The sequence below is a fragment of the Urocampus carinirostris genome, chromosome 18 (genome assembly GCF_059441175.1).
Source record: "Urocampus carinirostris isolate Australia breed hairy pipefish chromosome 18, RoL_Ucar_1.0, whole genome shotgun sequence".
NCBI lineage: Eukaryota > Metazoa > Chordata > Actinopteri > Syngnathiformes > Syngnathidae > Urocampus > Urocampus carinirostris.
Genome location: NC_142366.1, coordinates 11,635,958 through 11,854,750, shown reverse-complemented (window position 1 = coordinate 11,854,750; position 218,793 = coordinate 11,635,958). Strand labels below are relative to the sequence as shown.

General features: G+C 40.5%; 6 protein-coding genes and 1 pseudogene across 9 annotated transcripts; 5 read left to right on the top strand and 2 right to left on the bottom strand.

The window, feature by feature from the left end:
• Nucleotides 1–285: 285 nt before the first annotated feature.
• On the top strand, nt 286–98,486 carry LOC148348369 (plexin domain-containing protein 2-like). Of its 2 annotated transcripts, none has more exons than XM_088322566.1 (14): nt 286–654; nt 44,719–44,954; nt 53,525–53,671; nt 56,267–56,336; nt 64,655–64,777; nt 71,129–71,247; nt 71,322–71,421; nt 74,189–74,284; nt 74,347–74,428; nt 83,732–83,792; nt 85,666–85,804; nt 87,640–87,678; nt 93,489–93,655; nt 95,548–98,486. In XM_088322566.1, exons 1-14 carry the CDS (start codon nt 573–575, stop codon nt 95,665–95,667), a joined length of 1,581 nt encoding a protein of 526 aa, XP_088178692.1. In that variant the 5' UTR covers nt 286–572; the 3' UTR covers nt 95,668–98,486. The 2 variants fall into 2 exon arrangements, with proteins under 2 accessions (XP_088178692.1, XP_088178691.1); XM_088322565.1 differs by having other exon boundaries at nt 85,666–85,807.
• A 3,029-nt stretch (nt 98,487–101,515) lies between these two features.
• On the bottom strand, nt 101,516–122,033 carry u2surp (U2 snRNP-associated SURP domain containing). Of its 2 annotated transcripts, none has more exons than XM_088321947.1 (25): nt 121,947–122,033; nt 121,277–121,375; nt 120,175–120,289; nt 119,970–120,094; nt 119,833–119,903; nt 119,614–119,702; nt 119,396–119,478; nt 119,013–119,178; nt 117,106–117,317; nt 116,787–116,830; nt 114,268–114,372; nt 114,129–114,195; nt 113,894–114,060; nt 113,657–113,819; nt 112,239–112,318; nt 112,024–112,111; nt 111,792–111,941; nt 109,478–109,667; nt 108,773–108,853; nt 108,647–108,698; nt 108,423–108,570; nt 106,784–106,894; nt 103,093–103,226; nt 102,845–103,033; nt 101,516–101,931 (listed from the first exon to the last, which is right to left on the bottom strand). In XM_088321947.1, exons 1-25 carry the CDS (start codon nt 121,989–121,991, stop codon nt 101,790–101,792), a joined length of 2,916 nt encoding a protein of 971 aa, XP_088178073.1. In that variant the 5' UTR covers nt 121,992–122,033; the 3' UTR covers nt 101,516–101,789. The 2 variants fall into 2 exon arrangements, with proteins under 2 accessions (XP_088178073.1, XP_088178074.1); XM_088321948.1 differs by having other exon boundaries at nt 111,804–111,941.
• A 10,222-nt stretch (nt 122,034–132,255) lies between these two features.
• pcolce2b (procollagen C-endopeptidase enhancer 2b) lies at nt 132,256–142,861 on the top strand. Of its 2 annotated transcripts, none has more exons than XM_088322034.1 (9): nt 132,256–132,518; nt 132,590–132,698; nt 134,196–134,451; nt 136,398–136,522; nt 136,701–136,837; nt 137,182–137,345; nt 137,733–137,816; nt 138,738–138,905; nt 141,192–141,311. In XM_088322034.1, exons 1-9 carry the CDS (start codon nt 132,442–132,444, stop codon nt 141,269–141,271), a joined length of 1,200 nt encoding a protein of 399 aa, XP_088178160.1. In that variant the 5' UTR covers nt 132,256–132,441; the 3' UTR covers nt 141,272–141,311. The 2 variants fall into 2 exon arrangements, with proteins under 2 accessions (XP_088178160.1, XP_088178159.1); XM_088322033.1 differs by having other exon boundaries at nt 132,258–132,518; nt 141,281–142,861.
• On the bottom strand, nt 142,551–160,653 carry trpc1 (transient receptor potential cation channel, subfamily C, member 1). Its single transcript, XM_088322032.1, has 14 exons — nt 160,534–160,653; nt 160,222–160,452; nt 157,849–158,003; nt 157,681–157,782; nt 157,413–157,615; nt 154,610–154,741; nt 154,338–154,533; nt 153,287–153,623; nt 151,908–152,047; nt 151,674–151,820; nt 143,943–144,127; nt 143,673–143,874; nt 143,402–143,596; nt 142,551–143,294 (listed from the first exon to the last, which is right to left on the bottom strand). The coding sequence occupies exons 2-14, from the start codon at nt 160,385–160,387 to the stop codon at nt 143,067–143,069; spliced, it is 2,388 nt and encodes a 795-aa protein (XP_088178158.1). The 5' UTR covers nt 160,388–160,452; nt 160,534–160,653; the 3' UTR covers nt 142,551–143,066.
• On the top strand, nt 154,862–156,560 carry LOC148348366 (40S small subunit processome assembly factor 1-like). Its single transcript, XM_088322841.1, is given in 3 exon segments — nt 154,862–154,868; nt 155,921–156,250; nt 156,253–156,560. Coding segments are annotated over 3 exon segments (645 nt in total).
• A 2,418-nt stretch (nt 160,654–163,071) lies between the features above and the next one.
• Nucleotides 163,072–170,169, top strand: chst2b (carbohydrate (N-acetylglucosamine-6-O) sulfotransferase 2b). The gene has a single exon (XM_088322380.1). It carries the CDS (start codon nt 163,362–163,364, stop codon nt 164,757–164,759), a length of 1,398 nt encoding a protein of 465 aa, XP_088178506.1. The 5' UTR covers nt 163,072–163,361; the 3' UTR covers nt 164,760–170,169.
• Nucleotides 170,170–184,001: 13,832 nt separating this feature from the next.
• Nucleotides 184,002–184,261, top strand: LOC148348363 (U2 spliceosomal RNA; annotated as a pseudogene).
• The last annotated feature ends 34,532 nt before the right edge of the window (nt 184,262–218,793 follow it).

Genomic DNA, 218,793 nt, shown 5'->3' with positions numbered 1-218,793 from the left:
ATATATATATATATATATATATATATATATATGTGTGTGTGTGTGTACACGTAATGTTTGCTCATCTAGTAAAACATATATTTTATTGAAATAAAAATATAAAATAGGACAAAATATTTTCCATTACTTTAGCTGGCTTTTAGCTCGTGGCTAACGCGGTACAGGCATAACGCCACATCCAAAAAGACGCCGTCTGATTGGCTGTCCGTGCTCCGTGACGTCACAGACGCACTTAATTTTCCTCTAGGAGCGCAACATTGGACCTCACACACACCAAAGCACACTTACCGAACATCACTCACGCCTTCAACTTTTCCCTCTTCAATATTTCATTTCTATATATATTTTATTTTTTCTAGCTCACTTTGTAGGCAGTGGATCGCTTAGGAGACAAAAGCACCTCCGCGTGGAAGACAAAGCAGGTTTTTTTTTGGTTCTTATTTTCTTCATCGTTTTTCATCCCTCCGAAGGAGAGTTGCAGGGTTCTGCCGGCTGGGAGGAGTGGAGATCCGGGGTGTATTTGTGGTGGGGGGGCTCACAAGACGCCGACCACCTCCTGGATTTTTGTGCCCATGGCGGTGGGGACGAGACTGGACGTGCTGCTCGGACTTGTCCTGCTCGCGCAATGCGCGCACAGCGCCGCAGCTCAAATTGGTGAGAAGATGCGAAAACCGAATGACGCGTGCACTTTGTTGACTTTGACGTTATTAACATCTAATCATAATATAATTGACGTAAAATGTTGTCATTAGAAAATAAATGGGCCATAATTGAAGAGTTTTGCGTTGAGGGTGAATTCAAGGGATTGTCCTTAGTGGGCTGCATTCAGAAAAAGAAAATTGCAATTATCGAAAGAGTGTTCCCGAGTATGGAAGCTAAAAAGTATTTCCTAGAGGTACAGTATTTTTGGACAATAAAGCACACCTTAAAACCCCAAATTGGCCAGAAATTTGAAAGTGTGCCCTATAAGCTGGTGTATCTTATATACCGGAAAATACGCATATTCATCGTTACAATTATGTGATGCTGCATATGAAAACTGTTCTGCCTTTGAAAAACATATAGAGTGGTCTTGGTGGGCCCTCTGTAGGCCTCTTGTGATTAAGGCTATACAAATAAACATGACTTGTCTTGACTTCTTGTTAACATGTTAACTGCAATTATTTGAATGAGGATTTTTTCTTTTTATTAATTGTTGTTAAATGACACTAGATACGGTAAATGTTCTACAACCCTATCCCTTCATGCGTCGTTCATACACTTCATACTTAGCTTTCATATAATATATATATATACACAGTATATATATATATATATATATATATATATATATATATATATATATTGCGTTCCTGCAAATGTGCAAAAAACAACATCCCTCCCTGCTTAGACGATGACGAAAGGACTTTGTCAGCTGTTTTAGACAGAAAAAGCTCTTTCGAAGTGCCTTTTTTTTCCTTATCCATGTGTATGCTTTTCTTGGCACACTGCTTCACTATGCCTTCTCAGGGGCTGCCTACACACTCTCAATTGCTGGATACAGGAAACAAAACCAGTAAGTAGGGGCTTCCTTGAATTGTAGACAAGGATCTGGTAAAAGCCACTCCTGCCAAACAATGGTAATTTACCATACTGAAATCATTCCCAGAGGTTTGATACTTATTGATTAGCGGCGCCAAACCCTTTACAATATTTATATGTTGATATACATTTAAATAGGAAAAAAAAAATATAAATATATGTATATAAATATATATATATATATATATATATATATATATATATATATATATATATATATATATATATATATATATATATATATATATACACACAGTGGAACCTCGGTTCGCAATCATAATCCATTCCAGAACCCTGTTCAAGAACCGATTTGTTCAAGAACCGATTTGTTCAATCACCGAAATCATTTTTCCCATTAAAAATAATGTAAATCGTTTTAATCCGTTCCAACACCCTGAATGTTTACCATGAATGTTTAACCCAGGCTAATCGTACGTTCGCGTTATCGTAATCTTCCGTACGAAAGATTACGCTAACACGAACGTGGAAAAAAAAAAAAGATAAATAAAAGAATTATGAATAGGATTTCTTACCTTTGTGGTGGTCAGCAGAAGGCGCATGCTGTATTCCCTAGCAAGATCAGAAACTCGCACACCTCTTTCATGTTTAGCTATTATGTCTTTCTTAATGGCAATACTGTAGTTGTACGAACAACTTTTCTTTTTTCACCTGTCCTGCATGCACCGACCTTCGGAGGCATAGTTAGGGGATAAAACACTCCGTTCACCGATATTAAAAGCGAAAGCAAAACAAGGCAAGTGCGCACGTGATAACAGTTGGTCACAAGGGGGTGGGGGCGATCTACACGATCTCCACCCGTACGCACCCTAGCGTACGCACTCACGCATTACCGGCGTTCGAACTCCGAATTTTTGACCGAACAGCGAAGCAAGAATTTCTCAAAATTTTTGGTCGAACTCCGATCTGTTCGAACTGAGAGGCGTTCGAAAACTGAGGTTCCACTGTGTATATATATATATATATATATATATATATATATATATATATATATATATATATTTTAAAAAAAAAAAAAACCCGTTTTTACGTTTTTTTACATTTTGGCACCCTGGGACAATGCTTAGAGAATGTATTTATACATTATGGTCTCACTCAGTTAATAGAGAAGCTACGTAAGTTTTAAGGACACCTCAAACAACGCATCCAACTCCCTACAACATCATCAAATACAGTATAGAACGATTTTTAAAAAAGGTTTCAAAACTGTTTCCAATAAACACTGTCAGAGCTCTGTTGAAGTTTTACCATGACACCATGAAGTTACTGTGGATCAAATATTATTTTCTCCTTGTGTGGTAAATACAGTACAGTACTTAAAACAAGGAGGTCACATCAGTCGTTTTCTTCGTAGAGAAGTCCTCAGACCAACATCAGCAAGACAGCCTCAGTCCCCTCACCTCACCCTCTTCTCCCCTCCATCCTTGAACATTTACTGCTGCCGGTGCGTTTTTACCAGACAGCGGTTTGGTGAATATGTTTAGCTGCTGACAGTGACTATAAATTAAAGCAGCGTGTGTTTTTCAGTGCAGGCGCCCCCACTCCAGCCCACCCCCCGCTTTTTCTGTGATGCTATCGGGTGGCACGCGTGTCGTATTTATGCGCTAGCGTGCTTTGACGGTTCTGTCAGTCGGCATGTGGAGCACATTTGAAAGTCCTTGCAGGAGGGGGGTGGAACGAGTTAAACAATGACATATTTGACTATGTTTTTATAGAATAGTCGTAAACATGAGGTGAAGGGGCTTCATCACACCTGGGGTTGCTAAGCCCTTACCTTCCCGCCTTGGTTTTTTACAGACAATGTGCAACTCCTCTCGATTTAAAACAAATCTGACTTATAAAAAGGGCAGCACGGCAGGGCAGTGGTTAGCACGTGTACGGCACAGTTCTGAGGTCATAAGATCGAAACCTCCTGTGTGGAGTTTGCATGTTCTCCCCGTGCTTGCGTGGGTTTCCTCCAGGCACTCCGGTTTCCTCCCACATTCCACAAACATGCATGTCAGGTTAATTGGCTGGTCCGAAGTGTCCCTAGGTGTGAATGAGCGAGTGAGTGAGTTGTCTGTCCCTGTGTGCCCTGCCACTGGCTGGCAACCAGTTCAGGGTGTCCCCTGCCCACTGCCCGAAGATAGCTGGGATGGGCTCCAGCACCCCCGCGACCCTACTGAGGATAAGCGGTGCAGATAATGGATGGATGGATGACTTATCAGATGCGTATATACTCCGAAAAAGCATCTTTCCTAGATATAGTCTTCTGTTATCGTTGCTTGTTGCCTGGTAATAAGCTGCTATTCCCACATAGTGTAAAGTGGAAGTACAGCGAGGAACAAACCTTTTAAACTATTTTGATGTGGGCTTATATTCGGTAATTTATTCATTTTCTCTAATATTTCTGAACATGAACAGAGTGCAACTTGGACCAGTTGTAGCCCATTCGCACAATTGTAAGTGTTTTGAACAAGACTAACAACTGTATACCTAGGGCGGTTTTTTTAAACAAAACATAATAATTTGGGATTTTGTCTGGGAAGAAAAATCTAAAAAGTTATGTCCCCAACCCTAACCCTAACCCTAACCCTAACCCTAACCAAAGAAGTGGATTGGCCAACTTTTCAACCCCTTAACGTTCCTGTTGAATTCGGCCTTAATCTCAAAGTAAATAAAAACTGTTCTTGAACCGTTTAGAGAATATGTACATTTTTCTCCTTCTTTAAAAGGTCAAACTCTGAAGTTTCATCCCAATTTGAAATGATCACTCTAAGTGCAACGAAATTTGAGTAATCTTAGTTGGAAACACTAGAAGGTTTTTCTTCCGTCTGAATTTTTCTTGCTATCAAATGCCTGCAGATGAGTGAGGCATGGGCATCTTAGCTAGAAAACAAGCGAGAAAATAGCTTGAAGCCTTACCTGGTGCAATGTCAAATTTGATTGTAATCTTAAAGTAACTAAACATTTTATTTTACTCATTTTCCAAAGGTAGGTCTAGGCGTTTCCAAAAGTGGCCATTTGGAGACGAGAAATTGACAGCTATAAAAACTCAGCAGCGGCGTAAATGGCTTTGGCCGAATTGTTTATACATTTTAAAAGAGTTGTAAATGTTTGACTTCTCTCCCCAGAAGTCAATCAATGAGTGCGCACACTTGCGTGTAATAATCTGCGTAAAAACTACAGAAAATGTCACACAATTATGTTGGTATTTCAGTGGCTAATCACAGTGTCAATCATCTTTTGAATCGGTCACTACTGGCTCATGATATTCTGAGCTAGGAGACGATTAGAGACGCATAGGGTAATGCAGGCTGTGGACCATGAAAAAAAGCCTGCTATTGGCCGAGAGTGGCGTCAATCAAAAGATCACAGGCTTTCAGCCATAATTGGAATAATTTTACGAGTTTGTATATTTGTAAACGGGAATTATGTGGATAAACAAATGGATTACAACTAGAACCTCCAACGATGCAGTCATGCTTTTAGGCATATATATTTTTCATATGTCGGCATTATCGTGTGTTTTAGAGTAATATTTGACACAGTTGGATTCTCTCGAAGGTCCTGGATATAACGAAGCAACGTTTGCAGACATTCAACTCATTTAATGATTGCCAGGGGACGTAGTTGGCGTGCTACACTGGCTTTGTAGTTTTCGGATATCTTGTTTCGGACTGAACGTGATGTTTCTGTAATGAGTGAAATGGTCAGCATATCTTGAATCCCAAGAGTTTGAGCTTTCTAAAGATATGTGGCATGAGATATATCAGTGACTGATGACATCAGACAGACACATATTTTTTGGATCAACAGTCCAGCGCTTAATCTTTTAAGTTATTTATGACCCACAAGTTTCTTCTTGTAACCAATTTACCTAACACCAGTCTGTTCAAATCAATCTTTGCCGTCTTTTGTCATCAATTGTACTGAAATGAAACTTTTGACATATTAATTTGTCAAGGACTCTGAAATTGAAATCAACCTTTACCATCTGTTTGTTTCATTTAAAATCAATCCTTGCTGTCTAAAGTCGTCAATGACACAGTAATGAAAATCAATGTTTGACCTTTTTGAGCATAAATGGCACTGACATTAAAATAAACCTGTGACGTCTAGAGTTATCAATGGCATTAAAACTAAAACTAACCTTTGACTTCTGTAGTCTACAATGTACTGAAAACAAATCAACCTTTGACGTTGGAATTCAATGTCATATTACTTGTAGTTGGCTCATTATCCATGAAGTGAAGCCAAACAGTAACAGAGGTCAAACTCATATTGTAAAAAACTAATTGAGTTTTGCGCCCAAATCAAAAGGAAGCTCAGGAAAAATAAACCTATATCAGACAGTACCTCTTGAATGAAACTGCTGTGAACATCTGCAAGTAATTACACAACATCTTGCTCACATAGTTATTTTTTTTCCCAAAGATGTGCTCAACAGCAGTGGCACACACAATTTGGGGCATTTTTGAGATCATTTATAACAGTGGTCTGCAACCTTTTCTGAAGCACCAACTAGTTCATTGTCTGACAATAGTTTCATGACCCGACCAAAGCGGACATAAAACACATTTGTACTTTTTCCAAAATGATAATAACAACAATCATAACATCCATCCAGCCATCCATTATCTGCACCGCTTATCCTCAGTAGGGTCGCGGGGGTCCTGGAGCCCATCTCAGCTGTCTCCGAGCAGTGGGCAGGGGTCACCCTGAACTGGTTGCCAGCCAGTCGCAGGGCACACAGAGACAGACAAGTCACTCGCTCATTCACACCTAGGGACAATTTGGACCGGCCAATTAACCTGAAACGCATATTTTTGGAATGTGGAAGGAAACTAGAGAGCCCGAAGGAAACCCACTCAAGCACGGAGAGAACATGCAAACTCCACACAGGAGGTTCGATCTTATGACCTCAGAACTGACCCGCACACACGCCAACCACTGTGCCGCTGTGCTGCCCTACAATCATAACATTTATAAACATAAAATTAATGATAACATTGAGCGTAAATCCACTGTGTAGTCATGTGGAGCATTTAGATGTCCCCGTAACATTGCGCCGAAATCACATTTATTCATTCATTTTTTGAATTGCTTATCCCAATGAGGGTTTTGGAGTACCATCCCAGCCATGTTTTTGGAATGTGGGAGGAAACCACATTTCCAGAGGTTACGGGGAGAACATGCAAGCTCCACACAAGGAGGTCAGTAGCTGGTATTGAACCCGGTACCTCTGATTTGTGATGGGGATTTGCTAATAGCAACTTACGTCACATTGATACGCCGACCAAGTTAATAAAAATTACAGATTCACCAAAGAAACCGCAAAAAGCTTGTTGGTGTCATCTTCTTAACTTAGGGATCCATGCATCCTCCAACTCCGTTGCCAAAAGTTTTTCCATAGCGCAAAGTTTGTTTACAATCATTCTATCATGACGTCTTTGACCATTCTTCACGCAGATAATGGCAAAAGGTGTGTTTGATTCATCCTTCACTGTATCTTCGGCGGGTGGTAATCCTTTTGTAACTGCGCCTGCCTGCGCGAACCACACTGATTTTGATTCAAACCTATCACTTCAAAGCCCAGTCTGAAACAGTGTCAGTTAAACACGGGTCTCTTAACTGCCTGGGTTGTCTGGGCATTAATGAAAACGCAACTCTGGACAGCCTTATCCATTGATGACAGTTACTAGCCGGTTTTAGGGTCGTGGCCAATTTGGCACCAGTCCAGTCCTTAATGCAGGCCCAGTTCTTTTCTGGTGTTCTTCTCCTGCCACCTTGGATTGTGCCCATCTTGGCCAGTCCTATTGATCTTGTGACCATAACATTGCAGTTTTTGTCCGCCCATAGTTTTTCGTAGGGTCCAATGTTCCCTCTGACGGTCTTGTGCAGTGTTTTATTTGTCAAATCAGCTAGCCTAGAAGATTCCTGCAGCATCACATCTCCATGGCCTGGATTTTCCTTTCCAGTTTTGTTGTGACTGTCAATCAGTAAAACATTAATAGGTAAAAAATAATGGAACACATTTTTCTTTCTGTGCAGCCTGGTATCCAACTCCCCACAGCACTGTATTGGTGGTTGTACACCACCGATTTATAGACAAGAAATGCTCCTCTCGGCCCTGGAAACACAGCGACTGGAAGTGTGAAGAACCCCCAAAAATCTGAAACTGTTCACCAGAATGAGAAAGTGAAAGGCTCCACATCACGGGGGTTGGGTGCTTTGAGAATGGGGGGTTGCAATGACAGGACAGGGGAGGAGGCCGGTTCATTGTGTGGCCTTCCTCACACAAGCCAGGAGCGGGGTCATCACCCGCACCAGCGTGCAATAGCGGCACCAGGCTGGCGCATTAGTTACGCCCTGGAACTTCGGCGCTCCCCCAACCTCCACGCCCACTCTTGCCGCTATGGGAAGAAGATTTGAGCTGGGGGACTTTAGAGCTCAGGAGTGGCGCGCTGGTGTTCAATAGATGCCAGAGACAAAGAGCCAAGAGGCCACTTGTTAATGAAACGCAGTTAAGCCCCTCTTCATTTTTTATGTGGGTCCACTTGTTCCTCATTTTCTTGGTCCAGATTCAAGGTGATGTGATGGATATGAGTTCAGTGTGAGATGACAAGCAATTTCCGCCTCTGATATACATCTACCATTGCAAATAATTGGAAAGTGCCGGCTTGCCTGTAGTCATGCTGTTGTTGCGAGAGATACTTCAATCTTTATCGAGAGAATTTGGGGTGCAGCCTACGTAATTCTGTGTAAAAATACATTAACATACACACCTTAAACCAGGAACCATCAATCTTTTTGAAGCCAAGAGCTATTTTTTTTTTTATTACTGATCAGTTTGGTATGCAATTCCAAAAGAACAATTTATCATATGTTATTACTATGTTATCATCACTGTAATTTCTGGACTATAACCCATTACACCACATCCATTTGAAAGGAAAAACATTTTGTGTATATATAACCCACACCCGACTATAAGCTGTATGTTCCCATGGTAAAACATGAGATACAGTATTTACAAAGAAAGACAAATCACAGAAAGAGCTTTCAAAGTCTAAATAACAAACGCAGGGAAAAGAAACCAAGACGCAGCAACACAAGTAACACAGTACGTTAACATACATTCTCTTCTTCAATGTCGTTTATTGGCAGTTGAGTCTTCCTCAAAACAACCTTTCTTACCTTTTTGGCATGAGCGCTCCCTGTCAGCCGATAGAAAAAAAATAATACATTAGCTGTATCTTTGCATAAGCCGCAGGGTTGATATTGTGTGACAAAAGTTGCAGCTCATAGTTCGAAAAATACAGTATATTATCATCATGTTATTATCACATTGTAGTTATCATAAGTAGGGTTATGAAGGCTCTGTCACTCACTAAAACATTTGATTCGTTTTATTGCACTGACTGATTTTCAGAAATAAATTGTAGCTAATTTTGAAAGAATTGATCATGAAAAGACACTGTTCATGTTAAATATTTCTCATGCCGGTGTAAAATATATTTTAAAATTTCCTGGAAAATCACAATGACCGTCAACGGTAAACCAATCATCGAGCTACTCAGGTGATCTTATGGGGCTACCTGTCACGAACCAGAAACAGAGACAGGAACCAGTAGCGTTTGTCTACTCAGATTTATTGATAAAAAGGGAGAGCAGGGCTTGCTTCCATGATCTGATGATCGACAGACAAGGGTAGCAGGTGGCGGGAACGCGGAAGTGGCACTTCCGTGTCAAGCGAGGATAATCGTAGACTGCAGGGATACTGGTCAGTAGCCGACGGGAGAACAAGGGCGATATTGAGTTCAGAAAAGAGGTCGGCAACAGGTATCAGGCAGGAAACAGGGCAAAACAGATCGGTGGTCGGGGTGGCAGATCAGGGCAGAAACGGGGCAAAACAGGTCCAGAAACAGGTCGGCAACAGGTAATCAGGCAGGAGAAAACAGAGCAGGAGATTGTTGGATGGAATGAGCTTGCCTAAAAGGTTCGCAACGATCTGACGGGTTCCTCTTGAAAGCCGGGGGTTTAAAAGGAGTCTCTGAACCAATAAGCTCTCAGGGCTGTTGGCGCCAATTGGGCAGTCACAGGTCCCCTGAATCAGCAATTGTGACAATACCTCGTGCCCGTGGGTACCACCTTCGAGAACCTGCTCTATATGCGTCCACACATGGATTGCCACTGATGTCTTTGGAAGTGAATGAGTCATTGCCAATAACGGCTGTAGCGTCATCGGCAGGGAATAAGCAGATTTAGCATTTGGAACACAACCAGAACAATTAAAAAAGCTTTTAAAGTCAGAATATGTGCAAAAAAATTGTGACATGGCTAATAGGAACTGAACTCTGAGGCTAGATTTGTTATGTTTTGTCGCATTTTTTATTTTCAGACATGTTTCAAAAACCCTCTAATCACATAATTGACTAAGCCAAAGGTTAGGGTTCTCTAAAAAACGTTGGATGCTTCTTTAATCATGATGTGATGATGAATGTAATCCTGTTGAAAGGAGTCGGCAAACTCCTCCATGCTGCTCCATGATTTTCTGGGCTGTGTTGATGACTCACTGTGAGATTCTCCTGTTTACTCCAGTGCACCCAGCATACCTCTCTGTGATGCTGTCTTTATTTCAAAGAGGGTTCGGAATGAACCCCTGTTGAGAAAGGAAAAGGGCAGGGGTTAATCTCCTTTATAGGTTTATCCTAAACCTGGACTAATTAAATATAAAATACTGTGTTGTACTAGACTTCACCAGGCAGTGAAAGTTCTCGGATGCAAAGGATAAAATTTGGCACAGACATGCTTTGAAGGCATGTTGCGGCATGCCGTAAACCTCACAACGGGGATCTTCTCTGAGGGTAGACCCAAAAACACCTTCTGAAACCCTACCCCGTGGAGTTCAGGATATGAAGTCCGGATGGGGAGAGGGGGGATCTTGCCTATATTACATGCAGCGTTATCTTTGTTTCATGGCGACAAGGCATGTAGCAATTGGTTCCTCTACATCAGGGGTGCTCATTATGTAGATCGCGATCTACAAGTGGATCCCAGAAATATTACAGGTAAATCACAGGAAATTGTATTCAGTGCTTTGTATGTGGAGGGACTCACAGCCATTTAGCGGTCATATGCAGCATGGTAGCATTACAAACTTGATATTTCTTTGCAACATCATTGGCCGTAAAAGAAAGACTGACTTGACACTTTTGACTATTAGACTGTTGTTTTATTTTGAGTAAACACCAATCGAGAAAAAAAAAAAGACTTCACATATTCGTCTAAGAAAATAATTGTGCAGTTTAAAGCAGAGATAGTACAATACATTCACCTTCTTTCCCAAAACAAAATGACCGGCATAATTAGAACAACTTAAGTACTGTATGTTCACATATATACGCCTACATCGCATATAAAGGACCTCCGAAAACTACTTTAAAATAGACACATACTGAAAGATCATCAAAATACTAATAAAGTGTGTACCTAAGCATAGATAATCAATTTATTGAGTAGCTGATAAAGATTAATATACTAGTAAAAGGTGAAGATATAACATTTTTAAACCATTTACTGTACCTTCAAGCAGCGCTTCAATGGCAGACACTCTTACCATATTACCATTTTTAAATTCCCTTATTCGACTTCCAATTTTCTATCCCCTCTTACTAACTTTCTTGGGACCTGTTGTTATGCACAGAAAAAAACAAATACAACCAACAAAATCACAATCAAATGAGATTTCATCCCTCTCCAACGCGCTGATTGACAAAAAAGGTCTTCCTTCCTTTTTAGAAATTATTTTTGCCATCTATTGTTAATTAGTGCAATTGACCCTTGTTTATTCTTTTCCTTGTTAACATCATTTTGCCAAAGCAACAGTTGGACCCACTGAAAACAGGTCCGTGACCCGCTTTTGGGTCCCGACTCACTGGATTAAAGCATCTAAGTCAGGCGTGTCCAAACATTTCAGAAAGCGGGCCGGATTTGGTAAGCTGAAAATGTGTGAGGGTGGACTATTCAACCATGCATTCTTTGAACAGTCTTTAACAAATTCACCCTCCGTGAAAGGTTTGCAGTGCTTGGCAATCAGTGCTGCGACCTGGTAGCTCACTTTTGTAGATTTTCATTTGACTCACAGGGTCTAGAGAAAAGGACTGCTGTAAATGTGCCATTAAAAACAACTGCCAGTTGCTTAGCCTTTTCCCTGCGTTCGATGGTGGTGCGTCACTGTGTGCATAGCTCCGCCCATCCTAACGCTCAACCATTAAAATTGCCCCTGGAGCTTTGCTTGCCATTTTGGGTGTTGACCCTTTGTTTTCATCATAAAGTCTCTTCACAGTGAACAATCATTGTTTAATAATCTTCCATATAAAGGATTCCTCAGCGATGTACAGCCAAAACAAGGTTGGTTACACCCTAACTGTAACTAGGGGTGTCCAAACTACCAGATTTGGTAGGCTAAAAATGTGTGAGGGCCGACTATTTGGCCTGGCATTCTTTGAACAGTATTTAATAATTCACTCTTCTGCGAAAGGTCTGCAGTGCTCGGCGATCAGTAGTGTAACCTTGTAGCTCGCCTTTCTAGCATTTCGATTTGACTCCTAGGTTCTTGTAAAAATGCGCTGCTGTGCCATTAAAACAGCTTCCAGTGGCTTCACCTTTTCACAGCATTCTTTTTCAGAAAGCATTTTTAGTCAGCATGTTTCGTCTGGCCCTGCCTCTTGATATTATAGTCTTTGAAAACACCCACAGTCTCTTGGCAAATTTGGCAAATGCAGTTGTTTGAGATATCAGGGAAAAAATACTCCAAGCACACAGTCAGCTTTCCTTTTTTTATTTACAGTCGTCAGATAAGAAATGGGGTGGGCTGAAGTTCTCTCAGAAAGCCAAGGGCAAGGTGTCCAAAGGGCTACTGCCATCATCTAGGGAAATTATGATTTTTCTTTTTTGGTACAAATTTATTTTATACTTCGGTCAATATTACTGCTAAGCCACATATTATTGATATTGTGACAGAGGCCGCAGGCCAGTAAAAAGGTGATCATGGGTCGTAACTGTCCCCCAGACCAGACTTTGGACATAGCTGACGTAAGTCCTTTAAGGGCATGACAATCCTTGCATAGAAGTTCTAAAATGTTTTACAGTTTTCACTATAACTGTATAATTTGTACTTACCATTAAATCTTTTCTACCTAATGTTTAATCCGTGCAGTATTTACAATTCAAATGTTTTTACCTGGAATTCAGACCATTTGGAACATAATTTCTAATATACGTACATTTTTATGCCTTGCCCATCAACAATTTCACCTCATGGTCCCCACCTCAAGGGTCTACTGTAGTCATCAATTTTCAAATAGTTTTATTCATTGCCTTTCTGTGATGTCCCTGGGCGCCATTGCAACTGATTGACTGATTGAGCACACCTCGGGCTCAGTAGAAATCTAGAGTGTGTTGGTGTATTTGAGGACAACTTTGACTTTTTTTGTGGACTTGTCTGATAATCATTCCTGTCCACACGGCTCTTAAGAAAGCCCTCTACGCCTCGCAGCTTTTGTAAGACTTTATCTTTGTACCGTTTTTTTTATGGACTGTGCTTGCTGTTATTAGTTTCCTGTTTCTTTCCTCATTGGAGCGCCTTGTGTTGATCCCTATTACCCATTAACCCTTCATTGTGACGCATGTGACTGCGCTTGGATCCTGTCCCGCAAATCATAACACTCGCACCCTGTTTAGAAAAAATGAAACATTTTCCGAAGGTTATAAGGCTTGGTATTCCCCAACTAAGGTCAGCCTACCCTGACTCGAATCTTAACGTCTGCAAGTCATTTGCGGAAAAAAAACTCGTTTTTCTCTCCTGATCCCGTCAAACTGAAAATACTTGGCCCGGCACATCTGCGACAGGTCGACAGAGCATCAAGCATGAGATCACTCCATCTGGCTTTCACATCATTGCATCTTATTTGAGATGTTCGAACAGGTTGGTGCCAGACAAACGTGCGCCCAATCTTTTTTTTGTTTACATGTACCTGTAAAATTAGCATGTCGGAAATGTAAAGTGCCCGCAATCATATCTCGGCTGTTTACCGTCGTATGTTGCTTGAGCGTGCCAAATACTCGTACTTTGGGATTTGTATCATCTATGTAGATTACCTAAAGGAACCCAAATGGTATGGCCTTACATGCTAATAGCTTAATGCATGTTAATTTTTCAACGTGGACTAGAAAATAAAAATCTATATATCTGTAGAAAAATAGGATTATGGTTACTTAGTCATAATTCTCGGTGCCGTCCTCATGACATTCTGTGTGTATTCACAACCAGTTTTGTGTGTGTTGCTAATACAAACATTAAAGAGTTACATATACTCCACTTCATTCAAGTAATTCAGTTTTTTGTGAAGCCCTTTGAGACTATTTGTGATTAAGGGATATACAAATAAAAATGACTTGACTTGACTTGAAATGACTCTCCAGGCATGGTGTATTACAAAAATATTCTTTTTTACAGATAAAAGCATAATTTTTCCATAAAGTCTGCACTCACGTTTGCCCCATTCATTTAGCTGTTGCTGTATAAGCCACAGCCCTACCCTACACACTGCCTGCCACTCACTGGTGACACACAAGCAAATATGGGGGCGGCAGTAGCTCAGGAGGTAGAGCGATCGTTTTAGGATTAAGGGATCCCAGTTCGAATCCCGGCTTGTCCGTGTTACATGCCGAAGTGTCCTTGGGTAAGACACTGAACCCCCAATACCCCCAATAAGCAGGTTAGCGCCTTACATGGCTGCACAGATCACGGCCGCTATTGGGAAATGTGAAGCACAATGTAAAGCGCTTTGGGAAGTCATTGACTTGAAAAGCGCTATATAAATGCAGATCATTTCATTTCATTTCATGAGCACATAGAATCTTCATATCTTCTGATTTCAGTATTTTATTATAAGCAAGTATAGTATATACAGTAGGGAGGATAGCTCCATAAGGAGGAAATCAGCATCCTCATACTAACTGTATTCAGTTGTAGGTATTTTGCTCTGGAACGTGTTAGTCCTGACATGGGACACAACACTAGTTTTTGCAACGCTCAATTAATATCAGTAAAAGCGCTACATGGGTTTGATCAAACTTCGGATGGGAAGTGATACACGGACTGCTATGCAACGTAGCAAGGGGGAGCAATTTGTGTACATTCTTCCTATTTTTTGATCATACCAAGCTTCCTTTCCATGGTTATCACGTTTTTGCTTCCCCTTTAGCATCACTGCAAGCGAATAAATACAGTACAAAAAGTAAAGTATTGAATCGGACTAAGTCGCAAAGCGAGATTCTGAAGCTAATGAAGAGAATGGATTGTGAGAGGAAGCTCTGACAATTGACGGTTTTTAATTACGTGACTAAATTAGGGCAACCCAAGAAGTGGTGGCCATATTAGTTGTGTGTAAACCGGTATGTTTACCTCAATATGATGGTAAATGACAATGGAAATATGGCAATCAAAGGTCTCGTTTGGCCGTCATTAAATGTTACGGACTAACTAATGACAACAAATGTTCACTGAATTACAAACAAGACCCATTCGCACTAGAAAAAGTGTGTGGTGTAGGGGTTGGGTTGAAATAATGCAATCTCTGGGACTCGTTTCACGGGCAAGGCATTTTAGAGTGCTCAGGCCATCCCCGGGGGTCTCATTGCTTTATTTCAGAGCATATCTGTGCCCTCTACTCCCAACAGATAAGGGTGCACTCTTTACGGCTGGCTTTCATTGACAATTGGGGCTTTCTTTGAAGCTAATTTTATCCCAGAAACGGTGCAATATTTTGCCAAGAGTTTATGGCGCACGCTACTCTCTTGCAAGTGGAGTCCTTGCTCTTTTCATTAACTAGGTAACCGTATTAAAAAAAGACTGATTTAATTAATAAATCATCTTTATTTTCATCATATAACAATACAAAAAACTGGAGGCCTTCTCCTTTTCAGTGCAAGAAGCGATATAGCGAGTGGTCGGCTTGCTGCGCGCCAGCATTGGGTTGGGCCAGGTCTCCGTGATGATTTAAATACAACGGTCTGTTTCCCACGAGTTGTTTCCCCAGGTCATCCGTTTCATGGGTAATGGATCTGATGTAGGTGAGATACAGGCTCAACTCTGGTTGTAGTTGTGAGAGTTTTTACCCAGCTGCAGCATTAACTTTTGCTTCATTTACCGATGCCACCTCCTTCGCTTCTCAGACCAAATAACAATCCACGGACCACCTTGCTGTCTTAACAATTCATAGGTGATGTATTTATGTCGGTAGTCGATGTTCACAAGTCCCCGTCTGGTGTAGTGATGTAACGTCGATGTATGCATTGATAGAGACAAACCTGTGTTTTTTTTGTAAAAGAAAAGCACTAAATGGGAGAGCCAAGAGCCGTCCGTGCACATCAGCATATTGGATACTACTTAGATAGGTCCTTAAAAATAAACAGTAAAGTTGAGAAAAAACAACAATGCCTTACGCATTCCCTTTCACGTGAACATCCAACAAAATTAAGGTGGACCCTTGATAATATCAAACTGAGTCTGTCAAGGACCCGCTCTGGGTGGCGTGGAAGGACAGTGCGAAAACACAAGTGCAGCAATGGATGTCTTTATTCAGACAGGGTTCGGTACACAAGTCAGTCAGAAATCGGGCAACAGTATCAAGATCACCAGAGGCAGCAGTCGAGTTCCAAGAAGCAGGCTCTGGGTTGGTGATTTGTTAAGCTCCCTTTGGCAAAGGCGTCAGCCCAAATGTTCGGCGGTGCTCGTTGTCAGGTTAAGGGAGCAAGGGTTTCGGTACACTGGAAAATAACAAGTCTGTGACTAGAAGGCTTCGACCATGACAAAAGAGGCAACGAACTAGCACCGAGCTGAGAAAACAGAGGGTTGTGAGGAGAGAGAGAGAGGTCAGATTGGAGAGTAATCAGGACAAGTGACACCGTCTGTGGGTTGGAAATTAGAGCCAGGTGAATGGGAGGGAAAGAAACTCCAACCTGAATTGAGGAATCAGCCTCTGGGACCCAACCACTTCTAGATGTGCGCATGACGTCGCACGAAAACAGTTGATAGCATATTAACATATTTATGTTTAGGTGACCACAACCATTTGCAGACCAGCATTTTATATGATGTCGGCCAAAAGCAGACAGGTATTATAGACACGCAATAATTTGGACACACCAAATACATTTTTTTGCTGAAAAAACATCTTATTCACCCCCAAAAGTGGAAATATCATAAAATCTATACACTGTATCCCGGGGGTCCACAGTTTCTTGAAAGAAAACTAAAAACCTTCTGTATCTCTTGACAAAGGTTTTTTTCACCCTTTCCATTTAATCAACTGTGATTGGCTGGATCTATCTGACGTGAGGAAATATGATAGATAGATGTTTCACAGGATCTTTTTTGACCTTATTAGGTTATATTACTCATTCGATATGCCCTTTTTCGGTATAAGATGTTAGCTATCATTGTGATTGATCGACTACGCTTCAAAATGTAATTTTCTCAAGTATGACAGAGAACGTACAGTTCTCATAGCAACCTCAGCATCCTTAATCTTTCAAGTAGGCTGTGACAACAAGCACATGCTCGCTGTTTTAATCGGAGTGCTTCCCAAGAATGTACCGCTGTCTGCCTCAGACACAAATTCATGGGTCCCGCATCCCCTGAAAGCACCAAGGACATCATCATCCGTCATTTCATGAATTTTTTGAGACATTTCTAACATTGTTGTGTGACTCAACTTGTGGGTTGAATTATGAAGATTGAACATCTGCTTGGCTGAAGATGTTCATCACTTGACCTGGATAGATAAAAGTCCGTGAGGGATGGGTGGATTAAGAAGGAAGCACAGAGGCCCGTTTATGGTGGGGGGAGGGGGTGTTTTGCAAGGAACATCGCAAAAACATGACTATGTCCAATTTCTAAAGGATATATTCGGCAACTCTCTTTCATCTGGTCTATCGATAATTTAAGTAAGCCGATAACTACCGTCTTCTCTGCAGTATAAGGTGCACCAGTTATAAGGCGCAAACCCCCGAAATTGTCTTTTGTGATTTGCACTATTTTACCTTATGGTGCAAAAAACACTGATTTGTATGGTCAAAATTAAGTTTGTTCAGCATTGTGATAGATTAAGCAATCTCTCATTTTCTTCACCTGTTGTTCCAGAGCATAGGTTAATATGTACAGAGATCTCTCGGTTTCTGTGGTTAATGGGGACCAGAAGCACCAACGAAAATCAGCGAAGTAGTTTTGCACCTTGTTTTTTGGCAGCCTTCATTACAGCGGACTTACCGATTAACCGAGAGAGAGAGAGAGAGAGAGAGAGAGAGAGAGAGAGAGAGAGAGAGAGAGAGAGAGAGAGAGAGAGAGAGAGAGAGAGAGAGAGAGAGAGAGAGAGAGAGAAAATGAATCAAAACCCAGTACGTTGTCGTAAAACCTCATGTTATAGCACACACCTAAAATTACTGTATGCATTTTCAATCTTATCCACCATATTCTTTCATAAATAAGGCGCACCAGGTTATAAGGTGCACTGTCTAGTTTTAGGTTTTTATTTTCTGAAAAACGCTCCTTTTCGTTGATGTTGAAGATGTTCAAGCAAGGAAGGTCATGTAAGTTATCGTGCTGGGATGCTGTCTGCAGCTGGGGCTGTTTCGTGAAGACTTGAGTGGGTGTGTTGCCAGGAATCGTGTTGTTTCTCCAGGAAAGGTGATATCATTGGTTACCCGGGTGTGGTAGCAGTGAATCAAAGGCTCACATCATTTTAATGAACGCCATAGATCACATCTGTGGTCTGGCAAGTAGGTAAGCCTGGACATGGCTTCATGTGGCATCGCCAGGTTTTTGTTACAAACGACTGGGATGGGTAATATTACTTTTTAACATTCTCCACTAACACCCACTCTCCCATGACTCACCTTCATTATCATTTCGAGAGACTTTTGGAGTCCTACCAATTCCATTTGTCATTTTATTTTTCGGGGAGCAACGGAGTTCATCCTAAATTACTTGTGGAAAATGACACACTGTCTTGACCGGTTCTCAAACAATTTTATTTCAGGGAGGGCTTGTATAGAAAATAACTGATCCCTGGAACAAAATTACTGCAGTACACTCACGGCAGCAGACCTTTACACAGAGTCACAATACAACCTAGAATATAATCAGTTGTTCTCTGCTCAATTTGAAGGACAATGCTCTGGAGTGCCACGTTTTTTCCCCTTGTACGCTACATTGTTAGCGATGACAATAAAAAGTATTCAATTTTATTTTGGGACTATTGGTACATTTATTCTGTTTAGTAGACACTCAAAATAAGGAGAGAAAACATCAATTGTTTCTTGAACTTGCATGAGAGGAGGAAAATAAAATCCAAGCTGTTCAAAAATGTCCTCTCCCGAGCATTCCTGGGTGACAAAAAGCAGTTCCTCCCTCAAAGTTGTGAAACTCAGAGACTAGCAACATTTTTGGCCTATACCGACAAAGATGTAAACAGTTCATAATAGTCAAAATAACGCACAACATTGAGGTACAATAGTCAAAATAACGAATTGGGATCCAATGCAATCTCCACGACAGGTGTGCAGTATTAAAAACAGTAAACTTATGAGCCGGTCATCAGTTTGAACAAAGAGGAGCCTTTTAGTTGGAAAAAATGACTAATGGAGGAACATGGAGACTGGAAATGGTAAAAGTTAGATGGACAGTTTTACCTCAAGATTAACGTCAGTCCCAGTAAACTACAGATGACACTAATCAAGTAAATCCCAAGTTAATGACTTTCTTGTTTTTGCCAGTTTTTTTATTATATATAGTTTATAATCTGAACATCAACTTCTGTTCTAGATTATTCATTTATATTTGTATAAAACGCATCTAATTGAAGACCCTGAGCCGTTAGAAATCAAAGCAGAAAAGATGGCATCTTAGACTCCTGTGGGAGGAACCTAATTCAGGATTAAGCAATTTGGAATGGAGCTCCTTAAATAACCCATAATTAGCTCCTAAAACAAGTATGACAATATCAACCCCTTGATTGTATTGAAAAAGCTCACTAATGAGACTGTTATAGTTCACTTTGTCTTGACTATCACCCACAAGCTCTAAATTTTCCTTTAGAGTTTACCAATGCATTTTAATGACTCAAGTATCGATATATCTTCTTCCCTTCCGACGACAACAAAAAAATCCTTGTCCTCAACTTCAGGGCATCAAAGAATGTTTTATGCTGCAAAAATTATGACCCGAGAGCGGTCCAACTATCGTGACGAATTGCTTTTGTTAGAGATGCGATTGCTTATTCATGGTCATCAAAAAGCATTTGCATGAGATCCCTTTTGTCAGCTGCTGAGAGGATTATAAACTACTAATGGACACTGGTTTGAAGTGCTCCGCCTTCTGCAAACTAAATTAGTGGGAGCTGTTTAATTATCCATCAATATATCCATTATCCATACTGCTCATCCTCATTATTTTCAAATGACAGAGGTCCTTCAGAGACGGGCCTGGACTTATAGGATTGATTTCAGCGGTGTCCCCCACAAACCCAAACGATTGAGAGCAGGCATATTGTGGAAATATCGATTAAATGTCTTGCCAGCTCACAACTCACCCACATGGCCTAGGGCATTGTGCATCATCACATTAGGACTATGTGCAAAACCAACCATGGCTGCTAGATACATACAACAAGATGTAGTTTGACATATGCAAGGCGATAAACGTAGATGTGTTGCTTTATGGCCTTCCAGTTTCAGTGCTTATGAGTCACCTCTTCAATCATGGACAACCATTGGTGTTGTATTTTTGTGCTTGTGCATATTGCCCGTCAGCAAATGTTGGACTTTTTAAATTGAAAGGGGTTATAACTGTACGTCGAGGTGGCTGACACGGCAATAGTATATCATATTTTTAAAGGGAATGTATCTACTTCCTGAACAGGGTTGTTGTATTTTTTTGGTTGGGTTTTTAGGTTTAGTGTTTATTATAGTTCACATGTTTAAGTCTCATCTCATCTCATTAGCCGTACCGCTTATCCTCATTAGGGTCCCGGGGGGGCTGGAGCCCATCCCAGCCATCTCCGGGCAGTGGGCAGGGGACATCCTGAACTGGTTGCCAGCCAATCGCAGGGCACACAGGGACAGACAACTCATTCGCTCATTCACACCTATGGACAATTTGGACCGGCCAATTCACCTGAAATGCATGTTTTTGGAACGTGGGAGGAAATATTTTGGTCTAAATATTTTGTACTTGTTATTTTTCTACCAGCTCCCTAAACATGTCTGGATTTTCCAAGTGTCTCTTATTTGTCTCATTAGACAATGTGTATTTAGTTCCTGGTTTTCTTTCAGTTCTTGTCGGATATTTTCGTGATGCTCTCTTCTTTTAGTTTCATGTCTCCTCTGTGCATTAGGTAGGTTTCTTGTTTTCATAGTTGTTTTGAGGACTATTTGATGTTTTGTTATTTTGTATCCTGTTTTTTATCAATTATACTACAGACCTTGCCTACTAGTTCCTGTTACCCTGCATTTGGGTCAACCGCACGCAAAGCCAGACAGGTTTGATTAATGTTTTTTTATCAAAATCTGCATGATTAGATATTAAGGATTCATGGAAAGATACTAGAATTATTATCTAGTGTCTGGGTCCAAAACGAGAGCGTTGATAGTAAGCTTTTGTGACACTCATTAGCTGTTAAATTAGTTGGCATTAGATGCTAAAGTGATACTTGCTCTAAACTGTGAGTTCATTAAAAAACAAATCCTTAAACGTTGAGAGCCTGTCCAAACTGGCAAACAATCATCTAAATGCATCCTCTAACATATTTGCAATAGCATTGTAGCACGGACATGGCAGGTGTAACAAGCTAGTTTGTTTGACGGACGGGCAATGAAAGCTTCCTCCGTTCTTAGCTGACCCTTTCAGTGCATTTGGAATTATATCTGAGGACTGGAGCTAAATTACAAGTTTCATATTTTTCTCAACAAGACCTTATAGCGAGTCATCAACACAGCCCAGAAAATCATCTTTTTCGCTCTTCCCAATCCGGAAGCCATTGCCGCATTGTGGTACAGAAATTCCAATTCTAAAATTACTCAAATAAGTTTGATATTAACATATGTAACCTTCAATCAGCCAGCAAGGCCTTTGTCTCACTTATGCAGGAAAATGCCACCGTTAATGAACCGACATCAATTTGAGCTTTCAGAATATAGAACACTTAGTGGAGATTGTTTTTTCCAAGCACTCATTGTCTGCCATCCAACTTCTGGCGTGCTTCTAACAATGGAACAAGAGGAACGAGAGATGGGAATACCATGTGGGACTTCACATCTGTCCTGAAGACATAAACAGATCCGACCTTGTCAGGGCGGACAATGCCAAAACGGGAAAGTAATAGAAAGTGACTGTCAGGTGAACAGCTCTACTTTCAGCAACTGGATCCACTAAACTTCACAAATGACACTTTATACGGTTGTTTTACAACAACCTTGTAGATAAACTCTGTTACTCAGCCTACAAATGTCAAATTTTACAATGGTCTTCATGCTGACTGAACAATCACATGATGCCATTAAATACACCCTGAAAAAAGTGAGCATCTCCAGTCTTACTACTTCATCCTTCAAGCTAACTAACGATCAAATATGAGCACTTGCCATCCACTTTTAACACTCAACTGAGGTAATATCACACATCTGCATATCTATTATCAGCTGCGAGTTCCGAAAGGTTAAAGTTAATCGCCAAGCTGTGTGGAGATTGTTATTGCTCGTAAATCTGCTCGCTGTGTCTTATAAATTCCCAAGATGATCATATGAGTTTTTATCTATTTCTCGTCTTCTTTCCCTGATGGGAATCTATTGTTATTGCACACTTTATTTTTCTTGAGCGCCAGATAGAATCAGTCACCTCTGCTATTTCTTGAGGTGTTAAGTAGTGTAGATTGTGTTTCATTATATATTACGTGCCTTTTGTGATGTAGGATGTTTCTTATGAAATACAAAGTCAAATGTATCTATAGTGGTGTCAGGATTTGGCACTCTATTTCGCCTCCCAGCGGGTGCCCATTGTGAGGAGTGGCTGGAGAGCGACCACCTGTACCTATTCAGTGTCCAAACCTGAACCGACATGGGAGATTGTCAGGTCACTGTGATTGTCGTGTTCAGACCAGGTTTGTTCCTTGTTTGGATATTTTGTTTGTTGTTTTTAATGTCCTTGGGCAGCTCCTAACACAGGCATATTCTCACATCCCTCCCTTATTTTTATCAATAACCTCCCCAACGACTTTCTTTGAAAGTTTATTACTGTTTATTACAAGTCCATTCTAAAGGGTTTTTTGATCATTAGCCCTGATTGAGTCACAAAATGAGTCCATGGAATTACCCTGATGTGGGATTGGTATCTCCTAAGACTTCCTGAGACCATCTCAATGTTGTAGGAGCTTGGTGTCTCGGTGGGCTTGTGATGACCCCAGGTTGCGTTGTGTTCTTTAGCCAGCCACTCTGTCCTGGTCGGAGTTCATGTCTCTGCTGTAAACGGTGTCTTTTTACGAAACAGGATGCTTGCTTTTCCTTCATTTTGCTGTTTGTTTTTGTCACTCTTGATTCGCCTCATAGTCTCTAAGATGCCTGTCTGCCATTGGTTGACGCAGGTCTACTATTGGTTTGCATCACGCCATATGGGGATTTCATCTTACGATCCCTACCCTAGGACGGATTGATCGAGGGAGTCCACTTTACCATCAAGGACTGGCATTGACATAGACATCATATAAACTGAGACACAAATACACATCAGCTAAAAAGAGACACTTGACACAAAGGACAAGAAAGACACATGAATGAAATGTAATCAAGACCAAGCCAGCACAGACTCCGACACAATTTCACACCCCTCTCTGGAACTCTCAAATAACAATGCTAGCAAGTCACTTGTAAAGAGAATATTCTTTGGTTTCAGACTTTCAATTTAAAGGTATTATGTGTATTTTCCCCCCTAAAGTGGGGCAGTGTTTGTTGATTGACAGCCAGTGGATCGCGCAGCCTCTAGTTTCTCACTTGAATGTGTTGACAGTGAGTTACTGGTCTTGGATTTAAGTGTGTCTGCCAATTATCTTGCAAGGACAGAGTGTAACAACATCCAACAGTCTGGTTACCACGTTCATGTCTGCCTTCCAGATCAGGTCTATCATCTGTGGTTTATCAGCTTGATTTATGACCGTATAGTAACACTGTTTCTCAACTAGAGAGTAAAAAACCTAAGCCCGAGTGGAGTGATTTTGCCGGCCAAGGTTGTCTAGTTCAGGGAGAAGATCAAGAAGCCGAACATGCCGGGGCAGGTTTTTGGATGGCGCCGTGCCAGACGGCGCCATAAACGCGACGCTGCGGAGATTGATTATAGGGAAAGCTAACAGAGCATGCAACTCCAGTTTCTTCAGAAAGGAGCCTACGGTCTTATGTAATGCTGTGTTTTTTCTTCATTGTTGAACGATTTAATTGCCAGAAACAAGCAAAAGTGGTCTGGCTTTCTGTTACCTGTTACTTTGGTCGTCAAATTTGTTTCACCGTTATCGGAGTCGCAGTTGCATCCTGGTATTCGACTCTCACCCACAAACTGATTGTAATCTTTCAACAAACAAGAGCAAGTCCTGTTGGCTTGATTCAAACTTTGCAAATTCCCATGACTTCAATGTCTGTAAATCAAACAAACAGCTAGCATATCTCGATATTCTATCTCAGATTTCTTCTTTGAAAATGGACCTTTGAGGGTCCCAAACTTGAAACTGAGCAGTGTCTGTTTCGAAACAGTTAACAGTTTGAGTGTTATCTCTCTTTAGGGTCATCCATTTTAACAGCCATTTACAAACACTGTACTGTAGACCCCAAAATATCACTTTAATCTGTTCTGACTTTGGGATTGTGCATTGAAATTGCTGTATAGCGAAAGATGGAAATCAATGGTAATGCATTCTAAACACCCAGGACCCCAGATAAAAGCATTTATATAACAAAATAGCAGTGGTGGGCTCTGATCAACCCAATAATACCATTCGTTGAGGCGGGGATAACGATGGCAGTCGTGCGCGGCCCTCCGTCATCCAGTTGCTCAGCCAACAACGAGAACCCATGGTGCAGGGCCAGCGGGGATAACGGCGGGAGTCAGGCGCGGACCTTTGTCGACTCTTTCGGGGGACAGGTGGTTAAATCACCTCTTCCCACTCGAGTTCACCCAAATATTTTTTATTTCGAAGAGCCATACTCAGGCGTAGTTGTAATTCCACCCCCCACAACTGGAATATAGTACATTATATGTCCTACTTATATGTATTATACTTACATATAATCAGGAAACATGATGAATAAATATAAACGTAAAGGAAATATGAAATCTTTATTATTTTTGCTGTGACCAGACTTGAGCTGATGGAGTGGAATAGCGGGTGGATCCGGATAAGGGAAGAACGGCAAAGAAACTTCCACTTGCGAGGACTGTTTGTGTCTTTGGATTTCTATTTAAGTCAAGTCATGTTTCTTTGTATAGCCCTTAATCACAAAAAGTCTCAAAGGGCTGCACAGGCCACAGTTTATTGCAAACCACAGACTATCATGACACCATCACCTGATCTAAAACTTACATGAGGGCAAATTATACACACAGATATTGTAGACATAAAATATGGATTATTCATATGCTATAGAATATAAGTGTGTTTTATGCTTAGATTTAAACATTTCCACTGAGGTTGCAGATTGAATATCAGGGGGAAGAGCATTCCGCAGCACCAGGGCCCGAATGGAGAAGGCTCTCGGACCTGTGGTTTTCTCTGCTTCAGTCGCCTTATTTTCAATAATAATATTGGGGTCTGGTGCGCCTCTATCCACCACTGGGAGGCTAATAGGTTTGGAGTTGAGACAGTTGTGTCTAATCACCACACACCTATCCCTAATCATCCCGAACCTTCATAAAGACACATTTGAGAGCACCCATTGTCGGGTCATGTCCATTTTTCATCACCTTTTTTTCTGAGGTTTTTTTTTTGGTCTGTTTTCTTGGGTTGTACGGTTTGGTTTTCAATGGCCATTTGTTTGTTACTTTGTTGATTTTCTAATTATTAAATACAATACTTTTTTAGCACTTTGCCATGTTTCCTGCTTCCTGTTTTGGGTCCGCCGCAAATCACAAAAAAAAGTCGAAGCCATGCAACTTAACGGATAAAGATTCATGTGCTTTTGTGTGTGTATTTCTCTATAATCTTAGTTTTGATGGTCATGTTTTTGCTTCTCCCTTTAGCATCGCTGCAAGATTTGGGACCCATAGCAAATAAATTCTATATGCAAAATATTTTATTGTTACGCACATTCAGAAGATATTTCCAAATCAAACAAATGAGATTCAGAACTAAAATAAGAGAAGAGCATTGTGGGAGGTAGTTCAGCCAATAACATGTCAGTATGTTCACGATGCCTTGACGCAAACCAAAAGCAGACCAGTATTTCATAAGAAGTCAACCAATAGCATATAGGCATCGTAAAGTCCTAACTTATTTTGCACATAAACATAGCCGAGTTTGAATTTTGTTTTTGGGCACATTAAATAATGTGATGTTAAAAAGGGTCTGGGAAAAAGCTCTTATCCTATTCCAAACTCTAAAGTAAAAAATTAAAGGCGGGGGCGCTGTATCTAGGGGGTCACTGTATGTGTGATTAATTTTTCGAAGAACACACATTTTACTACATTTACTGCTGTACCCTTGTTGTATTTTTTTACAGTTACTTTATTGCTATCTGTAGGGTTATGCTCTAAAAAATATGCAATCTACTCTGAAATTCTGACTCATCTTTCCTTTGGTTGTCTTCCGCCTCTGTGGCCCTAGAGTTTGATCAATGGAGGTCCATAAGGAAAGACCGTGGCGGGGGCCCATGGGTGCTGATGGCAGGCTGCCCACAGGCTAGTCCCTAAACAGGCTGCCGAAGACATCATGAATGAAAGCTAAGGGACTTTGGACCACGAGCTATTGAGCGTTGATCTTGGAATATGTGTAACTTTAAAAGAAAAACCTACAGGACTTAGTGTTATCAAAGCATGTATCTTTGATTCATTGGCCTGAACCGGTAAAGAACTGACTACAAATGAGTATGAATCTTTAACAGGCTGTTTAAGGGAGCCATGTTGATTCAGAGCCAATGCAAAGGCAGTCTGAGTCTTTAGGATTTGGCTATCCTTCCCCATGGGAAAATGGGGACTGTTTGTAAGTGGATGATAGGACTGCCAACCAACATAAACACCCCTTATGCGAATGCCGACAAGGCTCTTCTCTTCCTTCATCATCACAAGCACAGTAACCAACTAAATCCGACTGTCTGGAGAGGATAAACAAGAAAGCAAGAAGGGTTTTTGAGAACAAGCTCATTTGCATTCCAGCTCAGTGTCGTTTAATTTGTTTGTCAGAGAGCTCCTTAACTGTCACTTTTCATTTAATACTCCCACATTCAGCCCCCGGAAGACAGCACTGTTAGATTGACTTCTTCACAGTTCTGGTGCTTGCTGCTTCTGGTCTCTACTTATATCCTTTAAGTTTCAATGTTCTGTCCATGCATTTACATGTTTTCTGCAAATACTTCAGCTTTTTAAGTCACATTCAGGTCACTAGGTCCTGACCTAGGATCAACTGTATACCTATAATTGGTGATTGATTGCCAACTCTGGACTTGTTGAAATATTCTGGGGCGACGTTTACATGAGGGTAATAGTGATCATAAGTTGGATTTCTGGAGCAATCCAAATACCTAGAGGCAAACGAATAACCCCGTATACATGCTGTTTGCGAGCATTTTGAATAGCCTTACACAATACATGGATTGATACAACTGTGGAATACGCTGTATAAACTGTAAATTGATACCCTTGAGGCATTTTCACAATCGGGGCAGAGAATAAAACGGACATTTCCCAGAATAATCAACTAAAACACGAAGCTCTTTTAGCGAGTATACGAGAGTTTGTGTGTATCATTGGTCTCAATTCTACAAGTCCCATAGTCCTTTGCAGCACATACACATTCCAGATGAGTGAAACCGTGCGAGCGCAATCTGATTCCCAAATTCATATAAATGCACAAGTAAAAGGACCAATCCCACCATTTCAATCAGAATATTTGTTGTTGGACTAAGACCCTCAATGAATTATTGTGCGCGTTTACATGGCTTTACATATTTAGAGTACTGGCAATCGGATTATTGCCAGTATGTAAAAGTACCCAGTGTCTGAAAATGACGGTACTTTAATCTTGGATTTTTCCAGTCAAGTTAAGTTTTGTCTTAGTTGAAAAAAAAAATTGGTCTTAAGCCTATTTTCCATAAAACTGTTTTGTCTAAATATATGTGATTTTTGTTGGAACGTTCTAGGTCTTCATGCCAGTGAAGGATTCTCTCATGGAGTTCAAGTCTAGTGCTTCAAACTCACAAATACAAACAAAATACGTTGTAGTAGGGTGGATTGAAACTAGAGGGAGAAATTGGACGGACTCCTAATGTTTATAAGGTTGTCAGAAAGCCAACAGTGAAGAAGGACATAAACTGCAAATTAGAAGGTAACAAATAGGGTGAAAAACAATACTTGCAATGTTTGCCAGGAGCAAGGAAGGCAATGTCTCGGGTTCATATTACTTTCCCCCCCTTGGCTCTGTCCCAGAATGCAAAGCACACCTGGTGTAGAGCTGATGAGATACAATGCACCTGGTTTTTGGTCTGGATTCATTTTGACTTAGGCTTTTTCCTTTGAAGTCTCACAGGCTCTGTTTTTTTCCTGGATTTCCAAAGCTTTTTCAGCTATATATCCTGACTGTGTGTTGGGAAACAAGGGGTGCAGTGAAAGTGGAAGAAACGCTGTGACCTGGACCCGTCTTTGTTCGTTTCACTTGACTAAACAACACGCTGGAGTGTGGACATGTTTGGCTGGCAAAGAGTCCATACACTGCTGATGGATAAGCCTTGAGCCCCCACCCCTCAACTGGGATCGCCCCCGTCTGGAACTACAAGTGCCAAAAAAGACACAGTCTGCTTAAAAACAATCTTCAGCTGCAGGACAAGAACAAGCTTGTTAGCGCAGCAGGGAATAGGCCTGCTCCGGGTAACTGGAACACTGCTCCAATTGATTCTTTCTACAGGGACTTATACTGTATATAGGCTGCATATATGGTGGTCATTTGTCCAGATGTGTCTTGTAAACGTCTAGCGTGCCATTTCTCATTTAGCCAGCTGTAATAGTTAATACAGTAGACCCTGGGTTTACGGCCTCCCCGACTTATGAAGCTTTTATGTTACGATGTGGGATGAGATTTTTCTTCAATCCTTTGTTACAGCATTTTCCCCACCATTCTACATTAACTAAAAGTTATTTCGCGAGCCACAAAAACGTACAAAATTCCAACTTCGCAGTGTTGGTGCATTTGAATGTGCGATTTTGGCTCTTACGTCTCTAAGATGCCTGTCTGTGTTTGGTTGTCCTCATATAAAGATGCTGCTCTGCTATTGGCTTTTGTCACGATATCATGAAAATGGTGATATGCTATTGGTCAAACTGGCTTCCAAAGTGCCTTTTTGACTCTTTGTTCGGTTAAGTTATGTAAACTGTGTGACTTATTGTGATATAATACTGTATTTCTGTACTGTATTTGTTAGGTATGGGTCCCAAAACTTGTATGAATGTTAAAGGAAGAAGCAAGAAAATAATACCCATGGAAACAAAGTCTGCGATTTTCAAGAAATACAAAACAGGCAAACATCAATTCTAAATTTAATTCACCATCTCCTCCTTTGTCCGCATCCACCCACTACTCCACCAGACCAGCTCAAATCATGTGACACCAATGGTATATCATTGCTTTCATTTATTATGTTATTCAATCATATACTCATATATTACTTATCTCATCTCATCTCATCAGCTGCACCACTTATCCTCAGTAGGGTCGCGGGTATGCTGGAGCCCATCCCAGCAATCATCGGGCACTGGGCAGGGGACACCCTGGACTGGTTGCCAGCCAATCGCAGGGCACTCAGGGACAGACAACTCACTCGCTCAGTCACACCTAGGGACAATTTGGACCGGCCAATTCACCTGAAATGCATGTTTTTGGAATGTGGGACGAAACCGGAGTGTCCGGAGGAAACCCACACAAGCACGGGGAGAACATGCAAACTCCGCACAGTAAGGCCGGGAGCTGGATTTGAACCCACTCAGGAGGTTATGAACCCACTCAGGAGGTTCCCACGACCTCAGAACTGTGCCGGACACGCGCTAACCACTGCGCCGCCATGCTGCCCTATATTACTTATAGATAGTTAAATATAAAATTGTAAAGATTTAAAATTAAATTAAAAAAATGAATAAACAAATACAAAAATGACTCAAATTAAAAATTAGCATTACATATTTTGGCTAACAAAAACCCCTTCACAATACCACATTCCTCTCTTTGTGTTTACTACAAAATCTCGCAGGCTCAGTAAGGACTTATCAATTAGGCAATGCAATTCTGTATTTTGACTGTATCTATTAGGTATGAGACCTGCAGTGATGCTATGGAAAGAAGCAAGAACATGGTAACTATAGAAACAACACGCGATTATCAAGAAATAGAAAAATGACACAGCATCGTTAACCTCGTAACCTATCCAAAATCATAACAATTATCAAGAATAAGTGTTCGGGGGTTCGCAACGCATTATCTAGTTACCAGAGGTTTGTATCCCCCCCTCCATACGACGATTTCACCTAGCAATACCTACCTCAGAACAAATTAATTTCATATCCCGGGGTCTCCTGGGATCATATACCTCCACACCCTTTACGTTTTATTTATCGTCAATCATCTTCTCATGACTGTATGTTCCTTATCCACACTAGCTAGCACTCGTTTCAATAAGTGGCAGCAAACACATGATTGATTGTCTGAGGTCATAGTGCAAACTTTTGCACTGTATAGCCGCAAGAAACATCCTCCAGACCATTTCCAATTTTCAGCTCTGCTGAGCAGGACTGTAAGATTGCACAGATGTGTGACTTTGTGTATGTGTTCACTGTGAGATTTAAATCTGATTGAGGTACACTCACCTCTGTCCCGTCCTAATGCCATTTTAGTGCTCGGTTAGCCCGTGACCTTCAAGAAAAGAGTAATATCGCCACCGGGTTGTGGGCAGCAGAAGGGAATAATCTCATATGGTGGGAGACCCGGAGTGTTCAATGATGCATCGCCCCGGTACCTTGGAGTAGGAAAATGGAGCCGAGCCAAGTGAATGGTCCTGCAGTCAAATCACTCAATATTCTGAAATAGTATAATAGACGACGTGCCTCACTGGAATCCTCAATTCTTGAAAGGTTTTGTCACAGTTTGCTCTGTCGTCCCTCAAATGATGACCGACTGGTTAACCACCTATTACATGACGAAAGCCGCAGTGGCGACAGAAGGCTTCTGGTCCCATCCGCCAAAGCTTGTTTTAAGGGTATTTCCTGTCCACGTGCCGGTTCCAGCATGAATCCAGCATATATACTTATTTTAGCAAACTCCTTGACATTGTCTAAATCATGCCATTCATAAGAAACAGTCCAATGTGATTTATGACAACACTTCATTTGTGTAGTAGCAGGGTATTTATTTTCCTGGTCACGATTTGAGGTAGCTAAAATATTTGAATTTTTATTATTATGTGAAATTGAAGGCCTATTCTTCCTTGGCGTATTCATTTTAATATCCGGGTTACAGGACGAGTGGTCAAGGACGAGTGGACGAATGTGTATATTAAGCAGTTCCTTCGAAGTTTTATTATAGAATATTCCAGGACCAGCTGAGCTACAGAACCATGACTGTAGGAATTTGCAAGTGCAAATACTAACATGGCTTGCAATTACTGGCAGATTGATCTTAAACATTAGCTTGTGTCTCATATCTCTGGGATTGAAGTCAAAAGCTCCTCTGTGGCAAGGCCCCAGAGGTAGATGAGATTCCCCGGAGTTTTTTAAGGCCCAAGATGTTGTCGACGTGTCATGGTTGAAACGCCTCTGCAGCATCTCATAGACATTGGGGACAGTACCCCTGGACTGGCAGACTGGAGTGGTGGTCCCCCTTTTCAAGAGGGGGCCAGAGATTGTGTTCCAACCACTGGGGGATCACACTTCTCAGTGTCCCTGGTAAGGACTATTCGTCAGGAAGTCAAATCTGGGATTCGAGAGGAGAAGTGTGGTTTTGGTCTGGGCCGGGGAACAGTGTATCAGCTCTATTTATTGGATCTTAGCCAATACATTTCCCAACGCAATTTCATGCCATTTTATGGGGATGTATTTATATTAGAGATGAAAATGAAAGTGCGCAAATGGAACCTGGGATCCATTTGTACACGCGATCATCACACGCGAGTGTGCGAAATCATTGATTGACTTCTGGAAAGAGACGTCAAACATTTACTCTTTCACAATGTCAAAAGATTTGGCCAGAATAAAATACAGTTGCAAATGTTTTAGTGCTGTAAACTGGTCGTCCCCAAATGACCACTTTTGGAAACGCCTAAACCTACCCTTTTAAAATGCAGTGTTTAGTTTTAGTTTCAGGTAGGGCTTTAAGCTATTGTCTCACCTGTTTTCCAGCTAAGATGACCATACTACACTCATCTGCAGGAATTTGAACGCAAAAAAAGGCAAGAATAAAAGCCTTCTTTTTTTTGGTGTACCAACTCGGATCACTTATTATGGTGATTAAAACTTCAGAGTCTTACCTTTCAAAAGAGAACAAAACTGTCCATATTCTCCCAATGGTTCAAGAACAGCATTGAATTCACTTTGGGTACGTCTTGGATTGGGATTTAAAGGGAATTTTACAGGAATGTTAAAGGGTTCATCTCTTGCTACACTCACAATTTCAACACAGAAGTTACACGAAATGAAGACAATCCTGCCATAGGCCCGTTTTTAGTAACAAAGTAGCTGTTTTTTATAGTGGTTTCTAATTTCTGTCAGTATATATTTTGAATGACACTTTGGGATATTATTTTTGTTTTGTAGTCCAGGCTCCGAGGATGGCTGCATTGGTTTGTTATCAAAATAGAGACCGTCAGGATGCTCCTGCGTTTTACCCAAGACCAGACTTGTTTGACATTTGCATAGAAATCCAACTGAAACTGTATCAATTTGATTATATTTATTTTACCTTTTCAAAATGCTCTCGCTTTATTTTCCATAAATACATGCTGCGTTTTATTGCATTCGTTTTGTTGCTCAACAAAGGGCCACGTTATGCACATTCCATTCTGTTGTTATTTCGAATCCTCAAAATAAAAATGTCATAGAAAACTGGATTTCATTGTTAAATTTCCTTTTTTTGAAGCCGTTTATAAATATTGTGAGGAAGTTAAACTCGAGGCAGTACCCTAAACCAAAATAGTCAGGTGGTGCATCATTCTCCATAGGATGTGAAACTTAGTCATTAGGCTAATATGGCTAATATAGATACAACCAACATGTGTTGCATTTATCATAAGGCTTATACAGACGCTGCGCAACTTACGAACGAGTTAGGTTCCGGACGATCGTTTGTAAGTTTAATTAGTTTGTAAGTTGCTTCAGTGCTATATTTTGTATGTTTGAGGTTTATGTAAGTATGTTTAAGGCCTGTATAGGTAACCTGTATTCTCATCTCATCTCATTAGCTACACCGCTTATCCTCAGTAGGGTCGCGGGGGTGCTGGAGCCCATCCCAGCAATCATCGGGCAGTGGGCAGGGGACACCCTGAACTGGTTGCCAGCCAATCGCAGGGCACACAGGGACAGACAACTCGCTCACTCATTCACACCTAGGGACAATTTAGACCAGCCATTCCACCTGAAATGCATGTCTTTGGAATGTGGGAGGAAACAGGAGTGCCCGGAGGAAACCCACACAAGCACGGGGAGAACATACAAACTCCGCACAGGTAGGCTGGTAGCTGGATTTGAACCCACACAGGAGGTTCCCAAGACCTTAGAACTGTGCCGCACACGCGCTAACCACTGCCCCGCCGTGCTGCCACGGTGACCTGTATCGTTTTGTACTAAAAAATAAACATTTCATAAAATAGTATCTTCTAAAAAGATGAATTGAGTATGTTTAACTTACTTTTGGGAGATGCGCTTCAAGAGGTCCTCCTCTGTGGTAAAAAGTGGCAGAAAAAAAAAGCGTTCCGACCATTTTCTCAACCGCATCAAGCTTTCTTATTTCACTTTTATTTTAAAAGAAACGGCTCGCCTGTTCTTTACACTTTACACCAACCATATTGAATGGATGCACGAGATATATAATATTAAGAATGTCGAAGTTCTTAGCGCACTGGAGATAGTGTAGGCGTAGAATGTGAGGTGCGCATGAATGATGTCAGTATGGCAACGAATGTGTTTCTGAGTATTTTTTAATGAACAAGGAGCAATCCATCCATCCATTATCTGCAACGCTTATCCTCAATAGGGTCGCGGGGGTGCTCCAGCCCATCCAGGCTATCTTCGGGCAGTGGGCAGGGGACACTCTGAACTGGTTGCCAGCCAGTCGCAGGGCACACAGGGACAGACAATTCACTTGCTCATTCACACCTAGGGACAATTTGGACCGGCCAATTCACCTGACATGCATGCTTTTGGAATGTGGGAGGAAACCGGAGTGCCCGGAGGAAAACCACGCAAGCACGGAGAGAACATGCGAACTCCACACAGGAAGTTCGATCTCATGACCTCAGAACTATGCCGCACACGGGCTAACCACTGCGCCGCCGTGCTGCCCTCGTTGAGCAATCCATTATCCACAAAAAACGACACGCTACATTGGTGGCAGCGGTGGGATTATGAGCAGGTGAAGGAGAGATGTTTGCACACGTACTAGAAAGAGGAAGCAGATTTTTTTTACTGGGTGACCACTCACAACGCCACACACCGGTAGCGGCAGAAAGAGGCACTACATTATCGTCCTGTACGGGGAAAAAGGTGCACTCAATACAAAATCTAACTTACAGCAATGTCCGGAAATTTTCCGACATCCCGAAAAAAAAATTCGTATCTACGATTTTACGTAAGTTGAATAGTCGTAATTAGGGGAGCGCCTGTATAAGGCTTTTAATTATTTTGCGGCTCTTTTCTGTTTGTTTTTTGGTCCAATGTAGTTGTTTCAACATTTTAGGTTGCTGACCCCTGATCCAAATGAACCTCAGATGATTCCTGCTAGCACTATGTTTTAAAATTATTCAGACGGTGCGTCAAGGCGTCTAGGATTTTCATGCAATTGTTATAAACGTAAAACATATTCTATCGGTTGCAATTCAACGTTCCTGTTTTTTCTTTTTGACTGTCCTGACTCAAGCCACAGTTAGAATTGGAAATCACTGGACCACACTTTTACTGCATTGGTGCCCTCCAAATTTATACGCCAATGACCATTAAGATTATTGTCCATTAGTCTATAAAAAAGACTAATCGTTTATGTGAGCTACTTTGTCACATCATATGTATGCTTTTTTTTAAACTAATCAATCTTGTCTACTATTCCAAGGCTTCTTTTTGTCAACACAGCACTCTGTATAAATTTTGGACGTACTCTGCGAAATGTAATTAACATTTTCCAAGCTGATAAATGTTTTTCCATTTCATTGCGCTTTTTTTAAAGAGATTGGCATTATGCCAGAGGCAACACAGTGCAATATTTTCTAAAGGTTTTATTGTTATGTTGTGTTTAGTAGTAATTCGTATATAAAATCATATTTACAAACCTGATTTTGTTGGCAAGTGTTTCGATATTTGTCGACATAAGACTGTACTTGGCTCAAATGTAGGAGAAGCAGTGTGATTGTGGAGAAATGTAAAGGTACGATACCGTAACCCCTCCAGCCCTTTATTCCAGAGCGCATATTGTTGCGAGTGGGAAGAGGAAGCTCACTTTTTTGGCCTGGGGGCTCTTTATTTGTTGTTATTTCCACCTAAAATGGACTGCACTCATGTGGCCACAATCTATCATCTCCAATCGCATATTGCTGTGAACGGGGGCCAGCAGTGCTCAATATAGTCGGGCCTGGCAGCTTTTTTTGCTGTTAATTGCACCTAAAAGTAACTGCACTTGTGCGGCCGCAATCCTTTATCCCCAATCCCACATTGTTGAGAGCGAGGCTGGCAATATTTGTTGGGTCTGACTGCTCTTTTTGGCCATTATTTCCACCTAAAATGAACTGGACTCATGTGGTTGCGATCCATTATCCCCAACCCCATATCGCTGCCAGTGTGGGCTAGAAGAGCCTATTTCATCGAGTCTGGTGGATTTTTCCCCCCATTATTTGCGCCTGAAATGAACAGAACTTTCATGGCTGCAATCCTTTTTCCCCATGCCATATATCTGTGAGCCGTGATCACCGTTTCTTTGCGCTCTTTTGACTTTCCTCAGAGTCCAATTTAATTGATAAATTTATTTTCACTGTAACGAGCTGCTAAAGCTACGAGCTGTCGCCATGCTTTTTTGTCACTTTTTTTGGAAGTGTGCTGTTCTGGCCTGCCGAAAACAAAATACTTGGTTGTGGCTGCAATCTATTAACCCTGGTCTAAGTTTACTGGGAGCATGAGCCAGTAGAGTTTTTTTTTCTGGTCCTAGTGCCTAAAGCGTATTATTGTGGCCCTCCTAAAATGAACTGCACTTTTTTGTTCGCAATACAATATCCTTAAACAACTATTTATTAGAGTGTAGCCCAGCAGAGTAATTATTTTTTTGGTTTTGGCCTCTGAAACGTGTCATTGTCACCTGTCTAAAATTAACTGCACTGTTTTGGCCTTGATCCATTATCCCCAGATGACTTTTGCTGAAAAAAATGGGCTGAGAGAGCAAATTTTTGCCAGCACAGGCATGCTAAAAACTTTGCATAAAGCACAGGATTCTGGTCCCCATTAACAGTGATAGACGAGGGATTACAGTACTGTATTGGCCAAGATGATTATTATCACACAAGGTGGCTGGTTGTTTTATGAGACTAGAAAGCTTCCACAACATAAGGATATTTTAACATTTTTAAAATAGTGTTAAAAACAACCCAATTACTTCAATTATTACCGTTTTGAGCTCTTTTAAATCCCACACAGTCAAAATGACTACATTTTCTGTTTAAATGTCACCTTCTTTCCTTCTCTTCTCGTTTTTAACCCGGTTTTGCTTGTAACTGTTGCATAATACGTCATATTTACACTATGTTATCCACCGCAAGTGTGGAAGAAAAAACAGCAGCCCTTTATCTGCCGCTCCAATCTGGAACCCAGAGGAGGTCTGCGGTGGAGTGTTTTGACTGGGAAGAAACGTGACTAATCAGCCATGAAAACAGAAACGATGGTAAAGGGGACCACCGGGGATTTTAAGTCAAGCGGGATATTGGAATCTCTTTCTTAGGACGTCGTTGACCTTGAAATATAAAGTTTGAGCGGTATTCTTTACATTTTGTGCCTTTTATGACAAAAACGAGTTCTTATTGTGTCATTTATTTAGATTGTGTTGCACATTTACTGTATGGTCGCTAACTCACACTAGATTATGATGCGTTTTGATAGCAAATTTACGGTTACAAGAATGTTGTTGTTGTTGTTGTTGTCACTTATTCTTAATCTGCATTTCTAGTACTGCAAGGCTTTCTGATTATTGTCAAACAATTTCTCCAAACAAAAACTTGTAAAAAAAGATCAATACATTTGGAAGCTATATAGACCAGAAAACAAAGGAAAATAAAAAATAAAAAGATAAAATAAAATCACATATATATATTTAACAGGGTTGAGTAGGGTTACTTTAACTTGATTACTTTCAATTACTTTTGGATTACTCCAATACCAAATATGCTAATAAAAGACAAAAGAAACTAAATATGAATAAAATTACTAAATTTTGTGCAGGCTTGGGGAGTAACGGAATACATGGAACGGCAAAAATGATGTTGGCAAGCTGGATTTATTTTTATTTTGTTTCTGTCGCATTTTATGTTAGTTTTGCCGGAGATCAAAGAGATCAAAGCCAGGAGAGAAAGCTTACCACGTGTTGTGAGTCATAATTTTATTCATATTTAGTTTCTTTTGACTTTTATTAGTATATTTGGTATTGATGTGATCCAAAAGTAATTGAAAGTAATCAAGTTAAAGTAACCCTACCCAACCCTGTATATATATATATATATATATATATATATATATATATATATATATATATATATATATATATATATATAAAAAAAAAATATATATATATATATATATATATATATATATATATATATATATAAATATATATATATATATAGATATACAAGCAAAACCGGTTTAAAAACATAATCCTGTGCAGTCCTTTGAGACATTTTTGTGATTAAGGGCTATATAAATAAATGTGACTTGACTTGACTTGATATATGTATGTGTATGAAAGAGGTCTAAATGTAGTGGAAGCTAGAGCTCTTGTTGGTGATAGGAATTAGTGGAAAGGTGTTGTGGAAGGATAGTGGGATGTTTGGACGTGTCCTAAGGAATGGGCAGGGCACCTGTATGATACGACAGGGGTAAACCAGTGAAAGCTGTCGGGCACTGCTGTTGAACAGAAAAGTGTGTTGTGTCACATGGCAGCTTTCTTGTGTCTAGCCTCATCTGAGGGGACGAAAGCATGACCATCTTGGGTGCCGAGGTGCTTAACTTGTTCGGGTGTTTGGGCATTTGGTTTGTCCATGGTCAATTTCAGTTTTTTTGCTACTTATCTATATTATTTTTTTCCTTTTTTTTTTTCTTTGTTTTTGTGTATGTGTTTGTCTTGCTGTCAGTCACACCTCTCAAGGGATATGACCACATATATACCTACCTACATACCTACCTACAGTGTTCTCGTTTGCCCGCGACCCTGCATCCTAGACGCATCATTTTTGCTGGGGACGCATTGGGTCAACAACATGCGTCCCCAGGACGCAACGTTTTTGACTTCAAATTGTCATTTGAAAGATTTACCGCACTCCAAACTTTTCGTCAGGCAGATCCGCCATTGTTGTTTTGGACTCGCGCCGATCTCGGCAAACGAGATCTCGTTCCTTCGAGATGACGTCATTGTTGTGGCGGTTGTCGAGTGAAAGAGAAGTATGCCTCAGAAAAAACATTTGGTATTAGGTGCAAATAAACAAAACATTTCTTCAGTGTCGGTAATAAGTCGAAACATAACACAGAAAGTGGTAACAACGGCAATAAATCCGGCACGAAAAAACGGCGGAGAAATTCTTCAGAAGACCGCAAAGGCAAGGAAAACACGTGTTTTGAAGGGAACGATTCGACGAAAGAAAATAAACAAAAGAATACTCCTAGCAAGAAAAGGACTTTTCTGCCAAAATGGACTAAATTATATTCCTGGTGACGCTATGAGGAGGATGATAATGGATTGGACCTTGAGAAGGCATTACAACTATGGCGGGACAGCAAACCACGAAGAATATCTGAACTGCATTACCAATTAACTGTGATGATTAAAACTGAATGAAAATATAGATTAATATAATTATCTCAGCAATAATATTTTGTATAATGTACAATATTGTTGTGAACTGAAAAAACAAAGTGAAAACCGATTTGTATTACCAATAAACTGTGTTGATTAAAACTGAATGAATATATAGATTTATATTATATATTTGTCGCCGATTTACAATTTCAACCTGGATAACACTAAATTTTGGGGACCCATAGATTTCTGTTGTTACCCATAGATTTTTGAGCATGCGAGTCCCCGGGACCCATCACTTTTCAGAGGTAAAATGAACACTGTACCACCTACCTACAAACTAACATACAACTAGATCTCTCTGCCTTTCGTTAGTGGTTTGCCCGGTAGTATATACAGTAAATGTTTTCCAATGATCTTAGCAAAATAAATGACTAAATATCTGGAAAATGAGAGAAGAGGTATTCAGTTCTGGAAAAAAAATATTTTCTGACGGTTCTTGGAATTTCCCAAGGAGATATACTCTTGCATTTCCAATTTTATGATTGTAATTTTAAAATAAAATTTAAACCCACAGGATTTTCCGGACTATAAAGGGTACTTTTGAATTTATGGCGAATTTTAGATTCTTAGATGAGCCTTACAGTGCGTAAATTACTGTAGTTATATAAATCGTAATACAGAGATTCAATTAGTGATATGACTGCATTGGAATCTGCAAGACTTGCGTCACTGCTGACATTTGAGGTTTTGTGCAGGTGCTACCTCACTCCTCACCTGCTTTTTAACTTTCCCTTTATGGGCTTGCTTAATGATAGAGTAGGCTTCTATGTATGCGAGTTCACTATAAAATTAAGCATTAAAAGCCCACTTTTCTGACGTTTGTCCATCAGCAATGTCTTTGCACTTTCATAAAAGCACTTAAAGGCTCGGTCTGGTTTATTCAAGTAATGACGGAACATTTTCTGAATGGAATGTTAGGTAAATGCGAATAATATAAATTGGAGGGAGGGGTTCAATGCCTAATTCTAACCATCTCGGAAATTGATGCAGAGTTTTTTTTTTGCTAAACTTCCACATCAGTTGAAAAAAAAATTAATACATGAAACACAAAACTACAAGATTTTAAACCCAATGCCTACATATTGATGGTAGATGAGCAAATAATAATCAAAAGTGTACTTAGAAGTAGAACACCATTGTATACACTTTGCAGTTTTTGTTAAGAAGGGCAAATCATTCAAGCAAAGGTAACCAAAAAAACAAAAAAACCCTCCTAGAAAAATAGATTACAAAGCTCGTACACATAGTTTTACTTTACTTAAGGCTGTCCTATAGTTAGAATGTTGTTTGATATCATTACTAGACATAAATTAGGTCTTTGAGTCATAGTTTTGATTTCTCCCCTCATCTCCATCCATGTCTTTTTTTAAACATGGGTCAAACCATTCAAATAAATTGAACTGGGGGAAACTTTTAATTTTAAATGATTGACATAATTATTATCAGGAAATTACATATTTTAGTTATAGTATATTTCTGAACCCAAACCTACAAGTTCTAGGTTTTTGCTTTGATGTTGTGGTGGTTTTTCAAGTAGGGGGAGATAAATGTGACCTCGAAAAAAACACCCTCTTGAAAAATATGTTATGAAGCTCAGACATCTGTCTGATATCTGCTTGTGCAATTGGTATCGATCTCGTCGGCCTCTGGCTTCCAGACTGCTGCCTTACGTCTTCCGCCCAGCGATCGACGAATCACTGGCGTTTGGGTTAACGTGCATGACTGCCCCATTTCCCTTAAAATAAAGCTTGTATGAGAAACGTCACGCATCTGGGTCCTCCTCCTGTCCCGGTTCTTGGCACATGCCCACTGCCCAAATTTGGCGGGGATGGGCTCCAGACCCCTGCGACCCTAGTGAGGATAAGCGGCGCAGATAATGGATGGATGGATAGTTCCTAAATTATATGTGTGGTAGCATTTTTTTTAAACTTTACACCCTGTGATTCATGAGTTTGACTCGTGAAGCTCAGATAAATTGTTGTGCTAATATTATATTGATATAAAATATATGATGTAAAATGTTGTACATAAATTAGTTCTTTGAGTTGTATTATTATTAGAAAAAAAAGTGTCGTTCTTCCAGTCGAGTTTCTTTTTGTCGTTTTTTAAAAGGGCCAAACAATTCAACCAGGGGGAATACATTTAACAAGGGGAAAACAATACATCTTTTGAATCATATTTGTGGAACTCCTTCGCAATTTAGTTTATGGTTTGTCCTTTTTTTAAAGGGCCAAACCAATAAAGACATCAGGTGGAGAAAAACTAAAGGGGATCCCCCTAAAAAAGAACATTATAGAGCCACTCAAAGAGAAAATCAAAGCCACAGAGGATGAGCAACACTTACATCAGCCTCATTTGTATTTGCACCGCTGAGAAAAGCTCTTTTCTTTCTTAGATGCAATGCAGCAACATTGTGCTTTTATTTCTGGCGTGTCAGCTTCCCGCCAGCCATGGCCGGTCAAAAGCAAGACCTTCATTCTGCAGTTTATGACCTGATAAACGTCGTGAGAAGTTTTAGGGGCGACCAGATTACGGCAGGGGGGCCTTGTGGTGTGAATCAGACAGCAAAGGGCCGAGAAGACTCATAAGGAACAAAAAGATTTGCTTTCTCACTTAGGTTAAGAAAAAGTCCCCACAGCCAGGTGACATTTTATCCCCCTGAGGGTTGGTTTTGGGTAATGGTCTTACAAGCTTGACAAATGACACACACTGGACAGTGAGTGTAAATCAAAGAGAAAGGAAACACAAGTTATCTTTTATTGTGAAGGCTGAGTCACGGGAGACCACTTTAAGTGACTTGCTGGGGAAAATGTTGTCATTTAGTCCAAATCACTTCAGAATACTCCTTTTATTACTTCCACTTCGCCAGTTTTCCATCATAACACTCAGCAAACATTTTTTCCATCCCCAGGCCATTGCATTCTCTATAAAGTCCTTTATTTGTGAAATCTTAGGCAATAAATATTTAGGTGCACCTTTAACTTTTTATAGTTTATCACTAGAATCGCCTATTCTTGTTCTTTTGAGAAAACTATCCCCAGATATTAATAAACTTGGTGCCTGAATGTTCTCAGATGACAACTAAGCCTTGTTTCGGTGAATAAAAGACAATGTTTCATTATTAATAACGCTAAAAATAGCTATTCATACACATATTGTACCTAAAAGCGGGTCATTTAATTTAAAAACGAAAACAAAATATATTTATCTTTTTGTATATTTACAACCATAATGGCCCTAAGATTGGATTCGGTTGCTTGGAGTGGTTTGTGATCAGTAGCTGCAGTATCTAATTTTTGCCGCCAGAGGTCACTAGAGACCCTATAAAAGCAGACCACATAGAAGAGGATCTTTATCAACTGTTGTTTGTATTTATTGGTGGTGCTTTGACACAAGACTTAGCTAAAGACACCTGTCAAGATCTAAAGTACAACTTTGTAAATTTTCATGAAAACGGTTTGGCCGTTTCAGAGCCTATAGGTCACATACAAATACATACACTGACACACACAAATCAGGATTTATATTAAATTAATTAAATTAATGTATTCCTTTTTTTCTTTTTTTAAGGATCTCAGTTTTTCTGGATGGTTTGGTGTAAGGCATCATTGCAAAAAATAATTTAATTATACACATATTTTACAAAAGAATTGGGTCAATTTATCTAAAAACAAAAAACAAAGCCTTTTTATGTATCTATTTCTTTATTCATCTATTCTTTTTTATGAAGCTCAGTGTTTCTTCGTCGTTTGATTGTAGACATAAATGCAAAAACCCAGCATTAGCAGCTCGCGACTCTGTCCCCAATGCTTGGAATTTTTATTAGGTTTTTTGACAAGAGCATGAGCTGCTTGAGTGATGATAACAGCTTAAGCCACCAAAGCTTTCTATCCATAAGCTACATTAGTCATAAAGGTAAAGTTTAGGTTCAGGTTAATACACTTCAATAACATTTGTGGAAAACAACAACCAAATTTGGGTTAATAACTGTCTACGAATTAAGTTGATTAGTCAAGAAATAACCAACCACTTTCTCCTTTTGTTTTAAATATCTCCCAAAAAACTAATACTAGTATTCGTAGTTAAGGTCCCCAACACTGGCATTAGTAGCAAAATTAAATAGAATTTACTCCTAAACTGATGCTTGTGGCTAAAGGGGAGGTATCCACTAAAGCGATGCTATCTGCCAATGCGGCTAGCTGCTGCGTTAGTGAAAACATGCGCTGAACCCAAGCCAGGGACTGCAGGAAAAGAATAGATCTAAAGACCTTTCAATTGTTAAGATCATGATCCAGTGATTTGTCTTAGTTGTGTGGCAAACTCGAGAAGTTATTTTTAGCTTGGAAGAGCAAACCTCGGGCAAATGTTTCCATTTGGGATAAAACTCTTTCGTAACACATGCCTGTGTCTTTCGTGATGTTTAGCACGGCTAAAGCCGTGATTGCCTTGATTTTTTTTCCTGTCATGTGGGAAACAATGTGAAAATGATTCCACTTATGTTTTCTGTTTTTAGAGGGATTTAAAGTCGTCTTTTAGGAGCAACTGTCGCCCGAAGGATGGGGAAGAGTTGGCAACGGTGCTTGTGCTTTTGCCAAAAAGCTTTCAGCTAGCATATCATAGAACCTCGTTCATTGTAGTTAATAACTACCAGAACCCTCCCCCTTATATGCAAGAATCTGCGAAGTATCTTCTCCCGCTATTTTTAACCTGTACTCTGCCTGTCCATGACCACAGCAATAGTTGACAAGGGATAATGGATTGCGGCCACACTGTTCATTTTAGACAGAAAAAAACTGAAAAAGGAGCAGCCACGCATAACACAAATTTGCTCTCTCATTTCTCTGTTCTCAGCAAAAGTAGACTGGGGATAATAGATCAGAGCCAAAATAGTGCAGTTCATTTTAGAGCGGGCCACAATTGCATGCTTCAGCATCTCAAACTGAAAGAAATGTGCCTTGCTGGCCCTTGTTCTCGGTAATAGTTTACCGGGGATAATTGATGATGGCCGCAACCATGCATTTCATTTTGGAAAGGCCAGAAAGGCAAAGGTTTCTACTGCAAGTCCCCGCTTGCAGCAATATGGAATTAAGGATAATGGATTGCGGCCCCATGGCAGCTGTTTGTTTTTAGGCAGAAAGAACAAAGAAAAGAGTAGCCCGGAATGACTCAAATTTGATCTCTTGTTCCCCTCTTCTCAGCAATAGTGGACTGTGAAAAATGGGCCGTGGCCAAATCAGTGCAATTAATTTTAGGAAAGCCACAATGGCTTCAGCAGTCCGAATTTGAAAAAAGAGCTTTCTGGCCAAATATGCAATCTAGACTAATGTATCATGGCTGCACGAGTGCAGTTTACTTATTGGTGGACAAAAAAGCCCCAAGAATGCCCTCAGCAGGTCCACGTTCACAGCAATATGCGATTAGGGATAATGGATCGTGGAATAGTCACTGAGGGATTTCTTTGAACTGCAAAGAAAGTATCGGCATATAAGCTATTTACTCCCCGCTAACTGTGTTGCCTTGCTCTCAGGTATCTCTTATATGCACAACGGGCATTGGCCGGATGAGGATGTGGTAGTGGACGTGAAGACACATCGTTGGAGGAGATGGCTTCCAAACAGCCCACGCAATATGGACAGTAACAGGGCCAGTCAGGAACAGGAACATGAGGAGGAGGAAGGGAAGGCGGCAGCGGTACAGGATGAGGCCGAGGCCTTCCCAGGGTTGATGTCAGCCGAGGACATTGGCAACAGCTCGCAAATTGAGGTAGGCGGTGATATTCTCATGCTAGTCCTCTGAGGATGTTCTGAAATTCTGAAAACATGTGAGCTAGACCTTTCATTTCTAAACATTTACCTTTTATTTTATACTAAAGGGAAATAATCTGGTATTTTAGGAAGTGTAGCCACTTTCTGACTAATTGAAACAGTGTGAGTTTTTTAAAATCAAAATTTGCAAGATTAATTATTAGGCTTCGACGCAAAGACACTAGCATTAGTGTTTAGAGACCACGATCTTGTAGGGTGGTTCACGATTTAACCTCGCAAACATTCTCCACCACTAAAAAAACTTTTGACAAAGACTACGATATCATCACATTTATCCTAATGCTAATGCAGCTAAGAGTATTATTTATGAAAGATGATCTCAATCCAGGTCACAACTACCAACGATATAACAATATTTCAATTAATAGTGTTCACAATCTTGTCCACCATGATCTAATATCATCGTTTAAAAAAAACTTCAATGAGGACTCTGACACCAACTCTTTTATACCGATGCGAATGCAGCTAGTTGTAGCATTAGCGAAAATATGAGCTCAAACCAGGCCTGAACTGCCAACAAGCCAACGATTTATCAATTTTTAGAGATAACAATCTTGTTTAAATCTTTCAGAATTTATTATCCTCATACCCCCTACTTCTTTTGATGAAGACTACAACACCATTACTCGTTTATGCTCATTCAAATGCAGCTAACGGTTACAATAGCAAAAACATACACTCCATCCAGACAAGGACTGTCACTGATATAAAGATTTTTTAATTGTTAGCAATCAGGATCCTCAGTCCTTCATGATTTAACATTTTCAAATTTCGCACCACTAAAAACAAATCTTTGATAGGGAATATAACTGCATAACATTTATTCTGATGCTAATGTAGCTAACAGTTACATTAGCAAAAACCGGCCCTGAATTCAGGCCAGAACTGCGAATGACAATTACATTTTTAATGATCATGATCTTAAGTGCTTCACAATTTTACATCTTCATACCCTAAACCTTTTTAAAAAAAGAACTTTTGACAAGGACCAGGACATCATCTTGTGTTTTTTCCTGGAAAAAAACATGAGCGCAATCCAGGCCAGAACTAAAAAGGATCTTTCAATTTTAGAGATCACCACCTTGTTTAAGTCGTGTGGTTTATTCTGATAGATTTTGTTGTCAGAGAGAAACAGAAATTAATTGGGAAAAAAACATATTGTGTCGTGAAACTACACTCCAGTCCTACTGGCACTAGTGGTAGTAAAGCGCCAATGCAATCTGGTCCTAAATGGCTAAAGCTGACTGCCAAGCGCGGAGCTTATTTATCGAAAACGAATCCATAAAATCAGACGCGAACAGAACCCAGTGGTCAGCAACCGCATCTATGAATCATTCTTGATGATTAAACGTTTGCAAATTAAGTGCATGGATTAATTTTTTTATCCCAAATCAAGATTAGGGAACCTTGTTTGTTGGTTCACTGTATGTAGGGGATGTGCTTTCAAATTAGAACCAGACAGCAGAGCAGGAAATTACCCCAGTGGGGCGCACCAAGTTGGTGGAGCTATTGGAGATTAATGGTTGGGGTCTGTTTATGGGACTATGTAAATTAAAGGTACTAGGGCCTCGTACCTTGGCGCCACTGTCTGCGCCCGGCAAAAAAGTGTTCTAATGATGCCGATTTCCCTTAGGGGGTCTGTGGAGCTTGTTAAGTGTTTTTGTTTTTTTTAAACGGCTTTCAATCTTTCGGGTCCACAAGCTTTCCGACAGGAGAGAGGGTTCTTTGATCATCAGCTGTAAAAACCTAAACACACGCATGGAAGAACACACTGTAGGCACATACACTGTAATTCTTGTTTTATCTCTTCACATCTTTCCATTAAAGTAAACTAGTGGCAAAAAATATATATGTATTTTTGTAATTTTGTTAGTAGTCTACAAAATGATCTCTGGGAAGTAGCAAAATATTAAAATGGTGAAAAAAGCACTATGTTGAATGAAATGAAATGATCTGCATTTATATAGCGTTTTTCAAGTCAAGACTTCCCAAAGCACTTTACAGTGTGCTTCACATTTCCCAATAGCCATGTAAGGCACTAACCTGCTTTTTGGGGGTATTAGGGGTTCAGTGTCTTACCCAAGGACACTCGACATGTAACACGGAGGAGCCGGGATTCGAACTGCGATCTCTTGATCCCAAGACGAGCGCTCTACCTCCTGAGCTACTGAAGTCATTAAGTATATACTGTTATGATTTGTCTTGAGCTTTTTATATATGTTTGTTTAATTTTGAGTAGCGAAAAGGTAGGTTTTTAAAAAAAGGGTGAGATTAACAGACTATTCTGGGCACATATTGATAAAAAACTGTTGGCAGTTGACAAGTTTACCTTAGTTCTTATAATAACATAACAGTCCATACACCCAATCAAAACCTAACCTCAGAGGAAAACGAAACTCAAGGTACAGTGGTCGCGGAAATTTCCAGGGCACACCAACCCTTTGTGTAAACCGGTTAGCAAGTCTGATTTGAAAACGTCATGGCTTCAAAATAGAACACAACTGAAATGATGTAGAAGCTAATTAAATGAAGTTAAAAATAATCAAAATAATAAAGAAGTTATAAATGAAGAAATAATGATTACTATACAGTCAAGTCAAGTCAAGTCATTTTTATTTGTATAGCCCTAATCACCCAAAAGATTCACATATGTTTCTACCCTGGTTAGACAGATCAAAAGCTATTAACTCATTACATCTTGTACTTTGCACAATGAACATATGAAAAATTTAACAATAACATGCAGTAGCGCAGGGGTCAGGACTTGGGAACCTATGACTTGCGAGCCGTTTATGGCTCTTTTCATGAGTACACAGGGCTCTCAGATGAAATAGAACTTGAGCAATCATACAATGAACTGTCACACTCCAAGCAAAAATTAGTGCTATAATCATTGAATACTACAATTGCCATCTGTTTTTGAACAGAACCCGCCATTGTTTTGATTCCTGGATGTGTTTCGGTGACGTCACAACTCAAACTGTTAAGTCAAGTCAAGTCATGTTTATTTGTATAGCTCTTTATCGCAAGGAGTCTCAAAGGGCTGCACAGACCACTTTGAGAATTTATTTCTCGCGATACATAGCATGTGGAATAATACTGAACATATCTACATGATTGTGGTGAGGAACACTACACATTGTGTGCCGAATTTAAAAAATTGTCAGGGTGGCAAACAAGTTTGACACAAAGCCGAAATTTTTAATTGTGAGAGTCAAAGAGCCACACCTGCCATGACAGACAGACACACACAAACACACACAATTAAAAACATATTAGCTCGTCTTGGGATCAAGAGATCGCAGGTTCGGTTCCTGGCTTCTGACGAACTGTTCTTGGACAAGAAACTGAATCCCTAATGCCCCCAATAAGCAGGTCGGCGCCTTGCATGGCTGCATGGCCGCTATTAGTGTGTGAGTGTGTGTGTGAATGGGTAAGTGTGAAGCACATTTTAAAGCGCTTTGGGAGGTCTTCATTGACTTGAAAAGCGCTATATAAATGCAGACCATTTACCATTATTTCCAATACAGTATTGTTCTTGTGTTGATTTCAAGGAAAGTGTCCACCCTCAATACACACACACACACAAAAACTAAACATGAAACAAGGTAAAGAGCCACAGTATATAGGAAATATGATGAGGCAAAGAGCCGCATTCTTATTGGCCAAGAGCCGCATGCGGCTCTAGAGCCACGTGTTCGCCCCCCCTGGACTAATAGTGTAGAAAATGGATGGATAGATGGATGGATGAATGGATAGATGGATGGATGGGTAGTGAGATAGATAGATAGATAGATAGATAGATAGATAGATAGATAGATAGATAGATAGATAGATAGATAGATAGATAGATAGATAGATAGATAGATAGATAGATAGATAGATAGATAGATAGATAGATAGATAGATAGATAGATAGATAGATAGATAGATAGATAGATAGATAGATAGATAGATAGATACTTTATTCATCCCCGCAGGGAAATTCACAAGGTAGGAAGGTAGTGCTTGGGTGACTTACGTTGTTGACACATTTTTTGGTTCTAGTTTTTGACTATTCCTAAATAACTAATAGTATAGAAAATGGATGGATGGATGGATGGATGGATGGATGGATGGATAGGGAGGTAGGGAGGTAGGGAGGTAGGGAGGTAGGGAGATAGGTAGGTAGTGCTTGGGTGACTTATGTTGTTGACATCTTTTTTGGTTCTAGTTTTTGACTATTACTAAATGACTAATAGTATCGAAAATAGATGGATGGATGGATAGGTGGATAATTGAATGGATGGATGGATGAATGGATGGATGGATAGATGGGTAGGGAGGTAGGGAGGTAGGGAGGTAGGGAGGTAGGGAGGTAGGTAGATAGGTAGGTAGTGCTTGGGTGACTTATGTTGTTGACATATTTTCTGGTTCTAGTTTTTGACTATTCCTAAATTACTAATAGTCCTGAAAACAAGTTAAAGTTACTCAGGAACTAATTAAAAGCATAACACCCCTTATCGTAGCAGTAATGGGCTATCTAGCTATCTAGCAGATTGATTTCATACTAAATGAGCAAACGTTAGGTGCTTTCTTCGGGTCTGTTAAACTGTTAGCCGGCTGTCCGTCACTCTTTACAGTCTGCTCCAGGAACAGCCTAAATATATAAACAGGCAGACGAATCCAACGCATGCCGCATTCCTGTCTGGACGTTACATTCAACACTCTTCTCCTTTCCAAGTATCGCTTGATTCTTCAGAAGCTGGGAGATCCCAGACAGACGTATACCTCAAAGAAATCAAGCGCATTCCACGGCCTCATTTTCACACCCCGCTGCTCATATTCACACTACGTGCAGCCCGTCTTGAGGCTTAACCCCATGTCAGACGTTGACGGCATGCCAGGAAAATAAAACTGGAGTACGTGGGGTCCGACCAAGGATCTGTGATTGTGTGGCTGGTTCTAATGTGCGGTAATGGGGGGGGCTTCTTTACGGTGACAAGATTTCACGTCTGCGGGCACTCACACATACTCTTTCGAAGTGGGGAATTCCCAAAGCGTAGATTTCCAGTGCTACTATAACCATCGGTTTGGAATCAGGACTTTAAAATCTGCAAGGTGGTGCTGGCAGGAGATGAACTAGAGTGACTGTAATTGATAACCATGCAAACATTTTCACAATAAATATATCATAACTTATTTTTTTCATTTACCGTGCCTCTTGTTTGAAGCAGATTGGGTTAATCCATGTCAACGCACGCCAAACCCATTTAGATGTTCATGGAATTTGAAGTACTTTTTGATTGTGATTGCTCAAAAATAAATCAAAAAATCTAGGTCAATTGCAGTAACTGATGAGGAGCTATGTCCCGCGGAATTTTGATATATTCCGTGTCTGTTACTGCCTTCCATCTCAGAAAATACTGTAATCCCACGTATATCGAGGTTAATAGGGACCAGAACCACCCAGAAAGCACTCGAAGCAATAGTCAATTGGGGGATAATAGTTTCTGGCCCCTGGGGTGCTGTTTTTTTAGGCAAAAAGAATAGGAAAAACTGGCGCCACGCATGAGACGTTGCTATGTCAGAACCCGCACTCAGCAATAGTCAACAAGGGATAACGAATCACAGCCAAAACAGCGCAGTTCATTTTAGGTGTGCCACTATGGCACACTCCAGCAGCCCAAACTGATAGAAAAAAATGTGCCCTGCCGGCCTCTGCTCTGAACAATAGTTGACTGAGGATAATAGATTCTGGCCTCAGGGCTGCTGTTCAATGCATGACTCGGCCCCAGCTCTCAGGAATAGTTGACTGGGATAATGGATCGCGGCCAAAACTGCACAGTTCATTGTAGGTGAGCAGAAACGGGATGCTTCAACAGCCCAAACCCCCCAAAAACACTGTGGCCCCTGCTCACGACCATAGTTGGCCGGGGATAATGGATCACAGCTGCAACCGTGCATTTATCTTAAGGCAGGCCAGAAGGGCACGACTCCCTACAGAATGTTTTTTTTGTCGGTTCGCGTTCACAATAAAATAATATTGGGCATAATAGATCGCTGCCGTACGAGTGCAGGCAGAAATGTAATAATTGCAAAAAAAAGTCACCACTCCCAGAGAAAATGCTTCATGCTTTCAGTAAAATGTGATTAGGATAATGGATTGTGGCCGCATTGGTGCAGTAATTTTCTGAGGTGGTGAGAACAGCAAAAAAGAGCTGCCAGGTCTGACACAAAGGCAATATATAATTGAGGATAATTTTCATCCTGCGATGCACTGATGGAGCTGACATCATTGTCGGCCATCTTGCTGCTACAAATTTAATTAGTAATATTAATTGTATTAATTTTTTTTATTAATATTGATTACTGGCCACCCAATAATGTTAGCCACACTGTAAGATAAATAAATACATTTTTTTTTAAAAAATTTATATTTCACTAGATGATGGCAGTAGCCATTGGACCACCTTGCCATTGGCCTTCTGTGAGAATTTTAGCCCACCCCATTTCCAACATGGCGACTGGAAAAAAAAGGAGATAAAAAAGAAAGTTGACTGTGAGGGCCACTGCTTCCAGGACAAGTGCAAATTAGAGTATTCTTTTCACGGAAATCCGAAACAACATCTGCTTAATTTGCCAAGAGACTGTGGCTGGGTTAAAAATATAATAGATAGCCCGCATCGGCTGGCGCCAAATGAGTGGGTGCAGGTGATACCAATCCGTAATCATGACATCACATGGTTTTATTGCATTCAATTACCGCTAAAAAAAATATTTTGGGGTCCTCAGTAAATTGCTCCACAAAGGCAGATGTCCTCTGTCTTTTTGGGTTAGGGTTCTTGCAACATTTTTATGAGTTACATGCCCACCAAAAACCAAAACAAAGGCACTTTAAAAAGCAGGCTTCCATTTTGAGATCGTCTCATTGGCGCCATGTTTCTAAAAAGGCCGCACTTTTATTGTTTCCTGTACAAAATTAAGAAGACATGCTTGTGTCACGGGATTTCCTTTTGCTTCCCTGGCCCGGAAGGTCTAAAGATGTCTCACAGCTGCAACTTTGAGCTTAAAATATTTAATTTTTTTGGAAATCGTAGTTTATATTCTGACACATAGATGACATTGCTTTTAGCGTCAAATGTGCCCGAGCACTTTTAGGGGGAATCAGTCTCCAAATTCCCCACGAGTGCAGGCCAGGGCATTGTGAGTAACACATTTACTGTCTTTGTTATATGTGAAGCGAACAACGAAATTAAGATTTGTCCCCGGTGCCGAATAAAAATGGTGTGACAATGTGATGAAATATACTGCCTTTTCATAACTCATCTATACCACTAGTGGTCCAGTGAATTTTGTGCTCCCACGTTTGTGACCTAGGTTCTATTCTTATTGCATCTAACTAAAAGTTTAAACTGAGATCGAGTGAAATGAAATTGTATACAGGGCTGCATGTTATACACGAGTGTGTGTCACATACAAATAAACAGAATATTTTATTCAATAATTACAACGCACTCACGATATTTCAACTCATTCACCCACAAACCATAGCCTGCCCTCCTACCATAAAAGTGATTGTCAACCTTTTTTGTAACATTTAAATGTATCACTGCATACAGTCATTATTGCAGGATTTCTCAATTACCCACATTCGAAATAAGCAGCAGGGAATGCTACACACTACAGTTCCCTTTTGGTATCATCAGAGTCATTGTCCAGTCACTGGAGTTTCCTTTAATCCTCAAGGAACATTGACAAACAAATGCAATTTGGTCAGATACCACTGACAACAGAAAAAAAAAAACTTTTCATGTCAGTGTTGCAATCGGGCCAAATTCTACTGTGTATAGTTCATTATGGGATGTCGAAAATTCCCTGATGCTGTTGTCTTGTAATATAGGGCATATTTTACACAACGCAGCGCTCATTCGTCTTTTAGGAGTACATATGTGCTAGTCTTTATACACGCTATCTGATTCTGTGCTAATCGTCATCCTGAATGGTCAAAACACCGAGACTTGTTTTTGGATCATGTGAACGTCGCAACTGAAAACAGCTTCAAGTGTGTGGGGCACATTGCCATTGGCATCAATTATCCTATGCTAATAGCGCGAAGTGTGCTCTAGGCATTAGACAATTCCAGGCAACACCAAAAAAGACTCTATTACTTCATTTCATCCCTGATGGGTGGCCTAGCACTCCAAGAAACACTGCTAACAGTAAATAAGCCCTTAAGAGAAATACATTTTCCACATTTTAACGCGACGGACCGACAATTCAAAATCGAGTATTATTTTGAATGACGTCAATGCGTGCAGGCAAATTATGAAAGCCATAAAACATAAATCTCATAAAATGTTTTATATGGCTCGTCCTCCATCTGCTGCTTCATGCTTGGAATGAATTAGCGTTAAAAAGAAATACAATAAATTCAATGTGCATCATTCAAATTTGGTGTTGATATGAATGGAAGGTACTAAATATAATCTAATATCAACAATATTTAAATATTTCTTTTCTTTATAGGAGGACACAGATCACAACTACTACACATCCAAAATTTACAGCCCGTCGGATCCGACGAGCAAAGGATTGTGGGTAAACATCGAGCAGATGGACAAGGAGAAAGTTAAGATTCACGGGATTTTATCCAACACGCACCGACAAGCAGCAGTGAGTCAACGTTTCATTTCTGATGTGCTGATGTTTGGTTTTGATATTACACAAGTCCTCATATTTTTGGGTTCATAGATGTAAGATATAAGATATAAGATATAAGAAATACTGAGGATTTAGGCATTAGGAGACGTTCAATTGTGTTCCCACAATGTATTTAATGATTTAATTTTTTTTCAACAAAAAAAGGCAACGACAAAATAAGAAACAAATCAACCATTTAATAGATAAATAAACAAAAAAATTGTGTGGGAAAACTTTGATTCACGAGCCGCATATGTCATGATTACTCATTGCACTCACTTGTGCCCGCTCGTTTGGCGCCAGCTGCTGCGTGTTAAATGATTGGTTCCCCCTCCTATTTAAGCTCAGTACTCCCACGCGCCCTTTATCAGTCCGTCAGCAAACCTTTGCTTACGCAAGGCAAGCACCTTGACCCTGGCTCCCATCTGTTCCTAATTACCCCTTTGTCTCCGACTACGACCCGTTTTGGACCACCGACCTCGTCCTGATCTGCCCTCCCGGCTAACGACCCACTCTTGACCACCGGCCATGTTCTGATCCCCCGCTCCGGCTATCGACGCGATTTTTCCGTTTGACCACGCTACGATCTCCTGCTCCGGGAGATCCACTTCCGCATTCCGAAGACGCTCTGATCCCAAGAGCGGCTTGCTTTCCTCGCCCAATGAGCACCGGATTGCTGCCTTTTGTTTTTCCTCTATATCACAATGAACTTGTGAGTAAACGTTACGCATCTGGGTCCTCTACCTGTTCTGGTTCTTATAGCATAGAGTTTAAATGAAGGGCAGCAAGGATCTAACAAAAATTACACATTGACATAAAGGGACACTAGGAACTAGAGCAACACCACAACTAAAACTTTATAGGAGTTATCTTGAGAAATAAAATATAAACATGCGGAAAAAGATGGTTAAGTGCACAAAAATTCTTTGTAAAAAAAAAATCCATTTTCTTATTGGGCGAAGAGAGCAATAAGAGACACTTGGGACAAGAGCAGCACCAAAACAGTATATATTTTACATGTAGTACCTTTTTACCATATGTTTTCACTATTTTTGTTGGCAGGATTAATAAAAATGATGGGCCATAGGTGGCCTGCGGGCCGTAGTTTTTCAACCCCCTGATGTACAAATTAGCACCATATTACTATAGGATGGAACAGATGTGATCGATACCAGATACTGGAGCCAGATACGGGACAGACGGGATTGATACCGGATACTGGAGCAAGATACTGGACAAGACGAGTCAGATGGGATGGATACTGGATACTGGAGCAAGATACCGGACAGGACGGGACAGACGGGGTCGATACCGGATACTGGAGTCAAAATACAGGTCTTGCAAGTGCAAAGGTTCATTGACAGACTGACAAGGAGTGAATGAGAGCACTGAGTTTAAATAGGAGGGAAGCCTATCAGGCAACGAGCAGCAGCTGGCGCCAAACGAGGGGGCCCAAGTGAGGGCAATGGGCAACCGTGACAATCAAAGTTTGCATCATAATAATAATTACATTTATAGAGTAATTAATTAACTGGCACTGAAATCAAAATGAAACCTGCATATCTCTTAAATGATAACCAATATTCACAGTTGTGTAAAAATGCTTTCCAAATGTTATAATATATGTTCTTGTGAAAATAAGAGATTATTTGCCATGTCACAAACGTCTAATATAACCATTTTAAGTACTACAGAAATGTCCTGATGCCAATCTTCTGAAATCATAATCAAGTAACGAACCAATTATAGCTAGAAATAATCACCAGTTTCCGTTTTAATTTCCATGTGGGCCCTGCAGTCAAACTATCATTCAAACAAACTGAAATGAGTCATCATTAATGCAATTTGGTGTTTGTGGTCGAACGCATATATCAAATTACCCTGGTTAAAAAAGAAAGATGGAAACTCGAATCTGGCGTAGGGCCGGGTTTCATCTCGAAAGCAATTATTGCTGCTTCATCACGTCCAAACATGAAGGCGTCTTTCTACGATCTCTAATATCATCTTGGTCCATGAATGCTTTTATCACACACCAAGTTAAATTTCATTTTTTTTAAAGTCGTGAAAAAGCCTTGCATTGTGCATTCTACACGTCGACCTGTGATGGATTGCGCCTCACGTCGGTACAATGGGCCCTGGCTTTGAGCTGATTCCTTTTTCTCTAGGGCAAAGTGGGGTCTTACTTTGGCCAAAAATAAATAAATAAAAAGAAACAAAATCGATAAATGCATCTAGCCCGGGCACCAAGATTAAGTTAAACAATTCTTGCAGGAGAATTGCATTTGGAATTAACGCAAGTTTCCAAGGCTGCCTTAACAGATCCAATTCCGATTTAATGACTTTTTCAGTCGTCTTTTCCATGTGACACATGTCCTTCACGAGGGTGTTTATATTCTCTCCGTGTGGAAATCTACAGTCAGACTAAAATAAAAGAAAGAGAATTTCACACGTTTATTTAAACAAGTCACATAGCTTTGAGTTGTTTTAGCTTTACGCAAACAAACAACGCAAGACCAGTGACCTGGCGTAGCCTAAATTCGACCTCTCATCTGATTTTTTTTCCCACAGAGAGTCAACCTGTCCTTCGATTTCCCTTTCTACGGACATTCTCTGCGTGAGATCACTGTGGCAACCGGCGGTAAGTCGACATAAGTCAGTAGTTAACTATTAAATATTGTTATTGGATACGCTGTCTACGTTATTAGAGCGCACGCAGACACATTTTACTGCTCTGTGGTCTGGCAGTCGGGATTCATAAACTGCTGGAGAATTTATGAAATGTACGGCGTTGCGTGTATATGCGTTATTATGTTGTTGTTTTTTTAACATCAAGTGCAAAATAATTTCTGACGGGTTGAGAAGTACATATTGAAGGTTTCTGACCTCAATAGATCCAAGTTGTACTGAAATATGACCGTTCACAGTTCTTGGCTCAATGGGGTTGTCTGAAAAACAAATTAATGTAAACACCTAACTCTGTAAACGTAACCATCTAACCCTAAAAGTCCTAACCTGAAACCTTAACCCCCTAACCCTAAACCCTCCCCATAACCCTAAACCCTTATCCCTAAGCCTTACCCTTGAGCGCTTACCCTCCAATGCTAAGCCCCTGAACCGAGCCCTCTAAACCCTAACCCTCTTACCCTAAACCCTTACCCTAAAGCCTAATCCTCTAACCCTAACCCCTAATCCTGAGCCGCAAGTTCCCAAAACCGGATCCAAGGTTTCACATGGGAACCATTATTTTACATTTATAAAAGTACTGAAACTGCCCGAATATGATCTTTCCTGCTAGTCTTTACCCAATTCACTTTTATCCATGACGAACACGTACTAGGGTGGTCCTTATTTTTCGACTTTTAAAATTTCATGCTCTGACCCCTTGAATATGTTCCAATATATACAAAACGTAATTAGGCAAAGTTTCATCAAAATCAAAGGATATTTAGAGGTCGCTCAAGGCCTCTGAAATTTTGGTATGAAAAATAAGTATTTTTCGCACATTATATCAGACCTAGTGTACAAAGTTACTTGTAACTTTTCTTGTGTTACAATTATAAGCAATGGACTGAAATTGGATGTTCTAAAACGCCGTACACATAGGGTTAAGATTTCCGTTTTTTCTCGAAAATTGCCAAATTTTTACCATTTTGGGAAATTTCAAAGTCGTTGAGCTACCTCTAAATATTATCCAAATTGTTCAAAATTGCACACAGTGTGTTTTTATCGATATAAGAACATATGCGGGGGGTCAGAGCCCAATATTTCAAAAAAAAAAAATTTCGACCCCCATTAAGGACCACCCTAACACGTACTGTATCGAATACCGAGTGTCAAATTGACCACCCAAAATTTTTGATTCATCAGTTTATCCATCAGGTGAGCTGCCAAGTTCTTACCAGCTAGTTAAGGGATTATCATAAATCAATCTTCAAACATAGACAAATAGTTCCCCCTCTCACAAGCCGTGTTTATGCAACGCCGTCCTGAGTGCTTTTTTTCCCAAACGTCCAAAGAAAACATCTCTAGGGAATTAGCGCGACCGCTCTACGAGAGCTTCACTTTATTGATGTTTACACAAGCTCTTGCCCGGCGTCTATCGCATTTGCTCAGGGTCGCCGGAAAGCCATCCAGCACACATTCAAGAGTTTTTGTTTATTCAAAATGTCTTCCATTACTAATTGGAAGAGAACCCACACAGTCCTTGAAGTGCTTTCCAGGGGACGTTGGTGCACATTTGTAACTAAAGGACCACATAAAGTGCGTCTGTAATAATAATAATTTTTAGGACAGAAAGACCTCGTCACCTTTTGAATGTTTGTACACTGATGAAAACAAATTTAGGAATACTTCCTTGGACTGATTGTCAGAACCTACCCAAGTCTAGTCGGACCTGGGTTCGACGATGCCTGACATCATGTATGCAAGACGTTCCTGGAGGATGAAAGAATTCATACCATTGACTAGATCCTATGTTTACCTGACTTAAACCCAAAAGGACACTTCTTGGACATTACAGTGGGTGGGTGTGTGAATCCCTTAACTTGAAATCAAGCCGTTTATTTTGGATCGCATTTTTACATCAACATGATAAGAATCTTTACCGACATGAACCCCCCCGCTCACAATGTCTTTTCCTGTGGTGCGTCTTGGGCAAGTGCAGCCTGGTGGCGCCCATACCTCTCCAGACAAACCATTGTTTCCACCCGGTCTTGAGCCGGGGACCATTTTTGTGTTAGGCAAATGTTCTAACCACTGCACTACGGAAACACTATTTAAGTCAATTTGGTGGTGCTAAGTCGTCCCTCAGACTGTCCAAGAGCTCAGTGGTTTCCTAGATCACATCGCCTTTTGGAAGTTTGAACACTTTTTGAAAATACCTCCTGAAACCCATCCTGACCAAGTCTAGTGCAGTGGGAGCCGGGTTTGACCATGCCAGACCACATATATGCAAGAAGTTCCTGGAGAATGAGAGAATTGATACAACGACTGGCCCTAACTTTACCTGGACTAAATAAATTCTGAGGAACACCGGCAAGGACTACTGAAATTTATTTGGAATTTCTACACTATGACTATGTGAAAAATGCTCAGATCTGCTGAATTAGTTTTTCACTTTCATTTCCGGGGTGTTTTTGATTTCCCCTTTCTATAGTAGGGTGGTCCTTATTTTTCGACTTTTAAAATTTCATGCTCTGACCCCTTGAATATGTTCCAATATATACAAAACGTAATTAGGCAAAGTTTCATCAAAATCAAAGGATATTTAGAGGTCGCTCAAGGCCTCTGAAATTTTGGTATGAAAAATAAGTATTTTTCGCACATTATATCAGACCTAGTGTACAAAGTTACTTGTAACTTTTCTTGTGTTACAATTATAAGCAATGGACTGAAATTGGATGTTCTAAAACGCCGTACACATAGGGTTAAGATTTCCGTTTTTTCTCGAAAATTGCCAAATTTTTACCATTTTGGGAAATTTCAAAGTCGTTGAGCTACCTCTAAATATTATCCAAATTGTTCAAAATTGCACACAGTGTGTTTTTATCGATATAAGAACATATGCGGGGGGTCAGAGCCCAATATTTCAACAAAAAAAAATTTCGACCCCCATTAAGGACCACCCTATTCTATAGGGTGATTATATTGCATCCTATCAAATGATTTGGCTTAAATGTTGATTTTAACACACCAATATGTTTTGAAATATAAGCCTTATATATGGCATTATCGTTTTTATGCATTTCAATAGTTAAATTGCCTTTAATATTTCACTCTAAAACAACCTATATTTAGCAAAACAGCTGACATAAATTAATATATCCAGACATCCATGACAGACAGTTTCTAAACTAAAAGCAAGGGAAGGAAGTAAGGATTCAAAGACTCAGAAGGGCCTGCAGGCGGCAGATAGCTGCTTCCACCTCCTATTCCTCACTCTCCTCTCTCCATCGCTCATCGTCTGTAGTAACGCTTTCTTATCGGCCCGCCACCACCCACTTTTCCAAGACGCCACCGTGACGGGGCCATTGGGGGGAAAAAACACCGAGTGGTGATCGTGATAAGAGATGCGACGGAGTATCTCCAGAATATTTTTAAAAAACATATCTGAGGATCTTTGATGTGATAATAGCTGGCTGGGCGGTTGTGGTTTTCACTGTCAGGACTCTAATATGGAAAAATACCGGTTGCTTCGCTTTAGTGTCTTCTCATTTGCAGCTCCTCGGTTCTCCTCTTGATATTACATAAGTACACACTTTTTGGAGAATGTTACACCACTATTAAGTGAAGACAGTTGAAAACTATCTTTCTGGTGGTTGCATTTTAGCGGTTTGACAACATTTTTGAGGTAAAATCTGAAACATTAACAAAAACAAGATACAAAGCACTTATAGTTCTACATTGAGTTAAAGGTTGTATATCACAATCAATAAGGTGTTTTTTCTTCTGAAGCTCATTTTTACTTTGATTATAGCTAGAAACTGGATAAGTGCAATACAAGATAGATGGATTGATATACTGAAGGTGTGAAAAAATATGAAACATAAAGCCCTTTCCCAGAGAAAGAGCCTTTGAATCCTTAATAAGCCTCAAAAGCAAAGGATTTAACATCTTTGCCACAAAGTTTATTTTTCAACAAAAAAAATTAAAGTCACATGTACAATTTGGTACACAAAATTTTGGAACAAAATAGTTTTTCCCTAATGTTTTACAAATTAGTATCGGTATTGTCTATGCCAAGGCTAGGCTAATCCCTAAAGAGCAGGATGACGCGTTACACCGAAAAACTACGGCGACCAGTTTCGGGTTTACTTGGTGCCCGGTCCATCAAATCAATTTAATCTGGTTCGGGATTTTAATTCTGCGGGCCGGGTAGGGTCGGGCTGGTTTTTTTTAGGCTAGATCTTAAATTTCCACGCAAGGAAGTGCTGCCTCTTCGACCCAGGTCGTTAAGGGATCCGTGAACCTTAAAAGATGGAAAATTATGAACACACAGAATGTAGAATACAAAATGATTTGCATCATTTGAAGTTGTTGGATTATATTCCACGGCAAAAGAAAGGAAATGTAGCACGCTAGTGGCACCTGGCTAAACTCTATTGACAATGAAAGAGAAGGCTTTGTTCTTCCCCGCATGTTCGTTTGATTCCTGATTAGGTTATCAAATTAAAGGCTGCAAAAGGTTGAGCAGTTTCTTCTAAGGTTTTATCAACAGAATATTCTGGGCCTAAATGCACTACAGACAATATTCACATTCAGAATTCACAAATGCAAAGACTAAGATGGCATACGATTATTATTACACAAAAGTAGAGGTCCATAAACGGTGTTAGGGATGGCGTCCTTAACTTGATATTTTGCTACTCTCTGCCGCCATCTCCTGGCCTAAAGTCATGATTGCAGCCTCAGTCAGCTCATTTCTCAAGTACTAATAAATTTATTTCATCTTCTTGGGTGTTTGGGTTGTCGTTGAGACTGTATTTTAAACAAGATTTTTCTTACAATTACATTCAGACTACTCTAAAAAAAGACTCAGAAACAAGCATGAAAACACTCTCCACCCCTTCTCCTAATGTGTTGCAAGTCCAGTAACAGCTGCGCTAAAAGTGAAATGAAAGTAGATAGGCACCGTGTAGAGAAAATTATAAAGGCTCTTTAACCTCAGTTGGGCATTTTTAACACGTACTTAATAGAGAAAATATTGTACTTTCAAGTTCTTCAAGCACTGTCATACTGACGATAGCTTCATCACCTTTGAGGAAACATTGCTCAAGCCGCTCAACCTTTGACTCAGGAAATCAATTGTATTTTGTTGACAGGGAAGAGAGCTGAAACTCGGAGTGTGCTTCTTTACACATCTCATTTATGATTGTGTCTCCTTGAATTGTTTATAAACTGTTTAAAAATGACTTAAATAATGAAGTTTTAATGAAGAAATTATGGATTCATGAAAAATGTAGGTGTGGCAGTTTTAAACTGCGTATATATGAGATTATTGCCATGAATCCTGACGATAAAATCCGCTAAAATTTGCAGCTTTTGCACTTCTTCCTTGATTTATGCTCTGCTGGTTGGATAGATTTAAAAAAAAACAAAAACGCTCGAATGATTTTGCCGTCAGCTTTCATTTGCATTCAAGGCCGGAATATCTCTTCCAGAAGCCCCTTTTGTCGTTGTTGATTTGTGTGATTTGCAGAAATGTGAAATACGTGACTTTTTTTGGTGGGGCGGGAACATAAAAAGAAGTCGAAGGAGTTCGATACAACTAAATAAAGTCACATGGTAGTCATCACCGTGCCATCTCATGTCCGCCGTGGTGACTGTGCTTAGTATGGGGATTTGTGTGCCTGGAGGTCTTAAGGGAAAGATTGATTTTGCTCACGGCATGTTCTTTCTTCGGAAAAAATGTGTGTTTTGAAGTTTCATCTTTGGATTCCTCCTTCCTGGCTTTTAATCAAGCAAATATGTTTAGATAAAGACCCTTTTTTAGGTGAGATGTTTTTTTGGGTTGTCTCTGAGAAGGTCAAAGCTGTGTGCTTCTGGAATTCACAACTCAAAGCGCTCTCACGAGAGATTTTTTGAGTGGGCTTTTATTATGGGTGACCCAAAGTACGGTAGAGGTAATATTGGCCCGGAAAATCCATTCGACACGGTTTAAGTCCGCAAGTATTAAATCCTGACCCCGCCCGAACGAATATCTCGATTTTGAAAGCATAACCAAAAAATGTACAGGCTACTTCTGGTTTACTTCCGTTTTGTTCATACGTATTTCCGATTTTGTATTGTTAACTTAATGTAGAAGGATGGCGGAAATTTAATTAACTAGCTTTGACAACTTACTCATTTGTATACTGGCATCCCCTCCGAAGATATATATTTTGTGTCAGTTTTATATTCATGGCTTCCAAATATTGAAAACTGTACTTCAGAATGGATGGAGAATTTTCAGATTCTGAAAGGTTTTTTTTGTAGCATTTGGGAGTGCCATTTTTAGGTTAAAACTGGTTCTTCAACAATGTTAATGCTTGAAAAAGCAACATTAGCTATTTTTCGTGCATAAGTTTAAGTATTTCAAACACAGTCAAAAAAAAGGGCTCTGATGTTTTTTGGGGTGCTGATCCATCAAAATAAATAACAAAACCAACAGTAAACGAATGGAAGATAATAATAAAAATGTATTTTCATATAGATCTGTAAAAAATCTGCACCAAAGAAGCCCGGGCCCAACCTGACCGGAACGTAAGCGTTGACATTTAGGTGAAAAAGTCTTATATCAAGGTTATCGTTGATGTCATTGATAACAACATATTGAACATTGTTCGCAACAAAATTAGATGTGGTACCCCCAGAATAAACATGCAATGAACTTTTTTTTTTTTTTTTTTTTTTTTTTTAACAGTTGTGTGCACTTGTTTAGGGTGGTAACGGCCCTGGAAAAGAAACCAGAACTGAATTAAGATAATTAAAATTAATTAAAATAAAGTTAATTGGATACTTCAGCATTGAATGGTCATTTTACAAATGAATTGAACAATGACAATCTTAAAAGTACAAAAAGTTTGGCATGATGTGGCGATCCGAGGGCGAACACACTCCTAAACTTACTATCTGTTTTAATCAGTGCACATTTCCGCATTCGAAGGCTGCTCCCTACGATGAATAATGAGTGCTTTCCCCATTGTGCTGGAGTCCATTATTAATCGTATTTACAGGCTGCTAAGTGCTGCAGAAATGATTAGTTGCGAGAAAATAAATCCAAAAGTTGCCATGTGTTTGTTTTGCAGTCAACATTCGCCCGTTGTTTCCTGCGAATTCACGATATACGAGTCACTCCTCGTATATTTGCTCGAGGCTTTTGGAGATTTGCTCCTTCTGTTTTCGATAGAGTATGTGAGCGCTAATTAAAGCCATCGCTGAAGCTGTTCTGAGCCACACTCTGTCTTTTCAGGCACAAACCAACAGATAAAACAAGGCGATGTTGTGTGTTCACATAAAAATAATGTCCCGTTTTATTGTCTGTGGTCCACACATTTCTGGAATATGTAAAGACGTTTCTATTTGAGTGTTTTTATCTGTTAGTTTGTGAGTTTCTGGGTAGCTTCGTTGTCTAATGGCTGGGTTACACAGTGTATATTGTACCCCTGGTGGTGTGAAATATAATTCATTTACTTAACTAAAATACTATTCACTTTAATCTTACTCCCCGTGTATTATCATGTAAACACGAATTTCTAAATACGCTAGTAGGTTTAAAACTTTGTTATTGTTATATAAAACTTGAGACGCCCTTTGAAGAAGTTGTTTAAGGTATGGCCGCTATCTTGCTACTGCGGAAGCTGGAATGACGATTATACAAAGTTAGCTTATCCTGGCTTTTAGCAACGATTTAATGGCAACTTAGTTAAGTCCTGCTTGTGATGATAGCGACGTTTTGCCATGCATTCATCTTCTTGATTTTACTTGCCATTTTCCCCACTCATGTTAGCTATTTGACCTGTTGCCTTTAGCTCGCCGCTAGCAGCTATTTTATTGCTAAATTGGCTGCTCTGTGTAAATAAAGATTGCTTCATTATCCAGTGTCATGAGACTTCCCCACAGCTAAAATTTGAGATCTATGAATTTTGGTGTTGCCACTTGACAAATTCTAATTTTCAAGTTTTTACTGGTCCTTTCAGTAGCTTTTCCCGTTAGCCGCTAATGTTAGCCACTTGAGGCAGCCTTCTCCAAGTTCTACCAGCTCTAGTCAGCCACTCTTTGAGCATCTCCAAGTATACAGTGAAATGAAATGAAATATCTAGTTTATTTTGTTCATAACAGCTTTCAGCTAAATTTCGAGAAAAAGTGAGAATATGATTCTTTGTTTAGCAAAATTGTAGCCTCTATATGGCACAACTTTTGGGGTAATTCAATTAAAACTACACTCCTTTACTAATTCTCCTATTTGATCTTCCTCAGGGTTCATCTACACAGGCGATGTGGTGCACCGGATGCTAACAGCCACGCAGTACATTGCTCCCCTCATGGCCAACTTTGACCCCAGCGTGTCCAGAAATTCCACCGTCATCTACTTCGATAACGGTAACAGTATTTGAAACAAATAGCTGATCTTAATCTATGATCCATGCTGATCTATGACAACGAGAGGCATGGCACAGAAAGATAACACTTTGATTTGGCTTTTCTGTAGCTAAAAAAATTGATAGTTGATTAGCAATCGGTTGATCAGTCAGCTATTTAGTTCATAAGTTAGTTGATAACATTTCATTTTCTCTGGGTAATTATTTTGACTATCTAACCATGTAATAGTTGGCTACTTAGTTTCTCTGCTAATTATTTATTTTGCACTACCATGCATCAGTTTCTTAGTTTGTTCAGTTTAGCTAGCGCATCCTTCGGTTAGTTGGTTTGTAAGATCGTTGATATAATTTGTTGAAAAGCCATCAGTTAGCTAAATTTTTTAGTCACTTGAGTTTAATTTTCTGTATTACATAGGTTGATACATTCACGAGCAATGAATGGATACACATGATGTCTCAAATTAATGTAACAATGTATTTTACATTATAATTTGTTTCATCATTGATAAATTAGTCTGTACATTAGATGGTTGATCAGTAAGTTGGAGTTTTAAGTCTGCTTGATCGGTAGTTGTTTCAGAAACTAGTTATTTATTTGGATGGTCAGTTATCTGTTTTTTTAGTTAGCTTACCTGTCCAATTGTTAGTTGGTTAATTGGTTTGTAAGTTCATTTAGTTACTTAGTTTGCACTGCCACGCACCAGTAACTTGATTTGGTACTTTTAGTTAGCTCAAGCATTGGTTTGTTTTGTTTGTGAGTGGTTGATAAGTTAAAGTTGTCAATTTGTTGATCAGACAACTGTTAACCGGTCAGTTAACTGCTTTGTTAATTCTTGAAGTTGGGGTGCGTCGTTTGAATTGTCCTTCAAAAGTTGAAACTGAAATATTTTCTCTATTAAGTATGCGTTAACAATGTGCAATTGAGCTCAAAGAGCTGTTATGCTTTATTTTCCACTGCACCTATCTGCTTTTATCTTACTTTTAGCAGGGCTGTTTGGGGCGGAACACATTAGGTTTGGGGAGTGGGGCTCGGGGGGATACTGGAGAGTGACATCATGCTCATCCCTGCAGGGTTTTTTTGTCATTGTAGCATGAAATGGTTGAAAACAAGAAAATACCTGAATCTTGGAAAGTCCAAACGCAACCCAAACCCAAGGAAAGAGGACAGAAAATGAGTTTATTCTAGCACGTCTCAGAAATGCACGTACTTGCACGCGCAACCTGAATGAGCTGACCGTTGCTGCAATGATGAAGTCCAATTTTCTCTTCTACATGACACTGTCACGGTCGCCATGACGACCAGTATGCCACGCCCCCGAACTCAAGCTGAAGCAGATCAGCTGATTGCTGTTCTGCTACTTAAGGCTGGATTTTGGGTTTGGCGGGTGCTGGTTCATTACTTAATACTCATTATTCACAATCCCGGTCTGTTATGCCTTGTCCTGTTTTAGTCTGTTATGCCTTGTCCTGTTGAGTTCGTGCCGGAGGAACTCTGTATTGTTCTGTTTTGCCCCGGAGTATTGGGCGACTTTTATTTTATTAAATAAAACCTATGGATCGTCAACGCATTTGAGTTCTCCCTTCATGCCTCCTGCCTCCGTTCTGGTCCGGTCACCTTCCACGCCACCACGTCAATCCGTGACAGAATGAACCAGCCAACAATTGAACTCAGCGAACGATCCCAGCGCGACTTTGGGAGAGCTGGAGAGCGCAGTTTGGCAGGCGCCTACTGAGTTGGCCTTCCCTGCCCGTTCGAACCACGGCCCCGCCCGTCGTGGCCCTTGCTGTGCCTCGAATGGGGTCCCAGGAAGAATTGACGCCTGCCTGCCCGACTCCCGTGCCGATTGCCTGCTATTCCGTCTCCCCTGCGTGCCAGCCCGACTCCGACTCTGCTGCCCGTCGGGCCGACTCCGACTCCGCTGCCCGTCGGGCCGAGTCCGACTCCGCTGCCTGCCAGTCCGACTCCGCTGCCTGCCAGTCCGACTCCGCTGCGTGCCAGTCCGACTCCGCTGCGTGCCAGTCCGACTCCCCTGCGTGCCAGTCCGACTCCCCTGCGTGCCAGTCCGACTCCCCTGCGTGCCAGTCCGACTCCCCTGCGTGCCAGTCCGACTCCCCTGCGTGCCAGTCCGACTCCCCTGCGTGCCAGTCCGACTCCCCTGCGTGCCAGTCCGACTCCCCTGCGTGCCAGTCCGACTCCCCTGCCTGCCAGTCCGACTCCCCTGCCTGCCAGTCCGACTCCCCTGCCTGCCAGTCCGACTCCCCTGCCTGCCAGTCCGACTCCGCTGCGTGCCAGTCCGACTCCGCTGCGTGCCAGTCCGACTCCGCTGCGTGCCAGTCCGACTCCGCTGCGTGCCAGTCCGACTCCGCTGCCCGCCAGTCCGACTCCGCTGCCCGCCAGTCCGACTCCGCTGCCCGCCAGTCCGACTCCGCTGCCCGCCAGTCCGACTCCGCTGCCCGCCAGTCCGACTCCCCTGCGTGCCAGTCCGACTCCGCTGCCTGCGTGCCAGTCCGACTCCGCTGCCTGCGTGCCAGTCCGACTCCGCTGCCTGCGTGCCAGTTCGACTCCGCTGCCTGTGTGCCAGTCCGACTCAGCTGCTCCTGTTTTGCCGGTTCTGATTTTGACTCTCTCATGTCTTGTCTGTTCTGATTCTGCCTGTCCTGTTTTTGCCTGTCCTGTTTTTGCCTGTCCTGTTCTCGTCGGTTCTGCCTGTCTGTCATCCCCTGTCCAGTTGGCCACCAGACCCCCCCTGCCGAGCGCCGATTCCCATCCGCCCGACGCAGATGGCGCCTGCCTCTCCCCGTTCCTGCGTGTTCGGAGGAGGGAGCAGGGTTGCCCCAATCGCGATCGTCAACATTCCGGGGCGCGAGGTAGTAATTTTTTCTTTTTTTTTTGGGACCTCGGGAGCTGTCCCTTAAGAGGGGGGCTCTGTCACGGTCGCCATGACGACCAGTATGCCACGCCCCCGAACTCAAGCTGAAGCAGATCAGCTGATTGCTGTTCTGCTACTTAAGGCTGGATTTTGGGTTTGGCGGGTGCTGGTTCATTACTTAATACTCATTATTCACAATCCCGGTCTGTTATGCCTTGTCCTGTTTTAGTCTGTTATGCCTTGTCCTGTTGAGTTCGTGCCGGAGGAACTCTGTATTGTTCTGTTTTGCCCCGGAGTATTGGGCGACTTTTATTTTATTAAATAAAACCTATGGATCGTCAACGCATTTGAGTTCTCCCTTCATGCCTCCTGCCTCCGTTCTGGTCCGGTCACCTTCCACGCCACCACGTCAATCCGTGACAGACACGATATAGCCACGTGCATGTAAAACGAAACAACATGAGAAATGATTGAAAACTGCAGTAAAATTGTAAGTGACGATAATGCAAAGATACTGAAATGATTTATGTGAAAATCCTGAGGCGGATTTGTGTCTGCTTAGTAAGCTGATGTCATTTAAATGCTAAAGCCTTGGCCATGGATAATTTCACTAAAATGAGCTTGCGGCAGTGCAATTTGTAGTTTGAGGATCTGCTTTTGTTTGTTTGGAGTTCTTGCAGCCTTCCGAGCTCGTCGGTGAAATTAGAAACAAGGCCAACATACGCTCTCTCATCGCCTCCGCTTGGCCCAGTTTACAAACCCTTCCTCCCCCTCCAAAGAGGACCTGGACCGAGTCCGAGTCGTCAACAGACCTCTTACAGGTTGCAGAGGTGCAGAGAAAGTGGCGCAGAACATTTTTTAACCATCTTGACCTCATCCTCCCGGGCTGCCGGTCACCCCCGTTTCTCACATGTAAATCATTGCCGGCTTTCTTGCCTCACTGCCCTCCGGGGCTGTCAGCAGAAATCTGGATTTTACGTGAGATAGAAGCCCTCCAGCTGTAAAAATTGATGAGAGTGTTGGCAAACCTTGGTGCTTGCTCCTTGGGGAAGACTGGCTGTCACTTTGGCAGGTTGTCCACAGTCTGCAGTAAAAGTAAATTGCGGCAGAGATAATGCCGGAGGGGTACAACTAAATCCTCACAAACCTCTTTCTAATAGCTTTGGTATTTGTTTTGTATTATAATTTACAGAGAGAGTAGAATATAATTAGAATTAAATTGTATTTATTGTCATTGATTAAACAAATAAGAAAACCATTTAACGTTAATTAGGACCCTTGTTTTTTCTCTGAATGTGGTTCTATTTAGCCTATCGAACCCTTGTAAAAGCCAGTGTTGGGTTATTCTGACTATTAAAGAGAGCTTGATACCTTTGATACTATTTTTTAATGCTTTATTTTATTTAAACATTGTATCAGTTCCTAACAAAATCCTAATTGAACAGCCAAACAAACAATGCAAAGCCAACAAGTCTTAAGGGAACATAAAGTGCTGAAGAGAAGAAAAACATGTACATAAAAAACATAAATAGAGTAAAAAAATAATAATAATTAGCATATTGGTTGATGTCATATAAGATGCTTTTAAACTATTGGTTTGCATCTCAGCATAAGGAAATTTGTATATACTATGGGTTGAACTACCTCCAACCATGCTTTTCTGTCCCCTTCATTCAATTCAGAATCTCTTGTTATTCGTTATAACTTTCAGTTTGGCAACACAAGACAATCCTTTTTGCACTCATTTGCTATAAGTCTGAGGCTTGCAGTGATGCTAAAGGGAGAAGCAAAAACATATGATGATAACCATAGAAACTATTAGCTATTAATCAAGAAATAGGTGCACAAATCGCTAACCTTGCTATCTTGCATGGTGTTAATCAATCAACATCCATGAATCCATTATCTGCGGCGCTAATCCTCAGTAGGGCCGCGGGGGTGCCGGAGCCCATCCCTTCTATCCTCGGGCAGTGGGCAGGGGACACCCTGAACAGGTTGCCAGCCAGTGGCAGGACGCACAGAGACAGACAATTGACTCGCTCATTCCGACCTAGGGACAATTTTACCGGCCAATTAACCTGACATGCATGTTTTGGGAAACCCACGCAAGCACAGAAAGAAGATGCAAACTCCACATAGGAAGGTTTGATCCCATGACCTCAGAACTGTGCCAAACACGTGCTAACCACTGCGGTGCCGTGCTGCCCTAACCAATCAACAATCGGGAGTATTTTTAAGAAAGAAGGCGATTCAAGCAAGGAAATCTTCTACTGGCATGGCTATCCATGCAAGTGGAAGTTTTGAAATATTTTTTATGTTCATATGCAGTAGCTCAGATAGAGTGCTCGTTTTGGGTCAGAGAAGCGCAGGTTCGATTCCCGGTTCTTCCGCATTAAATACTGAAGAGTCGTTGGGCAAGATATTGAACCCCTAATGCCTCCGATAGGCACTTTGCATGACTGCCTCTGGCTACCAGAGTATATGTGTTTGTGTAAATAGGTAAGTGTAAAGCACATTGTAAAGCGCTCTGGGAGGTCTTCAGTGACTTGAAAAGCACTGATTCAATACAAGTGGGAGATTCTTAAGTATATAGTATATAATTTGGAATCTATTTCATCTTTAAAGATTCCACCCAAAAAACAAATTCGCTGAACAAAATTCCAAGTCACATTTATTTGTACTGTATAGCCCTTAATCACAAGATGACTCAAAGGACTGCACAGGATTACAATTTCGCCATCGCCTGATCTTAAACCAACATGCAGGCAAGGAAAAACTCAAAACCTCAGCATAAGGGAAAAAAAAAACCTTGAGAAGGGGCCTCACAAGTGGTAATCATGGTTGACATGTTTTATATGTTTTCTTGAGGATAATTTGTATTGCATTTTTGCCATTCTTGTTCTGTATTTGACAATTATGTTTCTGTGCTTTATTTTTATTTCTACTTTTGTTGAAATTTGTGCTATATTTGTTTTTATTAGTCTTGCGATGCAGACTATTTTAATTATTTAACACTTGCAAAAAATAAAGTTTATAACTCAGGGTTGGTTTATTTTGAGTATTAAAGGCTTTTAAGGATGCACGCTTATAAAGACAAGGTTGGTTTATTTTGTCAAATATTGTGAGCTAGTGCACTGTATCATTATTGTCATTTTTTTGCAAATAATGTTGCTGTTCTTTGTTATTCACACACTTTAGGATAGACCTGCTTTTTGTAACCAAGTTGTTTTTAATAAAAGAGAGAGAGATCAGGGGAGAACGATTGGAACAGGTTAAATTTTTACATCTCAAGGCTTTTGTACAGTCATATCCAGTTTTCCTTCCATTGGTGTCTTCTCCTTATTTCAAGCATCTATTACACTAAAAAGTATTCATTTTGTGTTTATCCTTGAGTGCCATGTTTAACCTCGTTGTAAACAATGTTCACGACGTTGTCAATGACAATAAAAAGCAATCCTAATTGTAATTCTTCTCCTCTTCAGGGACGGCTCTGGTGGTCCAGTGGGACCACGTCCACCTCCAGGACAACTACAACCTGGGCAGCTTCACATTCCAGGCCACGTTGCATGACACCGGTCGCATCGTTTTTGCTTATAAAGAGGTAAATCTACCCCCCGCCTCCCCCTAGTAGCAAATATGAGGCAAACTCAGGCCTGCTGTTACATTTGCTTCCAGATCCCGGTCGAACTGTCACAGATCAGCCCAATAAACCACCCAGTGAAGGTGGGCCTTTCAGACGCTTTTGTGGTAGTCCACAAAATCCAGCAGATACCTAGTAAGTTTCTTTCTTAAGATCACAATCTTTTCTTTTAAGGATATATCTCCTAACTAGAATCAGATGCAATTTTGAAGTAAGCAATTCTGTGCTTGTGGTTCTCACGTTTTTCAAAAACAGAAACGGCAAAAACAAGATTATCCTCCCAACTATTTCACCGTTGGGATAATTGTTTTAAGGTTTCCTATTGCTTGGGAGTAATTAGTCTTTAAAAAACTGCTTTTTCCCCCTGTATTAAAAATACTCACAAATTGTAATACAGTAGTACCTCAATTAGGAATAGGTGTGTAGTTCAAAACAACCTTTGAAATTGTTTGTATACAATAAAGTATTCAATAAAGCACTTGTTTATTTTAAGTATCTCCACACAAATTAAGGAAAACTATTCTAAACATTTTCATTATTATGATACTTGTTTTTCCTTAAGGATTTTATTAATAGGTGTATAAATTAAGATCCAACCTTTAAAGTCTAAATCAGTAAATGTTTAAAGGTCAAGCAGAGAAATATTTTTTCCACCCCCAAGAAATTGTATTTCTTTTTCTTTGGGCGTTTTTATAAATAAGTGTGGATGTCACAACCTGCACAAAGGGTAAACCCAATCGCGTAACGTTTACTCACAAGTTTATTGAGATAGAGGGGAAAGAGAGCACCCGCGATCCGGTGCTCGCTGGACGCGGGTAGCAAGCCGGCTCAGAATCGGAACGAGTTCCGAATGCGGAAGTGAATCTTCCGGAGCGGGAGATCGTGGTGTCGAGGACGGGAAAAAACAGGTCGGTAGCCGGGACAGGAGAGCAAAACATGGTCGGGATCGAAAACGGGTCGTAAGCCGGGATGGGAGAGCAAAACGTGGTCGGGATCAAAAACAGGTCGTAGCCGGAGACAAACGGGTAAATCGGGAACGGATGGGTTGAAAACGGGTACAAAAAGCTGGACCGACGGGAGTCAGAGTCAAAGTGCTTGCCTTATAGAAACAGAGGTTCGCTGACGGACTGACAACAGGCGAGTGAAAGGACTGAGCTTAAGTAGAACGGGGAACCAATCAGGAAACCAGCAGCAGCTGGTGCCAAACGAGCAGGCACAGGTGAAATTAATGAGTAATCATGACAGTGGAAGTCTTTGGATGAGCACTGATGTTGTTACAAAGGTTTTTGCAAGATATAGATCTTCTAGTTGCCTTTTCCTTTTATCTCTCTTGTTTTGTGAGATTTCATAAACAATGGCCAAAAATGATGACGTTTAAAGCCCCAGTGTGTAATATTTGACCACTAGGTGGCACTGTGTTGTCTAGTGCAAGCTAGAGGCAGTGCCACACAGCAGAGTGTGGTGGCTGGATGACTGACAAACATGACGCCAACCGAAGCGGATTTTACTGTGTAAAAGAAATAGAAATTTCTTGACCTATGATTTTTTTTTATTAAAATAAACATTGTTCCGATAGTTCATTTATTTATTTATTCTTTTTCTCCCCCTTCTCTCTCTTTTATTTTTATTTCTATTTTTCTCTCACTCTATTGAATTCGATCCCTTTCTTGCTCTTTCTTTTTTCTCTTTTGTCTCTCTCTTTCTCCCTCTTACTCTCTCTGTTCCTTTACTTCTGTCTTTTTTATCTTTCTCAACCTTTCTCCCTTTTTTCTATTTATCTCTCTCTCTCTCTTTTCTCTCGTTCTCAACCTCTCTTTTACTAGTTCCGTCTTCTTTTCTCACTTTCTCTCTTTCTCACCTCCTCTCTTTCTCTCTCTCTTTCTCATGCTCACTATCTCTCTCTCTCTTTCTCTCTTTCTGTCTTTTTGTTTCTCTCATTCTTTTGATCTGTCTCTCTCTTTTTCTTACTTTCTTTCTCTCTTTATTATCTTCATTTTTATGTCTCTTTCTTTCTCTTTTCATTCTTGATCTGCCCTTTTTTCTCCCCTTTTCTCCCTTCCTCTCTCTATTACGCTCTATATTGCACTCCCTCTCTCTTTCTCTTTCTCTTTCACTATTGTGCTTTCTCTATTTCTCCCACGCTTTCTCTCTTTTCTATCTCCCTTACCCCCCACTCTCACTCTCACTCTCTCTCTCTGTCTCTCTCTCTCTCTCTCTCTCTCTCTCTCTCTCTCTCTCTCTCCCTTAAAACTACGTACTAGTCCAGCACCCGTGAAATTTTTTTTCTAGCATGTGACCCCCAGCTATAATGAGTATGAAACCCATGCACTAGAGAGACTTTGATAAATCTCCGTGACAGTGTCTATAACTCTGAAAAAAACAAGCGTTTGGATAATCGCAGTGTTGTGCTAGGCTCTAAAATAATGACCATGAGGTTCCACCCACGGTTGCCTCTAGAAACTGTTGACGATTTTTCCATTAACCTTTTAAAGTCAATTGAAACAATCTTCTAAAAAGGATCTTTACGGATATCAACATCAAGGTTGAATACCATCTGTCTCCTATTCTCACGCTATACATAAAAAACAGACCCCCATTATCAAGATTGTGAGTTATTAGGGCCACGAAGCAACGCGAATTGAATCGATGATGGATGGCACGCATCTCTCTCTCCAACTTATAGCTCCTCGCTGATAGCACGAACGTCGAGCGTCTTTGATTTATATGGCAGAAAACTGCCGCCTCTGCTTGGCGACCGACCAGAATGGGAGTGCGAAAAGTGGGCCTCTTCCATTTGACCTCATTCTGTTTCATACTATCTTCTTCTTCTTTGGTGGCTTTTCGTCCCATTTTTTAAAATCCCCGTTTTCTTTCCTCACTTTCTGCTTTTTCCAAAATGTAGACGTCAGGCGACGGACCATCTACGAGTACCACCGTGTGGAGCTGACCAAGACAAGGATCAGCAACTCTTCTGCTGTTGAATTTACACCGTTGCCTAGTAAGTACCAAGACCACTTGGTCCACTTGTCTTGGAATTGAGCAAATGTTTGCCTTCTTCAGCTTGTCTCCAGTTCACCACCTGTGGAACGTGCATCGCTTCCCAGGTGAATTTCAACTGCAGCTGGTGTCATCGCCTCAACAGGTTGGTGGAGCAAAAAATCTTAAGTTTCAGAACATTAACTCATTCAGTGCCACAATGTATACATATGTTTTCAAAAGCATTGTCCCTGAGTGCAGAAACGCAAAAAAATGTTTTTTTGTTTTGTTTAATTTTGAAAAATTATTTGAACTCTTTTGGCTCAGCGTTTTAGAAAATATCAAGCCTCTGGGAATGATTTTAGTATGAAATATACCAGATGGCAGGAGTGGCTTTGATCAGATCTTTGTACATGCATCTAGGCACTTCGCAGTTTTGCTTCCTGTATCCGGTTGAAGTGTGTAGTTGGCTCATTTGGCAGTAGGTACATTAAAACCGTGTGGTGGGAAAAGTGGAAATATAAGTACAGACTGTTAACGCTTCAAAGCATTATTTTCTCTAAAAAAAAGATGACAAAGTTCCTTTGTTATCATCAGGGCAGAGAAGGATGATTTTCGTGCATGTTCGCGACTGCCATTGTGACTGAAATTATGTGATTACTATACCGGGAAAAAAATGGCCACAGAAAATTTATTTTAAATTGAATGCATCATTCACACAAAGTGTTTGTGGAAAGAATATTTACACATTGGAGGTATAGAAATGCAAAAAAGCACAAAAATGTTTGAAATGCATCCTTTCGCAAAAGGCCGTTTTTTGTTTTTTTTCTCAGAAGTTTTCTTGGAAATTTATATTTTCAAAAAATAATTTTAAAATGTTTAAAAGCTAGAAATGTACTTTTTTCTAATAAAAGATGAGGGATCAAACTTGTAAAATGGCCTATGCCTATTTAGCTAGAGATCTTCATTTTGGTCTACTAGTGATCCTTAGAGCCAAGAAGAGAACCGCAGGTCCGAGAGCGTTCTCCATTCGGGCCCCGATGTTGTACTCTGCCCCCTGAGATTCGATCTGCAACCTCAGTGGAACTATTTCAATCTAGGCTTAAAACACACTTCTATTCTGTAGCTGATGAATGACCCATATTTCCTCATGATGATATCTCTGTATTCCAAAAACATGCATTTCAGGTGAATTGGCCGGTCCAAATTGTCCCTAGGTGTGAATGAGCGAATGAGTTGTCTGTCCCTGTGTGCCCTGCGATTGGCTGGCAACCAGTTCAGGGTGTCCCCTGCCCACTGCCCGGAGATGGCTGGGATGGGCTCCAGCCTCCCCCGCGACCCTAATGAGGATAAGCGGTACGGCTGATGAGATGAGATGAGATGAGATATCTCTGTATTATTGTTTTTTACAACATTCATTGCATCCTGGTCATCCTGGAAGACGGATTACCTCATGTGCGTTCCCTTCTCAAGGTTTCTTCATTTTCCCCATGTTGTGGATTTTGAGTTTTTCCTTGCCCTCATGTAGGTTTTAAATCAGGGGATTGTGTAATAATAGTCTGTGGTTTGCAATAATCTCAGTTCTGTGCAACCCTTTGAGACGCTTTGTGATTAAGGGCTGTACAAAGAAACATGACTTATTATTTTCTGTAGGCCTTCAAAAATGAGTCAAAATAGCAAAAACGTCTGGTATTAATGGAGTTTAAAATGTCCCTAATGGTTGACTTATAACTTTTGTTTTGTGCTTGTGTGAATTTTCCCAGGTGTTCCTCATGCTATAACACATGTGTTGGCTTCAACTAAATAAAGAGAAGTGCTGATAGATAGATGGACGAGATTTATTTCCCTTTCAAACATGCACATGAAAATGAAAATATCATAAAATAATATCCCGTGATGGATGGTCTCCATTGGCAGGATGTTAAGCTGCATTGGCTGAACGGGCTTTTTTTCTTTGTTTTTGTGTTTTACGTGCTTTTTATGCCTCTTCTGTGAAAATACGTAATTACTCCCGTAGATTAGCATGCCATCTTAGCAATGATTCGTGTTGAAGTCTGGCTTTTGTTTTTCCCGAATTATTACTGACAAAAAAATTGCAACGTCCGGCATACATAGGATCACAACTCTGGTTTCAACATACCACAGCGCTTCCTTCCTTAAATCATTTCTATGATCACTGGCAAACTTGAGTCATACACGTTCCAGACTAATGGTTACTCTAGTCTTTCGCTAAAGATGATAGTTTTATATTCTTTTCCAGCCTTGTGTAAATCTTTTATTGAGACGGTTATCTTTTAACAAGAATTAGCTTTAGGGATGTAAGAAAATGCAAGGTAATCAATCCCATAATTGAGTCGGGTCAAATCCTATTACTTCCTCTTTCACCTACCCACTTTGTCTTGTTTATTTACTTCCTCTCTCCTTAAACTTCTTGGTAAAGGATAGGGAGCAATTCTGCTAGGAATTGAGAACATATATACTGCTCACCATGCCATCACTGCGTTGATGGTGACATCAAATACGTAGACAGTTGTTCATTCCCTTTTGCACTCATCTCAAAAAGTAACACCACAACTAATAAACTAGTGTTTAAATTGCAAAAGAAAAAATTGTGCCGCCAAAGGAGTACTGCGATTTACTCTTGATTATTCTTGTCTCGTCTTCCCCGTCTGTATTTTTCCTAAGCATAAACATTTAATTGGTTCATTCCCCCCAAAATCTTTTTCTGGCTAGTCTGTGTCCACGAAAGAGAACAACTAAGGGGAAACTAGGGCCCTGCTGACTTCACTTTGTCTATGGAGGCCTGTGTCCCTTACTCTTTCCCCTTCCCCTGCGCTTTGCGGAGAAATGGGAGAGTCTTTGTTTTCTTTTGAACATAAATTGATAGTATAAGGAGCAAAATAAATAGGGTGATGGGGTGAAATGGGATAATATATGAGTGTAATCAAGAGGAGCAAGATTTGTGGCTACTTCACCTAGAACAAACCGCTTGAAAAGACGGTAAAAAAAATACAAAGGTCTTTTCAAAAAAGTTAATTTTCTGAAGAGAACATTGAACAACATGCTGTACTATTTTTGAACCAAATTTGATGGTCTAAACTCCATCTATTTTGGAGGGTTAAATCAGGTTTACAGCAGACCAGAACAAATTTCCTATGAAAAAAAAACGTTGTCCAAAAAGATGTCTGGTGCTGGTTGGGATATAACCCTCCATCCATTTATCTCTTTTCTGTGCTGCTTTTCCTCAGTAAGGTCCTGGGGGTGCTGAAGCCCATACCAGCCATCTTCGGGCAGTGGGCAGGGGACACCCTGAACTGGTTGCCAGCTTGTAGAAGGCCACACAGTGACAAAAAACTCACTCGCTCATTCATATCTAGCGATGATTTGGACTGGCCAATTAACCCGACATGTACATTTTTGGAATGTGGGATAAAGATGGAGTGCACAGACGAAACCCATGCAGGCACGGGGGAGAACATGCAAACTCTGCACGGGGAGGTAGCTAAAATTGAACCATGGACCCCTACACCGTGGGGCTGCGTGCAAACCACCTGACCGCTGTGCCGCCCTTTTAACATTTTCTTGTCATATACTCTCTATTTCACGGTTCACGGATTCCTTAACAACTAGGGTCGTCAGGGCACATCTTCCTGTGATGTTCATGGGGAAGCCTGGCGGCACCCATCCTTTTCCAGGATGTTTATTTGTTAAGGGGTTTGCTCCCCCCACATAAAACAGATACTGGTTTATAACATCAAAGATAAAAGGACACAAGGTACTAACTAACCCTTTCATCAGTAAATACAATTTAAATTGTATGCCAAATGTACATACAAATGAATAAAGTTTTACGATCCCTAGTTTCAGACCGGTTTTGATAACACAACGTGAAATGGTGAGCAAAGAACGACCTCCGCCAAGGATGTTATGTGAGGACATTTTTTGGTTTTCCCATTTCATGGCAGCCCAAAACCTCAGTAAATACTACAACCGGTCAAGAGATTTCAGTTTTGCTCAGTTGGAAATAGCAAAACAGCTGAGAAACATATTAGAGTCAAACGAAAGTGGAACTGCCATAATGTTTTCCTGACTGTCTCATTCACTTTAAATGCCTTACGCTTCCCTCTTCTCCCTCGCTTTGCAGAGGATTGAGACAATCTTTGTCTCCATGCGAACAAGCATTGATAGTGTAAGAAGCAAAACCTAGGGGAAGGGGGTGAAATGGCAGCATTCATGAGTTGAATCAAGATAAGCGAAATTTCTGGCTTCTTCACCAAGCACCAACTAGACAAAGAGACGTTGAAAATGCCAAGGTCCAGACTCATCTTTATGTGGTTGCAAAAACATAATTTGAAAAACACTGTTTTTTTTTACTTTTGGAGACTAATAGCATAACAATTAATATTTATTTTACTCAATTGGGACACAATTTGATGGCCTTAACACAACCTGATTTCAGGACTAAATCCGGTTTATAAGTGACCCGAGAAAACTAACAGTACCAAGCCAGCACATTGTGATCATGTATGATTGCCACGGTTGCCCATTGCCCTCAATTGGCCCCGCCCAATGGCGCCAGCTGCGGCTCGTTGCCTGATTGGCTTCCCTCCTATTTAAGCTCAGTGCTCTCACTCACCCTTTGTCGGTCCGTCAACGAACCTCTCCACCTGCAAGACGTGTGTTTTGACTCTGTCCGGTATCCTGCTTGTGTATCCTGTCCGGTATCATACCTGTCCATCCCGTCCTGCATGATATCTGACTCCAGTCTCCAGTGTCTGGTATCGATCCCGCCTGTCTCGTCCCGTCTGATACCTTGCAACAATCGCCAGTATCGGGTATCGTTCCCATCTATCTCGTCCTGTTTGATATCAGACTCCAGTCCCCAGTGTTTGGTATCATCCCGCCTGTCTCATCCTGTCCAATATCTCGCGCCGGTCTCTATTTTCCGGTATCGATCCTGTCTGTCCCGTCCTGTCCGGTATCGACCCTGTCTGTCCGGTTTCTGCTCGTGTAACTGGTATCGGTCCTGTCTGTCCCGTTCTGTCCGGTATCAACCCCCGTCGGTCCGGTATCTGCTCATGTATCTGGTATCGATCTCGTCGGCCTCTGGCTTCCTGTTGTTCCACGCCTTACTTCTTTCGCCGAACGATCGTCGAATCACTGGCGTTTGTGTTAACGTGCATGGCTGCCCCATTCCCGTAAAATAAAGCTAGTGTGAAAAACGTTACGCATCTGGGTCCTGCTCCTGTTCTGGTTCTGACAATGATAATAATTGCAATTTGTGTCTATAACAGGTTTGAATTGAACTGTCAAAAGTCACAGTATGGAAAAATAAAAGAAAAGAAAGAGGAAAAGGTGTATTGCTCCTTCATCTTGCAGTAGTCTAACAGCCAGCACTAAATCAGAGAGACCAGATTTAGTTAAATATATCAAAAAACAGCATCCCAAAAAACATCTGGTGCTGGATTGGAGTAAACTGGATTAAAATGTGTCTCACTTCAGGAAATCAAATTTGAATTGCATGCCCTAGTTACACAAAATGTATAAAATTTTACGGTGTTCCCTAGTTTCAGACCGGTTTTGATATCACAGCGTGAAGTGGCGAGCACACAACCACCTCCGCCAAAGATGTTATGTGACGACATTTTTCTGTTTTCCCCTTCCGCAGCACTCCCAAACCTCAATAAATATCACAACCGGTCAAGAGATTTCAGTTTTGCTCGGTTAGAAAAAGAGGAACGGCTGAGGAACATTTCATAGTCAAACGATTGTGGTTCTGCCACAATATGTTCCTGACTGTCTCATGCACTTTGAATGCCTTCCGGATAAAATATTCATGTTCTTTTTCCCACGGGCCTCGTTATTTAGGACGTATTTTTACACAGAAGTCATTTATGTGGAAAAAATATTTATAATGCGGGTAATTTGTAGAAGGATCCTCATTAAGCCACATTTTTAATTAGCATTCCGAGGGTGTTCAAAACAAAAACCCGGGATGATTTCCCCCCCTCTGTATCCGTATACTCGCTAATTAAAAAAGGGCATCCGGTTTTTACTGCTGCACGGGTAATTCGAGGGTTTTTAAGAACCTGAACAGGCAAGCGGCGCCTAGTTTGTGCAGGCCAAGGCTAAAGGGGGGAAAAAATGGCCATATGCCTTCAGTGCAGGCCAACAAACAGGTGGCACATTTGTTTGAAACAAATGAACGAATGGAGAAATATGGAGCACTGCGCCTAAACTGAGAAATGAACGCTTTATTTAAAAGAAAAATAAAAGCCCAGCTGTCTAAAGACTCCCCTTATCACTGCTTATTATCGCAGTCTGTTATAACCGCAGAACATTAGGTTATATCACTTTTTAAGCGTAGAAAGTCAGCTAGTAAATTGGAATCAGTGTTTGCTGCCTGTTTTAATGGATGACTGAATAGATACAGACAAATTATAAAAATCTCCCATCTCATCTCCCATCTCATTAGCTGCACCGCTTATCCTCAGTAGGGTCGCGGAGGTGCTGGAGCCCATCCCAGCAATCATCGGGCAGTGGGCAGGGGACACCCTGAACTGGTTGCCAGCCAATCGCAGGGCACACAGGGACAGACAACTCGCTCGCTATAAATCATACAAACAAATTAATACATAAATATATGACAAATTAAATTAATTTAATTATTTCTGTATTCTGTCATTTATGTATTTCAGTAATTGTTCTGTCATGTATATTTTCTTGTATTTTGTCGCGTATTTGTCATGTGTTTTCTCACTGATTTTGTTGTGTATTTTGTTGTTTATTTTGTTGTGTATATTGTTGTGTATTTAGTTGTGTATTTTCTCATATATTTTGTCTTACAGTTTCTCAGTTATTTTGTCTTTTTTTGCCACAACAAAATGTTATTCAAATGAAGAGGTGGTTCAGGATCCTGCATTTTACACCAATTGGTTGATCAGTGCGCACACCGATCAACCAATGGGTGCAAAGCTCAGCTAGTTTGACTCGCCCTGTCATTTGAATAACAATTTGTTTTGAACAAATACATGACAAAAAAATACATGACAAAATACACGACTAATATCGAAATAAGCAAGTGACAAAATGAATGACTAAATACAAAACAAAATACGGGGCAAAATAAATACAGAAATAAAGGTTTTCAATTGTGTATGTTGTCTTGTATTTCGTAACTTTTTTGACAAAATACACAACAAAATACGCAGCAAAATTCATGAAAAAATAAATACAGAAATAAAGGATTTATGTTTTGTATTTTACTACGTATTATGTCATGTATTTTTTCGTATATTTTGTCGCCACAAAATGTCAGTCAAATACTGGTTGCCACAGCTTTTCACTAACTGGTTGATCCGTGATGAACAATCAACTTAAAGGTAAAAAACTCATCCAATTTGACCCCCTCACTCATTTTAATAACATTTTGTTTTGACAGAATATACAACAAAATACAAGACACATTTAAAGACCAAATACACGACAAATCAAAATGAAAAATACCAAAATATAACAAAAATACATTGATTTTGTCGCGTATTCTTTCAACAATTCTGTCCTTTATAAAATTATATTATTTAATTGAGGAGGTGGCCCAGTTGCCCGAGCTTTTCACTTATTGGTTGATCAGTGATTGATAAAGGAATTGCAGTCGATCAGCCAATCGGTGAAAAACTCATCCAGTTTGACCCGCCTTTAAATACCATTTTGTTTTTACAAAATAGATTAAAAAAAAATTGTTGGTTGATAGATTGACCAGAAGTGAGTGAGAGCACTGAGTTTAAATAGGAGGGGAGCCAATCAAGCAAAGAGCAACATTTGGCACCAAACAAGCGGGCCCAAGCAAGGGCAATGGGCAATCGTGCCAGAAAAATACACAAAAAAATACATGATGAAATACATGAAAACTAAAATCACAAAATAAATATTAAAATAGATATCATGACAAAATAATTAACAAAATAAATTGCTTGTCAAGAAACAGAACAGGAGGAGAACCCAAAGGCGTGACATTTCCCACACAAGCCTTTTATTTTACGGGAAATGGGGCAATCATGCAAGTTAACACAAAATGCCAGTGATTCGACAATTGCTGGACGAAAGAAGGAAGACAGAAGTCTGGTGTGGAACAACAGAAAGCAAGAGACCAACGACATCGATACCAATGCCCGAGCAGATATCGGACAGATGGGGTTGATACCGGACAGGACGGGACAGACAGGATTGATATCAAAACTGGATATCGAAATTAAAGCGGACAAACTAGTGGGAATTAAACTGGAGATCGATATCAAACAGGACAAAATAGACGGGAACCATACCGGACAGGAAATACAAGCAGTAAACCGGACAGAGTCAAAATCTACGTCTTGTGGGCGCAAATGTTCGTTGACGGACTTACAAAGGGTGAGTGAGAGCACTGAGCTTAAATAGAAGAAAAGCCAATCGGTCAACAAGCCGCAGCTGGCGCCACACGGGTGGGGCCAATTGGGCGCCATAGCATCCGTGACATTAATACCAAAACACACACGTATACAAATAAATTGCTTGTACAGCATTGCGTTTGATCGGTGCACTTGTCGATCAACCAATAGGTAAAAAGCTCAGCCATTTTAAACCGCACCTTTATTTAGATAAAATATTGTTGTGACAAAATACACAACAAGATACAAAATTAATGACAAATACACGCCAAAAACCTCACATAATACACAAAAAAATACATGAAAAAAACAATAAGAATGAATGAATGACAAAATGCATACATGCACGAATAAATTGCATGTATGTCGTATATTTTGGTATTACGGGATTTATCTATATGTTCGTTTATTCACATGACATATATTTGTAGGTTTTTATTTGTTTATACATTTATGGACATATGGCGGGATCGTTCCTCCATAGTTTTTGGTGAGACGTAACAAAAGGCTGCTCACATCGCACCTACTGACAATCTGAAGACATGTGAGGATTAAGAAGAGGAATTCTTCCCGCTTGATTGAGCTGATGAGGTTGATGATGTTCAGAATCGAGAGGAGATAAAAGGAGCGCCGTGATTCAAGCAGGAAATAACATAACAGACCGAGGGAATCAAGCACGCATCATTGATCCATGTGCAAGTTCTACCGGGGTCCTTGTGGTCCGGCTGTGTAACGGGGTTCACCACGGGAGGGGGAATTATAGTTGAGCCACAAAGGATTTGAAGCCTCCGCCTCAAATGCTATCTGACTTTTGAAGTGTTTTTTTGAAGTCAAAGTCACGCAATCCACCCGAGACCGACTTGATCCAAGACCCCCATGACCCGATTCGTTCCCCTTTTGAAGCATTCCTCATACTACTGCTTTAATGGAGAAGAAAACAGGGAAAATATTTCAGCTCTATTTGCTGATTGAATGTCCTGTTATCCCCTAAATGATTGTTCACTTGAGCGGATTTTTAATGAAAACTTGTCTTCTTCACTCAGATGCTCCAGTGGATTTGACCGCCATCGGCAAGACTGGGTGGACAACAGCTGTCCGGATGAGGTTCGAGATATCTTTGTATTAAGTACAGTTGACCCTCGGGTTACATCATTAATCCGTTCTGAGTTTGGGTCCGCAAGGTGAAATTGTTGTATGGTGGGGGATCAAAACCCATCGGAATTGGCTAACGTATCCCAAACCCCTGAACCCCAAGTAAAAGCCATATTTTCTGGACTATAAGGCGCACCTAAAAACCTCAAAAATGACCCTCATATTTCAGAAAATACGGTGGATAAAATTGAAAACGCATAGTTACAATTAGAAATATGGCATACCATAATTGTTATGCCTTTAAGAAACATATAGAGTGGCCGATGCCTTCTTGTGGTTAAAATGTTAATTGTTTGTTGCTAAAATTCATTTTAGTGGTGAAACCAGATGTCATAATGTTAATGTTTTATGAAATATATATAGGGCAGCACGGCATCGCAGTGGTTAGCGCTTGTGCGGCACAGTTCATGTCATGGGAACCTGTCGTGGGTTCAAATCCAGCTCCAGACTTCCTGTGCGGAGTTTGTATGTTCTCCCCGTGCTTGCGTGGGTTTCCTCCGGGCACTCCGGTTTCCTCCCACATTCCAAAGACATGCATTTTAGGTGGATTGGCCGGTCCAAATTGTCCCTAGGTGTGACTGAGCGAGTGAGTTGTATGTCCCTGTGTGCCCTGCGATTGGCTGGCAACCAGTTCAGGGTGTCCCCTGCCCACTGCCTGATGATTGCTGGGATGGGCTCCAGCACCCCCGCAATCCTACTGAGGATAAGCGGTGCAGCTAATGAGATGAGATGAGATGAGATATATATATATATATATATATATATATATATATATATATATATATATATATATATATATATATATATATATATATATATATATATATATATATATATATACAGTATATATATATATATATATATTTTTTTTTTTTTTTTTTTTTTTTTACAACAGCATAATTTTTTCTGTAGTTTTAACTCCATGTGACTTATATATGAACAAAAAAATGACACAAGGCTTTTGGGCAGTGCTCCTTATAATCCGGTGCGCCTTATAATGCGGAAAAATACGGTATATATTAAAAAATAGTAACAAAATAGTCTATAGTAATTACGACTTGTATTTAATATACAAGTACGTGATTAGACATCATTATAAATAAGTATACATGCAAAGGAAACCAATGACAATGTATTCACCTTTGGTTTGACGTGACTTGAGCTGGTGGATGCAGGTGGTCCCCTTCAAATTACAACTGATTTTAAAACTTACGAGGATTGTGAGGCCCTTAGAATACTTTGTTGCTTAAATTGTCTCCTTATTCTTAATAGTTGTCTCGATCGTCGATTGGTCACTGCCATATTTCTTAGCCAGGGTAACGATGCTTGTGTGCTCGTATTTCTTTATTATCTTAAGCTTAATTTCCATTGTCATCATGTTTTTTCTTCTCCCTTTAGCATCAGTGCAAATCTTGGGACCCATGGCTAATAAATACAGTGACAAAATAAATACAGTGTTGTATTGCAAAGACCATGAGATTCTGAAACCAGAATGGGAGTTCAGTCATAGCATATTGGCATCTATATGATGCCGTGACGCAAACCAATAGCAGACAAGGATCTTATTTTAAATTGATGTCCAACGGTGGAGAAAATGCCGTTACGAGAGACCGAAAATACATCTTACTCCACATGGTGACGTGAAAACATTGGAAAGTAGGGACGCAGTAATGATGGGGTCTTCTGTAGTCAATTCTGGTAAAAGCAATAGTCCGTAACATGTACTGTTAGCTAGCAAAAGCAGCTAATGTTTATAGGAGAAAACACTAACTACAACCTCATTGTTTAAAGAACACTTTTTAAAATCCTGGTAATGCTTTTACAGACGAAAGACAAGATGTGTGACATCATCGACACCACATATCTCTACCCTTTCACTCAATCCATCGGTGCCAAGACCACATCCAAAAGTAAAGAGCCTCCCCAAGCCACTTCGCAAACCCCAACCAGTGCTCCAACTGAAGGTAGTACGTATTTGCCTTGTTATGCAAAACAGGTTGATCAATTTGGATCTCTTGAAAGGTTTCCATTCTTATTTTCGGTCGGATCATGAACTCCTTTGTCTTTGTTTCAAAAGTCTTCTTCAGAGAGTGTTTTGCATGAGAGGTTGCAGGGATTTTACTTTGATATAAGTAGACTGGACAAGGTGTCCTCCAAGGTTGGGTTGCTCATCTAATCTCCCTTTGTTCGTTTTTACCCTTGTCCATTGAAGTCTGTTTCCTTATCGAGAGGTTATCGTGAAAAAATGGTTTAAGATTTTCTGGTGGGTTGTGCAACAAAAGACCAATAGTTATATATGAGTACGGAGACACCATGGAGAGAGAGAAATCTTAAGTGATGCTACTCGCACGAGTAGCCACAAGGCTAGCAATTAACTTCCCAGCTCAATCAAAGTATTCTTATACCTCGGTAAACAGATGACTCTGTATGAAAACAAATCGGTATTCGACCACAAAATATGATTAGATTTTGCTTAGGTATTCAAACAAAAAAAAAAAATCTGAACTCAGCCGAATGTGATTTGATAATATTAGGTTTCCAAATAGTAGTATATGGAAAAAGGAAAACAGAGAGAACAACAATTAAGTCGAAAGAGAAAATGATTGTGAAATACCACAACGTTGTACGACTGTCTGCCTTTGATCCACTGTTCCAGGGAATGGTAAATGGCTCAAATTTGTTTTATATTTATTCTTTATTATGCAGAACTACCAAATACTACAAATCGTTCGTAGTTTACTACACAAGTTGATAACAAATTATGAAACCTGCAGTGCTACGAAATACTACAAATCTTTGGTAGTGTACCACGCAAAATTCTTGGAAATTGTGAAATACGCGAGAAAAACAAATACAAATTAGAATCAAGCAATGCTCATTTTTGTATGGACAATGTTTTTGTTCCTATGTTGTTTATTGTGCATTAGTGACATCTGCTGGACACTTGCAGCAACAAAAGGTTTAATGCGCGGTGATAACATTAAACTTTAAAAATGCCACCCTAAAATGTTGATATGTTTTTTTTTTACTAAATCTGAAAATTCTCTTTTAATTTTGAAATTACATTTTTGATGTTTGACAGCAATGGTTATGTATCTACACATTTGAATTATTATTGTTTTTTTAGGTACTCGTTATATTAATATTTTGTGTATTCAGTGTTCGAACCCCAATCTCAAACGTATTGTGCTCGAGTATCGAGGTACCACTGTATATCAAATGCTACCTAATTTCCTTTTGGTATTCTACTAGATGTGAACACATTGCTAGAAAAGAACAATTCAAAATATAACAGCCATCACAAATAGTACCATGATGGTTAATAAAATACTCTGAGAATCTGAATATGAAACACAATCTTCTCATCAGAAGTTTATAGAAATACGTAAACCAACAAAAGTTTTTATTTTCGATTGATATTCCTGGCAGCTAATTAAGCTTCTGATCCGGCTCCTTGTTTACTTTAGCTCGTCTCATTTGCGGATTTAAGACAGCATGGCAGGAAATTTACATGAAAGATCCTTATTAATTCATTTGTTCAGTGTAACTCGTCTGGTGGTACTTCATTTGCATAATTAACATCCTTATATGTGTTTAAAGGTCTGAGCCAAGAAGTGGGGCACGCTCCACGTATACTTTACTACACAAATATATATATATATATATATATATATATATATATATATATATATATATATATATATATATATATACACCTCAAGGGAGCAATTAATTTTCTCGGTGGATGGAAAATCAAAGTACAGAGAGAAATGTAATTGATGTGTTTGTGCCTTTGCAGATGATACCAAGATTGCTTTACATCTCCGAGAAAATCAAGGTACGTGCTTTGTGTTGTCACCACGCAGTTTATGGATGCTTTTTTTTTTTTTTTTTTTTTTACCTGTTTCAAAAAAGAGAAAAAGAAATGGAAACAAAAATTGAATAACGACGAATAAAAAGATTAAAAATATAAATATTATGTATGCATAAAAGTTAAAAAAAAAGAAAATAGAAAAATATTTTTTAAATCAATAATAAAATAATATCAAAATAATAGAAAAATGTAGAAGAAATAAAAATAAAGAGTAAATCAAACAAAAAATATTTTAAAAAGAAATGGAAAACAACAAATAATAAATCATGAATTGGAATTTTATATTAAAAGTGGAAGAAAAAACTAACAAAATATAAAAGTTGAAGTATTTAAAAAAAAAAACAATAAAACAAGGAAAAACATGAATACATATAAGAAATTTATATATTTAAAAATGAATTCAAGACAAAAAAATCACATGGAATGGAAATAATTTTTTTAAAAAGATATTACTAGTGATCCCAAGAGCCAAGAAGAGATCTGCAGGTTCGTGAGCATTCTCCATTCGGGTCCCAGTGCTGTGGAATGCTCTTCCCCCTGAGATTCAATCTGCAACCTCAATGGAAATATTTAAATCCAAGCCTAAAACACACTTCTATTCTAAAGCATATAATTAACCTATATTTTATGTTGACAATATCTTTGTATTGTGTATTTTTGCAAATCCCACTGCAGCCCAGTCATCCTGGAAAGGGGATTACCTCATGTGCAGTCCCTTCTTAAGGGTTTTTCATTTTCCTCATATTGAGGTTTTTGAGTTTTCCTTGACCTCGTGTAGGTTTTAGATCAGGGGATGGTTTAATAATAGTTTGTGGTTTACAATAATCTGTGGTCTGTGCAGGCCTTTGAGACTCTTTGTGATTAAGGGCTCTTCAAATAAACATGACTTGACGACAAAAATATTGATGAAAAATAATAAGAACATATTAGGAATACATATAAATAAATAAATCACGGAAAATGTGACTTTTTGACTATACTGTATATTTAAAGTATTCAATACTTATATTCAGATTAATAATCAGTGAATTAATCTGTAATAACACTATTTCGCTCTCTCTTTCTCTCTCTCACATTCTTTATAAACATTTTATTCTTCAAACTTTGCTTTCTTCAAAGATTGGAAAATTTTAAGCGGTCCCAATCTTTTGAATGGTAGTGTATGTATTATCATCAATAACCAAAACAAAACTCAGGAATCGGGAAAAAATACGAGATATGCTCCAGTTCTGACCTTCTGAACTCCCAAATTGGCGCCGCTCTTGAAATCCCAGAAGAAGTCTCATCTTTAAAACATGGCAAGCTGCACAACACCGCGGCCGCTTTTATTGGAATCTTTCTCCTTCACCCGTATTTAGTGTGTCTTCAGGCTGGGGGCCGCCCGGGACCCGCATCAGGTCCCGATTAATGGGGGGATTTTACTAGCAAGATTAAGAAACCCTGTTATTTTTCCACTGAATTTTGGTGACTTCTTTCCAATCTAATATGGAAAAAAACATCACACTTTTCAATCATAAAGAGAGGACCCTCGCAGATGTATTGGTCCCGCAATGGGAACCAGTATAAATCTTCTCATTTAAAGCAAGCAGAGCGCTGCATTTACCTCCTGCCGGTCATACAGATGCTCAGAATCCCCAATCGGCCCTGCCAGGCTGCTAACAGCCCGTAGCATCGCATGAGGCTTTTAAATTTCCTAGTGTGCAAATGCAATTTAAGAGTGTGTTCCATTGCGTTGATTGTTATGCATGCCGGGAATCTGTTGGAGCAGAGCTTCTCAACTGGGGGTTCGTGGGCCCGTTTTCAGGGGGTGGCGTGCCTTTACTTTGGCAAAAAATTCCTAAGAAAACCAATTACACTCCTTAACATAGATCAAGGTTGGGCAATTATTTGGGTCACATTGGGTTAAAAATATGGCCAAAAGGTCGATCCCTTAAACCTATCAAACTTTTTCATGTATGAATAGATATTGTCATGAACCGGAACCCAAATGCGTGACGTTTCTCACACAAACTTTAATTTTACGGAAAATGGGGAGTCATGCACGATAGGCTGCCGTTTGGCGTGAAGAGACAGGAAGCCACAGACCGACGAGATCGATACCAATTGTACGACCAGATATCGGGCATATGGGGTTGATACCGGACAGGACGGGACGGACAGGATTGATATTAAAACAGGATATCGAAATTCAACAGGACAAACTAGATGGGAGTGAAAACTGAAGAGAATTATAAACAGGACAAAAATAGACGGGAACGAAACTGTAAACCGATATTAAACAGGACAAAATAAACGGGAACAATACCGGACAGGAAATACCAACAGGAACCAGGACCGTGTCAGAACCCACGTCTTGCGGGGCAGTGGTTCGTTGAAGGACTGACAAAGGAAGAGTGAGAGCACTTAGCTTAAATAGACGGAAATCTGTCAACGAGCCGCAGCTGACGCCCAAGTGTAGACATCTACATTTTATATTTCTTTGTATTTATTTTAAAATAGATTAATTTCGTCAAATTGGTTTTGAAACACTCACAAACAAAGCAAAATAATATACTAGATCCCTGTTTTAGCACTATATTTGAAATATAGTTTTGTAGTATTACTGTAGTTTTATTTTTGTAATATATCTGAGGTTGATTTTTTTGTAGTATTTCTTTAGTGTTTTTGTCGTATTACTATAGTTCAATTTTTGTAGTAATTGTGTAGTACTGTTGTTCTACCATAAAATTTGGACAATAAGCCACAACCAGTACATTTTTAAAGGAAAAAACATTTTGTAAATACATAAGCCGCACCTGACTATAAGCCACATGTGCCCACATTGAAACATAAGATATTTTCAGAGAAAGACGGTACACAGAAAGAGTTTTAATAATATATGGTACCTAGTCGTATTCATGCACAAAGTTACATTAAACTTGCATCTTCCTCGACACATATATTCTACGTGTCTTACTTCTTCCTACCTTTACTTTAATGTTAGAAAACATGCATGAACTAGCCGCATCATTGCATAAGCTGCATAAACCTGGTAAAAAAGGTGCAGCTTATAGTCCGGATTTTACGGTATTAGTGTAGTTTTGTTTTTTTAGTAATTGCATAGTATGACTGCAGTAGTATCTTTTTAGTATTTTCATAGTAGTACTTATGTATTATTATTTTTTTCATAATTTTGTAGTATTTCCACGATAGATTTTTGTAGTATAGCTGTAGTATTTTTGTTATATTACAGTAGTATATTTTGGTATTGTTTCTATCAATATTTCTGTAGTAGTATTTTTGTAGCATTTCTGTTGTAATTTATCTGTAAAAGTATTTTTATATTCTAGTATTTTTGTAGTTTTTACAGGCACAACAATTCTGGACTTTTTAATTTCATGCTTTTTCATTGCTTTTGAAGCATTTTGGATTTCATTAAAATGGGGCTAATTGAGCATTGATTTGGTTTTGCCGACAATTTTGTTCAAAATAGTCGGCAATATACATTTGAGAAGTGTTTTTTTATGGGTCGCTTCTTGTGATTAGAATGAGATGTGGGGGTCCTCAAGTAAGACTAGTTAAGAAACACTGTGTTAGAAAATAATGCTGTTGTCATTTATTAAAATGTTAAGCTTGTTTCCAATCTACAAGAACGGCTGTAAAGTAGGCATATTGCATCAGCACTAACTTGGTCAGCATACAAGAAAGCGCCACCTCATCTTTCCCTTTTGTGTGGAATTTGAGGCACCGACCTTGACATTAATTCTTGCTTATACGTGCTGAAGTGCTCATGAATGACTAAAGAGAACTGCTTTCATTTGAGCACAGACACTCTAATGACCTTTAAAAAGAAAGGTAACATAGGAGGACGTACAGGATATTGCATCTTTTATTCCAGTCAGGGCTAATTGCTTTTTAATTTGCTGTTATTAGAATTCAATCGTGTTCATTGTTCTTATTTTAAAAATATGGTATAATTTAATAGTTGAGCACCCTCTGCGGGCTAAAGGGAGAACATCATATCGTCATTTTCCTCTCAGTTTCAAATACTGTTCATTTTTATCACCTTGGAGACCACTAACATTAAAATTGTATTGTTTAGTTTATATTTTTGTAATTTTAATGAAATATACCACGTTGTATACTATTAGATTGCGATGGTTTCCGTTTTCAAAAGTTTATTGTTGGAGTTTCAAGATGTGTTTGACTTTATAGTATTTAGTTTTATATAAGAGTTTTTTTTTAATAATGTGTACTACTTTTGCTACCCCAAACATTGTAATTGTATGATTTAGGTAATGTATTTGTATTTTTTATCACAACTTTTTAAACGAATGAAGTTTGATTTTCTTGATTTTATTTTATGAGTTGATTGGTGGAATTTAGTCACATGACACATATAAGAACTTCTTGTATCCTTTTGGGTTTTTGTTTTAATAACGTTGTTTGAAATGAATGTGTATTATGTTTGCTACCGATAACACTTAATGATATCATTGTATTTAATAACGATTGTAATATTTGACCACTGGATGGCACAAAGTTGTCTGATGCAAGCAAGGGCCTGGGGCGCAGAGCACAGTGTGGCGGCTGGATGTCAATCAAACATGGCGGCAACATAAGTGTGGATTCAACTGAGGAAAACAAATACAAATTTCTCGACCTATGATATTTTTTAATACGAATTAACATTGCTGGGATAGCTCCATGTACTCAAATCAATATTTTTTTTTCACTAACATTTTTCGTACCACTAGGGGGCACTAAATATTACAGAGTCCCTTAAATGTTTTACTAGTCAAGCCCTGAAAACATGCTCTAATTGTAAGTTTTCAGTTTCATTTGTTTTGTTTTGTTTAGGAGGAAATACGAAATAGAATCCTTACAAATCTCTCTGTCGTTCCAAATTGCTTGATGCCAAACAACTTGAGAACATGTGAAACAACGCTGAAAATGTATAGGGTTCAGTCACCGTTCTGACTGTACATCGCTAAGTAATACTTCAAAATAGAAGCTCATTAAACAATGTATTTGCACTTTTTACATTACTATAAAAACCCACAGAACGAACTGTAAACACCTAAAAAAAATCCAGCAAAGCACCCAGAGAAATTTTATTGGGTGAGCAGTAGGAATGGGCAGAGCTATACATACAGCGGGTGCACTACTTCTACCCACATTACAGCGCCGTCTGCAGTAATGCTAAATACATTGGTATCCTCGTTTGCAGTATTTTGTGACATTTTTACTAAAGGACTTTGCTCGCAGCTTGTTTTAAAACTATTATTTCGGACAATCAAAATGAGCCTCAACACCTTTATGTAACTGCAGGGGGATATGTGGTTAGCGCATTCGTTTAACACACTAAAGGTCCCTGGTTTGAGATCGTGGGGAAACATATGTTGGCCAGGAGAGGGATGGGTACCACTGCGCTGTACTTGCCCCAAGACACACCACAGGAAATGTGTCCCTACAACTCTAGTAGTTTAGGGATCTATCCTACCATCCATCCATCTTTATATGGGACAGAGGCTTTAGCATTATTTTTATTTCATTAATTTCAGCAAATGTCACAAATTAAATGCGCTAAGGAAGCTTTTGTCTGGAGAGTGGGTTTGGCGGTTTGGCTGAAATGTGTCTTAAAATTGGTGTGGTGTGGCTCTCTCTCCCCCTCAAACATCTAAATAATTTGCTTTTCTGGCTCTGTGAGCCAAAAAGTTTGATTTAGATCAAGAACAAAAATTCCAGAGATGTTTTTTTTTTCTAATGAGATCAAACCTTTTGTGTATTTTCAGTGATGCCAGCCGACAGCGTGGTGGACCGCAAGACGGGCGCGCACCCGCTGCACACGGGTTTGATTCTCGGCGTTCTGCTGGTGATGCTCGTCATGGCGGCCGGCGTTATGATATCCGTCTACGTTTATCATCACCCCACGTCTGCCGCCAGCCTCTTCCTCATTGAGGTGAGACCTCAAAATTGAAAATAAATTAATGATAAACTCATTGGTGATAAGGTCAGTCATACCTCCCACCACCAGAGGGCCCCAACAGGCGTTTTTACCTGTGCCTCTCAAAAGGCCATTTTTTGTTAAATTCTGCAGGGTCATTTGGAGTTCTTGTGTCATTTCATTCCCACCACCACGTTAGGTTTGATTGTTTTCTGCTTTCTTTGTTACCTTGATCCTCACATTTTCTATTTTCAGTTTCAGTTTTTCTAGTTTGGACAGGTTTGATTTTTGTTTTGGATTTCTTGTTTGGGCATTTTGTTATTGCTTTGTGCCCACTTGTTGGTTTGGTTCTTTGGTCCTGATGTTTGTTTATTAATAAATTTCTTTGTTTGGAGCACCTCTGCATGCAGTTCCTGCTTACCCCACAGGGACCATCATCCTCAACCAAAACCATAAGAACTGGTTTTGTTTTGGTGAAAAAATTAGCAATATAATTGTTCTCCAAAGTAGGATTTAATTTATGACATCGGGATGTCAACTGCAAAAAGCTATAAAATAATACTATTTACTAAGTATCCGATAAATGTATGTTTTTTAAACGTAAGCATAGTATTTTCCCACTTTTAATTAGTCAATAATTTGATATTGTCAGGACCAGAACGGAAACAGGACCCAATTGCGTTACGTTTCTCACAAGTCTTATTGGAGGAAAGAGAAAGGGCTGCGCCCACGATCCGGTGTTAGCCTGATGCGGGGAGCAAGTCGCTCTCGTACTCGGATTGTGCTCCAAACGCAGAAGTGGATCTTCAGTAGCGAGCAATGGCGGTGTCAGGGACGGAAAAAAATGGGTCTGACTGGGAGAGCAAGATGTGGTCGGGGTCGGAAGCAAGTCATAAGCCAGAACGGGAGAGTAGACGTAGTCAGGGGACAAAAATAGATCGTAAGCCGGGACGGGAGAATAGACGTGGTCAGTAGCAAAAACACGACAGACGGGAACAAAAACGGGACAGGTGGGAGTCAGGGTAAAAAAAGGCTTGCCTAGTATTCACTGAGGTTCGCAGACAGACTGACAACAGGGGACAGAAAGGGCTGGGTTCAAATACTGACAGAGAGCCAATCAGAACCCGTGGCAGTTGGCGCCAAAAGAGCTGGCACAGCTGAGTCACATCAGTAATCATGACAGATCTTAACTAAAACACTTACCGATCTACATAAATTAAACAAATACAACGCTTAAAATAAAAGAGAAAAAGAAAGAAATGTTTCAGTGTGTGTGTGAATTACAAGGAAAAAAATATAATTCTATTGTTATTTTTAACATAAAAAATATAATTCAAAAACAAAAATATAAAAATACAAATAACTAAATTGATACAGATAATGCAGAGGGGAAAAAGGAAAATATTACCAATATGTCGACTAAATGACAAGAGAATAAAAAAGAGAATATAAAAACAACAAAAATTAAGTAAAATATATATACAGTAGAATAAAAATATTAAAAATGAATAAATAGTATAATATAAATAAAATAACTAAATAAATTACAAGAAAAAAAATGAAAGGGAAAAAAGATTAAATCATGATTCTTGATTTCTCTCACGACTTTTTGTAGCCATACTTTTATCATTATTTCCTCTCTATTATTTTGTAATGTGCGCTAGGGATGGGAGAGCTTAAGATCAGTGGCATGGCTCAGTATTTGTACAGGCTGCTGTGATTGTACAGGCTGCTGAATTTTAGTCAGTATACTAGTATAGTCAGTATAGTGTTTTGAGAATGTTTTTGTCGCACTGCTGCCAATTAGTTAATGGAAATTTTATTAATATTGACTGCTGCGCTAGTTGATTGAGATTGACAGCTGCGGACTGAGTTTATTGATGACAAATGTGGATAATTGTCCTCAGAGACGACCAAGCAAGTGGCCGGCCATGAAGTTCCGCCGCGGCTCAGGCCACCCGTCCTACGCCGAAGTGGAGCCGGCAGGCCACGAGAAGGAAGGTTTCATCGTGTCCGAGCAATGCTGAGCGCAATCCGAAGACATTATCGCAGGAATCGTCCCGGATTTGGACTCGTAACGCCGAGCATTGGAAAACGTGAACGGCGATTAAGGACAACATGGCCGCCGAGACAGCACCGGGAGGCAACGACTTTGTATTTACCTGTTTTCGAGGACAATGTGTGAATGCATTTACTCTTCATTGTTGCTGGGGTTTTCATACCGGATAGACTTTGAATCTCCATCAGGTTCTGATTTCTTTTTTTCGAATCAGTTATATTCCAAAAATAAAGCAAAAATGCTATGAACCTTTTTACTAAAAAAAGTAATCTCATTACAATACTGTAATCCCTCGTTACTTCACGGCCTCAGTGCATCGTAGGTTGAAAAATATTCCGCAATCCGTTATCCCTGAACATATATTGCTGTAAACAGGGACTGGCAGAGTGATATTTCCGCAGGCCTGGCGGGTCTTTTTTGCTGTTCTGTCCAACAAAAAGTGAACTGCTCATGTGCAGCTACGATCCATTATCCCCGATACCATGTTGCTCTGAGTAAGGAACAGCAGGAGGCACTTTTGTCGGGAGTTGTGCCGTTTTGGCTATAAAAATACACATGGTTGTGGTTGTGATTGATGGTAAATGGTAATGGTAAACGGTCTGCATTTATATAGTGCTTTTCAAGTCACTGAAGACCTCCCAAAGCGCTTTACAATGTGCTTCACACTTAGCCATTCACACACACACTCACAGCCATGCAGGATGTCCTGATTATCAGAGGTATTAGGGGTTTAGTGTCACTCTCACAGCAGTAACCAGTTTTAAAATTCATATTTGACAAAGATAATTTTCTTTTTTTCCTCTATTTTGTTTGCTTTATTCACAGTTGGACTGCACAACACAGTGATTTCTTGTGGTCAAATATTACACACTGTCCCTTTAAGGTGTCTGATTTTTATCTCCTCACCCTAGGTAAAATAGAAAAAGACACAACATAGAAATATTATTTTTTTATTTCTGGCTACTTGGAAAAAAATATTCATTTTAATCCAAATTGTTATCATTATTGTTTTACTTCAACAATACAACCCTTTTCCTCTCATCACATTTTTCTTTTTTAATATTTTTGTCATAATTTGTCAAAATATTTTGGTATTTGTTTGAAATAATGCAATCCAATCCATTCTGTTGTATTTATGTGCATCTTAATTTCACATTTTGCTACGGTGACATTTTTTAGTCTGAGTATTTTGCACTTTTCCCCCCTTTTCTCTTTTTTATGTGGTACTAATGCAAAAAAAGACAAGACAGGCGCTTGTGTGTGTGTATGAACAATCTATTTTCTTATGTGTGAATGCGGACAAAAAAATAAAAACGTGAATTTTAGATGTTGATTTCCCAGCATGCTGTGCACAAATGAATATTTCATTGATTCTTTTTTTTTTTTATAAACATACTGGTCCTTTGCTTTCGATGCCAATGCTTTGATTGGACAGTGTGCTGTATTCTTTGGTTTTGATAGGGTGTCGTGTTGAGTTTTTGATTGGACTGCGTGTTGAACGCTGTACTATGGAAACCCGGTAGTGCCATATTACAATTAATAAAACGAACATTCAATTAATCAAAACGGCCTCTAACAAAAATATAATAAGCTTTTAACAAAATATTTTAGTTAAAAAGGCATCATAATTGAATTTTATAGTGCCGTAATTCTATTAATAAAACAAACATACAATTAATAAAAACGGCCTTAAAACAAAACTAGATTAATTAAAATGTCATCTTGAAAGAAAAAACTTTACCAAATAATTTGCATTTGTTTCATAACGTAGTAATTTGTTTTGTAATAAAAACGTATTTGGTTAAAAAAATTGTTTTTTTTTAAAAAAAAAACATGGCAAGTATATCAGAAGCCCAAGAGTTCCATAATTCAATTAATAAAATGAACATTCAATTCATAAAAACGGCTTTTAACAAAATAATAAGAAGCTTTTAATAAAATAATTTCATTTAAATGTTATGATTGAATTTTATAGTGCCATATTCAATTAATTAAACGAATATTCATTTAATAAAAACAGACGTAAAATAAAATTAGATTAATAATAAGTCCTTACCAAAATATTTAAATTGTTGTCATAACTGAATTTTTACATAGTTTTTAGTATAGAAGGAGCATAGTTTTTATAATAAAGTAATTGGTTTGGTGATAAAAACGTACAGGGTCTAAAGATAGTTTTTTAAAAAAAATAGATTAAAGTTATATCGGAAGCCCAAGAGTGCCATAATTCAATTGATAAAATGAACATTTAATTAATCAAATGAACATTCATGTCACGGTTGCCATGGCGCCCAATTGGCCCCGCCCGTGTGGCGCCAGCTGCGGCTCGTTGACGGATTGGCTTTCCGTCTATTCAAGCTCAGTGCTCTCACTTCCTTTGTCAGTCCGTCAACAAACCTCTGCCCCGCAAGATGTGGGTTTTGACTCGTTCCTGTTTCCTGTCTGGTATTGTCCCTGTTTATTTTGTCCTGTTTAATATCGGTTTCCAGTTTCGTTCCCATCTAGTTTGTCCTGTTTAATATCGGTTTCCAGTTTCGATCCCATCTAGTTTGTCCTGTTTAGTCTGGATATACTGTTTTGATATCAATCCTCTCTGTCCCGTCCTGTCTGGTATCAACCCCATCTGTCCGATATCTACTCGGGCAATTGGTATCGATCTCTTCCTATCATTCCACGCCAGACTGCTGCCTAACGTAGAGGACCCATTTCCCGTAAAATAAAAGGCTTGTGTGGGAAACGTCACGCATTAGGGTCCTGATTCAGTTCTGGTTCTTGACAATTCAATTCATAAAACAAGCATCAGATTAATGAAACGGTCTCAAAATACAAAGCCTGAAGAAGAAGATTTAAATTAAAATGTAATCAAAATGTCATTTTACATCATTTTTAAACTTTACAACAGCAAACTTGTGACAGTAATTTGTTTTGAAATAAAAAATATTTTTATACAAATGTGGCAATTATATCAAATTACATCATGATAAAAAGTAAGCCGTTCCGATATTTAAAATTTATCTAAAATTTATCATGATAAAACTTTTATTACTAGAGTCATTTTATTTCAAAAGGCTGTTTTTATTCATTGAATAGCGCTTTGGGAAGTCATTGACTTGAAAAGCGCTATATAAAATGCAGATCATTTCATTTCATTTCATTTCAATATTCGTTTTACTGTTTTATTTTTTTAATTAAACGTTCGTTTTAAACCTGTTTTAATTGGAAGTTCATTTTATTATTCGTACTATGGCACTCTTGGGCTTCCATACAGTATTGCCTCAAACTGAAATCAATATGATAGAGTTAATCATATGTAATATATATTATGTATTATCGTATCAAGGCTTCAGGTAAAATATGTGTAATGAAAAAAAAAAGTTTAGCGCATACAAGTAAGCAGATGTTTGTTTTTTTATGTTCTTTTTAATAACTAATGTCTTATAATTTACATCCACGTAATTTAACTGCTGTTGAATATCAAAATGAGATGTTAAATTGTTTCAAATATCACAAGTGTGTCAAATTACAACGCAGTTGACAAATTAGATGTTTAACTCACTCAGTGCCAAATATGTATTTTCACGTTGTTTATTTTATGAGTTCGGATCTTGAATATAAAGTATTACTTTTTTTTCACTTGGTGTTCAATTTTGTTTTTGTTTTTTTTGGATAAAAAATAAATGTATTTATCTATTTTAACTTGCTCACTGTGTAAGACAAAATATGCATTTTGTTTGTCTCAGACAACAATTATTCCTTTATTTTTTTCTTAGTGTTTTGTTTGGTTTAATAAATTAAATAAGTAAAATATACAGTACTCTTTCAGTGACAAAGACATATTTTCCCATCATATGCATTGTTTTTTTTTGTACCAGTCCCAATGTGAGACAAAGATTTGTCCTTTGTTCTTACGCTCCTATTTTGTTTTTTAATTTAAAAAAAAGATTGACTAAAATTAAAAAAATAACATTGTATATTATTCATTTAGTACAAAATAAAACTATGAAAAATTGGCGTCTAAGATCGGCAAAAGATCGCAAAATAGATTTTTTTAAAAATCCATATATATGGGTGTGGTAAATTCCCTTTGATATTAGCGGCTAACCGTTAGCCTGCTTTGCTAGCTATTTGGGAACCGTGGCAACGACCAAAAAATCCATACATTCCTTTTTTTTCTTCTCTGTGTATCCGTAAAACACATACAACGGACAGTCAATTGGATTTGCATTGTTTATTAAATGATTATTGTTTTATTTATTAAGCATTTGTTAGCTTTTTCATTTTACTACTGGGTGTACTGCTACCCCTAGCGGCGATTAATGTAATAAGACATCAAGAAGAGAGAATGTTTTTTTTATTCCCCAAACTAACTTAATATTCAATTTAAAGCTGGTACAGTTATTATTTTCCGAATGAAATTATTATTATATTTTATTGTTTGAAAAAACCTGAAACGCCTGAAACTGCAAGTGTTTATGGACGGGTAAACAATTACATGGCCGATTTACTGTTTTTCTTTTTGCTTCAGACTTTTTTGCCCATTTATTCTACATCTTTCTCACTCCTTTATGTTTATATTTTGGGGTTTCAAACGTTTGAAATAAAAAATAAACATGTTTTCAACAAACCTGTTTGTTGTCACCACGATCACGATTTTTTTTCCAATCTCTTTCGTCACCTTGTGGTAGAAAGAAGTAAAACTGGATGCAACGAAATGGTAGAAAGTCAATAAAACCATATTTGTTTTTGTTTTAGGATATGAATTTCATCCCTGTAGAACTGGGGAGTCAAACTTTTTTTTTCGGGGACACGATTGAAAATAAAAGTTTCACAGGGACCGGAGGGTGGGAGTAAAGACAGAGAGAGTGAGTGGGGGAGGATAAAGGAAGAGCGAGAAAATTAAATAGAGGGCGTGAGGAAGAGAGAGAGTGTAAGAGAAAGAGCATAAGGGGAAGAGAGAAAGAGAGAGAGAGCGTAAGAAAGAGAGAGAGAGTGAGCATAAGAGCGTAAGAGAGAGAGAGGTTAGAGAAAGAGAGCGTAAGAGAAAGAGAAAAAGAGAGGAAAAAGGGAGTTAAAAAAAGAGAGTGAGAAATAGAGATGAGAAAAAGTGAAAGAGAGGAATGGAGAAAGGGAGAGAGAGCCCAATGGGGAGAGAGAGAAAAAGAAAGGAAAATAATTACTATGAATTTAAATATTTTTCTTTATCGGAAATAAAATAATGGTTAAAACATGGATTGTTTTTCATTTAACGACATAAATACAAAATAAAGACATGCTAAAAAGGAAGAGAAAGCAAAAGAAGGTAAAGAGAAAAAGACAAAGAGGAATAGAGACACAGTGAGAGAGAGATGGAAATACACCTGCAGCGTCTTTGTAAGAGGCACGTGGCTTTGGCAACATCAAATGGACATATTTCAACCTGCGGCTCGTTTTTCTCTTGAGCTTCCCTCAGCGTTGTCCCCCTTAGCAGACTTGAGCCGCCCCGCGGCCCGCCTGTTAGAAACCCTTGGATTAGACTAAGGAAAGCAATATTTCAAAAGTTTGAAAGAGCTGTACGGAATTTGGAATTTTGTTACGCGATTGATACCTCAATCCACTCCGTGAGCATGCCTGTGCAAATACATGCATTTATTTAATGCATGGTCTATCGAGTCAGACTGAGAAAAATGTCATCAATTTCAAGCATTTACAAGCACTTCACTCAAAATTCAAGCACTTTTCAGACCCTGAAAACACATAAAAATTCAAATTTCTTTTAACCATAAAAACAACAAAACAAACTCCAGAAAAAATACCATAAATTAAAAAGACTGCAGGGCGGATTTATAAATGAAACTTTTATTAGGAATTATTTTCAATGAAGACTACAAAAACAGAAAATGACAGCTTGAATGAATGTTGGGCTAATGTGGTCACATGATCGATTCCACCGGGAAGTTTTTCTGAATTCGTCAGAGGCACACACACTCACACGTACGGTCACATTTTTATTTTGTACAATATAAAACAGTATGGAGACCCTCCTCCCTGGCCACTTGTGTAGGCTTTTGTCTTCATAATATGTTGATGTCACTGAGGTGTGATGCGGAAAGGTCAGTGTTTGCTCTTCTTGGACTTTTTATGGGATCGGCTGTGCGGGGACCTGGACTTGGAGCGGGACTTCTTGGAGGATTTCTTGGGCGTCCGTGAGCGTGATCGCCGCGAGCGTTTGGGTGTGCGAGGCGGTGACGGAGACCTGAGAGGAGAGGACACACAGGTAAGATGGTACGAGGAGACGACGAACCCACTTTGTGACATTTTCACTTTACGGTGCAAAATAAGAAGTTTTTGGACTACCGCCCCTGGTTTGGGAGGTTGCCTGTTCAATCCGTGGCCAAGTCATACGTATGACTCATACCATTAGTACCCGTTGCCTCCCTGCTCAGGGCTCGGCAATAGGGGTCAAAATAGGGGGGTTTGGGCACTAATGACTCTTTATAGCATTATCCCCACTATACGGCATTAACGACAAATTATTTTACACAGACCAAAACCTATCAAATACAACCTCTGCAGTGTTCATGCAGATAACCTGCTACGTCTGCTTTTGGTCAAAGTCATAATATGTCCTTCTGCTATTGGTTTGCTTCAGGGCATCATAAAGATATGCTTTTGGCTGAAGTTCATCCCACAATGCCTTTTGCTTCATTCAGTTTAGAATCTTGTGGGCTTCGTCAAGACTTCGAGTCGGTCATAAAATATTATACTATTTTTCTGCATTTATTGCCATGGGTACCAGGAATTGCAGTGATGATATAAGGAGATGCAAAAAAATGATAACCATGGAAACAAAGCTTTCCATGATTGACAATTCATGGATATATGAAGAAGGCACAAGCATAATTAGCCTTTCTAAGAGTTTTAGTGATGTCTCTAAGATACATGTCTGCTATTGGTTAATCTCCAATGAAATGTTTTTTGCAATTAGTTTGCATAGGACCAATATGCTGTTGGTTTAACTCCCTCCCACATTGCCCAATCTAGTTGCATACAATGTTTCACAACATTGATATCAAAAGCAATTCAATTAAATTCCACATTGTGGTCCCCCACCTCAGAAGTTATTATTGTTGTATAAAGGGGGGCCCACTATATATTTTGCATGATACCTCTTGGGGGCCTTTTTGATAGTGGAGCGCGGAGAGTCCTTGTGAGAAGACCGAGAGGACACATCTTTCGTGTACGATCGTTCGGACCTCTCAGAGCGAGGTGATGGCGATCGGCCACGCCTGCCGCGCGGCGTGGGGCTTGGCGAGTTGCTGTGTCGACGCTTCCTGTCCACGGCCGGGGACGAGTACCTAACCAAACTCAAAGTGAGTAAAACTCAAAGGAAACAACAAGTCCACCTTAGACTCACTTGTCTTTCCTGGAAGGCGTGTCTTCCTTCTCCTTCTTTATTTCCTTTAACCTAGACTCAGCCTTCTCCTTTTCCTTCTTTTCTCGCTCTCTCTCCCGCTCCTGTTTCTCCTTTTCTTTCTCTTTATCTTTCTCCTGAGGCAATAAAATGAAAATGTTTACAAATATATGCAATTTGAGGTTACTTTTGTTTGTATTAAAACTTCAACACCAACCGTTTTAAAACTGAGACACTGTTTTGTTACTGATAACTACAATGTTTGTCAGATATACCAGTTTATAATGCATTCGTAAAATAACATCACATTACTACCACATTATTACCTGGTTGTAATCAATACAAGAGGGGCTAAAATGTCTCCCATTTATAAGGGCACAGAGATATTTACATACTATATTCGTATATAACTTTTTTTAAATAACTTTTGGTGTGACATACCTGTCAACCTCTACGCCTCCATGCCCTTACAAACTGTCGTATGTTCCCTTACAAAATTACAAAATCTTACACAATATTTTTTTTTCAAACGTGTTTATTTATCTAGTTTATCATGTTATATTGTACAGGCGTTTCGTTATATCATATATATTGTTAATTAACATTTTGTTGTGAGATACTGAGTTGCTCGACATGAATGAGGTTTATTATAAAAAAATTCAAAATTAAGTAGCTTGGACGTTCACTGTAGAAGGAAGAAATACATGCAAATAAAATTAAGTAGAATAATACATTTTATTAGTCAAATTATTAAAACATTTTCTGCATTAAATTATTGTTGGTAATATACTGATTAAAGGGATAACCACAAACCTGTCTTTTTTAATTTTCTCCTTTTATTCTTCATTTTGTCTTAACTTCTTTATACAACGTAATAATTCGTAATATAATGCATCAAAGCAAGTGAGCCGTTTGAGAGCCGGCTCTCTTTAATGAGTTGAGCCGAAAAAGCCGGTTCTCTAAAAAGAGACGGACTTCCTTTCACTACACAACTCGAACTCGTTTGACTTGATTGATTTGCCGTTTCGTGATAGTCGGTGTATACCGGATGGTACCCATAATTGACAAATTATGGGTACCATAATACCAGTCGTTTTTCCGTACAAGTTTTCTAGTACGTTGTACACGTCCTAAAATGCATAATAAACGTACTTTGTACGGCAAAAACGTACAGGTTGACAGGTATGGTGTGAGTTATGCACAGGGTTATACAGTCGTATATTACTGTATTTCTACAATGATTGATCAGTGGAAAAATATCGCTGACCAAGATCGCAAATATTCGATGCAACGGGAATCGATTACGGGTCAAGGCAGTGAGACCACCGAACATTATCCACAACACCACCAGTAATATGGTTGACGTTTGAAAAGGAATGAGGTTAGATTCCATTATTACATTTGTTTAGTCACAGTACCATAGATGAATATTAGAATAGAGAACACAGAAAGTCATCCTGGAAGTGAAAGATATTAACGCCCAAAAAAAGCCCAAAAGAAACACCACTTTGGTGTATCATATGATGAATCTGACTTTGAAGGACAATAAAAAAATACATTGAAAAGTGCTGAGCACATTCTCTTATCACGCAAACGATGCCTGGTTTGAGACCAGGTGGAAACATTTGATGCCCTGGAGAGGAATGGCGCCAGGCTGTACTTTCCCAAGACACACCTCATGAAATGGGGCCTCTACGGCCCCAGCAGTTAAAAGTTGTTGTACAGTGTTTGCACTGTCATGACTTTAATCATGGCCGCACATATTCATCATTCTTCACTTGCAATGCAACGTTTGAACTGAAAAAAGTGAAAAAAAATGTAATACCCATATTTCCGCAAAAATTAGAGGTGCTCGTTAGACTCAAAGCATTTTACTCACCAATAAATATTAGCCTAGTTTTAAAAGAGTATGTAAACAATTATGTATTCAGTGTTCCTACAGCTTAAGGAAAGTTTAATTGAAGACCTTTAAAGATTTTTTAATGCCTTTTGAAATCAAATTAAAGACCAAGTCCACAAAAAAAAAAGCCGTGGCGAAAAACTTTTGTCAAACAGCAACTTCTCATTAAATTTACACTCTCCAATGTTCAGCGTAAACTTCTCTTAAAGGGCCGACAGGAATCACATCACCATTTTGATAGTGTTATATTGTGGTCACGCGATAATGCAATATAATGGGTTAATCATTGAAAAAAGACAACTTGATAAATGTTACTAAATATTTTTAGTTCAAACAAATATAAATCTTATCAATGTGTTCATGTATTTAAGGCTTTTGAAAATTGGATTTTTGACATTTTAATACCAATTAAGGCCTTATTTTTATTATAATTCAATGCCTTTCAGAGACTTCAAGAATCCATGGGAAGCCTGCTTATTTAAAGACACTGATCATGTCCATGACTTCTCCTGCCAGTTAGGAATTAAATTTACAGAAAATAGCAATGTCCCATCACTGTTGGGCCAGTTTCAGAACTGATCCGTGGGCGACTCGGGTGTTCTGTGGGCTCTAAATGGTACCCATGGGCAATCCCAGTTAGTGACCCCTGTATTACATATTTACCAATACATGTTGGAATGTAAAAACATTTTATATTGATTTGATTTTGTTCACTCAATTCAAATCTAATTGTTTCATAACACCATTAATTTACTAAAAGACTAATATGTCTAAAATACATTCATTTATTTATAATTAATACTTTTTGCATTTTTTTAATTACCTCTCTTTTTTTAAGTAGTAATCTCCATTTGCGTTGGAAATAGAGAATAGCTTCTTCCCAAAAGACATTATCATCCTGAACTTGTATCGACAGCGTTCATGAGCATAGGGTTCTAAACAGCTGTGTCAGTAAATATGTACATATGATAAGTCATTAATATATTGTTTGTTTGAAAATGTTTTATTCTCTGGCACGTTTACCTTTTTTTTTAATTGCACTCAACGGAAAAGCCTTCCAATTCCATCACAATCGATCTGACAGCGCTTGATTTCACCCACCAGAACGCGAGGCAGACGAAAGCCCTGCCCCTCTTGTATCACACACAATGCATGGCATCCGAGCGGCTTCACCATCAACTCAACATGCATAGGATCGATGGTAACTGACACAGTAAGTATTGAGTTTTACAGTGAGTATTTTATTTTTATCACGCTGCTGTTGGGTCAGCTAGTTGTCAATGAGAAGTTTTTAAGTTACAAGTAAAGCACCTTGATGTTATGAATATAACTCTGTATACAATAATTGAGACCCTTTTCTATTTCTTTTAAGAAGTTTGCATGTTAAGGAATAGTTTATATGCTATCAGGAAAATAATAATAATAATAATAATAATAATTTCCTTGTATTGTCATTCTGTGTAACAATGTACACAGAACGAAATGTCGATTGCACCTGACCCGTTGTAGCGAGCCGATGCAGCCGCAGCCAACAGAGGGCGCCGCCGACCACTATTTAAGTCTTAGGAATGACTCGGCCGGGGCGCGAACCACCGACCTCCCAGTCTCAAAGCGGGCGCCTTACCATCTAGGCTACTGAGCTGGTAGAAAGTCGCTCGCTTATGTTTCGGCCGCCCTATTAGCTCCGAGTGCGATACATGAATAACTGCTTCTATGGTGGACGTGACTAAGCGCTCTGTTGCATCCATTAAGTGATGCCATTCACTCCTTGCAAAAATTCTTTATTCTTCCTACCTTTTGTAGTAGCTTGTCACGGTAATGTTCCACCTGCTCCTGAAAGCTCTGACCATGCTTCTTGGGCCGTTTCCCTGATTCCAGCTCATCTTGGAATTTCATGACTTTGACCTATTAAAGAAAATAGAGGAAAAACAGCCCAAAGACAGAGTTACTATAAACAGGTTTTCCAGGCTTAGGAACAAGCCATACTTCATACTTAAAGGAATAGACACATGACCGTGGAAAACAACTTTTTTTTTTTGTTATACAGGGATAGGACATAACGAAAGAAAGCTTAAACCCTCATCTTTCATCAGAAAAAAGTATGTTTCTAGCTTTTACCATTGCTTAGTAAACAGCAGTTGAACATAGCCAAGTTTCTTTATAACAGATATTCCTCGGTTTTCACGGGTAATGGGGACGAGAATCACCCACGAAAAGAGAAAATCCACGAAGTAGCTTCATTAGAGTCCCCAAACGGTTAAACTTACCTAGAGATGACGCAAATTCCAACTGAGAGTACACAACTGTACCCAAATAACCATTATAGATCTAGAAATAATAACACATATATGCAGTTGAATGAATGGTTTTATTGCCATTGGACAAAAGTAAAACAAAATTGGAGGGCTTATCCTTTCAGTGTAAGAAAGCAATTTAAGAGAGCGGCTGGTTAGCTGTGTGCTGGCATCGGGTGTTCTCAAATTGAGCCAAATATCTGCAATGTTTGAAATACAACTGTCCCGAGTGTAGCAGTTTCCCACGAATTGCAGATTCAGGTCATTTGTTTCATGGCTAATGGGCCTGGTGTTGTAAAATACAGGGTGCACAGTGGTGGCTTAGCATAGTTGTTAGCCTAACCGTTATCAATAGGCCAGACCTGCAGCCTCGCTATCGTCTTCACTCCCGAAGCCACCTTAGTCGATTCCCCAGATGCGATGACAATCCACAGAGCACTCGCTGGCTGTTCTTTGCACTTTTCTGGCCTTCGTTAGAGACCGCTTTTATTGATTAACTTATTTTCAATGTAACAAGCCACTAAAAGCTAGCGGTCACTATGCTTCCAAGTTAGTTTACAACCAGTGATTACGGAAGCGCCAAGTAGCGAGTGGCCTCTGTGCTCATTTCCTAGAAAATTCTGAGAAAAACGATTTTTTTGTGAAAGTATGCATTTCGAGCAGAACCTCACTTTGGTACTTTTTTGTGATACCTCCAAAACTAAACTATGCTTTTCATAAACATAAGGGCACTTCGCTTGCAAAACAACATTTCATTGTAAGAAAACTAAATGATTTGAACCAACTATTTGGTGCCCTTTTTTTCAGTGAAGTTATCATATGTAAATTGTAAATGGCAAATGATCTGCATGTATATAGCGCTTTTCAAGTCAATGAAGACCTACCAAAGCGCTTTACAATGTGCTTACACTTACATTACATACATTATGGCACTAATTATAACTATAGCCTTATTCCCCTTGTTTTATAACATTATCTTCTCTGTTCCTTTATCTTCTTGCTCATACCCTCACTATGTGTAAAACTGGAGTGTCATGCCCAATTTCGTTGTCACAATATGTTAGCCCATTTGTAACAATGACAATAAAGGTATATTCTATTCTATTCTATTCTAATCGAGTTGATTGACTGTTTCTTACCTCGATCTCTCGTAGCTTTGTTCTTTTCTCCTCGTTCATTTCAGACAGTTTGCCCTTCAGGTCTATGTCGTCCCTGGCGGAGTTAGAATAGCTTGGGTTGGCGTTCATCGTGTGGGGGCTCCTCTCGTCGTCGCTGTTCTCTGCGTGCCTTCAAAAAAAGTACATGTAATTTTAGATAGATTTCAGGGTACTGCTCTCTGAATAACAACAAAAAAAACCCTCACCTTTTCTCTTCCCCAGATTGCTCCAATGCTTCCCATTTCGAGGTAGTCACAGCTGATGTTCAAAGACAAGATGTGCTTAGAGAAAGACCTGACGACTGCATGCAAAGTGTTTCATGCGTCTCTCACCTTGAGATTCCAGCTCCGACTCGTCCACAGCTTCCCATTTTGAGGGCGCCACCTTGAAAGCGGCCTCCTTTGATTGGTCGACTTGAAACGAGAATACAGATTTTGTCACGGAACTGAATATAATGCATTTATAAAAAAGCTTAAAGGAACAGAATGTAATATTAAATTCCTACTACTTGTACATAAAAATGTATTCATATATATATATATATATATATATATATATAAATAAAACATTGATTTGAAGATTAGGAAAAAAATACCTAAACTATCATACTAATGTTAATTTTTATAAAGTTAAAAAAAAACAGGTAGAGAATTTTTTTTTCTTTTACAAAGTGGAATCCTAACTATTGGTCGCCCCCATCTTCAGATTCAGATATACTTTATTGTCATTCTTGTACACGTGTATACAGAACGAAATGTCGATACATCTGACCCGCGCAGTTTCCTTGAATGTACGGATATAAATAAAATGTTGTATTGAGTTGGAGTATTGAAGTACTAATAATATACTAAATAATTATAGCTATGTATAGTATTATACAGTAGTGCAAAGAGTGCAAGAGGAGCAGCTAACCAGATGTGCAAAAGGGGCAGTCAGGTTGCTGCATTAGACAATACAGTGCCAGCTAGAGGTCACATATTACACACAGGGGCTTTAAGTAGTTTTGATGCCAGAATTAACTTTATATTTTGACTCACAAGGAATTCCATCAATGTCCTCCTCCATGGGCTTAATAGGAACGCCGTCCAGGTCGTCCAGGGAGGCCCCGTCAATCATGGCGCCATCAATGGCACCTCCATCTATGGGGAGTCCGTCTACGTCTTCGATGGGTGAGCCGTCCACATACTCGCCGATTGGTGCGCCATCAATGTCCTCCGCCGGCTCTGGCTGCAAAAATAAAGAACCAGATTAGATATACATGATTTTTAATCGATATTGTATTGGAACTATCTAAAATAGTGCAATCAGGATTTGTCGGTTAATAGAAGAAATTTTCTACACTCTACGGCCCACCGGATTACACCCGGGGCACCCCAAAAATGGTCTTTTGTGATATCTTTTTTTTGATTAATGAAACTTTTACAAAACATTTAAAAAAACAAAAAAAAGCCAAAAAGCAAAAACATTTCAATTTTAAGGGGCACTCATGAAATTAAAAGTAAGGGAGTGTAGCAAAAAAATAAAAATAAAAAAAAGAAATACTGAATTTGCACATTGATGGAACAGCAAAAATATATCACTGATCACAAATGCATAAGATTGAATGTAGCTGGAATTTAATGTGGATCTGGAACACTGGGGATGCAGATAACATGAAAAGGCATTAAGTTTTATCTCATCATCACATTACTTAGTCTATCTACATACCCTGGTCATATCCCTCGACAGGGGTGACTGACAGCAGGACAAAGATACACAAGAACAAAGAGGAAAAAAAAACACAAAACGATTGACCATGGCCAGCCCAAATACCCCAAAAAGTTAAGCACCTCGGCACTCAAGTTGGTCATGCTTTCGTCCCTCCAGATGAAACGCAACACAAGGAAGTGGCCATGTCACTCGGGTCAGGGTGACACAACACTCTTCTGTTCAACAGCAGGGCCCGACAGCCTTCACTGATTTACCTCTGCCGTATCATACAGGTGCCCTGCTCATCCATTAGAACACGCCCATACATCCCACCCTCTTTTCACAACACCTCCTTAGTCATTCCTATTACCAACAAGAGCTCTAGCTTCCACTATATTTAGACCTCTTTGATTTAATGCACTCATAATACCATCCATTCACATCAATCGCAGCCTTCTTCTAAGTCTCATCCCATTTGTAGATCCTCTTCAACATTCTTCAACACTCATCCATGTGTCAAAACCAACCAAGTACTTTCTCATCAACACGCTGGCTCAATTCTGCTACTACTCAAGTTCTGTCTCTCACAATTTAATTTCTCAATCTATTCCAATCTGTCACTCCTAACAAACTCCTCAAACACTTCATCTCAAAAACATTTAATTTCCTTCTCAAATCTGCATTCAGGCTCCAACTCTCAGCACCATTCAGCATAGTCGGCACAATCGCACTTTCATAAAGTCCTCTCTTTACATCTATACTCATACTCTCGTTACTCATCACGCTCCTCAAAACACCCAAAACCTTGCTTCCGTAATTCACTCTGTGCAATACCTTACACTCCATTCCACCAACTGCAGTCGGATCACAACCTAAGTACCTATAGCTTTCAACTTCTTCCAGCACCTGTCCATTCAACCTTATTTCCAATGCCATGACCACTCCATCACATGAACACTTCATCACCTTACTCTTCCGAATATTCACACATAACTTATGCCTATCACACACTCTTCCAAACTCCATTACCAACCTTTTTAATTTTTCCTCGACTGCAAACAACAACTGACTTACCTGCAGCACCGTTCCACTGTTATCAATCATCTCTACACCCCTGCCTTTTACTCTTGCATTCACCTCTCTCACCACACCATCCATGTACACATTAAACAGCCATCACGCACCCCTGTCTCACACAAGTCAACTCAGGGAACCACTCACTTGTCTCACTTCCTAATCTTACACATGTTCTGCTGTTCACGTAAAAACTCTTCAACGCTTCAAACAACTTTTTACCCACTCCATACATTACCATCACCTGCCACAACGCAATCTCTATCGAGAGCCTTTCACCATTTAGTCACTTTACCAAATTGTTGATATTATTGGGAAGAATATTCTCAGACATTAAACAGGTCTGGGGCAAAAAGAAGGTTGGTGATAACTGAAATACAGTATTGTATCGCAGACTCGCAAAGTCAATACGAAGCGCACGAGATTCTGAACTGAGTGAAAAGCACAAATGTGGAAATGCATTTCCAGTTTTGTCCGTATACAGGCAAACTTAATTATAAAGTACACTTCCAAATTTTTTCATTTTCATTAGGTGCGCCTTATTGTCCGGAAAATGCAGTACTTATATTATTGAGTAGGTGTTACAACCTTCTTGTTTACCTCAACAGGAACTCCAATGGCCTCTTTTTCGGGCACCAGATTGACCAGACCCAAAAATATGTTCTGCAACTTGATGAGGAAGGGGTCGGGATACACGGTCCAGTCCTCCCATGCTCGGAAGCATGCCATCACACGTTGCTGTAACCGCAGGCACAAGACATCAAATAAAGGGCACATGGTACGACTTTGTAAGATCATTTGACATTTCCACGGTGCGTACCTTGAAGTTTTCACTCTGGAGGTGACCCTGGATGGTTTTGTACGTGGCGTTGAGATCGGCAAAAACCTGGCAAAGTTTGACTTCAAAACTGTGAAGAGGTAGGGGAATAAAGGTAAATGTGGCACACACTGGGAAAAGGAATGATAAATTCTAAAACGAATTTGTCATGTATGTAACTCGGGTCCATTTCCAAATGCAATCAAGTGCTAACTCACTATTTCCTGTAGTAGGAGGCGTTAGATACTTTGGCAGAGGAGTTGTACAGTACATCAGACACCAGATATAGCCGAGCAATCTGAAAAGGGTAAAATTAATTGTGAGTTACTGATAAGGGATGCACTGAATTTTCTGCACTGGGATTTTGCTGCCGTTTCGACTGTAAGAAAAAGTAAAACCGAAATAAAGTATTGATGTTGTAATGACATAGTGTCAAAAGTGAGGCTAGCCTAGCGAAGCTGTCTTTCACTCGGCGATTGATAAGGGAGGAGGACACTCTGGAAAGATGAATTTTCCCAAGCCAATTTGTTTTTTTGTCATAACATACACAAATTAATGCTACCTTTTCCAAAAGTGACTGTAGCTTTCAACCAGGAGAAGATGTCATCAGGTGTCCAACTGTCACTGGGCGTTTCGACCCTGAACCACAACGCCCTCGAGTTGGTGGGCCGGCAGTGATTGCCAGTCACTGCCCATCGTCTCCTGGTCCCCAGCTAAACTTGTCCTTATTCCATAGCCTGTACTGTGGGGTGCTTCCTGACTGGAGTCCTCCTACGTCTCACTGAGTGTTTCCACCATGCGCTGTATCGGTTTTCCCCTTTCTCAATGATGGTCCTGTGTTGATGTATCCATAAGGCCTTATGGGTTTTTGGAGATTTTCCCGCAGTGGCACTTGGCTTCTAACACATCCCTAAGTAGTGTGGTTTGGGTAAGCCGTTTCGTCGCCTGTGCTCGTGCCACAGCCGTTACCGTTTGATCAGACACTTTTCAAAAGTTAATGTATACCTTGCTTTCCAAGTATTTCTTAGCCGCCAGCCAGTCTTTGGCAAATGTTCAAATCCTAACACGACAAAGCTAACTTACTGGTTTAGCGGGTATAATTTGTAAACTTTGTGTCTGACATTTAATTTGTTCACCCCAGAGTTGATAAGCTGGTGCTGAACTATGTGCATAGACATTTTAATTGACAATTATTATTACCATTTTTTTGGGGGGCGAATATGAAAGCATTACTTGTTTCTTTATTGCATTGTACTCTGCAGACTATTGTCGTCATCATCATTAGATCCTTTTCCTCTGTTTTCTTGGAACAAATAAATGGCTGGTCTATTGAAATCATAAATGTCCCCAAATTATGTTCAATAGCAAAAAACGATTTTATTATCATACCTAGCCATTTTACTCAAAGTGCTTAAGTTGAATTAACTTACATTTTAAATCTCTCAGGAGTTGCACTTTGTTGTCTGACAGGAGTTTCATTTTATAGCACTTCAAGGCATTCTATTTTTTTAACGAAGATGTGATACAAGTTTTTAAAATCAGCAGCTAATAAAATGCCAGTTAGTTAGTGTTTTATATTATGCGTTTTAAGCAAGTCAAAATAATTGTAAAAAATATATTTTTTCAATGTGGTTGCCTTTTTAGGTAGCGGTGTCTTGAGGATGGAGAGAGACTCTGTGATACATTCAACTATTTCTTCAGCAGCTTCAGCGTGCATGAGACAAAACAACATAGCCTCGGAGACGTCGCCCCTCCTGGGGGTCAAGCCGCGAAGCATCTCCTCTAATTTGTCGCGCTCACTGCAAATAAGAGGGAAGATCATTTGGAGAATTTGGAAATATTTTAAATACAGACAAAGATTCTTGTTCCTTACTCTTCTTTTAAGCACCCTTTCTTTTGCAAGTCATTTTCCTCTTCTTCCTCTTTCTCTTCATCATCATACGGACCGTGGAGGTAGGGATTGAGAGGTGGCGGCCGCCACATGGAGCCGTTCTTAAACATCCTGAAGTCGTCCGTACGCCATTTTACGGGGGCTTCGCCCTGCAGACATCAGTGTGTTAGGCCAGCAGTCATGCAGAAATTAGCAATTATATAGAAACAAATATTACCTGTAGTATAGAGTAGAGCTTCCACCTGTAGTAAACATGCGCCGGGCTCTGGTTCTCAAACAGAAATCTTCCGGAGGGAAAAGTCAAGGAAAATGTGAATACACTATTTTTGAGTGTGTCCAGCAGAGGAAAAGCTGACCTGTACATGGGGTTGTTGATTTCCCGGTTCATGATCATGGCTTCAAACATTGGGCCTTCACGCACCACAAACTCGATCATTCGGTGGATGAGAGAGAGCAAATTCCTACAAGAAAGACACAGTTAAAGCGAACAGATTCAGACCCACTGGGAAGTCTATAATAGCTATGCTACATAGTTCTATTTATGCTCGGCTGTTTGAAATGCTTTCAATTGTTGCCTCTCTGACAACAATCAACCGGACCAAGATTATTCGCTCTGAATTGTGATTAAAATCAGTTTTATATATTGGCATTCACGACAATTAATACTTGAGGCCTAATTTCAGTGTAATTTGTATTAATAATCGGACAAGACTTAAAAAGGTGATAAGAGTGCGGTGGAAATCCTGTACCATTTGCATAAAGTGCGCACCCCCTATTTTTTTTTTTTCAAATAAAAATAAGGATAACTTTTGGGGGGACTTTATCTCAGCTCAATCTTAGAATTGAAAATTACTAATGATGATGAATACAAGTGGCCAGGATTCAAATAATTTATTGAAAACGTTGAACACAATACTAACATAAAATTTACAGAGTATTTATTGTACGTCCTTCATAGTCTGATTCATTAGCAGATACTCCAAAGCGTTGTTTCCCTTGTCTTGCTTTTTTGCATTTGTTTTTACATCTTTCAAGCTGACTGTTTTCTCCAGTCTCTAACATTTGTCTCTGTTACCATTAATAAAAAGTGATAATGAGAAAATCTAATCTATGTTACACACACACACAAAAAAAAACGGTAGTCCAGCTCTGGCGGACTACACAGGTTTCAATTAATCTAAAAACCCGGTTCACGCTGTGAAATCTCACAATACCCCCACCCTCAGCTCAAAACATGTTCTCTATCTATACAATTCACGAGGGTCACACTTTTTGACTTCAAATCTGTAAATTTATCCTAAAAGTGAGAGATTTTTACAGCTGAATTTTTTCAATTGTCTTCTGTCTTTTTTATGTGTGTGTTACAAAATAATAGTTCTTATTCACTAATCCTGCTATATTAAAAGGTATTGTCATTGCTGGTGATCTAAATATCTCGTTTATGTAAATATGGCGGTTTACTGTTAATTTAGAGTAAGCTTTCTCTTGTTCGAGAGGCAACATTTAAAATGCGACACGTGACCGAGCATAAATTTTAAAAAATCTATTGTTTTTCCGACTTCAATGTGAATGGCTAATCTTAAATGACATCTGTGTGCAAGTAAATAAATGCCCTGAGGTCGATATTATTTAATTTTATTTAATTGGAATGAATTCAGACTCTTTTCGGCACGTGATAAACGGACAGGCCTCTGACTGGAAAAATTGTTCCGTAGGCTACCGCTCCGAGTGTCACTTTTTCTGGGTAACTGTTGTGATGTAACGAGTTATAGGTGGTGTCGAGTGGAAACTTTTTGGGCGATGGTGACGAAATTGGATAATCAAGTCAGAAAGTCAACACAGATCACAATTACTTGGTAATGGAGCCGATCGTACCAATTGTCGGGGTACAATCCCGTATACTTTCCCAATCCGTCCCAAGAGGCCTTTTTCGGGTCCCGCGCTGCCGCAGACAGATCAACGTGTGCTGCTCACCAAGGCCATTGTCAAAGGTCATGGCTAGTCATAGTGGCTTGTTTGGATTTGGCATTGGGATGGGGGGCCAGATTGGCGTTGGGTTCCAGTAGCCACAGGGGAGGACGGCGAATGTGAGCAATGGTCAAATGACGGATCTGGGCAACTATCATTTAAAGGTCGGTATGTTAAACGTCGGAAGAATGTAGCGGAACCTTCAAAGTTGAACATTACCGGTTTTGGAACGCAAACCTTGTAAGGGGGATACCGTAAACAGCTTATTTTGCTTAAAATAAATGGAAATATATTGAAAAATATGTCAACTTTCTAAGAACAAATTTTCAAGATAATTTAGTTACGGTTGTGGCTCATAACGGGTCAAAAACAACTTTAAAAAATACGTCAGAATTCTTAAATAATTTGAAAAAAAAGGCTGACTAGTAGTAGGGATTTGAGAAGATAAAAGACCTAGTTGTGAATTCAATTAACAAGATTATGTTTGATTTGCATATCATACAAATAATCAGTTTTCTATTATTTGCAAAAATAAACTATGCCAAATAGGGAAGCTGAAATCTTTCAATCAAAACAAGTATAAAATTGAAGATGCTTCAGGGGTGGGAAAAAATATATTACAGACACGACAGCATTAGCTTGTATAAATTTATTTATTGACAAAATCCTGGACGAAATAATAATTTGGAGCGTTCCACTTTGAAAGTTCCTTGTATAAATGACTAAGAACGCATTTGAATGTGTGTGCGTGTATGACCTCAACCATTGCTCTCACACACTGCCCAACCCTCGTAGCATGCAGTTATCAAATTCTCCAGCTTCATTATTACGAGATGTTTTTTTACTTTAGCTTTCTGACTGTGTACCAATTTAGGGGGGAGAAAATAGGGGGAAAAAAAGCATGTACCTTTCTGTTGGGATAACCACTTTGACTATGGCTTGCGACAGAGTCTGTATATGAAGTCACATCAGATAATAAACAAGGAACGTGAGTATTGTTAACAAGGCAACATGTGAAATATTAATAAACTTAAAAATGCATTCAAAAACTGACACTGGTCTAAATAACAGCTATGAAAAACAAACAGTGTAAACAAAGCAACAATGATTGCTAACAGGATCTACTTTTTATTCAAGTCTAACATTTAAGACTGTTTAAAGAAAGAAAAAAAACACCCATGTGATTCAGAAAATTTAAAAAGAAAGACATATCATTGTTATATTACCTTCTCAAAGTCCTCCTTGTTTTTGGGTGGAGGGACAATGGGTGCACTTGGGTTCTTGAGCCTCTCGCGGGGCTGCGCATTGAAGGGGAGGCCTGAGGGAGGCGGCGGGAGGGTGTGCTCAATCATGGAGGGAGGGATGTAGATGGGATGAGGTGGGATGGGTACGCCTTTACCCCACCCTAGTTTCATCTCAAAGTTCATGATCGGCTTTCCTGTAATGCATTGAGAATAAAAGTCTTATTGTTGAGGTTGCGTGAACATGCTTTTTTGCATGTTGGCCTTATGAATTCCAGTGGCACCTATAAACACATAAATTTCGGTATACGAGTTTTAATTGCTACAAAAATGTTGCACGCTAAAGGAAAATCCATTTCACCGGCAGTCCCAGAGGCTACCAATAGAAACTGCTCACTGCTCGTGACTGCTCACTGTCATCATCAGCTGGTTCCAGTTTGCGCATGGAAACTACCACAGCAAAAAATAAACAATTGCGCAGTAATTTTTTTGTGTGTACGTTCATTTAAAGTTTCAGTGCTTATGTATCAGTCTCTAAATCCCATACCTGCCAACCTCTGCCACCTTCCCCCCATATTAATGATTGCAAAACCTCCTAATTATGTGATAATGAACCTTACAAACACAACGTGACATCCATTTATTCATAGAAAGGCAGACTATGAAGAATACTGCGACGAAATTGGAAAAACCAAATGACATTTTAGTCTTCTACCAAAGACAGAGACTAACTGGATTAAAGCCAGGTAGGGCAAGATGAAATCTTTTTATTTATAATCCCATATTAAAATTAACATACGTTGCAAACAATATGAAATGTTCAAAAACATAAAAAAATACAGGGAAAATTAATTAGTTGACAGGTATGCAATTTCTGTGACTCCTCGCATCTGATCCCTCCTTCCTCTACGTCACAGGTGAAAACAAGCGGCCCGCGGGCCTGATCTGGTCTAAGGGATTGAGTCCGGCCCGCGAGACAACACTCAGAAGCGCAACAGAAAAACAAGCTGCACGTTGAAATATGTCAACTTGATGTTGCCAAAGCCAGGTACCTCTCACAAAGACACTGTACTTGTATTTATCGCTCTCTCTCTCTCTGTATCTCTCTCTCTTTCCTTTCCACCCCTTTTCTCCCACTCTGTCTCTTTCACTCAGTCTTTCTTTTTCTCTTCCTTTGTTGCCATTTGTCTCTTTCCCTCTCTGTGTCTTTAAACCTCTTTTGCTCTAACCTTTTTTCCTTTTCTCTTTCTCTCTTCATACCATTCACGCTTTCTTTTCTCTTTTCTCTCCTTCTGTCTTTCCATTTCTCTTGGGATTTCTTTCTTCCTCTCCCTTTCTTTTCCCACTCTCTCACGACCTTTTATCTTTTGTTTCTCACGGTCTCTCCCTCTCTTTTTCTTTCTTTGTCCCGCCCTCTCTCCTTTTCCCTCCCTCGTTCTCTTATTTCTTTATCTCTCTTTAATCTACTACTCCGGCCCCCGACAGAATGTTTGTTCTATCGTGTGGCCCCCCGAGTTAAAATGAGTTTGACACCCCTGCTCTACGTAGTTGAGCGCAGTCATTTGTTACGGCAACTCACTCAACATGGCAAGTCACATTTCCCTTGGTTAGTGTCATCTCATTTATCTTATTACCGATTTTTTATGTAATACATATTGAACTGTTTTCATAGAGCAGGAAGATGTGTTTTATAGCTATTTAGGGATTACGTGGATTCTTTTGAGAGGATGGGAGCCGACCAATTAATTTTTGAATTATTTTATAAAGTCACCCGTTACATGAGCAAGTCGAGCTACGAGCACGATCCTGGAACTAATTAAGCTCATATGAAAAGGTACCAATGTTTTCAAGGTCGCAATTAAAAATAACTTTTCTGAAAGAAGATGATTTACCATTGAGGTTTTTGAGAGCCCGCTCGGCATCCCTCCTGTTCATGAAGGCCACAAAGCCACAGTTCCTCTCCCGTGCCCTTTCCTCGTCCGTCCTGGGCCACATGATTTTCACACTGGCTAGTGGCCCGTAGCGGCCGAACTCTTGACACAGCATCTCCTCATTCATCTAAAGCAAACCGAGAGACAGCGTATCGGTCATGTTGTCACATTTTTTTGGTATTTAATCTAAAAACAATCAACTAGTACCAATATAATGTTCCAAAAACACTTTCATCTTCTCTCACTTAGAACAGGCAATGTGCTTTTTCACTCAAAACATTGTTTTCACTTACTGCAGCATTTTGTGGTTCTTACTTCTCTAAAAAAATTGACTGGAAGTATACCTGTGGATTGATGTTTCCTAGATACAAGTTTGTGGTGGACGGGTCACCGACATCATGTGAACCGGGTGCACAGTCGTCTAAAACTGTCCAAAAACAACACAAAAAAACTCACATAAGAAAACATGTTTTCTGTTTATGAGAAAGAATAAAAGAAAACAAGCACAGCAGTTATATTTTAAGTCAAAATCATGCCATAAAAGGATGAAATGTACACTTACATGATCGTTTTCCTTCCGGGGTTCCAAGTGGTTCGAAACGACTAACTCGACCCTTCAACTTGTGTCTTTCGTCTCTCTCCTCCTGAATTCTGAATGGAAAAATATCAGATATATATTCAAATGATTTACCTGGGATACAATCTAAGTCAGAATATTGCAAAATAAACAGGATAACAATCTTTGTTATTCAACTTATATAAAAAAAAAAAATTTACGTACAGTTTTAGCTCTTCTTTGAAAAGCTCTAGGTTACTCTTCTTTTTTTCCTTCTCATTGCTCTTCTTGGCAAACTGCAAAATAGTAATAGAAAAAAGTTTTTAAAAAACTTACAAAAAGAAGCAGTTTGCAATACTCACGTGTCGTTTCTCTAGCGGTAAAAACTGAGTTGGGGTTTCCAGGGGCAGGATGCTTTTCGGCTGGGTCTCAAAGCGAGACTTGGGCTTGTACAGTTTGCCTTTCTTTTCATCTGTTGCTGCCTCCTCTGGAAGGGAGAAAATAATAAATTATGCAGTTAGGAAAAATGGCTGCCCATTTCCCAGAAAATACAAAAATATTTTGTACCCTTTGTAGCATTTGCGATCCCGCCGCGTACAAATGCTTTTATTTTCCCCTCTCCGCCGCCTTCGAATGCAGCAAGGAATTCCTCATAGATTTCTGCCGCTGCACGTTCATCCTCCTGAAAACATGAAAGTGCATAAAGTCGTTAATTGTCTTATACCTTTATATGAATATCAAAGAATAGCCTTTACTGCACACTTGTGCAAAATTAGTCACAGTGACCCATTTTTTGCAAAAACTAGGTATGAGCATATCAGAAAAAGCTTAAGAAACAATGTACACGGTGCTACAATTTGGGGACCGCATTGTTAAATTAGTGCTGCGAGTTACCTTCTACAAGTATTTTTCTTTCGTCCCTTATTTTTCAAATTCTGAATTATTTAAGAAAGCTCAGAAAATTGTGAAGGACACTTTTCACCCTATACATTTCATGTTTGAACCGTTGCCCTCAGGGAAATGATTCAGGACCATCAAGTCAGTAACTAAAAGATTGAAAGGGTATGATCACCCTCAACGCTACAAAATAAAACACTGGTTAACCATGCTTTAGACAGGGATTGTGCAATGATGTCAAGGGGTGATTCAATTCTTAATTTTTCATTTTATATTGAAAATTATTTATTTGTACATTATTCCTTTTATTATTTTGCACTATGGTATTTTAAATTTTACTAAAACTTTTAAGTTTCGAACATTCTATTCTATTTTGTATGATACCAGCTTCAGTATGGGTTACAGGGGGTTGGCTCCACTTGATTATTGAGCTACTGAAACAAATGTCAAGAGACTAATTAGAAAACGATATGTTGAGGTCATTAACTCAATACAAGCAACAATAACTAAAACAAAAGATAATTTAATCACCGCAAGGAGTAATGCAAGTTACCCCGAATATAGCAATGCAATGATTACAAATAATTGGGAGATTTGTGCACTCCAGAAAATAGCTGAGAAATGGGGCATGCATTATTCCCTTTCACAACTAATGCCAACTTTCTAATAAACAATAATATTTTGTAAGCTTAGCTCAGAAGGATTAAAGACATTTTTAGATGTGTGTATTTTGCTAGAATTTTCGCACTACCCGTCTAGCTTGGTTACTCACCTTCTTCTTGATCTCATCCTGCTCCTTTTTGCTGAGAGTTCTCTTCGCCACGGACATTTTGCCTATACTGAAAGACTTTAGTTTGCTTTCAAGCAGCGCCTGTGGGTGCAAACATGCAACATTTGCAAGACCACAGTTTAGTAGTTTTCCCACATAGCTTCACATTTGGTGTAAATCTTACCATAAGATTGACAATGGGGTATATGGCAGCTTAATCTGAGCTACAATATGGGTAGTTTAAGACATAGTATTGTCAAGAAAAACAGACCAATTTCTTTATATTTATTTACATCGTTAAAATTTGCATGTATGGCAAGGAGGGGCCTTCACCGCTGCACTGCAAATCCCGAATATGTGGTTATACTACACACAAAACAATTTACTAATAAAAGTCCTAATAATTATTGTACCACTCGGAAGTTGAATACATCTCTATCGATCAAAAAAGGTTGCATATTCATCATCGGTAACTGCTAGCATTGCTGAGCTAAATCGGTACTAGCAAGTGTGGCCACAAGACCGGAGGTTAGCATGTTAGCATAGTGGCGTACGCACCGGACGCGCCCTATTCCCTAACATTTTCGCCGTCGTTCAGTTGACATCGACGCGGCATTTGTTCACTCATCCCTAATATGACAAGAGTACATCCGAAGAGAAAAGTGATTTTCACCTTGGCACCGGCCTTTTGAGAACCTCCTGGCGTTCGGTCCGCCATTTTTCTCCGCGTAGAACTCAAACACAGTCGAGTACCGATGAATCGATCGTGATAAAGAAAGCCAGGATTTGTAATCAAGCACCTATCACGCAACTTTACGGTCGTGGTTCAAGTTTGAAAAATGTCAACTATTCTCTATGCGATACATAAATCCATCCATCCATTATCTGCACCGCTTATCCTGAGTAGGGATAAGCAGGGGTGCTGGAGCCCATTCCAGCTGTCTTCGGGCAGTGGGCAGGGGACACCCTGAACTGGTTGCCAGCCAATCGCAGGGCACACACAAGGACAGACAATTCGCTTGCTCATTCACACCAAGAAACAATTTTGACCGGCTAATTAACCTGAGATGCATGTTTTTGGAATGTGGGAGGAAACCGGAGTGCCCGGAGGAAACCCACGCGAGCACGGGGAGAACATGCAAACTCACACAGGGGGTTTGATCTCATGACCCCAGAACTGTGCCGCACACGCGCTAACCACTGCGCCGCCGTGTTCCTCATTACAAAAATCCATCCATCGATTATCTGCACCGCCTATCCTCAGTAGGGTCTCAGGGGTGCTGGAGCCCATCCCAGCTTAATTCAATATAAATTGAAGATATTTTATTTTTCACATCCAATTGCATGAATACTATCAGTAGCCCTAATGCTAACTGTAGTTAAGTGTAATTCTAGATCTGAAAATGTGACACAAAACATTAAAAAGGTGATTATTTTCTATTACAAAAGAAATATCAAATTGTTTTATCCAACCAAAGTTAAATAAACAAATACTGTATGTAATACCCTTGCATACGATTGTTTAGTGGACGAAGTAACATGTAACATCAATTTATGTTTATTTCTGTTGACTTTTATTGAGATAAACTGGAATTTTTCAGGCGTATATGACATTTTTTGGTTTGGGAAGCCAATTTTTGTATTTGTCAGAGTCAGGGACCCAAAAATGGTGACAATTGTGAATTTCCCTGCGGGGATGAATAAAGTATCTATCTATCTATCTATCTATCTATCTATCTATCTATCTATCTATCTATCTATCTATCTATCTATCTATCTATCTATCTATCTATCCATCTATCTATCTATCTATCTATCTATCTATCTATCTATCTATCTATCTATCTATCTATCTATCTATCTATCTATCTATCTATCTATCTATCTATCTATCTATCTATCTATCTGTAACGGGTGTAATAATAACTTTTATTTTATTGAAATTCCTGCTAAAATATGAGTATAGTTTTTGGTAAATGTCTTGCAATGCTGAGTCCAACAGTGCCATCTGCTGGTATGGGGTGGGGTTTGGTTTTGGCTTCTAACATGTGACCAGGAGGCGGGGTTTGTTGTCAGTTTTACCAGAGTACTACAAAGGTAAGACATATCTTTTGGTGCTCCACAAAATAAGTTAATTTTAAACTTTATAACCCCAGCTGACAAATCTCTCACCATGCATAGTAATGTGATTGATATTGTCAAGCTGTTTAGGTTTATTTTCGTTTTGTTTCTGTTTTACTAAATATTAATTCCCCTTGTAGAGATCAAAGAGATCAAACCCAGCAGAAAAAGCTAATGTTGTGACTCATCCATTTGCAGGTAAATTGTACCCATTTTTATACTCACTATTGTTTTTATTCCTATTTTTCATATACATTAAAAAAAGGATGATGTTGGTTAAAATTAAGAGTAAAGAAAAACATGTTGAATTCATTGTAAACGTTAAAAATCCACTATACGATCTCTTGTTAAAAGTATCTTGTTAAAATGCAAAGATTTATAAATGTATTGTGATATTCTAAAATGTATTTTCTGTAAAGTGAAAAGAAAGCTCTTTGATATGCTTTGTTGTCAGGTTTTACCAGAGTACTACAAAGAGATCAAAGAGATCAAACCCAGCAGAAAAAGCTAATGTTGTGACTCATCCATTTGCAGAACTGTAATAATAAAAACCTCATCATCCAGTCCAGCGTGAATGTGGATCTTTGGTGGGACACGTACAACGCGGTTACATTGGTGCCGTGACCCGTGACTTCTATCAAGCTCTCCCAACCGAGGACTGTCCTACCTGCCACATCATTATTAGGAACTGCCCATGCAAGGAACTGGCACTCACTTACAGATCAAAAACCATCGAAAAGTGGTCTGCATGTGAGTTACTAGAGGTGCTGAATGAATACCACGCTGAGAAGAGCTACAAAGCAGATTCCCTACAACAACCTGCGAATAGAGCGGAAATTGCCGTACACAAAGCTGAGGTGAACCATGGTCCAACCCTCGTGCACGAGCCACCTCAGACTTCGAGCCCACAGTATGTCTCTCTAACAGACGTTATTAGTATGTTGGAGAAAGTTCTGAAACGTGTTACCTCGAACCAGTTCCAAGAGAGAGGGGGAGCTCCAACCAGGCGACCTGGAGCCAGAATCAATGGTTTCACTGCCAAGCCATGTATCATTTGCAAAGAAGTCGAACACAGTGCTCTCTCTCATTGCCGAGACAAAAACCTTTGCTTTCACTGCCATGCCCCAGGGCATTCTCGACGTGATTGTCCAGTGACGAAAGTTGTCCCGCTGCCTCAGGGAAACTAACTGATCTGCGCTTAGGGGAGAACAGTGCAGATCAACTGAGTATACCTCCCACCACTAATGTGAAGCCTGACATGCAAGATAATAAATCAATTTATGAGTTGTATAGCAACAAGATACCTCCATCGAAGAAGCTGATCTTTCAGGGGTTTCAGAGAATAGCGGAGACTGACGAACTGTTTTACACACCTGTACTTGTGCAAGAAGGCCCCACTTTCAGAGCGCTGTTGGACAGCGGGTCGATGGCTTGTACAGTAAGTGAGGACACGGCTAAGTCCCTCCTGCAGCAATTCCCTGATATGATGAGTTACACGGCCGATGATTATGTCATTGTAGGCTGCGGTGGACACCAAGTTTCTCCCAGAGATATGTACGACATTCACGTCACAGTTTACGGGTGCCAAATGATAATACCAGTAATGGTTGTGCCAGGCCAGACCGAACAGATGATCCTTGGCAGCAATGCCATCAAATATATTTTGACTCAATTGAAAAGTACTGATGGCTACTGGAGATTAGTTTCCACTCCTGACAACGGTCTGTCCGATAACCACAGTCAATTCCTGTCAATGCTTTCTAACACAGAGAGATGGAGAGGTGACTGCATTCCAGACAAAGTAGGGACAGTAAAAATCAAGAGTTGCGTGACGCTGAATCCACGGACCGAGTACGTTATTTGGGGCAAGTTACCTGAGTTGGCCGGGACGTCTGCGGGCAGCACAGTGGTCGTTGAGCCAACCCAATCAAAGGCTGGGCCCAGACAAGTCCTTGTCGGAAGAGTTGTTACTCCACTCTGGGGAGATGGATGGGTGCCTGTTAAAGTCTTTAATCCCACGGACAGAGTTGTGGTGCTGAGGAGAAACAGGAAAATTGCAGATGTGTCTCCTTGTATCGCAGCGGAAGACCTGCCCAATGCAGAGGAGGTCAAGTGCAACGTGCAGAGTGTACAGAGCAAAGAGGTCCGACCCAGGTCAGAAGAGGACATGATGCGTACATTGGAAGCTCTGGGACTGCAAGACATTGACCTGAAGTCATGTGAGGTTTCGCTGCAGTGTAAAGACAAGCTCCTCCATATCATCGAACAATTCGAGTCAATCTTCTCTCGCCATAAGATGGACTGTGGAGAGGCCAAAGAGTTTGTACATCGTATCCACCTTGTTGATGATAAGCCATTCCGTCTACCCTACAGACGTATACCACCAAGTCAGTATGAAAAACTGAGGACGACTCTGAACGAGATGGAAGAGAAAGGAATTATTCAGAAGTCAACTAGCGACTATGCATCTGCACTTGTTCTCATATGGAAGCGGAATGGAGAACTAAGGGTATGTACTGATTTCAGAAGGCTTAATGCAAGAACCATAAAGGATGCCTACCCACTACCGCATCAAGCTGATGCTTTGGCCGCACTTGGGGGAAATGCCTTTTTCTCCACAATGGATCTGACGTCAGGCTACTACAATGTCCCCTTGCACCCTGACGACAAAAAGTACACGGCATTCTCCTCACCATTCGGGCTTCACGAGTACAACCGGCTCCCTCAGGGACTTTGCAACAGCCCAGCAACATTTATGAGGATGATGATGTCAATATTCGGTGATCAGAATTTCATGAGCCTATTATGTTACCTGGACGATCTGATGGTGTTTGCCCCCACAGAGGAAGTTGCACTCCAACGCCTGCAGATGGTGTTTACTCGCCTTAAGGAACATAACCTCAAGCTCGCACCCAAAAAGTGTTTTTTCCTCAGACGGACTGTGAAATTTCTTGGGCATGTCATCAGTGAGGATGGAATTCGGACTGACCCCGAGAAAGTGAGAGCGATAAATGACGTACAAGTCGCTGATCTAATGGAGTCGGATGGCAAGACGCCATGCCCTAGTAAAATCAGATCTTTTCTAGGCATGGTGATGTATTTCCAAAGCTTCATTGAAGCATGTTCTGCGAAGGCAAAACCTCTGTTCAGGCTCACATCTGAATCTGGTGACAAGCATAAGCGCAAGAGAGCCCGCAAGAAAGGTCAAGTGAAGCTGGCGCCTGCAGATTGGTCCGATGCATGCCAGAACGCCTTTGAAACACTGAAGCACGACCTCGTGACTGGTGTCACTCTGGCCCACCCAGATTTTGATGCGCCGTTTATTCTGGCTGTCGACGCATCCTTTGATGGGATTGGAGCAGTCCTGTCACAGCTGCCACCTGGTGGAAAAGTAGCCAGACCAGTCGCCTTTGCAAGTAAGACGCTCTCTCGCTCCCAGCTCAACTACCCTGCACACAGGCTCGAATTTCTTGCCTTGAAATGGGCGGTATGTGATAAATTCAGCCATTGGTTGAAAGGAAGACACTTTACCACATGGACCGACAATAACCCACTGACATACATTTTGACCAAACCAAGACTTGATGCGTGTGAACAGCGGTGGGTAGCGAAGCTAGCTGCATACAATTTTGACCTGAAGTACATTCCTGGCCCAAAGAACATCGTAGCCGACGCTCTGAGCCGTGAGCCATTTGTACGGTCATGTGTGGGTCATCGCCTTGTTACCGAGCCCTATACCTCGCTCTTGGACCAAGTCAACGGGGTGAACAACAGTACTGTGCAAGAGGTGTTCAGAGTATCCAACAATTGTCACGCTGTTGTAGACGAGAGTGCTGGGACATCAGACGAGTCAGTAAAAAGGGCAATTCCATCAGGCTCCAATGGTTCTGTGACATCGGAAGAAGTTGCTGCTGTCCTCAGTGCTCAGTCCACTGGTGGCGTGGGTCAAGTGATGGGAACAGATGCCAACTTCAATCTTCTGCAGAAGGGAGATCAGTCAACGGCACTCCCACAGAGTCAGCTTGTTGGTTTACAAGAACAGGACAACACAATAAGCAGAACCATGTACTTTGTGCATAGACACAAGAGACCTACCAGGCGTGAGAGAGCTGTCGAGTCGTCTAGTGTGATGAAACTACTGAAGCATTGGAGCAGACTCACCATACAGAATGGCATGCTCTACAAAATAAGGAAAGATCCTCACATGGCCAAGAAAATCTTCCAGTTTGTGGTGCCTGATTCATTGAAACAGAAAGTCCTTCAAGGTTTACATGACTCAGCAGGTCACCAAGGCCAGAACCGTACTTTGTCTCTGGTGAGGCAACGATACTTCTGGAATGGCATGGAACGTGATGTTGTGAATTATGTCAAATCCTGTCAGCGTTGTGTAGTAGGGAAAACACCGGAACCACACAACCGTGCACCACTCAAGAACATAGTCACCTCTGAGCCTATGGAGTTGGTCTGTATAGACTTTTGGACTGCTGAGCAAGAGAACAAGTCTGTAGATGTCCTTGTCGTAACTGATCATTTCTCCAAGACGGCGCACGCCTTCCCTTGCAGGAATCAAACCGCCAAACAAGTTGCTCGCGGTCTGTGGCAGGATTTCTTCCTTGTCTATGGTTTCCCACGGCGTATCCACTCTGATCAGGGAGCTAATTTTGAGAGCAAACTGATCAAAGAGCTTCTAGAGATGGCAGGGGTGCAGAAATCACATACGACTCCGTACCACCCCATGGGAAATGGTATCGCAGAATGATTCAACCGAACATTGGGAGATATGATCAGAACCCTTCCCCCTCAGCCCAAAGCAAAGTGGCCACAAATGCTGCAGCAGCTCACATTCTGCTATAACTGCACAGAGCATGAGACAACAGGGTTTGCACCGTTTTACCTAGTGTTTGGTAGGATCCCTCGTCTCCCTGTCGATGTCATGTTTCAACATGCTAATACCAATGACGCTGTTGTCAGCTACTCTGACTTTGTACGCCATCTGAAGAAAGATCTACATGAAGCTGCTCAGATTTTACAGAGGAATACTCTCAGAGAACAGACTCGTCATGCCAAGCTGTACAACAGTAGGGCCAAAGGATCACCTCTCGTCGTGGGAGACCGGGTATTGATCGCCAACAGAGGTGTCCCGGGGAAACGCAAAGTTGCAGACAAGTGGGAGTCGACCCCGTATGAAGTCATATCAGTCAAGCCTGATATCAATGTCTATAGAGTCAAGGATTGTCTGACGGGCAAAGAAAAGGTAGTTCACAGGAATTTGCTGCTCTCTGTTAGCTTCTTGCCCTTAGAGGATGATCTGGCCAGCGAATCTGAACACTCAGAGTCTGACGCCGCTATGCATGGAAGTGATGTATGCCCTGATTTACCTGACGCGGGTGAAGACACTGATGTCCGTACAGTAAACTGGGTGATACAGGCAGGTGAAGAGCAAGTTCATCCAGAGGTAGAGGATAACTCACTAGACAGCAGATCTGATGCCCAGTCCGACTCTCGCAGTGTTGATACATCCAGTCGAGGAAGTCAGCACATCCCCGAACAAGATGTTGACCATACTTCAAGTGACAATACGGAAAGCCCATCACAGTGCTCTGAAAATATGATCCCTTTGGGTATGGGTCTCCCAGACGAGACCCCATTGAACACTGACCATCCGGACGCAGACTCCCCTGATACTGACTGTTTAGACTTGACTGTCCCAGACCTTCAAGCTCAGGTTAATTGTGCTCAACCTGACCGTTATGGTCTTAGGGTCCGCCAGTCCATCAGGCCTCCTAGTCGTCTAATTTGTCAGATGAATGACCAGTTGGTAGGTGACAGTCCTCTGTCCGCAATATCTGCTAGTTCCTAGTTTAAGTTCAGTAGAGATGCACTTTCAGTTTGAGTAACAAAGCTTAAGTAAGAAACAAGAATTGTGCCTATGTGAGCACTTACAACTACAGGAACAATGTTTGATATTTCAGAGATGTAACAGGCATCTTTGAGTCTGTGCTTAGTTAGGAGTTTGATCGCCACCTTTCTTTTCACACTCCTTTTTGGGAGAGTTTTAGAACTGACATGCACTTCAGTTTGTTCCTTGTAATACTGTACCAGTTTTCGTGTCCTCTTTTTCATCAGTATTTGCCTTTTTGGCATGTGATTTTTTTTTCTGTGTAGTGTAGCACTCCCATATTTAACAGAATTTCAGGGGGGTGTATGTAACGGGTGTAATAATAACTTTTATTTTTTTGAAATTCCTGCTAAAATATGTGTATAGTTTTTGGTAAATGTCTTGCAATGCTGAGTCCAACAGTGCCATCTGCTGGTATGGGGTGGGGTTTGGTTTTGGCTTCTAACATGTGACCAGGAGGCGGGGTTTGTTGTCAGTTTTACCAGAGTACTACAAAGGTAAGACATATCTTTTGGTGCTCCACAAAATAAGTTAATTTTAAACTTTATAACCCCAGCTGACAAATCTCTCACCATGCATAGTAATGTGATTGATATTGTCAAGCTGTTTAGGTTTATTTTCGTTTTGTTTCTGTTTTACTAAATATTAATTCCCCTTGTAGAGATCAAAGAGATCAAACCCAGCAGAAAAAGCTAATGTTGTGACTCATCCATTTGCAGGTAAATTGTACCCATTTTTATACTCACTATTGTTTTTATTCCTATTTTTCATATACATTAAAAAAAGGATGATGTTGGTTAAAATTAAGAGTAAAGAAAAACATGTTGAATTCATTGTAAATGTTAAAAATCCACTATACGATCTCTTGTTAAAAGTATCTTGTTAAAATGCAAAGATTTATAAATGTATTGTGATATTCTAAAATGTATTTTCTGTAAAGTGAAAAGAAAGCTCTTTGATATGCTTTGTTGTCAGGTTTTACCAGAGTACTACAAAGAGATCAAAGAGATCAAACCCAGCAGAAAAAGCTAATGTTGTGACTCATCCATTTGCAGAACTGTAATAATAAAAACCTCATCATCCAGTCCAGCGTGAATGTGGATCTTTGGTGGGACACGTACAACGCGGTTACATATCTATCTATCTATCTATCTATCTATCTATCTATCTATCTATCTATCTATCTATCTATCTATCTATCTATCTATCTATCTATCTATCTATCTATCTATCTATCTATCTATCTATCTATCTATCTATCTATCTATCTATCTATCTATATGTCTGTCTGTCTGTCTGTCTGTCTGTCCGTCCGTCCGTCCGTCCGTCCGTCCGTCCGTCCGTCCGTCCGTCCGTCCGTCCGTCCGTCCGTCCGTCCGTCCGTCCGTCTATCTATCTATCTATCTATCTATCTATCTATCTATCTATCTATCTATCTATCTATCTATCTATCTATCTATCTATCTATCTATCTATCTATCTATCTATCTATCTATCTATCTATCTATCTATCTATCTATCTAATTGTTGTGGAAGCTATTTTAAATGAATAACAGGAACCGTTTTTTTACATAAATGTGTGAGGTGTGTTTTTAAGAAGAAAGTGCATACATGCCAAGCTTTTAAGATTGAAGATATGTAGGTGTTATTATGCAGAATTTTATTCCCCAGGGATTTTTATAGGTCTTCAGCATGGACCAAAATTCTAGTCTCAAATAAAAAAAGATTTTTTGTTTAACCCTCGTTTTATGCATTTGTTTTGCATCACGGTACACAATACCAGCATCATGAGGGCTGCAGTCAGTAGTTTGCAGACAAAATCTCATCTCATCTCATTAGCTGCACCGCTTATCCTCAGTAGGGTCGCTGGGGTGCTGGAGCCCATCCCAGCAATCATCGGGCAATGGGCAGGGGACACCCTATACTGGTTGCCAGCCAATTGCAGGGCACACAGGGACAGACAACTCGCGCGCTCATTCACACCTAGGGACAATTTGGACCGGCCAATCCACCTGAAATGCATGTCTTTGAAATGTAGGAGGAAACCGGAGTGCCCGGAGGAAACCCACGCAAGCACGGGGAGAACATACAAACTCCGCACAGTAAGTCTGGTAGCTGGGTTTGAACCCACACAGGAGATTCCCAAGACCTTAGAACTGTGCCGCACACGGGCTAACCACTGCGCCGCCGTGCTGCAGACAAAATGTTTATCATTATTCTTATTTTTATATTTCGGCTTTCGCGTCACCCAACAAAATTCTTTACTTCGCATACAATTAACTCATCCGGACTAAAGAGAAAAATGCCAAAAACCAATCACCAGATTTATCAAAGAGTATGTATTATAATTGAGGTCTATACATCCATATCCTGTACATAGCACGCTTTTTTGTATTGTTTGTTGTTGGTTTCCAAATGCAATAACACATAAATCACAGCACAATTACATTTTGAACATCCATATGTTGTCACAACCCAGGAAAAAATTGAGCTCCCTAGTGATTACTTTTCAAGAAGAGAGAGCCTCTTTAATTGAAAATACAAAAAGTATGAAAATCTACATAATAAGTACCTACTTGCCACAAATGTTAGATGTAGGGGGAAAAATGTAGTTTTTTTTAATCGGTAGGCATTTTAAAAGTGGTAGTCTCACACATAAAATGGTAGTGTTGGTGATTGCGATACGTGTTGATTTTGTTTTATTCCCCCCTATCCCTACACTCAAGGCCTAAAAGAAACCTGCTATAATTTAGGATTCTTGCGGTTTTTGCCTGCCGCTGATGTGGAAGTGTAGTACCAGAATCAAACCAAGAGATGACGCTCACTTTCACTCAGGACTGTACATTTTGTACATTTAAGACAATACTGTAAAGTGTATACCCAGCATTCTCAATGCAGCGTGCTCGCTGTCTTTTTTTTTTTTTTTGCTATTCATAAAGTGAATATTAAATTGTACCACGATAATGCTTTAGTGGGGGCAAATGGAGAGGGTGTCCTCATCCCCTCTCTGTGTCTTCTTTTCCTCCTCCCCCTCTGTAGAAACAAACGTTGCATTCATCAGGTCCAGACTGCAGACTCGCCTATTGCAAGTTTTTGCACTTTGCTCCGGAGCAGCAGCTGCGAGCACCCCTCTCGATTCCGGCCGAAAATGTTGCGAGTGTGCCGGCTGCTTTGCGCCTGGTGTCTTGCCCTCCTCGCCCAAGGCAGCGCCCAATCTCAGAGAAGGTCAACTCACTCTCCTGCAGCACTTTTGGTTCGATTTGATAATGATGTTTTTTTGGATTCTTGATTCCCAGACCCTCTTTCACGTGTGGGGGGAACATCACCGGGCAATCGGGAATAATCGGGAGTCAGGGATACCCGGGAGTGTACCCCCCAAATACTAAATGCGTGTGGAGGATCACAGTAAGTTATTTAGTGAACCCACTTTAATACCCTATGTGTATTAAGTAATATTTTGGTTTTATAATGAATTAATGGTAAAATCTAGGTTACGTTAAAAACCTTGTAAAATGGCATAATAACCCTTTAATCTGTTTTTGTAAAGTATGAATATTACTTTAAAAAATAAATAGAATAGAATATGACATCTATTTGGTGTTGGGACATAGTTATCCTATGTACGTGTGTGTGTGTGTGTGTGTGTGTGTGTGTGTGTGTGTGTGTGTGTGTGTGTGTGTGTGTGTGTGTGTATCACCACCATCTTCCTCCTTTCATATTTTGATTAGATAGAACTATTTGGTATTCCAAAATAGCTTGTGTTATCATATTTTTCCGTTTTGTTGATTTACAATTAGTTTTGTTCAACTATATCTTCTGAATGTATGACTGTTTCCATATTTCTATTGTTATTTTGTAAATTGAATGTTTTATACAACACTTTGAGTTGCAATTCGTTGTCTGAAAATTGCTATACAATTTTTTTTTAATATATGTTATTATATTTTGTTATCCAATCACAATTGAATGCATAAGAATAGGAACAGTTTTTGATAATGATTCTATTAGTATCACAATAATAACAATAGAGACAATAATACGAATAATACTAACGCCCCAGTGTGTAATATTTGACCTCTAGGTGGCCCTGTTGTATAATGCGAACAAAAAACAGAGCTACAGAGCGCAGCATAGCAGCAAGATCTTAGACGAACATGGCGGCGACCTCTAGGTAGGGATTCTACCATGAAAAACAAATGCATATTTTTTCGATCTATGATCTTATTTTTTTGCTTGCTAATCAAATCAATGTTTTTTTTTTTTTTTACTGAATGTAGGTGTTTTGTACCACTAGGAGGCACTAAATATGACACACTGTCCCTTTAATGATATATTTTATGTTATTATGGATAAAAAAAGTGATGATTATTAATAGTGTTTGCTGTGCATTTTTCAACCCAAAACACTTTTTAGAGATATGAGATATGTTGGGATACTATTACATTTCAGTTTGAGAATTATTTGAGAATTATTTTCTTTCAGTAATACCATTTTAAGTTTGAACACTGACTAACTTGTCCTTCAAGGGTCTACAAATATAAAATGATCTGAACAATTAGCAAATGACGTGTTTTTATTCATACTGAACTCAAAAGTCCCGACTTTACACGCAAAACACCTACAAAATTTTAAGTTCACAACTTCAAATATTTAGGAAACTAAACTAAGAAAGTTTTCCATCATTGACGGATTTTTTAAGAGTTGTCTGAAGCATTTTAAAGCTGCCTGTAATTTTGAAGATACTGATTTAATCATGTTGTGTCTTGCACATCATGGCCCACGCTACTAGCTCTAAAAAAGGCTCGAAATTGGTGTCAGGTCGGGCTTGGACTTAAGATCTTGCCTCTGGCAGGTACCACATTGGTGACACCTTTGCTAACGTATCTACAACGCCCCCTGCAGGTCCCTGAGGGCAAAGTGGTGGTACTGTCGTTCCGCTTCATCGACTTGGAGAATGACAGCCTGTGTCGCTACGATTATGTGGACGTATACACCGGTCACACCAACGGGCAGCGACTCGGCAGGTTCTGCGGCACCTTTAAGCCGGGGGCTTTGGTCTCTACTGGCAACAAGATGAGACTGCAGATGGTGTCGGACGCCAACACGGCTGGCAGCGGATTCCTGTCTGTTTTCTCTGCTGCGCAGCCTGACGAAAGAGGTCAGCATTTATTTTTCTACCTAAAGTCAAGGATGTGTTTGTATACTACTCTTTCAGTGACATAAAAACTGAAGTTAGAGAAGGTCTCTGCCATCTCTGGAATGCATCTTAAACCAAAGATTGATTCAGCAGATGCTAAATCAAGTGGAAGCATGTCTGACTTCAGGTTAAAGAAACGCAAAAGATCGTAATTTTACAATCTGGGGGTGGGTCCATATGCAGGGACACATGATGTAAGCCATTTGTCCGAAAAAAAAAGCATGACGATTAATAACAAACCCAAGAATGAAGCAACAAACCACTGGCCACAAAATAACTAAGAAAATGTCCAACCAAGAAACAAAAAAAACTGACTTGACAATGCAATGGAACTGGAGGCTGTTGGGTACAGATAATACAAACCAAGGGATGATTATTCTGGAAGGATAGAGGTCTGCAAAATTCTACCACTACCCCGGTTGGATTTCTTTAGAAGATGATGTGCCTGATCTTAACATTAGATCAGTTCATTATGTTATGATCTGCTGGTGAAACCATTATGCAGCGACGTAGGAACCAAAGCAGGTGTCCCAAAATGTGACGTTTAATGACAAAACCCAGGAACAAAGAAACAAGTGATTCTAACCAAAAATAAGAAACAATTAAAAAAAACATAAAGTGACCATATCAATGCCAATGCCCCAACACAAGAGGCTATTGGGTCCAGGTAATATAAAGGTTAGGGATGATCAGATTTAGGAGGGGAGCTTAAACGCAAGTGTGCACAGTTTTGTCACTCCCTCTTGTTGGCGCGCCCTGCGAAAGATGTAATGCCAGAACCTGACTATAAGTCCATTCATTATGTTCCAATCTGTGGTCAACACAAGAAGAAACAAGAAACAAACCTGAAGTGACCAAAACAACTAAAATGACCCGACACCATAGGGTGTCAGTTACAGCAATGTAAACCTTAGGATGATGAGAGTAAGTTAGATGAGATGGAACGCAGGAGCCTGCAGTTCCGCCACTCTCCCCGTTGGCACCCGCTGGGGAAAGGTGGCGTTCCAGATTCTGAAAGTAATCCACAATAGCTCTGACCCAGTTTGGAAAACAACATATTCTCTCAGCTGGATGGGAACATTTTCAGGCATTTATTCTAAGCGTCGCCCACCCTCCTTAGCCCCCTGCAGAGGACGACACATGGTCCGACAGCCTTTTCCTCTCTGCAGGGTAGCAATGCCTTGTGTGCTATCCGATAGGAATTTTAATTGCTGGTTGCTCGTACCAGAGCAACTGTCAAGACAGACAACTGTCCCGGCTCTGACAGTGGAGGGTTGCAGAGAGGTTGCTACTAAACTATGAAACACTATCACAGGGCTCAATTATAACTGGTTATTTTGCAATCCGGCTAACTGGAATGTGGTCTTCTTGTGAAGGGGAGAAGTGTTTATTTCAAGACAAGTTGTGTTTTTGGTGCTGTTAAAAATATCTTAAGATGCCATTCTCTAACAAAGGAAACTAGCACATTGTTTGTTGTCAAGAAAGTATGTTGAAGTGAATTGAATGTTTAAAGAGATTGACTCAGTTGTACTGGTTAATTTTGACATTCTGTCCTAAATAATGGTTTCAAAAGAAGATGCAAGCAAAGATCGTTTGTAAAACGTCACAAAATACAGCAAAATAGATATACTGCACTGAACTAACGCTACCTCTGTATTGCCTCAGCTTCGCATGAACTAAATTAAAGTTCCAATTCCCTGACAAAAAGCGCCATCAAGTTTTATCTTCGAGCCATATAAACTCATGACACACGAGCCATACGTTCCGACCCCTGCCATAGAGCAGTCCCTAACAATGTTGTCGGCTCTGCTGCAGTAGCAGACTGGGCAAAAAGCAGTGATGATTTTCTAGGCTGTGTTGATGATTCTCAGTAAATTATCCTGTCTGTATCGGTATTGATTCAACAGGGGATCAGTACTGTGGGGGAAGACTAGACAAACCTTCTGGAACATTTAAAACCCCAAACTGGCCGGACAGGGATTACCCAGCCGGTGTCACCTGCTCCTGGCACATCGTCGCACCTAAGAACCAGGTAAAGCATTTCTTGGCCAGTCACTAAAATTATTTCAAGCATCTTTGGAATGTACAAGGCCGAACTCGGAACGTGAGATGGTGGTGTCATCCCACAAATTGCACTGGTGCCCTTCAATCATCTTAGTTGAAATGACTACTTGATTAGAGACTGTCTCGTTTCCCCTTCTTGGCCGCAGATCATTGAAGTAAAGTTCGAGAAGTTTGACGTGGAGCGAGATAACTACTGCCGCTATGACCACGTTTCTATTTTCAACGGCGGCGAGATCAATGATGCCAGGAGGATCGGGAAGTTCTGCGGAGATAGTCCTCCTGCGTAGGTCATTTTACTTTTGTCGCATTTTAATTTTTGTCTCTCCTTTCATTTCATTGATCCATCCTTCATCTACCACCAAGAAGCAATTGGGTACAAAAGCTTTATCGGGAAGACAGAGTTTGCTTGTCCAAAGCCACTTTGCACAGCTTTTTTGGCAGGATGGTAATCGTTAAGACATAATCTCTTCAATGTCCTCCACTATCCCCTTGGTTTCCTTCTGTTGGGAAATTCCCCAAACAACTCAAGTGGATTTCCAATTTAGGAGTCATTCAAAAACATCTTCCTGTTTCCTCATCTCAGTCATCCCATTTTTTTCCCCTCCACGTCCTATCCTCACATGGCAGGCCCGTGTTCTCAGAGGGCAACCAGCTCCTTATCCAGTTCCTATCTGATCTCAGCCTGACTGCGGACGGTTTCATTGGGCACTACAAGTTCCGCTCTAAGAAGTTTTCCCTCACCACAACGTTGCCCCCAACCACCACACAGCCGGTTACCACAAGGCCCATACGTAGGTAGCAACATTAATTTTATGTCTCAATGGATACGACAATACCGCTGCACACTCATCAGAACGAAATAACAAAACACTTATTTTACCCCTTGAATGATGATACCTTTATCAGGTAGTAAAATAAAAAACTGTAATTTAAAGATACCTTCAAGGTAGATTGAAATCTACAGACCAATCATCCAGATAAGTAGCTGATCTAGATACCTATTGGTGATAAACTCATGAACTTCTAACTAGACTGCTGGCTAGCTAGCTAAAAGCTAAAACCCAGATTAACACAGCTGCATGCTATCTTAGCAAAATAGCTAGTAAATTTACAACGAAATATATTTTTAACTGTCCCTCACGTGTTTAGATTATGTATTTGTGTGTATATTTTCCCAGCACTCAAGTACTCCGTGGCCTTGTGCAGGCCGAAGTGCAAACGACGAGGCACACTTGAGAGCAACTTCTGTTCCAGTAACTTCGGTGAGGCTGTCAACAATTCATTCTTAATAACATTTGTAATGTTCATTCGTTATACATTGAACAGAACAATATTGTGAGTTCATTGATATTCGAACACCCACTTGTAGAACCAAATACGGTTCTCAAGGCCATAACAAAAGAAGCTACAAACACCTTGCGATCGAAGTGCTGTTCTAAGTCCATTTCAACCAAACGACTCTATTTACGAGGTCGGAGCCCTCTCAACGAGCATATCAAAGGCGTCCTTGAGAGGAAAAGGGAGGCGAGTGTACAGTACGGACACAGTGTGGCGTTTAGCCCCGATAAATGACGTGTATTCACCCTGTGATGTTTACCTTCGTGGGATGTTTACCACATCACGATTCGGTTTGCTTGGCATTGCTAAAAAGACGAAGGGAAAGGAAGGCTGGCACGGCGGGCACCTTGGGCTGCATAGGAAAATAAAATACATAATTATGGAAATTCATTTTTTAAGCCGCCGAATAGTTGGCCCTGTGTTAGTCCTGACTGCGCGTCAAGAGCTAAACCAAGCACACTTTTATGAGGGGCCACTTGCTAAAATTGTGCTGTAATGTTAGCGAGCGTCCACCACCATGCCAGGTTTGTTTGTGTTTTTTGTTTTTTTTAACTTTGTATTTTTCATTTCCTGTTTGGGTCTTTGTTTCTGGTTTGGACATTGTCAGGTTTTGTTTTGTTTGGACATTTCGTTGTTTTGTGAACCCATTTTTGTTTATAACTTTATACCACCCTTTTCATATTATATCCAACCCCTCTTTTGGAGTACGACTGCCTTTGTATCTGCTTCCCCCATGTGGGTCCATCATCATGATGCTACCCTTTAATGCAAATTGACTTTTCAGCAAGCCGCATATTGCTTTGTTAAACCCTGACAAATGAATTAGTTTTGCTTGTTTGCTACAGTAATCACTGGAACGGTCATCTCAGCAGTGACGCGTAGTGGGAGCTCACACGTCACCGTCTCCATTATTAACGTGTACAAAGAAGGGAACTTGGCCATTCAACAGGCGGGGAAGACGATGAGCACCAAGATTGTCATTCTCTGTAAAAAATGCCCGTTCGTCAGGAGAGGTGAGTCCCGCCATCTGATTGGAACATTAGCTCAGGCTAACTTACGTTAGCGCCCTGACTGGGGGAACGTTAATTTTACCATTTAAAAACATTACAGAGTCTTTCTTGTTCCGATAATAACGTTACATTCTCTTAGTCATGGAGGACAAAAACAATGCCAAAATAAATAATTGAATAATGAATGAAAGTATCATTTAAATTTTATAAATAAATAATCTAAAAATTACTTTTGAAAATTAAAAACATAAATTCACGTTCACCTTCATTTCTCGTAAGCCTACCACTTCCTGTGGTGTGTCTTGGGCAAGTACAGCCTATTGTCACCCATCGCTCTCCAGTCAAAACGTGAATAAGAAACCAAGTGTATAAAAATACTAAAAATAATTTGTAATTTACTTAAATGTTGTATTTTTAAATTATAGAATGTACAATTGTATTTGCATTTAAAGAATTTAGAATAAATGTAAAAATAAAAAGATATGCTAACGATCAATGAAAGATAATAATGTAAAAAAGAAAAGCAACCAAACAAGTACATAAAAAATAAATGTATATATTATGAGTACAGTATGTCACAAGCCAGGAATGGAGACAGGACCCAATAGCGTTCGTTTTACTCCGTTTTTTTTAAGAAAGAGAGCAGTGCTTGCATCCACGATCCGATGATTTTCGGTCACGGGTAGCAGATGGCAGGAACGCGGAAGTGGCACTTCCGTGTCGAGCGAGGGTAGTCGTTGACAGCGAGAAAACAGGTCGATGGCCAGGTTGGGGGAGCAAAACAGAAACGGGTCCAGAAAAAAAGGTCGGCAACAATTATCAAGCAGGAAACAGGGCAAAACAGGTCTATGGCCGGGACGGAGGAACAAAAGCCGAAACGGGTTAAGAAAAAGGTCGGCAACATGTATCAGGCAGGAAAACAGGGCAGTATAATGTCAGAGCATACAAAAGCTTGCCTAGCTGAGAGCATAGGTTCGCAGACGGTCTGACGGCTTCCTTTCCGAAGACGGGAGTTTAAAAAGACTTCAACAGCCAATCAGGTCCCGTGGCTGTTGGCGCCAGTGGCAGCCGTAGGTGCTCCGAATCAATAATCATGACCCAGTATTCCTTAACTGTGACGCAGTTTACTTTTCAGTTTTGCTCCATCACGGATTTGCATATTGCATTGTGTTCGGAATTCTAATTGGGTAAATAATCTCTCTGTTAATCATAGTTTGACGGAACAATAGTTATTTGTAAAATAAATAATAATTAAAAGGAGTTACTCTTAAATGAAGCCCGTCAAAACGTTTTTTTTTCTTTGGTTTTAGTGGAAAATGAAGTATTTAATTTAATAAGAATTGTAAAAAAAATAATTTACCTTCTATGCTGAGGCCGTGAGGTGTTTCAGGTGACATTTCAATGCCAGGTGATGGGCATATTCCAAAGTCTGAAGAGTCAAACGGAATAAAATATTTCATCATCTAAAAACAATGTTTCTCAACTGGTGGGTCGGGACCAAAAAGTAGGTCACAGACCCATTTTTAGTGGGTCGCGGGTCTCTGCAAGGGCAAAGAAATACGAGGAAGAAGAAAAAATTGAGGGTCGATTCCACTCCATAACAGTATATGGCGATAATACACTGCTTGATCTCTACCTGTTCAGTCATTTGGCGCGTTTGAGAGGGACCACATCTCATTTTATTGTGATTGTGTTGGTTTTGATTCCTTTTTCTGCCCCTTAATAGTGAGTTCTAAGAAAGATAGTGATAAGGGAATAGTAAAGTGGAAAGAAATTGCGAAATACAAAAATATGTGCGGGTGTGTGCCATTGAAGCACAACTGGAAGGCACAGTAAATGTTTTAATTTTTGTTAAATATTTTTAGCTTTTACCATATTCATCTTTTAACTACATAGTTAAATAATTATTGATTTTTAAGTACATTCTTCATTAATATTTTGAATTTCTCTTAGTAGTTGGCTATTTTAAAGCAGTTTAGGGGGTTCACTTATACGTGATGTAGGTATGCTTATATGCGAGTACAGTATATGCAAAACTTGAAGTCATTATGGTTTTGCTTGTCATTTTGTTTTTGGAAAAAAAAGGTGATTATATTTTATGCTTTAAACTGCAAAAGCCTTTCATTGGACACATTTGACAAGTGGACTTTTTTCTTTTCTTTATTTGGGTCGTAGCTAGTCACTAGAGTGGAACGGTGGGCCCTGTAGCCAGACCAGTTGAGAACCAGAGACCTAAAATACTGAAAGGTTTCGAGTGGAAATTTAAGATAAAACTGAAATGTTTTGCAGATCAAATTCTCACGCGTGGCCTCCCCCTCCCCTGCCCTTTCCCGTCGTGCTGCCGCTGCATTCAGGCTCTCTGTGTGTGACCTCACCAGGCTTGAACTACATCTTCATGGGCCACGTGGACCAGGACGGCCTCGGCAAAGTGGGTCCCCAACACTTCGTGCTGGGCTTCAAGACCAAGAACAGGAAGGCGCTCAACTTGCTGAAGAACAAACGCTGCTGAGGGAGACGGCACCGCATAAAACTATGGCTACCTGAGCAAAACATCGCTAATGTTAGCCCTCATTGACCAGGCATTAATACTCAGATATTTTATCATGCATTTAAATCGATGTAAATTCCGATAAGACAAACAGAATAATTTTAGAACTATTTAATACAAACTTATTTTTTCCACTGCTGTTTTACTATGAAAATATTTATTTAAATGGAAAGGTAGTAATCCAAAAATATTTAACGTCATTTCAAGACTATTAGGCGCACCTAATAACCCAAATTGGACGAAAATTTAAAAGTGCGCCTTGTACCCGGTACGCCTTATATACCGCAGAATACAGTGGTTAAGATTGGGAATACATACAGTATTGATAGGTGTGCGTCATCACACAATGTTTTATGGTATACTGCCGTATTTGAGCAATAAATGATCAATTAAACTCATCGATTGCCCAAATAGTAATGCATTGAATTCACGAACCGTTGTGGTGAGGCCACAAAAACTTAGACCACCATTGGAACATGTGACTAATGAAAAAGCATTATTACACTATTTTTACTCACAGTGCCAGAAACAATGATCTGCATAGTGCATTTTGATAGGTTAAACAGTCTCTCCACTTCTTTACCTGTGCCTCAATAATGTTGCGAAAGACCAAAACGGAAAACAGACTTGCAACAAAATTCTATACAAGCTTTATTACGTACTGAGACATATTTAACCGAGAGATTATTGAAGCACAGGTGAAGAAGTAGATACATTTGTGTTTCTGGCACCATGAGTAAAGAAACAGTGTGATAATGAGATAAGCTCTAATTCTTTTTCATATTTCATGTGTACCATTTGTGGTCTAGTGGCAAAATATTGGTGCCCTCACTAGAGCAATCAGGGTTGATTCCTGTTGCAAACAATGTTTTGCTGTTTTAATCTGTGATACTTGCTGATTTGTAAATTATTGCACATCGTATGCATTGAGTGCAAGAGGCCAGCGGTTATACACAAATAAACCAGGAAGCTCTTACTGGTCTCAATTTCATGTGCCTTATAGTCCAGTGTGCCTTATGTATGAAAAGTATATGACAAAATCCTTTTTTGTGTGCGAAAAAATAGGGTACTTTATTGGACAGACAGATGAAGAGTGCTAATTTATATTTAAAGTATTTTATTCATTTTCCATCCTCTTATAACAATGGTTGTTTCATCCAGTTTTAATAAATAAAGCACTATTCTTCACAGCAACAATTTGAATGGGTCACGGAGTACAGTAAAAAGGACAAATTCAAGAATAAAAATTAATATATTTTTAGATTGTATAAATTGTACAGTATATTACTCAATGACCGCTACGCTTTCCGTGCCGCTTTTCAAGAGTGTTAAAAGATGACAAAGAAATTCTGTGAATATTATTTTTATTTTATTATTGTCATGCTCACTAATAAAAAACTACTTTATTTAACTTCAAAGTGCTTTTTGTTGAATGGGGGAGCACAAACATTGAGTAATGCGGTAAAACATTTGCATAAATATTTATTCATATTTCTGTCCAAAAGAATTGCCTCCTGCTTACAAAAATGGATGACTATATAGATGTTGCTCTTTTATGATTGACTTCTGATAGTCAGTTTGTGTTTTGCGCTTTCAAATAAAGTAGTAGCAGGCTTTTAGCTCCTTGGGTAGAACATGGCGTACTTGGAGGTTCGGAAGCCCAGCAAGTCCCGCATCTCGTTGCGGAACTTGGACAGGTCCTGGCGAAGGTCGTTGAGGTTCTCTACAGTGGCCTGGTCGGTGCTTTGCATCTTCTGTCGCGTGGACGTCAGGTAGCGATGCACGAGGCAGCACATGATCTTCTGATAGTTCTCGTCGCGCTTTTGTTTCAAGTTCTTCCACTCCTGTTAAAGATTGGTAACCGTAGACAAGACATTGCAGATTTTAACCCAAACTCGGGTTACAAATCAAACTTGCAGTGTGTTCCTTTGACATAGGCGATTGTTCTTACCTTCAGACTGTTCTGTCTCTTGACACGCCCCTTGGAAGTGTGTGAGCAGATCCACTTGCTCATACTGGTAAGCAGGTAGCAAACGGTCTTGGGCGAGGGTAGAATGTTGAATGGGGGCGGCATGGTGCACTTGTCATCGAAGTAGCTCAACCACAGTTTGGCTCGGGCAAACTTCCACTCCTTGTCTTCGTGGTTCTAACCAAGGTTCATTCACAAAAACTGTGAGTTAAAGACTTTTTGTGAAAAACCTTATTTTGAGCAGAAGACCTACAGCAATTTGCCGGAAGCTTTTATGGAGCATAGCCACAAGCAGCTTGGTCAGAACGATGACCACCACAATGTTGTAGGTGCCAATAATCAGAGCACCAACAAAGGAACGCAGTTCTTCTGTGTAGCTGATGCGGGTGACGAAAAGCGCCACGTGAGCCAAGGAGAAAATGTACCAGAAGAGGGCGTAGCAGGTACCCATGAACCTGTGAGCACAGAGCGACATAAATCATTACTCAAGCACGACTTTTACAGCAAGGGATCGAGGACGTACGTGTGGAAGGCGTCGTTGCTCTGCCGCTGGCAAAAAATTCCCTGGCAGTCGCTGGACCGACTCTGGTCCGGTTCTTTCTGGTCTTTCCCGTAGAGCTGGGTCAGCCCGATGGTGAAGGAGAACAAGACTAGCAGGAAAAGTCCTAGAAACTTGCCAAACTCCTGCAGCATCTGACCCATTGAGATCTGCCAGGATTTTTCAAATTATCAACAAAAAGGAAGATAGGGCTTTTATGTTACAAATTCCCTTGTACCAGATTTTTACGAGACCCTGTTTACGATCTTATAATTTACAGCATCACATATGCTTTATTCCACATGTTCTGAGGATTTTATGATAGGCCACCAAAGATATTTCCCCCATTTGTTTCTTTCTTCATGTGGCTTCTCCCTTTCTTAAACGCCTCGTGACAATCTCCCTAAGAATATTTAATACCGTCTTGTGTCTCCCAGTCATGGTCCATGTGTTCCAATGTGTCCTTTATCATCCCTTATATGGTATGTTCTTCCTCTGGGTCTTTGTCGCGCATGGACAACCCACCACCCAAGGGTGTTGTCGTTCCATTGGTCCACAAGTCTGGTTTTACTCTGAAGATTTTTATTCCTAAGAAGATCGTACTTTGCAATGTGTCATGTTTTTTTTACTTACTGTAGTTACTGCCAGCCGTATAAAAAAGGGATCTTTGACATTTGTAATCGTCAATGACAGTAAATATGTTAATGTTATTTCTCTTAAGGCTCCGAGTTGGGGTTCCTGTGGTCAAACATGCTTTTAAAATCTGTTGTATTCATATGGTCTTCACAGTATTTCCAAAAGATCATTAATATTAAACAGAATGTTCCCTGAGTGCTTAATTTTCCTGTAAATAAATTGGAACAAAGTCCCCATTGGATATTTTTTTTTAACGTTCCAAAAAAAATCTGCCCTTATTTTTGGGTCAATTTCCTGGATAGTCCTCTCTTCTGGGAGTATTTTTTCTAACAGTATTATGCCTTAAACCATCTACAAATGGCTTTAAGGCTGCCTCAGGAGGGACACCAAAAACATTGTCAGGGTTTTTAGCGTCAAATAACTATTTGGCCCTAACATGTATTTCTCCCTGTCTGAATTTTTTCTTTATGATCTTTTAGCTTTATTCTTCTCTCTTCTTGAACTTTTAAAATGGTTCAGGGAGTGTGATTGAACCTTTACCGATCAATTATTCAACAATATCAAGAATCATAGACTTTTGACCTCCTTTATTATTCCTGCCCCCAAGAAGTTGTTTCGACTATTACAGCCCCCATCTGTTTCCCTGTTCTCAGAGTATTTGCTTCTAAGAACATCTGAAGTTTATTTTGAAATACCGATACTCATCCATCATGTGATTGATATACCTCTAATTGGCAGGAAACATTTACCTAAGCAAAAAAGTAGAAGCAACACCTAGGAAAGATGACAGAAACCATATTTTTGGGCCAAACATTTAAAACACATTGAGGGGGGCCTATCTGGCTGTTAAATGCCTGAGGAAGGTTAGACCACAGGCTTCCAGACCGCCACATCATATGACACCAACACAGCTCCAGGGAAACGCACCACAACACTGTTTACTTTTGCCCGCTCCGACAAGAAGCTAGTCTATAAGTGTGATCTGATCCCTTACATTTCCTTAGTGCTTTTCTCTTCTTTTGGAAGTGTCTAATTTGGGTACTGCGGCAGCTTTGGCAGGTGAAAACGGTTCAAACAGAGGAATGCAGTGGTTTGGGTCTTTGGTACCCGTTGTATCACTGGTTTAAACATAGTCCAAAGACTATTTTTAAAGATCTTAGGATCTTTACATTTCAATTTCAGGAAATTAAATGACCCAGACAAGAGTGAAAACGTGTGGGAATCCACCACATGCACGTGTCAAGGAACAGAACAAGGACTCGGATCCAATAGCGTCAGTTAAAGGCTTTATTGTGACAAGATTCGGTGGAGCAGGCTTGGGACGTCGAGCCTTGGCAGTGGAAAGCCTCTTGGGACGATATGGCAACTCCGTGGTGAAAACGCGTGGCGAAACGTAGCAGGTAAGTCGGTGGCCGGGGCGGAAGAGTAGATCATAAACTTTTAACAGACAAGGGTCAGGCAACGAGAATCAGACTTGGAATATACATGGGCTTGTGGTACCTTGAATGTTGGAGGTTCACTCAGGAAATGAGGAAGACACTCGAACGTCCATCTCTGGACGCTGACAGCTTATGTAGTAGACCTCCACCAATCAAGAGATCGCGTTCCAGCACACCAGCTGATTACCTCAGGTGACTCCGGTTAGGTAATCACGACAGAACCCCCCCCTCAAGGGACGGCTCCAGAAGTCCCCCAGGGAAAAATAAAAATAAATCCAAACACGTCACATGGCAACACCGGTAATCCAAGGGAAGAAAAAAAAATCACAGGCCAGCTACAAATAATCCCCCAAAACCCAAAATACATCACCAATAATCCAAAATTGGAGAGCCCAGAGGTCGTCCGATGAACCCTCAGAATTCTTCCGAGTGGATAGAGGCCCCTTCGTCCGCATCTGAAGGGGTGGTAGCGGGTGGGTCTGCCGGTGGAAGAGCAGCAGCGTCAGACCTACGACGACGACCACGGCGTGGTGCTGGTTGGTCAGGATGCAGTTGATGGAATTCTGCCACAAGAGATCGGTCCAGGATCTGCCTGCTGGGAATCCATGATCTCTCCTCCGGACCATATCCCTCCCAATCGACCAAGTACTGGAAGCCCCGACCCCTGCGTCGGGAGCGGAGCAGGCGGCGCACTGTATAGATAGGCTCCCCGTCCAAGGAGCGTGGAGCTGGGGGAGGAGGTGGAATGGGTGCCAACGGACTCTGGCTGACGGGCTTGATTCGGGAAACATGAAACGTGGGGTGCACTCTCATAGATCTTGGTAGACGGAGACGGACTGCTGAGGAGTTGATAATTTTTACTATAGGAAATGGGCCAAGATACCGAGGAGCCAGTTTCCTCGACTCAACCTTCAGTGGAAGATCAGCTGATGCTAGCCACACCTTCTGGCCCACCTGGTACTTCGGAGCAGGACTCCTCCGTCGATTAGCTCCAACGGCATGAGTCTTGCTAGCCCGAAGGAGTGTGGCCCGAGCACGAGCCCAAGTTCGCCGACAGCGACGTGCATTCGCCGTAGCTGACGGGCAGTTTACTTCCTCTTCTTGACTAGGGAACATAGGGGGTTGGTACCCATACACACACTGGAAGGGGGACATTCCAGTGGATGAGCTAACCAAGGAATTGTGAGCATATTCCACCCATGCCAATTGCCGAGCCCAGGACAACGGTTCGCTAGAGACCATGCAGCGAAGTGCCGTTTCCAAATCTTGGTTCACTCGTTCAGACTGCCCATTGGATTGAGGGTGGAACCCTGATGAGAGGCTGACAGAGGCACCCAACAGACGACAAAACTCCTTCCAAAACGCGGATGAGAACTGGGGACCACGGTCAGAAACTATGTCCAGAGGGATGCCATGGAGGCGGAACACATGCTGCTGGACTATCATTGCAGTTTCCTTGGCGGAGGGGAGCTTCGGTAGTGCCACGAAATGGACCATCTTACTGAATCGGTCCACGATAGTTAGTACAGTCGTCATCCCCTCGGATACTGGCAACCCCGTCACAAAGTCCAAGGAGATGTGGGACCATGGGCGGCGGGGAACCGGAAGTGGATGTAACAGACCGGCCGGACGTTGGTGGGATGTTTTGTTCTGGGCGCACACTTGACAGGCGGAGACATATTCCCTAACGTCCTTGGCCATGGTAGGCCACCAGAAGCGTCGGGACAAGAAACTGTGAGTCCGAGCCGACCCCGGATGGCAAGAAAAGTGAGAATTGTGCCCCCATTGGAGGACCTCGGACCGTAAGGGTTCGGAGACGAATAGTCGACCCTCGGGACAGGAGCTGGGGCCCGCCTGATCGGGTATCGCCTCTCTGACTCGGGACTCGATATCCCAGGAGACTGCTGCCACCATATAGGAAGCTGGAAGGACCGTTGCGGGACCCTGAGGTGTGTCATTGGAATTCTGGAATTGTCGGGAGAGCGCGTCGGGTTTCACATTTCGAGATCCGGGTCTGTAGGACAGAGTGAAGTTAAAGCGGGTGAAAAACAGGGCCCAACGTGACTGGCGAGGATTGAGCCGCTTGGCCGATCTAATATATTCTAAGTTCTTGTGGTCAGTCCAAACTATGAACGGCACCGTTACCCCCTCCAACCAATGCCGCCATTCCTCCAGGGCTAGCTTGACGGCCAACAACTCACGATCCCCCACGTCGTAGTTGCGTTCGGCCGGGGACAACCGCCGGGAAAAGAAGGCGCACGGGTGCATCTTCTGGTCCTTGTCCGACCGCTGGGACAGGACAGCACCCACTCCCACATCTGAGGCGTCCACCTCCACTACCAGTTGGCGTGCAGGGTCCGGTACCTGGAGTATGGGGGCCGTAGAGAAATGGGTTTTTAGACGGTTGAAAGCTGCATTAGCCTCGGAAGACCACCGAAATGGCTCTCTAGGACTGGTAAGAAGCGTGAGGGGAGCTGCCACCGAACTGTAGTTCCTGATGAACCTCCGGTAGAAATTGGCAAAACCAAGGAATTGTTGGAGCTTTTTCCGAGACTCAGGGACAGGCCAAGAGGTGACTGCTGATACCTTGGCAGGATCCATCTGAAGGGTCCCCTCCGCCACGATGTAGCCCAGGAACGAGACTGTCTTGGCGTGAAACTCGCACTTCTCTGCCTTAACAAATAAAGAGTTCTCTAGGAGACGACGGAGAACCAGCTGGACATGTTTTCGGTGTTCATCGAGGGACTTTGAGAAAATCAAGATATCGTCCAGATACACAAAAACAAAACGATTAAGCACATCTCGTAAAATGTCATTTACCAAAGATTGGAAAACAGCTGGAGCATTGGTTAATCCGAACGGCATTACCAGATACTCGTAGTGACCGTTGGGTGTGTTGAATGCCGTCTTCCACTCATCACCCTCCCGGATTCGGACTAAGTGGTAGGCGTTGCGCAGATCAAGTTTAGTGAAGACCGTGGCCCCCTGTAGAAGCTCAAAAGCAGAGGCAAGCAGCGGCAAGGGATAGCGATTTTTAACCGTGATTTCATTAAGGCCCCGATAATCTATACAGGGCCGGAGTGACCCGTCCTTTTTTCCCACAAAAAAGAACCCCGCCCCAGCAGGAGAAGAGGAGGGTCGAATGATACCAGCCGCCAAGGCATCGGAAATGTATTCCTCCATGGCCTTCCTCTCGGGAACGGACAAGGAGTAGAGGCGGCCCCGAGGAGGAGCAGACCCCGGCAGGAGATCAATTGCGCAGTCATAAGGCCTATGAGGGGGCAAGGAAGAGGCCTTAGCTTTACTGAAGACCTCCTGTAGGTGGTGGTAACAGGCTGGGACCTTGGACAGATTGGGTGGAGCCCTCGTGGAAACAGGATGATTTGGGTAAGGAGCGGCTTGCAGACAGGTTTGGTGACAGTCCATGCCCCATTCAAGTATCGACCCAGTGCGCCAGTCGAAATGGGGGTTGTGTTGCACCAACCAAGGATGACCCAGGACAAGGGGTTGGTTAGGGGAGTGAAGTAAGTGAAATCGGATCTTCTCTCTGTGATTTCCAGACAACTGTAGTTCAATGGGTTCCGTTATTTGAGATACGGTGCCTAATAGGCGGCCATCCAAAGCCCGAGCTGATACCGGGTTAGGAAGGGTTTCAACAGGTATCCCCATCTTGTGTGCGAGTGACAAATCCAGGATATTTGTTTCAGCACCAGAATCGATGAGGGCATGGAAGGGTTGAGATGTACCGGAAATAATGAGATTTGCCCGGAGAACAGGTCTATCAGTCTTGGGGGACGATACTAAAGCTGAGCTCAATCGGATGTCCCCTATATCCGACGAGCGTTGGCTTTTAACGGGCAATTGACCACCCTATGTCCCTGGCCGCCGCAGTAATAACATAGCCGTTCAGTACGCCTTCGCTGGCGTTCTTCGACGGAGAGAAAGGTGCGGTCCACCTCCATCATCTCATGAGGTGCGGTAGAATTGGTTGGGGGGTTCGGTATCTTACTAATGTCTTGACTTAGCCGGGTGATGGGTTGGCTGGGATCTTCTCTCTCTCTGCGTCTTGCCTGAACCCTACGGTCGATCCGGGCGGTCAGTTCGATAACATTGTCAAGAGTTACCGGAGGAGCGTGGGAAACCAATTCGTCTTTGATATAACCGGACAAGCTATGGAGGTAGGCGTCGACCAGCGCCTCTTCGTTCCAGTGACTCTGGGCTGCTAGTGTGCGAAAGTCAATGGCATAGTCGGCAATGGAGCGTCTCCCCTGGCGAATGTTCAAGATTGAACGAGCAGCATCGACTGATGAGGCTCCAGAATCAAAAACTTTAATCATCTCCTGGCTTAGCAAATTAAAAGAGGTGCATGCTGTCGCCCCCCGTTCGTATTCTGCCGTTCCCCAAAGGCGGGCTCTGCCAGTCAGATGATTTATCACAAAAGCCACCTTCGCCTTTTCGTTCACAAAGGCTCGCGGTTGTAGATCAAAAATTAGTCGGCAATTTATAAGAAAGGGGCGGACCTGGGCGGGCTCTCCACTGAATCTCTCTGGCGAACCTACTCGTGGTTCAACACTGCCGACCTGATCAGAAAGGGGCGGAACTGGATCTTGTGCTCGTGTTGCCGGGGGAGCTTCGCACTGTTCAAAAAATTCTTGGTGACGTCGTACTTGCCGGACTAGTGTGGATACGTCGTGGACGATCTGTTGTATTGCGCCTTCGGTGTGTTGTAGGCGCTGTAGCGCGGATTCCTGTTCGGCATTTCCGCATCTCTCAGAGGTGGGACGAACTGTCGCTGGATCCATGCTTTGGTTCGAGTGTTCTGTCAAGGAACAGAACAAGGACTCGGATCCAATAGCGTCAGTTAAAGGCTTTATTGTGACAAGATTCGGTGGAGCAGGCTTGGGACGTCGAGCCTTGGCAGTGGAAAGCCTCTTGGGACGATATGGCAACTCCGTGGTGAAAACGCGTGGCGAAACGTAGCAGGTAAGTCGGTGGCCGGGGCGGAAGAGTAGATCATAAACTTTTAACAGACAAGGGTCAGGCAACGAGAATCAGACTTGGAATATACATGGGCTTGTGGTACCTTGAATGTTGGAGGTTCACTCAGGAAATGAGGAAGACACTCGAACGTCCATCTCTGGACGCTGACAGCTTATGTAGTAGACCTCCACCAATCAAGAGATCGCGTTCCAGCACACCAGCTGATTACCTCAGGTGACTCCGGTTAGGTAATCACGACAGCACGCCCAGAGCTAATTTTTCCGCGAAACCCAGACAGTGATTTCATAAGGCAAAGTGGGAGGAGAAACAGAAAGGTGGAGGGCGTTAATTAGTCATTGTCTGGCTCTTGTTGTTTTATAAGACCACCACAACCATGACGATCTTGCAAGACTGAATAACTGAAGTCTGAAAACAAGTATAAACCTAATAGTTTAAAATGCTCAATTGCCGGTGGGTTTTTTTGTGTCGACTTGCACCGTGGGTGTATTTTCAGATATAACACGTCGCAGGAGGCGTTTTATAATGATGACATAATACTTATTTTTCAGAGCAGTTCTTTCACAGATGTGCTCTCTCACAACCATCGCCGCTTCCCACGCACTGTTTGCCTGTTAGAGAGAAAGCAACGAGTCTCTCCTACCTGCAGCGGCCCCAGGATGGAGCTGGTCGTGTACATGAAGAAGAGGCGCAGGTAGCTGAGGACGTTGGCAAATGCAAACAGGCCCTCGGCCACAAGGATGGGGTGGAAAGCGTCCCAGTTCTTCCTTTCAGTTTCTACATTCTTGAACTGTGAGGGAACAGAAGAAAGCGTTTCGATCTTTGACATATTTTAATAAAAACATGACCCTGGTATCTTATTAAAAAGTGTGTGTACCTTGCTGTTAGCCACAATCTTGAGGGCGAAGGTGGCCAGGTAAAGGGAATTCATCACAAAGCTCAGTTGGTTCCTAGACTCGTCCAGGAAGTCTTCCAACCCCTCATACCACAAACGTTTCACGTCTGACCACACCATTCCTACCAGGCACAGGAAATGTAAGAGTCAGTTAACAGTCCAATTTAAAATTTAACAGATTGGAGATTATGTTCACCTCCAATTTCTCTTTCACATTATACTGTTTTGTTTCAGGGTGGATTGGGGGGGATTATATTCTACACAGAGGGAAAAGTGTGTCAGTTAGCACACCCATAGTGTGCTAACTGACACAGAAGTGAACAATTCGCACAAGCATGCTCCATCTAATTTCTTGCAGTGGAAAAAGGCTATCAGGGTTGTTACTGAGATGAGTTACGACTGTCCAAATGACTCCTGCATCGCACTGTGAGCATGAGTCAAACTATCACCGCCAAGCAGGCGGTGAGCCATCCTTGCGACTCCACCGCGGTGCTAATGGTCTCTTGGCAGCGGATGCCGCGTCTTAGCACCATCACGTCAGCTCAGCCGAACATGGTGAAAGCAGGCCCTTCGACATTTATCATAAAAATGGCGGTTTGTTGTATGCAAGCTTGATAGCATTACGCACACAGAATAAGCCCTGCTGGCCTAAAGCCAGAAATATATAACAAAGCATCTCATTGAGACTCCTCTAGGCAAGGTCAAATGTCCGATTAAAGAATATGATTGGTATTGTTCTTTTTTCAAAAATGGTTCGATAAAAATGCAATTGGAAGAACGTAGAAAACAACAAAAGTCAAGACCAAAAATGTCAAACTCTTATACCAAACCCAGACTTGAGGCATTTAGGGGCTAGGAACAGACCAAGATCAAAATCTTAAGCACTGACACCCAGTAAAAATTAAGAATTTTAGGTTTTGATACTTTGTCACAAAGAGGGTAAAGCAAATTGAAATTTCAAGTTTCCGACACCAAGATCAAGATTTAGAGGATTTTTCCTATTTCAAGATAAAGACCAAGCCAACCTCAAAACATTGAGCTCATCATTAACCAAAGACCAAGACTATGAGAGGTAAATCCCACATCTAGACTACGGCTTTGATTCGGCGAATTAGTCATGTATAGTCTTCAAAGAATCACTAAGGGGAAAAAAAGATTGACACTATAAGACTTCGAGGGGTTGATACTGAATAAGACCCAAACGTTTTATCATAATGATGGTGGGTTTTGTTCATTTACAGTTACATAATACAAACAAATATTCCAACAGTCTCTTGATTCTCTTGCATTAAATAAAAATACTCAATCCGAACCCCCTAATTGTGATGGAAAAACGCCAGCACAAAACATTTACAACCTACCTATAATCCAAAGGATTAACAGTAAATCTATCATCTCCAAAGCAGGGCCCATGGTGTTCTTCTTGCCCTCATTGTAGACCAGTGAGTAAAGGTTGAGCAGGAGCAGAAAGGTGAAGTAAGAGGCGGTGTGGATAATGAATTTCACAAAGGGGGTATGAATGATCTGGCCCACGCGGGAGCGTGGCACCAGCAGGTAACAAACGGATAGCAGAGGCCACAGCACTGCCACACTGAGCACCGTGGCAATCTTTAGGCAGGTGTGCTTGCGTCGGTAGCTAGCCGTCTCACCGAACCACACTGTGTTGAGGAACTGTTGACAGTTGGACTGAGAGACAAACTGAAAAACACAAATGGGGAATAAGGAAAAAAAGAATGAGTAAAGATGGTTAAAGCACTGGGACAAATCTATATATAATTTTCCTTTTATTTGAGTCAGAGGTTTGGATTTTATAATCAGGAAATCTACTGTAAGATATAACAGACTGGAAGTGGATGTCGTCAATGCCGGGACAGTCAAATTATTGCAGTAGACATAGGTCAAGATCCATTTTCCCGTCCTTCTGACTCACACTGTGGCTAAAATTAGAGGATTTATATGAGCTCAGAAGAAAATTAATGCTGACTCAGGGTTTTTAATTGCCATAGTTGGCACAGTAATCTATTTCTGTTCTATTAGGCCTGTCCAAGTTCGCCACAGGCAAAGAAAAGGATGAAATGATGATCAGATTCACACAAAGGGCAAATTAGAGACTGGTGAACCTAAAGGGAAGATTTTGACTATGAGAGCAACACAATGGAACTATGCCAAGCCCTAGAAAAGCATGAAAGTCCACAAAGAACCCAGAAATTACCTTAGCACTGTAAAAATTCCTTTAGTCGGACGCCATGCCCAAAAATTGGTTTGATAGTGAGTTATGTGCGGGTCAATGTTTTCAAAACAAACACTGTTTACAATTTAGCTGCAGTAAATCACTCGACTTTCCAGCCCATAAGAATTTATGGGGCAGAGAAAAGCCTGGCACAAAACATTAGCACACATTGCCCGGCTGACCTCTTTCTGGTTGTACTTGATTGCCAGTTTGAGGCGGCTGAGGTTCATGCGCTCCTCCAGAAGGCCTCGCTTGTCCACGGGATCTTCGTTTGACGTGTGGTTGAGGATGACCTCCAGCTCTCTGGAGTTGCGAGCCTGAGCCAGCAGGTCCTTGGCGAACATCTTGCACTGCTTTGCTAGCTCTTCGTAATCGTTCCTACACCAAACATGCAGGAACATCCACACGGGAATGACAAGAAATCCACGCCTCAAAAAATAGGCAAAGTGAGTACCTGAACTCCACCTCCACCAGGCTAAGCTCCTTGAGATCTGTGCTCAGCTCGAAGGCTCGAAGGATGGGGTCTTCCTCCGTTAGCATGATGAGCGAAGGACTGGCTAGGCAGCGGTAGATGTCTAAGCGGAACCTGATCCACAGTGAAGACAAATAACTTTTAGGGGTACCAAAGCTGGGAATTCTGATGGATTATCCTGTGGTGGCCATTCTATCAATTTCTAAGGCTATTGTACAATGGCGCATTACAGCCATGTATGGTAAAAAAAAAAAAAAAAAAGATCACAAATTAACAAGAAAAAAAGATGAAGATAAATCATGAAATGGCTAGAGATCACAAATTGACCCAAAATAAAAAACGGGAAAGGGGATTCCTGGCCCCCTCACTCAACCCAACTGATGTGTTGTAACATCTTGTTGGGAGTCATTAGGTGACCAATCCCCCCAATTCCAACCCAGAATGCCGAGCACCAAGCAGGGAGGCAATGGGTACCAATGTTGTAAGTCTTAAGTATGACCCGGCCAAGGCTCAAAGCAACCTCCCAATCTCGGGGCGGTGGACTTGGGGGTAGGGCGCCCAAGGCCACCAACGAGGTAAACTCTATTGAATCCTATTGAATCCAAGGGTTAGGATTCAATAGTTTATAATTTGTAAAAGTGTAACAAAAAAGATTATACATTAATAATCTAATTTAATTATACTAATTTGTCATCCCCCGTGACCCTACTGAGGATAAGTGGTGCGGATAATGAATGAAGGACTGCATGAATTTGTCATCTATTATAATAAAAGGAGCAATTGCTTAAACCATTTCATTAGCACATTCGTATAGGACAGGGGTCGGCAACCCGACATTTTGAAAGAGGTAAGTTGGACCAAAGAAAACATAAGCAAATATGTCTGGAGCTGCAAAAAGTTAAAGTCTTTTATAACCCTATTTTTGGATCAAATTCAAAGGCATTGGAAAACCACAAAATGACAAAAAACTCATTTTTAAAATCCCTTCTTTGTCAATTTTCAAACTTTTTGGAAAATTCTCCAGGATGCCACTAGGGCTAAAGCTAGCTAAAGAGCCACATGTGGCTCTAGAGCCACAGGTTGCTAACCCCCAGTAAAAGAGTTTAAATGAGGTACTGATGTTTCAGCATTTGTTATTGTCTCAACCACGTGCGTTGCTCTTTGTGTGTTTATCTTCGATGGCAGGATTACAATGTTATTTGTTTTAACTTCAATTGAATATAGTGGTTAACCAAATTAGAAATGAACCCTGATATGGGTGACAATGTTGACGTAGACTGTGCCTTTCGGAAGGTTTGAAGAAAAAGAAGAAGAAACCAATAACACGCGAAGAAGATACCGTTTCCGAGGACACCAGGAACGCCTGCAGTTTTGATGAAAGCAAACGTGGAGGACAAGAATCTTCAGAGGTTGAAGTCTTCAATCAAGATTCTGCTGTCAAGCCAATAAGGCTGGTAAAGGTGGTGTGCTTCCCGGATCCCGCTAAGAGACAAAAGACCAACCAGATGCCCACAATAGATTACACAACTCTGCCGGAGACTTCGGAGAAGAAGAAGAGTGCTCCAAAACAGGGTTTGACTTTCGAGAAGGTTCAACTGGAGGTGCATCGCTTTGGAATCACTGGCTAAAAAAAGAGCAGCAGCGAGACTTCGAAGGGGAGCAAGCTGTCATGTTGGGGGTACGGCCTGCCAAGAAGGGTTGTTTGAACTACAAGGTGCTGCAGCAACAAATCAAAGAGAAGAAGGGAAAAGCGAAGGAGGAAGAGAACCCGGAGCTGGGAAAAAAGAAGAATCTAAGCAGGGACCACAAAAAGAAGCCGACCTCGTCCGGCTCGTCCTCGGCACCCTCAGGTCAGGTGGGCCGTTTCAAGGACGGTATGTTGATTCTGTGCCCCAAGGTGATCAAGACCCTCAAGGTCAACGTACGACGCTAACTTGGTGAGGGGTTTACCGCAGCCAGCAAGAAATTGTTTGAACTCGTGAGATGAAGACACAACAATCATAGCAATCCTTAGAAAAACATTGCTTGGTATTGGAAAACTAAATCCCTACTTTTCTTCATTTTGACTTCACCCAGTGACAGTGTGATTCACAAAGGACAAAAACCCGATCTAGATGAGTTTTTTTTTTCTTTTTCTCTTTGTAGTTTAAGAAGGTTCCTTTCCCACCCAATGAAAATTCCTTCTCGGTTATCCGAATCGCAAGGTACCTAGACCAGGAACCTAACAAAGATCTGGTTCTTCGTAGAACTTCACATCAAGGTTGTGGTAGGAATAGGATTATCCTACAGTATACATATGCATCTATATTAGCTACAGTATATCAGGTTTCACAAGTGTGCTTTAAAAAAACATAAGGGGCAGAACACAACTTATACGATGCCCCTGCGACATCCTTTGCAGCCTGATTATCCTGAAAGGGGAATTACTCTAGGTTTTGAGTTTTTCCTTCCCCTCATGTAAGTTTTAAATCAGGGGGATGCTATAATAATTATTAGTAGCCTGTTATAGTCTGTTGTCTGTGGAGCCCTTCGAGACTTCTTGTTATAAAGGGCTACACAAATAAGCATGACTCGACTTGACATCTCGAAGAGGACATTATCTTACAACAATTCCAAATCATAATACCACAAATAAGCAAAATCATTTTAATTTTTGTGCCGATTTAGGAACTAAACATTTTAGACCAAACAGCAGCCGGTTAAGAAATTGTATTCAGAAAACTGTTATCTCAGCCTTTCCAATTTCTTCCTCGACTACTGGTCTCTAAAGTAACTGGGGGCGCACCTGGAGTGCCGCAGGCTGTCTTTCTTGTTCTTGGCATTGCAGAGTGTGCACTCGCATCCGACAGCATGCGGGCGTGGAAGCGAGATGTCCTGCTTCAGCAGCATGGTCAAGATCTCGTAGTTGTTCCTGTGGGCCGCTAGTATGACGGGGGCCACATCCATGGTTGTGGAGTACTCTGGATTCTGGATCCGCTGCATCAGTTTCTATAGAGACAGACTATTTCAGAGGCAAGCCTTTTCGGTATGTCGACAGTTTTGTGGGGACTCACGGCGATGGAAGGCTTAGAAGAGCGCCTCGGTCTGTGGTTGAGGAGGATGTCCACAGCTCCGACCACTTCCGAGTCTATGGCTACTAGCAGGGCATCAGTGGCCTGCAAAAAAACACGAATAAACTTCTCTTCCAACAACAGGCAAAGTATATTTTGTCCGTTTGATACCTGGCAACCATGTTCGAGCAGAAGCTGTAGGATGTCGAGGTTCTCGTTCTCGATGGCGATGGTGATGGCATCGCGGCCCAGCACGTCCACGCTATTGACGTTGAGCTCGCCGTGCCGGTTCTCCTCGAGCAGCTTTTTTACCATGTAGTAGTCACCTGATGACCAAAAAAAGACCCCCGCAAAGAAACAAAAAGCCAGGGTCATCTCAGGGTCAGGTTCTATTTACAGTAACAAGAGGTAACAAAAGGTTTGCTCCAGTTACTGGCCCATGTTTGGAGACTTTATATGGTTGGGGTGCTGTTTTATGTCCTGCATTCCTGTCCACATGCTTTTGTTCTTTTATGTGTTCTATGCAAAGGGGGAGCAAGAGCAGATTTTATCATTTTATTTTTGGGGTTGATTTAATCATAGATGAAAGTCAAATTTTCCTTGGGGCTACATGGTTCATTTCTCTTTATTTTATTTTAAAATGTTTATTTATTTATATCATATTCATATTTCAATTTATATTCATGTATTTGTAGATTTATATATAAAATAGATAAAATAAGCAACTATAAATAATACAATGTATTCAAATCTGTATTCAACCTATACATTTAATGTTTATATATTTTTTTACCTTTGTTCACGATCTAAAAAACTAACTATAGTTTTGATTTATCCTTTTAATTATTTGTATAAGCACTATGAATGTTTTTTTTCATAGTTTTATTTATTGATGAATTATTTACATTAATATTTAAATGAAAAATTAATGTCACAATTTGCCAATTGACCTCATCTGCGCTCACTCGTTCGGCCTCGAATACTCGAGGGAAACACTGATTACGTAACGTTCACTGATCAGTCCTCCTCCTACTTGAGCACGTCATTCTTGTTCACTCATTGAAAGTCCGTCAGCAAACCTCAGCACATGCAAGGCAAGCACTTTTTGACTCTGGCTCTCGTCTGTCCCGTCCTGTCCTGTATACTGCTCGTCTGTCCCTTGCTTCCCGATCGTCTCCGGTTACCTGACTTGATCCGATCTCCAACCACGCTCCATTCTCCTGTCCCGGCTATCCGACTTGCTTGCGATCTCCGACCACGCTCCGTTCTCCCATCCCGGCTGCCCGACTTGCTTCCGATGCCCGACCACGCATCATTTGCAAGGGCTTCTTGCTCCTCCTGCCCAGCGAGCACTGGATCGCTGTTGTTTTTTCCTGACTTCCCCGATCCCTCAATTAAGCATTGTGTGAAATGTTACGCATTTGGGTCCACTGCTTATTCTGGTTGTGACAATTAAAACAGCAGGCGAAAAAGGCAGAAAAAGAACTGGGCCGACAACATCAAGGAATTGACGTGTGTCAGCTTTGCCACGACCCAAACTCAGGCCAGAAACCTTCAGCAATACAGAAACCTGTCCGGAGTTGCGTCATTTGTGGTTACCTGACAACCTAGGCGGTTAAGGGATCCTTGAACCGAACGGAGATAGTGATAGATGAATCATTTGGAACAAAAAAAACAAACATTTTATTTATTCTGTCTGGAAGAAAAGTTATAAAGAACTTTTTTGACTAACATTAGTTTTATTAATTGATAATTTTATTTGTTGATAATTAATTGAATAATTCATAGAGGTAAATGAATCATTTGAAACAAAATTATTTCTGTATCCTGATTAAAAGTAATAGGACACACACCTATCACTATGGGTGGGGCCATATGGGGTCAGCCCCCCCCCCACACACACTAAGGGCTTTTCTTTGTTTTCTTGTGGGTAATCATGATTGTGCCCCCCTTAATTTAATATTTCCCCCAAGCATGTCAAAAATACGGCCTGCAGGTCGAACACAGCCCAATGGATAGTTTAATCTAGCCTTCCATAAATATATTAGTAGGTCAAAATAAAAAGAGTCTCCAAGTCATTTCTATCAAAAGTTTTGTATTTTTAAATGAATCGAAACCAAATGCTCTCTCCAGGTACTAGAGCAGTGTTTAGGTTGTATAATGAGGTGAGTTAGTTTAGGTGTAAAACTGCATTCACTCACATGTCAGAACCAGTTAAAGCATTAAATCCCAAACATGCGGATATTTTTTCCTTATTGTGAATAAATCTGTTGTGTTTAGAAAAGATCCCTTGACATTGGGATTCTAAAATGTAGGGTAGGTTACTAATGTAGGCTGAATGATAAAGAATAACAAAAAAGCTTTGAACTGGAAGTTGACATTATTTTACTGATCTGGCCCCCCTGAGAACAGAAAGTCTGGATCCGCCCCCAGAGCCAAACTGAGTTTGAAATATCTTGGACATATCATCACGAATGCAAAATGAAAATAATAATAATAATAACAATAATAACAATAAAAAACACATTGTTGTCGTTTACTGACCTTTCTCACAGGCCAAAAGGAAGAGCTTCTCGTCCAGCGTGGTCTCTTCCTTCACCTCCCTGACGTCTTTCAGGGCGAGGAATTTATCCGGGGAGGAGGCATCCGTGCCCTGGTACAGAGCCGCCATCACGACGGGGAGCGTGCAGGGCCAAACACTGACGTGCATAGCCACCCTCCCCCCCAGAAAGGACCGGGGGTGAATCGATCAGTGCGGCCCTTTATTAACAGCGCCTGACCATCACCGAACGTCCGTGAAGATTCCAGCCAAGGTTGCGCGCACACCCACGCAAAAACGCACCAGGAAACGCTTACCGGACGTCACAAAGACAGGAGGAGATAGAGGTCACAATTCTGCAAAGACAACGAGGTGTTTACATGCGCCATCAAGCTCTGTGGTCCTGATGCTGCTGCTGCTTCTATAGGGCACGATGCTCCTACTGCGCATGTGCGATACTCGAGGGAAACGCTGATTACGTAACGGATACGCTGTTCTACGCAATTTTCCACTGTATCCTCCAAACACGAGGGATATAATGTTATGAATCTAATTAAGATATAGAGAAATGTGTTCAAATGCAGAATTTGTATATTCGAATGCAAAAAACACGAAACTGCACTAGTGATAAACACCCAGCAGAGAGCAGTGTGCTCAAAGACTTCAATAGAATCACCTGAGTGAGCTCAGAAAATATACACTGTATGCTTTTTCCTCTTTTGCTAAACAAACAAAATAACAAAAGTGATGGAAACCAAAATGGCCATCTTAGAACCCATAAACATGATAAAACATAGAGCAATATAATACTATTACAAACCAACTAGACGAGACGGAATAGAATAGAATAGAATAGAATAGAATAGAATAGAATAGAATAGAATAGAATAGAATAGAATAGAATAGAATAGAATAGGGGCAGCACGGCGGCGCAGTGGTTAGCGCTTGTGCGGCACAGTTCATGTCATGGGAACCTGTCGTGGGTTCAAATCCAGCTCCAGACTTCCTGTGTGGAGTTTGTATGTTCTCCCCGTGCTTGCGTGGGTTTCCTCCGGGCACTCCGGTTTCCTCCCACATTCCAAAAACATGCATTTCAGGTGAATTGGCCGGTCCAAATTGTCCCTAAGTGTGAATGAGCGAATGAGTTGTCTGTCCCTGTGTGCCCTGCGATTGGCTGGCAACCAGTTCAGGGTGTCCCCTGCCCACTGCCCGGAGATGGCTGGGATGGGCTCCAGCCCCCCCCGCGACCCTAATGAGGATAAGCGGTACGGCTGATGAGATGAGATGAGATGAGAATAGAATAGAATAGAATAGGGGGTTAGCGCACGTGCAGCACAGTTCAAGTCATGGGAACCTCCTGCGTGGGTTCAAATCCAGCTCCAGACTTCCTGTGCGGAGTTTGTATGTTCGATTCCCGGCTCCTCCGTGTTATATGTTGAGGTCTCCTTGGGCAAGACACTGAATCCCTAATGCCCCCGATAAGCAGGTCAGCGCCTTGCATGGCTGCATGGCTGCATGGCTGCTATTGGTGTGTGAGTGTGTGTGAATGGGTAAGTGTGAAGCACATTGTAAAGCGCTCTAGGACGTCTTCATTGACTTGAGAAGCGCTATATGAATGCAGACCATTTACCAATAGAATAGAATAGAATAGAATAGAATAGCATTGTCCTTGTGATCATTGATATCAACATGGTGAAACATTGAACGCAATGTGACACTCTAGGGTGAACATGTAAAGACTGATAAGAGACAGTCAGAATAAATAAGCAACAACATTCACAATGTAGTGCTAAGAGACTGGTCAAAGTTATAACAATGGTTAAATGAAAAATGATGCAATAACATTATCAGTATCAACAACAACAACAACAAAAAATCAAATAAAATGCAAGATGTATATTCCCCCTTTTTGTGCACTTCTTCAGGGTGGTAATAAGAACTTTAATTGATAATAATAGTAAAGTAATGCATATTTTAGCACTGCCGTCAACCTCAGCCAATTGCTCCTTTTATTCCCCTTATTAAGCGATAATAAACCTTACAAACATAACGCAGCACTTATTTACAGTCAAACAAACTATGTAGAATAAAAACAAAGATGATTTATATAGGCCTAAACAAGTTGACTTTATTTACCAAATAAACAAAACAAACAATTGTTTCAGCATCAACATTTAATTTTTTTTTTTCAAAAAAGTAAATTTTCTTATTATACATAGCAGTAAATTTATATTTCTTTTGCCGTAAAAAAATAGTTCTACGGCGTACAAATTTCAAAATGATCAGAAAACGTACAATATGCAGGGAAATCATATAAATTGGTAGGTATGTAATAAGTACATATATATATATATATATATATATATATATATATATATATATATATATATATATATATATATATATATTTATCTACTGTTTATATAGCGACAGATTTAACTGTATTGTCAGACAAGCAACGTCACAAATTTAGTCAGACAGTCGTCCGGCACAACCAATTGCGTGGCTGATTAGCTAAATGACGTAATTTAGCCAACCTATAGTGTGAGTCCGTGGGCGGAGCTCCACCGTTAGCTTCGGATTGAATGTGTCCAGTGTGTGTATTCGCCAAAGCGGGAGCGCAACGCTAGGAATAGACGACCAAAATCTTTTCAAAACATATCGCCCAACCGGCAATTTAGTGGATTTGTGCCTCCTTTGCATCAGATTTGGATTATTCAAGGTGAGCCCTGCTGAGTCTCCGTGCCACACCGGTGAAAGAATTGAGCGAAAGGCGTGGGGACTATTTTATTGTCTGGGATGCGCAATTTAGGGAGTGGGGGTGGGTGGAGGACGCGTCCCGGGGTGAGCACGCGGTGGGGGGGAGTATTCCGGCTCCAACATGGGCGTCTGGGACAATAACGATTCTACTCATTGTTGCCTTCGCTCTCATCTGGCGTTGCCATGAAGACCGTTGCGCAGTGCAGCGCCAAGCAGCGGATTCGGAATCGGCGGGGATTACATAATAGAATCATCCTTGTCTAGTTCCCGACACCCCCAACCCTTCCATTTTTTATTTATGATTCCACACATATTCTTTACGTATTGTCAATGTAAGAGTTGCTTTTGAGGGGGCGGGTGGCGGGATTCTGTGTGGTGGGCACAGATGAGAGGCAAAACGTATCACCCGCCGCTGAAGTTGACGGCACCCTGGGAGAAGGATGCTGGCTTCGGCAGGAAGCTCAAGACCTACAGGAACCATACCAAGATAATAGCGCAGCCCGGCATCGTGATGAAAGTGCTGCGCAGGAAGCGGATTGTGCTGTTCGCGGCATACTTCCTGCTCCTGGTGCTGACCATGCTCAACTTGGCCAACTACAAATGGACCAAGGAGCCTCAGCCCTGTGGCCACCCGGTGAGGGGCGCCGCCTACCAGGGCCGCTCCGACCTACGCTACCTCTACCGCCCTTCTCTGGCCAAAAAGCGGCAGCTCATTTACGTCCTTACCACCTGGCGCTCGGGCTCGTCCTTCTTCGGTGAACTGTTCAACCAGAACCCGGATGTTTTCTTCCTGTATGAGCCTATGTGGCACATCTGGCAGAAGTTGTACCCGGGCGACGCTGTTTCCCTGCAGGGGGCAGCACGCGATATGCTGAGCTCGCTCTACCGCTGTGACTTGTCCGTCTTTCAGCTCTACAACAGCCCCGGGGGCAAGAATTTTACTTCGCTTGGGTTGTTTGGCGCCACGCTCAACAAGGTGGTCTGCTCCTACCCACTCTGCTCGGCTTACAGGAAGGACGTGGTGGGTATGGTGGATGACAAGGTGTGCAAAAAGTGCCCCCCGCAGAGCCTCAGACTGCTGGAAGATGAGTGCCTCAAGTACAAAACAGTGGTCATCAAAGGGGTGCGCGTCTTGGATGTCAACGTCCTTGCTCCCCTCATGGAGGACCCCTCCCTGGACCTGAAGGTGATCCACCTGGTCCGAGACCCGCGGGCGGTGGCCAACTCCCGCATCAAGTCCCGGCACGGCCTCATCCGGGAGAACTTGCAGGTGGTGCGGAGCCGGGACCCCAAACTGCGGCGGATCCCCTTCGTGGACCCGGGTCACAAGGCCAACAAGAAAGACGGCTCTGACTACCACTCTATCGGCGCCATGGAGGTGATCTGCGACCGCACCTCCCGTACGCTGAGGACTGCGTTGAACCCGCCAGGTTGGCTCAGGGGCAAGTACATGGCGGTGCGCTACGAGGACCTGGTGGATAACCCGGTGAAGACCTTGCGTGCCGTCTACCGCTTCGCCAACCTGACGGCCAACCGCGACATCGAGGCCTTCGCCCTCAACATGACCAGCGGCTCCAGTTCCTCGTCCAAACCCTTCATCGTGTCGTCGCGCAACGCCACCCAGGCGGCCAGCGCCTGGCGGACCGTGCTCAGCATCCAGCAGATCAAGCAGGTGGAGGACTACTGCCACCACTCCATGGCCGTGCTGGGTTATGAGCGCGTGCGGACTGCCGGCGAGGCCAAAGACCTGAGCAAGTCGCTCCTGACACACTCCAAGCTGTGAAGACGCTGCCAAAGACGCCACATTCGGAATGTTTCTTTTCTAATCTGGTAAAATGAGGACATTTTTCAAGTGCGGGGGTTCTCAAATTATTTAAGTCTGAGATGCTTTGTCGCTTGCTGCCATTGACGATTATACACGCCAAAATTATCATTATCTTGAAAAAGTTTTTAAAAGATGCAACATGGATTGTATTAGCGATTAAAAACAATTCACACCTGATTTTGAACTTGCAAAGACAAACAAGGAGGTCCGCGGCCGGGTCCCCTCTCTTTTTAAATCTTCAATGTTACATAAACTGATCACTAAAGGGCGTGGGTATCAAAGAATAACTACACGATTGGCCGATAGCAACAATTTTGTCATCGTGAAAACACTGAACAACAGTGTCCAATAATACTCAATATAAGAAACATGCATCTTATGAAATGTCTTTTGCAGAATTCCAATATTAAAAACATAATGAACTTATCATTACCCCATTGGCAGACAACTTTACTATTTCATCAGTCTATTTTTTATTTCATGGGAGTATTTAATCTTGTTTCTTAGGATAAATAAGATTAAAAAATATTTTAGGCAAATGTTGTTATCAATATTTGTACTTATATTTTGACTGTCCATATTATTTGACCATTAGATGTTGCTATATTGTATAGTCCACCCAAAACAATCGGTTCTACAAAGGACAAGGAAAAATACATACTAGGAAGACTCAAGTTACCAAACTGTACTGTTTTTTCTGTTTTTATTTGGGCAAAAACTTTGTGAAATTTTTATTTTTTGTAGTAGCCGTAGCAGCAAGATGGCGTAAAATGATATCTGCTCTCTATAGTTGAGCCTCATGTTATGTTAAACAAGTCTAAGAGTAAATTAAAATGGATGTTTGTATATAATCATTTTCAACTATTTTTGCTTATTATTTGAATCAATATATATTGTTTTACAAATAAAGGCCTTTTTACTAGTAGGAGTCTAACAATATACACACTGTCCCTTTAAAGGGACAGGTTGTAATATTAAGTGCCTCCTAGAGTTAACGAAAACTTTTATTCTGTAAAAACAACAACAGTGATTTGAATATTAGGCAATAATACACTAACTACCACATCATTTTGTATATTTTTTAAACACTGGAATCCACACTTAGGTTGCTGCCATGTTTTTCTGGCATCAAGCTGATTTAAAGTGCATGTTTAGACTTTAGTAGAAAACAAATTTCATAATATAACTATAAAAAATACACTTCAAAAAGCTAAGTTTTCTGTCATTGGGGTACGATTTTAATTTTTTAAGTGCAGAGTCTGATACAGAATTCTATGTAGTGCTTTTCATATTAAACTTTTTGTTGCCAACATGTAAAACTGACAATAAAGCGCCAACTACAGCAGAGGAGTATTTACTACAGTAAGATTTTTGTTTTTAATACCTCCAAAATTAGGATTGTGCCAGCCAATATTGATTCATTTGTTAGGGTTTGACAGGAATAGGTATCTAAATGTGCAGGTACCCAAGGAAAAGACTCAGGACCACAATTTCACCGAACAGGATTTTTTAAATTTATTGAGGAGTGGGTTTGGAAGACCAAAATCAGAGGGAAGACTTGATGAATCTGACGAGGTGGTTGGGGCGAGCGGGGAGGTGAAGACACTGTTTTTTTGAGCAGAGAGAGTCTAGAAGCAGGGGAGAAAATCAAGGGATAACAGGAGGCAAACACAACAATCCATAATTGAATATAAATACAGGGATTGGCTTCCACAAACCACAATGGTCATTCTGTCGAGTTTTAAAGAGTGAATGGATCCATGTGGGGGAGGGAGGAATTTACATGAAGGCAGATGTGAAGATTACAATGAAAATGTGGCTGACCACGGCAGACGAAGACATTTCCATACCCACCTTCATGTCAGTTGCACATGGATCAATTTACTACCAAAACTTGATAGAATGACCATTGTGGTTCGTTGAAGTCAACCCATGTTTGATAATCACGTTTTAAACTTAGATCTTTGGATTCCTTTCTCGATTATTACTTTTGCTTCCTGTTGAACCATTGCTTCTCTCTTTTGCTTATAAGACCCCCTCCCCTCCAAAACTAGTGATTCCAGCTTCCCACTTGCCCCAACCCCCTCGGATTTATCAAGTTTTCCCTCTGTTTCTGGTCTTCCACACCCAGATTTCAGTAAATTTCAATAAATCCTGTCCTGTTGAAATGCTCATCTTTAGGTCTGTTCTTTGGGTACCTGGCACATTTGGCTACTTATTCTGGTTAAACCCAACAGAACTAGCTGTAGTTGCTTGTCTCCAGGAGTTTTTAAATCAGGGTCTCAAACTGCATTGAGTTGGGGGCCGCTGAAACAAAGGTCCAGGCGAGGTTGGACCAAATAGAATTTTCCACAAAAACAGCGCTGATAAAAACATTCTTTTGTTCATAAAGGGACAGTGTTTTATGTTTGTCCACCAGATATCGCTGTAATGTATAGTGCCACCAAAAACACGTCCAAGGAAGACCACAAACTATGGAGACTGAAATTGAGCAAAAAGCACCGTTTTTCCAATGTTTACCCAGCCTTTCACAAAGTAAGACAAAAAGAAGGGAAAATACTTTTTTTTTTATAGGAATAAGATAATAGGAAAGAAGAAATAAGAAAAACAGAAAACAGGAATGAAAAGAAAAGAAGGGAAAATGAAGCAAAACAATGAAAATGGAGAATAAGAAAGAAAATAACTGAGAAAGAGAAGAGAGGAATTAAAGAAAAAACAAACAAAACATGAATTTCCCTATTTTTCTTTTATTTTTTCTTGTTCTTTTTTTACTTCCTTTTTTAATGACTCTTACTTTTTGTCTCATTTCCTTTCTTTTTCCCTTTTTTCTGTTTCCGTTTTCTTTTTTTATTACTCACCTTTTTAAAAGTATTAAGGTGCCTTTTAGTCACTTTGAGAATCCATATTTTGTCTTCTCCAGTGGTGCTTTTAGCACTTGTTTTCAGTGGCAATACTGAATACAGTGACATCTAGTGGGCAAAAAATACAAACTGTCCTTTTAACTTTCATATTAGGTCAGTGGCCATAAACTATCATCCTGGAGGCCACGAGTTTCAAACCCCTGTTTTGAAGGGTGAAGGTTGAAGACTGGCCCAGGAATGAAGAGTAGGGACAGGGATCTTGGTTAGGACATTTCATAACACCATTAATATAGAACATTTTCCCATGAAAAAAAAGTTAGAGTACAAATATATTTTAATATAAAGCTGCAGTTATTTAAAAAAAAATCATAGTTGAAACTTATAGCACTATATGGCACAGCAGCTGAGTGGTTTAGCACGTCCGCGGCACAATTCTGAGGTCATGGGTTCTCAATCTAGCTCCCAGCCTTCCTGTGCGGAGTTTGCGTGTTTTCCCTTTGCTTGCGCTGGTATCCTCTGGGCACTCCGGTTTCCTCCCACATTCCAGAAACATGGATGTCAATTGGTAATTGACCGGTCCAAAATTGTCACTAGGTGTGAATGAGCAAGTGTGTTGTCTGTCTCTGTGTGCTGTGACTGGCTGGCAACCAGTTCAGGGTGTCTCTTGCCCACTGCCTGAAGACAGCTGGGATGGGCTCCAGCACCCCCGCGACACTACTGAGGACTGGATGGATGGATGATTATCCCCTGAAAAATTATTTACTAAAATAGTGCTACACAATAACACAATAAATGTACTTTGCACCGTGCAGTGAAAACAATTCAACCATTTTTTTAAATGAATGACTTCACCACGTGAATATCATTGATGCATATTTTTGTAATGAAAAAGAATGTACAAATTCTCCATTATGCCTTTGAATTTTCATTTATGTAGAATTAAAACGATGTTCACGGTTTACGGATCCGTTAACTGCCAGGGTTATCAGGGCCCCACTCCCTGTACAGCCAGGAGGCACCCATTCCTCTTCAGGCCGTTTTCTAGGGTTGGGGGTTCCTCCTCCACATAAAATAGTATTGTCAAAGTCAACTTTTTTTGTCAATTCTGCAGCATAAACAGAATTTAAATTATTATACTCTCAAATCATCGTGTCTAGAAGATAAAATAAACACTACTCCAGATGATGTAGTGGAGGGCCAAGCAATGCTTCCCGGACCCCAGTTTGAGAACCCCTGCTCTGACGTGTATGTATCCTCAAAAGTGGATGTTATTTTTTTGAATGTTTGGAAGAGGAAAAAATGTTTTCCAGTCACTCCATATCATCCGTACAAGTGAAACTAGTGGATGAAGAATAGATCAAAGACAATCAATGCCATAGGCAACGTCGTTTTTATTCGTTGTATTATTATTTTTTTTCTTATTTTGTCCTTGTACTTGGGCAATTGTCTTAAAATTTGCAGAACTGCTCGTCCTTGTCGTCAGTGTGAGCAGTCTAGTTTTTTTTTCTCAATGTTTACAGCTGCTTGTTTTACTCTCATCCGACTCATGTGAGCTCTGATGTGTGCAGGGAGGGGGAAATATCAAGTAAACAAGCAAAGAGTTACTACGCTTTTTGGCCCGAGTATTGATTTGGTTTCGCACGCTTAACCCACAGGTCTCACTAAGTTGTATTTAACACCGGAAATTGCAGAGGGGTGAATCACAATTAGCCTATATAGAGTTTTAATATGTTGATTTTTCTAAAAATCCATTTTTTATCCCTTGTTTTGTAGTCAATCACTACAACAAAATATCTCCACAGACTATGAGTGGTTTCAGCAAAGAAAATACAGTAAGTATACTAAGCCAGGGTAACTGTTAGCTTTTTTAATATTTCAATAATGCTTCAGGTCATTTGTTAATTATTTGGATACACTAACATTTTTATTAGTCAGAAGAAAGTAAATTAGAATTGTAGTTACTGCCTTGCCACAAGTAAGTAATCAAAAAAAGAAAATTATTAATAAATACATTTTCTCCCTTTGTTAAAATCCCCAGCTTAATGACTGCACAAGTTCTGAGACATAAATGCACAGGATATTATTCATAATACCCAAGTAATAATTTTATTCAATCAGGGGTCTTAAACTTGCAACCTAAGGGCCAATTGCTGGCTATGAAATGATAACTTGAGTCCCCCACCTTAAAATGAAACACGTGGATTATGGGTTTACTACTGATTGATTGACTTATTATCATATTCTTATTTCTAGATTTTTACATCTTGTTTTGTGTATAAAACGTTCAAAAATATATTACATTACAGTGGAATGTGTTTATAAGAGCTTTTCTTGGGGAAAACAGGATTTGGCCCAACCTCACCCAGACCTTTCCTCTGGCGTCCCCCAAGTAAATTGAGTTTGAGATCCCTGTCTCGGAGGGACCACTAGATGTCGCTGTATTGTGTTTTGCAAATGAAAACAAATACCATAAAGCAAAAGAAAGTATACAAACTATGGGGGCTCAATGTGACCAAACTACACCATTCTTCTTTTTCATTTTGGACCGACAATTATGTCAGTCCACTCCTGGTTCAAGTTATGTAAAACAAATGCAGATTCCTCGACCTACTATTATTTAAAAAATACTGTACACCTTTTTATGATAGTTCACCTAAATAATACACAATTTCACTTTGATGAATATTATATGAGGTTACGTTCAAACATGTTTTATTTTGATAAAGATAATCAGTCATCTACCATTGAAGGTAAAAATCCAGGAATTTCTAATTGATGGTGTATAAATTATCAATGGATTACAAAAATGGTCCTGGATTAATTTTACAATCAATTGTCGCACCGCCACTCTTTGTAATGATTTTCTTGATTGTAAACATTGGTTTTCAATTGTCTAAAAGTTTGTTGATATGGCACTGATGCCTTAATCGGCGCAAAGCTTTATTTCACTAACACGGTAGAAATAGAATACATAATATATGATTATCTATATAGTAAAGCTTGAATTATTTATCTAATTTGGACAGACGGCTTCAAAATGTTACAAATTTTGGGTGGTGTGGTAGAACAGAGAGAGGGGACAATGAAACAAGATTCTAGATGTTCAAAGTGGCCCCTAAATGACACATGCAAAATGTAATCTCGTCATTATGTCGCCGTAAAGTCAAGATTACATAGCAAGAAGCTAAAGCTTTCCTCCATCCTCTCTCCTTTCTCGTCTGCTTCCCGCCAGCAGTTTATTCCCTTTTGCATTGAAACAGCCGCTTCACACTCTAGTGCTTCTAAATCACTGCACTGACCCAAAAACAATAAAATCCATTCCCAGCGCGGAGGCTCGTTTAATGCCTGATATGATCTTTTATTAAATAAGCAAAAAAATACAAATAAAAAAATAAAACAACAAAAACACAGACTATATAGCTGATAGGCTGTGTTCTGTGTGAGAATACATGGAACAGAAACAATAACCTCAAACCTGGATTGCGTAGAGGGCTGCATTGTCCTTTGATTTGCTAAAAAAAACACACCTTTAAATTAAAAAAAACAAAAACAAACATTATAAAACAGACATTTTCTTATTACAACAAACAAGTAATTTCATAAATCAAGAGAGTAATTTTATTTTTTCAAGCCATTAAAAAGTTTTCAAGTAGTCACTGAAATTGGTATCGACACCACTAGTAAATTATCGCACAATCATGTGGAATTAAAACCATACGGATTTAAAATATTTTTTCCCCGTAACTGCACAATATTAATGACATAACATTTCTCTATGTGGAATCTGTGGAAGCAAATAAATTTGAAGGACGAAGCAAGCTTTATTTATAGGGAGCCACTATAACAATATCAGAAGAGTCTAGCGGTGAGCCATAGCCTACAGCCAAGTGGCTAACAAGAGTGACTAAAGAAGGAAACAATGGGAAAAAAGTCAAAGATGCCTGAATCATGGGAATGTCACAAGGCTCGGCTATTGAAGGTAACATAGCGTGTAGAAGCACCACTCGTACAAGCTACCTGTGATACATTTTCATTCGGACTTACTCAGTAATAAGATGGCGGCCAAACATGTCAACTTTTTCAAAGGAAATCTCAAATTGTGTCACTTTACAAATTTCCAAATCTACGAGTCTTTAAAAAATAGTAGTCTTTTTTGCTTATCATTTAAAGCAGTATTGTTTTATTTGAACCATTGAAATATAATTTTACCTCTATATAATACAGACGATAAGGTTATAAGCTGTTCTTCATGTATTTTTGTTTAAACAAAATGAATAATTTGGAATTAAAAAGCTATCCAACTGACAGGAGAAAAACAGTTGATTTGTTAACCATTTAAATTCTGTGTTAAAGTTAATTGTGACGTAAATTAACTCAATTTTGAGCCCTAGTATTTGTTGTAGCATCTTTCCAACTTACATGGGGATGCAAGTGTGTCCGTCACACAATCGTAACCTCACATCAGCTTCACAATGATCCCTTTGTGAAAGGGCGGTAATAGAATTCTAATTTAGAAAGCACTTGTGTGTTTATCTGTGTGTCTTACATTGTGAGATAGCTGCCTGCCTGTTCCCAGCCTGATGACCTCAAGGCCCGGTGACCCTATTCTTTGTGAGTGAAGGGCCTTTGCTTTTAGGGCAGAAAGCGCTGATATGGAGTCAGAGGTAGGATTTTCAGCATTGGGAACAGGATTACCTTTCATTCTCTGTGGGTAAAACAGCTGTGTTTCAGGAGCTCCTGCTTTTCTGTTTGCAAGAAAGCTAAAAAGCACATCAAATACCGGTGTTAAGCGCGTTAATTAAAAAAATAATTAGTTACTGTTACTAGTTTCTTAATTTAAACAGTAATTCCATTACTCCTGGATTAATGTCAGGCAAAAGTAGTGGGTTGCTCTGAAAGTATTTAAAAATACTGTACATACTCGCATTGAAGCCGACCACCAAAACTGCTAAAATATAGCCACATAATAGAAGATAAATATACACTAACACACGTAAGCGGAGAAGCCTCTATATTTTTGGTGAAATCTCGAGACCTTGCAAACGAACACTTAGCAAAGACACTCCATTTCCATTTTGTCTATAGGCTTCAAATCAATCGAAGATTTCTTCCTCCTTTGCTAAGTACTGTCTAAGACGTTGTTATTTTTTCTCCAGGCATCGAGTATAGTAAAAATAATTTCCAAATAAAAAGACCAAAATTGAGAACAAGTTTAAAGTAAATTCTGTGCTTAAGTTTTTCCTATAGATTTCCCATGTGTTTGTTGTTCCTGTTTATGCCACATCCCCTCCCCAGGCGTTGCCTACCATTCGCTACCGGTGACACACAACCAAACCTGTGCATTTAAACTGACCCCCTAATTTCTGTATTTTGTTTTATAGTTGTAAATACAGCTTAGACGTGAAACTTTATGGTAGGAAGAATATCAGTAGGGAGAAATGCTTGTACTCTGTGCTTGAGACGGTGCCACCATAACTTCATTGAGTTGTACTTTGTAGGGTCATATAAACTTGCCAACCCCACTTGAACGATGCGATAAGTGGTGTGATGCTGACGGACTAAGATTTCATCAATTCATCCTGAGTCAGGCGGAATGTTACTCCCAACACAGTCACTTACAACCTAAATTTTGACTGAATCTCAACTCAGAGACAAAAATATAACTCAGTTTAGTCGGTTGGTTGGAAACAATTTTGCCACAGGCATCAATATAATATTACAGGCCACGAGGGCTAAATTGAAATCCCGCCTTTGTGTAGCGTACGGAGAGTCCATAAAGTCAAAATGATGTGCCTCAGTCTTACCCTGCCGATCATGAGGCCATTAAGAGCCTCCAATTGGATTAGTTGAAACGTAATGGAGTCGGCAGGGCTCGGGAGGGTATTCCCATTTAGCTGCGCGTCTACGCTGATGTTTAGAGTTGTGTTTGTCAATAATAGCAAACAATCGCTGATCACTTCATTAGGTTTACTTGTTTCTGAGCAGAACTATTAAAAATATCAGACCCTTTTTTTAAAGATTATTGCAGGCAGGAAATATATTTTTTTGAATAACATGCCCATTAGGGATAAAATTTAACATGATTTATCTCTTCAGGCCAGTTTATTCCGACTATGCAACCAATGCAATCATATTGTATTTCTGGTATTTAAAGATATCTTGAATTAATCATCATTTTATTTGGAACAGAACTTGGACCACAATTGATGATGTTTGAAATGATTTTTATAAGTTAGGACAAAAAAGTCAAATAAGAAAAGCCTACAGACTGAAAAAAACCTTGGGACTAAGAACAAGCTAACAGATGAGACAGTAGGTAACACCTGGCAAGGCACAATTGGCTGGAGAAAACTGGTTTATAAGTTATCTATTACCATAAAGATTTGAGAATTTGTACACTTTATTTCTCTAACCAGCTCAGTATCCTTTTTGGTATGGTGGCCGCCTTGAGTCTTGAAGGTTGCTGGTTCGAACTTCGGCCGGGTCATACCTAAGACTTACAACATTGGTACCCATTGCAATGAAATGAAATTAAGTGAAATGATCTGCATTTATATAGCGCTTTTCAAGTCAATGACTTCCCAAAGCGCTTTACATTGTGCTTCACATTTTCCAATAGCGCCCGTGATCTGTGCAGCCATGTAAGGCGCTAACTTGCTTATTGGGGGTATTGGGGATTCAGTGTCTTACCCAAGGACACTTCGGCATGTAACACGGACAAGCCGGGATTCGAACTGAGATCCCTTAATCCTAAAATGATCGCTCTACCTCCTGAGCTACTGCCGCCCCAATTGGTGGGTTAAGTCTCCTAATGACTCCCAACAAGATTGATGCAACACGTCAATTGGGTTGAGCGAGGGGGGTTATATATATATATGTATATATAATCTTTCTAAGGATAAGTCTTGTTTTGCAGAAACAACCCAGAGCCAAATTGTGTAATGTTTTAGTTTTTTTCTATAGGAGAGTATTTTTGAATTGCAAATAGCCAAAGTGAAAGTGATACTTTTATTTTATTTTATACTTTACAGTCTGGGTCATTTTGTTCAGAGCATTTTGTGTGAAAAATGGTTTCACTCATGCGACACATGCTAAAATGTGTCTGGAAAATTCTTCAATTAAAAATCATCCTGTACAACTTGCTCTGGACCCATGAAAAACACTCAAACTATATAAAAAGTATGATTTATAGTCCTGAAAATACATGACATGAAAGACAAAGCACAAATATCTTAGAATACCTCCAAAGGCTTAAAATAAAAAAGTATTTACTTTTAAAGGCTGTTAAGTTGCAATGCAGGAATACTTACTTGCAAGGATGCGCAATTGCATTTTCAAAACACATCCTGACTGACTGCGTCTAATTAATCAGTGCGGCAGCAAATGCCAGAGATTGTTAATGAGATTGGGCCGTACCTGCATTTGCTACACACCACAGCAATGCAGAGGCTGAAGCCTGGGCTGCGGAATACAGAATGCCCCTCTAGGGAATTTTTGGGGCTTTTGCAATCAGGGAAAAGGGGTTCTCACAGACAAAAGCAATATTTTACATGCCTGGCAGCTATAAGATGCTGACATACGAACTTCCAATTGACGGACACAAATCCAGATTGGGGAAAATCGTCTGCTCAAATTCTGCAAATGAGAGGTAAACAACATTAAGATCTGTTGAGATCTACTGCAGCGCATTACCTCCAGACGCAATCATAACTGGAGTCAGCTCCCGCCTCGGTTTGACCTTTTGACGCAATTTCAACAAAATCAGCTTCATCTACTGCAGATCACGCCAAGAAAATGTCAACCGGCTCAACCTTTGATTAGCGTCAAACAGTGCCGTAATTATACACGACTGTCTGTCTGGCAGTCATTATTGCCCGTAGTTGGGGCAGACAAATGGAAGAAAACTATGTAGTAACGCACTTGACTTAAGCGAAACAAAATATTTCCTGTGTGGAGTTAAAAAAATAGACATTGTTAGGGGTGCATGATATCTGTTCCTGCCAATTCTAATACAAAATTTCATATTTAGAAAAAAGATGAGACGTACCAATCCGCATTAATCCAATTAGTTTTACGGGTCTCTTTGTTTTTTTTTGAGTTTTTTTTACAATTACTGTACAATAACATGCTACAGCTTTGGAAAACATGTCTCCAAAAATGCATTGGAGAGACTCAAGCTTGACTTTATCAATCAGTCGATCGATATTGCTTTAGTCTCGGTAATAATGAGACAATATTGTCATGATCACCTTGACATTGGTGTATAGATCGTGCTGATGTGTTGCACACATTAGGAAGAGGGAGACAATCTATTTGTGATGCTACTTCCAAAGAAAATCCAAATATAATATGAGGAACACAGAAGCTTGGGATCTTTCTAACAGTTGTAGTGTCTAATTCAAATTGGAGTTAGTGTTGAACACTTTCATAGAGTTGCTTTAGCTAGTGCTAGAGAGCGGATCAAATGAATCACTGGCCACTTAGTGCTATGTGACCAGTTTCTAAGTTGTTGTTCATTTAATTATTGTGTCATGATTTCTGATGTGACTCAGCTGTGCCCGCTCCTTTGGCGCCAACTGCCGCGGGTTCCGATTGGCTCCCGGTCAGTATTTGAACACAGTCCTGTCAATCCCCAGTGTCAGTCTGTCTGCGAACCTCAGTGTATACTGTACTAAGCAAGCCTTTTTCGATCCTGACTCCCACCTGTCCCGTTTTTGCTCTCGTCTGTCTCCGGCTACGACCCGTTTTGATCCTGACCACGTCTGCTCTCCCGTCCCAGCTTACGACCCGTTTCTGACCCCTACCATGTTTGTCCTCTCCTGTCCCGGCTATCGACCTGTTTTTTTGTCCTTGACACCGCCATCGCTCACTACGGAAGATCCTAGTGAACACCGGCTCGTGAGCACAGCCCTTCCTCTTTCCCTTATTAAAACTTGTGAGAAATGTAACGCAATTGGGTCTGTTTCCGTTCTGGGCCTGACATATTGTTGGAGCATCAGAGAGGTGAATAAAGATTTATTATTTGCTTTTTATTTTGCAATTCTTTACCATTTGTAAACATTTCAATTCCTCACTACATCACAAGTGAGGCCTTTGGTAAGTGAACTCCATTCATTCCACAGAAACACTCGTCGAGACCCAGTTCGTGGCCGGCCGGACAGGTGTTAACTTCATACGGAGAAGCAGATGTTTTCCTTTGCAGTATGTAGTCGAACAGATGTTTACACAATTTGTATGTAAATGTGTGGATTGGTAAACAGATGCTGACGCGCATTCGTCAAGAACTCCACTTCAAAGTCTTGAAACAGACGACACTTGTGTTATTTGCAAATGATGCAAAGTAGACAGAGGGATGAAGGAAGAAACAGCAACTGTATTTTCATGGAAAGAATAGAAGAGATGATGGAGTGGAAAATGAACGGCAATCAGATCCCTGGAAGCCAAATCAGCCTCATTCTGACCTTGCCTGAATCGGATTTTTTTATTTCTTTATTTTTATTTTTGTGCTGAGGCCAACTCTGAAAAAAAGAAGGAAAAGAAGTGCACTTTTCTCTCTCACTGCCGACTCATGGACGCTTTTGGCAAAGTTGCTAATAATAACGCTATGATGTGAAAGTCGATGCTATCCTGGCTTTATAAAATCTGTGGCCAAGCACAAAATGCATACCTACAAAATACAGACAAGAGGAGGACTTCCAGAAAAAGAAAGTTGAGCATGATTCTGTAAAATAGAGAATTACCATATTTTCTGGACTATAAGGCGCACCTTAAAATATAGTCTTTCGTGAAATTCTCGTTCATATGTAAGGGACACCGGACTTCAATGCGCACACGTTTAAAGCTGTTATCATGGCTAGGGTTGCATAATAAGTAAAAAAACACTTTGGAAAACAAGGGAAACTTATTTTATACAACATAAACTATCCATCCATTATCTGCACCGCTTATTATGAGTAAGGTCGCGGGGGTGCCAGCAGTGGGCAGGGGACACCCTGAACTGGTTGCCAGCCACTCACCAGGGCAACATAAACTATCACAATAAAATATTGTTTTACCACTAAAACAGACTTAGTCATGTGTCATGGTCACTGATGACACTCAACTGTGCCTGCTCATTTGGCGCCAACCGATGCGGGTTCTGATAGGCTCCCTGTCAGTATTTGGACCCGGTCCTGTCAATCCCCTGTTTTCAGTCTGTCTGCGAACCTCAGTGAATGCTAGGCAAGCCTTTTTCAACCCTGACTCCCACCTGTGCCGTTTTTGCTCCCGTCTGTCTCCGGCTACGACCCTTTTTGATCCTGACCATGTCTGCTCTCCCGTCCCGGCTTACGACCTCTTTTGTCCCCGACTACGTCTGCTCTCCCGTTCTGGCTTAAGACTCGTTTCCGACCCCAACCACGCCTTGCTCTCCCAGTCCTGGCTACGGACTCCTTTTTCCGTCCCTGACACCGCCATCGCTCGCTAAGGAAGATCCACCTCCGTGTTTGGATCACAATGCGAGTACGAGAGCGACTTGCTTCCTGCGCCCAGCGAACACCGGATCGTGGGCGCAGCACTTCCTCTTTTCTTCAATAAAACTTGTGAGAAACGTAACGCAATTGGGTCCTGTTCTGTTCCTGACAGTCATGAATGTTTTCCTTTCTAGCATTCTGTTTGATTTAGGTTACATTTACATGTGTACACAAGGAATATAACTACCTGAAAAAAAAAATCAATGGTTACCTTATTAAGTAGCATTTTATTGTAATTTTGCATTCCCCTTTTTATTTACAACATTTTGGCTTATAAAACACACTGGATTACAAAGTGCACCTGCACATTTCTGGCAATTCTGTGGTTTTTAGGTTCACCTTGTAGTCTGAAAACTTATATATAATTTATGTCAGTGGGCAAACAATATCCCCACCCACCTTCTTCATCGTAAATAAGACAAAACAAAGTTTTGTTTTTAGTTAATTAATGCATCAAATTTAGAAGTACTTGTTTTCATCACTTTGCTCGAAATCAAATCAATAGCAAGACATTTCATTAATATATTGTTGCCATAAAATCCACTTACTTTTATTTTTTTCAAATAGTTATTTTATATTCTAACTTTTTAACCAATTTATGTTGTTGTATACTATAGAATCTATAGTATAGATGTACTGCTAATGTATAGAGAGACACATGTATGGTTGAACATAGAAATTATTACAATCAGAAAATCTGTATTGATTTCTTAAACTGATATCAATACATTTAGGTTGTTTTAAGCTGAATTCAATGCAATAGGAGACATTTCAAATGTTGAATGCATTTATGTCCAAAACCACAGTTGCACCAACAACAAAAAAATATTCCGCGAAAATACATTTAATGAAACTGCTACATTTACGGAATATTACATTCTTGAATTGCCATGTATCAAGAATTGTATAGTTTTGTGGCAAAAACATCTTGGATTAAAAACACACTGGATGGAATACAGCTCTTATGTCAAAGTTTTACTCGCAAGTCAAACTGAAAAATTGCATTTTGAAAAGCCTACTCTGATATTTAAATCATATGCAAATAACGACAGAATCGTAATATTTCCACATTTTTTTAATCGTCCTCTTTTTGAGTAGCAGGTGCAGTTCACCCCATTCACGCCTCTTTTTACATGTTTGGCCATAACAAGTCAGTGGTGCAGACTTAACTGCAAATGAGATGTCATGCGTGAGTTGTGACAATGAACAAAAAAACACCCCGAGCCGCCGTTTGTCTCTTCGCAGCCTTGCAAAAAAGGGCCGATCCATATATAGTCAGATCACAATGGAGGTCATTTCCAGCCAAAGTTACCAGCGAAAACTTTACTGTGTCTACGGTCTATAACTTGGACTGTTGTAAAAATGAAGTTACAGGGGGATTTGAATGGTGTTGTGTTTTGAATTGATGTACATGTACTGAAGATGGATGAACCCATTCAACAAATGTCCAAAAGCTTTCATTTTGTCGCTTGAAAATGATAATTTGAGAAAAAATAGATATTGGACCTCCTACTGAAATGGAGCCATCAATCCAAATAAATAGCACTGAAGCAGCACTCGTCATGAAAGTTCTCCAGTCAGATATATTTATTCATTACTCGTCGACAAATCTCGAAAACTGAACAGGCTTCTTCTCTGAATCTCAAAGCTCCGGTGGCGCTTTCCGTTAATAGCCAGGTCACATTAAAACGCATCAAATATACATGAAAGATTTCTCCTACTTTGAACCGAGAACAGTGGGGAGCAGAGCACACACCATTAGTGAGGCTAAGTGGGCAGCTTTCCAGCATCCTGGGACTTAGTTAGGCACAGGGGTGCGACACAGAGGTCACTCCAACCCCCACTTCCAGTTTAAGGGGCATTACCGCCAACGTTGTCACCCCACTTTTTCCTTTGGAGAAAGAAATTGTCTCCATTGTGGAGGTGCTGATGAAATTTTGAGGGCGAGTGATGAATTATTTAGGGCGGCAAGGATTATGAAAGCAGCTTCTTGGCACGTTGCTGCAGGGAATGAATCGATATGAAAACCCCCCCTCCAGCTCTAGACACCAACACCAGCAATAGCACTGCTGGCCCCCCTTAATTTTGTTTTCCTACAACAAATGGTGGTTGCCGCTTCCTCTTATAAGACCAACAAGATAGTGTTAATTGTTTAGCCCACGCTAATGTACTTTTTTATATCTTTACCTGTGCAGCTAATCTGGAGTAATTTAAAGTTTACAGCTTTTCTTGGTTGTAAACAGCAACAAGTAAAAAACATCAAATTACAAACGTGGTTATCTGTGGCTCGATCTTTTAGTTGAGTATAGTGCATAACTCACAGTAAAAAATTGAGTTGGACGTAGCAGAGTCATTGATCGTGCTTGTATTGATTAGTTCCTGATAAGTTATTTGACTTGAGCCACAATTTAAGAAAAAAAACATCAAACACTAAAATGACCAATCTTCCTCTTGGAACCTAGCTGTTAGGGACAAGCCACAAGGGAAGAGCCATAGATACTACAGCCATAAATCTTACGACGTTAGGTCACTGATTCTTCTTGCAAATGAGTTAAAGGTTAAAAATAAACACACATGTCATTTCTTTTGCCAAATAAGACAGCATGCAGAAAAACAAAACCATAACAGTGGGCCTATTTCCAGGTAGCGTTCCAGTTCCGTAATCACGTTATTGCCTCCGACAACGATGTGATTTGTTGGACTCGATTTGCACACTCCTTTGCCTCGGAGCCTTTCAAGACTGAATAAGTAAACGACCATCTCCCTGCGCTTCACTTGATTGTCCCGTGGCGAGTTGGGTCCATTTATCTCTATGTGACTCTCGCCTCCCTACTCGAGGAGAGTCATTAAATCCTGCAGTTTTTTCCTTCCTTCCATCTGGGAATGTTGTTTTCTCTCCTCCCCTGCATCTGCAATAAGAAGCCATGCCTGTTTTGGGGGACTGACGGCTCAAATTTCACAGGAGCTATTCGGAAGAGGTTTAACAAAACTGAGCTTAGCGGTCCCTGCAAGACCGACAACCGCGTACCTCTTATTACATTTGCAATTCCACTTTGCCGGTGTTCCGTTTCTCTTCGCAAAAAGTCTGACCTACGTGTCCTTGCCCGAAGCTACGCCACACATCTTTTATTGTGAGCTAGGCCCGTCAGATCCTCGGATCAGAGGATTTTAATGGTCCCAGGATAATATTAGAAACAGAGTGAGTGTCTGGACTGAACTCATAGTAGAATGAACCAAATGTACCAGTACTCCCGGGAACATAGCCTGACAAGTATATATAAATAGATATGATGAGAATGATTGAGGTTACCTACAGAGTATATGATATGAAATTACTGTTATTGGTAGCAAAATATTCCCTTTCCAATCAATTAATTGATCATGAATACAACCATTGTTTCCATTTTTTGAAACACATTCATCAGGCTCTTGTTCCAACACGGCTAATTATTCAAGAGGCAGAGACAAAATTGTAGCATGATAAAAATAATAGCTCTCTGAATAAGTGGCTACCACTTGAAGTGATTGAAAAGCGGCCCATGGGCGCAGGCTAACTCGGATTAATTGGCAAGCTCAGCTTCAAAAAAAGGGGCCTCGCAAAAACACAAGGAATTGACATCCTCGACATGAACATAGATTTTTGCCACATCAGCATCCTCCCTCAACCCTCATTACCGCATCCACCACTCCTAGGAGAGCTTGGCAATCGGAAGGCATTGTTCGTCTACTGACAGAGTTGCATAGTACGCAAGTGTGCACCAGTGATACCTCGTGTCTGTTTTATTACTCCTACTCTTGTGTGGATCCTCTTTTAGTTCAGGACACCTGTCTGACAGAGACGCATGGCACATACCAATGTTCTCCTGCCTTTGCTTAACGCGAGGGACCATTCCAGATGAACTATATATATATATATATATACCTTACTGCTAACTAGTCTTTATTGTCACGTCCAAGAGATATACGCAGTGACAATCCCATGGTGGAGCTCTAGAAAGACTCGAACACATTTCTTGTTCTTTTATGGGACAGAATCAGGAGTGAGAGTCTCATGATAGTCAACGTATTAGCCTATCGATCAGTCAAAACTGTAAGAAAGAGACTTGAACCACTTTCTTATCCTTCTCCCAGGTTAACTAGCTAAAACAACAATCAATTTGTTGTATTTTGTATACATTTCCAAAGGTTTCAGGTCATATAATTCTTGGATTAAATAAATGGTATAGTAGAAGCTAATAAATGTAGTCTCTCACAAAAAGAAGCACTTTGATTACCCAAATGTTTCTCTTTAATGGCTCTACTCTTTTCCTCTTTGCTTCTTCTCACCCAATTGACGTCACGTCCATTAAAGCTTTGCCTCTGAGCCTTGTTACTAGAGACTCCAGCTCACAGGACCCCTGCTGCTGCCTCGCTCTCAACAGTCAATCTCAACCTGATGAACGGACGCAATTAACACAAAAATATGCCTTGCCTCCATCTGCCAGTATTGCCGTGCTGTTAAAACCTAGGCCAAGGGTGGCAACTATAAATGTTTTGATCCTAATGTAGGTAACTAAAAATGAGAACATTGTGTGCAGTTTTACCTTGTTTTGATCTTACTTTGCCTCAAACGTCCTGTGTTTCCCTTTCACTTCGCAGACTGCTGTATTTGATACAGCAATCAGGACCAGGGCAAGCTGTGTTACTTGAGTTTGCATTTGCAAACTAATGCTTTTGATGGGACTGCTGATATGATGAATACATACTTCAAAGCTACAAACTGAGTGAGTAGTCGAAGTTCTGAATGTTTGCAGAGCTTTAGATCTGTCTGAGTGCGATCTAGGATTGGAGACTGGGGAGGGATCCCAGCATATGTGTCGTCCATTTGCGATTGTAAATAAAAGGGAAAAGGGGACTGTTCCATATATGATGTCTTTCTGAAAGAAAAGTGTTCATATGATCGACTGGAAAAGAGTCTGGTTGTGACCCAAATGCTATCTGTTAACAAACAATTTCCTTTAAAATAATTCACAGTATTTACCCATTCACAGTGCCTATTGTAAAGAGGTTTAAACAAGATATTGATGTTAGGGGCCGGTCACACAGACATTTGTGGCTGAATCACGGCCAGAAATTTCTGACTTTGAGGCGGACGCTATAGGACGCATTGAGATCGCCATTCAGACGAGTTACGGCAGTGCATAACACGAGGTCGAAAATTTGCGTGGGGGTGGCAGCGCGAAAAAATTTTGCGCTGTTCAATTCTTGAGAGCGCGTGGACACAGCCTTTCACGAGTTTATCGAGGCTGGACCGCGGCCGTAAACTTCTGGCCGTGAAGCAGATGTCGTTAGGCGCTGTTGGACGTTTAGAGACCGCCATACAGACGAGATAGAGCAGTGCTTTACTCGCGGTCGGAAATTTTCACGTGGTTGGCCGCGTTCAAAACTTTTGAGCTGCTCAAAAGTTTGAGCACGTGTTAAACCGCGTGCCGCACACGTGGTCAACTCGAGGTAATGACGCGGAAATGACGTGGAACGACGTGCTCTGGCCGCGGCCAGGGCGTAGTTACACATGGGTAGGACGGGAAATTTCAGCGGGTAATCGTGGGCGGAGCATGGTAATAGCATGTTCTGCGCCTGTATCGCGGTGTTATTACGTGAAATTAGCGTGTTACGCGTGTGACAGTCAAACGCCTTTCTCCGCGTATATACAGCGCGATTTGCCGAGCACACCATTGTGCTCGTGACGTCAAGGGGGTGAACATGGATCACCGTCAGCGTAGTTTCTCTTCATTTCGAATAAATCTTTCGGTGCATTAACAATGGTCGTAGCAAGGCTTTGATGCTAGGTCCTTAGCTTGGCCTTTCGGCTTGGTAGTGCAGTACCTCTGGGTATGATGCAATTGAAACTGAGAACCAGGTGAAGGCTTTGTAGCAAGGCTTTGATGCTAGGTCCTTAGCTTGGCCTTTATTGACACAGCTATGTCCTTAGTTTGGCCTTTTGCCATGATCTTTGATTTTTGCAATCCGGAGATGGTATAAGAGCTTGCTCTGTCCACTCCACGCATCGGCCCGGTATTGCAGTACCTCCGGGAACGGTGCATTCGCAATGATCGCAGCAAGGCTTTAGGGCTAGGACCTTAGCTTGGCCTTTTGGCTGAGAGTAAGTGTCTCGGCTCCTAAGCTTTGTAGCGTATTATGAACTGACCGATAACGGATAATGGATAATGAATATCGAAGATAGAACAATAACCCTTAAAAACCCCAAAACCCCTTTTGGCCGAGAGTAAGAGTCCCGGCTCCTAAGCTTTGTAACGTGTTATGAACTGATCGATAATGAATAATTAGAATGATAGATAAAACAATTACCCTCAATAAACCCCTCCCCGTCAGCGTAGTGATTTCGTCTTAACCCATGTTTATTCCTTGACATTTCTTTTCAAGATAATAAAATAAATATGATGCCATAGCTTGATATCTTGATATTCACGGGACTGTATCTAGAGCGTTTATGAATTCTACAGCCCGATAAATACATTCATGCCGAGATTTGTATTTCCTCGCTTCTCCAACTATTTATACCTCGTTTTATCTCACTTATAGGAAATGTAATGGCGAACATGTAACCAAATTCACTTCGTATTGCAATCGTTGGGAATGTAATACAACATAATCCATTCCGTCTTTATTTTTGTTGTAAACGTAATCGAACGGTAAATCCTTCCCCCCTCGCGTGAACGCGCATTCTGCTGCGCTTCCATCAGAAGCGATCGTATTCTATATTAAACGCTTATTAAAACAATAAAGCGAGCTAATTACAATAATTGGGAGATCCTAGTCTATATAACGCGTTTATTTAAACAATAAAGTGCGATCGTATTCTACAAAATGCGTTTGTTAACGCGGATGAAAAGGTCAAAAGCGATCGCAGCAGAATGCGCGTTCACGCGAGGGTGTGGGGTGGGGGGGGTGGGTGTGTTGCGTAGGAGTCGGATTTGGGCACAACACCGGCTCGGGAGCTTTTATACCCGTGGTCCACGCGAGAAAATGACGCAGAAATGACGCGATGAGAAGCGGAACAGTCGCCGGCGTCTTTTTTCCGGCCATACCACAGACGAACGGCGGGTTGTCAAATTTTGCGCATTTTCCATCCCGGGCAACCACGGGCAAAAAAAAAACGCAAAATTTTAGCCGTGATTCAGCCGCAAATGTCTGTGTGACCGGCCCCTTACATGTACATTTAGTTTTGCGTTCCCTAAAACGGTAACACATTTATTTTAGCATTATCCCTTGGTGAAAGAATTCTGGTGCGGAATTGGTAATTTTATCACTGATAAGATTGACAATGGAGTTGAAAAACTTTGGATTATATGGTGAGTATTTGACCCTGAGAAATTTAAATGAAAGCCATCATTCTAGCCAAATTTTACATTCATAATTGCAAATTCACAGGCAGAAATGTATTTCATTACTTTTCAATGTGAAAAAAAAAATAAAATTGTTTATTACGCCTGGTGTTCTTATCGGAATCACTCGATTAGCCCCAAAAACTTTACACAGCCATTAAACTTTGAGGTCTTAGTACAGGTGGTGGAATCACTATTGGACCTGTGTGTATTGAGTGAAGCAGCCGTACACTTGTTTATTTTCTTCACGGGTCAACAGATTCACTATCAAAGCACGTACAGGATAGATGAGCCAAGGGACAGCGGTCGGTATCTGATGCCATGGTGAGTAACCCTTGCAAGATCATTTGACGAGATAGAATTTCTTCCATTTGAGCCGCTCTCCCCGACACTCATCTATAACCACTTTCACGGCCAGCGTTTTCTTTTTCCGAGCCATCTGTGACATTAAAATGAAGTTTGATTAGGCATCATCAGCCACATGTGCATCTGGCGCCGCTAAACATGGAAGCCAACTGTAGACCTGCCGTTGCATGATGAAAAATGCGCGAACCTACTCAAGGGGGGAGACTTTTGTGAGGGGAAGAGAAGCCATATGAAAGGGGAAAGGAAGGAATAACGAAGAGTGTATGAAGTCAACAATGGCTTATAAAATAACAGCAAGGATGCATTCTGGGTTAGAAGTCCAATCCATCACTCGCTTGCCACTTCGCATTAATAATAAATGTGTTTTTCCTAGAAGGAAAAGTCCTAAAGACATCAACATAACGCCCGCCGCTAAGATTTTTACGGCTTACTAGAGCAACCACTAACCCATCATATGTTATCTTGTTGAACCCTAGCACTGCAAGCTTGGAACATGACTGAAAAAAAACAAGTGACTCAGACATAGTCGGACAATGACAGCCTCATCAGGACACCACGAGACTTTTAAATTCTTTCTAACGTCAATAGAGTTAGCTGAATTTGAATATCTGGATATATCTAATCGCAATTTCATTTTTGAAAATCAGCCATCAGCAAGTGCGATACTAAGCAAGTGTAATAATTTAAATCTGAAAAAGTTGCCGATAAAAACACCATATTCAACCAACCAACAGACATAGGGCTGGTAAGTGAGCTGGAGATAACAGGTCAGTGGGCCATGAACAAAAACGAGGGGACATCACGGACTTGCTTTTCCACCAGCCCGTCCATCTGTCCACTAGCGGATGGCGGAGACGCTCCAGCTGTCCAGGCCTCTTAGCTTCCGACTAGCTAATGCTGCTAATTTACATTAGCCCAGCCTGCACACAAGATACAGCGCACATCGGGACAGTTTATGGGCTCCAGCACGAGCAATTTGCACATCTTTGTATTGACCTACGTCATCTGCACTCCAATGAGTATGCAAATGAGGAATCTCCAACAGTAGTGGCCTTTGCCTGACACAAAGTCAGTGAAGGGAAGTGGCTATGGCTGCAATAAACATGTTGTGGGAAGCATTAAGTCGTCCGACCTCCTGACCGCCGCTTCATTTTCGCAGTGCCTCCTCTCACTATTAATAGAGAGGCTACATGGTAAACGCCATCGAAATCTATTAGTCGGTAGGAACAAAAATACAAACGTTTCAACTGAAAGGACTTGAAGAGGATGCAGCTGGACATGGTTCAAAGCCATCCCCGGAACGTCAGCTTGGTTGCACACCCGGGGGTCCTGCAGTCATCTCCGGCTCTCGTCAGAGCTGAGAGTGAGAACAGGAAGTGGAACTTGTTGCCAAAATGTGAGTCTAAATTAAAGCTGAACTTGAATTGAGTTTTACTTTTTTGTTTTCACAATTCTTAGTATGTCAACCTAGAAAAAATCTATATTTTTGATTTCACTCAACTAGTTTTAGGATTGTCAAACTGCGTGTCAGTGCTGAGTTACGGCTAATTCTTTAAGAGCAGGATGACGCTCTCCACCAAAAAATAACAGCGACCAGATGATGAAGGTGCTGTATCTGAGCCATATCAGGAGGCTTCTCCTGCTACTGGTAACCATTGAAGCCAGTACTATCTGTTACATGTGGGGAGCAAACCCCTGGCCAAAAAATATGACCTGTTGAGGAATGGGCGCCACCAAGCTGTACTTGCCCAAGACACACCACAGGAAATGGTGCCCCGATGACCCTGGCGGTTAAGGTATCCTTGATCTGTGAAAGAAATGAGTGTTTAGCAAGGCCCAACCTTATTTCCCAATGTATAACTGAGTCCAGAGTCACATGAGCATGAACTTTCGGGCAGAAACCCTCCCCCACCGCCAATTTTTGGCTTTGATGGAGACAATACTGGTTAGTTCTAGGCTGTGTGTCACAAACATTTTGAAGCCCAGAGCTACTTTTTGTTATTGATTGACATGAAGGGCTACCAGTTTGATGAGCACTTTTATTTCTTATATAAAATGTTATTAACATGTTGTCACTATCCTATTATTAGCTTATTACCAGGTTGTAATTACTAAAGGTTAGTAATAGGCTCAGTCAACCAGTAAATCTCATGCCAGTTAGAAATTAAATTTCACAATGACCCAAGATATATTTTCAGAACCAGTCTGCTGGCTTCTAAAGTGGCCTTAGGGGGCTACCAGGTGCCTGCTGGCAGTACTTTGGAGACCCCTGTTGTAGGCATATAAAAAGAAGTTCGTCTTTGTGTTAGAGACCAACTGAGGTAGTCTTCAGGGCTCAAGGAGATGACGCTTGTTGTCATAGTAGGACAAAATGCCAGTTTCAGGCCCGTTTGAAACACAAGTTAGCCCGACACTATACCTTAGGCGTAGAAGAAGACACTGGTTTTCTGCGCTAAAAAAAGACAACTCTATTTCCCAGTTAGAAGCAGACTGCTAGTGTTCAGTATAGAAGACGATGCTACGTTATGGTGAAGAAGTCACTTGTTTCTAACATAGAAGTTAATACAGTGGAACCTCGGTTTTCGAACGCCTCTCAGTTCGACCAAAAATTTTGAGAAATTCTTGCTTCGCTGTTCGGTCAAAAATTCGGAGTTCGAACGCTGGTAATGCGTGATTGCGTACGCTAGAGTGCGATGCGGAGCGGCGTACGGGTGTAGATCGTGTAGATCGCCCCCACCCCTTGTGACCAACTGTTATCACGTGCGCACTTGCCTCTTTTTGCTTTCGCTTTTAATATCGGTGAACTGACTGTTTTAGCCCCTAACTATGCCTCCGAAGAAGGTCGGTGCAAGCAGGACAGGTGAAAAAAGAAAAGTTGTTCGTACAACTAGTGCCTTTAAGAAAGACATGATAGCTAAATATGAAAAATGTGTGCGAGTTTCTGATCTTGCTGGGGAATACAGCATGCGCCTTCTGCTGACCACCACAAAGGTAAGAAATCCTATTCATAATTCTTTTCTTTATCTTATTTTTTTTTTACACGTTCGTGTTAGCGTAATCTTTCATATGGAAGATTACGATAACGCGAACGTACGATTAGCCTGGGTTAACTTTATAATAATAATAATAATAATAATTTCCTTGTATTGTCATTCTGTGTAACAATGTACACAGAACGAAATGTCGATTGCATCTGACCCGATGCAGCCGCAGCCAAGAGAGGGCGCCGCCGACCACTTTTTAAGTCTTGGGAATGACTCGGCCGGGGCGCGAACCCGAACCTCCCAGTCTAAAAGCGGGCGCCTTACCATCTAGGCTACTGAGCTGGTTATGATTCGAGGTAAACATTCAGGGTGTTGAAACTGAGCCCAAAATTCAGGGTGTTGGAACGGAGCCCCCTTTCCAATGAAGCGGTAGCCAATTGTGGTCCTAAATGACTTGTAAACGACCTGATTTTTTAATTTTTAAACGTTCATGTTAGCGTAATCTTTCCTACGGAAGATTACGACAACGCGAACGTACGATTAGCCTGGGTTAGCTTCATGTTTATGTTAAACATTCATGGTAAACATTCAGGGTGTTGGAACGGATTAAAACGATTTACATTATTTTAAATGGGAACAATGATTTCGGTGATTGAACAAATCGGTTCTCGAACAGGGTTCTGGAACGGATTATGGTCGAGAACCGAGGTTCCACTGTACCTGTTTTCTGGGTAGAAAGAGACAATGCTAGTTTTGAGTGAGCTAGATGCACACTAAATTATTGCCTGTATTTTTTGAAAGATGAGTTCAAAAGAAAATCTCATCTTGATCATTTCCACCCCCGTCATAGAAAGCTTTGAAGCACTCTCATCCTCGGAGTGCCATCGCATCGTCTCCGGGCGCTGGACGATAGCGTGCTAATGATTTTATTTTGCAGGAGTATGACGAAACTCTACGTTGGCGTCTTGAAAGGCAGACCGCAGGAGCACAACCTCTTGAGTTCAGTCGTATCAAAAGAAAATTTTGTCTTATTTTGAAGTTTGCTAGTTGAGCCTACAAACGTTGAGGGCTCTCATTAAGCGAGTTAAGCTAGCAACTCAACATGAGCTGTATACAAAGCTGTCGTCTGAGACCTCATTGCAACTTGTTGACACTGTCTCAGTAAGTGCTGCTGTATCAGTCTTTTTTTCTTCTTGGCTGCAGTAAAAAAAACAAGGTTGGGGAGATGGAGGAGAAAAAAAGCCTTTTTTTAACTGAATAATGCAACACATCCATCCCATCTCACAGGAGGCTTTGTGCAAGAGGCTGTGAAAACTGTTATCTGTGTGGAATTACTCAAGTTATTTTATTTCCATTTATCGCCGGCAGCTGCATCCAAAACATCCTACCCACGCAGGTGTTGCATAAAAAAATAGGAAGAGAATAAAACCGGAAATGATCTCTTATAAATGTGTTGAAATAGCTTCCAGGTAGGTTGTTCATCGCAGGCCTGTGGTGCGTGAAGTGCACGTGATCGTGGAGCAGTATTAACAATCTAGTCACAGTGCAGGCAGGAAATTGTGTTGGACATCTGCCCGTTTTCTATACTTGTCAAGCATGAGAGGGTTTAAATTTGGTCCTACTCCGGCAGCCGATTTGTGGACTGCTGCGTAGTGTGGACATAATGGAATCTGATCAGGTTACAAATTGGGCTTACAGTCAGTTTATGTAATAAACTAAAGAAAATGTTTTTTTTTTACACTCTGATTGGTCTGACAGCAATATTTTATATTTGTAAATCTATGTGAAAATATTAGTAACTGTATGTGTGCTATAATGTGCATTATTTTTTATACTTATCTGAATTGTTGTATCTGTCATGGTCGCCGTGGCGACCGGTCTGGCCCGCCCCCTGGGCACCAGCTGAAGCAGATCAGCTAATTGCGTGGCTGCTATTTAAGGTTGGGTTGTGGGTCTTGCGGGTGTTGGCTCATTACGCCTTTTCTGTTCTGTTATGCCTTGTCCTGTTTAGTTTAAGTCGGAGGAAACCTGTACCTGACCATTCTGAGTGTAAGAATGTTTTTTTCTGTTTTGTCCCGGAGTTTTTGGACAACTTTTATTTTGGTAAATAAAAGCTTTGATCGTACGCAATTGAGTTCTCCCTTCCTGCCTCCTGCCTCCGTTCTGGTCCGGTCACCCCTTCCACCCCGTGACAGAGTGAGCCAACCAGAAACGAACTCAGCGAACGAACTCAGCGAACGATCCCAGCGCGATTTGGGGAGAGCTGGAGGACGCCGTTTGGCAAGCACCCATTGAGGTAACCTTCCCTGCCCGTTCGAACCACGGCCCGCCCGTCGTGGCCAATGCTGTGCCCCGAATGGGGTCCCGGGAGGATTTGACGCCTGCCAGTCCGACTCCGCGGCCTGCCAGTCCGACTCCGTGGCCTGCCAGTCTGCTAGTCTGATTCAGACTCTTCTGATTCCAACTCCCTTATTTACCTGTCTTGTTTGCCGGTTCTGATTCTGCCTGTCCTGATTTTGCCGGTTCTGATTCTGCCTGTCCGACTCCCTTGTTTACCTGTCCTGTTTTCGCCGGTTCTGCCTGTCTGTTTTCGCCTGTCCAGTTTGCCCGCCGGACCCCCCCTGCCGAGCGTCGAACCATTCCGGAGCGTGAGGTAGTAATTTTTTCTTTTTGGGGACCTTAGGAGCTGTCGCTTAAAGGGGGGCCTCTGTCATGGTCCGGTCTGCCCCGCCCCCTGGGCACCAGCTGAAGCAGATCAGCTAATTGCGTGCCTGCTATTTAAGGTTAGGTTGTGTGTCTTGCGGGTTTTGGCTCATTACGCCTTTTCTGTTCTGTTATGCCTTGTCCTGTTTAGTTTAAGTCGGAGGAAACCTGTACCTGAACATTCTGAGTGTAAGAATGTTTTTGTTCTGTTTTGTCCCGGAGTTTTTGGACAACTTTTATTTTGGTAAATAAAAGCTTTGTTCGTACGCAATTGAGTTCTCCCTTCCTGCCTCCGTTCTGGTCCGGTCACCCCTTCCACCTCGTGACAGTACCTGGATTGGATAATAATTTGAATTTAATGCAAAATAGGTGATCAAATTTATTGCAGAGAACATTTTTTTCTGTTCAAAAACATTCTGTCTGTAAAAAAAGTACTGATTGAGTCCAATTGTTTTTCTTTGATAGCTAGCATTTGTATTGATCCCTCACCTCAGAGTAGCCATAGTGTTTTTTTTAAACAATGAACCATTGACAATGACAAGATTCTTCTTCTTGCACTGTGATTTACAATTCTAAATATGCAAAAACAGCTCAAATTTGGAAAAATTCTTTAGTTTGTGCATGTGCCGTGACTGGAGAAACAGACTACAGATGGTATAATGTTTGCTCAAGCCTATTCACCCATAAACAACTGAACAGATCACAAAACAAAAGCCAATCTGCTGTTCATTAAGTGTGAAAAAGCCTGAGTGTTTACGAGACCGGCGAGCTTCACTTAGGGTTATATTTTGTTTTGAAAATTCCGATCTAATACAAGGCACAATTAAAGTGACGTTTAATTTGGTGGACAATGCCGACGACGTGTTTTATTAATTTAGCGACACGTTTATTAGAGTGGTGTGAAATGGATTTAATTGTTACTAATGCGCTTCTTCTCAGTTAAAGCATCCATAGGTTATATTTGACCACGTGTAATTTTGTAGGTAAGTTAATCAGGAATAGATGTACAAAAGCCACACTCAAAGTAAGAGCATTTCGAACCGCTCACTAATTAGCCGCTCGGGATTGAATCGCAGTGTCTTGAAAGACCGCAGGAGCCAATTACAGCAAACTGATCAAGGTCGCAGATTACTGGTTCAATATTCTAAGTATCAAATAATTACTGCTCTGCATCATTCACGCCTGTTCTGGCCTTGAATCGTTGCTGACCCGTAACAAATATTCCAATTTTCTACATCTCAACACCTTACGTTTGACGCCAATATCTTTCCGTAATTAATTCAAACTGGCGGGTTGGTGCATCGTCGATGGCTGAAATGTGATCCAAATGTACGGAGAGCTGTGGCACCTCCGAGGCTCTCGGCCAGGATCATCCGTCAAAGCACTAACCAACTATCCGAGGGGGTAAACTAAATAATAATCCCCGGCGCCCTCTACTGTCACCGACATATTGCTGCATGTCAAGTTCTGCAGGCTCAAAAAAAAGAAGAAAATAAATAAAAGAAAACATTTTGGTATATTCAAAACACATTTTCTCCTGTATGTAGAATTTGTTCACCTACGTTTTGGAAAATAACAACCGAGGCCTTTCTTTGTAGGAGCCAAAGTGGGTCAAGCTGAGCAGTTAGGGAAGCTGCTACCGCAACGTCAGTTCATATCAAATATTCTTCCTGCCTCTGTTGCGACCGACAGACATTCGTCTCAGGCATGCATTTGGGACACCCCCAAAATAGATGAGATAGACTTCATGCTTAAGGTGCTTGTTGGCATTTTGAAATCCATTTTATCTGCGTCAAGTGTATCAAAGTGTATGTTTTGGAACGTGTCTGAGATATCGATTGCAAGGTGGTTGCAAGAGTGTCCCGTTTTTTTAATCTTTCTTATTTATAGGGGATTTGATTCAAATTGTATTTTTGGATTTGATTCATCCATCCATCCATCCATTATCTGCACCGCTTATCCTCAGTAGGGTCGCGGGGGTGCTGGAGCCTATCCCAGCTATCTTCGGATAGTGGGCGGGGGACACAGTGAACTGGTTGCCAGCCAGTCTCAGGGTACACAGAGACGGACAACTTACTTGCTCATTCACACCTAGGGACAACTTGGACTGGCCAATTAACCTGACATGCATGTTTTTGGAATGTGGAAGGAAAGCGGAGTGCCTGGAGGAAACCCACGCGAGCACCGGGAGAACATGCAAACTCCACACAGGAAAATTGGATCTCATGACCTCAGAACTGTGCTGCACACTCGCTAACCACTGTGCCGCCGTGCTGCCCCGGATTAGATTCAGTTTAGTCTAATACAGGGGTCACCAAACAACAGCCTGCAGGCAATATTAGGCCTGTTAAGAGATTTATTACGGCACGCGAGGCGATGTTAAGAGAAGCATTTGAAAAAAAGAGCTGCGCCTTGTCAAACAATGACCTGCAGTTTTGAATATGTTCACTGGATGTCACTAAAGCAAAGCACCACTTCAAACCAAACACTGTAGCTGCATATGCTGACTACCGTTTATCAAACAAAGAATATTTGTGGAAATGCCTATTTTAATGTACAGTAGTTTTCTTTAAAACAGAAGTCTTTGTTTAAGTCTCAGCTGGATTTCTTAGCCAGTGTCCCTTTTTGTACCCCCATAAAACCGATATTTTGTAATGAGCTCATTGCCAACATTCAAATTACTGGCTACATTTTTTATATATGTATGATTTTTTTTTATAAATCTTTTTTATTAATCAAGATATTAAATTTCATGACCAATTGCCGTGACTTTTCAATGCAAATTGCCAAATTTAGCGCTTCAAAAAGGGGGATATTACTTTGGTATTACTTTTAATGATTTTTTTTGTATATGAATATATTTATTTGTATATTGTGTGCGTTTCCAAACCAATATGATAAACTAATAGACAATGAAACCTACCTTGAGGAAACCGTAATGCCCAAAGGAAACCCACGCAAGCACGGGGAGAACATGCAACCTGCAAGGGGAGGCTGCAGTAGCTGGAATTGAACCCTGGGCCTTCGCACCGTGGGGCTGCATGCTAACCACCCAGCCGCGGTGACGCCCTCAAATGAACCCTCAAGCATTAAATTGAAAAGTGGGATCAAGCCAAGAGATATTTGAAACCAGACGTTCTCAACTGCCGTGCAGACGAGCCAACAATTAGTATGAATTGTAAACCCAGAAAATGTGATAATTAGTTTTGGGAAATTAATTTGTTCCCTCAAAGCGAACACTACGACAATGAAAACGGCGGACTGTCGAGAATCAACAGAAACGTGGAAAACCAATATTGGCTCGATGAAACACAAAGAAATACAAACACAAGCTGCACACAAAATTGAGGCAAAGGAAGGTTGAAGCAGCCTCGGTAAGAAAAGACAAAGCTCTCCGAGGAACGTTAACAGCTGAGGAAATCCAGTCTTCCCTAGGAAACCAGCAATTTCACAGGGCCGCAAATTATTGGAAAAGGTAATGGATTAAAGCAGATCGTGATGGCGGGGAAGGTCAGAAGAAAGGGCGGCTGTTCCGACATGTGCGCTGATGTGAAACCTTAGTGAAGGCGAAGGATCATCAGATCATATCTGAGAAGAAGTGAAAACAGGCTCTGATTTCTGCAAACATGAACGCCATTCTTGGTGTGATTCCATAATCCTTTCAGTGTACATTATTAGTTTTTCCTACTCTTTTACTCTCACACTTATTTATCAAAACATTTCAGTTTCAATAGACTGAACAATTTCACCGATTGTCTACATGTATTCCTCTGCTGTTCAATTATATGATTTTAAAAGGAGAATCTAGCAGAAAAAACTGTCAACTGAAAAAACACAAGTAAAAATAACAAATAATTTGTCATATGCATTTTGTTTACACTATCCGACAAACTCAATTAGGATGTTCCAGGTGGCAATGCCCACATCTCGCCATTTGGATAACAGGTAGCAGAGTCCCTTGCGACAATGATTTATTAGCATCCAAGTGTATTGGCTACTCAAGCTTTATGCTTCATTTGTCGCCCTGGACAGATAAAAATCCTCATTGAACGCAGACCAGTTACTATGCACCGTCCGAATTCAGATATGCAGAAGCACTTTATGATGTATCCTACTCTACTAAATAATGCATAAGAAGATGAACACAAACACTAGTGGGCTTCTTTCAGGGATAACACTCATTATGATTCTAACTTGACAAGTGAACAGCATTAGCGATGCATCAACATAACAAAACGGTTACGGTAAGTATGTGAGTAGCTTAAACAAATATTATTTTTCTGTTTAAACATGCCTTTATCGTTTACTAAAATACTAAATTGCCCTAAAATATCACACAGTTAAAATAAGAAATTGGTTCTAAAGAAGTCTGCTGAAGTGGTACATCTTGACAAAGAAAAAGAGCTTTGTTTGTGTGGAGAGAGTCAAGTTTAACTTAGGTGGTTGGTAGAAATAACACACAGGAAGTGTATCATTCTAATTTATAACTTCAATAGTTCCTTTCAACTTGGAGTTACATTGCCATAATAAGAAGGGAACTTGTTCGCGAATGGTAGACTTCCAGTAATGCACTATATTGGGTGAATTTAATAAAAAATTGAAGTACCAGTTTTATATACTGCAATTATTAAATGAAATCAAGCATTTTGGGATCATAACTTGTTATAGATTTGTGGGATTGTCCCTCTGCCCTGAAAATATGTAGTATAAGCTAACAATAAAAAACACATTACAGGAGTGTCTCAGCATATATATCTGCTCTGGGGAAGATTAGATCTGATCTTCGTAAATCTGTATAAAGAATTGTGGGAACTATGGGATTAGTCACAGACAATTTAAAGATTTGAGATTATTCATCCCTACAGCAGTGAAAACCACATTACTTTTTCCAGGTTTATCAGTGCTGGATTTTTATTTTGCAGAATTTAGAATTCAAAAGTGTGTGCATGCGCGCATTTGAGTTTTAAAAACATAGAGTGGAAATGCTGATTATCATATGCCTGTAGACCCGCGCTTCTTAAAGATTTTAGTCCTAATCCTCCAGTGTACGATTACATTTGAATATAAATCAAGATTAGGAGCAACCCAACCTTGAGACCACTCATTGGTCTGCTCACACTGAATTCCAAAAGTCAGCATCACTTATTCAAAAGTCGGAGCGGAAAGTGTGCATCAAGGGATCCGACCGACCCGACCCCGTCACCACCCATTGAACCGACTCCAACTGAACCAAAAACCAGCTGTTGAAACAACAACAGGCCCCAAGTGATCCAAGTCCGCTGTAGTTAAAAAAGAAATTTGGAAGAAAAAAAAAAGAGAAAAAAAGGCCGGATGTCTGTTTCTGATGTGAGTCAAGATGACAAGCACAGGAGGGAGTGCAAAGTAAAGCGATTGGGAAGAAACAGTGAAGACACCCCTAGCTAATAAAGAGAGGGGCTACAGCAAGCCAGTTGGAAAGTAAAATGAGGACCGGGGCAAAAAAAAATGTTGCAGAAATTTGATCTGACTTGTTGGGAGAAAGTATAAATGACTGAGATGGTGAGCCACAGCTATTTCCATCACCCAGCAACAGACAGCTTTGGCCTGTTTGTTATTTATTATTAATTATCTTTACTACCTCATCCCTGTCAACTTGATATGTTTCCCTCCGTATTTTAAACATTTTTCTGATTATTTCAAACTGTGAAAGCGTTATAACATTTTTAGTGCAGAAAAAAAATTGTTTGCACAAATTGTCTTTGTTTTTATCCCACATATTCTGTCTTGCAGTAAATAGGTGACGCGTTGTGTTTGTAAGATTTAATGTTATTCCATTTAAGATCTGACTTTGCAGGTATGTTACAAACATGTCTCTCTGATTTCCTTTCCCCCTATGTTCCTGTCCGGATTCTCCGCACAGAAAATGCTGATCTACTTGAAACTCCAAGAGCCAAAAAGAAATATGCAGGCTTGTGAGTGTTCTCTATCCGGGCCCCGGTGATGTGGAATGCTCTGCACCCGGAGATAAGATCTGCAACCTCAGTGGAAATGTTTTAAATCTAGACTTAGGACACACTTCTATTCTATAGCTTATGATTGATGCTGACCTCATACTTTTCTTGTCCTTTCTAGCTGCCTGAATGGTGGCAGAATGAGGGAGAAGGGCGAACTAACCGGGAAGAGAAGGACAAACCGATGAATCAGCAGACCAGCACCTGGACCTAAAGCATCATTTGGATTGACCAAATGGCTGAGATGGGAAGCTGAGTTGTCGCTGTCTCGGACTTCTTGAACAATTTTACTTATTACCTATACAGTGGGACCTCGCTACTTTGCGGTTCCACGTTCGCGGGTTCAGAGCTTTGCGGGTCTAAAAACTAATAATAATAAAATAAAATATAAAAATAAAAAAACATATTTTTTAAAAGCATTTTTGAAGGGGCGTCGCTACTTCGTGGTTCCACGTTCGCGGGTTCAGAGCTTCGCAGGTCTAAAAAAAAATAATAATAAAATAAAATAATTTATTTATTTATTTATTTTCTAAGCATTTTTGAAGGGGCGTCGCTACTTCGCAGATTTTCACTTTTCGCGGGTGGTTTTGGTCCCCATTAACCGCGATAACCGAAGGAGTACTGTATTGTTTTTATTTATGTTTTCGTTGATGTTGCCCACGTTTGGTATATACTTACTGCTAAAAACCACGCCAACCATAGTTCCGGTTTCCATGCATCACAAGCGGAGCCGAAACAAGAACAGCGAGTTACTCTTTAGTCAATATTCCTGATCATTCCGAATCATGAAAACTTATCATAAAGGTCAGTAGAAAAGGGTCTCAATTATTATATGCAGAGTTATCTTTATGGCACCAAAGTGTCCAAAGACGCTAACCTTGTAAGGGTGGACGCAAAATGTTGTTGATTTATAAGGACGTCAGAAGCCCCGTACCAAATACACATAGAAATAGATTCAGAATTGTGAGAGTTAATGGTACATAGAGGGTATAGGATGAGTCATCCCGTATATTGTAATTTCTATATGAGATTAAAAAAATGGAAGTCAGGGCACTTGTTTCATTAATTTGGTATACTACCTCATGAATTGCATATCGTTTTTATCCTATAATTTACCATTTTTACTTTAATTATGAAATACCACCTTCGGCGCAGTGGTTAGCGCGTGTGCGACACAGTTCTGAGGTCATGAGATCGAACCTTCTATGTGAAGTTTGCATGTTCTCCCCGTGCCTGCGTCGGTTTCCTCCGGGCACTCCGGTTTCCTCTCAGATTCCAAAAACATGCATGTTAGGTCAATTGGCCGGTCCAAATTGTCCCTCGTGTGAATGAGCGAGCAAATTCTCTGTCCCTGTGTGCCCTGCAACTGGCTGGAAACCGGCAACCAGTTCAGGGTGTCCCCTGCCCACTGCTCGAAGATAGCTGGGATGGGCTCAAGCACCCCCGTGACCCTACTGAGGATAAGCGGTGCAGATAATGGATGGATGGATGACTTGACTTAATAAGGGGAATTGCAATCATTAATAAGGAGAGCAGTAGGTTAAGGTTGACAGGTATGCTATCCCCAACAGTCTTTAAAACAAGAAAAACACACACAAGCTTTATCACTTTATTTTTTAATGAAGTCAAACAACTTTCAAAAAATCGGATTTTATTAAAAAAAAAAAAAACCTGCATTTTGCTACTCCATTTAGGGGCTAGTACTGGATAAAACACCATCCCGAAATGAATGGCACAGGGTTAAAGAGAACCGAGCGTGAAAATGACCACATGTGCACTAATAACAGTGGCTGTGGTTGACAGGGATCGGACCAATTAACAGTGGGCGGCTAGGGTGGGCTGCAATTACTCACAAGAGACTGACACAGCATATATTACAGTAACCCTCGGCATATTCTTCGGTCATTATTCATAAATTTGCATTATTTCCTTTAGTATTTCACGAGCCATGAAAGCACAATAGAAATATTGTAGCATCTTTACAAAAAACACCCCGGCCTCTGTGTAAAACTATATCAAGCGGAAAAAAAACTCTGAGGCGTGTCGCCTACACGACGCACGCTACAAACACACCCGAGTTGTAAAGGTCAAGTGTTTTTTATTAAAAAGCGCTCTCCCCCCTTCAGTGAGGAACAGGGAGGCTTAATTCGTGTGATGCCACGCCAACAACTGCTTATCGCCGTCATTAGCAGCAAGCACATGAAAGAGGGGAGTTTTGACTTTCATAGGGTGCACAATGATCAATTATTAAAAATAATTTTACCAAGTTACTTTGCTTACTTGGGATGAAAACGAAAAGCTTTAATAGCAGTAAGCCAGAGGACCAAAACATTCCATTGATAGCGACTTAATTTGCACGATGTACCAATTTCAAATCAATTTCCTTCATCGTTTCAGGTTTAATTTACTAGAGTCAAATTTGAACTGATTTAGAATTCTTTAATTTGATTCATACAATTCATTTGCTATCACTTTATGTAATTTATTTAATTGAAAAGCTAGACTGGGAGCCAAGAGTAACTGGTCAGATGGACTTTAGTTTAGTTATGTAAAATACAGTACTACAAATGTCATTCAGTAATCGAAATAAAATGGAAAAATTATGACATCCTATAGCTAAAGACTTTGTGTCAGAACCAGAGCAGAAAGAGGACCCACATGCGTAACGTTTCTCACTAGCGGAGCAGATACCGGACGGACGGGATCGATACCGGACAGGACGGGACAGACAGGATCGATACGGGAAACTGGAGACTGGCGAAAGATATCGGACAGGATGAGACAGGCGGGATCGATTCCAGATATTGTAGTAAGGTATCAGACAGGACGAGACAGACAGGACGAGATAGACGAGATTGATACCAGACAGGATACACAAACAGGATACCGGACAGAGTCAAAACACAGGTCTTGCAGGTGCAGAATTTCGTTGACGGACTGGCAAAGGGTGAGTGAGAGCACTGAGCTTAAATAAGAGGGCAGCCAAGCAGTCAATGAGCCGCAGCCGGCGCCAAACGGGCGGGGCCAATTGGGGGCAATGGGCAACCGTGAGACTTTAAAAATCCTGTAAATAATGAATAAAAAAATACAATTTAAAGACTTTAAATTGACATTTTCTCATAAATTTAGTGAAAAGGGAATATTGCCAATTGAGAGTTTTAGTAGTCAATTTTATGTATGGGAGAATTGATTCAATATTAGTTAATAATTTTTTTAAACTCAGCCAGGGTAATTAAACCCCCATACTTACCATACTATATGATGGTGGTGATACTTAGACTAGATATTTTTAAGGGGAAAATAAAGCTCAAGAAACACCATCATCAGTAAAATGAAACTATAAACATTTCTCCACATAAATTAAAAACTAAACAATACAATTATGCTGTTTAAACATAAAAGTTATGACTCACAAAAACTAATGTTGTGCTAAACATTTCTTACATTCTTTTAGCGGCATGGCCTACTTATTCTTTTTGTAGCACACAAATATGAATAAAACATCACCCGAGCATACATACGCGTTCATCTTGATCCTTGTAAACATACCAACGTGTGGATTTTTGTGCTTAGTTCTTTGAAAAAATGCTGAACAGCCACTTTGATGAGTAAATCTTGTTTTTTTAAGAGTGCTGCTCGGTGATGAGTATATATCAGTCTATCCATTCGCCTCTAATGGACACTGTGTTAAAATGAGTTAAGAGATCTGTGCCTGGAAATGGGATTGGTGTAGAGCCCCTTTGCAGATGATCTACTGATGTTTTATAGTCTTTCCCCTTTAGGGTAGCAAAAAAACTACCGGTGGTGTCATAGTTGACGGTCTGGAAGCCATCTTCGCTGGTGTGTGTGTTTTGAATGTCCATGACTTAAAAAGTGGCGGTTGAGAGGGTGATTGAAAGAATTGCAATCCCATTTTGACGAGCACAATATATATATATATATATATATATATATATATATATATATATATATATATATATATATATATGACTGCATAAACTTAAAAAAAGAAACACTTTTCTTGTACATCAAGACATTATGTCAGAGATGGGCAATATAGCCATATTAAGGTGATATACTCACAAAAGTAAGCAGTACCAAGATGATCTCAGGATACGCTTAGCCTCTGTTTTACAATAAGGAGCTTCAAATGAGAAATACAATGCATTGCCATGATACATAATAAAAAAGGAAATATCTGAGCTTCCCTTCCACAAATGTTTTCATTTATTTGCTAATTTATTTACATTGAGATATAACACTTCTGAAATACTCAAGTAAATCATTTAACATTTAGGTTTGATTTCATATTATGTTTTCCGTGTGCTGACAATTTTTTATTCGAGTATTTCACCTTCCCACCACATTGCAAAAACATGCTTAGACTAAAAAAATGGTGTCAAACTCACAGCCTGCCTTGCAGTTAAAACTTGCCTGCGGAGACATTTGATAAATAGCAATGAGTTCGCCCACCCAGCCAGCATAAAAAAAGCCATAAATGTGGTGACTTTGCTGTTGTCAGCAATACGAACATACATTGTAATTCCTTGTACTAGAGGAACTGACACCAAAGTTAGCAATAAAAAAGTGATACAGTACATAGAGTCGCTGGGAACGATGCAGTTGACTGTTAAACCGAGTGGGTAAGAAATAACGAAGTAAAAAATATGATCATACCCCAAAAAAATGCTGATTGTGACCAGACCAAAGCATGTTTGGAAAAGCCATGACAAAGTCACCAAAAATATATATTTTCTTTTTAAAGGAGTGTATTAGTTAGTTTTGAGATCAGATCACACAAATCCACCAGAATGTTAGGAAATATACAAAGAATAAATAAAGAGCCAGACACTAGCTGACTGCTAAATTATCAACTGTGAGGTTGAAACATCACTTATTTTCATTTTCTTTGTGGTGAATGATTTAACGCAGGCTTCAAGTTTCTGATTGTCTATTATTCTGTTAACATTCCAAATTATTGTTTGGGCATTCCGGTACACTCTCAGTTGGTGGTTCTTAACCTGGGTTCGATGGAACCTTAGGGATTCTGTGAGTCAGTCTCAGGAATTTAGTGGAGTCTTTGCCGTGGAGGTCAAGACACACCGACTCATCATGTCCACACACAATGACATGCCCGGCTTTCGACTGATACCTCCCTGCGCGAGACTCATATTCAGCGTTGGTGAAACAGCTGTTTACGTTTGATGTTGAGGGAGCAGAGGACAATTATGAACACTCTGATGAAATCACTGAATCACAACAGACCAGGTCCAGCAGGAACTCTTCAGAATAAAAACACTATATTCTAAAAACAGGGGTCAGGAACCTTTTTGACCCAAAGAGCCATAAAAGCAAAAAATGTTATCAAAACAAATTGAGAGAGCCACATCATATATTTTCAGACTAAATTGAAAAAACTGCCAAACACGCTCTCTAGACAAAAGCTAATTCTTCAGCACATTTTATTTCACTGTGTGTCATTTGATGATTTAATCAAATGTATGAAATGATAATAATGCGAAATCGTGTGTCCCAAATCAATGTAAATATGCCATTTACAATTTGTCTTCCACCTTAAGTTAAGAGTATTGAGGCAATTTTTTTCCATGAAATTTGTCTTTAACAACGGTTTCAAAACAATCTGCATGCAAAGTTATTTTGTAAAAGTGTCACCATCTACTGCAAACTATAAGCATATCGTCATATTCACTTTCGGTGTAGACTGCACTGAGCGAGAGAGAGAGAGAATGAAGTGCCTTGCGCTGTGTGCAGGGATCCGCCCACCTGTACTACTCACCCAATCAAAGTCATTTGCCAGCGTTTTTATTTATCAGTTTAAATAGTCTCTTATCGAAATTCTGCATTAAGTTGCTTCGGCTTTATATGGACCAAAATCGGGATGAAATCACTTGACTTTGGAACGCCACAGAGAGATGTGGAATAGTTAACGTTTTGGTGTCAACAAATGGAAAAGTATCCAGTTATGGCCAAGAAAGCCCAGTGTTTTTTTCTTATTAAATTTGTCACATCATATTGTTTCAAACATTCCTTTTCGAAGATGCTGGACATAAAACAGAGAGAAAAAGTCGAGAAAATTACATGAGCGTAGCACTCGTCAAGGTGAAACCACACAAATCTGAGCTGAGCTCTAAAAGGCAACAGCAGAGGTCACGCTGGTTTGCAGTTCAGTGATTTACGAGTTCATGCAGTATGTGAGTTTTGTTTTGCATGGTTTATTTTGTGCACCAGTTAATTTACACCAAAGGAGTGTTCTGTGAATGAGCATCTAAAACAGGTGGGGTTTGGTAACTCCAACAGGAGAATAAACCACTGCACTAGATTCTCAGTTTTATAGTCCATGCAAATCTTCAGAGAGAATGTTTGCATGATTCCTGTTTAAATAAACCAATCGGATAAAAACGGAGCAGCTACAATGAAAAACAATCAGTACACAGTGTTTAAAAGCTTCCTCAACGGGACAAAAATGGCACGATGACTGACATCCTGTCAAGCAGTTCAGCAGAGGCCTGCTTGACACGGATTTGGAGAGGGTGCGTAGGCAATAAGGTCATAAGCAGCTCCTGGAGAGCTTGTTAACATTCCAGTGCGAGGGACCCGGCGTGGCTCCCTAATAAGGGCCGTCTTTGTTCTGGAAAACGTGGCCGTCGGACCGGTCAAGTGACGGGAATATGGCGCGAGGGGCCGCTCACAGACCTGGCACTGTGTGGCGGACAAAGGTACAGCCGCCGAGGCATATGCGCCACAATCTGCTACGTTACAACATATGAGATCATTTAGTCGGTTTACTCAAAGTGATAAACTGGGAAAAATCTTGATGTAACCATAAATCAAGTCGTTTCTTTTTGTCATGCCATTCCCACTCTGAAAGCAGTTATTCATCCATCTCCCATTACAACCGGCTTCTATGACCAGCTACTTTCAGTGTTGTTCATCCTTGGCAAAGGAAGTCTTGTCTGATTTGATAAAAACCGACGTGGTGAGGCTTGCTTCGTTTTATCCTTTACCTACCCTGCCAGTCATAGGCATCAATCTCGACAATTCGAACTTGGGAAACTTGGGAACAATTTCCACTCTCCCTCATTCTCCAGTGGTTGAGCGGGAAGTGCAGCATCTGACAACATGCCAAGGACCGAAACTGATGAGACAAAACAGCAGATAGCATGTCGGCCTGCCACAAAAAGGGAGGACAATTTACATTTAGACCACAGGTATCATCTTTTCGGAGTCTAAAGGACGAAGCGAGGGAATTCACTCTTGGAAAAACAAACCCCCACAAAATCATCCAAACCTTATCATACTTATGAAACAATAAGGACTGAAAGTTGAGAGACAAAACAGCAGATATGTCGGGGCTGCCACAAATAAGGATGACACATCATTTAGACCACGGGTTTCATCTTTATGGAGTCTACGGGAAGAAGCGAGGAAATTTACGCTTGGAACAACAAACCCCCACAAAATCATCCAAACCTTAACACATATGTAAAACAAACTAAAAGGACTAAAAGTCTAGAGACTAAACAACAGATATGTCGGGGCTATCAGAAGTAAGGATGGCACTTGACATTTAGCCCCGGGCAGTGTTCCCTCTAAGCTGCGCACTGCTCGCACATTCTCTGCGCACAAGAAAATCTAGCCGGCGCACAAAAATGAGGGCTCCAAATTACTAATTAAGAAGCGACTTAAGTCAAAGTTACAGTGCATGAAGGTAAAAATACACGGGTTCCCCTGACGTTGTGTCCTAAATGCGGTATTTTGAAGTCCAGTCGAAGTAAAACGAAGTTGAGTAAAGTTAGTAGAGTTTGTCAAGAACCGAGTTCTTCGGCTTGGCTCACTAAAAGGAACCGGCTCTTTCGGGTCCTAAACGGCTCTCAGGTTGGTTTTGCTTCTTAAATCCCAACATGACCAAATATGTAAAATTATGCACAAAATAACTTTAAAGAAAGGGGGAATAGAACAAAAAAGAAAAAAATACCAAAATGAAAAAGTAGTGAAAAGCTGAGAAAAAAAGAAAGAGAAAAAAAGAAGGAAAAATTGAGAAAAAAGTCAGAAAAAAAGAAAAGAAAGAAAGTAAATAGAGAGCAAAAAGAAAAAAGTAACAGCTGGGAAAAAAACACAATGAGACTTTTTTTTAAAGGAATTTAAAGAAAAGTAGAAAAAAAACACGGAAATAAGACGAAAAAGTTTGTGGAGCATTCAAATAATTTCCAATTATATCAAGTGAATCATGTTGCCAACATTGTACTTCAACTAAAAGAATGTGATTAAGTACAGTTCTGAATCTTGCAACCGACTAAATAAGCCCCCAAAAATGTTAATATTATGCAACAAAATATATCAGGAAAAAAAAAGAAATGGATATCTTGTGAAAGAATTGTGAGAACAAATGACGGTTGTAGGCCGTACAACCTTTGCAATAATACATGAGTCAATTCATTCAAAAGAGAAAAATAATTTTGCATTGCCAGAAACTCAGCAAAATGTCAAATTTTGGACATGTTTGATAATTGATAATAATTGTCATTTTTATGAAGTCTAAAGGAGGAACTGAGAGAATTTATGCTTGGAAAAACAGACCTCCACCAATCATCCAAATCGGATCATACTAAAACAAACAATAGCTAAAATAAAAACAATAACGTTGATAGTTTACCATCCAATCCATCTTCTGCACTGCTTATCTTCACTTGGGTTGCTGCGGATACTGGAGCCCATCCCAGCAAAATTACAATATTAACAAGTAAAAAAAATCTTAAAATTCTGCATTTTAAAACTAAATAATTATCTGCCTTTATATTTATTATGTTATTACAGAATTTTTGGAATTATAATATCGTATAGCTCATTTTAGAGGAACTGTACGGAATTTGTTTTTCTCTGCTGCCATCCCCCTGCTTGTGTCATAATTGCAGTGTCAGTGAGCTCATTCATGATGCACGTGCATGTAAGTTCATTTGTCAGACGTGCTTAAATAATCGTTTCCTTTTTCAAATTTTTGGGTTTGGCGTTGGCATTTGGACTGTACTTGAAACTGGTATTTTCTTTCTTTCACCAAGTTCATGCTGACAAATTGAAATAAAACCTGCGGGGACGAGCATGGCGTCACTCTTTAGCATTGCCCCCAGTCCCCATTTCTCGAACATAATTTGTGCTTCCCCAAACAGCTCTGCTAAAAATAAGACAAAAGAAGATAGGCACAGTGAAAAATAATGCATAAGGACTCTTGGAACTTAGTTACACATTGTTAAGGCATACTTAACGGAGAAATATTATAGTGTTGACTTTTTAAGGACACCTCAAACAATGCGCTCAACCTTTAAATTTTTTTTTTTTTTTTTTGATAGAACAATACAAAAAAGAGAAATTTGAAAAACAGGTCGATAGCCGGGAGAAAAATTATTGAGTATTATTTCTCTCAATTAACTGTGATAGTTTGCATTTTGCTATAAAAAAAAAGCAATCAAGTAAAATGTTCAATATGAGAAAAGACACTTAATCATATTTAATTTCTCCTGTTTTCCTTTTTTTTTTTAAGTTTCTGCTATGAAAAAACAAATAATAATGTTTAAAACCCTAAGTAAGGCCTGTCAGACATATGGCCCGTTGGATGATTTAATTCGGCCCGCAGACGTAAAATACATTTCTGAGTATGCAAAAAAAAAGAAATGAGTCTCTAGGTAATTTCAGTCAAAAATTGTGATTTTAAAAATAAATAGTATGACAATTAGGGAAATATTTTACCTTTTTCATAGCCCAAACTTGAGTTTGTATATCGTGGTGAGTTGGTTCAGGTGAAAACTGCCTTCACTCAACGTTTACAATAACCCAGTAAACGCATTTAATGCCAAACATAAAAATCATTTTTCCCATGTTTTGTGAATAAATGTGATATGATTCGAAAATCTAATCCGGCCTCACCTGATAACAGAAAGTCTTTCCTTATGGCATGAAATGTCCCCCTTTCCCAAAAACGTTACTAAAACGACTTTGTATCAGATTTTGGGAGAATTGGAACAGGACATTTTGGATCATTTGCAGCTTGTATCCCTTGTAGGAATCAATTTTGAGCAAGTTGAAAATATTGAATTTGGCAAAATAACATTGCTCAGCATAAAAAGCACACCTTCCCATCCCCGCCTAAACGTAACGAAAAAGACGCTGCCTTTTCTTCACAATTGATGCACACGTAAATTAGCTGCTTTTATTGCGATTAACCAGTGATTCAAAATAGCAATCTTCAGAATATCACATGTCATGAAAACTGTTATGTGCTCTACCATAAATCCTATTAATAAACTGTCAAATTATCAACTGATGAAACGTGAATCGAACGTTAGGGCTAGGGCGTAATCTTTTGCTCACCTCCAAAGTTAGATTGAATTAATGTTTGCGCTAGGAGGGGGGGGGGGGGCATTTGATGCCAGTGGGACAATTTTCGACACGACACCAGCCCCCAACCACTTTTTGCAGTGCACACTGTCACAGAATCATAATTTTAGGAGCAAAATTATCCATCCATCCATCCATTATCTACACTGCTTATCCTCAGTAGGGTCACAGGGGTGCTCGAGTCAATCCCAGCCATCTTCCGGCAGTGGGCAGGGGACACCCTGAACTGGTTGCCAACTAGTCGCAGGGCACACAGAGACAGACAACTCACTCGCTTATTTTCACCTAGGGTCAATTTGAACCGGCTAATTAACCTGACGTGTTTTTAGAATGTGGGAGGAAAACGGAGTGCCCAGAATAAGCCTACGCAAACACGGGGAGAACATGCAAACTCCACACAGGAAGGTTCGATCTGATGACCCCAGAACTGTGCCATGCACGCGCTAACCTTACCCTTAAATAAACGTAACACATGCAATGACGATCCCTACATCTAACTCCTGCCAAACCACACTGCCGAACCATAACAGAAACGCGTAACATAACCACAAAACTCATCAAACCAACAATCATAAGATTAACAAATTCATGTAAGCACTCAATTCCACACACATGACCCAATCTCAGTCATCCCAGTTGCAGAACATAAATGATCGAGGTTGAAACGATAGACTACTTTAACCAAAACACTGCCGATCAGACTGACAGTTCAAGCTCCCACAATGCTGCCCGTCTGAAAACATGTCCATGCTCCACTCTCAGGATTTCACACAAAGACAAACACTCATTCACGTTCACACACTCGCACAAAGGTGGTGGGCTGTGTTGCCATGGCTCCCTCTGTGCTACAGCTGACAAGAGTTCTTCTACTACCATGGCAACATGCTAACACGGTGAGCTGATTTGTGTGCAAAATCATCAGGAGGTTGTATGGAAGCCGCCTAAGGTCATATTAGCATGTACACTGATTAACATATGTACTGCGATATTTGGTAATCTATATTGTAATTTTATCTGTGTATATATTAATTTTTGGATTAGTGTTAAATGATTATGCTCTGATTAATTACTCCTGTCAAAAATGATACCATGTACCATTGTTTAAACTCTCATGGTATGTTCATGATGTGTTTTGGATTCCCTTCTTCCTGCATTCCCCACACTCCAATCCTGTTTCTAATTTGTATGCACTAACCTGAAGCAGATCCCTGTGATACGTCTGAAAAAATTTCATGCTCGCGACCGCAATCTGTGGGAGGAATGAGAGGTTTGTTTGAAGTGCATGAAAATGAAAATATTCTTTGCTGCAGAAATCTGATGATCAGAAGTGAAGGTTTTGCGACGACCAAGGTCAAAGTCGTGGGCCTGAACCTCTGCACCATGGGGCTGCGCGCTAACCACCCAGTCGCTGTCCCGCTGTTTTATATCAAATGGTAATATATTTTGCCCGTTTAAAATTTGCTTTCATGCTGTCCGATTTATTCTAGGAAAATTCCCGACCATTATTAAGATAATTTCGTTTACGTAAAGGTGCTGTAAAACTTATTGGAGTTGGAAAATTCTAAAATAATTTTTACTTTAGCAATGCATGTCTTTTTTATTTCAAAATACGAAAATATAATATTTAAAAAAAATGTTCTTTTAAATAATTATTTTCATTATTTATTGAAACATTTTAGACTATAGCACATAATGGTAGATAATACAATTTTTAAAAAAATCCCGAAATTCAAAGTGATTTGTTCACATTAATACTTGTTAGAGCTGTAATTGTATTATTTATTTTAATCATGTTTTATTTTCAAAAAGGAAAATATTTAAAAAATATATACTAGTAGACCAACCAACCACCCAACCAACCAGTAGATATTAAAATGTGTTTCATATATATGCTATTTTAAAGCAATTTTATTTTTGTGTTAAATCGTCATTTTACCTGTTTGAAATATAGTAAAGTAAAATAAGAACAATTATTCACAAACTCAACAAAGTTACCTGCCAAAGAATACTTTTTTTCGTATTAACCCTTTTTGTGATGTCTGCAGGTTAATTTATCGTTGCTGAAAAGTAAATCGCACTAAATTCTTATGAATTAGCTTCCAGGAATAGCTGCTAGCTATAATTTTCTAGCCGCCAATTGGCTAGCTGACAAAACACAGCTCTATGTGAACACAATTTAGATCAGTAATTTTCAACCACTGTGCCGCGGCACAATCGTGTGCTGTGAGAGATCGTCAGGTGTGCTGAGAGACATTATACAATGTCGCTTTTTAAAATTTAGAATTTTATAAAACATTTATAAGTCATTTTCTGCAAATATTATGTCATTGTCAAGTGTCTGTGCTGTAAAAACTGGAGGTATTATAAATGATATTGTAATTAAACATACTTTTTAGTGTCATTTTATAACATTTTTGGTTAGTAGTGTGCCGCAAAATTTTTCCAAAGAAAAAAATGTGCCCTGGCTCAAAAAAGGTTGAAAAACACTGATTTAGATCATTAAATGTGTCATGCTTTGATGTTTTACATGCGCTTTGTGGCCGATGTAGTATCATATCTTTTATAAAATAAAAACGGTTGCCTGTTTGAACATTACAATGATTAAGGTTGAGCAGCAATAGATAGATAGATAGATAGATACTTTATTCATCCCCGAAGGGAAATTCACTTTAATGACATGAAATGGGGTGTAGAGCGCCGTGAAAAAAGTGTTTGCCACCTGAATCCAGTGTTTTTTGCAGATCTAGCACTCACAAAGGTTTAAGATCGTGAAACTAATTTTATCACACAGAGACAATAATTCAGTTTTGAAATTTTGATTCCATTTATTAAGGTACAAAACAATCTAGGCCTATCTGGCCTTAAATGAAATAGTTTTCCCTCGACGGACTCCCTCCAGTGTTAAATCACAACGTAACTGTGACTAACCACAGTAGAGGAAATCTGAGTTCAATTTCACAGGCCAAAATTGCTTGCCATCGCCTGTGTTGAATTTAGAAATCACTTTTATGGAATCTGTTAAACAAAGTGAAGTAGGCTACAAAATCTCCAGAATCCCGATTGACATGTCATTATCCAAAGAAATTCCATAAGAAATTAGAAAAAAATGATTGACATCTATCAGTCCGGAAAATGTCACCAAGCCATTTCCAAGGCTCTAGGGTTTCGGCGAACCACTGCCAGAGCCGTTATCCACAAATGGAGAAAACTGGGAACAGCTGCAACCCTTCCAAGGAGTGGTCAACCAAATAAGATTACTCCAAGAGTGCCATGGTGGCTCATCCAAGAAGAACAACGAAAAACATCCAAGAAACAGCAGGCCTCCCTGACTAAACTTTAGGAAAGACACTGGCCAAAAATTGTATGCATCAGAGAGTTCCCAGGCAAGAAACACTGCTGACACAAAAGAACACAAAGAGTCATCTCACACTTATCAAAAAGCAATTTGTTTGTCTTCTAGACTTTTGGAGAACATTCTGTGGATTTATGAGTCAAAAAATTAACTCAGAAGGTGTTCAGCCTGTGACATTGACATAAAAATGCCACAGCAATTGACAAAAAGAACATGATGCCAACAATAAAGCATGGTGGTGGCAGTATGATGGTCTGGGGTTGATTTGCTGCCTCGGGACCATGCCAACTTGCTATGGTTGACAAAATGAATTCTTGTGTTTACCAAAAGATCGGAGGAGAAAATCCACCCCTCAGTTTGTGCCCTCAATCTCAAGCGCCTTGGATCATACGGATGGACAGCGATCGGAAACACACCAGAAAGTCCACCTCCGAATGCCTAAAAAACAAAACAAAATGAAGGTTCTGTCATGATTACCAATTTGAATCACCTGGGCCCGCTCATTTGGCGCCAGCCGCTGCGGGCTATCTGATTGGCTCCCTGTCCCTATTTAAACCCTGTCCTGTCACTCTCCTGTTGTCAGTCCGTCTGCGAACCTCTCTTGATACAAGGCAAGCCTTTTTGACCCTGACTCCCGCCTGTCCCGTTTTTGCACCCGTTTTCCCCTCGTCTGTCTCCGTTATCCAACCTGCTTTTTTATTCCAACCACGTCTGCTCTCCCATCCGGGCTTGCGACCCATTTTTGTTCTCGACCACGTCTGCTCTACCGTCCCGGCTTACGACCCGTTTTTGTTCTCGACAATGTCTGCTCTCCAGTCCCGGCTTATGACCCGTTTCTGACCCCGACCACGTTTTTGCTCTCCTGTCCCGGCTATCGACCTGTTTTGCCGTCCCCGACACCGCCATCGCCCGCTACAGAATATCCACTTTCGTATTCGGATGACAATCCGATTGCGAGCGCAACTTGCTTCCCGTGTCCAGTGAGCACTGAATTATGGGCGCAGCCCTTCCTCTTTCTTTCAATAAAAGTTGTGGTAAAGGTTACGCAATTGTGTCCTGATTCCGTTCTGGTCGTGACAGGTTCTGGAGTTGCCAGGTCAAAGTATGGATTTAAATCCAATTGAGATGGTGTGGCGTAACTGTAAACAGCCAGCTCGTGCTAGAAAACCCTCCAATATGGCAAATTCAAAACAATTTTGCAAAGAAGCGTGGGCCAAAATTCCTCCACTGCGTGTTGAAAAACTCAATACCAATTATCTGTTTTATTTCTGTTATTGCTGGCAAAGGTGGCCCAACTCACCATTAGGTTCGAAGGGCAATTACTTTTGAACAAAGGGCCGAATAGGCCTAGATTTCTTTTTGTGCTTAACAAACGGAACCAACATTTCAAAACTGCATTCGGGGCGAATACTTTTTCACAGAGCTATAGCTAGGCCCAGACATGCAGCGCGTTTACAGCACGTCTTCGTGATGGGAAAGGAGGCAAGTGACAGGCTGACGAAAGACACCCCAGCTTCTAAATGGAGTTGGTGAAGCTCCGTCGCTCCCATGACACTCCTCTCGGTATCCCCTTCACTGGAAAACAAACGACATCAGCATGTCAAAGAATGCGAACGTGACCTGGCTTGTCAAAATGATCCCAGCCTCCCCTTGAGAAGGGAAGAGAACAAGGGGTTTCAAGAGAGACTTTAAATACAAGTTAGTTAGAAAAAGGCTGCGGAAAAATGATTTTACCATGATAGAAAAATATAGATATCAAAATAGAGCAGAGATCATGCTACACAAGTGCAGTAATAGAAGTCAGATAACAATCCAAAAATTCGTCATGATGAAATTTAGCACAATACTGTATAATCCTATGGAGCTTTTTTCTTTAAAATGTAAAGTTAAAATGAACTAAACAAAAGACATGTACTCCTTTGCGTGGAGCGCCCAAGATATATTACAAGCAACCTAACGGCGACATCTAGCGTTTAAACGACCAACAGGCACTTCCATGTCTGATTATTACGTTCATTTCTGAGGGAGTAGGATACCTTTAAATGTTTACATTTTCACTGTATTTTCGACGTTTTTCATTATTTGATATTGTGTACGCCGTATAATCATTTTTGAACGAGGATTTCTATTTTAACTGCCACATATGACAACAAACACTGAATTTACTGCACGCAGAAAAAAGAACTGAGAAAGATGCTGAAAATATTGTTTTTGTTGTGTATTTGGTATATAAAATAGACTTCTTTGCACAAAATTATCTTTGCTTTTATCTTACATAGTCTATCATGCTGTGGGTATACAGGTGCCGCTTTGTGTTTGTAAGGTTCATGATTGCTTGATAAGGGGAATTGCACTCATTAGTAAAGGTAACAATTGGCTCAGATTTGGAGTAGTTTCCACTTTTTGCAGAATGTAATCCTAAAAAAAAAAAAAATTAGAATACATTTTTTTTTTAATTTCAGGACATGATTTCAATATTAATTTTACGACCTAATTTACCTAACAAGAATATAGTGTCAAAGGCAGGAATAGACGTCTTCACCAAATAATTATCTAAAACCGAAAATCCAAACAAAAATAATATACGTCATAACAAATCACATCCATGAGAAAAAAACACTCTGGTTAGCTGCAAATGCTAACGTGATACTGAAGCCAGAGTAGCGTCTGCGCTAATGAGTTCAGCAAACTTCCATCAAGTATATCATTTCTCATTCATCTTTGTTTTTTGAAAAATGTGCGGTACGTATTTTAGAATTGACTTATTAGTTACTTCAACTTGCCAAACATGTTTTTTTCTTTTGAATGCACCTTAAAAAGTCGCAAAATGGTGCTGAAACCCTTCCATGCATCCATTATCTGCACCACAGATGCTTTTTTTACTTCTTTGAAATTTCTTATTTACCTTTTGTTTTTTCCCCAAGCTTTTTACTTGTATTTTTTTCTAGCATTTCTTTTTTTTCCCTGTTTTTTTTATTTTCTGATTTTCCTTGTATTCCTTTGATTCATCCAGAATTTTACTTCTTTTTTTTTATAATAGTTTCATCTCGGGCGGCACCGCGGCACAGTGGTTAGCGCGTGTGCGGCACAGTTCTGAGGTTGTGAGATTCAACCTTTCTGTGTGGAGTTTGCATGTTCTCCCTGTGCTTGCGTGGGTTTCCTCCTGGCACTCTGGTTTTCTCCCACATTCCAAAAACATGCATGTCAGGTTAATTGGCCGGTTCAAATTGTCCATAGGTTTCAATGAGCGAGCGAATTGTCTGTCCCTGTGTGCCCTGCGACTGGCTGGCAACCAGTTTAGGGTGTCCCCTGCCCACTGCCCGACGACAGCTGAAATGGGCTCCAGCACCCTCGCGACCCTACTGAGGATAAGCGGTGCAGATAATTGGATGGATGGATGGATAGTTTAATCTCTATTATCTCCATTTGCCTATATTTTATTTTATTTTTTTCTTATGTTGTTGTTTTTGTTTTTACCCCTATTGTCTCTTTTCTCTTTTAGCTTTTTTCGTCATACAGAAGTAAGTTTATCGACAATGTTAAATAATAATCTTTAATAGATGGCTAAAAGCAACAAAAACAATATAAAGAGGCTTTTGGGAGCCAAGCGAATCGGCTCTCTGCAGTGAGCCGAGCCAAAAAGCCGCTTCTCGAAATAGACATGGAATAACCATCACTACGAGTTTATTTGATTGAGTGGAGCTGCCTAACTGATAAATTCTGCAAACACGTAGGACCGAACACAGCCGAGACACACAGATGACAGGTGCAAGATAAGTGAAATGAGTGATAGCAGTCCTACTTTTAATGCTTTCCTCTTTCTTTTCCTGGCTTTTTTGGCTCAAACGAGCCCCTTTCTGCCCTCCATTGTACCTGACTCACATCATTCATTCTGTCCGGTGTTAATTTTACCACTACAGAAAAAAAGAATGGTTGTGGGCCATCCATCCATCTATCCATTATATGCACCACTTATCATCAGTAGGGTCGTGGGGGTGCTGGAGCCCATCCCAACTGTCCTCGGGCAGTAGGCAGGGGACACCCTAAATTGGTTGCCAGCCAGTCGCAGGGCACACAGAGATCGACAACTCACTCGCTCATTTACACCTAGGGACACTTTGGACACGACAATTAACTTGTTATGCATGCTTTCGATATCGAAACGTGGGAGGAAAATGGAGTACCCGCAGGAAACCCTTGCAAGCACGGGGTGAACATACAAACTCCGCTCAGCAAGGCCGGTAGCTGGACTTGATCCATGACCTCAGAACTGTGCCGTGGACGCGCTAACCACTCAGCTGCCATGCCACCCGGTGGTGGGCCAAACCAACTTAAAATGTAGGAGAGCAGAATACCCCCAAATGGTAAAACTCACCTCATCTGTTGCGCTGAATGTTGCCAAATAGCTGACTAGAGAATAAATGCACGAGTAATGTTAGATAGTGCAAGTGACAAATACATGATGAAATTATTTTTCTCACACAGGCAGCCCAACATTGACCTTGACATCCTTCCCTATTAGCCACTCTGGCATTGCATGTATGCAAGTGGTAAGGCCTCCATCAGAAGAATACACTGGAACGTAGAAAGGCAACAAGAGAACTAGAATATATATATAATAGTGTGTCTTCCTCCTATTTTTCAAGTAGATATAAAGCTAGTGTATACAAGTCATGATTTTTACACACATTTCTGATATAGAATAATCGTATTTTAATTTATTTGCAGGCTGTCCCTTTTGTTTTGCACAACAATTTGCATAGCTCCATGAAAGTTAGTGGGTGACCTCAACACAGGTCTTAAAAAAAAATAAAAATCAGACATAGCAGTGATTTCGCATAACTGAAACTGATTGACACGTGTCTCACACAAGTAATTCACTGCAGGTCACTATTTACAACAGCTTCATTCTGTCATTTTCCCTCATAACTGTCCAGAGGACTATTTCATTTGACACCCCTCCCCCCTTGACTCCAAAAACACCAATCAACTCATATGTCAGCTATCAACCTCCAGGGCGACGGCGAGATGGATTACATAACCTGACGTCCCTTGGCTGGCCTGTAATGTCATGCATGCATTAGCATTCTAGTCTACTTCCCCGACGAAAGGCCTCCATAGATGATAAAGACTGTAATGCAAAATGAGAAGGCAGCGAATTAATTAGGATAAGGACAGTCTACTAGACTCGTGCTCAGACGTTCAGCAGATTAGCAATGCACAGAAAGCCAGCTGCAAATTGCTACAATGTCAATAGCACAATATGGAGTTGTTTTCTTTTGTTTTCGTACACACTGAATCCTAATCCAAATACGTCAAAGGGACACCACGGAAACATATGATAAGCACAGCTACATCGGGCCTTGAAGAGTTATCAGAATCAAAACTGTTTCAGTGGCCAAAACATTCCTAGTTGAAATTAAACGGCACGAAAAAATAGCCATCAAATAATGAATACTTAGTTTGCAGATCATGCCAGGTCACTGATTCCTAATCCAAATACGTCAAAGGTAAACTATAGAAAAAATATGATAAGTACAGTTACAGTGGCTTGCAAAACTATTTGCCCCCCCTTGAACTTTGTGACCTTTTGCCATATTTCAGACTTCAAACATAAAGATATAAAACTGTAAATTCTTGTGAAGCATCAACAATACGTGGGACACAATCATGAAGTGCAACACACTTTATCGGATATTTTAAACTTTTTTAACAGATAAAAAAAACAAAAAGTGAGTATGTCTCTATCAGTTTTGCACATCGAGAAACTAATATTTTTGCCCATTCTTCCTTGCAAAACAGCTCGAGCTCAGTGAGGTTGGATGGAAAGCGTTTGTGAACAGCGGTTTTCAGTTCTTTCCACAGATTTTCAATTAGATTGAGGTCTGGACTTTGACTTGGCCATTCTTGGATATATTTCAAGCTTTTGCTTTATATTTTGGATCATTGTCTTGTTAGAAGACAAATCTCCGTCGCAGTCTCAGGTCTTTTATAATAATAATATTTTGCGGACTCCATCAGGTTTTCTTACAGAATGGTCCTGTATTCGGCTCTACCCATCTTCCCATCAATTTTAACCATCTTCCCTGTCCCTGCATAAGAAAAGCAGGCCCAAACCATGATGATGCCACCACCATGTTTGACAGTGGGAACGTCTCGCATTGTTGCCAAAAAGTTCAATTTTGGTCTCATCTGACCGAGCACATTCTTCCACATGTTTGGTGTGGCTTCCAGGTGGCTTGTCAAGTCAAGTCAAGTCACATCTATTAATATAGCCCTTAATCACAAAAATGTCTCAAAGGAGTGCACAGGATTACAATTACACCATTACCTGATCTTAAACATACAAACTTTGTGGCAAACTTGAAACAACACTTTTTATGGATATTTTTAAGAAATGGCTTCCTTTTTGCCATCCTTCCATAAAGGCCAAATTTGTGCAGTATACGATTACTTGTTGTCCTATAGACAGATTCTCCCACCTCAGCTCTAGACCTCTGCAGTTCATCCAACGTGATCATGGGCCTCTTGGCTGCATCTCTGATCAGTTTTCTCCTTGTATGAGCTGAAAGTTCAGGGGGGCGGCCCGATCTTGGTCAATTTCCTGTGGTCTTTCCATTTCGAAATCATTGCTTGCACAGTGCTCCTTGGGATGTTTAAAGCTTGGGAAATCTTTTTGTCTCCAAATCCAGCATTAAACTTCTCCACAACAGCATCTTGGACCTGCCTGGTGTTCTTTATGATGCTCTCTGTGCTTTAAACAGACCTCTGAGACTATCACAGTGCAGGTCTATCATACAGAGACTTGATTACACAGAGGTGGATTCAATTTATCATCATTAGTCACTTAGATAAACATTGAATCATTCAGAGATCCTAAATAAACTTCTGGACAGAGTTTACTGCATTGAAAGTAAAGGGGCTAAATAATTTTGCACACCTACTTTTTCGTTTATTTGTTAAAAAAGTTTAGAATATCCAATAAAGTGTGTTCCACCTCATGAGTGTGTCCCACTTATTGTTGATGCTTCACAAGAAATTACAGTTTTATATCTTGATGTTTAAAGTCTGAAATATGGCAAAAGGTCACAAAGTTCAAGGGGGCCAAATAGTTTCGCAAGCCACTGTACATCGAGCCTTGAAGAACTATCGGAATCAAAACATTTTTTTTTGTGGCCAAAACATTCCTGCTTAAAATGAAACTGCATGGAACATTTGCCATCCAATAACAAATAGTTTTAATTTGCAGATCATGTCAAATCACTGATTCCTAATCAAAATATGGTAAAGGGAAACTACGGAAACACATGTTAAGCGCAGCTACATTGAACTTACAAGAGTTATCGAAATCAAAATTATTGCAGTGGTCAAAAAATTCCTAGCTTAATTTAAACTACATGAAATACTAGCTGCAGATAATAAAAATGTTT

What these genes read in the sequence shown, in the direction of transcription:
- LOC148348369 (XM_088322565.1), top strand. Translation starts at nt 573, where the DNA reads ATGGCGGTGGGGACGAGACTGGACGTGCTGCTCGGACTTGTCCTGCTC. An exon ending in CAAAATCCAGCAGATACCTA is followed by an intron (nt 71,422 to 74,188) that starts GTAAGTTTCTTT and finishes TCCAAAATGTAG; the next exon opens with ACGTCAGGCGACGGACCATC. An exon ending in ACATCTCCGAGAAAATCAAG is followed by an intron (nt 87,679 to 93,488) that starts GTACGTGCTTTG and finishes GTGTATTTTCAG; the next exon opens with TGATGCCAGCCGACAGCGTG.
- u2surp (XM_088321947.1), bottom strand. Translation starts at nt 121,991, where the DNA reads ATGGCGGACCGAACGCCAGGAGGTTCTCAAAAGGCCGGTGCCAAG. An exon ending in ACAAGGAGGACTTTGAGAAG is followed by an intron (nt 116,831 to 117,105) that starts GTAATATAACAA and finishes CTTCATATACAG; the next exon opens with ACTCTGTCGCAAGCCATAGT. An exon ending in CAAAGCTACGAGAGATCGAG is followed by an intron (nt 106,895 to 108,422) that starts GTAAGAAACAGT and finishes TTTCTTTAATAG; the next exon opens with GTCAAAGTCATGAAATTCCA.
- pcolce2b (XM_088322033.1), top strand. Translation starts at nt 132,442, where the DNA reads ATGTTGCGAGTGTGCCGGCTGCTTTGCGCCTGGTGTCTTGCCCTCCTC. An exon ending in AGCGCCCAATCTCAGAGAAG is followed by an intron (nt 132,519 to 132,589) that starts GTCAACTCACTC and finishes CTTGATTCCCAG; the next exon opens with ACCCTCTTTCACGTGTGGGG. An exon ending in CTTCTGTTCCAGTAACTTCG is followed by an intron (nt 137,817 to 138,737) that starts GTGAGGCTGTCA and finishes TGTTTGCTACAG; the next exon opens with TAATCACTGGAACGGTCATC.
- trpc1 (XM_088322032.1), bottom strand. Translation starts at nt 160,387, where the DNA reads ATGCACGTCAGTGTTTGGCCCTGCACGCTCCCCGTCGTGATGGCGGCT. An exon ending in GTTAATCCTTTGGATTATAG is followed by an intron (nt 152,048 to 153,286) that starts GTAGGTTGTAAA and finishes TGTGCCTGGTAG; the next exon opens with GAATGGTGTGGTCAGACGTG. An exon ending in AGAGACAGAACAGTCTGAAG is followed by an intron (nt 143,295 to 143,401) that starts GTAAGAACAATC and finishes AATCTTTAACAG; the next exon opens with GAGTGGAAGAACTTGAAACA.
- chst2b (XM_088322380.1), top strand. Translation starts at nt 163,362, where the DNA reads ATGAGAGGCAAAACGTATCACCCGCCGCTGAAGTTGACGGCACCCTGG.